We start from the raw sequence: 288,358 nt of genomic DNA, 5'->3' as shown, positions 1-288,358 counted from the left end.
CCTAAAGACTGAAAGTCAACAGAGAACTGGGTCACTGCCCAGGTGAAATCTTCTCCCTGAGTGATCTGCCAGCCACAGGGAAAACTATTCTTGGGAAGGAAGTGGTTCAAGCTAGTAAATTCTCCAGAAACTATAACACATCAAACATGTTAATTGCCTGCAAATTATTTATAAACAGACCTTATGCAAAGCAAAATTATTAAAGGGATCATTTATAGCATGGCGAAATTCAAAAAGGGGTATTTTATACCTTCGTATTCCACAGATAACCAGCATAAATCTTTGATAGGATTCATACAGGATAAACCGGCATTCAGATATGATTGATCACTTACACTGACTTTTAAATAAAACAATATATGGAAATGACACTGTGGGTTAACCACATCTAATATGGCAGAAATTTATGATGGGAAATAACAATTACATTCCTAATCAATACCAAAACCCTCTCACAGGTAGCTGTCAAGGAGTTGCGGTTCCCACAATTCCTTGCTGCTGCTATTTTCTGTGGCCTGCTTAATTTTGATATTAAGCTTTGAGCATTTTGGAATGCAGGCATTCCAAACTACAATTTACAACTGTTGGAACAGTTTCTCTTTTGACGGTTTCACTCCTACAAGGAGGAAGATAACACCCAGCTGTGAGCCATTTACAGCACTACCTTGACCTCCCTAAATTGAAGGCCATTTGTTACCAGGGCAACAAATCTGTCGGCCAAGGTCTTATCTTGTCACTGATTGGTGCCAGGTGAACTGGGTTACTGCAGACCCCAGCCCACCTCCGACCATTCTGATGCAATAGTGGGCCAATGTTTGACCCATTATTAATTACTGGTTTATGGTTATCCTCGGAATCTCATTGGGTCTCGTGAGCTCACCCCACTGAGACTGGGACGGTAAAAGTAGCCAGGTCTCAGCCATAATTATGAATGCTTGGGGTATGCATGCAGCATGCCGGGCTTCATCAAAACCCATTTTGATTTACCCTTTTAGGGCGGGACTCTGTCAAACTGACTTTTGGAACGATTCTGGATGCTGAATTGAGATGCAACAACTTTTGTGGAACTGGTAAAGCTATTTGAAACTTGCTAACGCTTTTTCCCAAACTCTGAACCTAAAGCCTTACTGTGTAGTTAGCAGTTTAAGCCTTTTGTTGTTTTCTGCTTAACTGCTTCATGAAACCTTTTTGCTTTCTGTAACCAGCACAAATCTTTGGAATAAATCCTTAAACTATATTTTGGTTGTGGTCTTTGACTTTGCGGGCTTCAAGTCCTAAATCTATGTGCCTTGTTGTTTGGGGTCAACCTACCAAACCCAAACTCTTTGCTTGTGTAGTTTCCCCCATCGGGCCTCCTACCCTACAGGGCGAGCGCTAAGCACTAATTTGGCATCAGCAGGCAGAGGTTGCCCTTATCCTTTTCTTGGGGTTAAACCAATTGAATAAGGGCTGGTGGCAGACTACTGGCTGAGCCCAGGGGACTCCTGTGCTCAGTGTTTGTTTAAAAGTAGCTTTTGGGCCACCGTCAAAGAGGAACGCCGGGTGGAGTTCCGGTGTTTTCCGCTACAGTAGCATTCTAAATGCTTGGGCTTAATCCAGTGACATGTGTGCACAAAGAAACAGACCACATGCCGGCTGCTTTACATAAGACCTTTTGTGAAGGGACGTTTCCCCGCAGTCACCCCTGCCGACTGTTTCGGGGCTTTCTTTTGATTATGCATGCCTTCTCCACCCATCAGAGGTCACCTCACTCTCTCTGCGCCTTTTGCCCACGTTTTCCAGATGTTGTTTTAGCTAGAATCTGGAAAATGCAGGCAAAATGCAGGGGGAGAGCGAGGCGACCTCTGACAGGCAGAAAATGCATGCATAATCAAAAGGAAGCTCTGAAGCAATCAGTGGAGGTGACCGCGGGGAAACGTCCCTGCATAAAAGGCCATAAGAATATGCCACAGCCCCAAGATTTCCTTTAATCTATGTTTAGGATCATTATCTAACTGTACATAGAGAAGTGATTCAGTCTTGATTTGTTTGTGTGTGTTTTAGAATATTACTGGTAAATAAACAAAAAGTATTAGAATATGTGGTCAAGTAGCTAAACAATTATGTACGTGTCTTGCACCTGTACTGCCTTGCAAAAAGTGTTATAGATAGGGCTGTTGATTCGGTTCGGCCCGAACTGAAAATCAGCCGAATTTCCCCTGATTCGGTGGTTTTTAGTTCGGGAGGAACCGAACTCAAAACTGGCGGGCAACTGGGGGGGCCGAATTCAGCGAGTTCGCGAATAAATTCGGCAAATTCGGGGCCGTCAGTAAGCAGCATAACCGTCAGTAAGCAGCATTCTCCTCCCCCGGCCAATTGGTGGCCAAGCTGGCTCTTCTTCTGGCCAATCAGTCAGGATTGAGTACTGGAGGAATCAGCTAATGTGCGGCCCGGCCAGGGAGAGAGAGAGAGAGAGAGAGAGAGAGAGAGAGCGAAATCCTCGTGTGTGTGTGGGGGGGTGCTTGTGCACATTCGCTCCTTTCTGTGGCTGCAGGGGGCGTATTTTTTGGGGTACAGACACAAAACTTTCACTGGAACTTCAGATGAAGCTTCTTAAGATACCCCCCAAGTTTTGTAAACATTGGGTCAGGGGGTCCCGAGATATGGGCTCCCCCCTTTTTCTTTCCATGGCTGCAGGGGGTGCATTTTTGGGGGTACAGACCCCAAACTTTGAGTGGAGTTTCAGACCAGTGTTCCTAAGATACCCCCCAAGTTTTGTAAACATTGGGTCAGGGGGTCTCGAGATATGGGCTCTCCCCCTTTTCCCTCCCCCCCTTTTTCCATTTATGTGGCTGCAGGGGGCGCTTTTTGGGGGATATAGCCCCCAAACTTTTAGCATAGCTTCAGACAATTATTCTTAAGATACTACCCAAGTTTTGTAAAGATGGGTTCAGTGGGGGCAGAAATATCGCCTCCCCCCACTTTTCTCTTTCCATGGCTGCAGGGGGCGCATTTTTGGGAGTGCAGATCCCAAACTTTGAGCGGAGTTTCAGACCAGTGTTCTTAAGATACCCCCCAAGTTTTGTGAACATTGGGTCAGGGGGTCCCGAGATATGGGCTTTCCCCTTTCCCCTTTTCCCTATTGGGATGAATGGGTCAGACGATCCTGTGCATCTTCTCCAGAGCAAAACGTCCCGTGCCTTAATTGGAATCATCTTGGATTACAAGTCCTCTTCAGCCCCTCTTGATGGAACAGAAGTCTGTGTGTGTGTGGGGAGGGAGCAGTTTCTGTGGGTGGGGGGGAAGCCAAAGGGGGCTTTCGTCGGTTCTGCCTGGGGTGTGTGTTCCCCCTCGAGTCTCTCGCTCCCTGGTTTGAGGGGGGAGGTTTCAGTTGTGTGTTGCAAAGGTGTTGTTTAACAAGGTTGTGTTGTTTTGCAGTTGTTTAGCAGTTGCTTTGCAAATTTCTCAGCTGTTGTCGGGGCTGGGAGCTTTGTGCGTGGGCGGCAAGTTCTGCTGAGAGATGCACATTAAGGGTGGGGGGACCCCTTTCAGGGCCCATATCTCAGCCCCCCCAGCCCAATCTTTACAAAACTTGGGGAGTCTTTCAATAAACGTCCTTTGAAGCTCTGCCGAAAGTTTGGGACCTCTAACCCCAAAAATGCCCCCCCAGAGCCGCGGAAAGGCGCGATTGTGTTTTTAATGGCTTTATTCGGCCGAATTTTTTTCCGAACTTTGAATTTCCGCCGAATTGAATGGATCCGAAGTGGGGGAGTTCAGGCTGAATTCGGCTGAATCCGAACTATACCGAATTTTTTTTAATTCAACAGCCCTAGTTATAGACATACTACATGTTAAAAAGGGCAAGAGTCCAGTAGCACTACATGTTGTTATTATTAAAAAGTATTAGTCAACTGCTAGAAAAAAGTAAAATTGGTTACCTAGAATAATATTGCCTCTTTATTCTTAACATATTATCTATATTATTGGGCTTTTCCTAATGCAAAGCCCTGAACTGGATAGCCCAGGCTAGCCTGATCTTGTCAGATCTTGGAAGCTAACCAGGGTCAGCCCTGATCAGCATTTGGATGGGAGACCACCAAGAAATTCCTGGGTTCCTATGCAGAGGCAGGCAATGGCAAACCACCTCTGAACTTCTCTTGCCTTGAAAACCCTACAGTATTGCCATAAGTCAGCTGTGACTTGACAGCATTTTCCACCTCCAATTCAGAAGTGTCTTATAGACACTTCAACAAGATTTTACGACTTCCGGGTCGGACGCCCCCCCCCCCGCCGCAAGCGCGGAGCCGCGCTCTTGCTGCCTCGCTGCCGCGGGGCAATCAATCGGCCCCTTGAAGATCCGGCAAGCGGCACCCCTCTGTGTAAGAGGGGATGCAGACTCGGGTGCCGGTGGCGGACCTGTCATCTGAGCGATAGCCGCCACAAAATTGGCGGCGGTCGCTCTGACGGGACTCTGCTGAATGGCCAGCGCCATCTTAAAGGAGCAGCAAGGAGCAAGCGAGGTGGGATCCGATTTTCTTTTAAGTTTGGAATAAAGAATTTTTTTTGCACTTAAAACATTAACTTGGGGTGTGTGGCAGTTTTGCTTTCTAAAGACTCTATTTAGAACTATCTATAGTTCTGTTACGCTCTGTTTTGAGACTTTTGGCTTTTTGCCAGCTGTGTGACGCACTCTAAAAACTTTCTCACCAAAGCAAGAACTTGGAAATAAAAGCAAAGAGTTGGAGAACAATCAAGTGACATGGAATAACTTCATTTAAGATGTCATAGTGATTGCTTTCTCTGATTGGGATTCTTTCATCTGAAATAAATTTTGTGTAATGAACTAAAAGAAAGTCTTTGCCCCCCCCCACTCTCCCTTTTGTTTCTGGATTACAATTGCCAGCTGTTTTGTCTTCAGTTTTCACAGCTTACCAATGGGAGAAAAAGAGAAACATACCAAAGACATTCTTAAGGATACAAAGTTGGTGGTACAGCTTCCTCAAAGAAGGCCCTCTATAACTCAAATTCCAACTAAACAGACAACTTCTCCAGCTGCATCAACATCTGTTATTGCCAAGATGACTCCAAAAGTAAAGCCTGAAGTAACACTGACCTCTGTTTTTGAACTTTTAACTAAGACTCATCAAGATGTTACAGAAATGAAGCAGGAGTTATCCCAGAATACAGCAACCACATCTCAAAATTCTGCCGCAATAGCTACTTTGCAAGACACAATTTCATCCCTGACCATTAGGCAAGATAGAGTTGAAACCAAGCTTAAGAAAAATATACAGGAAATTAAAGAAACTAAGAAGAAGGTGGATACCCTTGAGATGGCAATAGCATCCTTATCTGACAGAGAAGAGAGACAACAAGACCAGATGGCAATGATTGAGCTTAAGATAAAAGAATCTTCGTTGCGTATACGTGGTTTGAAAGAAAAAGTGAAAAACCGGGATTTACGTGGATACTTGACAGTTCTCTTGGCAGACTTTCTACAGGAAACTGAAGAAGTAATTGCAGGGATGATTGTGACAGCTTACAGAATGAATTCTGCATATGCAACTAGAAACAAAGTACCTAGGGATTGCCTGCTTCAATTATTTTCGAGGAGCCACCGGGATTTGATACTTAATACTCACTACAAGACACCACTAAAAGTTGAAGATGAGCCTTTGAGATTGATGAAAGAAATACCGGCAAGATTGTTGAGGAAAAGGAAAGATTTTATGGAGATTGTTCAATGTTTAAGACTTAGTGGAATCCAATTCAGATGGGAATACCCACAGGGTATTTCCTTCACCTTCAAGGCAAAAAGGTTCAAGTATACAGAAGTGGATAAGGCTGAGCAGTTCTTAAGAAGATATGAGGCAGAATTGGTTAAACCTATTAATTCAACCAAGCAAGTTCCAACTAGAGAATCTACGGAAGAAGAAAAGGCATCTGAAGCAGCTGGAGGTGGAGATCAGCCAATAGACTCTTCAGAGGACTCTCCAATTGACGAAGCTGAAGACTAAATAATGGGGGGAAGGGGGGCAACAAGTAATAGGGTTGTTAATGTTGAATGTGGAAGATTATGGGATCTAACTGACTTTTGATATGTTACAGGTTTTATCTTGGAATATCAACGGATTGAATTCTCCTAATAAAAGGAGGAAAATATTTCACCAGCTACACAAAAGTAATGCTAATATTATTTGTTTACAGGAAACTCATATACTCCCAAAGGATATATTTAGATTGGAACATTTAAGGTTGGGTACACTCTTCACGGCATGTAATAATGTTAGAAAGACTAATGGAATAGCTATGTACATACCTATCTCATTGGAACCAAGAGTTGTCTATCAAGATACGGAGGGAAGAGTGTTGTTAGTTGAAATAACATGTGGATTTCAGAAGATAATGCTTGTAGGAATATATGCTCCTAATATAAATCAAAAAGTATTTTATGACAAATTAGCAATATTATTAGCTGAATATGCCACAGAAAAAATGATATGGATGGGGGATTTTAATGGTGTTAAAGTACCTAAGATAGATAGATCTGGGAAAAAGAAAAAGTCGTCTAATGAAGGAAAACTACCAGGGGTCTTTGATGCTCTTATTGATCAGTAAATATGTTTGATGCTTGGAGATTGGCACATGGAAATAAGAAAGGTTATACTTTCTTTTCACAAAGACATCTTACATATTCCAGAATAGACATGTTGTGGTTATCGAAAGGCCTAATAGAGAAATCAGAGGATTCAGAAATTTTACCTAGAGTTCTGTCAGATCATAATGCGGTTTCAGTTAAAATTCAATTGGGAGATAGAGGATACAAACCCTGGAGAATTAATGATTTCCTTTTAAAAAATATTAAAATAATTGCTAAATTGAAGACGGAAATACAGAATTATTTTAAAGAAAATATAGATAAGGGTACTCATGAAGATATAGTTTGGGATGCTGGCAAGGCAGTAATTAGAGGATTATTAATTCAACAAAATACAAGATGGTATAGGGAAAGGGAGAATAAGAGAAAATATATATTAGATGAAATAAAACAAGGGGAAAGATATTTATGCAGGCTGCAAGATAAAGCAGCTAAACAGGAACAGCAGATTAAGATTAGAAATTGGCAACAGCAATATGAATTTTTAATTGCAGAAGAAATTGAAGGAAAACTTATGTATAATAAACAAAGATTTTTTGAACACGCAAATAAGCCGGGAAAAATGTTAGCATGGCAACTTAAGCAGAAGGAGAAAAAAATACCAATAACTCAAATGAAAAGGAATGGTAAGATTACAAGAATAAAAGAGGAGATACTAGAAACATTTGTAGAATTTTATACAAATTTATACAGAAAAAAGGTATCTTCGGAGGTAGAAATGGATATGTATCTTACTAAAGGAGATTGGGGGGAAATAACACAAGAAAATAAAGATTTTTTGGATCTTCCAATAACTAAAGAGGAGTTGGAAGAGGCAATAAAGAAAAGTAAACTAAATAAATCTCCCGGTCCAGATGGATTTAATGTATCTTATTATAAAATATTTAAGGACCAGCTAATCCCTTATTTATTGGAAGTAATGAATTTAGGATTGATAGAAGGAATTATCCCTCAAACTTGGAAACAGGCAAATATAGCACTAATACCAAATGCAAATTCTGATATATTGGAGGTTAAAAACTTTAGACCAATTTCATTGTTAAATACTGATTACAAACTATTTGTAACAGTTTTAGCTACGAGATTAAAAAGAGTATTAAACCAAGTAATACATGAAGACCAAGCTGGTTTTTTGCCAGGAAGGTTGATGAGTCAGAATGTGAGGGTGGTAATTGATCTCTTAGAATATGCAGAGCAAGATACAACACCAATAGCTTTGATATTTTTGGACGCTGAAAAAGCTTTTGATAATGTTAATTGGCAGTTTATGTTCAAGGTATTAGATTTTATGGATTTTGGTGAGAATTTTAAAACAGCTATAAAAGGAATATATACACAACAATCTGCTAATTTGATTATAAATGGGTCACTATCACCCAAAATTGAAATTCAAAGGGGAACGAGACAGGGGTGTCCTCTTTCCCCTTTATTGTTTATTTTAGTATTAGAATTATTATTGCATAATTTTAGGAAAAATGATGATGTAGTTGGTGTACGAATAGGTAGAATTCATTATAAGCTTAAAGCATATGCGGATGATTTAGTATGTTTTTTGACTGATCCGATTGAACCAATTGATAGATGGAATAAAATTTTGGAGGTTTATGGAAAGCTTTCAGGGTTTAAAGTTAACAAAACTAAAACTAAAATTTAACTAAGAATATGATTCTTTCACAACAACAAATATTAATAAAAGACGGGGTTTAATATTGAAAATAAAGTTAAATATTTAGGTATATGGATATCAAATAATAATCTTAATGTATTTCAAGATAATTATGTGAACCAATGGCAACAGATAAAAAAGGATCTGATAAGTTGGGAAAAACTGCCACTATCGCTGTGGGGAAAAATTTCAGTAGTCAAAATGATGTTATTACCTAAAATGCTCTTTTTGTTTCAAAACCTCCCAATAGTTAAGGGTGTACAGATATTTGATGTTTGGAAAAAAGATATTGTGAGATTTCTCTGGGGTAAAGAAAGACACAGGATTGCATATAATAACTTAATTGAACAAAAAGATACGGGAGGATTTGGATTACCAGATTTGAAAATGTATTATCAAGCAGCATGCTTCACCTGGATTAAAAATTGGATCCTCTTAGAGAATCTGAAATTATTAGAATTAGAAGGATTTAAGTTGAGATTTGGGTGGCATGCTTACTTGTGGTATGAAAAGGAGAAAGTAAATAAAGAATTTAATTCTCATATTATTAGGAAAAACTTACTACAAATATGGAATAAATATAAAGAAGTTTTTGAAAGTAAAACACCCGGATGGATTAACCCTATAGAAGCATTTATGAGAAGAGGTGCACACTTAAATTTGGATTGTAATAACTATAGAGAAATAATAGAATACAAAGATGGTATATGGGTATTGAAATCAAGAGAGGAACTGCTGATTAAAGACTGGTTTATGTATTATAAACTAAGAGATGTTTTTAACAAAGATAATAAGTTGGGTTTTAATCAAACCAAATCGAAATTTGAGATTATACTATCTAAGGGAAACAAAGGACTGATAGGTAGGATTTATAAACTACTTATAGGAATAAATTTAGAACAAGAAAGGATTAAGTCAGTGATGCTGAAATGGATGAGAGATTTAGGTTATAATATAGATTTGGAAATTTGGGAAAAGTTATGGAAAAAGGAATTTAAGTTCACCATTTCAAATGAAATAAGAGAGAATCTATATAAAATGTTTTATAGATGGCACATAACCCCAGTATTATTAAGTAAAATGAAGAAAGATGATAAAGCTCTATGTTGGAAATGTGGCACGGAAACAGGTACATTTATGCATGTTTGGTGGTTTTGTAAAAAAATAAGGAGGTTTTGGAGATTAGTTCTGAATGAAACTAATAATCTGATTAAATCAAAAATTAAGAGAGACCCCGCCTTTTGTTTATTGGGTATATCAAAAAGAGATCTAGATAAAGGTGATAGAGTCATATGTCAATATAGTTTTGCTGCAGCAAGAATTATAATTGCTAAAAAATGGAAGCAAACAAGTAAACCTTCAATCAAAGAGTGGCGAGAAAAATTATGGATGTATATGCGGATGGCCAAAATTACAGCTTTTTTACATGATAAAGATATGGAGGAATTCAAATGTACGTGGGTAAAGGCCACCGCATATTGGGATAAAGTGGCAAAAACAGAGTTTAAAAGCGTAGTTAACGAATTATAGTATAATATGATTTTAAATATGATATAATAATAGATTTTTTTTCTGATATGTCATAACACTCCATCGGAAGTCCAATGGTGGATGGCACTGTGGTGGGGGGATGGGATTTGGATTCAGGGCACGATATGGCTTATAGAGTGATTTGAATATTGTACTAGTGGAAATAGTGCGCTGATCATGTAATTTTTGTTTTTTTTTATGTATATGTATTTTGTATTTTTTTTCTTTTTCTTTTTTTCTTTTTTTGTGTTTATTATGAAAATAAAAAAACTAAAAAAAAACAAGATTTTACGTGGCAAAGCCATATGTGACTTCTTATATACAGTTGCTAATGGCATTAAATAGTTCCTTATGCATCTCAATCTGCAACTGAATGCATAGGAATGTCATCAGTACAGTGCATCAAAGAAAGGGGAGGGGCCATGGCTCAGTGGTAGAGCCTCTGCTTGGCATGCAGAAGGTCCCAGGTTCAAACCCCGGCATCTCCAGTTAAAGGGACTAGGCAAGTAGGTGATGCCAAAGACCTCTGCCTGAGACCCTGGAGAGCCGCTGCCAGTCTGAGTAGACAACACTGACTTTGATGGACCAAGGGTCTGATTCAGTATAAGGCAGCTTCATGTGTTCATATGTTCAAAACAAAAAGTGAACTGTGACTCATGAAAGCTCATACCCTGCCAGAACTTTTGTTAGTCTTTAAGGTGCTACTGGACTCTTGTTCTTTTCCAATACTACTAATGCATCAGGGTTGATTAAAACTTTTTCATCTGTAACAAATTTCAACAACCCTACTTATGCATTAATTGAGGTGTTATTCCTGTTTCATCATTTGTCAGGCTTGTAACCAGTTAAAAAATATGTCTGGTGTTTATAATCCTGCCTGCCTGCTGTGCTGTTTTAAAGGGGACCTATGTTTTGGCACCCACCCTGGTAGCATGAAAAAACATCTCTAACAAATTGTGTTTATTAGCTGTCATCTTCTAAGACAAATGAAAGCAACATTTCAGTCCCAAACTCAGAGATATTTAAGCAGTCAGATTTTGGCCCCAGAGGGAATAATAAATTATGAACACTCCAGGAAGTGAGCCTGTATCCTAATGCACTGAATGGATATGGAATGAAGGCATCTACTTGTAAATTAGGCAATCAATATATGTTATGCTTCTGGCTTTTAGAAACAGGACATATTACTTATGCTTAAGTACTTTCTGATTTCAGTAAGACTTCATTTAAATTACTCCAGACTTTGCAGGAAGTTTTAAAACTATTCTGAGAGCATCAGCTATAAGCTTGATAGTTCATGCATCACCATTTCCCCCCTAACTTTCAGGTACCCTAAAGATAAAGTCTACCTCACAAGCAGCTTTCCACGAGGCTTGTCGTTGTAAACTGTGGCCTCACACAGCGCAGTCCTAGGCAGAAGTTACATCTTTTTAAGCCATTGACTTCAATGGATTTAGGAGGATGTAACTGTGTTTAGGACTACGCTGAAATTGCTGGGGAAAAGAGGTTGCAGGAGCATGGTTTAAAGGGTCATGATGGTACAAGAAATTGCAATGGCAAAATCAATGAATTTGCACAAGCTGCTGTGAGCGTGAAAGAAGAAGAAGAGTTGGTTTTTATATGCTGGCTTTCTCTACCACTTAAGGAAGAATCAGACCAGCTTACAATCACCTTCCCTCCTCACAACAGACACCCTGTGAGGTAGGTGGGGCTGAGAGAGCTCTAAGAAAGCTGTGACTAGCCCAAGGTCACCCAGCTGGCTTCATGTGGAGGAGTGGGGAAACCAACCCGATTAGGCTAATCACCAGATTAGCCTCCACCACTCATGTGGAGGAGTGGGGAATCAAACCTGATTTTCCAGATTAGAGTCCACCGCTCCAAACCACCGTTCTTAACCACTATACCACACATTGCTGGCTGCCTCTATGGATTGGGCCCCTAGAACTAAAGGTGATGTACCTTTATGTTCTGGAAACATTGGTGGGGAAGTCTTTCAATTTCAGTGCAACCTGCTTTCAAAATTAAATGTGGCCACCACATTTTGATGGGGGCGTTTTGATTGTGCTTGTAATAGTTGCATGTATACTTTTCCGTATATCAGTTCTGCCTTTCTACTTAGGGACAAAGACAATCTAAAAATAGGCAGACCCTCCCTAAGGGGGGGGGGTAGAAACACTGCAGCCAGGAATGGCACAGCCGTGCTGCTTCCACTGAGGCTTCCTGTCCGGAATAAAAGGATTATAAAGCCATTTAACAACAAAAATGGAAAAACTCACCCATTGAGATCAGCGAGGCTACGCCAGCTATTTGGCTGGCATAGTTCCACAGCAGCATTAAGGGGCATTTCCAAGCCAAAAGGGGTTAGAAGTTGCCTAAAGGCAGCTCTGCCCCCAGGAACTCTTTGGGACTGCCTCCCAGGATGCCATCGCAGGGAGCTCCTCCGGGACAACACCAGTGGGGTGGCTGTGCCATCTTCCCTGCGCTGAACTGCTACGTCATTCTTTGGGGCTGGCGTAAGTGCCCCCTTGCCGGTGTAAGCGCCCCTTATCATGGTGCAAAGGGGCACTTAGGCCAGCATGGGGTTGCACCAGCTCCTATGGGCATTGCTCCTTTTCAGGATGGCACGGTTCATGACATAAACATTATTTTGGTACATTTGATTAAACATTCTACTTCAGAAGCACTAGTCATAAGCCTTTGAGATGTTACTTTGTTATTGAATTTATGTAAGCACGTCTTGTTTTGGCTTCTGGACTCCTGCCTACTTATTTTTGTGTTCTTTTCTGGGAAACCCAGAAATAAAGCCAAAATAGCCATTTACCAGTATGGGTATTCAGTTTATTTCAGGTCCCACCCACCCCCCTCAGTTGGGTCCAATAAACCCAAACCCGAAATTTACTGGATTTTTTTTTTTTTTTGCACAGTCCTAGTGTCTGCTCTTTCCTGTTGGAACTTGCCCAAGTGAGGCAGTGAAGTAAGGAGACAGAGCCGGTATGAGGTTCCAGCGTCACAGAGGACTGGAGTCCCACTATCACAACTGGTTAAATTCTATAAATCGAGTGAGTGGTAGTAGCAACCAAAGAAAGGGTTAATCTGGGAGAAAAGGGAAGTAGGTGAGCCACAAAGCAATGACTTGAGGAGGCCTGGAAGAATCTGAACTCCCTATGAGGAAGGAACCTGATGCAATATGAGGGCTGGGGCTAACCCTCCACAATAGCAAATGAGTGTTTTTATACATTTGATCTTGTTACTTCAGAACCAAAAATAAAGAAAAATTGCTAGTGTGTTTCCCCTCTTTGCTCTAAATGGCAATGTTGAAGAATTATGGGAAGATTATGGGACTATGGGGAGGCTAAAATAAAGAATAATCTGAATACTTATGAAAACATAAGGGTAATTGCCTCCACTGGGGCTGCTAGATAGTGAACCCTATAATCTATAACAAGTTTAACAACTCCCTGGAATCTTACTATATAGATATATAGCATCATACTTGCTTCATAAGCAATATATTACCTCCTAATATCTTGCAACCAGTGAAACTAAGAAAATGTAGGATTTATGTATTTTCTTCCAGTAATGGTCTGGGAATGGTGTGATTTAATCATTAACTCAGGAGGGAAAGTAAAGATCAGGAGTGTATTGAGTTTAGGAAAAGAAAATGTGAATAATGACTTGAAGATTTATAAAACATCACAAGGGAGATATAGTCAGCTACAAAATAACTAGGCCTTACGGACTTACAGGTTCATTAGTCATATTCTGAGGAAGACACTGTGAAATAAATATTTCAGAATCTTTTAAAGGGATGCAGTGGAGGCCATAAAGCAAGCAAGAAAAGATGTTTATAAAGATATATTATGTGGCCATAGCTAAAAAGACCTAAATTAATATCAGAATAATTCCTGAATTCTAAGGTTGCCAACCTCCAGGTGGGACCTGGAGTTCTCCCAGAATTGCAACTGATCTGAAGACTACAGAGACCCTAGAGAAAATGGAAATTTGGGATGGTGGGCTCTATGATATCACATCCCTGCTCAGCTCTGCCCCCAAACTCCACCCTCCTCAGACTCTAACCCCAAATTTCCCATCCTGGAGTTGGCAACCTTGCAGGTCCATTCTTGAACCAGTAGATGAGGTAGGTTAGAGCCCTTCATATTAGCTGGTAGGCATTAAGAAAATTGCAGGAGATCTACTCACAGATCACTATATATGCTTTGAACTAAGGAGCTAAAATGATTGGAACATGAAGGAATAAAAGCTTTGCCATCTCTGATGTTCCATATGCCAGTTTATATAAAGGTCCATGTTTCAGTAATAAAAGAGATGGAACACAAGATAGTCTGAAAGTGTCTTATAAGAAGGCAAAGCTAGGATAGTTAATCAATTATTTTTTTAAAAAAAAACTTCCACTCCAACTTCATCAGTAATTACAAGTAGGGGTGTGCAAAAAAAATCGGTATTTTTTGGATCTGGGAATATTGTACCTGAAAAATATCAGTATTCCTGATATTCCCAAATTCAAATACCGATATGTTCTGATTTGGGTTTTTTATGGGTTTCTGATTTTTTTGGGCTCATTATTCCCTATGAGAAAACTTTCCAGGTGGCTGGGGGTGGGGGGTTAAGGGTACAGGGGAGCTGCTGGTGCCTGTCTTTTAAATAATCCCCAAATTTCAAGATTGGACCAAGGGGTCCAATTCTATGGGCCCCTAAACAGGGGTCCCCAAAGCTACGCTCCGTTATTTCTTAGGGAGGGGGGAAATAACCTCCCAGCTGCTTCTAGGGAAAAAGCTATCCCTGCAAGCAGCAATCACTGCTCAAATGTCTTCCGTGGAAGAACCAGCACAACAAGCCCAACAGAACTACTGCAGAACCCAGTAATCCCAGTAGAACCACAAACCAATGTGCCAAGCCAAACAGTACCAAAGTCAAACCAGAGAATCTCTGCAGTGGAAACTCCAGGTGGGGGAGCACTTTTGCAAGAACCAATTGCAATGTGCACAACCCCAGCAGAACCCAGCACCACCCTGGCAGTGCAAGCTCAACAAAAGTAATGTCAAATCAGAGTATCTGTGCAGTAGAAATTCAAGTTGAGGAGTACAAGCTCAACAGGACTAAAGTAAAACCAGAGGATCACAGCAGAACAAATTCAAGGAAGGGATGGGGGTTGTTGCAAGCCCAACAGAACAAGTGGCAATGTACAGAATACCTAGCAGAACCCAGTGCTGCTGTAGCAGTCCAAGATCAACAGGACTAATGTGAATTCAGAGAATCACAGACAGCAGAACAAATCCCTGTGTGTGTGTGTGTGTGTGTGTGTGTGTGTGTGTGTGTGTGTGTGTGTGAAGGATTCTGAAAGCCTGACAGAACAAATGGCAATGTATACAATGCCCAGCAGGACCCAGTGCCATTATAATAAATGGATAAATATCATGTCACATCTAGGCTACTGGAAGACTAATAATGCAAACCTAAGCAGAGTTATGCCCTACAAGATGATTAACAACTGAGAAAATTAAATATCTGATAGTGATTACAAATAAATATAATTGAAGTCACTTACATTGGCAGGGGTGGGAATTAAATTGTTTTACTAAGCTTGAAAAAACACAGTCTGGAAGATTACAGTGCTTCTGGTGTTTTCACTTTTATTTATTACAGACTAAACAGAAAACCACAGGATGTATTGTTGGTTCACTATGACGGCTCAGCTGATTCCACTAATAATTTCTTTATCAGGGAATTCAAAGTCTGAGCAGAGTTTCCTGTGCTCTGGAGTTTCCCTTCTAAGGCAGCAGCCATACTATACACCACTCCCTTGAACTCAGTGGGTCTTGCTTTTAAATATGCATGCAGGCTACAAAAGTTGACTGCTGCTAACAGGTGGAGGGTCTCAAACCTCTGCCTTTAAGATATGCTCTATGTTTATATAGTCTGAGATAAATAGTCTGAGAGGAGAGCTAAGTTTAAAGTTGCACCTAAGAGGAATGTGTATACCTGAAAGACCACAAGCCTCATGAATGCAAGGCTCAAAAGAGTAATAGATTATTTCATTTTCTGTTATTGATAACTCTTGCAAACACATACAGGAGACCGAAAAAACAAAACAAAAAAACTCACATCCACTAGGAAAGTGCCAAATTGTGGTTGGGTTAAGGTATGCAATGCAAATCCTATTTCTGCATAGAAAGCCTCCTCTTCCCTGTGAAGGAGACACATGCAGGAAGGCATCTTTGATCTGGAGGTGAAAATGGTAGCACCAGTATCTTTTCCCATCCCCCTCTCCTCCTCTTCCTTCATGCGCATACACACATCCTTGCTCTCAATGGGGATGTTGACTCTTTCTCCCTGCATTGAAATTACCATTTGCCTTTTCCATGGGAAACTGTTTATTTTTTTCCCTTGCTGGGCAAAATTACAATGGGAGGGGTTTCTTTGGGAAAACAGCAGAGGGAAGGGCTCCCCACTTAAGCATGGCAGTCCCGCTCTGAAATGCTATAATTTTTGTAATAGTTGCCATTTTGTGACTGGCTCTCACACCAAGCCACCATTTTATGACTGATAGCTCCCTAGGCTCTGGGGTGGTGGTGGGATTAAGTAGCTGTCAGAAACACAAAGTCTGCCATCCCCTGACCTAGCATAGATAAAAGCCACAGTTACAGTGTTACTTGATTCTATTCCCCCTGCCCCACTGTATAGGTTTCTTATGGCACAGTGAACATCAGCTTGTGTGTGTGTGTGTGTGTAAAGTGCCTTCAAGTCGCAGCTGACGTATGGCAACCCCTTATGGGGTTTTCATGGCAAGAGACTAACAGAGGTGGTTTGCCAGTGCCTTCCTCTGCACAGCAACCCTGGTATTCCTTGGCGGTCTCCCATCTAAATACTAACCAGGGCTGACCCTGCTTAGCTTCTGAAATCTGACGAGATCAGGCTAGCCTGGGCCATCCAGGTCAGGGTTCAGCTTGTGTACACTTTCGTAATGAGCCTGCGGTAGTGAAAATGTATGTATGGTATTATCACCTGGATTGAAACTAGAGAAAATCTATCCTTGTGGTTTGTAGTGAGCAGAGCTGACTGGGCTGTCTTAAAGTCAGTCACAAAGCCTACCTCCTTTGGATAAGTTTTTAAGAGTTAAAAACAGCACTGAAAAAAGTTTGATTGGATAAACATGCAAAGCACTAGGGGAAGAAAAATAAAATAAAAATAGTCCAAGGGCAGGGAATGTCTTCAGAAATCAACTCTCTAAAAAAACTATTACTCTATCTGCACATTAGCACAGAATAAAAAGAGATAGTAAAGAAAATCACAACATGAAATTAGATTATAAAGAGAGTGTAAAGCTTGAGGCAAGATTTTGTCACAGTTTTGCATGCTCTTTTTCAAAGGACTCACCTGCTGGTTCCTTAACAGGATGGTTTAGGGTTGCCAACCTCCAGGTGCTAGTTGGAGAGCTCCCGCTATTACAACTGATCTCCAGCCGATAGAGATCAGATCCCCTGGAGAAAATGGCCGCTTTGGCAATAGGACTCTATGGCATTGAAGTCCCTCCCCTCCCTAAAGCCTGCCCTCATCTGGCTCTGCCCTAAAAATCTCCCGCCGTTGGTGAAGATGGACCTGGCAACCCTAGGATGGTTGGATTCTGGCCCCAGTTCAAAGTTCAGTTTGTCCCAATGGCTTAGGCCTGGGATACTTGAAGAACTGCTTACTGTCCATCAGGGGACCTGCTTCACTTTCTACTGTTATCTGACGTATGGGGGGATTGGCTAGGGTAAAGGAAGTGAGGCACTTATGCCCTCCCGGGGGCAAAAATGCCACCACCAGTGGGCAGGAGCTGCGCCAGACCCCACTGCCACACCGGCAGGGAATTCTCAGAAGGAAAAGCCCGCACCAGAGTGAGGGACATTCCTGGAGGCGGAGCTGCCTTTAGGTAGCTTCCTAACCCCTTTTGCTCCAAGAACCCTACTCACACTGCAGTGGTGAGGTGGTGGAGCCTCGCTGTTTTCAATGGGGCAATTTTCTTTTTATCTATCTTTATACTTTTAAAATGTCTTTTCAGTGGCTGGGAAGCCTCTGTGGAGGCGGCGTGGCTGCACCACTCCCGGCCACTGCAGATTTAACCCCCCCTTCAGGAATGGGTGGTAAGTGTCATTGGCTTTTATGATATTTACTTCTGAGAAGTCCTGCCTAGGCTTGCTTCTTATACCTCCTGCCACTAACATCAATAATCACTCTGCCCTAGACACACAGGTATCCCGACTGCATTTAAAGTCAGAGAAATCAATAAATACCATAGTAACAAATACTATCGTAATACAAACAGTTAACATACTGGCCAGCTGTAGAGCTGGATGATGAAAACAGGAAGAGACAGAGTTGCTGGAGACTGAGTTGTAATAAAGCTAGACCTGTCTCAGCTCTGTTAGTTATACACAAACCAGGTTTTTTAAAAGACAAGAGAACAGTACAGAAAATAGTGGAATGTATCTGGTTGGCAGTGACATCATCCTCATTCTCCATAAGAACAGAGTAAATTAAATAAAGTAAATTCCAGAGATAACAGCTGGTATAGAAGAAGACCAAGGCACTTAGCTGATTTTTACTGCATGCATAATGTCAGGCTATAGCTGCAACAATCTGTTCATTGCAAACACATGTTTCAGGCAACCAAATAGACGATTGTATACATGGACATCACCAGACGGCCAGTCTAGAAATCAAATAGATTATATAATTGGAAGCAGAAGATGGAGAAGCTCTATTCTCTCGGCCAAAACAAGATCAGGAGCCGACTGCGGTACAGATCATGAATTGTTAATATAGAAAAATCAAGAAAATCAAGAAAAACACCAAAACATTCATAGCACCAAAATACAATCTAAGCAATATTCCGGAAGAGTTTAAAGACCATGTAAGGACAGATTTGCAATACTGAGTTCAAGTGAATGTAAACCTGAAGAACTATGTGTGGAAACTAAAGACATTATCAAGGAAGAATGTGCAAAGACTATTCCTGTAGCCAAAAGAAAAGAAAAACCTTGATGGATGTCTGAGGAAACTCTTAAAATTGCCAGAGATAGACGAGAAGCAAAAGGAGAAGGTGACAGAAATAGATTCAAAAGTCTAAGTGCAACGTTCCAGCGACTAGCACGTAGAGACAAAGAGACCTATTATAATAACCAGTGTAAAGAAATAGAAGAGAACAACAAAAAAGGAAGAACAAGAGATCTGTTCCACATGAGATCCAAGAAATCAAAGGGTAATTTAAAGCATGGTTAGGCATGCTGAAAGATCAGCATGGAAATACATTAACTGAACAGGACAAAATAAAGAAAAGGTGGGAACAACACACTGAAGAACTATATAGAAGAGACAAAAGGATAAAAGATTCTTTCCAAGAAGAATCTTTTGAAGAAGAACCTACAGTTTTAGAAAGTAAAGTGAAAGCTGTATTGAGAGCAATCTGGAGAAACAAATCACCAGAAGCAGATGGGATATCAATTTACATTCCAATTTCCAAGAAAGGAGGCATCAAAGATTGCAACCATCACATTAATTTCCCATGCAAGTAAAGTGATGCTCAAAATCTTACAGCATAGGCTGTTACCATATATGGAACGAGAAATACCTGATGTTCAAGCTGGTTTCAGAAAAGGAAAAGGCACTAGAGATCATATTGCAAATATACGCTGGTTACTGGAGCATTCGAGAGAATTTCAGAAGAAAATCAGCTTGTGTTTCATAAATTACAGCAAAGCTTTTGACTGTGGATCATGAAAAGCTATGGCTGGTTTTAAAGGAAATGGGTGTGCCACTACAGCTGATCATTTTGATGCGCAACCTGTACTCTGGACAAGAGGCCACAGTTAGAACAGAATATGGAGAAACGGAATGGTTTCCAATTGGCAAAGGTGTCAGACAAGGATGTATTTTATCTCCCTATCTCTTCAATCTATATGCAGAACATATAATTAGGAAAGCTGGATTAGATTTAGATGAAGGTGGAGTGAAAATTGGAGGGAGGAACATTAATAATTTGAAATATGCTGATGATACCACATTATTGGCAGAAAATAGTGAAGATTTGAAACGACTACTGCTGAAAGTTAAAAGAGAAAGTGTCAAAGCAGGACTACAGCTGAACATCAAGAAAACAAAAGTAATGACTACAGGAGAATTACACAACTTTAAGGTTGACAATGAGGAAATTGAAATTGTTCAAGACTTTCTATCCCTTGGCTCCACCATCAACCAAAAGGGAGACTGCAGCCAAGAAATCAGAAGGAGATCGAGACTGGGAAGGGCAGCCATGAAGGAGCTAGAAAAGATTTTGAAGTGTAAGGATGTGTCACTGGCCACCAAGACTAGATTAATTCATGCCATCGTATTGCCTATTACTATGTATGGGTGTGAAAGCTGGACAGTGAAAAAAGCTGATAGGAAGAAAATAGATTCCTTTGAAATGTGGTGTTGGAGGAGAGTGTTACGGATTCGTTGGACTGCCAAAGATCAGTGGGTTATAGATCAAATCAAGCCTGAACTGACCCTAGAAGCTCAAATGACTAAACTGAGGCTATCATATTTTGGTCACGTCATGAGACGACAAGAGTCACTGGAAAAAACAGTCATGCTAGGAAAAGTTGAGGGCAGCAGGAAAAGAGGAAGACCCAACAAGAGATGGATTGACTCAATAAAGGAAGCCACAGCCTTCAACTTGCAAGATCTGAGCAAGGCTGTCAAATATAGGACATTTTAGAGGACTTTCATTCATAGGGTCGCCATGAGTCGGAAGCGACTTGACGGCACTTAACACACACACACACATAGCTGCAACAAGTTATTCTTTAGGTAGTAGACTGTTTGGCTCACTGGGGACTTCAACAAAGTCCCCCACCCACCCCCCATTTGTGAGGCCTTTAAGCTGTTCAGATGGACACAAGCTGTAGCTAATATACAATGTTTGTAAAAATCTGCAAAGAAACCGCTATAAAGAATCCTCTAATCTTAAAGTACAGTAAGTATAGAAACCAAAAGTATGCTGGAGCTCTGCCTGGGAATCGACTTATTGTTGGTCTCTGTAATGCACTGGTTTTGGAGTCCCTCTGGGTAAAATGTGTAAATTTCAGGGCAGAACAATTATGCTGTAGGATCAGCTGGTCTGTTTCTACAGCTGTTGCATACAGGCAGGGACCAGGCTGAGGTGCATGGCCTCTGACTCCACTCCCAGCAATGGAGAGTACTGGGGGGAGCAGAGCCTGTCGTGGTTTACTCTTCCCGGTAGTGTGGGTGGAATGAGTGCGTAACCAAGGCAGCACTCTAAACAAGGAACAGGTTCACTCACCAGTACGAGTTCCTTTGCGTCAAGGTCTCGGCTCGGTCCTCCCAGGTTCTGCAGGGATGCCAAAAGGGCAGGAGCTGGTAGCTGGCAGCTAAGCAAGATAATATTGTGCCCAGAGATCTCAGCACGAGCAGCAGAGCTTGTAGTAATTAGCAAAGTTGTTCCCACACTGACTGACTGGCCAGCCCAAGATTTATGGCTGTTCCTCCTCACTCCCTTCCCAGGCCAGCTGTTCTGCATCACTCACTGGTGTCGGCTCCTGCAAACACCTACGACCAATTGCCATCTCGCGCTGCGACACCTCTCCTGCAAACTGAGCCGAACCTTTGATCTTTGCCAGCTAACTGAGTTGAGAGGGTCTGGAGGTGATAACCTTCTCTGTTCCTCTGCTCCTTCCCAATATGTACCAACTTCTGCATCTGTCATCTTTGCTGGTTCAGACCTATGGTTTAGTCGCCCTGGTAAGACTTCCACCAGTGCATCACCCTGCTCTGCCACTCCTTCCTCCCCTTCTTCCGAGGAGAGTTCAGGCTGACTCACGATACCAGCTACAATGGTATTATCCAATATTCACCCCAGCCTTAGCATAATAGATTCTGCCATTTGTGTCATGAAAAGTTTTATGGTATGTACTAACACGGCATTGCCGCCCAGAGGTCGGTTCAAGTGACAGTCCAATCATATTTTGCATCCATCACATTCATAATTCAAATATCAAGTCTATGCTTGCTAAAATATATAATCAATTTTCAGATGGCTTTCTTCTACATTTTATCCCACTTTAATAACATTCACAGGTGACTCATTAATTTCCAACTAGAAGATTTTAATGTCACATGCTATAACATTCTGTATGATATACTCTCACCTTTGCACATGCATCACTGAGGCTGCCAACATGCAAGTTTCTAGGGCTGCCAACTGCCAGGTAGTAGCAGGAGATCTCCTGCTAATTCAACTGATCTCCAGCCGATAGAGATCAGATCGCCTGGAGAAAAATGGCCGCTTTGGCAATTGAACTCTATGGCATTGAAGTCCCTCCCCTCCCCAAACCCCGTCCTCCTCAGGCTCCACCCTAAAAATTTCCCGCCGGTGGCAAAGAGAGACCTGGCAACCCTACAAGTTTCCAAGGATCTGCACACAAAGGAGGAGGTGCTGGGAAGCAGTCCCTGCTCAAAGACATGCTTGTAATATGCGATTACAGTTGGATAACCCCATCCTCGGTGTGGGATGACATTCCATGAGCTCATCCTGGAGGACTTGTAACTGGGCTGCACTGACAAAGTGCATAATATGCAACACTGAATTTTGTAGGTATAGTCTAGGCATGTTGGTTCTTTTAAAAAGTTAATGGATTTATTAGCCTGACTCAGCATCAGGGCACAATCCAAAATGTGAGAATGTTTAATGGACTGAATCATTCATTAGCAATCTCAGCTACTCAGCACCAAACTTGTATTATGTTCTCTTTCAGCACTTTAATAACAGAGCATACTTCCCAGGGATGTTTTTTTTTTGGGGGGGGCACATATATAAGGATAATGTTTGGTGCCTTAAGGGACTAAACCCCTCCCTCCTCAGGCTCCACCCCAAAAACCTCCTACCGGTTGTGAGGAGGGACCTGGCAACCCTAACTAGAGCAGTCTTCAAATGACATGGGCACTCTTAACGTTTAAAAAATATATATTAAACTTTATTTGGAAAGCAGAGGGTAGTTGCTCATAATTACTTGCATGGGAAAATGAGAGCCGGGAAGGATTTCAGACACACAAGAGGATGCAAAACACAGTGAAAACAACACAGTAAGTGAACACAACCTGACTAAACTGGTTCCCTAGCTCAATGTCTCACAGTTTTTCAGAGATCCTGAGCCATATCAGCCTGACATGGACCTATCCCACAAGGGACTTCTTGCTCCTGGAAAAGGAAATAGTAAGTCTCCCCTCAGAGCTTTATCAGTTTTGTTAACATCACACCCCTTTGCATGGATAGGTGTTCTGTCCTCACTCTGGTTGGTCCTAAGCCAATCTATGGATTCCTTTTGGATTAGAAACCCTGTCTTTCTGTTTGGGGCTTTATGGTTCACTGTAATGTTCCCATTTTGACTAGAGACATTGCCTGAAGGGATAGCCTGGTATAGGAACTTAGTTAAAAACAGGAAAATCATTGGGACCAAGATGGGATGTATGATAAGGACTCTTTATCATATCTTCTCTGCATGTTTGTGACCTCCTTCTGAAGCTTTTGTTTAAGTGCACCATTCTGATTTTTTTCTGAACTAAGATTGTCCACTTGGTTATATTCATTAAATGACTTATTGAGAAGGAAGATTTATCAACTCAACCAGCTGGAAAGCATTTACTGTTTATGTAGCAACTTTAATGTGCAATACGCAATGGTGTCCTATTTACTATGGCCCAACAATATGCCTGACAAATCACTGCTAATCTAGCTACGCAGGAATTAGAACTTGGAGCCAAAGCCAAAATTCCATCCACCAGACCATTTCTCACAAATACATTAATGGCCGATTCACAAGTACATAGGGCTATCCTTTGAAAAATCTTCAGAAATTTTAACTGGTTCAGAATAGGGCTACAAGGTTGTTAATTGGGAACTCCTATGATAAGTATTTTCCATGATTGCTTAAAATTTTTTATTCAGTTTGTTTTCAGATACAATTGGAAGTGCTGGTTTTGACCTATATGATGGCAAATTGCCTGAAGCCGTTTTCAGGACTGTCATCTCCCATAGGAACTTTGCCCTATGGCAGAGCTCTTCATTGCAGGCTTTCAGAGTTCTAAGAGTTCTACTAGACATGGTGCATTTCCTGAAACAGAGATTTAATTGTAGACATCTCTCTCAAGGGTGCCCTCTTTGCTATATTTTAGGGTGTCCTGTTCTGTACCCCAACCTTTTAGTGGTGGCCAGTATTGACTGGGGGCACTACTGTTTTATTTCTGCACTGAACAATGAAGTTAACCCTTGTTCTGCACCCACAGCCTCTACAACATGGAGGTTCTAACTAATTAGAATGTGATCCCCTTACCCTGTTTATTAATCTTGGAAGGTAATTAATCTCAGTGACATTACCTCCATCATTCATTAAAGACCAAACAAGCCACATTTGAGTGCTATTTTTGGTACTTTGCAACACTTTGCAATTTAGGATTGCCAGGTCTCCCACTACAGCTTGCCGCTAGCCCACTGGCTTCTGAGGCACTGGTGGGAGGAAATGGGGGGGGGGAATGGAGGGCATTCCAGCATCACACAGGTGTGCTGATATCACTTCCAATAAAAACCAGAAGTAACATCATTTTACTGGAAGTTTTTTAAAAAGATATAAATCCTAGAGCATCTAAAAGAGCCCCATGGCGCAGAGTGGTAAGCAGCAGTACTGCCCTCAAAAGCTCTGCTCACAACCTGAGTTCGATCCCGATGGAAGTCGGTTTCAGGTAGAGGGCTCAAGGTTGACTCAGCCTTCCACCCTTCCAAGTTTGGTAAAATGAGTACCCGGCTTGCTAGGGGTAAAGTGTAGACGACTGGGGAAGGCAATGGCAAACCACCCCGTCAACATAGTCTGCCTAGTAAACATCAGGATGTGATGTCACCCCATGGGTCAGGAATGAGCTGGTGCTAGCATAGGGGACTACCTTTATCTTTACCTTTAGGACGTCTAATAATGTCACTTCTGGTTGTTGCTTGAAGTGACGTCAGTGCACTGGCACAACACTGGTGCACCAGGCCTCACCTCCCAATTTCTCCTGGGGATTGTCAGCTGTGGCCTGCCAGCCTCCCCCACAAAGAGCTGGTTGCATGGCCATATAGGATTGTCAACTTCCAGGTGGTACCTGGAGATCTCCCACTATTACAATTGATCTCCAGACCATCGAGATCAGTTCCCCTGGAGAAAACGGCTGCTTTAGAGGGTGGACTCTATGGCAGTATACCATGCTGAGGTCCCTCTCCAGGCTCCACCCCCCCCCCAAATCTCCACCTATTCCCCAATGCAGGGCTGGGATCCCTCTGGTCATACAAAGAAAAACATGACAAAAATCACCAAGTACTGTGGCCCTCAGTTTTTTTCTGTTTTTGACTATCGCCCAGGTAAGCCCACGACAAAAGTCTATGGCAGCACTATTTTACTAAGGAAAAGAATTCCTTAGGAAATACAAGAGGAAACAGCAATTCCAAATAAACGTAACATAAGGCATCTGCCACAAGCCTTGCTTATTGTTTATCTTCCTTAATCCACCATAGGGATTCGTTGCTGTCCAGAGGTGCTGTTTAGCAATTCTCAGAAGAAGCTGGAAGAATCAAAGGCACCCTGGGATATATTCAACTCCTGAAAATTACAGAAGCTCTTTTCCATCAGTCAGTATTTTCAAAGCTTATGCAATAGCATCTAAATTCACTTTCAGTGCAATCCTAAACAGAGTTGCACCCTTCTAAATCCATTGAAATTAATGTTGGGGTTTCTTTTGCCGTTGTCACAGCTGACTTATGGCGACCCCAGAGGGATTTCAAGGCAAGACACATTCAGAGGGGGTTTGCCATGCTACCCAGGTCAGGGTTAATGGGGTTTAGAAGGTGCAATTTAGGATTCCACTGTTAATCAGTCAGTCCAACTGTATGAGAATTGCACACGCCAGTTTTTTTTAGATAGTAGAAGAGTAAGTGATGGATAGCAGCAGTGTTGTAAATGAGCTGGTTCTCATTAATCATTCTAAACTTGACACTTTGCAAGCCTGCCCAAACAAATCTGCTTTGTTGAGATAATGCAGACCTTGAAAAGGTCCTTCTCACCTTTGCCATAATGGTACTTAAGATTACAGCTTTAAGTAATTAGTTCACATCTACCAATTTTTGAAAAACATACAATGTAGATTTACAGAACAATCCTATGTGTAATTAATGGTCTTAGACTGAAGTAACTGTACTGTCAAGGTACAATCCTATGCACATCCCCACACAAGGTGCAATCCTATGTACATATTTACTTTCAAGTAAATATCCACAGGAATGTACTGTTAATTGTCTCTATCATTCAGCTACAAAACCCTCTCTCCTTTACCAAAGCTTAAAGTAAACTAGAGCAAAAATCCGAAGGTGCTTGTATTTATATAAATGTTATATTTTAGGAACATATCTAGGCTTGCCAGGTCCCTCTTCACCACTAGTGGGAGGATTTTGGGGTGGACCCTGAGGAGGGCGGGGTTTGTGGAGGGGAAGGACTTCAATGCCATAGAGTCCAATTGCCAAAAGTGGCCATTTTCTCCTGATCTCTATCGGCTGGAGATCAGTTATAATCAGTTATAATAGCAGGATATCTCCGGCTCGTACCAGGGGGTTGGCAACCCTAAATATATTCCTGTACTAAATGCAATTTTATCAACATTCCTTACATTGCTATGGTTTAACACTGACTACTGTAAGCCTATACAACATTTACCTGGGTATAACCTCTGTTGAACTCAAAGAAAATTCTTTGTGCAGGGTATATATGTGTGTGTGTGTGTGCAGGATAGGGCTGCACATTTTTCTGTGCAGATGTTTGATACATTTTCTACAGAAAGTTATGTTTGAAAGACATTTGTTCAAAATCATCATGAAGTTCAGCAGTTGCAATGTTTATATTAACTTGTAAAAAAAAAGTAATATAAGGAATTCAGTTTTTATCTCCCAGGTCACTTTCTGCAAAAGGTCCAAAAGAAAAGATGTCCAGATTGAAGCAAAACCCTTGCAAAATGCATTTTTGTGCCTTGAAAATTAATTACAAACTACAAGAGCCAATTGCTCTGCTGAATATTCCAATGGGTGCAATCATGACACATGTTCAAAATGCTCCTCCACCATTTTTAAAGTAAGTTATTATATCATTAATGTCAGATGAAGCTAGCCTAATCAGGTCTGCTCAGAAGTAAGTCCCATTTACTCAATAGGGCTTACTCCCAGGGAAGTGTTCGTAAGACTGCAGCCTAGTTAATCACAGGTGAAACTGAAGATTACATTTTTGTTTTATTTTTAATTACTTTATTAAAAACATTCTGTGCTATTGTTTGACACCACAGCTTTATTTTTTAATTAATGTATTAAAATATTCCTTGCTGTTCATAGAATCATACAATCATAGAGTTGGAAGGGACCACCAGGGTCATCTAGTCCTACCCCATGCACAATGCAGGAAATTCACAACTACCTACCCCACACACCCCCAGTGACCCCTACTCCATGCCCAGAAGCTTTTCTAAAGCCCGCAACTAGAAACAAGTTTAGTGCTACTACTTTTGATCAAGAATCTCTCCTGAAGTTACTATAAACTGGCTACATTTTGAATATGCGTGGAATAAAAGCACCTGTGATTTAACTCTCATTTATCAGATTTCTCTGTTTACAATTTAATCACACGCTAACCAAAAAAAGCAAATCTGTCCTTATCTTCCACATTTCTGGGCTTTCCCTGAATAAGAAGCTAAAAGTCTTCCATTTCATCATGATCAGTCCTACCTCCTGACAAGTCAAGGTGAACCTAATAAGCCTCACCTGCTACAATGTAAGGACTAATTAAGCAGTATCTTCCTACAAAGCACCAGCACAAGTTACTAAACTGATTACGGAGAATAATATTGAGAGCAAAATAATGCTAAGGCTGCAACGTGTAATGGGTTACTGTGCATTACTTGAGAACTCTGCTGTTGAATCAGCCTGGAAATTAAGATGGTATCAGAATTCAGGATTAACATCTCCAATGAAATGGAAATAAGATAAAACCATATCTGTAAAGATCAGGGGAAAGGTTGGCAAAGTTGAATAAAATGCTATTTATTTAATGAATTGAACTCACAAAGCCACAGATATTCAAGACTTCTTTGTTCTTTGCAGGAAGGTCAAGGCAGATTTACCTTTGCAAGTGAGACAGAATACTACTAAATTCCAAGAAATGCAATGATTTATGAAAGTCAACAGTTCTTCACCTGTATCCAAAAATGAGGAGGAACAATAGATCATTGTGCAATAAAAGTTTTAATGTAAACGTAAAACCTGTGAGTTTGGAGAATTTACAGATCCCATGATAAAAAGACAGGACTGTTTGAGGATTATATCCACAGTTTGAAAGAGCAATTGTTAAGAAATGTAGTCTTAGGTTTAATGGAGCCTACTGAAAGGACAAAGTAACCCTGCCAACATAATGATGAGATGAAATAACATGTGGAGTGGATGCTAGGGTTGCCAATGGACCATGGGGGGGGGATGTCCTGTCCCTTTAATCAAGGCCAAATGTGGGGAAATGGGCAGCTAAAGCTTTTCATGGCTTGGAGGTAAATAACATCTCTTGTAAAGAACATCCCATTAAGCCTCTGGTAAAGGGCCTGAACATTTTTTCTTTGCTTCTCCAGGAGGTTGCCCTAGTAGATGAAGGCTAAGGTGAACTAAATAAAATGAGCTCTCACCGTGTGGCTTGTTGATACTTCAGAAGCAGTTTTCCCGGGAGTAGTTTTCTCCTCTTTCTTTCTTTTAACCACTACACCACGCTGATCATCTCTCTGGTCAGTTGCAATTACGTTCCCTTCTTCATTGTCTTCAGTATTGATGTTCGAGACAGCTGAAAAGTCTGTCACATCAGTTCCTGAGTCTGCTTTCCTGTTAATGGAACAAAGCTCTTTCTATTACCTTTTCCTGCTATTCCTGATCTGTGTTACTTAGTAATTTATTGCTAGAGGAAAATCACTTGTTCCAGAACATCTATGATTGACAAAAAAATCTTTCCTTCCAGATAGCCAGCCAGAAACCTTGATAGTGTTTTGGGAATATAATACTAATGCTGTAGAACAAGACAAAGAAAAATCTGTTTGGGGACTACAAAAGGATAAGTCTTCCCATTTCAAATGTTATTCATTTTACTAGTACTTTCAACAGCACATGGAATGTTTATGTGTGTGTTTGTTCTGCCATCAAGTCACAGCTGACTTATGGCGACTAGGGCTGTTGAAAAAAAATCGGTAAAATTAGGATTTGGCAAAATTTGGCCCGTTTTTATTTGGGAAATGCCGAAGTCCAAACTCCCCCATTCCGATCTGTGGAATTCGGCATGAAATTCAGCGTTCCCGAATAAATTCGGCTGAATAAAGCCATTTAAAGCACATTTGGGGCTTTCCGCAGCTCTGGGGGGCATTTTTGGAGGTAGAGGTCCCAAACTGTCAAGGTAGCTCGGAGGGACCCTACTTGCAAGAACCCCCAAGTTTAGTGAAGATTGGGTCAGGGGCCCCTGAGTTTTGGGGTCTGGAAGGGGTCCCCCCATCCGCCCATTGGAATGAATGGGAGTTGGCAATCCTTAACGTGCATCTACAGAGTGGCAAATCCAAGGCAAAACCTCCCATTGTTTCTGGGGCAGCCAGAGAGAGACTCACTGACCCACACTGTGAAAACAGTGAAAACAGCAACAATCACACTCGCAAAGAGGAGATCACGCCCCCCCCACCAGGACAGGTAAGGTAACCCCCCCTTTGGCTCCCGCCCCCACACACAGCAGAAGCCACTCCGTGGCTTCTAAGAGCCGATGTATCACAAGCAAGAAAAGCTTTCATATTACGCCGAAAGTGCATCCTAGAACGCTCAAAGTATAAGTAAACAGCGTAACTAGCATGGGTAACGTATCTTTTCATTTCAACAAAGCCAAAGTGCATCTTATAACGCTACTAGCATTAAGTGCGACCTGCGCAAATTCCGTATCTTCAGTATTGATAGATTTCATGCTGCTGGATTCAAATCTTCCACAGCAACAATCACACTCGCAAAGAGGCAATCAGCCCCCCCAGGACAGGTAACCCCCCCAAAATCACACTCCACAGAGGCAATGAAGCCCCCCCAGCAGAACAACCCGCCCCCCCAGCCAGAAGATGCAAATTCCAAATGAAGGAGAAGAATGGGCCAGAAAGAGAGAGACTCACTGACATGGGATGTACTAAAACGAATGACAGGCTAGCCCATTAGAAACAACGGGAACGGCTGCACAGCTGCACTCAACTCCAGGCGAGAGTGGCAGCAGGCAAAAAAGGCAGAGCGCACACTCCCGCAGAGGCGAGCCCCCCCCCCTGGCAGAACAGGTAACCCCCCCTCAAACCAGTATGGCTCAGCTCAACCCCAAACAAACAAACCAAGGAGGAGGCGCAGGTGCCGAGTGGAGGGAGACTCACGCCGCACCACCGCACTGACTCAACTCCAGACGAGGGTGGCAACGGGCAGAAAAAGGCAGAACGCACACTCCCGTAGAGGTGAGCAGGCACCCCCCACCGGCAGAACAGGCAAAAGCCCCCCTTTGGCTTCCCCCCACCCACAGAAACTGCTTCCCCCCACACACAGACACAGAATCTGGTTTCCTCCACACACACACACACACGAGAAAAGGTATAGCGGAAAAAAACCCAAATCAAACTGTGTGGGTGTCTTCCAGCAGGAGCAGGGAGGAGAAGTAAATCCAATCCAATCCTATTCCAGTAAGCAGGATCTCTTAGGAGCAGCACCACCAAAATGGAAGGAAATGAATACAGACTTAGGACGAGATGGGAGTTTTTATACTCTTCACCTGGCCAATTCCAAAGGGAGAATCCCTGCTCTGATTGGCCAGAAGAAGATCCAGCTTGGCCACCATTGGCCGTGGGAGAATGCTGATTCGGGGTCACCAAATTTGCCTGAATTTATTCAGCGTCCGCCCAAACTCGCAGAATTCGGCTCGTCGTTTTCCCGCTTTCTTTGACTTCGGCTCTATCTGAACTGGAAACCGCCGAATCGGGGAAAATTCGGCTGTGTTTCATATCGGATGGAACCGAATCGACAACCCTAATGGTGACCCTGTAGGGTTTTCAAGGCAAGAAATGTATGGAGGTGGTTTGCCATTGCCTGCCTCCATGTCATGACCTGGTATTCCTTGGAGGTCTTCCATCCAAATACTAGCCAGGGTCAGGGCTGAGAGTGGGACCGGGCCAAGATCACCCAGCAAGCTTTTACGGCATGAGTGGGGATTTGAAACAGGATTTCCCAAGTCCTAGTTCAACTCCTTAACCACTACACCAGGCTGGTTCTCATGTATATAACTATTAACAAAACATTGAATATAAAGAAATTAATTAACCTGTATTATCTGCATTAGTTAGAAAGTACATATTCTTTCTCCCCTTCTGTTAACACTGGTGAAATTATTTGTTAAGGGAACAAGAGTTTCAAGTGGAGTCATAAAATAAGGTGTACATTCAGTAAGTAATGACCAAAGATTTATGGTTTTATGAGAGTTTGGACATTACCAAAATAGTTAACTGTCATTTTACAAGGGTCCAGATGTGTAGGCAAGTGTCTGACCATTTCCAGACTACATGGGAATTCTAATTTAAGAGTTTCTGGAACTCAAGAGCAAGTTTTTACGACACTTTCTTAGTGTTATTGTGATTAATTTCAGCAATATTATATAAACAGGATTGTATATCTTTTGGTCTTTCTCCTCTGCCCTCGTTTGTTTATGATGCTTAACTATTATTGTTATGAAAAATAACAATAAAAGAAATGCCAAGAAATTGTCCCCACTCCCCCCGGCTACATTAGCTGACATCTGAAAAAACATGTAGGAGACAATGTCTAGCGGTGTCTTAATGGTAATAAAAGCTTTCTTTTAACAAACTTGGCATAGTGCTACAACAAAAAGAGAGTTTTCTTTTCGAAAACTGATGATGCGGGACATGAAACAATCAAAAAGCATTAAAGGTTATATCAGAAACAAATGGGCTACTTAAAGATACAGTGTGAAAATAAATACTATTTTGTAAATTAATGCAATACGAATACAAACTTAGATTGGAGAATGCCGTCCTAAGCAGAGTCCATCTTAGCCTGTTAACATTAATGGACTTACATCCCATTCCTGAGAATTGGGTCGAATGTTTTGTGGAGGCGGCGTAACCTCGCCGCCAGTGTGTGTGTAAACATGTGTTTACACGCACACTTACGCTGGCGGCAAGGCCGGTCCTGCTGGCAACAGAGCACCGTGGGACCGCGCTTCCCCCCTCCTCTGGCGTGGTCTCTCCATGACACCAGCAATGGCGTGGAGAGGCCGCGCAGGCGCAGGGGGGTGGGCCGGGGGGAGGAGCCACTGGCTAGGTGGCTCCCTGTCCCCTTTTGGCCACTTGCACCGGTGGCCAGAACGGCGGTGCTGCACCTGCTATTTAGCAGGCGCAGCCTCGGTGTTTTCAATGGGGCCACAAAATGGCTTTTTTTTTGTTTCCTCGACCTGCGTGAATCGGCTTAGGATGAGGCACCGCTGCACCTCTTCCCCTTTGGCAATTGGACTCTATGGCATTGAAGTCCCTCCCCTTCCCAAACCCCACCCTCCTCAGGCTCTGCCCCCAAAACCTCCCACTAGTGGCAAAGAGGGGCCTGGCAACCCTAGTTTGGAAACATTTATCAACTGGCATCTGACATCAATTAATTATACAAAAAAATTATTGATGAAAGCCATACTTTATACATTTGCCATTGTGAAAGGAACCCTGAGAGCAATATGATTTTGAGCCTAATTTTTAAAAAATCTGCTAAGAAAAATTTAAATACTTGAATACAAACTAAGGAAGAGCAAGTATAATAGAAAGCAGAGCTTTGGGGGTATATGGAAAGTAAATGTTTGACAATTACAGATTTTTCCTCTCCTGCAGCACTATGACCAATTCACAGAGGTGAACAGTTTCCATGCAGTCTGTCCCAACCACCCATGGCTATAGAAACCATACTGGAGAGTGTATTGTGTGAACCAATGCTCCACGGACATGCTCTTTCTGTCCTAAGCATACTTACTGTGAATTAAGGGTCATTGACTTACTTCCAAGTCAACACAGCTAAGCTTATTTTATAAGGCAAGTCTCAAAGAAGTTGCTCTGCCCTTCAGATTATTGATGACTAGCATATATATTCTGTCTTCCTTCTGTCATGGAATCCAAGGCAGCACACAGGTCTCTGATACTCCCAAACTGCCCCATACCTTATTTACTTCAGAAAGGGTGCGATTGCATGTTCCTTCCACCCATACTTCAGCCCTATTAACATCACCTTTGAAGTGACAAAAATTTCAGATATCAAATGTTATGTAAATTGTGCAACTGGGTCTATGTTTCCATACACCAAAGTCAGGCATGTGCTAAGGTCTAATTTATGTAGAGTACTATAGGAAGTCAAGATAAGGAGCAGAAAAGACACACACACCCCCCTAAAAGAATGTGCTATATCACTCACTTGTGAATTCCTGCTTCTAGAAAACATTGTCTGTGTGTGTTGTGTGTGTGTGTGTGTGTGCGCGCGCGCCACAGCTGACTTATGGTGACCCCGTAGTTTTCAAGGCAAGAGATGTTCAGAGATGGTTTGCCATTGCCTGCCTCTGTGTGGGCTTTGACAGTTCTGAGAGAACTATGTCTGGCCCAAGGTCACCCAGCAGGCTTCATGTGGAGGAGTGGGGAATCGAACCAGGTTCTCCAGATTAGAGTCCAGCAGCACCATGTAGTCTTAGCAGAAAGCAGAATCTGCCTAATTCTAGACATCTTTGCCTCTTGTACTGCCTATGTGGTATAGAAGATTCATCAGAGAGAAAAATATGACACCCCAGATACCCTCCCACAACCCAGCTCCAATGTGAAACTATAGAGGCAGTTTTATGTCTAACAGCCCATGAAATATTGCTAAAGGTCAAATATTTTTCCAGACTTTTTGTTTTTACGCTATTTTATAATAAGTAAACATGGTTAATAATTCATATGTTTTATAAAAAGAACAAATTAATAATGAAGGCATCTTCTAATTAAGTAGCATATGGAAATAGTGTATTTCTTGTAAGTGAAATTTCACATACATTTCATCAGGAAAAAAAAACTATAGCATAATATGGAAAAGACAATATAATACAGCTGTTAGGGAATAAAGCCACAATGGGTTACACAACACAAGGTTTCTGCTCAACAAAACATATGGGTTTTTTTGGGGGGGGGTTGCCCTCAAAGTCTGTGACTTATGAATCACAATTAAGGGTGTGCATTTGGCAAAGCTAAACTGGGGGGAAAGACTAAAAACACCTTATCAGTATTTTGGGGCTTGGGGGGGGGGCAAAAATTGTGGTTTTAACCTGTAGCAGGCAATCCCAATCCCAAATTTTTTTGAAAAATCCAGTTTTTGGGAGGACCATTTCTGGATCACCATCTACAACTGCTAAAAGGGGAGGAAACCTCTATAGGTGTTTAAATCCTACCCCTCCATTGTAGTCTATGGGGAATCTTTCTGGGACTCTGGGGGAGGGCTATTTTTAAGGTCAATGCACCAAATTTGCAGCATAGCTGCTGGTGACTGTCTTTAGGACAGCCCCTAAGTTTGGTAAAAGACTGGCTCGGAGGATTAAAATTTATGGGTCCCCAAATAGAGGAAAAAATGAGCCCCTATAAAATTGGACCTCTCTAACCCAATCTTTAACCTGCCACTGAGAGGGACTGAGGGATAAAATTTCCAGGGCCCAAGTCAGCTGGAGGACCCTGAAGCCAGTGCCATGCTGCCATCATGGAGTGCATTTATTTTTTGTTTTTACTTCTAATGCAGTTCTGCAGTGCAGGCAGTAGGGGCACTGGGAAAGCAGAACACAGTAAACAGGAGTTGTTCTGACTCTGCAGGCCTTTCTGCCACGTTTACCAGGAGGCTGAGGGAAACTTGCTTCTCAGATCCTGCTAAGCCCGTCAAGTTTAGCAAAGCAAGAGCAGCACTGGCTACAGCCATTGCCAAGATGCAGCCTCCTAATAAGGTTATCTCCAGCAGTCTATGGCTTCCCTCTTCGTTTAGTTTAATCCAGCTCCACAGTTTTGTCTTCACAGTAAAGATTTTGCAAAGGGGCAACCCTGTCAGCATGTAGTAGCAAACTGATATGAAATAGAGTCGAAAAGGAAATGTAAAGATTTATTTGCCTTATCGGTTTATGTGTTGATACCACAGTTTTCCCTAATGAGGACCGAAAGCGCCTTACAGCATCATTCTTCTCTCCTCCATTTTATCTTCACAACAACCTCTGTGGGTGATAGGCTGGGCGGAGAAAGATCTACTAGCACAATGTAATCCAGTGATCTTGCATGTCAGAGTAGGAATATGAACTTGGGTCTAGCAGATCCCAATTCAGCTCTCTAACCACTTCCCTATACTGGATCTCAGGGTGTGGGCTTCTTTGTCTTCTCGCAGATAAAACTGCAGGATTTTTAGCAAGACTATCACAGCTGCGTACGCAGTCATAAACTTAAATCTGTCAATGTTCTGAAGACTAACGTTCTGATGACTAATTTCATGAGTGGAACATTTATATTTTCTTAGCCATGGGCACTAAGTAGAAAGTTGAGGACCTATATAATCTATTCTACAATATATTGTAGAATACATTTCTAATTTTTGGCTTTTTTGAATTTGGGCCAGAGTGCATGGGCTTGCCTGGCTGCTGGTGGTCTGGGTGGTTTTCCTGGGTAGGGTTGCCAGCTCTGTACTGGCAAATGCTAGGAGATTTTGTGGGAAATACAAGGGAAGGGTGGAGTTTCAGGAGAATGTGACCTCACTTCTAGATGATGCTCTGGGAATTTCCCCAATCTGTATGGTCTTTACCATGGAGATTAGGGAAATACATAAAGTGGCATGGAAGAAGGTACAATGTCACTTCTGGGTGGAGAGTGATAGTCCTTACAGAGTTGGAAAAATTCCTAGAGCATCACCACTGATGTCATTCCCCCCTTATCTCCTGCTTTTTAAATGATCATGGGTGGACAGTATGCTGACAGGAGACTGCCCTCTGCCACTGGGGAAATGATGGGCACAAGCCATGCCTGTTACCTTCCACACTGCCAACCCCAATGGGTTACCCTTGCTTCAGAGAACCAGCCCTGCATGCCAAGCTTAATGGTGTGCTGCTGTTTGTCATGCATGCTGGGGATTATCTTTCTAGCCTAAAACATGGTGGACAGAGGTTCAAGATACAGGAAGTCGCCTGTTCTGGCCTTTTTTAAAAGATATACTCACACATACCGCAGATAGGGAGAGGGTTTCTTACCCATTTCGCAGCCAGACATATTTTCAGACATATTCTCAAGCTTCTTTTCTCCCCACAAGAAAGTGGGAGGAGGACCCAGAAGCTACCCTTCCTTCATTCTGGATTGCAACCTCCAGTGACAGGTTCTGTTAAAATCAGGGGTAGATTACACACAATTTTGTGTTAACATGTAGACTGGCTCCCTGAGACCCAAAAAAGCATCCGATTGTGAATGCTGACACAGCAGAACTATGTGATTAATCACCCAGAGCCAGCAACATGCCATGGCTATACATCTTGCCACATTTGCTTGCTGTTTAATTTTGATGATTACAAAATTAAGATTCTTTTCTGACTTTAAGTGAACACTGCAGTTAATAGCATTCTGGAACTATATCTGCTTCTCAATTAATGGCTTGCTAGCTTATTTTAACTTTGACTGTTAGGAAACATTGACAAGCAAACCTGTGTGGACTTGACATTGCAAAACTCATAAAATGTTGAAAGGGAATCTTTGTAAATTCCTAGGCAACCACTGAATCATACGTGAAGCTTCATGAGTCAGCGGCCTCTGCAGAACTCTTTACACCCAGTGCAAGAGAATTCAGATTAGGCTAAAAAGAGAACTCAGAAGTCCTTTCACTATGCTGTGCAAACTTGAACCAACCTTAGTCAGGAATGCTCATGCTCCCTCTCTCCTCTCTGAAACTATTTCCCCCCTCCAAACTCTTATCAATGTTATATGTTGATCATCAAGGTTCCTTCATAACCACGGTTTATAAACCCATTCCAAACCATGGTAAATCCAGCTGGTCTGAAGACCCAGTTGGTTAGAGGCAACTTGTAACATCTTTAAACATCAGAGCAGAGTTTCCTTTTTCAGGAAAATCACATTTTCACATCATAATATTCTGGACAATTCTATTCCATGAGGCCAGTTCAGATGCTCTTAGAAAGCAATTTGTGTGTCTGTATCTAAAGCTACAAATATGCTATGTAAAGGAGGGGTTCCTACTGTGCAAGTGGCCCTGGCCCTGTGGCCAGCATCACATAACTGGGCCATAGTTTTCCTAGGTAGAAGTGGCGGGGTGGTGGGGAGAGGGAAAGCTTAACACCGAGAGGCAGATAAAGGTTGTTGAGTAGGAAGGAGCTAGGGTTACCAACTCCAGGTTAGGAAATTCTTAGAGATTTGGCGGGTGGAGCCTGGGGAAGGTGTGGTTTGAGGATGGAAGGGAACTCAGAAGGGTATAATGCCATAGGCTCCACCTTTCAAATCAGCCATTTCCTCCAGGGGAACTAGGGTTGACAACTTCCGGGTGGGGGCTGGAGATCACCAGGATTTACAACTAATCTCCAGATGACAGAGATCAGTTCCCCTGAAGAAAATGGTTTCTTTGGAGGGTGGACTCTATGACATTATGCTCTAATGAGGTCACTTTTCTCCACAAACCTTGCCCTCCCAAGACTCCACCCCCAGATCTCCAGGTATTTCCCACCCTGGAGCTGGCAACCCTAAGGGGAACTACTCTCTGTAGTTGGGAAAACTATTGTGATTTCAGGAGATCTCCAGGCCCCACCTGGAGGTTGGCAAAATTAGAAGGAGAGAAGGAAGCAGGAAAATGGGGGAGGCTAAGGAGACTTTCAGGAAAAGGAAAGAGGAAGTAGTGGGAGGGGAGGGTTGCCACCCTCTAGGTAACTAGCTGGAGATCTCCTGCTATGACAATCTCCAGCCGATCGAGATCAGTTCACCTGGAGAAAATGGCCACTTTGGCAATTGGGCTATGGCATTGAATTCCCTCCCCTCCCCAAACCACGCCCTCCTCAGACTCTGCCCCAAAAACCTCGCGCCGGTGGTGAAGAGGAACCTGGCAACCCCATGAGATGCCTCCCACAAGTCCTTGCAGGTTCCCAGATGCAGTATTATAGTTTTCCACACAATTCATAGGCCTTGTCCATCCCTATCAACAGATGTTTTTATCAAATGAAATGGACCCTGAATGAGGATTGTGATGCAGGTATTCTATCAGCTCCACATGTGGTTTCCAACTCATAAAGGGTATTCATGCAAATATTTAGCTGATTATACTGGAGTTTGGAGAAGAGTGCTTGTTTTAGTAGAAACTAACTTTGTGTGCAGGAAGTCTCAGTTTTAATTCCTGGAATCTTCATCTAAACTAAATAAATCTTGGTAATACATTACACAGCTTTTCCTTTTAATACATCAAGGTGTATGCTTTAGAACTGAAAAAATGCAGTATTGTATGTGAAAGCTTGTTGGGGTGATAATCACATTAAGATTAACTTGTAAAAGCATCAACTCAGATGTTTGCTTTTCTTTTATTGGGTACAGATAACTTAAGAAAGCTTTCTGGTTATGAATAAACCTCTTATAATGCACATGTACATGAAAAAAAAACATCCCCATCGAAGTAGAGTTATTTGCAGTACTTTAATTCTGTAGAGTAAAACAAAATTTAAAAGGGTTATAAGTAACTTTGCCATGTGAATACACATGCATAATTCACCCTAAAATTATTTGTATGTTGATAGCCACTGTTAATTGTCCATAGTGTGCCCCCCAAAGATTCAAAAGACCATGCATTAGCTAAATACAGTTCCATCCACCCAATATGAAAGTAACCAATAGGGCACAGAAGCAACTTTTTAAAAAAATCGTAATGTCACAAATGACTTGTGATTTTTAAGAGTCTAGATACAATTCTAGGAAGTTTATCAGGTGGAGTCTATTTTGCAAAATAATGCCATAGTTTTTTTAAAGGTTAGCAGAAACCCTGCCAAGATTTTTTTTAAAAAACAACTTTAAAATAATCAGTGTTTTTTGGAATTTTCCCCAACTTCTGTCTCATCCATGTAGTTCTATATATTACCCATTGTTGTAGCAATAAACATATGCTTCTAAAAGCAGCTGTTGTATGCACATATTTGACTTTTTAGACAACCAATTTTCTGCACAATAATTTAACAATGGAGTCTTATTTTTCAAATGATAAAAGTTGACTTCCATCAAAATAAATTTCACCAATTTTAAATAACACATCTAACAATCCATGAAAACTTCATTCTGCAACAATTACTAGCTGTCTCCTCAGAAGAAAGGGGAGTTATTTCACATAGTAAGTTAAAAATGCAAATAAAAAAGCATTTCATTAACTAGAAGAGGCTGGATTCAAGAAAGCGAAGTGGTTGAAAAAGAATTCCTGGTACAAGGTCATCGGAGGAGTCATTACAGAACAGTTAGAGCACAAATAGAGAGTACAAGTGGAGAAACTGCAAGGACTTGCAGTGGTCGCCTCATTTCCTTTTGTATCCCCTTCCAATACGGTTTCCTCTTTCTCTCCTCCTGGCAGCCCCTATAATCTCTCCCCTTTCCTTGCTTCCTTCTCTCCTTCCCATTCATCAACCAACCTTACTGTCCCCCTCAGGTTTCAGCTTCATTTATTATTTTATCTACTCCATTTATACCCTACCTTTCTCCCAGTGGGGACCCAAAGCAGCTTACATAATTCTCCTCTCCTCCATGTTATCCTCATAACAACCCTGTGAGATAAATTAGGCTGAGAGAGATTGACTGGCCCAAAGACACTCAACAAGCTTCCACAGCAGAGTGGGGATTGGATCCTGGGTTGCCCAGATCCTAGTCTGACACTCTAACCACTATACGACACTGACTCTCAGCTTTTTTCCCTCCCCTCCCCTTAGCAACCTCTCACTGGGAAAAGTCCACCCAAGTTGCAAAAGTCATGCAGTAGCAAGTCGCTCAGGTGAGTTGTATGGTAACCTTTGCCAAACTCAGCCAAGTTGCACAAGTTGTGCAGAGGCTGCCAGTGATCTCAGGTGAGATGTGTGGCATCAAGTCATCTGGTACCCACCACCACACCTGAGTGAGTTGCACAAATTTCATGGCAGCAAGTTGCTGCTCAGGTTGGAACCAATGAGTCTTCCCTCCAGGACAGGAGGAAGATGAGCAGGGGTGGTCTGGGAGGCTAAAATAACCATGGAAACCACCCTGCCTCCTCCTGGCTTATACTGACAGAAACCAAAGTTTGTAGAAAGATCTGTCTTGTCTGTTCACGGCACAAATTTCCCAGTTTAAATATCCACAGATGGAGCCACGTTGAGATATACTGACAAGCTGGGACCTGCAAGGAACTTACGGGGAGGGGGCATTCCATTTGCCCTGCCTTTGCTTTTCTTCCCCTCTCCGCCATCTCTTCTCTGACACTCATCCCCCCTCCTTCTATAACCCGCCCCCTCACCAGTCTTCTCCCATGGCTCAGGCCTCTGTTTCTTCTTTCCCTACTGCCTCCATCATTGCTGCCTCAGTGTGCGGGGTGGGGGGAGTAGTGACTCCCACTCCCTTGCCTACTTCAAGTGTTGCCAGCTCGGTGGGGGGTGGGGAGCAACAACATCTGGATCCCCGGAGTCTCCTCCAGAATTGTCAACTTGATGAGGGGACAGTGATTTCCTTGCCTTCTCCCTTCCTTCTCTAGTTTTGCCACCTCAGCAGCTGAAGGGGGGGGGGTTAGAGAGCAATGACTCTTGCTGCTCCTTCTTCCACCTTCCTCTCTCATGCGTCTTCCTCTGAAGAACAGTTGTGTGTCCTTGCTGAGAAAATCAGAAGCTCCTTCTCCCCCCTTAAGCATTTCTTTGCAGCACCAAGCAAACAAGCACTTTTTAAGATGAGTTGTCCCAATGTATGTCATGCACCTGTGATCTAAGATATGTTGGACATATCATGTTGTTTGGCCGTGTATAAGCCCTGATTCTGAGTTTCAATGGAAACGGAAACAACACAAATCTATCAAGCCACTCTCAACTGATAGTTTGACAATGTGGTAGAGTTGTCCAAGACTGAAAATTAGGAAGTGCATATGTCTAATAATCTGTAATAAGTCTGTAAACTGGGGAGTACATATGTCTAATAATCTACCTCAGCCACCAACCTTTGTGTTTGGCAAATGACTCTCTCTCAGCCCACCCATCTGTAATACAGTAATAATAATACTGACCTAGTTTACAAGAAGAATTACCATGATATGTAAATATGTGTATTGATCTCCTAGGCAACATAGATTCACAATTCATGTTCAGTCATATCCTTGAATAATAAGATTGTGTTAAGCCTTCCACTTTTTTTTGGGGGGGGATAGATCTGAAATAGAATTCTTATTGTAAAGAATGGCAGCCTTTAAACTCAGGAGACGAGAACTGTATTGTCTTTCTGTCTAAAAGGATGTCTTCATATTAAAAAAGGTAAAAGGTAAAGGTCCCCGTGCAAGCACAGGGTCATTCCTGACCCATGGGTCACATCCCGACATTTACTAGGCAGACTTTGTTTGCGAGGTGGTTTGCCAGTGCCTTCCCCAGTCATCTTCCCTTTACCCCCAGCAAGCTGGGTACTCATATTATGTACCACTTATTCCTTTGTAAGTGATGCTGGGATGTATATAAATATGATTTTGTATTAAGGGAAGAAATGTGTGAATGTGTTCTCAGGCCAACTAATCAAAAGTAATTCCAGTGAAGTCCAGAACATGTGGTTTAAGAACAGTAATTTAATGTAAAGTGTAGAATCATGTATGTGGGAAAGGGGGACAAAAAAACTATAGGATGAAAAATTATAAAAAATGTACATACACATACACATAAACATGTATAGCCACATACTTTTTCTGTGTGATCTCTTCCTATGATATATTTTGCTTGTAGAACAAGTGACCTTCAATTTAAATGCTTCTTTTATGAGCCAAATGCCATAATGTTTGTCTTGTCTCTGAAGCCTGGGGTGGTATTGTTCTACGATTTCCTCCTTTGTTTCATCAACACAAATACAGAAGCCAGCTGGAAGTTTACTTCTTGCTCAGGTTAAACATCTGAAATTAATAAATGAAACATGACTGTATGCAGAAGACAGACATTTTTAGCAGTATACTGGGTGTTCCTGGCTAAAAGCCAGGAATTATTTGGGTGACCCAGACTCCTCTTGCAGGGTTTTAAAAAGTCCAATATCTCGCTTCCATTCTTCTTTAATTAGGATATGAAACAGAAAAGCAACATAACATGTTCTTTTGGTTCTATTGATTCTCTGCCACATGTGCTCCTGGAATGTCATTTTTACAAGGATCTAAGATCAAGTAATATTATTTGTTTTCTAACAGTTTGGACTAGTACCTCTGGGTCTGAGTTAATAGTATTTATTAAGTGACAGTGACCCTAAGGTTACTCTTGCAGTGGCAAAATTTATTCCAGTCCTTATATCCCTTAAATGATCGATTTAGAATCATGCCGCACAAGATTTATGAATCAAGGAGCTTCTAAGGGGGAAAGGAAAAGAAAAGAAAGGAAGGGAACATAATTCAGAAATTTGGAGTTGGGTACCATTATGACATCCAACTTCCTCACATCTGAGCTGAGTCCAACCATCTCTGTGCTTATGCATTGTCTGAGTGTGATGGGTATTCTATGAACATGAGTAGAATGTTTGGTTTTCCCTCAAACTACTTGCAAGCAGGGGCCCAATCCTTTCCCATGTGAAGCTCACAAGCAAACCACACATTTAGTTATGAAAGATGCATGTGTATATAAAAACACAGTTGTTTCCCATTTGCCAATGTATTTGGAAGTAAAAGATTGAGTATTTTTTTGAGTATTTTGAAGCATACGCAAGTGTAAAATGCACACATAGCAAGACCTATACAGTGTTATTAGTGGTCACGGACCTCCCTATCCAAACAGATTTTGTATTTCCTAGAAACCAGCTACGCAATCAGCACTACTCCATCATAAAGCTGTTACATTTCAGATGGCAGTCAAGGTTCGAATTCTACTGTACAACAAAAGTGTCTGCCAATACAAATCTACCAGGCCAACATGAACAAACCAAGCTTGAGGGGCTCACACACTCCTACCCTCCTCCATTCATGAGTTATTCCAAACAGTAGCTTGGAATGCTGGTTTGTAAAGAAGACAACAAACTATGGTTTGCTATTCAGGATGTAATCAATGCCTATGGCCTGGAAGTAATGTATTGCTGAGTCACACAAAAGGAAATGGAGCAGTAAGAGCATGAGCATAAGGATCCCCAAGTTTGTTCCTATAATGACAGACCATGTTCATAGTTTTGCGTAGGGTTGCCAGCTCTGTGTTGGGAAATACCTAGAGATTTTGGGGGTGGAGCCTGAGGAGGGCAGTGTTTGGAGAGGGGGGACTTCAATGCCATAGAGTCCAATTGCCAAAGCAGCCATTTTTCTCCAGGTGAACTGATCTCTGTCGCCTGGAGATTCGCGCTCGTATTACCAGTGCTCAGGTTGTAGATCATTTTGTGCAGTTCCAACATAATGAGAATGATCTTCGCTATTTTGTCATCTGGCGCCTTGCTGGTAAAAGATTTGAGAAACGGGACAAAGAAAAAATATTAAGACAAAAGGAGGTATTTCATACACCTTCTTAATACTTTAACACCTAATGGACTTAATTTAGAAAATGATTTATCCTATTTCCTAGGATGAATATAGTTGTTGTAATTGACAGTTTAGGATACTGTCCCTTTAAATCTCATGAGAAGCACTGCGGCACTAGAGCAATGACGGAGTCAAAACCTTGGTCTTCCACATACACCTGATTGCTAATTAGGTATTATCCACCTGGGAGATAGCACTGCTACACTTTCTGTATCCTAGTGAGAGGAACAAGCTGACGTTGTCTAAAGAATGGCAACATAATACTATATTTGCTTGTTTCCAGGTTTGTGGGATGGATCCATTCTGCAAGCAATGATTCATTACTCTCAATAAATGTGGAGATAATTGTTCTATAAAGGTAATCCAAAAAGGGGGGGTGGCACTTGTTATTTAGATCATCAGTATAGAAATCACATTAAAAAACTGGAACTCAAACTTAGTTCATATCCCAGACCTGAGAGAGCACTTTAGCACATCTGTTTCTTCAATCTGCTGTCGTTTGCCAGCTTTTATTCACCACAAAGTTCTCAGTTAGGTTCTTTAAAACGGTTAACTTAGCTGGCAAGACTGAATTATAAGTGCGCTACAGCTGGCAAAAAGCCAAGTTTCGGTTTGAGTCTGTTAGTGAGTTTTAGATAAAATCCAGAGTGCTTTTTCTTCATACACAAATACTGTCAGACACCTCAGTTGTATTGTTTTTCAGTAGCAAAAATAAGTGCAAAAAACCCCTTGCTTTATAAAGATCAGGGTCTCCCCACCGCTCTTCCCGGCTACCTTGGACTGTAATGGCGCCCGCTCCTCGGCTCACCCGTCGGAGCGATTGCCGCCGCTTCTGCAGCGACGACCGCTTCTAGAACGGGGAGTTCACCAGCGCCTCAGTTAGCATCCTTTCTTGCACAAGGGGTGCTGCTTGCCAGGTGTGGGGGGGCGGATTCCCTATGAAGAGAGGGATACACTTAAATTTAGATATGAATGTATATAGAGAAATTATCAAATGTAAGGAAGGAGATTGGGCTTTAAGAAGTAGAGAAGAACTTAACATTAAAGGTTGGTTTTTGTATTATAAACTAAAAGATATATTTAATAAAGATAAACAAGTTGGATTTAACAAAAATAAATCCAAACTGGAAAATATATTAATAAAGGGAAATAAAGGATTGATAGGAAGGATATATAGACTATTAATTGAAGTAAATTTAGAACAAGAAATAATTAAATTAGTAATGGTGAAATAGATGAAGGAATTAGGATATAATATAGATTTGGAAACATGGGAAAATTTATGGAAGAAAGAATTTAAATTTACAATTACCAATGAAATTAGAGAGAATTTATATAAAATGTTTTATAGATGGTATATAATGCCCGTGATGATAAGTAAAATAAAAAAAGGAGATATGGCTTTATGCTGGAAATGTGGAAAGGAAAGAGGAACTTTTATGCATGCATGGTGGATATGTACAATTTTTTAAAGTTTTTGGAAAAAAGTTGGCTGCGACTTGAAGGCACTTTACACACACAATCACAACTCTAGATTTCTTATTCATAAACATTTATCCTTTATGAAAGCCTAATTAAATTTAAGTGAATATTCCATACAGGGAAATTTTTGTTTGGTAGTTCTCTTTGAAACATGCAATATAAAATATTTGAAAATATGGATGGCCCAGGAATGGAGATATGGGAGCAACCACAGTTAGGAGAAGTGAAAACCTTTAGGGATCAGAGTGAATGCTGAAGAACAGATGATTCAATCACACACCCTACATGATCTGTTTCCTCAGTGATTAAACCAATCTTATTCAGTACATGTGAAATGCTTCCAACAAGCAATTTCTCTCCAGACAACAGACAGTAAACTCTTCTGTCCTCATGCTAAACTCCTCATGCTAAAAGTGTAGCTTTTACAGCTGTACTTCCATAGTCCATTTTTCATTGGCTAAAGATATTAGCTAATCCAGTCCATCACGAGTCCTTCATTGCAATTATTTTTAAAAAGAAACTTATGATTTGGAAAAGCTCGCTATCCCAGCACATACTACTCTTGTGCATGTCAATAGTTCTAATAGGAAGTGTGATAAAATTTCAGAGTCAGAGAAGTAGGATGATAGGATGCTTATTTGTACGCAGGCATACATTTCTTCTTGTAGAAATGACAATTTTGCAACACTTCAAACAAAAGATGCCTTTCAGGCTAGATAATCACATTTCTGGCACCATTCACATTTCCACTGCTCTAGTCGGTGAGTTAGATCCCAGGAGATCTCTCACTCAGCAAGCAGGAATGAGGGGAGCAGAGAGAGAGATAAATGTACTAATCCCATCTTGACCTACATTTTAAATGCACTAGTCATTTGTGAGGGACCAATAATCATAAGCCTCTCAAGTTATAACTGTCAGTCAGAGGCAGTTCATATATTTGAGCACCAGCAATGCTGCATGTACAATGGGCTTATAGATGGGTTTTACCTAAATTCTTATACCACCCTTTACATTAAAATATTTAAAAACAGTTAAAAATAAATCATGACAACAATTAAATATTTAAAAACAGTTAAAAATAAATCATGACAACAATTAAATATTTAAAACCAGTTAAAAATAAATCATGACAACAATTAACAGCAACTAACAGCAATATTGAAAATTAGAACTAACAAGATGTCGTCTCATGATAACAGGGTGTTTCAATTCTATTAATTTATACCCTGCTTTCTCCCTAACAGGACCCAAAGTAGTTTACAACGTTATTCTCCCCTCTTCCATGTTATTTTCACGACCAACTTGTGAGGTAAGGCTGTGCCAAAAAGGGGCTGTGCCGGCACTGGGGCCCCCTGCACCGGCACCCGGGCTACTTACACCATGCTGAGTGGCCCCAATGCCGGCTTTGAGGCCTGGACGGCGGTCTCCCAGCACTGCTGTGGCAGCGCCGCCCAGGGATGCCGGCTGGGCCTTCCACCAGTGTCCCACCAGCGCAAAGCCCCACGCCAGTGTCCTGGGGATGTTCCCAGAGCGTACCGGGGAGGAGCTGCCAGTAATCAGCTTCCTGGCCCCTTTCAACCCGTCACGCTGGCAGGGAGGATGGCGTTGCTGTGCCTGCTTTTTTTGCCGGTGCAGCCTCGCTGTTCTCAATGGGGCAAAATGCATCATTTAAAATTGTTAAAGCCGGCAAAAGGCTTTTTAAAGTCTTTTGGCGGCCAGGAAACAGCTTTGGAGGTGCTGCGGTGGTGCCTCAGCCCCACCATCCCCGGCCGCCAAAAGGTCAGGAATGGGCTGTCCCTGGCCCAACGACATCCTAGCCAGTGAGCTCACTACTCCGAGGCAAGTATCCGTTGGCTCAAGGGCTTGTCACTCCCCAGGGCTGGATTAGGGATGGAGGACTAGCTGAGCCCAGGGTTGGTCCTCCCTGGGGGAAGCATTTAAAGGGCATGCCCAGGAGCAGCCAGGGAGGAAGAGCTAGACCCATTCCGAGGCAGCTGAGAATAGGTCGATGGCAGAGCAGAGTGGAGAAATTGGGTCAAAAGGAACCCCCTTCTCTTGCTGTGTTTTGAGGATCAATCCTGGGGCACTGGCCCAGCTAAAAGCAAACCTGGACTCAGACCCAAGGGCAGCAGAACCTGACAAGATGCGGTAAATCTCTTTCCCCAGGATTAATTGCTTTATGCCGAGCATGGACTTTGCTGTAACCACTTCAAGAAAGAGAAGGTTTATGACAACATTTATAGCCTATGTCATGAGCCCTATTATCATTTTGTGTTATAACAAACCTGACCTATATAAACATCATTGGACTCATTACTACTATAATGGAAATGAATCTTAGCTAAGGAAGTCATTGGACTATCACTGCCTCTTTTATGGATGTTGTTCAGATCCACTATTCTGCAACTACAGGCTGATATTCCTAATAAATGTTTATCAACTCCCCCTCCCCCAGTAGAAATCTGTCAACAGACACACCACACAAAATATGTTTAGGAAGAATGTTCTCTATTTATTTTAAAACATTTTTATCCTTCCTTTCAGTCAGAAAACTTCTAATCTTTACAAAAGTTGGTATCCATTTTAGAGTTAGTGAATCTACCGTTATTTGAAGGTACAGTCATTATTATTGGAATCTTGTTAAACACTCTGAGCAGAAGTAGAAAAGAGCAAGAGTCCAGTAGCATCTTAAAGACTAACAAAAATATTTTCTGGCAGGGTATGAGCTTTCGTGAGCCACAGCTCACTTCTTCAGATACTCTGAGCAGAGGGTAGATCTTCCAAGTTACAGCCAACTGCAATCAGAAAATGATGAATGTACTTATACTAAATGTTACCAAAATGTTCATGGGAGACTGTAGTGCACTAGATATTTAAGCAAACCTTGTAGGTATACTACTGTGACTGGAGGTGGGTAAAAGAGCGAGGGAACAGTGCAACATTTCCTTAAACCTTTTCTCGTGTATCCCGCCCCCCCCCACTCCAATGCCCACATGGATATACTGATATCCACCAGTTCCCCTCCATCCAGGGTTGCCAGGTCCCTCTTTGCTACCGGCATGAGGTTTTTGGGGCGGAACCTGAGGAGGGAGGGGTTTGGGGAGGAGAGGGACTTCAATGCCATAGAGTTCAATTGCCAAAGCAGCCATTTTCTCCAGGTGAACTGATCTCTATTGGCTGGAGATCAGTTGTAATAGCAGGAGACCTCCAGTTAGTACCTGGAGGTTGGCAACCCTACCTCTATGCTCTGCCAGCAAACCCCATCCTCTTGTCTAACCTTTGCTGGGGAGGTGATGAAGCAGCACTGTAGGAATACAACAAGATAGTATTTAATCAGGATTTATTCCATGACTTTGGCCTCTGTGTTCTCATTGTAGACATTCCAGGGACATCTGGTTGGTCACTGAGAGACTGGATGCTGAACTAGTTTGATCGTTGGTCTAATCCGCCGTGACTATTCTTATGCTATGTTTAGATTTACTGGCACTGCATCTGGATTCTTTCACATTGTATGTCAGAATTTTAAGGTGTGATTAAGAACAAAAATACTTGGAAAGGAGCAAATTCAGCCAGCAGAGCAGAATATCAACAGCTTTTCTTAATGGAAACAAGAGTCTAAAATTCATGACTAAGCTTCTGGTCTATTTCAGCATTGTGCAAAAGTACACTTGAGTATCTGGAATATTGTTTTAAGTAGGATTTCTCTTCTGCTTTGCAGAGCTTGTTGGGATCTCTTCTCTCCCCCCACCCCCATATCTCTTTCTCCATTTGGCTGACAAAGGTGGCACATTTCTCTCTCCCCACCCTTTTCTTTTAAATTTCCCAGGAAGGCATACAAATATTTGCCATTAGGGAGGAAGGGAGAAGCAGGGATGGGAAAATGAGCTGTGACTCATGAAAGCTCATACTTTATGCATGGTGTTGCTTATAGTTAAGAAAGTCCTGGACAGTCTCTTGACACAGCATAACCACAAGGAGAAATCAGGAAGTGCCTGAGTCCCCACTAGGGCTGTTGAAAAAAAAAATCGGTATAGTTCGGATTCGGCTGAATTCGGACCGTTTTAATTCGGACCGTGCCGAAGTCCGAACTCCCCCGCTTCGGATCCCTGGATATTCGGGGGGATCCAGAGTTCAGGGGGAAATTCGGCCCCCGCGCGCCTTCAGGGGGATTCCCTGAAGGCGCGCGGGGCCCCTTTAATCAGATCTGCGCCTCCCAGCTGGGAGATCTATTTAAAGCCCCCCCCAGCCCTGCCGGGACTCCCGGCAGGGCTGGCGGGGGGCTGGCAAGACCAGACCCCACACACACACACCCTTCCAGCCCTGCCGGGAGTCCCGGCAGGACTGGGGGGGGGCTTCAAACAGATTTGTGCCTCCCGGTTTGAAGACCCGCCGCGTGCCTCCAGGGAGCTTGCTGCCATAAAGGTAGGACTATATGGTAAATTACCACATATCTTGAAGTGGAAGAATGAAGTGATGGGATTTAGACCTCTACAAACCATGACACAACATTGTGTTGTCATGTGTGTGCATGGGAGGGGGAGGAAAGGGAAAAGAAAATGATGTACATTACAGTGGCAGGTGAAAGGAAAGGCTGAGAGAATACAAGGAAGAAAGGGTAACGGGATGTAGTGGGCAGAAGAATATTCAAAATAATTGCGCAGAATTGCTATCTAATCAACAATGATTGCTGAAGAATGCAATTTCCCTGGCTTAGTCAAATGGCTATGGTAAACCTTTTACTGCTGAGGTCAACAGGTTCAAGTACCCCGGAAGTACATTAGAGTTACGATTGTCCATTAGGAAGAGTGACACAGAGGATATTGAACATTCCCAAACCTCTGCTGGCTGTATGTTTGAGCTGCAATGCCTAGGAGTTTGAAGACAGAATATTCAAAATCAGCATCCTCTCCCTGGGAATATGTTTCAATTGCAGGATATACTTCCAGCAGGGCTGCTTGAGAAACTCCTACCCCTACATCATAACAGCAGCACAGACTTTACCTCTATACTCTCACAAAGAGGAATTATTGCACTAATATTAAAATCTGCCATAATATTGAGGTCAGCAGCAGAAGAACCTGTTTTTAACCCAATGGTTCCTTTTCTACTTGCAGTGCAATCCTAAATGGAATCACTCCCTTTTAAGTCCATTGAAAGCATAACCTTGTGTAGGAAGGTTTGTGAATTGCAGGAATGTACAGGAATGTACTGACATCTCTCTTTTAATTGTGTCTCTCTTCTCCTTAGGAGGAGGTACTACCGCTTGGCAGTTTGCTTCATGTTCTTACTTCCTCCAACCGCTCACACCTCTGCAATTCTGCACATGCTATATTCAAACCTCTGCTGACTGTTAATGAGAGGGTACACACTTTTAGCAATTGTGGAGAAGTCATTGCACGCTTCTAGAATTGGCACTGTGCTTTCGGTATTTCTTATTTCTTTAGTGAAACACCCACATACCTAAAGCTGCTAATGCTGCAAGCGGTTATGGAGAAACTAGCTTAAAACCACGACAGATACAATTCTCCATTTCCATCCAACTCCTGAACCTCTTTTTTCAAAAGGCTATGTGCATTTCTAATTGTATCAGATTAGTCACCACTCCCCATAGAGCTAAAGGTGTATGGCATCTAGCATTTCCTGCTTGGCAAAAGACATTTGTATGAGTTACAGCAACAACATTACAATATAGCTACCAATAATTCAAATCAAACAAAGGTGAGAATACTTGGAAACCAAAAATTACATCTACAATGGTACCACTTCCTAGAATTGTGATTCTTTCCTCCAATATCTCCCCTATTATGCAGGAGAATAAGCACTAAAACAGTACTATGGTCGTCACAGCTTAAAATGTCACAGCTCTGCACAAGTTGATGGGCACAAAAACGTCATGGTGGGTAGGTGCAAGTTACAATGCCTCTATTATTATTGTTCCATTTTCACAGAACTCTTTTATGCAACAATGCTGTCTAATCTGGAAAGTGCCTAGGTGGCCTGGAAAACATACTCCTTAATCTTATGTCAGGAGTGCACGTCTAAAACACCACCAGCCTGCAAGGAAAGGGATGTGTGTGCTTTTATCCCTAACTTTACAGTTGGAGGACTCAGGTTGGAGGACTACATATTCAGGTTTTAAAAGGTCCGGGTTACCTTGCAACCACACAGTACCAAAACAGCGCTTTTTGCTGTTTTATGTGGAGTAGTCTGTACATGTGGAGCAGCAAAAAAGGGCAAATAACTCTCCCCTAGGACTGTTTCCATGTGGGAAAATGGAACAGGGGAGGAAAACAGGAGCCCTTCCTCCCCTGTTCTGGTGTTCTGAGTTAGGGTTGCCAACCTCCAGGTGGTGGCTGGAGATCTCCTGCTATTACAACTGATCTCCAGGCGAGAGATCAGTTCCCCTGGGAAAAAAAAGGCCACTTTGGCAATTGGACTCAATGCATTGAAGTTCCTCCCCTGTCCAAACCCCACCCTCCTCAGGCTCCACCCCACAAATCTCCCGGTATTTCCCAATCCAGAGCTGGCAACTCTATTCTGAGTCCATTTGGGCGCTCCTTTATTTCTTAAAAGCTATTCCCTGTAGCTGCAGTGTGACTGCAGAGAACCTGGACCCAACTCTTTAAAAACCCCAAGCATGTAGTTTGGCCATGAGACAGGCTTCATACTGGCCCAAACAACAGAAGCTGGATCTGAGTGACCCCCATGATCCCTTGTGGTAATTACAATCTCCAGCCTTGTAGCTAAACCCCAGGACATGAGAGACTAAGTATATTCTCAGTTCTATAAAGCATACTTGAAACAACTTGCATAATCTATTGACGCTAACAGAATGTAGATGATTTTCTGTACAGCAGTAGTCTTCTTCCGTAAAGGTAGAATCATACTGTTTCCCATTGTACACCATGCACAACGGCAGGGAAAATGAGGGCAAGAATATGAGCTTATCATATATATATGAGGCCCATAGGAAACCTCTCACAATAAACTTCTGGGATCCACTCCAATGCAGATTGAAAAACATAATATAAAAGCCTACAATAAAGCCCATAGTGGAAATATTCCCGGTTTCCCCAGCACACCAACAACCACAGCTACAAAGCAATGGCTAGTGATTAACTGCAAATGAATTTACGTAACTTGAATCACATAGTTATTGTTACATTTAGTATTCCTGTTCCAGTACAGTCTTTGTCTCAAGAAAAAGCTTTATTGAACATACTGGAACAATCACGATCCTTCTGAGTTTGTATTTTGGGCAGTGCAGAAAATAACTTGTAAAAATGAAAGGCTGATAATGAAAAAAAAGAAAGAAGCAGATTGGATTGTTAGATTCCAGAGACTGACACCTAACGGGTTTAATTTATCTCTGGAATTGCATCAGCTTCTGTAAAACAGAGAGATATTGCATCAACTAAACACTGGTAGATAGAATAGTCCTTCCATTAGCAATGCTATTGAACAGAGAGACATGCAGCTTATGGGGGTCAAGCATATCTGTCAGGGGTAACTTGGGAGTCCCTTTTGGGGCCTATGGACTATGCAGTGTTTTCTGTTGGGGCAACTTCATGCCTCTGTCAGGGGGTATTCCCAGATTGAAAGGGTTTAGGGAGTGGACTAATTCCAGCCATACCCCGTGATCCACAGCCGACAATGGTGGGGCAGAGGTCTGTGCCTGAGTTGTGCCGGCGTGCAGCCACAGCAAAGCTGCGCTGGCGTCTAAGAGTGGCCTGGTGGTGCTGGGATCCTTTGCCGGTGTAACTAGCCCTAAGGGTCAGTCGGCTCCCTGAGCCAATTCATCCCCCCCACATGATTGTGTTGTATGTCTTTGAGAACTAATGTTTTCCCAACAATTTTGACTGGGCATCAGAATGGGCTGTTCTTTGGTTTATGCTACACTCACAAAAACGTCAAGCATTTTGAGCCCATCATGGGATGCAGGGAAGGGGGGCAGACAGCAGAACCACACACACTGAGATGAAGTGAACGCAGGCCATAACTTCACTTAATGCATCTCCAACACCCTTGCAGAAGAAGCCAGAAGCTACCCAGAGGCTGGGTAAACTGCACACAGCTCCAGTGTTGGGTGAAGACATGACAATGCAAAACAGAGGACACCAGTCTCTGCCTTACCACAGATCCCAATTGCATGACTGGTTCATAGCCTAAAGACCATCCCCAAACCTCTAAGATAGTCCCAGTGGTGGGTTGTGGTGCATCTCAACTGTTGACCTCTCCCCAAACCTAAGCCGGTAAATAAGACCAAAGCACCCACTGTGACAAAACAAAAAACAGGATTCACTGTGAGAAAGGTGGAGAAGACCAGGGCACTAAGGTAATCTTGGGAAAGAGGGAAAAATTGCTAGTGTTTTTGGTGCCTCTTCCTAGCTTCATGCAAACTAGTAGAACTTGCATTCACCCTCGGTTAATCTGCAGGTGAAAGGCAGCAATCCAAAGTAAAATCCCTGCTCTTACAGGTTATCTGAAGCCCTTCCTGCACCTCCCCCCGCCCAAGGCTAACTGTATTTTATGATTAAACACAAGGAACTCAGGAGTTATCCAGGGCACTGAAACCCATCCCATGACAATTGAACATGCTCGGTTCTCTAAGGTTATTAGAAACATTACAGAGACCATTTCAAGCTTATCTTCAGAAGTACAAGGGATAGTAAATAAAAGCTGAGCTGCTCCAGATGATAAAGTTGGTATCCAGTACCACAACTGGCAGGATGTAAACAAAGTTCTATCCATGGCTGAAGAATATAAGAGTGGCAGCAGACCAGCATAATGCCTCTGAACATGGAAGTTCCATTGAGCCCTCATGACTAGCCATTGAACTCCAGGAGTGTCAGTTTCCTGAAAGCATAGGTGAACCATCATTTGAAAGACTGGAGGTGTCCTAGCTATGCCGTTTGCAGTGAATTAGAAGTTAGTGTAACTGTACACGCCATGGAATCCCAGTATTATTAATTCCTATGGCTACGCTCCACAGAACCACAGGACTAGCTCTGTGTGCTCCGCAGACCTTTCACCTTTGTTTTTCTCCTACAGCAAAGCATTAGGATTATATCATGTTTCTTATCAAACTTGGCCAAATGACCAAGCTAAAAGTCCCAATTAACATACATAAGCTCTTTTGGCTGTTTGGACTTATTGAACAGTGGCCCATGTGGTTTTAAGTTTAAAAATTTTTGAATGCTTTGGACCTTGTTCTAACTGTAATTCATGTTACTATATCTGGTGTCAAAAGTTCAGAAAGAAGAACACAAGACTACAAATGTTTGCCAGTGTAAACCTCTTCTTAGTTCACAGAATTTAAGTCACTTGGAGAGCCAATAGTAAAAGGAAAACAAACACATTTTAGGAAATCCAGCAATATATTTAAAGGGAAAAAATATATATGCATAACCACAGATGTAAAAATGTAGAATTTATCAACCCATATTTCACATATGAATTAACTCATTCTGGGAAAGATGTTAGTGGAAACAATTTTGGAAATGCTGTAGTCAGAATAAATATTTTAATTAAACTCCAACAATTTAAGAATTGTGAGAAGCAACTCTCAGGTGTTGTGTGTGTGTGTGAAAAATCCCTTTCAATAGAAATGTGATTAACTTCAGACAATCAGTTGTGTCACATTTATGTGAAAGATTCCAAAACTAAAAGCACCATTACAGTGATTGTTAAAGAATATTGGGTTTCCTTTAATTAAATATACTGCATCCGAGAGTCCATTTGTAAGAATAGAACAAATTATGGGGCGCCACGTGTTGCTCCACTGGAAACAAAAAATTTTAAAAGCCAAAAATTCCCACATATATTGGGAAAGAAATAAACCTGGAGGTTTCATATCCAGTGACTCCTTATAGCAGGCTGACTGATAGTCGATATACGTACAAGCACACACAGTTGCTTTATAAAACATAACACCACTGGATCTTAATCACTAAGGAATTTCAATAAGCATGGGAGTGTTTTATATATATGTATTCCCCATCCACATAATTTAGGAACCCACTGAATGTTAGTGTGATTTATATAGGCTGAAAAACTATGAAATGTGTGCATGCACATAACAGGAATGATATTTACTACTAAATCATTGACATGTTCTGAAACATGAAGAGTGATGAGGAGAAAAGGTGAGTGTGATGCATAATATATAGCTTAAAAACAAACAAACCACCCATGATTTTATATGTAAACTGAAATAAAGAGAATTATTCAAACTAAAGTTGCACTCCTAAAAGCACTTCCGCCAGAAAAACTCCTCTTGAAAAGTCAGCCTAAAACTCACCATATGTGAGATGCCCTTTAAATTTGCCTGCTAGCGTTTTATATCTCTCTGGGAATGCAACCCAACACTAGCAGGCACAAGCCAGCCTGAAATACTTTTTTACTTTGAAGCCAGCATTGTGAGTTCAATGGGTCTTGCTTCTGGGTTAAGTTTAATATAGCAGCCTTTAGTATGCAAACTACCATCTCCACCAGCAGAAAACTCCTGCGCCAGGTATGCTCACTTCCTTACCCAGAAACTCTTTATTAAAATCCATGATTTTCATAACAGGTTATTTTCCTTGTGTAGCAGAAACAGCTTTCCCCCACTTTTTAAAAAAAGAGTAATGATACGCTTTCTTTGCTCTTTCCAGATTCATAAGGACCTAGTGGTCATTTTGACTCAATACACACAATATCGGAAGTAGCATCACCTCCTAGCATTAAGGTGACCCAAGAACTTATTCCCCATTTAATATACGTTCAATCTCTTCCAGTCTTTTCAGAGCAGCAACCCTTTTTTTCTCTATGTCTTTTATTTCTTTTGTAGATTTCTTTTTTGTCTCTTTGTCTGTGTTGTTTTTTTCTTCGTGCTTCTTGGCTTTTCCTTGCCCTTTGCTTTTATTACTACTGTCTGGGGTCCGAGTGGTTTTCTGTTCATTCTTTGCCTCTTTCAGGTGTGCAAACGTGGCCTTTCCTGCGTCTGCAGCTTTGCCTGTGGGAATCACAGAGGCTTCCTCTGTACCAAGTGATGCAATTTTGCTCCGGACGATGCTTAAATGACGTTGGATATATTCCTCATGCGGGGCTAAGGCCAGCGTCTCTACCAGACATTTCTCCGCTTTTAATAAGTCTCGTTCCTCAAAATAAACTACACAAAGATTGTGTTTCCCTTGTACATTTTTAGGGTCCATTCTCAGAATTTTCTCAAAGCACTCTTTAGCTCCTGTGATATCTTTCTTTTGGTTCATCAAAATATCTCCCTTTAAAATCAAACCTTTGGTATGATCAGGGTAGTATCTCAGCAGCTCTTCCAGGACTGGCAGGGCCTTCAACTCCTTTGCAGTCTGAGAATACAATAGTGCCAAATTGAACAAAGCACTTCGGAAACCAGCCTGCAGCTTTATGGCTTTTTTCATCCAGGTCTCTGCTTCAGCATCTCTTTTGTCATCCATTGCCAACATACCCAAATTAAAATAGCCATTTGCATCCTGAGGCTCTTCGTTTACATACTTTAAAAGCCGTTTCTTGGCTTCAGGCCTAAGTCTAGCATCACCTATAGGAATGGAAGAGATATTAGAGGAGATATTAGATATTTCCCTTCAACTGCATAGATACAGGTACATACTGTATATGAATGTATTTTCTAAATTGATCACTATTTACATGTAGCATTACATCCAACTAGAATAGCACTCACAACTTCAGTCATTTTGCAAAAGATACTGAAGGTGGAAAACAGTACTCTCCATATTTGAACAACTGCAGCAGTTAATTAAGAGTTAAAAATGGTAAAGAAGCAAGCACTTTCAACTGATCTTATGACAAGTTTCCCTTGGAGTTGCTACTTACAGTATCAGTTGCTACTGATACTCTTTAGGACATGGATATTTTAAGTGATTTAGCAGATATGTCTACAATATGTCCCTTAAAAGACAGCCAAATCTTATACTCATGTACTCTATAGGCAATTACAAAATGTTAGATGTTGACCTCAGCATTTTATAAAACACTTGACATGCACACAAGGTGCAACTGAACCAACATACCAGATTCTTGCATCAGCAGTGCAGAATTAAACAGCGCCAATTTATGGTTGGGATTGAGTTCTAATGCCCTGTTGAAGTTGTTCAGAGCTTCTGTTGGATCTTTCAGTTCAATGTAAACAATTGCCAAGTTATACCACAGATCTGCATTGCTCCTATCCAGCTCAAGGGCTCTAAGGTAAGCTTCCTTAGCTTGCATCGGTTTGTTCATTTTTAGAAGCAATTCACCCCTGTGGAAGAATCAAAGTTAATTTTTGTTTCCGCTCATCTACCTACTATTTGATATTTATTTGGTGCAAACAGCATATAGAACTGAAAAGAAGGAGCAGGAATAACTCTGTAGGACACGCCTCTTTGGCTGGCTCCACAGCAATGACAATTTATAGGGTGGGACTGAGGCTGGGCAGGGGGTGAAAACTCTTTTTGCTAGACTGCCTTCCTAGGATAAAGAAAGGGGCACACTGTTCCAGATAGGACTTCAGTTAAAGCTGTCTTAGAGAGAAACCAGAGAAAGTGCCAGGAAGGAAGATTAGCTCACAACACTGAAACAAAGATGGCAGCATCAGCAGTTCAGTTTCACTTCTCTTCAGACGAGAAACCCAACTCTTTATTTGCTGGAGATTTCCATTTCACATCACATTGCACATCCAAATCAAACGTTTTCTTTGCTGGACTTGATTTTCTGAACAACAGTTGACCTCCCAGTCTGAACCATTATTTTTATTTACTTCATTTATAATCTGCCTTTCTCCCCAATAAGGACCCAAAGTGATTTACATAATTCTCCTCTCCTCAATTTTAGCCTCACAACCACCATCTGAGGTAGATTAGGTTGAGTGTGTGTGACTGACCCAACGTCAGTCAGTAAGCTTCCATGGTAATGTAGAGATTCAAGCCTGGTCTGGTCCAATACTCAAACTCCAACCGCTATACCTCACTGGCTAAAGAACAGTTTTTCTGTTTTCCCAAGCTATACATTCCCCTTGCAGTTCTGAAAATTCTGAATTCTCTGGCCACTGTGCCAAATGTAACCCACATGTTGATTTTCTAATTATAGATTCTCTGTATTGTTTCCTTGTAATGAATTTTCCTGGTGATGTTTACCATTTCTGGTGTCATCACAGTGTGTTTCCTATTATGGACTCTCACCATTTTGCTTTCTATCAGTGCCCACAACCTTAAAATGTAGTGGTTAGATGGTGTGTGGTTGCAAAGTCTAAGCCAGAGTTGTTAATCCAAAATAGACTTGTTTCCTCTTTTTCTGAAGTTAATTTTATTTCAGTTGAAAATCTGGCAGAAGCAATCATTAAACTGTTTAAAAAAACAAAACCTTCAAAGAAAAATCTTCCTAACATGTTTGTTTAAAGCACAGTTTGGTAGGTGATTTTAACTCATGTAACTATGCCTGGAAAAAAACTGGGTTCAGTGTTGGCAGCCAGAAGAACTAGGGTGTACAAAAAGAAAACCCAACCTGCTTATAAGAAAGATCTGAACTCTTACAATGTGCCTTCATGCCCAACTTGGCTATAGAAAAGATCCCTTTAAAGTCTTCTAAATATTGTTCACTGGTTAGTTAAGAAATAAAATGTGAATCAAAATGAAATAATTTGCCAGGACATTCCATTTCCTACTGGGATTCACTAAGTTCCTGAAAACAGTATTATTTAACATGCAGTGTCATGCAAATTGAGCACTAGCTTTCAGGGGTATCTCTTGGGAAGCTCATGTGGCACTTGAAAGGCTAAATGTGACAAGGTTCTTGTTTCCTTTTCTTAGGGTTGACTGGAAGGAAAAGTAACAGCCAGCCTGGCCCTTTTAACAGTACATTCCTAACCCATTAACCCCTCCATCTCTTGTTACCTAAACTGTGTCCAGGACAAAACCAGCTCTGAAGCAAAGCTGGGAGTCCACAGCAATACATTCCCAGTCCTCCCAGAAGGACTGAAATTGGGTCCAAATTATGAGGGCTAGGAATCCCTACTTTCAATGTCCCAGGTAATATACCTAAAGGGAATCAAAACTGTAAGTCGTGATGCTACCTACTGCTTGTGCCTCTCTCAAGAATCTAAAGGACAAATGGTATATGGCTGTACAGAGAGATCTAGGTGAAACAGTCTGGCCCAAAAGTAGTTCGATTGGGTTGTTCAAGCATCCACATATCACCCTGGTTGGTGATAATCAGTCCTTATATCCCTCCAACACTAGATACATGCTGCTCAAGATCAATTGATCAAGGAGCTTCTAAGGGATAATAGGAAAGGAAAGATTGGCGGTAACAAAGCAAGCCATGAGTTACCCAGTACTTGTGGTGGTTTGGTATTAGGCCAGAATCTGGACTTTTGAGAGGTCAACCGGTAGAGGAATTCATGATCCTGTTTAGGAACCATCAGGTAAATAAGTTTTGTATGCTCAGAGTACCATTTAAGAATGTTTTTTAACAGAATATAGATACCTGCTTATGTATGCCTGTTTGAAATCTGGCCTCATGCTAATTGCTTGGCGATACAACTGGTCTGCTTCTTCCAGGCGAGACTCATTTGCTCGAATCAAGTTTGCAAGATTTATGTAAACATTCAGATGATTAGGAGCAACTCGTGCAGCATATTTTTTACCTGGAATAATCTGACAGCAGAAAAACTGTATCAGGCCTACAGGTATCTACTAGAGGTTAGTAAATCATTGCAGTAAAGATACAAAAATTTGTACTGAGCAGGTTTTACTTCCCTCAAAGACAGTTTTAAACCAGGAAGTCTACAAAACAAAGCTATTTTGAATTGAGTACAATTTTGAATTGTTAGTACAGAAAGCAAATATTCTACTGCAGAGGCAAGCAATAGCTATATATGGGCCATGTAGAACCTATGAGCCATAAGGAACCACTTATTACTTTCATCCTTGAGAAGTTTCTAGGCCACATAACTGTTGGTGAAAAGAAATAGGAAAGCAGAGGAGTTTAGTGGTGTTTTCTTTTGCGGGGACCCAATTTTGGGGGGTTTGTCATATTGCCTATTTTTAATAAATTAATAAATATAAAAAAGCAAAGAAGTTGAGAGCTATATCTTTACGTTCAGAGCTTCCATACTTCATTTCAAATTTGATACTTCAGATCTTACATAAACACATTTTGACACAAATACCTCTATGTCACAACTGTAATTTAATATGCTCTTTGGAATTTTAGAAAAGTCCTTCAGATATCTTTAAGTAAGGTACTGTAGATGTCCCAAACTAGTAATATGGGTGAAAAAAAGTTTTTCTGCTGCTTTATAATGTTACTGCCTGTTATTCCACTGAAAGTTCTCATACAAATAGCTTTTTAAAATTATCTTATTTCTTACCTGTGGCATCAGTGATTTTGCAACCAAATAGGATTCTTCAGCTTCTTTGGTTTTGTTTAAATTTTTGTAAGTTCTTCCTACGTTCATGTGGGCACCAATATCATCTTCAAATTAGAGGGAGGGGAAAAAAAGATATGTATTTCATTTTTTCCTAAAAATCTTCCCCTAATAACAGTGAATAGCTGTTATAATCTTAAGCAGCATCCCAAGAAATACTGAAGGGCAAAGTTCATCCTCTGACACAACAGGTGAAAATGGCACCAGAGATGCTCCCATTTATCTCTTTCCGTTGTAAAGTAAGTGGAAGCTAAGCCACTGCACGAAGAACTTCGGAATATGGTCCATTTCAAGCTTGTCACTCTGCAGGTTTGTTCTTTAATAAACATGGCCACTTTGTCAATGCAGTGACTTCACATGCAGTGAGAGACCACAGCTAGAATTGCTATTATATTTAAGAAGGAGCAGGCAATGGCAAATCACCTGTGTTCACCTCTTGCCTTGAAAACCCTATGGGGTCACTGCAAGTCAGCTGCGACTTGACAGCACTTTCTAATCAAAATCCACTTGGGAAGAACTTTGCCAGAAGCATCCTAACCTTTTCCTTTCTTGCATTGCATATTTTGTTCTGTTACTGCAACAGGTTCCCCCTTTATTAATCTCTACAGATACAGAGTATCTGTATGGCCCAGGACCAAATAGTAAAAGTAGTATTTGAGATACTACACAAACACAATTCTGACCACACTCTCATGGTCTGCCTGGGCCTTTTGCCAATCCTCCTTCAGCAGCAGGTTCCAGAGTGGATCATTTATGAGAGTCACCAAACCATTCTTAACCTGCCTTTTAATATAAAGCAGCACCCAAATGATGCCCCTCCCCCAATCCTCTGAGAAGTCCTCCCCCAAATCAGGAATACTTTGGATTGGCTCCTAATAAAGTATGATGAACTATATTTTGAAAAGTGTTCTGATTCTACCCATAACATGGGGGTGGGGAATGCTTTGTGTAAGGGTATGCTTTGTCTACTTGAGTTTGGCTTCTTATGCAATGGCAACACAGATTACTTATTTTGGACCTAAAAAAAATAAAGCAACTAGTAGACATCAACTATTCCATTTCCCATCAATGACTGATCTGATATTCAGTGCCTTGTTATTGTTCAGTCCTTCGGGTTGGTGCCAAGGGTGGCATATTCTCACAGAATGGCTGCTTTACACCTCATGCTACAGTGTTGGAGTGAGAAACTGAATCCAAAGATGCTCTTCAGGATGTGACAATGGAAGAACATCAGAGGGCCTACCTATGGCACTGCACAAACTCTACTGCTTGGGGAACAGCGCCAAGGAGATGTTTGTATTCTCCTTTTTCTTTTGAACATGGCCCTTTGCTTCCTTGAATACCAAGGAGGAAACTTAGGTTAATACAGATTAAATTGACAGAGCATATGGAATCTAAAAGAAGTAAATAAATACTGGAAGTACTAGGTGGCTATGCAAAAATCAACCTGGGACAGATCAACTTAGTGCTACTGTGCTAAAGATTAAGAATACTGAGAATGTGTCATAGAGGTAAATAGCTGTAATTATCACTTGCTTTGCTTTTAAACTCTGCCCTTTGGTTTCTAATCTATACTTTAGAATTGGCAAAGTCAACTTTAATGAACAAACCAGAGGACAAGATCAAACATCACAGGCAATTGGATAAAAGCCAAATTTTAGTGCCACAACCTAAATTCTATCAATTTTACCATTCAGATTCAAGTTGTGGCTGAACATTAAAATAGCATCTAGCATGTAGATTTGTTTTGAAACTAGTCCAGGGAAGTTAATATGCTCTTCAGTGTAACCCAATACACTTTGCAGGTTATGAACACTGGGCGTAACTATAAACAGTTCCTTGAATGCATGCTTTAGAATCTCAGATTTCCTAACTGATAGAAGAGTGTATTGTGTCAGCTGCAAATATAATTTATTTGTTCCATGGTTTAGTTAAGAGGAACAGCACTGAAAGACTAACTTTGCAGTGGCTTAACAGAGAAAACCCCTTTCAGTAGAATTTTTTGAAACTGCATTGTTGTTGTTGGTTTGAAGTCATTTGAGGATGCAAAATTAGCAAGCTGCACACATATTGTTTCATAAGGAGCCCTATATTTCTCTGCATTATGAACGGCTGCATGTCTGCAGGTTTGCTGTACAAGAACAGTGTCTTGTAGCACAAGCTCTGTACCCTAGCTAATCACACCAGACGATCGTTTCCAGCTCACCTGGCTGAACTTGGGTGGCTTGTATGAAGAATCTCAAAGCTTGTTCAAAGTTCTTCTCATTTTCTAAAGCATGGCCTACATTGTTCCAGAGTTTGGCATTGTTCTTATTTACCTGATCACAGAAAACAAATGAAGAGTATATCAAACATACTATAGCATTCAAATCCAAGTGATACACTTATAAAAATTGGTTAAAATGCATTTCCCATGTCTACAGCCGTTCCACATATCCACTGGAATCCCTGCCGATCTTTCAATTGAAGCTAATCAATTTAGAAAATAATTTACGCATGTTAGATTTTAATTGCCCAGTGCATTAAATATGGTCATTATAAAGTATAAATTCATTTATTTTATCTCCAATTTTAAACCAAAACTAGCCATGTCTAGTTCAAGAATAGTTATTACTAAGCAAAATAAAACAGAGGTCCAGTGGCACCTTAAAGAGTAACAACATTTTTTTCTGCATGTACTTCTGCGAGTCACAGCTCACTTCTTCAGATACCCTGAAGATTCACAAAAGCTCATATTGAAATAAATGTTGTTAGCCTCTAAGGTGCCACAGGAACTTTGCAATCTTTCCACCAGATAAACCTTACATAAAATACCTTACAAAATTTAGATTTCATTTGAGCAAAACCTTCTGAAGATGCCACCACGTACAAAGGTAAGGAAAACAGCTGCTCGCACCCCAGCATTCTCTGTTTTGGCTCCCACCTTGTGGAACAGCCTACCTGACAAGTCAGGAAGTGCTAACAATTCTATTGTTTGGCAGAAAATAGAAAACAGAAGTGGTCAGGAGGGCGTTTTTACAAGTTTTATTGCACAGTTTATTACTTGTGAAATCTAGTTTTGCTACACTATTATATATATCATTTTGGGGGGGCATCAAGTCACATCTTACTTGCAGCAACCCCTGGTGGGGTTTTCAAGGCAAGAGACGTTCAGAGGTGGTTTGCCATTGCCTGCCTCCATGTCATACCCTTGGTTTTCCTTGGTTGTCTCCCATCCAAATACTTGCAAGAGTTGATTCTGCTTAGCTTCTGAGATTTGACAAAATCAAGTTAGCCTGGGCTATCCAGGTCAGGGCATATATTTAATTATTATTTATTTATTTGATTTTTAGGCCACTCTTCCTGACTAGGTCTGGCTCAGAGCCGCTGACGACCATTTAAGATTAAAACAGTCTTGACATTACAATAAAATTGCCAACAATAGTCTGATAGAAAATGGCGCTGTCAATCAGAGCAGCAATAGCAATACATCAAGTAACCACACCACCAATAAAACCATAATGAAAAGCACCACCAGATGCGGGTAGGAGCAGGAGCAGGGGAGGCCAGCCCAATGGAAACTGTCACTGTCATCAACCATATGCCTGGCGGAACAGCTCAGTTTTACAGGCCCTGCAGAATTGCTTCAGGTCCCTCAGGGCCCAAACCTCAGTGGGCATAGCGTTCACCAGGCTGGGGCCAAGGCCGAGAAAGCCCTGGCCCTGGTTGAGGACAGCTGGTCTTTACTGTATTGTTTTTATAATTCTGTCATTCATCTTAAGTCTCAGTGAGAAAGGTAGATAATGAAGTAAATTTTACCTTTAAGGCTGACATGAACAACGTATACTCAGATTCCCAATCCCAGTTCCTCTGCAGTGTTTTTAAGGCATGAATGAACAGCACCAGAGACAGAAAAATCCAGGATAGTTTTCTTAGCACACTGTGGCAAAATAAGAACGAAATATGCCAGTTTAACATTTCCAGTGAGCTACTGGCTGAAAACATCCCCAAATATAGACCAGTTTTAACTCAGACCAACTCCCTTCTTATTTTTGCTGGTCATCCCATACTTGATTTATACATTGTTCATATTTCCCACCTCACTGGAGAAGAAACCCTATCACCTGGAAAATGCTGGCATAATCTTTTAGAGATTGAAAAAGGAGCAGCTGCCTTTGGGGAAGGAAATGCAAATGTATGCACCTTATGTTTATCCTATTGTATGATTTTACTGTTTGATGTTTTGCAGGACGTTGATTCATAGGGTCCTCATGAGTCGGAAGCAACTTGACAGCAATCAACACACACACACAATTTACAACTCATTATCTCTAATACTGCTAAGCAAGCCCCACATCTATATTTTTATATCACTTTTTCTATAAGGAACTCAAAGACCCCTCTTTGATAAGAATTCTTTAAACATTAAGGATAAATTGAGAACTTGCTATGGGGAAGCTCTTTTGGGTAGCATCCCTGTGTCAGGAGTAATGCATAAGCTGGTACCCTCACAACAACCCTGTGAGTTAGGTGAAAAACCTGGATGTACATTTCAAAAATATAAGATAAAAAACAAATAAAATAAAACCTACATACAGCAAATGGCTTTAGATACCTATTAGGTCCATAAATTACCATATAGCATATATTCAACACAAAAAAACAGCGACAATTAGTTGTTGACAAAGGACAGCTGGACATATAAAGGGCCCCATTACCTTCAATAGCTTAGGGCCTCATCAAACCTAAATCCGGCCCTGATCAAACTTCTTCCTAGTGCCATGAATGTGCCTCTGAGATGGTTCATACTGTAACAAAAGCAATTCTGAGGCTCATATACTATCTTCTCCCCAACTGTACTCATGTTCTCCCCATGTTATCCCGTTGTCAGCCAACTATAGTTGTCTGAGCCAGCCAGCAAACTTGATTTTGCAGTTGCTCTCAAAATTATGACTGTAAAAATGATCACACTGCTGTTTGCAATTGTGGTACCGGGGGCGGGGGGGGGGGGGTAACTGCATCTGCCAATTTGAACAAAATGCCTAACTATGCATTCCCAACAGCAGGAAGTGTGGAAAGGTCCATGTGGAGGGCAAAAAGGGCAGATGAGCCTGATGCTATTTGGCATTATGTTCTGTTCAAGTCACCATACTTTTATTTCATTTGATTTCTACCCTGCACCTTTCCGGGCAAAGGTGGCTCAGAGCAGCTAAGAATTCCAAGAATTAGTGACAAAGGTAAAATGACAGCACTGACTGATGGCAAACCAATATACACTGAGAAAATATAAAGCGGCCAGAACTACTAACAGAACTATCCCTTCTGACAGGCATAGATTTGAAACACATAATTTTTTATTAAGTTGTACATTTAAATTTATGTGTTCAGTCAACTGGGACATCTTCCCACCTGCTGATTCTTGCCCATACAATGCTGGTATTGCACAATTTATATTTCAGAAAAGTCGTGCATTATCTACAAAGCAAAAACCCAACTCACTTGAAAACAAATTGACATTTATATTGGATAATTGGTTAATGGGGGGAAATCCTCACTTTCCTCCCCAAACATATGGAATCATGAAACAGAAGTAGATGGAAAGAGAGAAAATGAAGCAAGAAAACATTTGTAAATTCCTAAATCCTCTGGGTGTCCCTTTCAGGTTGTTTTAAACGCTTTCAACTAATACGTTGTACAAAATAATGAGATTAATGTGGGCAAGTATTTCTTGGTTGCTCAGGAACAGCTGATATACAGGACGTAAAGCTGGGTAAACATTTTGAAAATCTGTTTAAACAAGAGAGGTTAGATTCAAGTCCAGTAGCACCTCAGAGAACAAGATTTTCATGATATAAGCTTTTGAGAGTCAAAGGTCTCTTCGCCAGACCAAAGATAGTGCTTTTTAAAATTTCCTTTTAAAAGGACACAAAGGGCTACATAGGACTATGAGGCAGGATAAAAACAATTCCCCCCCCCAAAGACACTAATATTTCATAGAGAGAACAGCTATTAAAAGTACAATTTCCTCTTCCTAATGCAAATGGAATTGTATAGAGCAAGGCAGTGCCTAGCCTACAAGTTTTCTTCACATGCTTACTATGTTAATAATGGAATAAGATGATAAAGCCAGTGAAGAGTAAGCCATTGAAACAGCTTGCCATGCATGAAACTTCACAACATTAATTGCCATTCAAACCCACATTCCCCCCCACCCCACCCAGTGTAACTTTTAACCTACCTGTTGCTTGACAGCTTTCTCCACCCATGGGCTACTAGCATGCAGAATCCCATGCTGGGAACATATAACACTCGCTCTGCTACTACGAAGCCAACAGGAAAAAAAAGATTTGATGCTGGGATGAATGGCAACACTATTAAACAAAGTGCCTAAAAAAGCAAAAACAAAACAAAACAAAAAGACACACAAACACTAACTAGTAACTCAGAGCTGAGAGTGCTTACATAGTTATTAAAGAAATCCAAATTATATTTAGTGCAGCTCAAGTAATAATTTCAATTCTAGAAGTATGACAGCACATCTAATGTGGGGCATATGTACTGAGTGCGTTAACTCACTAGCTGTCAATCACATTGCTCTTTATATTAAATGCAGTACAGTGAAATAAATACTGTACATTACGTTTAGAAACAATACAAGGAATAAGTGAAATAAGTTAGGCATTCCTTACAGAGAACTAAGCTTCTCTTGACTTTAAGGAAACACTCTGTAAAACTTCAAAAAAAAATAATCAGGGAATTTATGTTTTATTTCATGTAACTAGCTTCCTGATCCTATAATATGCCAACAGTTATTACAGCCTCTCCTTCCCCCATCAAACTCATAGCAACTTGCATATCGGTACTCAGTGTCCATATAGGTCTCCTGTTCAGGCCGCTTGCATGGCCAGACCTGCTTAGGTTCAGCAGCAGAACTGTGCTATGCACCTCCTCATCATTTTCTGGCCAAGCCAACAGCAGCTTGCAGGATTCACTGAGACTAGCAGTGGCCAAAGGACATTTCTCATTTAGGACGAAGCAGCATCTTCCTTTAGAACTTAAGCTTCCATTGCCACTTGTGTGTCTCCATGCCAGGCCTGGGAAGTACCAGTCATTTTGCATTCATTGGCATCATATGAATAATACAGTAGCTTCGAACACCCTCATTTGTTTGGAGCTCATACTGAATGAGGCATAACTGGAAGGACAATTAAGAGCCTAGGAGGTCCTCTGGCCAAAACACAGCATCCTCAAACATACTCTGGCTTTCTGCAGTGATACAGAGTCTGGGCCCTCACCTGTATGCCTTGAGCTAGTCTAGCATTCAGGCAGTGGCGGTGAGGAGTGAAGCAAGGTCTTGCCTCAGTGATCCAGATCCCTGTCAAACTTTGGAAAAAAAGAGGTGTACTAGCTGCTCCCCCCTCCCACCCCCAGTTATGTAGGGTAAGCCACAGAGCCAAATGTCTTGGTTTCTGTTGTGGCAGTTTAAGGTTTCTCGGTTGCATCTATACCTACTGCCACAGTATGAAGTGACCAGCCTGAACTGGGCAAAAGTCCGTTATAAAGAGCCATTCAGTCAGTAACATGACAACCAGTGCTGTGGGATATGGAATAATAAAAAGCCTTTGAAAATTAAAAATAAGCCACACAGGTCTCTCTAGCTTGGAGAAATGTAAACACACACCCGTAGTGTCTGCTATACGAAGAGACAAGGGGAATGTTTGGCCACAGAGAGGTGTCTAGTTTTCTGTTCTCATCCTCAGCTCAAGTGATACTAAATCCCCAAGACTTAGAGTTTTGTTGAATTACTCTGAATCCAGCATGGTTGTTTCCTTAGTGCCAAATACAGATTTTTCATCATTTCAGCACCCTACAAGGCCTCTAAATACTTCGACATGCTGTTCCCATTTAACTTGAAAGATTTTAGAATTCTTGTCACACTTGTTGAAGTGTCCTGCATAATCACTTCATGTAACACAAATGTATTAAATCCATCTGAAGTGCAAGTTACATTCCTAGGATAGCGCTGGTGCAGTATGTCAAAGCCGCAAAACAAGTGCGCTGTAACATGAGCAAAGCCCCCTCATAATCCTTCAAGATTATCCAGATGCCTTGGGTCACATCAGAGACTGTTCCTATACTGAAATTAGTTAAAATTCTCAGGTAACAGCAGTTTCCAGCATTCTTGGCATTTGCTCATCTTGATTCATTCCTAGGACAAGTGGCTGAACACAGCCAAGCCTGAAGTTCACTCTGTCTCCAGAGCTGGAGGCATGACATCATTGTGGCCTGATAAAAAACCAATTTTGCTTGTTACAAAGGGATGATAAGCCTCCGTGCAACCTCTGCAAATGCAACGTTACACCGCAAAGCAGACTATACAAAGTTAAATATATGCCATAAAAATGGGCAAAGAAACGGCAAACAAGATTCTTTCTTGGTACGCATAATGTAACGTATGCCACTAATAGTTTTAACTACAGATAAACAATGTATCAACTTAACAGCTGCCAACAGCATTTTTTTGAGTGCTGAACTAACGCAGCTCTACTTGTTGCAATGTTCAAGAACAAAACACAACATTTTGGGAAGCCTGATGAAGAACAGAGAAGCATGTATCACAATCTGTTTGTGTGAATATCGCAAACTACGCAAGAGCCTGGACAACAAGATGTTGTCTGATGCAGGCCAAACTTGGCAATAAAGAAGGCTCTTATTTTCATACACATCAGACTCTACTAATTCCCATCTTCCTCTCAGGTATGCTGAGCTGGGACACATTCAGCTATTGGAACCAAGGAAACAAAGATGCTGAGCTGGGGAGCAGAACAGGTTACAGATACAACAGGAACTGATCACTATAATAGTTAGACCAGGCAACACAATCACCCCTGGTGGATTCGCCCCTAAGAGATATATATACTCAGCCCATTCACAAAGGCTATTAAAGGGGAGAATTGTATTACCTTCTTTTAACCAGTTTAAGCAGCACTTTAAGGAAGAATGCTAATATAGACTAATGCATCTCCATTTTCTGGTAAATGGCCCTTGAGGCAATTTGATTTGTCTGGCATTATACTTGAAAAGCCTTTCAGATATAGATTCATAATAAAGAAGCCTGCAAAAAGGTTCCATTTTAAAAATGAATTCTTCATGTAATGGGAGAAACACACCCAAGTGAAAACACCAGACATCTTAATAAGAAAACTATAAACTGAGAATATCAAATCAAAGAATTCGGCATGTTTTCCTCTCTGATCTTTGTTCCTTCCTCTAAATCAAGCAATTGACCAGAGTTCAGGATTTCTAAATAGTGGGCCTAAACCTGCTAACCTAATCTAACCCAGGCCATCTGTTCAGGGCATCTGAAGATAAATCTCATGACTTCCTGTGGAAAACTACTTCTAAATAGTCAGGCAAGTCTTCCATGGCTGCAAGGATAGCATTATATATGCCGCTTCCATTTAACTGCTTGTGTTTACACAGGGCTGCACTATTACAACTACATACATACTACTCTTTCTAGCTTTGATATGCTATTGGTTCATCAAAGGTTAGAGGGGAAGCAAATAGAACGTTATGTACAGCCTCCAATCAACAGCTCTTTTTAATACAGGGTTATACTATGTTGTCTGCACGGGGCTGTCTGTTTTCTAGCAGTTAAGAAGATATCCCATGACCAGAAGGGAAAGCAAAAACTCCACTGTGACAGCTTGCCTGGCCTGCTTACCAGGTGAATATTTTCTTTCTTTTCACTTACTGCAGCAGCAGCATAGAGACATGATGAGCAAACGGAGCCGGGGCAGAGTTGGTCAAGATGACTTTCTTATGCCACTGTTGGCCACAATCTTATAGCACAATTCTAGCACACAGTAAAACATTGCTTTTGTTGAATGCTTCAGGAAACATCTTTCTTACCATTAGTACAATCTTAGAGGAATCCCCAGGATACCGGAGACTGAAAACGAGCAAAGATCCCAAAAAACAGAAGAAGATGATCGTAGCAATGTTCCTTACATCCAGAAGGGTCTCTACCAGTGGTATGGTGCCCATGGTCCAATCGCAACACAACTCTGAAGGATTCAGAAGCAACCAAGCATTTACAGGAAGGAGGTAGTTGAAAGTGAGCTGCCTTGTGGGAGCGGGGCTTACAGCAGCTGGGTTATCAAACCTAATTAAAAGGGAGACAAAACACACAACCACTTAAAACCCTCTAAAAGGCAATTCCATGATGCTGCAATGACAGATTTTGACTTCAGAGTCACAGTAATTTAAGATAAGAATGTTAAAGAAAATGGGAAAAAATCTTTGTACATTTTGAAAACTCTGTTCCTGGTGTGTCATTGAACACCATGGGTATCCTTGGCATACTAAATACAGTGCAGCAAGGAATTCAGAAGACAATTCTGAAGTTAGGTGAACACATGAAGTTGCTGTATAGTGAATCAGACCCTTGGTCCATCAAAGTCAGTACTGTCTACTCAGACTGGCAGCAGCTCTCCAGGGGCTCAGGCAGGAGTCTTCCACATCACCTACTTGCCAAGATGCCGGGGATTGAACCTGGGACCTTCTGCATGCCAAGCAGATGCTCTACCATGGAGCCATTGCCCTTCCCTTTTTTGAGGGAAGCAGAGCAGGTGAAGGGCACAAGAACACATTTAGGCACCTTCTCCCTTCCTACTGTCCTGTTTGATATTTATCTGTATATGTCTGCCACTAAGAGCAAAAACAAAGTCATATTTTAAAACCTGGATAATAAAACATAATGTTTGTTAGTATACCAAAAAAAATCTCTTTAATGCAGACTGTATTCAATCATTGAGAATGTATTTGCATACCTGGCTTTTCTAATAGCTGGTTTTTTGCCAGCATAGTATGAAGCTGAAATTCATTTCACTTATTGCAGTAAAATATCTATTTTCAGAGACATTTTTCACACTGGTGTAGCAGAATATTAGGTCTGCAATAAATCCAAACAGTAGACATTTTCTAGGCAATTCTATGGTCTATCATCAACTCTAAACATTTTAGAAGAATTTAATGCTAGAAGAATTTAATGCGTGGACTGCCAAAAAAAACAAATCAGTGGGTTATAGATCAAATCAAGCCTGAACTGACCCTAGAAGCTAAAATGACTAAACTGAGGCTATCGTATTTTGGTCACGTCATGAGACGACAAGAGTCACTGGAAAAGACAGTCATGCTAGGAAAAGTTGAGGGCAGCAGGAAAAGAGGAAGACCCAACAAGAGATGGATTGACTCAATAAAGGAAGCCATGGCCTTCAATTTGCAAGATCTGAGCAAGGCTGTCAAAGACAGAACATTTTGGAGGACTTTCATTCATAGGGTCGCCATGAGTCGGAAGCGACTTGACGGCACTTAACACACGCAATGCGATTCAATACTGGATTTTACCTTGTAAACACTGGCAGTTGAGACTGTATAACTTGGACTCTGATCACAACAAGCAGTAGTGTACTGAACATCAGAACAATTAGTTTCAACAGCATTTGAAGCATACAATAAGGAATACTGCCTTTGCCTCGGAGAATCTGGAGTACTGTATCCCACAGAATAGGCAAGGTGTACTAAAGAGAGAAAACAAGGTTTCGCTTTCAAAGAAAGCACATCTTTAATCACCACTCAGTACACTGTACCAAAGCTAAAATCCACACATTACCAACATCGAATTATTTCATCATCAATTCACAGCCTACTTTTCAATTTTGTGTTGCCAAAGCACCCCACAATAAGATAACACATTTAAAATCAATACGACAACTCAGATGAAACCACCATGAGATAGCATAAAGTATAGTCAATGAATCTGACTGAATGGCATCAGTATCTTTTATATGAATCCTGACTGCTTGGCAGACGTTATAGCTGTTCCAACCACTTGAAACAGTTTTGATAACGATTATGTGACTATGGGGACAGGCGATATTCCTAACTCCACATGTATCTGTGGTTTGCAGGAGTTCTGTTGCCTAGACAGGGGAAAGGGCATGTCAGGGCAGTACAACCGCAGCAATAGCAACTTTAGCCACTGTCAAATTTAAGGATTTTTTTCTCAGTTTAGTATAACCCCCCAAAGCTATATTTTAAAAATTAAAAGGTTGAACAGCAGTTTTACTCTATGAGAGAGGGGGGGAAATCAGAAAAGCTGGTACATGTTTTCTTAGCAAGATCCAGCATGAGAAAACTTGTTACTGTTGTCTTATACAGAACAAGCAAAGCGTACACTTCTACATGAAGATAAAAGCAAGCATACATAGTCAGTGTACACACAATTCAATACTGAATACCCCAAGCCCCTTCTGAACGACACATTAAATATTTCTCGCAGAGATTTCATGGCCCAATTGACAAAAGTGCTTAATGTTCTGTGGATTACATGCCCTACATTTTAAACAGCACAAAGAACCTTTTTATTTTTTAGCAAGCTGCTGATTTGTAGCCTAGGATCGACCCTATGACTAGTAAACAAAAATCTGGTGAATGAACCAGTCGAATATTTTTGAACTACTAGCTTCATTATAACAAAAATACTTAATTTTAATCCATGTTTGATACTTATACTTATTATAAAGGTTAGTTTCATGGTTTCAAAATAACTTTTAAAAAAAGTTAATGAACAACTGCCAGTTTTAACAATGTTAGGTAGTTTCTATAAATGTGAACAATTCAGTGATCATTGAATTGGCTTTTACCCCGGAATGCCAGAGTTAATCCTACAATTTGAAACAAACAAACAAAAAAATTAAGACTACGTAAGCAAATATTAAAAAGTAGAAGTTAGTTTTTAAAAGGTGGCTACATGAAACTGGACAGTTTTTCAAGATGTGGTCAGGGACAACCCTAGACAGTACCAAAGATAATTGCATTCATATTTAGAGATGTCTGAAGTTACATAAGAGATGGCCAGTGAAAAGTACTTGCTGTAGGGAACCCTCACCCCTCCCCTTGCTAACAAATGACACCACCATGAGATTAAAAAGGGAAGCTGCTACCTACACAGGGACATTCCTGGCTTCAGACAGTTATTAAACCATGGACAGATAATTAATTACAGATGACAATATTTGATTGGCATGCCAACCTTCACCAAACGTTCAGTTTGCTAATACAGCATACCATTTTTCAAATTATTTACTAACACAACTGTAGTTTTATTCCTAGGCATATTGTGTGGATCTTACTTCTCAGCAAGCATACACAGGACCAGGCTATAATAGGAATGGTAGAATGCAATGCATAATCTCATACATGACACCCATCAGGTTGTTGCTGAAAGTGATAAAATGAAAAATATGCAAAAGTTTTTTTAAAATATAATAAAAAATGAACTGTTTAAATGACACTTCCAAAGAAGTGATGGACTACTGACTGCAAGAAGCCATTTCAGGGAGGTCATGTTTTCCAATTTAACTTGAAGAACTTTAAAGGACAATTATTTTTATGTGTCTCCTTGCCACTATTATAGCTTCTAAACTTTGATTAAAACCAAGTCTCAAAGCACACACGAAGTTTTAATTGGAAACATTGATATTGCTAGCTTGCTCGGATGTCTGTATGAATTTGGCTTCCTTGTCTGCTTTTTACACTGTACACGTTGATAAATGATTATTTAACGACTTACACTCTCATGCCCCAGGAAGGAATCTGTACTAATACTCAAGAAGCCAGAATTAGGATTTGGGTGGAATTATGCTAAGAAGAATAGAATGAATTAGTGGAACGGGTTTATTGGCCAAGATTCTGGTTTAGCTGTTTATGGACCACCACATTTTGTCAAACATGCAGAAGGCAATGTGAAGGGCTTCCAAACTAAAGCTGAATTGCTTTTATGCACCAGTGAAGTTGTATGGAAGAAAGGCAGAGTGGGTAAGAATTGGGAATATTCTATGTCACCAAGATGTCTGTAAGTGAAGGGCCTACTAGGAATTGAATTTTATTATAGTGCCCATCACTCTTTGCTCTCGAAAAGATCTCATCATTGTGATTTTATGAGCCATCTCAAATCCTTCAGAGGCCTTTAGTGGTCCTTTGACAACACCTTAAAAACTACTGCACTGCTGGCGACTGAGTATGGTACATTGTACAACTTAAGCCATATATTGTTCATTATATTGATGTTTTTTCAATAAGTCTGCTCTGGCACTGAGATGGATGACATCCCTTTCAGTTCTACAGGTCCACTGAATATTTTGAGGGCAAGCCCACTCATCCAGGTATATTGATGAAATATTACAAGTGATCATGTGAACATGGCTTGCAATCAAGTCATGAGAAAACATAACCAACACAAACCAACTTAAGCTAATGCTGCCTCAGAAGTTCAGCGTACAACCATGGGCTTAAAAATGGATTTCACAATTTACTTACCCCTTGAGCCATAAATACTTCATAGACACAACATATTCCCACCACTGTTATTCCTTGTTCCTTACATAATGTAGCAACTGCCACCAAAAACACAGTTAGTGCAATGGGTGTCCACACTGCAATAATAAGACACAGAAACTGTTAGCCTTCCTAACATTGAAGAAAGTGGATTTATAATCTCTAAGTACTGCTCGCGTGACTGGAAATATAGGAAGTTTCTGTCAATTACTGGGAGTTACTGTCAATTTTCTCATTCTTTTACACATTGAACATGCTGAACAAACCCATTTCACCAACTACATTGATCACGACTAATCACACTGCATTCTAAGTATTCATATAAAAATGCAACTGTGTCCAATTATGCTTTAGATTTCAAAAATGTGACCTTCTAATGTACAGTTCTCTTATACAGATTATGAAGTTCTTGGAAGCAGCCATAAAGACCAGCTTAAAGTACTGCAAAGCTCTCTTCATGGGGCTGCCTCTAGTCCACAAGCTTCAACTGGTAGTACAATCCTATGCAGTTACTCCAGTCTAAGCCCATTGAAATGAACGGGCTTAGACTGGAGTAACCCTCTTTAGGATTGCATTGTAAGTTAGAGAGATCACATTATGCCAGTTTTTAAAAAGATGCACTGGCGTCCAGAGCACTTCTGTACCTATAAAGCTTTATGAGGTCTCAAGTCCAGGGTATATGAAAGGGAACTTTCCCCATATGGATCTGCCAGCCCATGGAAGCAAACTGGGAAAGCATCATAGATGGGGCAAACACTGTGGAATTGAATTGGGAATCCCTGATGGTGGCAACCCAGGAACAGGATACATGGAATCAAGGAGACGCTTGCAGGGCATTTAAGATTAACCTATTTCATGTGGCTTCTCATAAACAAATACATTTGTTAGTCTGGTGTACTGCAAGAATAACGTTCTCGTGTTTAAGGTAGCTGCAGGATGCATTATTAAGACTCCACAGTCACCTGAAGAACAGCGCATTATGGATAAACAAGCAACAGGGCAGTTCAAATATTTTGGACTCATTGGCCCTTACAAGCTGTAATTATCTTAAAATATTCATAGTGAAAAAATATATATGCATAAATTACTGTTATTTACCTATAGTGTTTTCTGGACCTTTCGATCTGGTATATGACAAAAATGCAGCTAGGAAAAAGATAGACGAGAGAAGCTCTGCTCTGCCCACTACTCCAGTAACCTAAATAGAAGACAACCATGCTAATTAATAAATCAAACTAGGATGTTAAATCAGTGATGTTCCAGTTATGCAAGTAAGGAACAAACAATACAGGACAGACCTATTACTTTAGGTACAACCAAAGCAAACTCAAAAGTTTGAAAAAATGAACACAAGAAAAGAATTAGAATGCCCCCATGTGGTTGACATATGGAAGTACACCTTTAATTAGGATTTTGCGTGTGTAAAAAGTGCCCTCAAGTTGCAGCTGCTTCATAGTGACCCTGTAGGGTTTTCAAGGCAAGAGACTAACGAAGAGGTTTGCCATTGCCTTCCTCTGCATAGCGACTCCAGAATTCCTTCGTGGTCTCGCATTCAAACACCAACCAGCCTTGACCCTACTTAGCTTCCAAGATCTGGCTAGCCTAGGCCACCCAGATCGGGGCTAGGATTACTTCTGTATCCACATAAATTATCAAGAATTAATACTATCAGAGCAGTTAACAGTTAATGTACAGATGTTACGCAGGTGCCAGAAATACTAAAACTGCAACAAGTGAAGAGAACAAACATATGATTTAGAGCTAGATTGTGACAAACCTTCATGCCTATCATTGATCAGCCAGGCTTTGACTCTTTTATTTTAATTTCATTGTTAAACCTCTGTGCTAATTTACCTATCTTGCAGACTTCAATATGGCTGACTCATCAGAATATTTCTATTTTCATCTCTAGGCTGTCTTTCCATAATATTCCATGAAACCCTTACAGTAAGCAGATGCATCCATGCTGGATAATTATGAGCAGTCATTTTATGCAGGCCATAATATTTTAGCGTTACTAGGAAAGGAAGGATTGAAACCATAGATGTAATTAAATCAGTTAAAAATGCCTAATATTTACCTTAGGATTTCCAGTCCCTTTAAAGACTAATTGAATGAACACATGTCTGAACTTCACCCTACTCCTAACCCTTAGACCGTTGAAGCCCTTTTGCTTCACTATGTGTTTAACAATTTTAGAATCAATACAGCCTTTTCAGGATTACTTACAGCTTCAGTATGTATTGGATGTACTGCAAAGAGTAGGGAAGCAACCACACTGCTTCTGCTGTCCAAGAAAAGCTTACAGACCTTGAGGAAGACTATACAAACAACTGCATGGAAGATGATGTTCAGGAGATGATAGGAAACAGCATTTAATTCACTGAACAGGTAATTCAAACGAAAGGTGAGGACAGTGAGCGGCCGATACGATTTATGGCTCCTCTCCTAAAACACACACACAAACCCATAAAAATCAAAGGTGTAAGTGGTTTGTTTCAGTCAATCATTAATAATTTATAAACATAATCCAAAAGCCAATCAGGGAACAAGCAACTTCATTCCTTTCTTGAAGAAGAAAATCCCATGCTTCTGATTCTTATCAGAGCTCGTGGAACAAATTGGTTGAAAGTCGGATCCAGATTTTAGGAATCCCTCTTTATGACTTTAAAGAAAGAGCTGCTGATGGCCTACGATCTTTTATCTTGAACACTGGATTTTAGAAGCGCTATGATAAGAGCATGTAAATTATGTTCACCTTTATACCTACGTTTAATACTGCCACAAACTCTTCCAACGTAATTTGACTCCCTGACAGACAGGTTACAGACAATTATTTATGTTGGCTAGACTGAATGCCATTCCGTCAGAGGAGGTATTGGGTTGTTTAAATAAGGTGCTGTATTCTGAGTGAGTGTGTCAATGTGGTTCTGGTCAAACAGACACCTTTTAACTTTCTCTATTCAGCTCTGGCCTGCTTAATGTGGCAAGAGATAGATGGATAAAACTATTTATCTGGGACCCTAGGGGCGAACTGGATAATTTGAGGTTTCTTTTAGCAGGGGTGGATTTTAATATTACATTGGCAGTTGCCAAATTTTGATTAAGATTAAAAATTATTAATTCTGGATTGTTTAAACAGATAGATAGCTGTATGAGCAGTCTCATGATTTTCCACCTGAGATCCCAGAAAGCTGCTACCAACATGAGTAGACAATATTGACTTTAACAGACTAATGAATTGGGTTATAAGCTTCATCTGTGTTCCATATTCTGAAAGAATATCATAAGCTACCACCATGGAAGTTTTAAATTTGCATGCTGAGACTATGTTTCAACAATTTGGCTTAGACTTATTTTTTGTTTCAGAAAAGCACTTAGTATTTCTACAAAAGGGATATTACCTCGGACATAGGAGTTCCCCAGAAGTCATTCAGAAAGAGGTTTTTTAAAGGTGTCGAAGGATGCAAATCTTTGTTGTCCAAAATGGCTGAAACATCATCAAAAACAAAACCACAAAACAGGCTGTTCCAATAGCAAGCTGCCACCACTCCAAGTATCAGTGCAATTTCTTTTGGGCTAACATAAGCCATCTTCTCCACAGTGCTCATAAGTTGTAACTGAAACAAATTCCAACATGATTTTAAAATCTTACATCAGCAGAATCTGCAACTGCAGTCAACGTTAATTTAAAGTGATCTTACTTGATATTGCCATAAGCAACAAAAGTTCTCCCCAAATAAGTTAGGACACAAAGAGAAGCACTGCTGGATCAGACAAAGGATTCATCTAATTTGCTATTCGCTTTCCCATAATGGTCAACCAGATGCCTGTGAGGAGGCCAAAATCAGGCAGACAGCATGGTGTAGTGGTTAGAGTGTCAGACTAGGATCTGGGCAACCCAGGTTCAAATCCCCACTCAGCCATGGAAGCACGGGCCAGCCACACACACACTCAGCCTACCCTAACCCCACAGGGTTGCGATGAGGATAAAATGGAGGAGAGAACAATGAAAGCCACTTTGGGTGGGGTATAAATGAAGCTAATAAATAAAATTAAGGCAACCAAACCCCCTGCACGTGTATTGTACAACAAAACATATTCTGATTTCTGTCATGCCATAGTAGGTAGCTTATGGTTTATGGCTGGTGTTGTGGGCTGCATGCGACCTACATGTTAACTATGGTACAATGTGAACAGATATTAATAACCCCAAACAAGTCCCAATATTGTTTTTAAAAAGCAGTAATAGTACAGATAATTTTTTTCAGTTTCCTGATATCAAGAAAGTAAGCTTTAACCTTCTAGCACTTTAATCTTTGTCTTCAGAGTCAGAGGGCCGTATTTTATAAACATTTTGACTTACCATTCAAGTACAGGATTGGTTCATTTAAACATACACTTCAGGAATAGCCATTTTAAAACGAAGTTTCAGTCTTTCAGGAACTGTGATCAATTCTGAATTCCTGTGGATCTTTACTAGAATTAAAGAGGGAGAGAACAGAGCCACTTTAGAAAGCATACTACATCTTTGTTAATAAGGAGACCAGTAGTACCTTAAAGACTAACAATTTATTCCAGCAGAAGCTTTCAAGAGGCAGTGCACATTTCATACAGGAAGATGCATTAACACTTAAAGCTATAAACAGAAAGGTAGAGATTATAAAGAGAGCCCAATTTTTTTAAAAGATCCAAAGAAAAAGAGTCAACCAACCACCCAAAGTAAGTTAGAAACCCTACTAACAGTTGGCGAATAGGCACAGTAAGGGAATCATCAGATCTAATCCAGGAAAATACAAGAAGAAACCAGAAAAACAGATCAAATTTTCAAGAAACACAGAGAAGTACAGAGATCACCGGGTAGCTATACGTCTGTGAAATATGGGTGGTGTTAAGATACTAGTGAATACCTGTATGTGTGTGTTGGGGGTGGGGAAAGAGACTGTATTGAATTTCTTGATGACTCCTAATTACATTTGATTCTCTCTTTGAATTTGCTTTGCAGGAGAATGCCCTGGAAGATTAGAATGTTTTCCCCAAGGTTTTTTAAAATAGTGATTTTTCATGTCAGATTTGCATCCATTTAACACAGCTACAACCTCTGGGATTACTTGTTTTATGACTGCAAAGGGAGCTTGAAAGTCTGTGGAAAAGTTCCAACTTCAGAAGTGAATACTAGGGGAGTGCTTCTGTGACCCACATAGACTGCATCAGTGGCATATATACCATTGGAGGAGAACCACTGTTTAAACAATTCAGTGTCTTCTTATTCTTGCCAACACAGGCGAAAAATTTAAAAGAATTTAAAAGACTGCAGCACGCTGAAAAGTTATGAACTGTGCACTGATTTCTATTCAGTTTCCCTTGGATGATTAAGGAGCCAGAAACTGGACTTAAATTGACACCAATGTGCTATGTGAGAGCAGCAGTACTTGAAAATGAATTTTTGTTTCCAGCTCTGCAAAGTATTTGGACAGATTAATCAAAAGAAAACTCAACGATGAGATCTTGCTATTGTTGTAAGCATAGAGGTAAGCTTTCTGAACATTATAAGCTATTTCTGAAGTAACATCACATACCACTTTACCTTGTAAGGTATGAATGGCAGCACATGAAAGGAGAGGTTTCGTGCATTTGAAACAAACACACAGTTCACCTTTCTGAACTAACCAATCCACAGGACATGCTTGAAAGACCGTTCATATTTTCCAAAAGCAGGATTAATGTTCACATAAGAAAAAAGGCAAATGGGATGAATTCCTTCAGAAACCAAAGTTCTGAAATGCTTGTAGTGTATTTGACACATGGGGAGAGGATGAGTATATTTTTAGTATCTCACAATTGGTGCACTATGGCTACATGTTCTATCTGAAGAAAAACTATAGGCACAAAGCTCTTACTCCAATTTTACTATTGTACAATTTGCCCCCGTTGGCAACTTTAAAAACCTGGGACCTAAAAGAAATTAGGAAATGGGTAGCTGACAGGGAAGCATCTCATGATATATTACAAATACACAAATCTAAGTTTTCAACATGGTATGCTTTATTTAAATCGGATAAATTCACTTCAAGATACTTATCGGATCTCTTAGATCCTTCCATAAGGACAGCTTTCACGATGTTTGGATTTCAGACATTATCATTGGCATTCATACAAGGCAGATATAAAAAAACTCCTCTTGATCAACATTTATGTCCCTGTTCTGTAAGTCAAATAGAAGATCTCCCAAATCTTTTTTTTCACTGTCCAATATATAACCCTATTTGCTCTAGACTTACACAGAATGTTCCATATATATTGGACACGGACGAAGCCCAAATAAGATTTTTATTGGCAGATGTAAATTCAAATATTACGTATAGTGTGGCTTCCTTTATCTTATTATCATCTAAATTGAGGAAGTGATTTGTAAACGCCATGGCACAGACTATACCATAGGAAGGCAAAGGTTGGGTAATTATGTTTTAATTTGCATTGTACAGATCTATTGTTCAGTTTTTTAGCTTGTATTACTATTGTTGTTAGTACGGGAATTGTAATTATTGCAATTACTATTGCTGTATTATTGTGTATAGCTTGTATTATCGTTGATAAGGACTGTGACCATAACATTAATAAACTGACTGATGCTTTTAATAACCTACCCTTTAAGCTACAGTCGTTTTTGATTAACTGATTTCAAAGGCAGCATACAGTATATTCAAATAGTACAATAAATATTTTAAAAAGCTTCAGAAAATGTCAAAGAATCAAAGCATCTGCTGTTCAAAGAAATGAGTTAGAAGACTCATCAGGCAAAGCTTCGGGTATGCCTAAACTACACACAGTGCTTTGGAATGGACTTAAACCATTAACCCAAGCAACTTTGTTGAGCTGCAACAAAGTCAACTGCTTTATATACATTGACTACATTGCATTAATCTCTTATTTTAAAGCCTTATTCACCTACATACACTTATCCATTTAAGCCTCTGGCTAGCCGTTATGAAAGAGCTATGATTTGTTTATCAGTACTAAAGGAGCCCCGTGGAGCAGAGTGGTAAGCTGCAATACTGCAGTCCAAGCTCTGCTCACGACCTGAGTTTGATCTCGATGGAAGTCTGTTTCAGGTAGCCGGCTCAAGTTTGACTCAGCCTTCCATCCTTCCGAGGTCGGTAAAATGAGTACCCAGCTTGCTGGGGGTAAAGGGAAGATGACTGGGGAAGGCACTGGCAAACCACCCCACAAACAAAGTCTGCCTAGTAAACGCTGGGATGTGACGTCACCCCATGGGTCAGGAATGACCCGGTGCTTGCACACGGGACCTTTACCAAAACAGACCTTTATAACAAAACAGGCTGATAACAAATACTGTTTTCACATCTGACACTTGTATAAATTATCCCCAATCCCACATACAAAGGACACCACTAGAAACACTCTCTTGCTTCCAACTCAGCTTCTCCACTGCCTTACAACCAACTGCTGAATATGGCTCATGATTAAAGGGCAAAATAACAGAGCTCTTTTTGAGTGAACATGTCAGATTGTTGCATGTGCTCTTTCAGCCTGTACCAAAATTCAAGCATTAAGTCATGTTCATAAGTAAGAATGGAAAAGAGATGCAATGCCTAAACCTATTTTGCATGCATTTTAGTATATATTAGCCTGATCTAGGTAATATCTATCTCCAACAAATGATATGAAAACCTGCACTTTTAAGTATTCCTGAATAATTAAACACAAATACACGTGTAGACAGACACAGCTCTCTTTCATGTGTAGGACTGGTGCCACTGGATAAATTGAAGAGCAACTTAACTATTAAGTAACTACTTTGCAAGATTTATAAGTGGTTTGCTACACATGTTGAAACATTGTGTCAAGTTATCCAGCCATATATTGAACATGCAGTACCTAACTGCTTTGGTGCATGCAATACAACAGCCAGTTTTCAGACTCTTACTGCACAAGGAATATAGATGTAAGATATGACTGGGTTTAAATCGTGACTCACTCAGCCTGGAAGCACTACTGCATGGGTGTCATACAGCCTGCGGGTAGGATCTGACCCCTAGAGAGCTCTTATCCCCCCTGCGAGCCAGCTGAGGCAGCCACCCGCCCCCATTCTCAATCTGGGCTGTGAGCTCGCCAGCCACTCTCTAGTCCTGATCTGGGCTGGCATGGCCCAACCAAGTGACATTTATGTCATATCTAGCTAGCCCTCATAACAAATGTGTTCCCAACCCCTTGTTCTATTCCATATCCTAAGGCCAGCCACTCTCTCAGCTGGGCAGAGAAATTCTGAAGGGGGGACTGAAAGGGGTTTGGAGGGGTGTGTGACCCCTGTGTCGCCGACTAAATTGGCACTAATGCCAGCACAGGAGCACTTACACTGGAACTGGAGAGCCAAGTGGCAGCACCACACATGGACACTGGCACTGTTGCTGTGGAAGAGTTTCCCTAGGGCAAGAGCTCACACTGATGGCAAAGGGGGCATTCCCGGGGACAGGGTTGACTTTAGTGAGCTCCCAGAGGCCTTTCACCCTGGGAATGCCCCCTTTTGCTGGCAAAAAGGGAGGCGTAGCTCCATGAAACTCAATGGAGCAGTTTTACAGTTTTGGGCAAGATACATTTTTGGACTGCTGTGCTGAGGCAGCAAGTTGCTCAGGAGGTGGTGTGGCTGTGCCGTTCCTGGGCCTGCCCCAACCCCAACCCCCCTTAGGATTGCTCTGTAACTTACCTAAGTTGGAAAGCTGCATGTAGAGGTACTGGTCCACAGCAAAAACCGAAACTAAAATTCATACCAAATACTTTTTGGGTTGGTCTTAACACAAAAGTAAAAGAAAATCACTACAAGTAGGTACAGATTACTGGTGGGAAAGCAGCCTAAACTGTACCTCCCATCTCCTACTTTCAGCCCTCCCCGATGCTACTTCGATCCCTACAACTGCATGGATGTCACCTCGTTGGATTGCTGCGAGGACAAAACGGGAGAACTAAGCATGCTTCCATAGACAATTCACAGTGGGTAGCCGTGTTAGTCTGTCTGCAGTAGTAGAAAAGGGCAAGAGTCCAGTAGCACCTTAAAGACTAGCAAAAATATTTGCTGGTAGGGTAGGAGCTTTCGTGAGCCACAGCTCACTAGTCTGTCTGCAGGAGTAGAAAAGGGCAAGAGTCCAGTAGCACCTTAAAGACTAACAACAATATTTGCTGGTAGGGTAGGAGCTTTCGTGAGCCACAGCGTGAGCTCCTACCCTACCAGAAAATATTGTTGTTAGTCTTTAAGGTGCTACTGGACTCTTGCCCTTTTCTACTTCCATAGACAATGAACGTGTGAAACACGTACACGAAAACCATAACCAGAAACACTTTTAAGAAGACATAAAAGGCTCGTGTGGAGATGGCCACACTGGACCGCAGCTCCCACGCTGAAATGTCGAAAGCAAAAGGCCCTGGTTGACTCCACCGCTGGTTTTCCTAAGCCTTCCGAAAAGGCACCAAGCCGGGCAGAATCAGGAACCCGTCCCCACCTCCCACCTTATCTTCATGGGGAGAGCACCATGACGAGTCCCGCTGCTTTTTATTTTCAAGGCCCCCGATCCCAGATCCGCCGCCCCCCCCCTTCTCACCACACGCGCGCACGCTTACTTGGACGTGTCAGTGGCTGACGCCATGTTTCATCCCGCGGCGGCTTCAGCCTTTGCCGCGAGGCCTCCAGTCCGAACCCAAAGCAGACCAACGGAAACTCCCTCCCCACACTGCGCAACCGCAAACACCCGGGGCCGAAGAGAATGCTGGGATGAAACGCCCTCCAGGACTCCGAATCCCGACATTCCAAGCGGAGGCGAACGCCGGACCGTATTTTGTTTTCGCGGCGTAGAGCATTTCGGGAAACGTAGTCTTCTGTTTTCCTTCTCCCAGGCATGCTTTTCCCCGCCGTTCACAGTACACCCACAACTCACCTGGAAGGATGTAGTTTTAAATTAGAAAACGGCCCGGTTCTCGTTTTCGTCGGCTTTTCCCTCAAACTCGCTGGTTAGGGAGCCCCGCGGGAGATTTGAGTCGTCACTCGCGTCCGTTAGGAGCATCCGCGTTCTTCTTCCGGTGCCGGCCGGGATTGTTTGATGTGGTCGCCTAGCAGCGGCGGTTTCCTCCTCTTCCTCTTTGTTTTGTAAACAGCTCCAGAAAGCGGTGAGTGGTGATAACGATGGAGGGCGGAGTGGCTGCGGAGGCTTGGGATGCAGCGCGGATGATGGGGAGGGGCAGAACGGGCACGGGGTGCTCTCTCTCCGCCGCGCCTTGAGGCTGCTATTCTCAACCCTTCGCCTTGGAGTGGACCTGAGGGAGTCCTTGGAGCTGGTTTGGCGGTACGCCGCTTTAGGCGGGACGAGCCTTTGTTTTAGGCTTTGCTTGGTACAGCCCCCCCCCCCCCCGCTGTTTTGACTGGGGGGGGTGTTTACTGCAAACGCCAGCAAAACGTATCTGGGGCACTGTAAAGACTAGTGCGTTTATTGTGCATTTGCCTTCGTGGATGTCCATGTTATCACTATAAATGGCTATAGCCATGCATTTTAAATTGCCCCTTTTTTCAGGGGATTCTAGTTAGTGAACTTGGATCTCTCTCTCAAATGCTCTTGACAAGCCTGTGGTGGAAATGATGGCTGCAAGCTGAATACACACAATGCGAGATGAATTCATTAATGTGTGTGTGTGAAGTGCCGTCAAGTCGCAGCCGACTTAGGGCGACCCCTTTTGGGGGTTTTCATGGCAAGAGACTAACAGAGGTGGTTTGCCAGTGCCTTCCTCTGCACAGCAACCCTGGTATTCCTTGGTGGTCTCCCATCCAAATACTAACCAGGGCCGACCCTGCTTAGCTTCTGAGATCTGATGAGATCAGGCTAGGTGGGGCCATCCAGGTCAGGGCGAATTCATTAATACATTTGAGATATCCCCCAGCTGAATATGGACAGATGATCTTATTACAGATGCAAATTTTCTGCATTTACTACCTCTGAGCATATCTCCTTGCTTTAATCAAGCTGATTATCTTCTGTATTGTAACTTTGCATCCTGACTCCCAACTGGCCCTTCTTGGTAGCATCTCTCCCACCTTCTGACCTGAATACAAGGACAGACATGTCTTAATTCTTACTTGAACTTGCCAAAGTGTGCTTGACTCATTAAAGCTTATACCTTGTAAAAGTCTATTGGTCTCTACGGTCCTATTGGATGTGAATTTTGTATTATTGCACCCAGTGATTGTGCCCATTCTATGTGTAGCATATGCATCGGGATTAGTAAATGCATTTAGGTTTCTGTAGTCCCCATATAATAGAAAGAAAAATAATAATTATTAGAAGAGAATATAAAACTGAAAAAGATGCAGTTATCCGTAAAGAACTTGTTACTTTATCAAGATTTAAAACAATTACATGCCACAATAAATCTATTTTCCTTGGAAGGTGTCCTAACATTTGTTTTGGCTTTTAGTTGCTGTTCGTGTCTTCCTGTAGCCATGGATGGAAGTGTTATTACAAATGTAAAAAGCCAGCCTGATTTTCTAGGAGCCAACTTGAAAGGAGAGAAAAAGCTAAATTAACACTTGAGCGAGAGAAGAGATCCTGTCCTTGTTCGGGTGCTGTCAGCACTTTTATAGGTTCACCAAGTGAGTATGGAGTATGTAGACAACGTACATTTAACTATCAAACAGACGGTTGTCCCATTTGGATCACAGCTCTCAATCAAACTATTGAGAGCGTTCAAGCCTCTTTTCTAAGACGAATTCTAGGAGCCCCTAAATGCATTTCCTACCTAGCTACTTGTGCAGAGTTAGGCCAAATCGGTATTAATACCAAGGCCTGGATTGCAACTTTTAAATATTGGATTAAAATCCATTTTAGATCTGTACCTGACAGCCTTCTAACCTACAGTATTTGAAAAGTGATCCTTATTGCCCACAATGGTCCCAAGCTATTCTTCAGAAATTGTAGAAAAGAAACAGTAGAGACTCAATATATAAAAACATTATATTCTATGCAACTAACTTATAAACTAAGTGCAACAAAGACAATACAAGTGATTACATATAATATACAATATATACAAAAGTTAGTCTAATTAACAAACAACGGTGCTTATAGCATAATAGCTATCTCCAAAGGAAGATGAAGGCAAAAGAGTCCAAATAGAAGACAGTGGTTAATAACCTAACGTCCGTGATGGCAGGAGTTGCTCCAAAGGTGCTCTATGGCAAAGACGAAGAAAAGGAGAAAACGCTATTCCGGTTACTTGTAGCGCTTTTACCATAGCATAGCTTCATCAGTCTCAAAAGTAGCGGATAAGGCCCATTAGAAATAATATCTTACATGCCTGGGAGGTTCATAGTCTTTTAAATATTGAGGTGGTGAATTTTATAAGAATACTTTTTAATTTGGATTTTTAAATTTTTAATATCTGTTTTTAGCTTTTTAGCTCCCACTAAGAATGGGCTGCTGGAACAGTCAGGTCGTCTTTTTCTTCGACTTTGCCATAGAGCACCTTTGGAGCAACTCCTGCCATCATAGACGTTAGGTTATTAACCACCGTCTTCTATTTGGATTCTTTTGCCTTCATCTTCCTTTGGAGATAGCTATTATGCTATAAGCACCATTGTTTGTTAATTAGACTAACTTTTGTATATATTGTATATTATATGTAATCACTTGTATTGTCTTTGTTGCACTTAGTTTATAAGTTAGTTGCATAGAATATAATGTTTGTTATATATTGAGTCTGTACTGTTTCTTTTCTACAATTGTTGGTTAACAGTATAGTGAGTTGTTTTCTACTATTCTTCAGAAGTTGGCTTGTATTGGAATTGATTTTGACTCTTTATTACTTTCTGATGAAAGATCCGCTTTTTGAGTAATCAAGCAAATGCTTCTGGATCATGAGCTGCAAACCCTTTTCCCTACTAAAGCGTATATATGTTCACCTACATTTTTTGGCATTTCTAGCCAGCTAAGCTCTATGGCTCATTATTTTCATAATTTAGTTGATCCAGACCAAAGAAGAGCTTTTTTCTTAGCTCGTATGAATGCCTTTCCATTGAAGGTCCTACCAGGTAGATTTAGTCACATTCCGTATCAGGAGAGACTCTGCCCCTGCGGTTCAGGATCTCCAGATTCGCTTATGCATATTATATTGGAATGTCGCCTGGGTGAGGGCCCTCATAATGACTGTCTATTAGATCTGCTTGATACCGAAATAGTCAATAATAAAAGTCGAATGTTATTTGCTCGATTGTCTGATAGTAAGCCTGAAACAACTGCTTCGGTTGCAAAAAAATTTGGTAACGTTATTGAGACGGGGATCCATGAATCACGTCTAATATTTTAAGTTGCTGTTGTGATTGCGGTTTATCTAATGAATGGTCAATTATTATAACTATTATTGTTTATTGTATTATATCAGAGTCCGACTGGATGGGCAGATTATTTTAACCTTTTGCTTAATTTCAATAATGTGGTATATTTTATATATTTCATATTTATTTGTATTTTATATATTCTGTGTATTTCTGAGCCTGATAGGGGCCCTGGTTTGTTCATCTTGGGTTGGTGTGATTTGATTTTGATCGTGAGAATTTGTATGAGATGTGTTTTGAACTATGCCTATTAATGGTTAATGAATGAATGAACTATCAAACAGCTTCATGATGATCCAGAGACAGAATAGGTCAGGCAAAGGTTTAATTAATCACTCAACTTAATTTTGCTGTGAATTCTGTTTGCCTGAGCACCTTTGTATCTTGAAAGCTTTCAGTGGGTACTTGCAAAAAAGTTAGAAAATTTTGGATACAGATTCATCAAGAAATGCAGAAGGTTCTTAAAATCAAATTTCCAATGAATCCAGAAATCATGCTATTGGAGATAGCACCAGAAAATATGGAAAGTCACCATAGAGAACTTTTTGGCTACTTGATGACTGCGGCAAGAATACTGCTGGCAGCATCATGGAAACAAGAGACTGTTCCAGACTTAGGAAAGTGGTAACAAAAAATTGAAGAATTTGCGGTGATGGCCAGATTAACCAACATCCTGAAAGAAAGAATGATTGAAGATTCACAGAAGAAATGGGAATGTTATTTTGAATATGTTAACTGGAAAGGCTAGACTAAAACTTAATAGAGATAGAAAATAATAGCCATGCACCTTGAATAAGTTATAGATAAACTAAGAGTATAAACATAGATAAGTTTAGTAATGTTTAAGTAAATATCATAACAGAGTAATGCGTAAGATGTAAACTGATCCCTGAAGTAAGCATAAAATGTGTGGATGGAAGTGTATGTATATGTTTGTTATCTTTTCTTTTGAAAATGTTAATAAAATATTCCCCCCCCCAAAAAAAAAGCTTTCAGTGGGTAAAGGGCTTGGTTTAACTTTAGTGTATAACTCTGCTGTTGTTTGGAATCCAGCTAAAGCACTTGAACATACCCACAAGGATCTTTGAATTCTAGTCTCAATGATGTGGTTTGCATTTTGTTACTTTTTGATTATGATATCTAGGTAGCTATCATTTCCTCTGTAGATTGATCAAGAAGATTTTCATGTGCGAATATGAATTTCTTTTAACACCAACTACTTTATTCTTGTGGTAGAAACTGACCAACATTCAAGATGGCACCCTTTTTAGAATGGAAAAAGCTTATGAGAGTTGATCCTGATGCTTTGCCTCGTCAAGAGGAACTAGCCGATAATTTGCTGGAGACAGTAGCCAAGGTACATTGACTGATATATTAAAGATATTATGAAAAGATCTTAAAACAACATAAAAATATTTCCTTTTCTTTTTATTTAAATTAAATTTTACTATTTCAAACACGGCAAACGTAACAACATACACACACACGACATTATACTATACACTTCATAATCATATGTGTGGCACATTATCCCAGACCTAACTAAAAAAGGATTTTCCTTTACATCCCTGTGAGCAAAAGTACTATATTCTGTAATGTTTCTTTTTCTTAATAGTAATGGAATCATTTGCTTATGTATGTTTAGGTTAATGGAAATGATCTGAAGGATGAGAATCCTGAACGTTTAATTCAACTTTTTAAAATATCTCAGTCATTAATGAAGGTATGTCTTTGATATTGATGCATCTTATTACAGCAGTGTGCCTTTTAAGAGGAATTTTACAATTTAAAATGGAAACTCTGGTATTAATGCCTGTATCATAATTTTATAGAAACATGGAGTTGGAAGGGACCTCCAGGCTCATCTACTCCAAGTCCCTGCACAATGCAGGAAAGTCACAACTACCCCTCCACACCCCCAGTGACCCCTGCTCCATACCCAGAAGATGGCAAAAATCTCTCCAGGATCCCTGGCCAATCTGCCATGGAGGAAAATTGCTTCCCGACCCCCAAAGTGATTGGCATTACTCTGAGCATGTAAGAATGGGCCACGAGAGCCAAGCACTGACACAACCCTTCCTACTCTCCCTTTCATGATCTGCCTTCGTGCATGACCACCAGAAGACTGATACACAGAATACGTGTATTGATCAATAGTATATCTGAAACATGCAGCTTCTATGACAAGCAGAAACTGTATCACATTATAGAATAACTACTTCACTATGGCAAGCTAAAGGTAGTGTAGGCAACCTTCACTGCTGTGTGTGCTTGCTTTCTACCTAGTACACTGCTGTGGATAAAGAGGAAGAAGAGTTGGTTTTTATATGCCAAGTTTCTCTACCACTTAAGGTAGAATCAAACCGGCTTACAATCACCTTTCCTTCCCCACAACAGACACCCTGTGAAGTAGGTGGGGCTGAGAGAGTGTGACTAGCCCAAGGTCACCCAGCTGGCTTCATGTGTAGGAGTGGGGAAACAAATCCAGTTCACCAGATTAGCCTCCGCCGCTCATGTGGAGGAATGGGGAATCAAATCTGGTTCTCTAGATCAAAGTCCACTGCTCTTAACCGCTACACCACAATGGCTCTCTTAAAGACATCATGGGCTGGTGAAGGGGAGGATCTTGGCAAATGTCTTGCCAAAGGAAGGGAAGATGTAGCAGACTTGGAAAGAGCATGCCCCTGCAAGAAAAAGCAGCACTGACAGTAATCTGTCCCATGCCTTAGGTAGGCCATGCTGTAGTGCTCTCCTCTTCCTGACCCAGTACAACTGTTTGGCTGATAGCCTTTCTCTTCTAAGTATATCAACAACTGTCCTCTTATTTGAGGTTTAGAATCAGCCAGAGTAGCAATAGTTAGCAATGCTTATTTATCTCATTAGTGACTCATACCGAGCCTTGCCAAGTGGCTGGTGTGACAGTAAAACAGCAGCTGTGTCAGCAGTAATTCCATTTGCTCCTGCTAGTGGTTTGGCAGAAAGCTTGGGGCTGTTTTCTTATGGTCTCAGATCCCATCAGCTAATTATTTTATGTGTTGCGAGAAAGAGATACTGCCTTAGCTTTATTTTATAGTGTATTCCAGGATGTATAAGGCAAGAACGAATTGCACATTGCTGCTCTTTAATTTGCTTTCTGTGACTTGGGTTTAATTACTATTGCTAGTGGACCAATTTGTGACTGTGATCCTGTCAATTGTGTGAAATGTTAGGCGTCTGAGCTTTATGTAGAACAACATCCATTTTATTCTTGTGAGATCATCTGAAATGTTTTTCTTATGCACTGGTTTTTTTTTTTTTTGCATGTTGGTTATAGATGAAAACTCAGGAAGTAGCACTGGCTTTGGAAGAAGTTGAAAAAGCTGGGGAAGAGCAAGCCAAATCTGGTATAACCACTTCTCTGTATACATAATGCACATATACATCCAATTGTATATTTGTAACCTTGAACATGAAACCTAGATTACATGTTTGTTAAAGTAGATTTATTTAAAATATTTATAGCCTATTCTTCCAGCAAGCTCAGGGAGGTCCATTTAAAAGATGGAAAATGGGCAAGATTGAGCCCAAGGTTAATAAGTTTCAAGATATATCTATGTCAATAAGAGGCAGATAAGCGCAAGTTTATTTCTCACAAAAGGTTTGGGTGCATAAGTACATAAGTTTAAGTTATATCTACACTTGTTTGTTTAAAATAGGTTTCTTTTTAAATTGTGTTTCAATGCAGAGTATTTTTGGTGATTGTTAAAATTTGATTAAGTATATATTTGTAATGTAATTACATTAATTTCTCACGCGAGTAAAATGATGCTCAAAATCTTAGAACAAAGACTGCTACCATATATGGAACTAGAATGCCAGATGTTCATGTTGGATTCGGAAAGGGAAGAGACACTACAGATCATATTGCTAATTTATGTAGGTTACTGTAATATACGAGAGAATTGCAGAAGAAAAGCAGCTTGTTTCACAGATTACAGAAAAGCTTTCTACTGTGTGGATCATGAAAAGCTGTGGTTGGTTTTAAAAGAAATGAGTGTGCCACAACATCTGATTGTTCTGATGTGGAATGGGTACTCTGGAAAAGAAGCTACTGTTAGGACAGAATATGGAGAAATAGAATGGTTTCCAGCTGGCAAAGGTGTCAGACAGGGATGCATTTTATTTCCCTATGTGTTCATTCTACATGCAGAACATATCATAAAGCTGAATTAGATTTAGATGAATGTGGAGTGAAAATTGGTGGAAGGAACATTAATAATTTGAGGTATGCAGATAACACCACATTACTGGCAAAAATAGTGGAGACTTACACATGCACATGAAGCTGCCTTATAGTGAATCACACCTTTGGTTCATCAAGGTCAGTATTATCTACTCAGCAAGTTCTCCAGGGTCTTAAATGGAGGTCTTTCAGATCACCTCCTACCTGATCCTTTTAAACGAGATACCAGGGATTGAACCTGGGATTGAAAGACTACTGGTGAAAGTTAAATCAGAAAGTGCCAAAGCAGGATTACAGCTGAACACCAAGAAGACATGTTATGACTACTGAGGAATTATGCAGCTTCAAGGTTGACAATGAAGAAATTGAAATTGTTCAAGATTTTTTATTCCTTTGCTCTATCATTAACCAAAAGTGAGACTGCAGCCAAGAAATCGGAAGGAGATTGAGACTGGGAAGGGTAGCCATGAAAGAACTAGAAAATATTGTTAAGTGTAAGGATGTGTTGCTGGCGATTAAGGTAATTCATATTATAGTATTCTCCGCTACTACGTATGAGAGTGAAAGTTGGACAGTGAAGAAAGTTGATTCATTTGAAATGTAATATTGGAGGAGTGTTCTATGGATACCATGGACTGCCAGAAGACAAATAAGTGGGTTTTACATAAAATCAAGCCTGAACTCTCCCTAGAAGACCAAACTGAGGCTCTCGTGCTTTGGTCACATTATGAGAAGACAAGAATCACTGGAGAAGACAATAATGCTAGGAAAAGCTGAAGACAGGAGGAAAAGAGGAAGACTTAACATGAGATAGGTTGACTCAATAAAGGAAGCCATGGCCCTCATTTTGCAAGTCCTATGCAAGGCTGTTAACGATAGGACGTTTTGGAGGTCATTAATTCATAGGGTCACCTAAGACAGAAGTGACTTGATGGAACTTCACTCTCTCACACTCACATGTACACACAATTAGAGGTTGCACCAAGTTTGTTCTGCAAGCTTTGAATCATATAGTTTGTTAATTTTATATGTCCTGTTAAGTTTATGTCCTGTTTTATTCCAACAGAAAATCAGTTAAAAACAAAGGTGATGAAATTGAAAAAGGAATTAGAGGTATGTTAAAATGTTAACTCAATTTTTATAGTTGATATCAGAAAGAACAGGATAACATTTATGATATTTATATATATACGGCTGTACATTAAATAATTATTTTTGAGCCTTTTGGATGCCTTTATTTAAAACATATCTATGCCACCTTTCTACCAAAATAGAAGAGTGGTTCTTTTTTATGTTATTGGATAAACTTCTCTAATATGACCTGAGATCAGTAAAATTTAATAAGATCCAACTGTGATTCTAAATCCAGGTGATAAATTGCCCATTGAAATCAGTGGTACTTAATCTGCTTTTTATCTATGATGCCATACATCTTAGCTAGACTTCGTTTTTTTGAAGTTGCACTAGTGGTTATTTCTAGTTAGAGTTTTATCATATTCTCAAGGGTATCAAATATATCATCTATAGAATGAAGATAACATAAAAACAGTTTCCTATTGCAAACATGAGAAAATTAATTTAAATTAGTTGTTGACAGAGAAGTCTGCCTCACAGATTTTCCTGCACTTTTGAATTATGCTGGATATAAAGTTGGAGAGGGTGTGATGTATAATTTATCTTATTCATTATTGCAATGTATCTGTGTATATTACAGTAGAAACTCTGGAGTTAAATTAATAGCAGCTGTTCTAATAGTTACACATTGAGATGTTCATCTTATAGACATTTTGGTTCCAATTCAGTGATTGACATGGCAAGACTTAAGTGAACAACAGAACTTTTTGATCTTTTCTACACACTTTGTGCATAAAACTCTGCAAAGGATTTTTTGAGTCTCCATGAATTTTGTCTGATTTGCCATTCTAAAACAATTCAACGTGCATCCTGCTTACTTACCTTGAAGACCAACTAATGAAATATTACTTTAATATCCTTTAAGGCAGCTCAACAATCTACTGGTGGCCGTGATACTCGTTTTTTGCGTGATGAGATTCGTCAGCTGGAAAAACAGCTAGAGCAAAAAGACAGAGAATTGGTAGATATGGAAAAGGAACTAGAGAAAGAGAAAAAAATCAATGAACAGGTAAATGGTGTTTTAACAAGACAGCAATAAAATGGTAAAAATGGGAGATGGAGAACTATGTTGGGGAAAAACTAGTTTTGAGGATAGCAAACAACATAACAAGAATTTTTCATAGGACTTAGAGAAATATATATTTTTTTAAATTATAGTAGGGATCTGCATCAGCTTTCTAGTGTACACAAACTGCAGAATGGGAATGCCGTCAAAGCAGTTTACTGTAACTACAGTGCATCGCGAAAATTCAATTTGTACTCTGCTTTAATGTTTTCTATGATACAAACTGAAATTAAAGCAATTACAAAACTGTTGTACAGTTCCAAAATAAAGTGAAAGAGAAGGTCTCACACTTAACTAGTTTCTTGCAGAACAATCCTATGCAGAGTTACTCCAGTCTATGTGCATTGAAGTCAGTAGGCTTAGACTGGAATATTTCTGCATATTATTGTACTTGTACCTCAAGAAGTGAGCTGTGACTCACGAAAGCTCATACCCTGCCAGAAATTTCATTAGTCTTTAAGGTGCTACTGGACCTTTTCTACTATTATTGCGCTGTTTGTGTATCAGTATTATTTTACTACTGTGTGCTGTAGTTCTTTTATTATGGTTTCTTCTACCAATATGGAATCCTCACTTCATGGTGCATTTAGTTCCCTGATGGAGGTTACCTATTATTGGATCATTTAGCACTACTCATTATTGCTCCTCAGTGACTTTGCAGGGTAGACAATGTCACAACGTTGTTTATTTGAATCTATCTTCCATTTTCAGGAAGCAGAACATCTGCATAAAACCAGACATAATTAAATCTGGTATTTTTTTAGTAAAATAATTACTTTCAAATGTATTATTTATTGTTTGTGTATTGGAAAATGAAGAAAATATGAATGCTCTGTTCAAATTAGAATATAATTGAATATGTATTTGTGATTTAGCTTGCTCTTCGAAGTGAGGATGCAGAAAATGAAAACAGCAAGTTGAAAAGAGAGGTTAGTAAAGCATAACAGAATCAATGTATGTATAATACTTGGATGGATTATGCCAAACTGCTGTTTGGCACTCGATGCACAATCCTTGGGATTATGTGTTTTCTTCTTCCCTTTCATGCTGCAATTTAGTTATTGCTTCCATTAAAACCTGGTTTGGAGGGCAATTTCAAGCCATAGTTTGCTCAATATCCTTACACTAAAGCAAAGTCATTAAATTGCAGTGTGAGATGGGGGAGAGGAATGTCTGAGGTTTGGTCTTCAATCTGAACCAAGCCATTTGTACATGAGAGAGAGCCCTCAAGAATTGTAAATATTTAAATGTTTTTGGCAAGCTGCTGTTCTTCTTTTTTGTTCATATATTTATATGATAATTTGCTTTCTCAATTGTTTTGTATTTCTCTAGGTGTGTGCTATCCCAAGCATGCTTACTGTGTCCTGTTACTTTTTTGCTGTGCTTTTACTGTGGCTCAGTTTGTAGAGCATCTGCTTGGCATGCAGAAGGTCCCAGGTTCAAACCCCGGCATCTCCAGTTAAAAGGGACTAGGCAAGTAGGTGATGTGAAAGACCTCTGCCTGAGATCCTGGAAAGCCACTGCCGGTCTGAGCAGACAATACTGACTTTGATAGACCCAGGGTCTGATTCAGTATAAGTCAGCTTCATGTGTTCATGTGTTCCTTGACACATGCATCCCAGTAGTATTTTCCTGTAAGTGAGTGTAGCGCCCTCTGGGGGCAGTGGAACATCATACTTGGAGGCCATGGGGTCTTGGCATCACGAGCCCAGACACTGTTTTTTTATGCCAGTTACTTTGTTTATCAATACAGACCCCTGAATGTGTGGTTCACTTCACCCACCTCATGGTCACACTGTGGTGTTTTATGCATGGCTGTCCATGCATAAAAGACATATGTCACACAAGAGTCATGATGCTGCAACCTGCCTCCTACTTCTGTCTTCTTCTTCTCCTACCAGTCTCCTCCCATTTTCCCTTCTTTCCTTTTTATAGCCTGAAGTTCACACCTTGAGTTAAGCCCCACCCTCTTCTCCTCTGTTCCTTGCCCTGTCTCAGAGCCTGGGCTCTAAGCCATTGTGCTTCCACCCAGGCTTTCTTTCTGCTGCCACACCCTTTGAGCTTTCCTGGGCCAGACTGCAAAGGCTACCCTTGATCCCAACCAGCTCCACCCAGGTGAGTCTTACTGCAGGGCCCAAGGGTCTGTCTAGCCCTGCCAGGCAGTTTGTTTCTGGGTAAACTGCCACAGTGAGGATGATTAATTAATTTGACCCAGTGCATGGGTTGAGTTCCAGTGTAAGAGGAAAGCTGGTCCTTGTAGCACAGGGGACCTTAACCCTAAGGCCTGGCCCTCTGTAGCAGCATAAGAACTTCTAATGGAATGTCAATATACTTGCTGTTTTTTGCACAGCATTACTGCTTCTTCCTGTTAAAAAGCTTGTGTGTGTGTGTGTGTTAAGTGTCGTCAAGTCGCTTCCAACTCATGGTGACCCTATGAATCAATGTCCTCCAAAATGTCCTATCTTTGACAGCCTTGCTCAGATCTTGCAAATTCAGGGCTGTGGCTTCCTTTATTGAGTCAATCCATCTCTTATTGGGTCTTCTCTTTTCCTGCTGCCTTCAACTTTTCCTAGCATGACTGTCTTTTCTAGTGACTCTTGTCTTCTCATAACGTGACCAAAATACGATAGCCTCAGTTTAGTTTAAAAGCATACTTTCCTTTTAAACTTTCCTACTAAGTTACAATTTTTTTTTCTGATTTTCTTATTTTGCTCTATTTCCTTTGAAGAAGAAGCGAATGAAGAAAAAGGTGAGATTTCAAGCTGGTTAGCAGATCGTAGGAGTACTAATAATATTTGTGTGCTGTCAGCTTGTCCTGAGAATGTAGATGAAATATTAAATTCTTTGTTACAATTCTGGACTTCATGCATGTAGAATTTTCACGCTCTGATTTCTCCTCTCTCTGTCTCTCACTCATTCTTTTTTTTCTGTGCAGAATGAGCAACTTCGTCAAGATGTAATTGATTATCAGAGACAAATAGATTCACAAAAAGAAACGCTCATTTCACGAAGGGGAGACGATTCTGATTACAGGTCGCAGTTATCCAAGAAAAACTTGGAGCTTGTACAATATCTAGATGAAATTCAGGTAAATGTTCAATCGTTGCATTACAGTGTCTTATCAGGTGTGGAGTATATCTCCGAGCCAATCCTCCATCCTTTGTGACCCAGGCTGGATGGATGCAAGTGACAAGTGCTAGCATATCTCTCTTGCTCTTCTCCCCCTGCCATTGCTCTAATGCAGTGTGAGGGCAGCATTATGCACAGCACTGGATCTGTGTTGGTTTTAGGGGTCTGAGCAGGAGATGGCTCATTGTGCTCTCCCTTCAAATGTCAGTGGGCTGTAAACACCCTGCCCTCCTCAGCTGAGGCCGCAGTGCAAGCCTCTCCGCCAGCGTGGTGTAGTGGTTAAGAGCAGTGGTTTGGAGTGGTGGACTCTGATCTGAAGAACCAGGTTTGATTCCCAACTCCACATGAGTGGCAGAGGCTAATCTGGTGAACTGGATTTGTTTCCCCACTCCTACACATGAAGCCAGCTGGGTGACCTTGGGCTAGTCACACTCTCTCAGCCCCACCTACCTCACAGAGTGTCTGTTGTAAGGAGGGGAAGGTAAGGTGATTGTGAGCCTGTTTGATTCTTCCTTAAGTGGTAGAGAAAGCTAGCATATAAAAACCAACTCTTCTTCCTCTCCTGGTTTGGCTCCATTGGGAGCCTCTTTTGGCTAGAAGAATAATGGATTTAGTGAGGCGATCTGGTACAGGTATGTGGGTATGTCTCTGTTTTGTTCACATAAGAGAATTGCCATACATTCAAAGTGATGTGAAAGCTGGACATAGCCTTTTCAAAATGTTATTGTGGTGGAACAGTTTGGAGAAAAAATGCAGGGAACAGCAGTTGCTGCAGTATACTTATACTACTGTTTGGGATTGTGTGCGATAGTTTAATTGGCATCAGCTTGTCTAATTGGCATCAGCCCATTTTGCTCTTTGTGTGTGCATGTGGGGAGGAGGAGAGTGCGAATTCCAGTGGTGCCATTGAAAACAGAGTTTCACTGTAGTAGTGGGCTAATTTTTAGTGGCTTGCGTTATGCTGTGATGCTTGTGTACTTTGAATTAAAATGATGATCAAACTTTACAACAGAATTGTCCTCTGTTGATAATTGTCAGAACCAACCACAGCTCTGTTTGATCAGTTTAAAAAATATTTTGCATAAACATTCATGTCTTAAAATGTTCTACTTTTTTAAATATGCAGAGTTTGACTGAAGCTAATGAAAAAATAGAGGTTCAAAATCAAGAAATGAGGAAGAATCTAGAAGAATCGGTGCAGGAAATGGAGAAGATGACCGACGAGTATAGTAAAATGAAACTTATTGTGCAGCAGTCAGACATGGTTATGGACCAACTAAGGAAAGAAAAGGAACAATATAAGCTGCAGGTAAGAAGTCATGTTGCCTTCCCCTATGTCTACCATCAGGATAGTGCCAGTAGGCCATCTGGCAGGGGTAAAGGTGCATATAAGATTTTGTTCAGTATTATTTAAAAGTAAACTGTTCAAGGATAATCTAGATCAGGTATGTCAAACTCAATTGTTACGCGGGCCGGATATGACATAAGTGTCGCTTGGTTGGGACGGGCAATGACTTGCCGGCCCAGATCAAGAGTAGCGGGGGGGTGGGCGTGTAGCTGCCTTGGCTGGCTCACGGACCGGATAAGAGCTCTCAAGGGGTAGGATCTGGCCCTCATGGAATATGGAAGCCTTATGTTTGACACCCCTGATCTAGATGGCATGGGCATGGCCATTGCTAGCAAAAATTTCCTTGCTAATGCATCTAGAGTACACCCTTTATGTCGTCTGCATAGTGCGTATTCCAGTTAATCATAATTAAATGCCTTCTTTGTAGGTGCATGAGCTAGCAGAGCAGCTCAAGGCAAAGAATGAAGAGGATGATCCTCTTATGGCAGCTGTAAATGAAAAAGTGGAAGAATGGAAGGTGCGTGGCATGATTTATATTGGCTGACAGTTACAAATTGTGTGTGTGTAAGACTGTTGACCACTTATTCCTGTTTCACAGGGGATGTTGGCTTCCAAAGATGATGAAATCGCTGAGTATCAGCAAATGTTGTGGACTCTGAAAGAGAAGCTGAAAATGGCGCAGCTTGATGCTGACAAGAGCAGTGTTATGGCACTTCAGCAGGTATTGTGTGCTGATCAGTAAGCAAGTAACTAACCAGGAATACATGCAGTATTAGTGTTATTTGGTCACAAAGTCCTGTGAAGTGAATACTCAGTCTGTATTCTCACACTATGGAAGCCAGTTATAGAGATTACATGTCCAGCTATTTTAACATCAGTATCATTTATAAATTTTGAATGTGTTTGCAGTCTACAAATGATTTTATAATTTTTACTCATCTTGAAAACTTTGTGAAGGAATTAGCTGTCTCATTTTCAGAGGGTAGCCTTGTTGGTCTGAAGTAGAACAGCCAGATTCAAGTCCAGTAGCATGTTAGAGACCAGCAAGATTTTCAGGGTATAAGCTTTTGAGGGTCAAAGCTCACTTCTTCAGGTAGTATCTGACAAAGGGAGCTTAGACTCTCAAAAGCAAATATGCTGAAAATCTTGTTGGTCTCTAAGATGCTACTCTATTGTCTAGCTGTATTGTCACCAAAAGTGTAACACTTCTAGCACTTTTAGTATCTGTCGTCATCTTGGTAATCTCAGGAAATTTGTTCTGGAGCATCCCACTTTGCAATTTTAATGGGAAAGCAATGTGTATGTGCAGTGTTTCCATTAAAAACTATAACATGGACAAGAGCTCTAGTCTAACAGATAGTCCCTGTTTGTGGCTACTACTAACCCCCTCCCCGAGTCTTGTCATGTATGTAGAAACTTGGAGAAAGGGGTATTCTCTTTTGCCCTCAGATTGGATATTTGCAGAAGATAAAATGCAGTATTTTGTGCAGAAGTCCTATGGGAAGGGGGAAAGACTGGTCTTTCATCTCTGTCAATTGCAATGAACTAGGAGGAAACCAGGGATGTTTTCTTATTGCCTTTTTCTGAGTACTGTGCAGCTCTTGGAAAATGCCATGGCAAACTGACTCCTCAATTGTTCTGTTGTGTGGTCACAACACCACAACACGATAGGACGTTTTGGAGCACATTGATTCGTAAGGTCGCCATGAGTCGGAAACGACTTGACGGCACTTAACACACACACACACAATTGCATTGTTCTGAGCCTGGCCGTTGGCTGGGGAGGGCAGGGTATAAATTAAATACATAAAATTCTAAACTGACTAACATTTCATCATCTGAAAACATCATTTGAGTGTGTTTGCCTGACTCTTACAATGCACTCTTACATCTTCACCAAGATCCCGTGCATGCTATGTGCTGTTGCACTCTTGTCTGATCCTTACTCCACCATTCCAGTATTCCTCTTGGGCTCAAACATATCTCCCTGTTCCAGATCCCTTCATTTCGGTTTGAAAATTAAAAATAAAGGGGGTTTAAATTCCCCCAAAATAAAAAGGGCTCTCTGCGCAAGCACAGAGCTGCTGGCGGGGGGAGCCTCCACACAACTGCCTGAACTGCTCTGGGTGAGCCGCCGAGAGCGGAGCTGTGGGGTGGAAAAGCTTGTCATGCCTGCCCAGGCTGCTCTGGGTGAGCTGCCAAGAGTGGTGCGGTGGGAGGGGGGTACAGAGAAAGGGGATGGGGAGGAAGCAAGGAGGGGCAAAATGGGATGGCAGCTTCCGCAAATTTCTTGCAGGTCCCCACTTGTATGCTCTAATATCCAAGTCAGCCAGGGCTGTTTTGGCCTTTGAGGGAGGACTCATTGGGCTATGCCTGGCAGCAACTACTGGAGGACTCATTGGGCTATGCCTGGCAGCAACCACTGGCTGACTGGATACCATCCAACTGCATGAGTCACCTAGGCCTGGCTGCTTGCTACTGTTCAGCAACTACCACTCTTATTAAAGCCAGTATGGTGTAGAGGTTAGAGCTTCAGAGTAGAGCCTGGGAGACCTGGGTTTAAATCACCAGTCTGCCATGGAAGCTCACTAGGTGGTGATCGGCCCATCACACGCTTTCAGCCTAACATACCTCACAGGGTTGTTGTGCGGACAGAAAGGAAGTGAGAGAGGAGAATGATGTAAGTTGCTTTGGTCCTTGCTGTGGAGAATGGCGGGGTATAAATATAGCTGAAGTTGGGAGGCAGATAAAAGACAGGTTGGTGGATGGCTGAGAAGGAGAGAATGAAGCAGGAGGAGGGGAGAGGATATGGGGGTTGCCAGAAGGAGAGAAGGGAAATATGTGGGGAGGGGGATATAGGGGAAAGTGATATGCCTTCCCCCCGACAAGTTCTTGAGGGTTCACTGCCATGCAAGTGGGCCTGTCCCAGTGACTGGCACCACCCAACTAGGGCATAGCTTTCCTAGACAGGGGCTGCTAGGGGCGGGGAGGCTACGGGGAAGATAAAGGTAGGTTGGCTGTTGATGGGAAGGAGAGAAGGAAGCAGAAGGAGAGATGTTATGGGGTCATTCAGGGAAGGAAATAATGGAGGAGGGGGAAATGAGATCCACCCCGCAAGTCATTGCAGGTTCCCACTTGTCCTACTGAGTCCCTTAATGCATGATTTCCTGCAGCACTATCCTCGTTCCATTTCTTGACTTATGCAGAACTTCCATACACTCAGTTAGAAAATGTGAACCAGCTTAAAGACAACTGCATCAAGGAGATACCAGTTGAAAAGGTACAGATTGGATTAGATATTACTTAACAATACTTTTCAAAATCGCAATGATCCAAGCAGTTTCCCAACAGCTAAAGGGTACTTTCACAGGATGGGTGGGGGTCCATCAGTTCCCCACACAAGCACACTGCAGATCCTTGCTGCTTTGGGTTCTCCCACCCGTAGGGACAAGTGGAAGGGATGTTGGGATTCAGCAGGAAGGGGACGTTCCCCAGTGTAGCGCCAGTCTAGCTCAGGACCTGTAGCCTAGGCTAGCGTAGGTCCTTAAGCAAGCTTCTCCTACAGTACCCTCTTCCAATAGTGAGAACAAGAACTTTTTGTTCTGCTGTGATTGTCCTCACTGAAGTTTGTTTGGCCCCTTCATTTGTTTTCAGGGGGCAATGTAAAACTAAGTTTTTGGAGGTGTGTGAGGATACTATTGTGTGGTGTGAGTAACTGTGGCTCTTGCAGCTTTATAATGAGTTGTTATACATGTGGCTCCTGAGAGCACCCAGGGTTCTTCTGTTTGAAAAAGATACGAGGCAGTTCGTCTAGAATACAAATGATACTGCAAAATGTAGCTGTACATGTCATCCAGCTTTGAAGGCAGCTGTTTTGTTGCACAGGCTTGCAAAATGTATTATTTTTACTTTTCTGTTTTATTTTTCTGCTGCTTGCCTTTGGTTATCCTTCTAGATAATATCTGAACTCTATGTTGTAAGTACTTTTATTTTTATTGTTCTTTCTGTATTTGTAGTAAGCCATGTGTGGTGTTAATGAAGTATAGAATTATACTTTTTTTGCTGCAGGGCGTGCAAGAGCGAGACGCTCACATTAAACTGCTCAGTGAGCAAGTGGAAGAGTATACAATGGAGATGGAAAAGAATACTTTGATTATTGAAGACCTGAAGAGAGAGCTCCAAAAAGATAAAGGCAATTTGGCTTTTTATGTTTCCTACAATATTAGGCAGATGAAAGTAAAATGTATAATTAGATTTTAAATCAGAGTTTAAAGTTGGTAAAGATAAATGTTTGCTTAATATGAACTATGGCTAACATCTGTGCCAGTGGAACCTTTAGCCATGAATAATATAATATAGGGAATTCTGTGGTGGGAAAGTTGAAACCCATCGGCTGTGATCCCGTCTCAGTTGAACGCATTTGTCTGCACCATCCAGAAGGATACGTCCTGTAGCTCTTTTAAAGATCTAATTATCTTGCTTTTCTATGAGAGGCCTTCTGCTGCATTTCTGAACATATGTCATAGTGTATGAGCTTTCCTAACAGAAGGCATTGTGAAGTTTCTTTAAACATGAATAACAGGAAATTTCTTAAGTATTTTGGTTGTATTTTTAGGTCTGCCATCATTTACTCCAAAGGACTCTGTTGGAGAAATGCAAGAAAAACTATATATGCTGGAACAGAAAACTAAAGAAGCTGAGAGAGTAGCCGAGCTTGCAGAAATGGATGCAAGGGAGAAGGATAAAGAACTTATTGAGACTCTGAAGAGAACGAGGGATTATGAAACGGTATATAATTTTATTTTGCATAAGCTTCTACATTTCATATACTGTGCTTAAACTGGTCATGTGTATTTAGATATATGCCCTAATATTGTAGGGTAATATTGTAAAGAGCTCTTGGTTATCTAGTGGCCTTTATTTAGATAATTTAGATAATGTGCCCTAATATTGTAGGGTAATATTGTAAAGAGCTCTTGGTTATCTAGTGGCCTTTCCCTCATCTCCCTCCCATGTTGGATTTTATGATGATTATGGAAACAAACTAATATTCTGAAGGCTGGAAACTATTTAATGGGCTGTTATCATGGGACAAGTGCTGAAGATAAATTCAGTGTTGTAAGATTTATTCCTTTATAAGGCTTTCGCCCTCTTTTTTTTTAAGGGTATATATGGTCTGGAAGATGCAGTTGCTGAAATAAAAGATTTAAAAAAGCAAATTAGAGTAAGAGATCGTGAGATTGAAACATTAATTAAAGAAGTCAACAAACTTGAACTCAAAATCAATGATTTTCTTGATGAAAATGAAGATCTTAGGGAACGACTAGGTATGTATCCCATTAATTTTGCAGATGTTTGATTGAACTATCACACTGAAATAGCTCTCTTAACTGGATTTAGCTAGCTGTTCTTATTTTATCCCTTTAAAAAGAGTTTCCTTAGTAGGCTTGAAATGTAGGCTGATCCCACCCAAGTCTATACCATACACTAGGCTGATCCCACCCAAGTCTATACCATACACTATGGAGAGACCAAGTTTAGCAGAGCACAGTTAAGTGCTGATGTTCACAAATTACTTCTGAAGCAGTTTCCTGCAGCACCACACAAGTCAGAGAAAACTGAAATGGTCTCCAATATAGTAAGAGGAGCTAGATCTAGAAAGAGAAATGGAAATGGAAATGCCTTTACAAACCTTTGAGGTAATGAAGAGGCTTGTTAGTTTCAGTCTTTGTTTCTATTTGAGATCTTCCAAAGGGCAGCAATTTCCTGAGGTCGTCTTACTTTGCTGCAGTTGCTAATTAAGTGCGGGTGCCATGGCACTTCCATAAAGCATGTTTTCCTGCATTTTCCTTGTCCTGGTCCCCTATGGCAGCCACCATGTCACTAGGGGTTGCAGAGATGTTTTTTTTTAAATTGGCAATTGCTATATTGGTTTTGATCCACCATGTTGTTTTCATGACAGAAAATATTTATTTTGCCTTTTTCCCACATAAAGGGGGCAGGGAGAGGATGGGTATAAGTACTTCTTAATAAGTGGGTTATATTGCCACTGCTGAGGGCGTATGGAGACCCATTTCTTTACCTACCATCGCTGGGAAGAATTTGGAGGTGTTAATAGTGCAAGCTCAAAAGAACAGATTGTGACCTGCAGTCTGGAGCTTGTAGAAGGTAGCAAGAAAGTTGACTTCTGTGTCTGTAGAAGATGGATTATAGGTCAGCGTAGAAGGTTCCAGGCTCAATCCTTAGCATTTTCCATTAAATGGCCCATAAATAATGGTGTTTGCACATCATGGAGAGCTCCTCCTTGTTGGAGTAGATGGTACTGGGCAGGATAGATCAGTGGTTTGATCTGTAAGGCAGTTTTATGAGTTCATATCCTGCATGTGTGGATGGTTTAGGTATTTCCTGGATGTAAACAAAAGAGTCAATATGGAAGAGCCAGGAGTTCTCCTGCTCTCCTCTAAATCCCTCAGCCTGCCATCCAAATGGAATTTTCCTAGTTAAATATATACACGATAAGTGCTTTTATTTTATTTATTATGTTTCAGGTCTTGATCCAAAGACAATGATTGATTTAGATGAATTTAAACACAGCAAAGTACTAAAACAGCAGCAGTATAAGGCTGAGAACCAAGTCCTACTGAAAGAGGTAAGTGAAACATTTCATACTGTTTTCTATAAAATGAAGCTCTGCAGAGAAGCAACCAACACTGAAATACATTGCAGATTGAAAGGCTAGAAGAAGAAAGAGTTTCCTTGAAACAACAAATTCGTAAACTGGCTCAGGAGAAAGGAAGAAGAGCTGCAACTTTAGGTAGGTTGGCTTTATTGCTTTTGGAGTAGCTTTTTAAAGTTTGTTGAGTGCTTTGCAACAAACAATTGAAGTTTCTGGAACAGTAGCCTTATTAATTTCTTTCATCCTTTGATTCCTCTGGGAAAAGGAGAAAACTCTTTTGGTGTAATTGAATATTAAACAAGATAAACAATCTTTCACAAATGTATCTGATTTTGTTGTGAATCCAGTGTGTTTTCTTTTATAACAGATCTAGAAATACCGTATATACTCGCGTATAAGCCGAGTTTTTCAGCCCAAAAAAAGGGCTGAAAAAAGCCAACTCGGCTTATACGCGGGTCAATACGGTAGGGTAGGGGAGGGGGGAGGAGGGAGGAGGAAAACTTACCATTGCCGCCATCCTTCGCTGCCGGCCCGCTCGCCTTCCCGCGGCCTGGGAGCGGCCAGCGGGGCCTGCCTGGGAGCAGGCAGGCCCCCCCGCCGCCCCCCCCGCCGCCCCCCCCGCCTGGGAGCAGGCAGGCCTCGCGGCCCCCCCCACACACCCCGCCGCCTCGCCGCCGCCGGCCCGCTTGCCTGGGAGCGCCCAGTAGGGCCTGCATGGGAGCAGGCAGCCCCCCCCGCCACCCACCCCGCCGCCCCCCCCGCCGCCCCCTCCGCCGCCGCCCCGCTCGCCTGGGAGCGGCCAGCGGGGTCTGCCTGCTCCACCGCCTCCCCGCTCGCCTTCCTGCGGCCTGGGAGCGGCCAGCGGGGCCTGCGGGTCAATAAGAAATTCCCTTTTCTGGCCTCAAGTTTGGGGGGGTCGGCTTATACTCGGGTCGGCTTATACCCGAGTATATACGGTACTGTGGTAGAATTTTCCTGGAAAATATGCAAAATGGTGGATCCAGTACTAAATATGGGCTAACTTTTTTCTGCCACTGAATTGTTCTTCTGTTTAGAGGACTTTGCCCTCCTCTTGATAATCTGCTTTCCTGTGATTCTAAACTAGGGTTGGATTCTGATGATCTACAGCTTATTGATAGCTTCTCTGAAGAGCTGAAGACAAAAAGGGGGAAATCTGACTTTATGAGTACAGTTGATGTTGATGAGGTGAAAGCAAAGGTAAAGGCCCATATTGCTTCCCTTCCTTGTAGATTTCCTTTTGATTTTTTAAAAAGTGGGAGTACCATTGAAGTGGTTTTGTATAAAGCATTATATAAAACAGAATACTAGCTGCAGTAAGAGGTTAATGAGCACAAACAGATTTTGTTGCATCTGTGCAAACTGGAGATTGCTTCCCCCCTCACAAATAGGGATTTTAAGTTGGATTTAAACAAGAGGATTTGTCCAGGTGGTTGCATTTGTACATCACAGAATACTAGAACTTAATTCAAGGTATCCCAAACCTAGCAATCTTAATTGTGCTCATGTGCCAGGTAGGAGGGAGAAGTGAGGGAAACATCCTCTGAGATACATACAAAGGTAAAAGGTAAAGGTAATCCCTTGTGCAAGCAACAGGTCATTCCTGACCCTTGGGGTGATATCACAACCTGCCATTTACTAGGCAGACTATGTTTATGGGGTGGTTTGCCATTGCCTTCCCCAGTCATCTACACTTTACCCCCAGCAAGCTGGGTATTCATTTTACGATCCTCAGCAGGATGGAAGGCTGAGTCAACCTTGAGCCGGCTACCTGAAATTGACTTCCATCGGTATCAAACTCAGGTCATGAGCAGAGCTTTGACTGCAGTACTGCAACTTACCGCTCTGCGCCCCAGGGCTCCTTTTTCATACAAAGACAGGATAATCTTTCAGCAGAAAGAAAGTATGTTTTCCTTTTGTGCTTTACACAAACCACTGTACTATAACAGCAGTTCAACAAACGGTGCTGAGAAGTCTGCTTAGGCTACAGTTTCATGAACATTTACCTGGGATTAACCTCACTGAAGACATTGGGAAGTACTTCTGAGTAAACATGCACTATTGTACAAATCAAGCTACTCATAATAGGGCCAGAGACTGTTAAAGTACATCTTTTGTGTTACTGTCTGAATTAAGATGCAGAGAAGAACAGGAAGGTTTCAAAGATTATAAGCTCTGGAAGAATGAATGTGTCTCTTTTTATGCCAGTTTGATTCAGTGCAGAGATCTAAGGGAAGGATAATGGTGGTGGTTCCAAAGCTTTCACAGTCAATGCATTGTACATATCACCAGAGCTACAGGTCATGAAGCACAAATTTGCATAGAATCAGTAATGATGAGTCAGAACTAAGAGTAGATGCCCAGAGTTAATATTTCCTATGCAAACCAACCAAAGGCCTAGTGGTTGGCCAATGTGTGACCAGACTGCTGGACTTGATGGGCCTTGGTCTGATCCAGCATGGCTTTTCTTATGTTCTTAAAGTACACTTGATCCAAAGGCAGGAAAGGCAGCTGAATGGAACTGAACACCCTTCTCCAGTCCATATGCCAAAACACTGGCTTCCAAAATTGCCTCTAGACAATAAGGTAGTCTTCCTCTTTCTGTTGAAAAGCAGGTGTCATCCTATATATTGCAGAAGGTCCTGCTGAGCGTTGAGGAGGACAACTCTGAAATGAAGTTAGCAGATTTGAGAACTGATTGGCCGGTCATGGGCAAAGACCAGATATATTTTCCAGAATCGTGGCTTGTAGAATGCTTGGAAAGAGAACTTGATTGTGACCAGCCAGTGAATGCATTTCAGATAGATCCAGTTGAGAATCTCCTAAGAAAGCTGAGGAATGAATTAATTTTGCTTAGGTCAGAGGTGAGGAGCTTTCAGTGCTTGAATTTACAGTTAGAATTATGATATGTGCATAGTTTAGAATAAGTATCTGATTATATACACACTATATACTAAGTTAAAGACGTAAGAAAACTTCTGAAAGGTGAACCAATTAGTTATCATAGCTTGATATTGAGATTAGCTGGGTGGGCCTATAAATGTTTAGGAATGGGCATACTGCCACCAACCTTGGTGCATCTTAATAAAATAGTTGCTTAGTGGAGCAGGCAAGGTGCTGACAATGTCACGGAGATAATCTACAACTTACGCTTTTGCTGGTGGGTTGTAAGGCATATATAACATTAAAGCTTCCATGTTGAAAATGCCTCTAAGGGAATGAACCATGCTAATTACTGCTTGTTCTTTAGAATGAGCAGATCATGACAATGTTGTTGGCTAAGAATGCACTGAATAATAATATCAAGTTAGCATCTGAAAGATTGAGGAGCCAGGAGTTTAAGGTAGTTTGAGTTTCCCCCCCAAAGGTATCTGAGATGAAAGCGCTCGTTAATGTGATTAGATTTAATATTGTGGGACTTGTGTTGTTTATTTAACCTTTATTGTAAAACTAGTTTATGTACTGTTCTTTAGAAAATGTTCAGTTTTAAACAATCAGAAATGGACCACATATCTATGATTATCATTTCTTTAGTTCCTCCTCTGTTAATTTTTATAAAAAGCCTTAGAAATTTCTGGGAATACTTTTTTATGGGCTATCCATTTTTGTTGACAGAACAACTACCTTGCCAAAGAATTAAATGAACGAGAGAAAGACTTGGAACAAAACAGGACAATAATAGCCAAGTTTCAATCCAAATGTAAGCAGAAATTAATGGTATTATCTAAAGAGATGCAATGGTTTATGGATAACAAAAATTAAATATGATATTGCTTAAATATTTAAATATTACTCCTCATATTTTTGGACTTGCCATTTAGTCATTAGTAAAACACTTGGTGTCAAAGAGTCAGTTATGTATAGTTATTATGAAACAATTAAACTCACTTAAAAATTGCAGTGATTGCAGTAAATTGTAACAACCATAGGTAAGATTTCTATCATTGTGAACAGTTTTCCTCTGACTTTTATGTTGGAACACAAGAGTAAGCGTATATTGGTTCTTGTAGGTTATCCGGGCTGTGTGACCATGGTCTTGGTATTTTCTTTCCTGACGTTTCGCCAGCAGCTGTGGCAGGCCTCTTCAGAGGAGTAACACTGAAGGACAGTGTCTCTCAGTGTCAAGTATGTAGGAAGAGTAATATATAGTCAGAAAGGGGTTGGGTTTGAGCTGAGTCATTGTCCTGCAAAAAGTATCAAAGGTAATGTGCTAAAGGGGTTGGGTTTGAGCTGAGTCATTGTCCTGCAAAAAGTATCAAGATAATGTGCTAATGAGGGTGTGGTATGTTAATATGGAACCATTGTTTCCTGAAGTGATCGGTTAATATGTGAAATCCAAAACTACCACATGGCTATTGTGGACTGTAGTCTTTGTTAGTCTGGAGGTTTTCAGGACAGGAAGCCAAGCCTTATTCATTCTTAAACTCTCTTCTTTTCTGTTAAAGTTGTGCTGATGTTTATGAATTTCAATGGCTTCTCTGTGCAATCTGACAAAATAGTTGGTAGAATTGTCCAGTCTTTCAGTGTCTTGGAATAAGACCCTATGTCCTGTTTGTGTCAGTCCATGTTCAGCCACTGCTGATTTCTCAGGTTGGCCAAGTCTGCAGTATCTTTCATGTTCTTTTATCCTTGTTTGTATGCTGCATTGTGTGGTCCCGATGTAAACTTGTCCACAACTGCAAGGTATACGATATACTCCTGCAGAGGTGAGGGGGTCTCTTTTGTCTTTTGCTGATCATAGCATCTGTTGTATTTTCTTGGTGGGATTAAACACTGTTTGTAGGTTGTTTTTTCAAAAGTTTCTCCATCCTATCAGTGACTCCTTTAATAAATGGCAAGAATACCTTTCCTATGGGAGACTGTTTTTCCTGAGTTTTCTGATTTTTGTTTGGTTTAATGGCCCTTCTTATTTCATTTCTGGAATAGCCATTTGCTAGCAGTGTGTGATCTAGATGATTAATTTCTTCCTTGAGAAACTGTGGTTCACAGATCCGTCTTGCACGGTCCATTAATGTTTTGATTATTCCTCTTTTCTGTCGGGGGTGGTGGTTGGAGTTTTTGTGTAAGTAGCGATCTGTGTGAGTTGGTTTCCGGTAGACCTTGTGACCTAACTGAAAGTTTGTTTTATGGATGACAAGGGTATCAAGAAATGGGAGTTTACCCTCAATTTCCTTTTCCATGGTAAACTGAATGTTTGGATGGATATTAACATACCACACCCTCATTAGCACATTGTCTTGATACTTACAGGACAATGATTAGCACATTACCTTTAATACTTTTTGCAGGACAATGATTCAGCTCAAACCCAACCCCTTTCTGACTATATATTACTCTTCCTACACACTTGACACTGAGAGACACTGTCCTTCAGTGTTACTCCTCTGAAGATGCCTGCCACAGCTGCTGGCGAAACGTCAGGAAAGAAAATACCAAGACCATGGTCACACAGCCCGGATAACCTACAAGAACCAATGAACTCTGACCATGAAAGCCTTCGACAATAGTAAGCATATAGTTTCAGTTAAAAAAAAAAAAAAAAAAAGCTAAGTAACAGTAATTGTTCATGGGCAAATAATAAGCAGTGAATTTTAATTGTCAGTATTTGATTTTAATTGACTGAGTTCCAGTTTTGCATTTATGTTTCCATTTTAGCTAGAATTCCTTAACTTTTAAAATTCCTTCTGTAAGAATTGTTTTGAATGCACAGGTCAGGCCTGATTCTGATACAGGCTTGCACTTAAGAAGCACTAAGCATCTACTTAACTTTCATAAAGATAGCCAGAGGTACACCTCAGTAACATTTCAGGTTCATTGTGGGTATAGTGCACAAGTAAATGCTATTAGAGAATCTCTGCTTCTATTTATTAAAGCATGAGTACTTCAACCTTAACATTGACTAAATCAACAAAACATTATACTATCCATTGTTACACAGTTACTTGAAGAAGAGCAATTATAAAAGTCCATCAAATTTTCTTATCCCCAAAATAAAGCTCTTGATCAATTCAACTTCTCCTGTTTACAGGGTTTTAACATCCTCTCCTAAAAATAACTGTATCACCTGTTAAGGGCACACATTCTTGGCATTCTCTTATACCTTCAAACATCATACAAGGCTATCTATACTTGAAATGTCTTGTTAAAATATTATATAAAAGCTGTTCATCCTTGCGACTTTTTATCTTAACAAAGTCTATACAAAAAGCAATAATTATCAGTTTCTCATACATATGAATATTTTTTGCCCTCAACCAACACACCCATCTTTTAATCCTATCTTTAATTCTGCTAAGCTAGACATTATCAGATGATCTCTGTACCTAAGCCTTAACAAACAGTATCTATTAATACTTGTTAGATATACAAGTCCACATCATTATGTTGCTACTTTGTTTTCTTGCTCCTCTCCCAGGCTATTCCGTTCTGGGTCTCTAAAGTCCCTTTTTGGCATACTCTAGCGGGGAGGCCAGGCTAGCTTTGTTTTGGTGCATGGAGACATCGCCTATGATTTTTTCTGGGGGGGGGGGGTGGTCAGGCCTAGCTACTGTTCCCCTATATTTCTGGCTGTAGTCATGACAGAGTGAACATAGACATTTGAATATGGTGTAAGAAAATCATGTGAATTTGTGTTTATCTTCTCCAAATACATTTGAAATTATAAAATATCAGCCATTGAATTACAGTAAAAGAACTAGTAGACGAAAACAAGCAACTCGAGCAAGGCATGAAAGAAATACTACAAGCCATAAAAGACATGCAGAAAGAGTCAAGCGTGAAAGATGGAGAAACTGCTCTAATAATCCCTAGTCTGGAGCGATTAGTAAATGTAAGTTTTATTTCACTTATTTGATTGTTAAAGGGATTTCATGTTTGTTCTCTTCTGTACAAAATATGATACATGAAGTGTGAAAATACAAATGAAGATGGGCTTGTTGGGGGAGTTATATACTAATATTTATTGGAGAATAATGGTTTAAATTGAGGGGAGCAACATACAGTCCTGAGGAGGACATCAGAATAGTTAAAGGGTGCCTGCAGGCAGTTTTCAGGAGTTATATTGACACTCTTGCCTTTGTTGTTGCAAACTTCAGACTGTAATTGGATGATGTCCCAAGCAGACTTGGAACCTGCAAGACAGCTTGTAAACTGTATTTATTTCTAGAACCATTGTGGTTACTTTAACAGAAACATTTGGAGCTAACAATAGCAAATTGATATAGTGCATTGACTAGGAGACTGGGCTATGAATCAGGAAGTTCTTGTTTTGCATCTTGTTTCATGGGGAGGCATTAGACAACTCGTGCTGAGCTTATCCCATAAGAAACGCTATGGGAAGTGTTAATTGGCCATGGCTGCACCACCATGCAGGTACACAGCTTGTTAGTGGCTAGTGGAAATGGGGGCTGGCAAGTTTCCTCAGCAACCTCTCACAAGTTTCCACTAGTTCTGAGAAGCTGTGTGCCTACATGGGACAGCAGCTGTGGCCACAACAGGCTCATCACTGCCTCCCATTGCCTACTGGTAATGATGCAGCCTTCTCTTCTCCACTCAGTGGCACGCAGGGGAGGAGATCCTCCCTACATACCACTCCACTCCAAATCAATCCAGTCATTAAAACTGCTAAATAGCTGTTTGGAATCTGTCTGTCCTGTAGGCTCTTATCCTGCCTTTTTTTTTTTTTTTTTTTTTTTAGGGGGACAGGGTGGCATATGTTGTTCTCCCTTCCTCTGTTTTATCTTCACTACAATCCATGGCTACCTGGAGAGAGTTACTGGCCCAGATTTGATTCTAGATGTTAGTCCAACACTTTGTTCACTGCGCTACATTGGCTCTGCATTCCCCTTAAAGAAGCAGGGTCATAACTTGTGGGTGCTCTTAGATCCTAATCTGCAGATAGGTCCTCAGGTGTCATCTATAGCATGCAGCAACTTTAGCGAACTACAGCTGACAATTCAGCGGAGGTTCTTCCTTGGACAGTGAGACCTTGCCACAGTTACCTATACTCTAATCCAGGGGTGGGGAAACGTTTTTCCACCAAGGGCCAATTGGATATTTATAACATCATTCGCGGTCCATACAAAATTATCAAGTTAAAAATTAGCCGACCAAGCCCCAAGCAGGCACACAGCCACACAACGGAGTTGCTCCTGCTCCTCATGGTCGGGGCCGGATTCTACAGCTGGCTCCTGCTAACTCTGCCTGCAGGGATGAAATGAGGACACACTGGCTAAGAACTTGCCCCACCCCCGTGCATTTTGACCCTGCCCTTTTTAACCCCTCCATTGTTGCCACTTCCGCCCCCAGCCCTCTTGTAGTACAGAGGGAATACGTTTCTCCACGGCCCGGGTGGGAAAAGGTTAACACAGTCTCTTGGGCGGTCCTAGCAGCTCCATAGCTAATGACTCTTCTGCAAGGGGGGGGGATTCCTTTTCTTAGCAAAACAAACTCACTTGAATAGAGGCTATTCCTGTTTGTGGGAGGGGGCGATCACCAGTCTTAGATCCTTCTGAGCTAGAGATCTGCCAGGACCCACGAAGGGCCAGACCAAATGACTTCAAGGGCCTTAAACGGCCCCCGAGCCTGACATTCCCCACCCTTGCTCTAATCACATTCAGGTTGGATTATTACAATATGCTAAACCTGGGGCTGTCTTTGAAGATTTCAGAAATGTTGCTTGGTCTACAACCCAGGTATTTACAAGGAACACATCTCCCCAAAACCACACTGGCCGCCTATTCAATTCCAAACAAAGGGCTGATTCTTTCCTTTAAAACATTAAATAACCGATGGATTGAGTATCTGAAGGATTGTTTGCTCACATGTGAACCTGTCTGTCAGTTAAAATCTCCTTCAGAGGTTCTCTCTGCCTGCCTTCAGGGACTACTGAAATGGAGGACTACTTTTCACTGTTTGTTTTATTTCACTGGTTTCCTGTTTATCACTGCTTTTTGTTTAAAATGAGGTAAGCTGCCTCATGAACTTTTAGCTGAGGGCATAGGAAATTAAGTCAGCTTCTCTGTAAGTGTTACAACCAGATGTTTGGGAAGGGGTCAGAACATGCAAAAGTACTATATAAAATGCTAAGCAATATTATGATTATTTGCATTTTTAGTCTATATTTGTCATTTAAACCCTTCTTCTGTGATATTCTGTGCTATACCAGTTCTATTAATCTTGCAAATTGTATATTCTGTGCTTGAAAATGCCAGTTAAAAAAAATCAGATCAACGGCACAACATCTTTGACAACTTATAAGAAACTATGTTGTCAGCCTGCGAAAATACAGGTTTACGGAAAGCATTTATTTTCTTGTGAATGAATTATCAACAGGCAATTGAATTAAAGAATACAGAAGGAGTCTTTGATGCCAGCTTGCATTTGAAGGCCCAAGTTGATCAACTTACAGGACGCAATGAAGAACTACGGAAGGAGCTGAGGGAATCTCGAAAAGAGGCAGTCGACTTTTCAAACCAACTAGCCAAAGCAAATGCAAAGGTCAGTAGGGCAACTTGATCTAAGCTTCAAACGTTGCCCTGGTAGTAATGTGAAAGCAAGAACATAAGGGCTGCTATCCAAAGCTTTAGTACGTGAATCACAGTTTGTTGCAAACAATAGTTTAAAGCTCCATCTCCACAGGGGGATGCCTTTCTCTTCAGTTGGGTAAATCTTGCTGATGCATAACGATTACATGGCAGGATTATGGCTGCATGGTGAGACCTGGATAATGAAGTGGCAAGATCCAAGCATTCGCAGGTTGTTTCTGTCTCCCACTGCCTCTGAAGCTGCTCCTGTGCACTGGTTCACACACTACTTCTAAATATTTGTGACGCTTCTAAAGAAACTTTGTGATTTGGCACAGTAAATTGTCTGAAGTGACTTGTTGGATTGTCGTGATGGTGATTTGCCATATACATCATTTTCAGCAGTATGATTCTTTCCCTGTATTGATTCTTTTCTCTTTATTTTCCAGATTGCCAGTCTAGAAAAGGACATTCAATTGCTACAGCAGACAGAAGGGACCAGGATAGTATTCAAAGCAGTAGATCTTCCGGAAGGGATTAGTCCTTCTAGTGCAAACATAGTTAATTCACAGAATGAGTATTTAATACACCTGTTGCAGGTAAATTATTTTAAACTGAACAGTCAATGTATAGGAACACGTGCTCAGCTCTGTGAACATATTGGTTAAATGAGAGAAAATTTCTGTATGCATAGTTTCTTATCCATGACAGTTCAATACTCAGTTATTAGCATTTGATGTCTAACAGGTCAGTAATTAATTTTTGAAACATTATTTAATCATCATAAACAAGCTATGGTATAAGGAGTAGCATCATGCAAGAAATTTAAGGGGAAATGAAATGTAAAGAAACAACAGATAGCTAAAGGTGCAAAAAATCTGATGAACTTTATGCATAATTTAGAAGTTAGTTAAAGCACATTGGCATTTATCCTACCACACAGTTCTGAAGACATAGTGACATTGGAACTGTTGGAGCAGGTGGCAGTGATTTCTGCTGATGTCCTCCTTCCCACTGTATCCCCTCAATCTGCCCCTTCCAGTGTTTCTTGCAGTAGACAGTGAGGATTTCAGGACACACAGTCTGCGTCAGGAGGGAGAAAGAGGGAAGACCACTATTCAGAGTCCATGGATTGTTGCATACTCAGATATCACTCAAATATCATTTTTTTCACCTTGATTATAGCCCCTGGGTATGCATATATAACTATGAGGAAAGAATGCCTTTTCCCTAGATGTGTTTGTACAATGAGATCTATTAAAGGTAAAGGTCCCCCGTGCAAGCACCGGGTCATTCCTGACCCATGGGGTGACGTCACATCCCAACGTTTACTAGGCAGACTTTGTTTATGGGGTGGTTTGCCAGTGCCTTCCCCAGTCATCTTCCCTTTACCCCCAGAAAACTGGGTACTCATTTTACCGACCTCGGAAGGATGGAAGGCTGAGTCAACCTTGAGCCGGCTACCTGAAACAAACTTCCTTTGGGATCGAACTCAGGTCGTGAGCAGAGCTTGGACAGCAGTACTGCAGCTTACTGCTCTGCGCCATGGGGCTCCTATGAGATCTATTACCATCATTTATATTTGAGAAAGGCCATAACATTTGGAAGGCTCACAAGGTTTTTTAATGTTAAAATTGGACTTGAAGTTTAGCTATTTCTTGCACTGCTTTGTTGTTTTGTTCTGGCCAATGGCCATAACAATAAAATGTAATGTTTAGCTATTTCATAAATCTAATCTGAAGTTTATCATTAGGAGCTAGAGAAAAAAGAACAGCTACTCAAGAAATTTGAAGAAGCCGTAGAAGAAAATAAACGAAAATTTGCAGTTATCCGCCACCAGCAAGGTTTGCTATATAAAGAATATCAAAGGTATATTTATTGCTTTTGAAGAGATTTTGCTTTATTAAGATGATAACTGCTTAGGCTAAGTATCTAAAGAAAGGACATGCAGGGCAGAACCATACAAAGCTGAAACTGGGCTTGGGGTTTTTCCCCTTCATAGCAATCATTTGGGGCTTTTCCACATTCTCATTTTCCTTGCTTCAGGGATGGGGTGTCTTTTTTGCACATGTTTTGCTCCCTCTAGTGGTCAATTCAATATTACATTCCATTATGTCTGGCATATCTACCTGCAGATTTCAACTACAGGTTTTTCTGCAGGACAAAAAGCGATGTAATATCTACTTGACCACTAAAGGGAGCAACATGCACGGAGAACAGAACCCTCCCCCCCAAGCAACAGGAGCACACAAGTGAGGAAAATGAGAAGGTGGAAAAGCCTTTGGGTTATAGAAGAGATATATTGCTTTGAATTCGGAGATGCCACTTGGTTCTTCTGGTAGTTGAAAGAAGATAGTTTCCAACTGTTTTGTAGTTTCTCTACTTTATGTATGTGTCCCTTTTTCCAAATCCCAGCCTTAAGCTTAAATACCACAACATTATTTTAAGATATTTAATGGTTGTCAAGTGTGGTCATGCAGTCCTCCTTAGAGTTATAAAATGTGTTCCATGTTTTTCCTTTGTTAGACATTTATGCAGTTTATGATGTGGTAAGTTTTTAAGAACTTGGAGAAAAGGATTAACTGTGTGATATAGTCTGCTTATAGCAGCCTGAATAGCCCAGCTCAGCCCAAGTTTGTCTGAGGGGGGACGCTATGCAGGGTAGATCATGGTTAGTACTTAAATGGAAGACCACAAAGGAAGACTGGGGTTGCTATGCAGAGGAAGGCAATGGCAAACCACCTCTGCTGGTCTCTTGCCTTGAAAACCACTTTCATACGACTACATTTTTAATATAAGTATTTAAGAGGAAGCGTGGCATGGAACCACAATTACCCCCACAGAGCATAATTCAGTTGGTTTTATTCTAGTACTACTTAAACCTTCCTATATAATGTCTACACTCAACCATTGTCTTAAGGAAGGTGCAAGTTCCTCACTGCAGAATCTGCTTCTGCCTGTTGCTTTTCTTTGCCTAAGGGCGTGGGCTTACTTGAAGTTTGAGGGCCTGATGCCATGCTGTCAACCCCCCCCCAAAAAAGAGTTCAAAAGAATATTCCCATAAATATCTGTTTTTAATGAAATTGCTGTTTCTTGCTTAGTGAAAGAGAACACTGGCAAACAACTGGAGAAAAATTAGAAGAAGAAAAGAAGAAGCTGGAATATCAAAAAGAGCAAGATGATATAAAAATAAAGGAATATTTTGTAAGTGGTTTTTTTTTCTGTTTTCAGCCAAAGGTATGGTATATTTAGCATATGTCACATGTGACACCCCACAGTCAAGGTTATTGTTGCCTTTGTCCTGCTATGACCTTCCCTGAAGCAGAGCACTTGCAAGGCAGATTGAAGAGGGCAAGGGGTTGTACCACCTGATTCCTCCTCCCTTCAGAACCCTCTGCTCTCACCTGCAGCATGAGCAGGGATACTTCAATCTCCCTGACGGGCTACAGATCTTCCTCAAATAAATCATCCTTCCAATCCCCTCCTAGTACTGCTTCCTCCCTTTCACCCAAACAGAAAGGGTTTTGGAGCCCTGTCTCAGCTGCAGCGACCTCCTGGGTTGCTCCCTTTCCTAGTAGGGTTGTTGATGTGATGGGTTCCACCTGGCTGGCAGACTCAATTGCTTAACCCAGAGACTGCAACTCCACTTGCCTGTTTTGGGCATGTTTTGGCCAGGCTGAAGTGGCTGCCAGCCTCATGTGCCTTGATTTTGCTGAGCTGAGTTGTGCCTGCAAGTCTGGGGCAGGTCCCATCACTGGACAGGACAAGCAGGGAAATTTGAAACTGAGTAGAACCTATATGGAATAAAACATTAAGAGTAACTTGTGAAGAGCGTATCTTGAGGTGCATTGTGGAAAGCACTGAAGGAAATCTTCTTCTGCCTAGAAGAGACATTCCTCTTATGTAGTTCAAGGCTTCTCAAGAAAGAGAGAGAGAAGAAAGTCCAGCTCAAAATGTGTGGATTTTCATCACTGTTAAATCACATAATCCTGTAATGGCTTCCTTGAAGAGGCAGAAGAGAACAGTGATCAGAGGTGTGTCTGGTTTTCAAAGTACCCTCAAAAGTTTGTGCTTCTAGTATGTAACCCCCACCAATGCATCCGTTTCAACTCACTGCTTCTCGCTATTTATAGTTAAATACACCTGCTTACGTAATACTTCTGTGTTTCTGGAAATAAACACAAATAACATAGAATTCAGAAAGACTGGAGCCAGTGTGACATTTGAGAACAGGCTCTGCTATTGGTTCTTGTGGGTTATCCAGGCTGTGTAACCATGCTCTGCTATGTTCTGACACTTTTTTGAACATAGAGTTAGATTGATAACTTCCTTCCAAGTTGAATGTATTTTAAAGATAAATGAATCCAAACCTGTGCATTTTTGAAAAGAAAATGAACCATTGACTTACTTAGATGATAGTGTGTTGGTATAAATAAATCTGTCTAAACTTTTTCAAAGTGCCTTTGAAGCTTTTAATACTATTGGAACTTGTTGCCATCAATGAATTATTTTCGATATGCTTTGTCTGCTAAGAATGAATACCATTATGACATTTATACCTAGAAGATCTGTGCACAGTGAAGAAGAAAGTATTCGCTGAAAGAAACAAAGATAAATATGTTTTCTTCTTAATTTCATGAGAGGATGTGTTGAAGGAACTTTTGTCTACTACCTTAGTGGCATTTTCTTAAGTCTTATGACTTTTTAGTTTGAGAAGTGGCATGTTTTTCTGTGTCTCAGTATCAGTGTAAGACTGTAAAAATAGCAAAACTTGGATGCAGCAAACCCTGAGTAGTTTTGCTTCTTCAGTGGAGCTTTCCTGCCTTGTTTTTCCTGTTCACAATTCTTTGTAGCATCCACTGCCCCTCCAGGATCTGGTGACACTTGGAACGGCATGAGATGAAACCCGGTTCTCCAGATTAGAGTCCTCTGCTCTTAACCGCTGCACCACACTGGTTCTCTATGGAGACTGAGAGTCAGCCTGTGCAGAAGCAGAATTTTTGCTCATGGATGCTGGTTTTGCTGATTTCTCCCATGCCCTTCCAGCTGCATGCCACTGCAATCATTCCATGCTAATCTACAAGGTTTCCTAATTCTTTGGGTTGTAATGGGTATGATAAGGTAAGAAAACCACATTTTGCAAGCAGAACCCCATTTACAGCTCTCCAAATCAGAATAAAATATATGATACTTTTGCTACAGTGTCAGTAACATTGGTGAACCTCCCACAGAACTTACTGGATGCACTTCAAAAAGAAGGTGATGACTCTAAACAACTACTTGCAGAATATAGTAGAAAAATGACTGTTCTTCGAGTAAATGAAAGATCAATGACAAGGCAGTATACAACCTTACTAGAAATGGAGAAGCATCTTCGGAAACAGAATGAGAAAATGAAGACCGAGTTGACGTCAATGGAGACTACAGTTGGAGAAAAGATTGGGCACTTGCAAAGATTCAAGGTATTGTTAATGCAATTTTTTTCATTTGAAAAATATATCCAGCTTGCTTTCTCTAGCAGTTTGTAATTTTGCAGACGTGTAAATTTTCTGTTTAAAATGTTAAAATATACTGTTTGGTACTATGAAGATCTCAGATGTAGCCTAAATACAACTTGGCCATCTTTGGGGCATGGAGTAAGGGTCACTGGGGTTTGTGGTGGGGAGGTCGTTGTGAATTTCCTGCATTGTGCAGGGGGTTGGACTAGATGATCCTGATGATCCCTTCCAACTCTGATTCTATGTCAGAGTGCTAGGAAAACTTTTTGTAAGTTGTTGTTTTTAAAACTCCTTATTTCCCCCACCCTTTCCTCAGTTCCTTCTGTTTCCTCCTGTGGTGCTCCTACTTCATTTTTTTCCACTGCCTCTCTCCACTCCTGCTTCTGTTCTCTATCCAGCTCCTTTAATTGTTGGGCAACATTTTTGGGTTGCTACAGTGTGCGCAGACATCACACATTTTGTGTGTGTGTGTGTGGGGGGGGGTTGTAAGCCCAGTTTCTTAAAAGATTTTAAAAGCTTCCATACTCTTCTAGACACCTGGAGTTTCTTCCTGATTTGCAGAAGCGTATGCCTTGGCCTTGCATGGCTTCCCCTTACAGATTTGTTGAATTGCAAAAGGGGCAATGCTTGGCTATTAGATATACGATTTGTATGGCTCAGTTCCTAGTTTTTTATCAATGTATGTTCAGTATTTTGTTGAATCTGTCTGCTGTGGATGCTTTAGATATTAAGTGCCTTTCTGGGGAGGTGGTTGAACTAGGCTGACCCATCAAAGTTCCTTGTTCTCTTGTTGATCAAGCTTTTTGGAACTTTGAGGACTATTAAAAAAGGGAAGATATGAACTAGTGTTTCTACCTAAGAGCCAGGCTGGTCTTTGATATCAGTGTTAACACATAACCCTTACAAATAGTTTTTGGGGAAATCCCAAAAATGTGATTTGCAGGGTATAACATATTTATCCACATAGCGTAGCTTAATTTCAGTTTTCCAAGTAAATGTTCCCTCTTAACATTATCATAGTTTGGACATAGATTTGGTATTGAACACATAAGTAATCATCCTTTTTTCTAGGAAATGGCAACCTTCAAAATAGCAGCATTGCACAAAGCGTTGGATAACAGCATACCTCTGAAAGATCTAGAAATGGCTAATAAACAATATAATGAATTAACTGCTAAATACAGGGATATGCTACAGAAAGACAACTTGCTTGTTCAAAGAACAACTAATATGGATCACCTGGAGGTAATTTTACTTGTATTCTTGGTGTTATTCCGGGGTGGCAACCCCTACATTCACTTTCTGCTCCCTGATAATCTTAAGTTTTGAAATAAGATTCATTGATTGCTTTAGAACAGTGGTATTAACTGATCCTTATGGCATTCCTCAGTCCAAAGACAAATACGTTTGCTACTTAGCATTTATATGGTTTTTTACAACCTGGAACAAGGTTTCTAATACATTATCTTTATTTACATCCCTGTAAGGTCACTATCGCCCTGACCTGGATGGCCCAGGCTAGCCTGATCTCGTCAGAACTCAGAAGCTAAGCAGGGTCAGCCCTGGTTAGTATTTGAATGGGAGACCACAAAGGATTACCAGGGTTGCTGTGCAGAGGAAGGCACTGGCAAACCACCTCTGTTAGTCTCTTGCCATGAAAACCCCCCAAAAGGGGTTGCCATAAGTCAGCTTCGACTTGAAGGCACTTTACGCACACACACACGTCACTATCATTATGTACCTGTTGCAAGTGGGAAGGGGGCTAATACCTAATACCATCTAGTGAATGACACATAAGATTTAAACCAAAGGTGTATTGATCTGAGCTACTATACTGCTCTGTACATTTGAATCCTTCCTCCAAGGAGCTGAGGGTGGCATACCTGGTTCTTCTCTTTCAACCCACTGTATCACGCAACTATCCTGTGGTTTAAGTCAGGCCAAGAGAACACAGTGGCCCAAGATCAACCCATGAGCTTCATGACAGGCGGGGAATTAGAACCTGAGTCTGCCAAGTCAGACACAGCCTAACTACAATGTCCCACTGGATACCGGAGGATGGTTTATCACTGTTCATGTGAAGCTATATCTTCAGTGTCATGTTTAAATAAGTCTTATAACGTATTTGCGCATTTTATCACGTAGCATGAGAATGTGTCGCTAAAAGAACAGATAGAGTCTTTAAACAAAGAACTGGAAATCACAAAAGAGAAACTGCACACAGTTGAACAGGCTTGGGATCAAACTATGAAACTGGGCAAGTACATTGTGCATTATGGTTATTTTATGGTAATAAGAACAATGCAATTTTAGTGTCTCTACTAACCTAACGATCTTAGAAACTGGAACTGAATATCTTTTTAAACATGAAAGTTGCATTCTTTTTTTCTTTTACTTCTTTAAAGTTAACAAAAGTTGGGTAGGATTATTACAGGGAGAGATGACACTGTAATTTTACTGTTTGTTTTATATAAGACTTCTTATAACTGAAGAGCCACACTGGTGTTTCATGCTGAAGTATTTTTAGGAGCTGTTCGTACTTGACTGCATTTGCTGCGTCTTTTCTTCGGCCGTCCTGGCAGTCAAGACTTCTGCATAGCCTTGAACCCACCATCCTAGTCAAGCAGTCACTGCTGGCTTGGATAGGGCGATGCTGCAGAAATCTCTTTCCATGAATAATCAGTATAGTGCCAACAAAACAGTTCTGTTGTGCACTGGCATGGTTCTGAGTTTTACCTCTATGTCTAAGAGTCTAAATGATAGACTTCCTTCCATTCAGCACACCAAACGTTCATTGGGGAAGACGGTAGGGGTCTTCTAAACTGCTCCTGACACTCTGAAGAAAAAGAGGGAGCAAACTGACCTCATTCTCCACAAAACGTGCATGCCTTGGAGACTGCATGCTAGGCTTGGTTCTTGTGGTGTTTTCTTAAAAATGTTCAGACTTTGGGCTTTCAAATAGCAGCAGGACAAAGTGGGTTAGAGGTTTGATAAGATCCTTAAGGTGAAATCTGCACACTTGGCTGAATTTTTCAAAAAAGGACCTGGTTGGCCACTGTGTGAACAGACTGCTGGACTTGATGGGCCTTGGTCTGATCCAGCAGGGCCTTTCTTATGTTCTTGTGCTCTTTTTCTTCTATCAATATCATATCTTGAAAGACCTCTGTAATCATCATCCATATACACTTTGTAATTAAGATCTCTTCCCTACAAGAAGAATCACTGCACTGGATTAGGTTCTACTGCATTCATTGATGAGATTTCCTGTCTTCTTTTTGCAAGCGTTGGGCAAGAGCTGTGATGGAACTGGGGACTTCTTTGGTGGTAACAACTGGACCCGCCATGGTTCTACTTGAATTAGCAGCAGTGATTAGACTGCACTTGATTTTTTTTTATGGCATTTGGATGGGGGTGAGGGCAGTTTAAAATTAAGTTCCTTCTTCATTCAGTGGCAAAAGAAGACACTTAAAACTGTGTACAAATTTGGCCTTTATTCTGCTACATTTATTTTAATTCTCATACAAAGAGATTAAAGTAGTGTATCATGTAATTTTTAACTTTAGGGGGAGACGGCCCTGCAGACAAAGCTACAAAAGCTGTAACCAACAGTGAGATTGTTTCTATTTCTAAGAAAATCACTATGCTGGAAATGAAAGAACTGAACGAGAGGCAGAGGGCTGCCCATGCTCAGCGAATGTATGAACAGTTACGGAGCACATTAAAACAAGTAGAAGAACGCAACTTCGAACTTGAGACAAAATTTGCTGAGGTTGGCCACTGAGCTTCCATTACATGGTTTCCCTGCCAGATAAGAATACAAATGAGGATGTTGATTCCCCTTAATTACTTTGGATTTCATTTTTGTACTGAACATACAGCCTGATGAAGCACTCTGAAGATTGTTCACTAATTTGTGATGATTTGTTCATCCTAATGATGACTATTTACAGCCTTAAAATATAAAATTAGGGTCTGTTTTTATTAAACTTATTGACATCAGACTTACATGCACAGTATGTTGGATATGATAGATGTGTGTGAGTTAAATTGCATGTTTTGCTTTAGCATACAAGCAGAACAAGCGCTCACTTGCCTGCATTTTAAACGGAAATGCAACGATTTCTTACGTACATGCACCCTTCAAATCTGCTGCACTCTGTGGATTTACACTCATATCTCTTTCTGGGTGCAAAAGATATTATTGACAAGCAGTTTAGAGAGACTGCCCTGTGTTGTATGCTAGTGCAATTGGAATGGTTTTTCCTCTAATGAGCTGAGCAGCAGACAGAAGGGCAGCATTGCAGGGGTAAACCACACTGTGTCATAGCCCCAAGTGCCCTCCTCCTCCTGTCCAGTACCATGAACACCTGATGCTGCCAGTTAGCAACTTGAATACTAAGATATTTGTATAATTTTATTTGCATATAACATTAGGCCATTACAAGCATGTCAACAATACCATAAATACATAATAAAAGGAAAATACTAGGTTAAAAATGCCAAATTGATAATAGAAGAAGTGAGCTGTGGCTTACGAAAGCTCATACCCTACCAGAAAATATTTTTGTTAGTCTTTAAGGTGCTACTGGACTCTTGCCCTTTTCTACTACTGCAGACAGACTAACACGGCTACCCATTGTGAATTAAATTGATAATAAGTATACATAATAAAACTATGCTAAATTGATGCATACAGAGCAATAATAACTAAAAGTTGCGGCACTGTCTCAATTGGCCAATGAGACCTAGCAACCATTAAAATCAACTCGAAGGATGAGCTCCCTTAGCAACCATATTGGACCTTATTTTCTTTGCCGCCAAAGCATACAGGGAGGAATACTAAGATATTTGTTTTTTGTGTTAGCTGAATATCATGTGTCATTCCCAAGTGTCTTAACTGAATTTACCTTGTGTCTCAGCTTACAAAGATCAACCTCGAAGCCCAGAAGGTGGAACAGTCCTTACGAGACGAACTATCAACCAGTGTGAGTCAAGCAGTAAGCGAGGCAGACAGATGTCGAATTATGGAGCTGGAGAAGAGTGAAACAGAGCTCAAGATCAAGGTCTCAAAGTAAGTCCTAAAGATCACAATGCATAACTGTGTCTGTAGCAGTAGAAAAGAGCACGAGTCTAGTAGCACCTTAAAGTCTAACAAATTTCTGGCAGGGTATGAGCTTTTGTGAGTCATGCTCACTTTGTCAATGGGCTTAGACCGGAGTATCTCTGCATATTATTGCACTTGTATCTGAAGAAGTGAGTTGCGACTCACAAAAACTCATACCCTGCCAGAAATGTTAGTCTTTAAAGTGCTACTGGACTCATGCTCTAAGTCCTAAAGGTTATTCCAGCTGCTGTTCTGTGTGGGAAGGGGCATGCTGGCTAACATAAAAATCTGGTTGTAACCCCTGCCCCTTGTATGGAAGCAACATCAGCAATATTTTCACCTTTAAAGCTAGTTCCTTTTAATGCCTGGCTCCTTTTTCAGCCCTGGTTCTTTTTAAGGACAGCTGCACACTCCTAGGGCCAGGGACCACCGACGGGTTGGAATCCATTGAACGTAGAGTTGTCAGGTGGGTGTACCAGGAGAGGCGGTTTTCAGCCCTGGCTCCGGTCTGGTGGAATGCTCTTCCCACTAACATCAGGGCCCTGTGGGATCTGAAAGAGCTATGCAGGGCCTGCAAAACAGAGTTATTCCACCAGGCCTACAATTGAGGGCAGCTGAGGATGTCTATCAATGTTGGCCTCCCTGTCTCTCTCTCTCTCCCCCCCCCTGCATTTATATTTGTTTATTATAAGCTTGAGGGGGCTTGGCTGTTGATTGCATTCACAGCAAGTACTAGATTTAGTGCCATCAGGTGTTTTAGAGTATGCTAATAGAATACTGAGATTAGTATAGTGTTAATTTTTTTAGATATTTGTGATCATGTTGATTTTAATGTTGCTACTCGCTCTGAGCCGGGCTTTGGCCAGGGAGGGTAAGTTATAAATCGAATGAATAAATAAATAAAAATAGTTGAAATTCAGATTTAGTAGCTTAGCCTGATCTCATCGTAAGCAAGGTCAGCCACGGTTAGCACGTAGACGGGAGACTGGGGTTGCTACACAGAGGAAGGCAGTGGCAACAACCACCTCTGCTGGAATGCGCCGTGGATGGGGGTCACCATGAGTCGGTTGCGACTTGACAGCACATTGTTCTTTAATGAGGTGAAGCAGTTTACTTTTGACGATACTTACAGTATTGTCAATTTTTTCTTTCCTTTTCCCCCTTGTTTTAGAGAAAGTGATTATAGTATTTATATTAGGAGGTTATTTGAGCTATGCCCTAAAGAATATGTCACTATGCCAACATTACAACGAATTCAGTGCCTTTTTTCAGAATATGAAATATCTGATACGTCTTATCAGGTTACGAGAACTTTCTGACATTGCCAAGATGCAAGTGGATGCTTTAGAGAATCGCCAGCAATCCAGAGAGAAAGAAGTGAAATCCCTTAGAATGCAAATTTTGGACTACCAGGTATGGATATTACTGCTAAATATAGCCATAAACTGCAGTAACCAAATATATATATATGTGCTTTGAATAAACATTTCATGTGTTCTTATTTTATTTGGCATATAGGCACAATCAGATGAAAAAGCACTTATCGCAAAACTACATCAGCATATTGTAGCCCTTCAGATTAGCGAGGCTACAGCCGTGGCCAAGTTAGAAGCCACAACAACAAAGCTTCAGAAGATGGAGATTGCTAATCTACGCCTAGAGCAGAAATTGGATGACAAGGAACAAGCATTGTATTATGCACGGCTAGAAGGGAGAAACAGAGCCAAACATTTACGGCAGACTGTCCAGTCTCTGCGGAGGCAGTTTAGTGGTGCTTTGCCTTTGGCTCAGCAGGAGAAGTTCTCCAAAACTATGATCCAGCTTCAGAATGACAAACTTAAAATGATGGATGACATTCGGCACGCTGAGCAAGAGCGCCGGAATTCAGACAACAAAGCCCTGGAGTTGGAGATGAAATTAAAAGGCTTAGAAGAACTGATAGCCACATTAAAAGATACTAGAGGCGCACAAAAGGTTTGAGAGATAACAGTTTAACTTAAAATACAAATTTCGGCATTGTTTTATATGCAGTTCTCCATGATCCATCTCTCAGAATGGGCAAGCTTTTTAAATGCCATGAATGATCCAGGAGGCAGAGGCCTAAGAAGCTGTGAGCCTCTTTTGTCATTTTCCATGTTGAGTGATGTTGCACGAGACACTGCAGTTTTACTTCCCTGATTGTTATTTTCAGGAATTGTAAAACAAGCTATGACCTCACAGGTCTTAGTACCTCCGTTTTGCTTTACTCTGTCTCAGCCTTACTTAATCTTCCACTCTGAATATTTGTCTGCTCCTTTTTTACTGTATCAGATCAGTAGGCTGTGACCAACCAAAGCTTGGATTAAAACAGTGAGCCAGTTAATCCCTGAAGTGCATTAGCACTTTTTTGCTGCAACAGTTTGGCACTCATATACTCAACTGGACTCAGTTCAGCTTGGTCTTTAAATTATTGTTGTCAGGATTGTACCTGTTATTGTGTGTTATCAGGTAATTGAGTGGCATATGAGAATTGAAGAGCTTCGTCTTCAGGAGCTCAGACTGAACCGTGAATTAGCCAGGCAAAAGGAAGAGAACAAATATTTGAACAATGTGATTTCTGAATATGAACGCACAATCAACAACCTGGAAGAAGAAACTGTACAACAAAGCAAGGTACAGAAAAGTATATGGTGTTGCCCTGTTGCATTGAATTATCTAAATTGGTTAGTTATACTTGCAGTTATTTTATTTTAAAATTATCAGAAACATAACCCAAATATGAATTTTTGGTGAATATAAGCTTTAAAATGTATTCTGTTTGTGTTACTGTCAGGTTATTTAATGCAAAATCCTTATTTAATACATCCAAAAAATCTTACAGTTTCATGAAGAACGCCAGATGGCTTGGGATCAAAGAGAAGTGGAATTGGAACGGCAGCTAGATATACATGACCGGCGGCAAAATGATATCTTAAGTACTGCTCAAAAGGTACCTATGCTGGTTTTATTTGAATTGGATTTAGATTTGTACTTATTGCTATCGATGAGAAAGACAGCTAGATTTCTCTCACTCTGTTTCTTCTGCAGTTTGATGAAGCTATGGGATCAGTTCCGGATCCTGACTTGCCACTTCCGCATCAGCTTGACCAAGCTCTAAGAAAAATTAGAGAGCATGTTAGAACGATCCTGGAAATGCAAGCAACCTGCAAATCTTTAGAAGAGGTAATGGGATTGTATGCTTTCAGTGATTTATGGAATAGTTTAATTCAAAAGTTACCACTCTCCAGGTCAACCTCTTTTTCTTCCACTGAATAAATGGAAATACTTTTAAGATGTTACCGTTGCTCAAATATAAAATACTGAAATGGAGGAATTAACAGTCCCTAACACATACCCTGCAAATAAAACATCTTTCTATTTTCCTTCCCCCAATCCATTGCTGCTTTCTTGCCCTTGTACCCTTCAGGCCCTGAATCAATTCCTGCCTGCACAGATATGTGTATGTTGGGGCACATACTCACGCTTCCACTTTAACTAACCTAAGATTTCCACCCACTCTTGCTCCAGTACTTCTCACACGGAAAAGCTTCCTTCCATCTCCCAAAGAAATCCATCCACCTAAACTGTGCCTTGCACTCTCATTGGGGACTGTGAAGACAAGTCATCCCTTTCTTAGCCTCTCCTCTACATGCTCAAATTCTGCTCCACTACAAAATGAGAATCTTGCTGTTTTGTTTTTTTTAATTGATTTTTATTTGTCAAGCAATTTCTGAGCTGGGATTTCATTTGACATCAATAGAAACCTAAACATTTGTAAATATTCTATTCAAACTCATGCAAGTGACCCATACAAATTAGATTTTTTTTACACAAACATAAATTACCAAGTATCATTGTTTATATTTAATAATGCTTCTAAGAAATAATTGATACAAATAGCACTGTACAATATTTTGATAGCTTTCTGATGTGTGTATGTGTATATATATATATATATATATATATAATTTCTTTATTGCAGAAACTGAAAGGAAAAGAAACTGCTTTGTGGAAAGCAGAGCAAAATATCTTGTCTAGAGACAAGATCATAAATGAACTAAGACTTCGATTACCAGCAACTGCTGAGAGAGAGAAGATAATAGCTGAGCTAGACCGAACTGAAGGTGACCCCGCTTATCCTCGTGCCTTGAAAATTGCACACCAAACGATTGCAAATATGCAAGCAAGATTAAATCAAAAAGAGGAAGTCCTGAAAAAGTACCAGCACCTTTTGGCCAAAGCAAGAGAGGTATTTTTATTTTATGTTCCCCTATGGGCCTAGGGTTGCCAACCTTGGATTTGGAAATATTTGGAGATTTGAAGGTGGAGCCTGGGAGAATGGGCTTTATGGAGGAACCTCAGCAGGGCAGAATTCCATGCAGTCCACATTACAAAGCAGCAGTGGTCTCCGGGAGAAGTGGAATAAATGTTTTTTTTAAAAAAATAAGTGATGTAGTCTGGAGATCAGTTGTCATTCCAGGAGATCTCCAGACCCCATCTGGAGGTTGGCAACCCTGTATGGGCCCAGTTTGCACTTAAAAGTGAGCCTCCAATCAAATGCTGTAGAAACTTGAGATTCCCAGCTGGGCAGTATTCATGTGGAGCTGCCATGTGTGCGAACTGCCACTTCCAGATCAGGGTGGCATTCATTGTGTTTCTGTGCTTGGAGTAAACAGTCCTTGTTTGGCTGCATAAGGAGAGAAAGAGCAGGACACCAGGGGAGTGAAGAGCGGTCAAAGAATAAAAACAGATCCCATGTTGAAGGTAGGAATTAATAGTGGGTCCCGCTTATGTAAAACATGTCACCTTATTCTTGAGCTTAGTTTTTAGCCTTTTTGTAACTAGTGTAATAGACCTGTATTTGGGAGCAGAATGGTTGACTATAGAAACAAAGGCCTGGATCCAAAAGAGTCCAAGCAGCTTGGGTAAGTGGAAAGCACTTCCATTTATGTGGGGTGTCCCCCCACCCAAACAAGAATTGCTTCCATTCCGATGCAGTCCCCCAAGGCACACTAGGTCAGAGGAAGACCACTGGGTGGTTCATTTTTTACATTGCTTCCTTGCACTTCCTGCATACGAACGCCATGTCCAATGAATTGAACGCTACAGAAGAAGAAGAAGAGTTGGTTTTTATATGCCGACTTTCTCCACCACTTAAGGAAGACTCAAACTGGCTTACAATCACCTTCCCCTCCCCACAACAGACACCCTGTGAAGTAGGTGGGGCTGAGAGAGCTCTAAGAGCTGTGACTGGCCCAAGGTCACCCAGCTGGTTTCATGTGTAGGATCAGGGAAACAAATCCAGTTCACCAGATTAGCCTCCACCACTCATGTGGAGGAGTGGGGAATCGAACCAGGTTCTCCAGATCAGAGTCCACTGTTCCAAACCACTGCTCTTAACCACTGCACCATGCTGGTGGTAGTAATATTGGGTGTTCATTTTCTGCTGTTTAGGAACAAGAAGAAATTGCAAAGAAACGTGAAGAAGACCTCAGAGTGCTGCATCAAAAGTTAGATTTCCATACTGAAAATGCCTTTAATAAGTTCAAGAAAACTGCACTGGTAAGTGCAAGTATTTAAGCAGGAGGTGGAAGAAAGAGAAAATGAGAACAGGGAGATAATATATGCTGATTGTATTGTTTCAGTGGTGTTCCATAGCTTTCACTGATCTATATGTAGCTCTTTAGATGCAACTAGAAGTGCTAATCTTCACCTATAAATCTTTTAGGACTCCATGTTCTACCCTCATATAATGCAATTTCCTTGTGGGCAGACTGCAGAGGGTACTTTTTGGAATGTTCTTATCATCACAGAATACAGTGCTGGTTATGAAAATAGTAACACTTTCACAGATATTGAGTGGGATGGATTATACCCAAAGTGGTATTACATAAGAACATAAGAAAAGCCCTACTGGATTAGACCAAGTCCCATCAAGTCCAGCAGTATGCTCACACAGTGGTACACAGTATTCTAAGTGAGCCACTATAATGAAAAGGACCCAGAGAGTTATTTCCTTTAGGAAAAGTTGTTATGGAACCATTTTTCTTGATCTAGTCAGTGATGGGAGTTCCAAGCATACAGGTCAGAATTTTGTTCAATGAGAAGAATTCGACAAAGCTAAGTGAGACAATCAGGGTATAACTCATTGTGTGGATAAATCATGGCTTGGAGCCTGTCTATCCCATTGATATAAGCCCTTATGGGAGGTGGGGGAGGATTCTAGCAATTTCCCCATTTTCCTCCTGTGCTGCTCCTGGGGATTCGCTGGCACCCCACCCCCAGGCACGACGATGGGAGGCTATAGCAGGATGGGGAGGTCAAAAGCATAAGATCCGTGTGCAGACAAAGTATGTCATTAGGTCATGAGTTACACTCAGAAAAAATCCAACAGAATACCATATCTGCTGTTTTTTCTTTTTCTTTTTATTTAACATAATGAAAATAGAACTGCTACCATTTTAAGCATCTTTTTCCCCAAGTTGGTTTTGTGTGTTAAGTGCCATAAAGTCCCTTCCGACTCATGGCGACCCTATGAATCAATGTCCTCCAAAATGTCCTGTCCTTTACAGCCTTGCTCAGATCTTGCAAATTGAGGGCTTTGACTTCCTTTATAGAGTCAATCCATCTCTTATTGGGTTTTCCCCCTTTCTGTTGCCTTCAACTTTTCCTAGCATGATTGTCTTTTCCAGTATAGTAAAAGTTAGTTTTATTATAGACATATTAGATCACTGGGCAGTGGTATCATACTGGTAGTTTTGTTGGGAGAACATTATGCACCTCTTACTGAAATCAAATACTTAAAAGGTACATTGCTTTGGCTGAATTGTATTCTAAATATTGGATGTGAGGGGCTAAATTTAACCCTTTTGAAAATGTCTGTTAGGAAGGAGCTTGATCTAAGATATAGGTGGAAGAAATAAACGAACAGTGAAAGATTTATTTTCTGCATTCTGTATTTTGTTCCACAGGAGTTGGTAAAAAAGCCTTCTTTAGCTGTCCCAACAAATAAGCATTTAATTCGTCTGGCAGAGATGGAACAAACTGTAGCAGAACAAGACAACTCTCTCGCTACTCTTCTCAGCAGATTAAAGAAGATGTCCTCTGATTTACAGAAGCAAAAACAAATTACCATAGCAAAAATCAAGGAGTTTGAAAACATCAGAGCCCAGTAAGTCTAGACTAGAGTTACAATTCATGTCAGAAGTAATAGGAATAGAAGTGCCAAGCCTCCTGTATATGTAAGATCAATCTGTCTCTATGTTTCCTTCTGTATAACTTCCTGTTTCTTCAGGGGGGTTTTTCAGTTCTGCATGCGTTTTGCTCCCTCAATATATAATCGAGCAGGGGATGCAATCTAATGCACAAACCTGTTTAGGGTAATTCTTGCACACATCTTCCTTTTACCCCTCATGGGGAACAGATCAAGAGGGAACATTATGCATATGCAAATATTCCAAAATACGGAAAAATCTGAAATATGGAACACTTCTGGTCCCAAGCATTTCAGATAAGGGATACTCAACCTGTATATTATTTTGTGCGGACACTTTGGAAAAGGGGACACTGTTTTTATAGTGTAATTTGTTCTAACTAAATATTCCAGTTGCAATTCACAGTCTACTTATTCCAGAGCGTTCATGTTGAGATCAACTGGGCTGCTCAGAATTAGTTCTGGGTATATGTGATCAGAAGTGATTTAAGACTATAGAACTGGCCGAAATTTGATTTGCTTTGAGGTTTAAAAAGAAAATTATACTTGCTGCCTTTTCTACATGATTTTTTTCATGTTAGTACTTCTAGAGAGCCAGTGTGGTGTAGTGGCTAAGAGCAGTGGACTGTAATTTGGAGAACCGGGTTCGATTCCCCACTCTTCCTGGGTGCCTGCTGGATTACCTTGGGCTCTCTCAGCCCCACCTACCTTGTGGGGAGGGGAAGGGAAGGCAATAGTAAGCCACTTTGAGACTCCTTAAAAATAGAGAAAAAGTGGAGTATAAAAAACAACTTTCCTCCTCCTCCTCCCCCTCTTCCTCTTCTTCCTCTTCCTCCTCCTTCCTCTTCCTCCTCCTCCTCCTCCTCTTCTTCCTCCTCTTCCTCCTCCTTATCCTCCTCCTCCTTTTCCTTTCTTCCTTCTCTCCACACTGTTTCAGACTATGAACACAGTGAGGTACCAAAATATTGCCAGCTGCCTTACTACATCACCCCATGGTGCATCAGCTCCACCTGCAATGCTGTGATGCTTAACTGTTGGATTTCACACTTGAACCGGGGCCTACAGTGTTGAGCACTTGAGGCCTGATTTGTGGAAACTGTTCTCTGCACAAGTGTGGTGACCACCGGTGCTGTTTAAGCCTCTGCACTTTGATTTCTATGTGTGTGGACTTCCGAGCAAGAATAAAGTCCAGAGCACTTCTGTTGTGCAAGGCTGGGGAGCAGGGCGAGGATGCTTGTAAATTAACAATACTGAGTTTTGTATTGGCTATCAAGCATGCTGCTAATCTAGGCCACTGTTGGCAACATTTATAACTAAGAAAAAAAGATGCATCACTTTCAGTCCTGTTAGTTCATCTGGAGTTTGCTCAGTTAACCTAGTGGGTGTCATTATTATTTTGCTGCACTAGGCTTGAGGAGAGGCACGCTGCTGAAGCAAAGCGATTGAAGGATGAAGTGAACGAACTAAGGAATGCCTTGTCACAGATGGAGAAAGAATTAATGAATGTGAAAACTGAGCTGGAGGCCCAACGAGAAGCAAATAATAGAGCTCCGACAACTACAATGAAAAATCTAGTGGAACGGCTGAAGAATCAGCTAGCCTTAAAAGAGAAACAACAGAAAGTGAGTCTGTCTCTATGGGGGGAAAGTAATTCGGGCATTAACCAGCTAATTCTTTCTAGCAAGTAAGAACTGAGTCACATTTTCTGATTTTGTGAGCCTGCAGGCTGGGACATTCCCATTCATGAACAATGGGAAGTATATATGAGGCACCTATATGAATAATAAACATTGATGGTGACTAGTACTGGGCTTGGATTCTATAGCTTTTTCAGAGTTGAGGTATCGACTTGCTCTGTGATTCAGAGTAGACTGTTTACCCTCACTGTATACTGCTGCAGATCAAGATCACTTTTTGTAATTTATCTCAAGTCATCGCCTCCTGTGTTTTCCCACCCATGCACACAGATGGCCATGAGGTCAGAGTGCGCAGCATGCTGTGACATCGTAAAAGAAAAAAAAATAGATTCTACTAGATGTTACTTGAAGAGGGGAGATTATATATGGTTACTCTTTTTTGAGGCAAAAGAATGCCTGGTTTGGCCCTTGGACTGTGATCAATTACTGGAATCCCTTTTAAAATGTCCAGTTTTACATTATCACACAATTCATGTCCTGGATCCCATGGAGGCCCTGGCCTGGATAGCCCAGGCTAGCCCGATCTCGTCAGATCTCGGAAGCTAAGTAGGGTCGGCCCTTGTCAGTGTTTGGATGGGAGACCATCAAGGAACACCAGGGTCGTGGAGGCAGGCAATGGCAAAACCCCTCTGAACATCACTTGCCTTGAAAATTTGGCTGTGACTTGACAGCCAAATAAAAAAAAATCCCATGGTGCCATTCTACGAACAGCACATTCCTCTAAGGCAAGGAGGCTTCCACTAGCAACACCTCTCCCTTTAGTCAGATGAAGGCAGCTTGTGCTGGAGGAAAGCACCACCGTTAGCGGACTGAATCTGTGGGATTGAACCTTAGATTTGTGGTGACTTTAAATGATTTGTTGAAGACAAAGCATATGAATGGATCACTGTGAATGGATCACTATGAATGACAACTTTTTGCATTTTTTAAACTGATTCTTAACAATTCTGTACTTACTTCATATTTGTAAACATTTGCAGGCTTTAAGTAAAGCACTCCTGGAGCTCCGAGCAGAAATGACAGCTGCTGCAGAGCAGCAGATTATTTCTTTAGCATCACAAAAGGAAACACACATGAATGTTCAGCAGATTGTGGATAAGCAAACAAAGGAACTGAGGGTGAGCCGGAAGCATCATGTTCTCTGTAAAGATAAAGTACAATAAGGATTATATGTCACCATGAAAGCTACAGAATTTATTAAACCACTGAATTCCTCCCCCACCATCTTAAAATGATTGCTTGGATATTAACGCTTGAGGTGAAACTACTCAGGCAGTGCTGCGTAGAGGTTTCTGTTCACTTTCTTTAGACGCATGTAGGACTCTGCATAAAGTCCATTCAATCAGTGGAAGTTGGATAGCAGGAAGTTAAATCGAAGGAAGATGGATAGAAGTGTTTGGGAATAAAATCATTAAATGCTCAGCCATGCAGGTGATGTGTTTCGATTAAGTGCAAAATTTCCACACTAGCTTACGTGGAAGCACAAGAAGATGACTGTGGTAGCCACTTGGGCAGAGTCATACTTGCTGTATCTCCACTTTCATTTCTTTTGGCACAAGATTTTCTACCACCAAGTTCTGGGCAGTATAATATTCTAGAACAGTGCCCTTGTAAACCTATTGCAATGAGCACAACAAAGGGTTTGTTACATTTTGAAGGCTAATGAGTGTATTGCAGTAGAAGCTATTGTAGGTAGAAGGCTACTTTATCAAGAAAGAATGTGGTTCTGTTTCTAGGGGGAAAATCTATTCGGATTGGCACATAGCACACACTTCATATCTATTTAGTATCGTTAGTAGCATCTAATCTTGTCAATAGTTACGTAGTGCATGGTGATAGGGCCACATAAGTTCATTCAAAAACCATAGCTCTGTGGTAGAACATGTAGTTTGCATTCAGAATGTCCCAGGTTCAATCTTTTTTTCTGCATGACACCCTGGAAAGCCATTGCCAATGACAGTAAGCAATACAAAGCTAAGTAGACCGCTAGCCTGATCTTATATGAAGTTCCTTTATATATTGAATCCATGAGCTTGGATTGATTGGCACAACTGAGTGTGTGCTGTGTGCTGACTGCATATGTGCTGTGGAAAGGGAATAGTCATTGCTGGGCCTTTCCATTGCCAGAAACTCAGGCATTTGTTTCCTCCTCCGCATAGTGGTCAATACCAATAACGGTGGCTATTATATGAAATAGTTGCTTTCTTTAGACACAAATCTCTTTATATTGCCATAGTTATTCATTTTCTTAGCAGTCCTAAATAACACATGGTTCTTCCATTTCGTTTTGTAGAGTCAGATAGAGGATTTAAATGATCAACTTACAAAACTGAAAGATTCCCTTAGGATAAGTAGAAATAAAGAAAATTCATTACTAGATGATGTGGATGATTTAAACAAGGAGCTTCAGAAAAAAGTGAAAGCCCTTATGAAAGTTCTAAGGGAGAAAGAAGAAATGGAAAAGGAAAACGAAGAATTGAGAAAGCGGATAAAAAGGCTAAGCAGTGCAGTTCAGGTAAACAGCATATGTACAGTGGACTTTTTTTTTTTGAGTTGGTTGGTTTGTGGGGGATTTTTGCACAGTGGTAAATTATTCACTGCTGACTGGGCAGTCTGGGGTGTGGGAACCTGTGGACTCTGTTGGCACAGTGGCATTGCATCACTTCTGGGGGACCCAGACGTAACACCATGGTTACGTCTGTGCAGAGCAACATGGTCTGCTGTATTACTGGTTGGCCCACAATAGGGGAGGGGTGCCTGTATGTACGATGACGACTGTTTCCCACTGGCTAACAGAGCATTGGTGCATAGTGGGGGCTGCCTGGGAGTTCTCCCTGGCAGCCCTAGTGCTCACCGACGATACTGTCTACATGAGGGACAAGCAAATTTTTTGGCTTGAGGGCCAAAATAGCTGAACATCTACCTGTGAAGCTGTTTATGCATTGGGAAACAAAAGGGGGAGGGCTATATGAAACACAGGGAGCAAGGCAAGCCTCAGCAGCATGTCCAGCACCTCGGGCTCACCATGGTTGCCTGGACGGAGAATGGGCCTCTGTGCAGAGCAAAATGGTCTGCTGTATTACTGGTTGGCACACAATGTGGGAGGGGTGCCTGTATGTACGCTCAAATCCGATTACTTGTTTAGAAAAGATGTCACCTTTTCCAGCATCTGTGGGAATATCTTTTGGAACCAAGTGTTAATTTCCTTGAAGAACCAGATTTCCAGTTATTTGGGCGACACTTTTCTGTTTTTCTGAATACCCATTTGTTAGTCAATTGCCTGAAACAATAACAACTCTTCATATAAGATGATTTCCCCAAAAAATGTTATATGCAAAATATTTTTATTTTATGTAACTGTCACTTATATGTGAATTTAAGACACCCTTCCCCCTCTTTTTTTTCTTGATGGCACATGTGGGGGGAAAAGCTAGTCTTGCTTTTAGGCCAGTTAGGGGAAGCACTACCTACAACTTGATCATGATGACTTAACATAAATTTAGATTTTCTTCAGAGCATCCATTCCTGCATAAATAGGAGCATAATTCAGTGAACAGTGCAGTTTTTATAGCACACTCAATTGGGTGTTCCATTATCTATACTGAAGCTCTATACTAGCCATTTATATATACTCCCCCCCGCACAGGGTAAATCTGATGAGCAAACTGTGACAGATGAACTTCAAAAGAAAATTAAAAAGCTGGAAACCGAGCTAGAAAAGAAGAGCGAAGAGTTACCTAAGAAAACTCCACAAGACAAGGTATATATGAGGCACACAATTAGAATGGGCTTAGCCAGTGTCATTTGGGTTTCTTTTGCTGTTGTGTTTCTCCCATGGCTTTACATTTGATCCTTTTTGTTTACAGTTTTGTTTTCAGCCCTTTTGCTTGTAGTGAAAGAAACAAGCAAATCAGTGATCCAATGGCATGCCTGGCAGAGGTTTACAACTCCAGTAATTCTGAGCACTACTTTTTGATTTTTTAAATCAGCAGGGCTACACTGCTTGGTTATCTACATAAAAGCATTTTGTTATGGTTTTAATGTGTGTTCTGTTAAGCTCAGTCTCAGTTACCCTCTTTTTACTCTCTGAATCCCATAGTGCAGCCTATTTTATTGCACTGTAGAAACTCAGCTTCTCTAAACTATTTTTTCTGTCAGTTAAACTTTTCTTCTCTCCCTTTACACAATGGAGTATGCTTGTTTGTTTTTCTATACAGTTATATGTCTGCGCTCCATCTTTGTTATCCGTTTTCCTCTTTCTCACTCTTCATACTATCTGTTGCATCCCACCCATCTTCTCTATATATACGTTATAGCACTTGGTAATCCTGACTTCTACAAGACAGGCAGCTCAAATGCCAATGAGCAAAATAGAGAATGCAACCAAATTGTAAAGAAAATAATGGCAAAGCAAGCATAAGTAACAATGGTTGTGTCTAAATTACCTTTTATAATAGACCCTGAGAACTTTTTATTGCTCTTCTGTGTTTTTCAGAGTTCTAAGGAGGAAATCATACGATGGGAAGAAAGTAAAAAATGGCAGACTAAAATGGAAGGGATGAAGAATAAATTAAAAGAAAAGGAGAAGGAAGTGGAGACCATAACCAAACAGTTAAATACAGTAAAAGATCTTTTCTCAAAGTAAGTTTATTTTCATTAGCATAATGTTCTCAGGGACTTTGCATGTAAGATTTCTTGTTGGTTTTTTGTAGCAGTGTTCTAGCCAATGGAAAGCAACCTCTGAGCAAAACATTTTTTTTATCCATTATTATTTAATACAGGTTTTGCAAAACATGATTCCTCATCAGTGTAACACCAGAAATTATGATTTCTATACTTATGACATAGCTACAGTGAGCACAACTCCAGTATTTGGCTTGGTTGGCTCCCTCGCCACTTGGAGTCCCTGCCTGTTAAGGAACCTTGGGAGGCTTGCCTCATCACTGGCCATTTGTCTCTTTCATGTCATGTAGGGTGCTGTTGGTGGTCAAACTTTGTTCAAGATTCTCTTAAGGGAATCCCTTCTTGTGACCTCACACGTTGGGTGCCTTCCCAGTACTCTGAGATGTCCTATTGACCTACGGCAGCTTCGGAGCTGGTCCGCTTCCATGACACTTCAAAGGTTTCCTCTGCAGGTGGTGTGATGCCCCCACTGAGAAAGAGGATCCCAATGAACTGTTTCTCTCATGACTGCCTCAGCAACCATTGACCTTGAGCACTGGCCAGACTCCTATTTCTTGGAACTAGGGGAGGGAAGGGGCATGACCCCATAGAAAGCATCTGATATCACATCTGTTTTGGAGCTGATAGATTCCAGGTGTCCATGTGGCGTCCTGCCTTGCCATTGCAGCGGTTTCAGTACCACAGTAAGCATAATGATGAAACAAAATACCGTGCAAAATCACTGCATTCTCCTCTTGTGGAGTAAGGTACACAGAATATAGTTGCTAAAAAATTGCAAGGAGCACTCTTAAGGGCACAGACAGCACCTCCAAAACTGCAAGCCTGCTGGCATTATGATCTTAGTACCACACAGAGAGTTATTCACAGAAGAGCTTTCTTTTTTCTATATAGAGGGTTATCATGCAGAAAAATTAGTGCTGGCAGTGACTTCTTGAAAGTACTACTAAGCAAGCAAATGGATCTTTAAATGACTGAAGACCAATTATATATTTCAGAGCTGATAAAGAAAAAAATGTGCTCCAGAAGAAGCTCAAGAGCAGTGGCATTACTGTGGATCATGTTGTGGGAGTACGGGCTTCCGAATCTGAGAGAGAGCTGGAAGAGCTCCAAAAAAGGAATATAGATTTGGAGAATGAGATTGCTCATCTAAAGTAAGAATTATTTTCAAAAGGCTATTGCACCTTATTACATTAATATATTATAACAAGATGCAAGGACATCTAAGACACACTCCTGTGTGGAGTGGGCAATGGCACATTCTTAATGCAGATTGTTAGATAAGCTATATGTAATAATACTCTTAATATCAGTAGAAGCTGAGTTTGGCAGCTCAGTGAGAAATGTAGATTGAATGGTTGTCTTCTGCCCCAGATTCTCTTTGGCTAAAAGGCAGATTGGTAACTGGTTGTACTTTGGGGACATCATTTACTAATGTGCAGGCAACAGTACCTAAAAGCACCAAGTTTTAGAGCCCTTTCTTTATACATTCTGCCAAAACCCCTCATTTTTATCAACTACAGTAAAATTTAATGTAAAAGGAATGTGGGGTTTTAGTATGTCCAAGTACTGTACGTTTCTTGGTTATTCTGGATGGCATTGCTATATAGACAGTTACCTCAGAGCTCATATGGAAACAGTATTGCATGGTATTGAATTAAATTATATTACATGACTACACTTAATGTCATTGTACACATAATATTCCCGATTCTTAGTTGGGTTAAGGAAAGTGTGGAACTGTTTCTTCCTCCCTTCTCACTTAATTAGACAAAGTAAATCCATAAGTATTGTCGAAGGCTTTCACGGTCAGAGTTCATTGGTTCTTGTAGGTTATCCGGGCTGTGTAACCGTGGTCTTGGATTTTTCTTTCCTGACGTTTCGCCAGCAACTGTGGCAGGCATCTTCAGAGTAGTAACACTGAAGGACAGTGTCTCTCAGTGTCACGGGTGTAGGAAGAGTAATATATAGTCAGAAAGGGGTTGGGTTTGAGCTGAGTATTGTCCTGCAAAAGTATTGTCCTGTAAGTATCAAGATAATGTGCTAATGAGGGTATGGTATGTTAATATGGAACCATTGTATCCTGAAGTGATCTGTTAATGTGTGTAATCCAAAGCTAATCTGCATGGCTATTGTTGAATGTTGTCTTTGTTAGTCTGGAGGTTTTTTAGAACAGGAAGCCAAGCCTTATTCATTCTTAAACTCTCCTCTTTTCTGTTAAAGTTGTGCTGATGTTTATGAATTTCAATGGCTTCTCTGTGCAATCTGACAAAATAGTTGGTAGAATTGTCCAGTCTTTCAGTGTCTTGGAATAAGACCCTGTGTCCTGTTTGTGTCAGTCCATGTTCAGCCACTGCTGATTTCTCAGGTTGGCCAAGTCTGCAGTATCTTTCATGTTCTTTTATCCTTGTTTGTATGCTGCGTTTTGTGGTCCCGCAGCATACAAACAAGGATAAAAGAACATGAAAGATACTGCAGACTTGGCCAACCTGAGAAATCAGCAGTGGCTGAACATGGACTGACACAAACAGGACACAGGGTCTTATTCCAAGACACTGAAAGACTGGACAATTCTACCAACTATGTGGTCAGATTGCATAGAAAAGCCATTGAAATTCATAAACATCAGCACAACTTTAACAGAAAAGAGGAGAGTTTAAGAATGAATAAGGCTTGGCTTCCTGTTCTAAAAAACCTCCAGACTAACAAAGACAACATTCAACAATAGCCATGCAGATTAGCTTTGGATTACACACATTAACAGATCACTTCAGGATACAATGGTTCCATATTAACATACCATACCATCATTAGCACATTATCTTGATACTTACAGGACAATGATTAGCACATTACTTTTGCAGGACAATACTCAGCTCAAACCCAACCCCTTTCTGACTATATATTACTCTTCCTACACCCTTGACACTGAGAGACACTGTCCTTCAGTGTTACTACTCTGAAGATGCCTGCCACAGTTGCTGGCGAAACGTCAGGAAAGAAAATTCCAAGACCACGGTTACACAGCCCGGATAACCTACAAGAACCAATAAATCCATAAGTTCATTTAATGTCAAGTTTTGCACTTCTTCAGTAATAGCATCTGTATACTCTTCTGTCCAGGACACAGTATGCTGTACCTCGTGATTCTGTTGTGGAAGACTTGCACTTAAAAAACCGATACCTGCAAGAAAAACTTCATGTTTTGGAGAGACAATTTTCCAGAGACACTTTTTCAAGGCCTTCAGTAAGTTACATTATTTTTATTTATTGTACAGCTAAACTGTACATCCACATACATAACATGAAATCTGTGTTGTAACTGTTTCTCAATTGCTACTTTTTCTTACTCCCAGTTGGTTGGCTATCTTGACTGCAGCGTTCTGCTACCTGTGTAGAAGCTGCATGCTTTTAGTTTGGAGACCAGATGTCTCAGTAGCTACTGGTTTTATAATGAACACATTTCATTTTCAAATACATAGTGTTACCCCACTGCCCTGTCCTGGATGGCCCAGGCTAGCTCGATCTCAAAAGCTAAGCAGGGTCAGCCCTGGATAATACTTGGATGTGAGACTTCCAAGGAAGTCCCAGGTGGCTATGCAGAGGTTGGCAATTCCAAACCACCTCTCTTCATCTTGCTTTGAAAACCCTGTGGGGTTGCCATAAACTGGCTTTTCTTTGATGGCATTTTCCAGCATCAATACTCCACTGTGTGTCTTGAGCAGGTGGGGAGGAAGTACACAAACCATAAGCTGATTTTGGATCTTATCTCACATAGAACAGGAAGAATTTGGTCTGAAAAGGGATTAATTAGACAGAATAGTCTTTTAGCTTTATATTTGATTCAGATTATAAAGTGAAAGTAACATTTGAATTCAGTAAAGTAATTGCTGGAACCAGGGATATTAAATTAGTAACAGCAAAAAAGGCAAATTCTTTGGTATGAATTACTAGGAAAGGGATTCTGAGAGTTTTGGACTTCTTAAATTTGTTTTTTTTTTAAAAAACAAATATGACTGAGGAGAAGCATGGGTTATTTATAAAACAATGAGCAGTTTGGGGGAAAATAGAGATGCATTTTTCTTCCCCTCTGAAAATTCTAGCGCTTGCAGTCACTCAGTGAAATTAAAACAAGCACCAGTAGTCTGAGGGTAGACCATATGACTTCACACAAATCACCATGGAATTTGTTGCTGCAGGGTGCAGTGATGGTTGACCTTATGTGATGTTGAAAAAACAAGAATTAGACTAATTAATGGAGGACACCTTTATCAATTGCTGTTAGCCATATGAGCTCACTGTTCAGGTTCAAAAGCAGTATGCCTCTGCATAACAGAAGCTAGAGGGAAATTGTAAAAAGAAAGAGCTGCTACCTTAATGCCTTGCTTATGCGTTTAGCAGGGGGAGCTGACCAGATATTGTTGGAAACAGAATGACTGGATTGACCCAAGTGTTGTTAGAAAAAGAATTCAATTTTTATGCTTTGAATATAGCAGCTGTCTGTGTTTAAAGGTCAGTGAGGGAAGTGAATGTGAACTGAGGGTAAGGTAGTGAACCCAGGAGGAATTAATGTGGTTTCCAACCAGTAAGGAACAGGAGCATGTGTCGTCCTGATTACGGAGTTTTTTCTAGTCCGAGCTAACAGTTTATGCAAATGAGATCCCATTAAGAACATAAGAGCCCTGCTGGATCAGTCCATTGGTCCATCTAGTTCACCATCCTGTCTCACACAGTGCCCAACCAGTTCCTTTGGAGGTCCAACAACAGGGCATAGAGGCTGAGACCTTCATCTGATGTTGCTTCCTGGCATTGGTATTCAGAGGCTTACTGCCTCTGAATGCAGAGGTTCTCTTTAGTCTTCATGGCTAGTAGCCACTGATAGACCTATCCTCCATGAATGTCGAATCTCTTTTTAAAGCCTTCCATTAATGTGTAAAAGTTTTTACCCTTTTTTCTTGATTCCAATCAACTGCTTTTCTTTTTATGCTACCTTCCATCTGTACTAGAGTTCTCCAGGTGACACAGTTGCAGTTGCTAACACTGCCCTTACTGCTAACAAATTAACTAAGCAAAAGTGTTTGAACTTTCCACCTAAGAAAGCTCTACTACGGAAGGCCAAGTTAAGCCATCAAGCTCCCATTAGTATGATGAATACAACTGTTGATGGAGTTGATGAGGGAACACCCATTGCTGAGGAATCTTATCAGGCTCCTGAAGAAGTTGTCGTAGTTCCAGAAGAGCAATTTGAAAACGGGGGGAAGCAGGACAATTTAGAAGCAGGATCAGAAGGCCAGAAGAACAGCTCTCTGAAAATGAATTCAGCTGAAGAGAGTGCTGAAAAAGAAATGGCCAAAGAACATGAAGAAGAGAAAATTGACCAAGAATGTGAAATACCTAAAGAAGAAAAGCAAGATAATGCTGAAGAAGGAAGCAGGCCTCAATCTTGTCCTGATACAAAGAGCTGCGCTCAGCCTGACTCTGAGGTGGATGCTGTTCAGCACAATGAATCTGACACAGAAACTGAAAAAAATGCCAATGAGACGGTGGCAGAAGAGGCACTTGAGGGCCCTCAAACAGACCAAGAGAGGGCTGGATCAGTCACAGAGCTTTGTGAAGTTCCTCAGGTTTGCCACTTCACCTCCTCCATCCCCTGCTTTTCAGTGTTCCTTTGCATAGCTAATCCTGACTGGTAACCTGGTGATTCCTTAGTGGTGTTGTTACCCGATCATTTCCTAAAACAGTTTACCAACCTACAAGACCTGTTTATAGTAACTTCCAGATCCTTTTTGCTTATAATGGACTAACAGTACAACAGTGCAACACATTGTTCCAGACATATGACTGTAAATGTTAAAATGTAGGACTGTGTCTTAGAAAGAAATGTTCCAGCTTATATCTTAGTGGCTCGTATCCAGTGTACCTTGAGTGATAATGAACCTCATGGAACTGGACTTCTCATCTTCCCCCTCCTGCAGCCTCCTGAAATCCTGCTCCTGGCGGTCAGGGTACCCTCATAAACAACATAGGGAGCCAAGTGGTGGTTTTCCAGTAAGAAAGGGGAATCAGTGAAAATGGCCTCCCCTTCTCCGCCCATGGAAGGGCGCTTCAGTCAGTATAGGCTGCCAGCCGCTATCTTTAATGGTTGATTGTGAGAGTTTCTCATCATATACATCTATTTTTGCTGTTTGTTTCTTCAACAGTTTATCACAGTAGCAACTGCCGACTTGCAAGTAATACTGTGTGTAGTTTTTATTACCATGAGGAGTCTGTTCCCTCACACACATGCATGCATGGTTCCATCCTTGGTGCAGAAAGCATTTTCTTAATATAAGAAAAAGGAGAGGAGTTGGTTTTTAAATAGACTTTCTCTACCTTTTGAAGGAGAATTGAACTGGCTTACAATCTTCTTCCCTTCCTCTCCCCACAACATATACCTTGTGAGGTAGGTGCGGCTGAGAGAGTTCAGAGAACTGTGACTAGGCCAAGGTTACCCAGCTGGCTTCATGTGTAGGAGTGGGGAAACCAACCCGGTTTACCAGATTAGAGTCTGCCGCTCATGTGGAGGAGTGGGGAATCAAACCCGGTTCTCCAAATCAGACTCCACCACTCCAAACCACTGTTCTTAACCACTACACCACACTAGCTCTCACATACTCACATAGGGTGATTCACTGTTTGCCTTCTAATGAAATCCAGTTAAAATGAACTCCACGTGAATTTCTTGAGACTGTGCTGGCAAAAGTAGACTCTTCTTTCATTTGTACAAAATAATACGTTGCATTTCAGAGGTTGAAAAGGTTGAGATTTTTACCTGCTGTCTTTGGTAAAATAATATTAATATTTTGCATTTTGATGTGGTAATTTCACTATGCTCCTATTCCTACCAAGACTTCAGGATTGGGATCAGAGGATCTATGCCAAAAGGAACAAGAGCTTCAAAAGGAGAATATAAAATTGTCTTCTGAAAACATGGAACTACGATTCCAACTAGAACAAGCCAATAAAGACTTGCCGAGATTAAAGGTATATTTTTGTACTTAACGGGTTGGGACAAATGACTGCTTTCTGCCTTTCTACTGTGGGACTGAGGCCTTCTGCTGTAGGAAAACTCCTTCCATGGGCAGAAGCGTCTTTATTTTGTAGAAGGAAGTCATTGGATCCAATCTGAAGGCAAATACAAAATTTAAAAGTAGCTCCAAAGTGTAAATGTAGCAAATTTCCCCAAATATCAATTAATCCTTTTACTTTGAATTTTTACATTATAATGGACGGGGGTGTGTGTCCTAAATGTTTGGGCTGCATTTCTAAATTCCCTTGTAAAACAGACTCAGACAGAGAGGCAGTAGCATTCAAAGATGTATTCTGATGCACATCCTAATGTGGATCCATATCTAAATGTTGATAGGACTTTTGGATATACTGCATATCCCACTGCCAATAAATGCAGTGCTAACAGACAGCTTTTCCATTCCAGTGTGTATTTGGATGCCTGCTGATTCTTTCTCATGGTTTGTCATTCGTGTTCCCAAACCTGCTTGTTGTATGTGGCTTCTCTGGACTGCAGCCCTTGCCTGTATACTAAAATGTATTAGTGACAAGTACTAGCAGTAGTATATATAATCATTCTGTTACTGTATAGCCTTCCTCTAATCCTCCCTTCAAAAGACTGGCAATTTTCAAAAAGCCTAGTTGTCAGTGGGCGTATGCTCTTTGTAAACTATATATAGCCTTGTATGTTTTCCACATATTCTGTTGACAGCATCATATAAGACATTATTTAGAACTCTATGCATAGTATAATAATCTAGAGTTTCTGTCTAGACAGTAGGGAGAATTTTCTAACGGAGCGGTTCTTCAGTGTAACAGACTTCCTCGGGAGGTAGTAAGCGCTCCTTCCCTGGAGGTTTTTAAGCAGAGGCTAGATGGCCATCTGTCAGCAATGCTGATTCTATGACCTTAAGTAGATCATGAGAGGGAGGGCATCTTGGCCATCTTCTGGGCATGGAGTAGGGGTCACTGGAGGTGTGGGGAGAGGTAGTTGTGAATTTCTTGCATTGTGCAGGGGGTTGGACTAGATGATCCTGGCGGTCCCTTCAACTCTATGATTCTATGATAATATTGAGTTAAAGACATGTAGCAGTAACTACAGGGTATAAATTTGCTAGACTGTGGCAGATGACAAAGGTAAGTCAATTCACTCTGAGCCAGAAACAAATCTGCAATATGGGATGTCTGTAATTGGCAAGCTGGGGATTGTCGAGGGTGGGTCAGCGTTAGGCACACAGTTCTGTTGCTTGAGAATACCTTTGCATTGGTGCCGCTGTGGCAGTAGCGATTACATTTTTTTCCTTCTGTGTGTACATAATCTTTTTTATTTTCATTTCATTGTAATAAATGTCCTGAGAAGACACTTTTCAGCTGAATAAGTGTCATTTTTTTCACTATTTAGGATCAAGTGGGCGACTTAAAAGAAATGTGTCAGCTTCTCAAGAGAGACAAGGCAGAAGCTGAGCGGAAGTTAGGCAATATCAGAGGGGTAAATATTATAGTACAGAATGTGCTGTAAGAACAAGTCTGACTTAATATGTAGCTGTTCACATTTTGTTCTTAATTTTGAAAAAAGTGATGAAAATGTTGCTATGTTGTTTGATAATTGTTTACAAAAGACACACATTTAGAGAATATGCACAAGGTGTATTAGATAGTAAGTCTGTCTGTGGCCAGAATCTATAGAGCTTATTTGGGCATACCCAAGAGCTTCTCCATAGCCAGTAGTCATTTGACCTAGTTACACTTTGAATAGCAGTTCCCCGTGCTTTTGAAGACCCAATGACTTTTAAATTCAATTTACTGCACATTGAAGGGAAGGGCATCTGCTATTATGTAATCAAAACCGCTGCTGGTTTATCACCCATGATGTTTACTGTAGAGGATCTTTAAGTTTGTTGCTGATGCTTATGCCACCAAGCTTATCATCTATACTTGTTGAGATAGAATGTGGGGCTAGTTTCTGGGCATATCTTAGTATTTATATGATGGCTAGGGTTAGTTTTATTCTCCTCCAGTATGGATGGCAACAGAAGCTTTGGCAGATCTCAGCTGTTTGCATCACCTTTCTCTTGACTTATGAAGAGAAATGAGCACCTGGGGTTCATGAAGGCAAACTTCATAAGGCCTTTCTTGTTGTCCCTGGGAGTTCTCATGCATCTGTCGTTAGCAGAGTGTGACCGGCTGCGTCCTAGAAGCTTTCCATGATTCAAGTCAAGTTCCCTGTTCCTTGCTGCTTATTGCTCTCTTGACTACTATATGTCAGTTTCATGCCTAGTACCTTTTGGGCATTCATCCCATGTGGAGCAGGGAATTTCTGTTGCTGTGCAGAATGGTCCTTTAGTGTCTTAGGAAACATTGGCTGAGGTTCATAAGTGAGAGTGTTTTTAGGTCGAGGGTCATGCTGGGGAAGCCTATGGGGCTGGATTTGGCTACTGGGCCATCTCTTTAGAAGAAGAAGAGGAAGAAGAGATGGCTTTTATATACTGACTTTCTCTACCACTTAAGGAAGACTCAAACCAGCTTACAATCACCTTCCCTTCCCCACCCACAACAGTCACCCTGTGAGGTAGGTGGGGCTGAGAGAGCTCTACGAGCTGTGACTAGCCAAGGTCACCCAGCTGGCTTCATGTGGAGGAGTGGGGAAACAAATCCAGTTAACCAAATTAGCATCCCCCGCTCATATGGAGGAGTGGGGAATCAAACCCAATTCTCCAGATAAGAGTCCACAGCTCCAAGCCACCTCTCTCAACCACTACACCACGCTGGCTTTCCTAGAGTTTATCCTAGAGTAGTACACCACCATCTTTAACTTCGTTATTTGTTGTATTCCACCAAGCTAATAATCTCTTGTTAGTATAGAACCTGAAGTTAGTCCCTGAGTGTATCAGTTAATGCTTTAAGGATAAGCAGTTGTAAGCTGTTTCCATCTTGCTGTGCTTGAGAGCTTTCCAGGGACATCTGGCTATCCACTGAAAAAGACAGTGTTGGGATCAGACCAAGGGTCTATATAATCCAAATAAGCAATTAGTTGTTATTGCCTATCCTATACTTCCTTTGTCTGTGGTGGTGATAAGTCATTATGTCACCATATATAATAAGAATAAGGTTTGTAGTAAATCAGCAGTTTGTAAGCAACCTGGTCTCCCCAGCCAGAGAAAATCATATCAGCTGAAGGAGAGGGAACACAGAAGTCCATCTCAGATACGAGAAACATCCACCATAATAGGTTTATTTAGTTTGTGGAATGGAAGCGGCTTCTGATTTTTCTTTTTTTATAAAGGCTGGAAGAAGCGGAAAAACTGTTCCAGAGTTAGAGAAAACAATTGGTTTGATGAAAAAGGTTGTTGAGAGAGTCCAGAGAGAAAATGAAGAGCTAAAAAAGGCACCTGGAGTGGTATCCAGCGAAAAAATTGCCAACCTTGAACAAGAAAATGAGCACTTAAAGGTAAAAAAAATGGTGTAAAACTGGGTTTCCATGGTCTTAAATATTATTTAATTTAATATCAGGATGTAAATGTAGAATGTATACCATCCTTCTGCCTGACAATTGGCCTCCAAGATGGTGTATAATTTTTTAAAAATCAGCATTCATACTTGGGCAGCCATAATATCTCCCCAGGCCTCTTGATACAATTGTGGTGGATGATGAAGGCATTGAAGGGATATTCCCTTTCCAGTCAGTCCAAACATTTATTTCTCATTTTAATGACATTACTATGTACTACAGAAGGGGCATTGCAGTTGAATAAAAATCACTGTAGGCTTTGCAGTGTACTTAAATGGTCACTGTAATTTGCAGATTTTCACAATATCAGTGGTTTAATACAAAGCTTCTTAAACTGTGGGTTGCGACCCCATATGGGGTTGTATAACTAAATGTGGGGGTCGTGAAAAATTTGGCAACAGTAAAAGGTTTGCTATGATTATCAGTAAATGTTTGATTTGTATACCTAATTTATATACCTGGGGTCGTGTAAAAATGTCTCGGGCACAAGGGGGTCGCAAGTGGAAAATGTTTAAGAAGCTCTGGTTTAATAGATAACCATGATTACTTTCTATTTTTACCTGTGAAATAAGTCTGAAATGGAAAAACTGAAACTTGATCTTGGAGGTGAACTGAGTATGCGTTATGAGTTGAAGACTAAAGGCACAGAAAAAATTATTGCAGAAAATGAGAGAATACGGAAGGAACTAAAGAAGGTACGAATATAGAAATTTACAAATGTATGATTTTTATTGCAGTTGGGTTCTTACCACAATGCAAAAAGATTTTTGTTTTGAAACAGATGCACTGTCTTAAATTGCTTATATGACTTGATCCTAAGGCCCCCTTCCTCAAAGCAAGGAGCCTAAACTACGCATTTTTAAAACAAAATTTGAAAATTGGTCTATAGGAAGTCGAGAATGGAGAGAAACTGCGAATTGCAAAGAACAGTCTTGAGATAATAAATGAGAAATTGACTGCAAAACTGGAGGAGACAGTAAGAAAGTTAAGCTTGGCTGAAAGCAGACTCCCACAACTTGAGGGTGCTGACAGCAAGGGATGGAAATCCATTGTCATAACAAGGTAGGAACTGATATGGTATTAAAGAGCCCCATCCTAGGCCTTGTCCTAAAAGCAGCTAAACCCTATGCCAGTGGATCTCATAGACAGAGGCCCACAGAAGGGGGGGGGGAAACAAGTGCTTCCACTGGTGGCTAAGTCAGCACAGTTATTCTGCTGATGGGAATGTAGTGATTAGGACAGCTCTGCTTGTGACTCTGTGGTGTGTTAGTGCCCCTTGCAAAAGCATAGGATCATTACTTGATTGAGAGGAATGGCCACCCCATTCATCTGACGCTGTTCAGTGAATGGGTGGATTGCTCTTCAGTGTTCTAAGAGGGGGTGGTATGAGGAGGGGCACGGTTATGCTCCTGGAAGGAAGGAGCAGTCTCCAAGTTACACACTCCTGCATCGCTGCAAGAGTATCTGATAAGCCATGAAATCTGCATGAATGAGAGGGATCAGGCGAGGATGGATGGAGAGCTAAAGTTGCAAAAGCAAGTGGGTAATGGTAACAAGCTCCCTGAGGGCAGGAAAGGAATGGGTGCATTGGGTTTTGCTGGCCAGAATGATGGGGTGTGGGGTATCAGTCAGCATGAATGGGCTATCCTCTGTGGTGCCATTTGACAGGCCAAGATTTCAGCTATGCTGGGGAATTCAGAGGGACTAGCTCAAGGTTCTACCCATATGAAAATCAAACCAGGGGCCTTGGATAGAATATACCCATGCCTTTCCAGTGTGCCATGCCTGTCTTTTCTATATTGCTATTGTCAACAGCAGGGCTGTAGGGGATACCTCATGCTCTGTGTTCTGTCTCATTTCTGAGCCCAGTTGGATGAATGGTTAGAGAACTGCTCCTGAGTGTGTGAGGTGTGGGTTCTAGCCTAGTTGCTGCCTCTTTTTGCTGCTGCTCAGCCTGTTGCTTGGCCTTGTGGCCAGCATCCTCTGTAGGGCTGTCGATTCGGTTCATCCGAACCGAAAACAGCCAAATTGTCCGCAATTCGGGGGGTTTCAGTTCGGATGGAACCGAACTGAAAAAAGGCGGGAAAATGACGCCCTGAATTCAGCAAATTCGGGGCAATCGACGAATAAATTCAGCAGGTTCGGCGTTCCCGAACCTGCCTTTTCCTGCCTTTAAAGACCCACTTTCTTGGGACTCCTGGGAAACCGGGCGGGGGTCTTTAAACTCCCCACTTAGGCTCCAGGGACTCTTGCCTTCCAGCAAGGCGCTTTAAACAGATCTATGCCTTCCAGCTGGGAGGTGCAGATCTGTTCCCCCCCCCCCCCCCGCGTGCCTTCACAGGGCTTCCCTGAAGCCGGGCGGGGAGCGCTTTAAACAGATCTGCGCCTTCCAGCTGGGAGGCACAGACCTGTTTAAAGAGCCCCCCATGCGCCTTCATGGAAGCCCTGTGAAGGCCCGCGGGGGGCTCTTTAAAGACCTCCGCTCCCTTCCCAACTCTCGGTTTGAAGTGGTGGGCGCCGCCTGGGCAGGCGGCGCCCAGCACTTCAAAGACCCGGCCGAATTTCCCCCCGAACTCCGGATCTCGCGTCGAATTTCACGGATCCGAAGCGGGCGAGTTCGGACTTCGGCACGTCCGAATTAAAAAGAGGCGAATTTTGCCGAAGCCGAACTTTACCAAAAAAATTTTTCAACAGCCCTAATCCTCTGTACTGGGAAATAAACCCATTCCTCAACTTTGCCACAAGGGTGCCTTTCCCCAGTAAGCTACTGTGGGATGTGTGCAACAGGATTTGGCAAGGGTGTAGTTGGGTATTCCTTTGGTTCCACCCCAGTGTCTGTATTCCTCTTGCCCATCTAAAGGCTGGTTCTTCTGTCTCACTCTGCCTGGGTTATGAACCCTTCATCATGGGGGGGGGGCGGGGTCTTGCATATTCTGTCATGGACATGTCACCTATGGGAGTGTGAGAATTTTGTGGCTGGAGTGGCCATGATCACTCTCTTGTATATACACTTGGCAAAAGTGGGCTTGAATCTGCCCTTGCAGAATTCCTGCTGGTTGCACACAGTGCTCTTTCTATTGGGCAAAGTTGTCTTTTCCTTTGTTCCATCCCTTGGCGTATTCCACTTATTGGCATCATCTGCCTGACATCAGGGGGCCATGGCTGCATCAACCCACGTTGGTTGGCTGCATCCATATGAACCACTCATAGATGCATTGGTGACACAGTGTGGTATAGTGGTTAAGAGTGTTGGGCTAGTATTTGGGAGACCTGGGTTCGAATCCCCTCTCATGCCATGGAAACTTGATGGTTGACCTTGGGCCAGTCATTCTCTCAGCCAAACCTACCTCATAGGGTTATTGTGAGGGTAGAATGGAGGAGAGGAGACTGATGTAAGCCACTTGGGTCACCATTGGGGAGAAAGGTAGAGTAGAAATGGAGTAAATAAATAAGACCTATGATTGGTGGATATCAGTTGGATTGGCTATGGATTCCAGTGTAATCACTCTGCTATCACAGTCTTATTTCCCTTCAGCAGAATGAACGTAGGATAAGAACTAATGGTGCCACAAAAGTGTTGGCACTCTACTCATTTTAGGATCTTAGGATGGGGCCAATTCTTTTGTATTTCCTTTCCCCCCTCAATATTTCAATGAACTAGATGCTCATTTTCAGATTTATTTACACTTTTCTGTGTTACTTGCTCTGAAAGTTATTAGTAATTTCAGTATACCTGTTATTCAGTATGTATAACTCAGTATATGATGCACAAAGTCTTTTTAATCATGCATACAAAATCTGAATTGTCTGAAGGAGCTTTATGATAGCCGATAGACTCAATTTCCATGATAAATGGATTCCTGATAGGAGATATGTGCTGTGCCAATTGTAGACTTGTGTTTTATTTGTCCCCCACCCCTTATTTTAGGGTTATAACAATTCTGTTATTGTGCTTTGTTAGGTTATTTGTTATGCTATTGTACTTTGTTAGTAGGGTGGTCTTTCCAGTACTTTGCAGTAGCATTGCAGTTTAAGATTTTAAGTCTGGAATCATTGTTGGTTGAATGGCCCTTCATCTTTCAGAATGTATGAAAATAAGATGAAAGAAATGGATGCTGATATTGCCAAAAAAAATCAAACCATTACTGAACTGAAACATACGCTAAGGAAAGCAACAGACAGTCAAGAAAAAACAGAAAAGTATATCCAAGAATTAAAAGCACAAGTGAGTAAATCTTTCTTTTGCTAACCATTTACTATTTATATATAATTGGCAGATTTCATATGCACAATTGTCCTTTGTTAGAATGCCTTAATACTGAAGTGTCCCCCCCCCCATTTTAGAGGGCAATCTTCATTAGAGATAGCACCAAAGTCTGGTGCCACTATGTTTGTGGGGGACAAGGGGAGCTTTGTTTAGGCACAGCTCTCAGTAGGCAGCCTCCAGCAGAGCTTTTCCTCAATCAAAGTCTTCATATTGTAAAGCTTTTTGAAGACAAACAGGGAGGTAAACACTCATTGAGGCCAGGCCCAGCAGCAGCCACTGGACAGTTTGCTTCCATGCAAAGTGTACAATTCATCCAAGTGCGGCAGTGCCTACTAGTCAACTTGATGCCACACATCTTACCTGGGGCCAGCAGTAGCCTCTGCATAACTTGCAGGACTTGACCAGGCCTGGCAGCGGCCACCACACAATTCACCTAATCAACTTGCTACCACATGACTTTTGCAGTTTGGCCAGAGTTCCTAGGGAGAGGCTTCTGGGGCGGGGGGAAGCTGAGAGCCAATAGGGTGGAGTGGTTTGAGTGCCAGACTAGGGTCAGAGAGATCGAGGTACAAATCCCCACTGTGCTATGGAAGCTTGCTGGATGACCTTGGGCCAGTTACTCTCAACCTAACCTCCCTCACAGGGTGGTTGTGAGGATAATATGGGGGAGGAGAGGGAAATTATGTAAGCTGCTTTCTCTACTTGGGGGGAAAATGGGGTATAAATTAAATAAATACATTAAAAAGCAGAAGAGTGGGGGAGCAGATAAAAGAAAGGTTGCCTGGTGAGTAAGAAGAAGAGAAAGAAGCAGGGAGAGTATGGTGATTATCAAGAGGAGAGAAATAGTATGAAGAAGGGGATACAGGAAAAAACTGATCCCCATAAGTCCTTGCTGGTTCCCCACTTGTTTTAGTACAATTTTTATGACCATAAGAATGTTAAGATGCTTAGCTACAGGGGCTACATCCAAGGGGAGAGGGAGAACCACAGTCCCTTACCTATTCCATTTACAGTGGAGTTGGACAGATTCTGCATGACTGTAGGCTCTCCCAGATGCTTTGAAATAATTCTCACTGGAAACTATGTACAGGGGGTTGGACTAGATGACCCTTGTGGTCCCTTCCAACTCTATGAATCTATGTAACAGAATCTGGGATCTCCCATAACATGTTAAGAAAATGAAGGTAAGTACATGGCAAGGGGACAAAGAGTATAAAGAATACAATCCTAAAGGAAAATTATATTTTATAGCTTCCACATGCATTGTTTCTTTTCATCATGGACTTCTGACTATATATTGATGGCTACCATTAGAAGAAATGTTTACTAACAACAGGAGTGGACATCAGTTTTTATGTTTTGGGGAGGGGCTGTGGCTCAATGGTAGAGCATTCTCTTGGCGGGCAGAAGATCCTAGGTTCAATCCTCAGCATCTCCAGGTAAAAGGATATGGCAGGTGGTGATATGAAAGACCTCTGCCTGAGAACCTGGGTGATCCACTGCTAGTTTGAGTAGATAATACTGGCTTTGATGGACTAAGGGTCTGATTTAACATAAGGCACCTTCATGTGTATTCATGATAGGCTACTCCCATTAAAGTTGCATTTAGTCAGTCATGGAACATATCTCCCTTCTAATAAGATATGATGTATATTCATTGTGCAGTATATCTAATAACACTGAACCGTCCTTTTTATATAGATTGAGCTTCTCAAACACATTCCTGAGGGTGCCAAAACAGAACAAGGCCTTGTCAGAGAACTTCAGCTTCTCAGGTAAAGCACAAAAAAATATAAGCTTGTTTCTTCCCCATAATTGATCTGAAAAACATCTAGTGTGACCTGTTTTTATGATGTTTCAGGTTCACCAATAATCGTTTGGAAAAGGAAAAAGCAGAACTAGCCCACCAGTTGGAGATTTGCCAAAATCAAACTGAAGTTAAGAAAGGAGATAGCTTTGCAGCTGGTAACACTTTAATTAATTATTCCATGGGACAGAACACATCTTACAGTGTTGTTTCAGGCATGGGTATTTGAAATAAGAGGCAATTAAGTTCTTACTTGCTGTTGAACCCAGTAACCCTCTTTCATTACTAAGCAAACTGGGTGAATCACCCCTCCTATGCCGGAACTTTGATCAATCTCACTTTTTCCTGGGAAAACTGATGCTTGATGAAGGGTCTTTAAAGGTTTTTCAACTGGCTGGACCAGTGAGATTTGCTCCCTTTGTTGTGCTTGTATTGCAAGCTTTTCATATACTGAGGTTAATCGAATTGGCAGTGAAATATCTGGGGGGCAATGAGAGGAGTGGAATGTAACTAAGTTGAATACTGGAAGGTGCTGATAGCTTTGATTGTTCACTACTGAGTCAGCTTATATTTCTACTAAAATATCTAATTGTGAGACAAACAGATCAAAGTTACTACAATAAAAATTGTCATAGACCACTTAATCACAATCATAGTGCAGTACTGCATTCTGGCACTGCAGAATCTATCCATTATTTGCGTAAATTGGCTGAAGTTTCCTCATGGAACTCTGTTTAACCTACATATCCTATTCCTGTCTTATTTAGAGCCTTGAATAAAAAGCATATGAAACACTCAGTTGATTCCTTATCTAAAAATAATGACATTTTTAAATCTTCATGTATGTCAACTCTTTGTGCCTAAGATCTTATCTTTTAATATCCAGAGAAAGATGAACATGACAGATTAAAATCAGAAGTAGCAGACCTCAAGATGCAGCTAAAAGCCGGAGATTTGGACCAACAGTGCCTTAAGGTTAGTATTTTAACGTCCTTGTATCTAATTACCAAGGCTGGCCCCTAAGCTGATCAAAAAATCTAGAAAACAGGTCCAGACCCAGCTACAATTTTACATTTCTGCAAGTCCAGGGAAAACCCCAGACAAAAATCTGATTTGTAAAAAAAAAAATAAAAAAAAAAAACGAGGCATAAAACACTCAGTTTGGACAGCAAATTGGTTTGCCATAACAACCCAAAATGGCATCGATGGACATCAATATGAGGAGGATGTGAAGGATGACGAGGTGCAGGCAAAAGAGCAAGCAGCCAACAGGAGGGAGGGACAGCATGGGTGGGGTGGGATAAAAGTAGAGTGACAGAGGGAGGGAATGATGGATTCCCCTTCCCCACAACTTCTCTTGTTCCAATCATTGTTCATTTGCAAGCATGCAGATGAAACGCTATTTTAGAAAAATTAGCATGGTCCTAAAGCCATAAAACCATATGTAACAGAGGGAGCCTTACTCCAAGGAAGATAGTTTCAGAGGGTAGCCATATTGGTCTGCAGTAGAACAGCAAGATTAGAGACCAACAAGAATTTCATGGTATTAGCCTTTGAGAGTCAATGCTCCCTTTGTCATTATGCCAAGGAAGTCATTGAATGCAAACTTTTTTTTCCCAACAGTGAAATTCAGTAGTTCTGCTAACTAGATGTTGGACTTACATGGAAAGGTACATTCTATCCATGCTCTTTGCCCACGCTCCAGCCAAATTTAAATACTTTGAGGTCACATATATTTCAGTGGGAAGAGCCAAATATATTCTTAAGTTCGCCACTGAAAACAATGGAACTTAAAAGTACTAAACTTTGGATGGATTGTATTATGTCTATGGCCTTTCTTTCAAATAAAGAAGTTAAAAGAGGAACAATGCAAAAGAGTACTGTGACGAAGAATTTTGAGATGAAAGTGTTGACAGTCTGTAAAAATGGTGCTTTCCCCTTACTTAGGAAGAAATCAGAAAGCTGAAAAATGAATTGGCTAATTTTGACCCATCTTTTTTTGAAGAAATTGAGGATTTAAAATATAACTACAATGAAGAAGTTAAAAAAAATATTATTCTGGAAGAAAAATTGAAAAGTCTTTCTGAACAATTTGGTGTTCAAATAGATATTCCAGCCAAAGTTTCTATTGACTAAATCAGAAGGTAGGTATCTACTTGAAGTAGCCAGCAAATGTTGTCTGATTGAAAATGATTCTTGGCCCAGAACTCAGAGGAAAAAACTTGCTCATCAGGAGTCAAGCCAAACATTTTCTAAAGAGTGACAAAATTGTGAAGCTTATTCCCACTGTGAGCCTCCAGAAAACCTCCTTCAACTCTTGAGTAAGGAACTATCTCTGTGATGAATGTGAACCACTTCTTATTTTCAGGCAGGGGGGGAAGTAAATAAAAGGTTTGTACTATTGTAAATTTGAGGACTAGTAACTTTTTATTGTTGCTAAATTATTTTATTACATTTTTATAGATATTCCATTGTTGTATTGCACATAATATGGTTTAACATTTTTTCATGTTTGTCATTAACATGTAATGCAAACAGCAGATGAGTGCTTATTCATTAAGTCTCAAATATTTCAAATTGAGGCTATCGGTTACATTATTATAAAGGCTTTAATAATTTTTGTTTAACTTGCCAAAGAACTTCACTGGTTTTGGAATTTATAATAAATACCAAATTTTAGTTGCATTATCCCAAGGTAAGTGAAGAATTCTCCTGGATGGTTAGAAATTATTAAATTATATAAGCAAGTTATAGCAAACACACTTCTAGAGAAATGCAGAATATTTAAAGTATTTTAAAAAATTAATCCTCAGGGGTATCTTGTATTACCTGTTGCATTTTAATAACATTTGGCAGTGGATCCTGTGATTGTGCTCCACCAACAGAAAAACCTTTCTCTAGTGGAGCAAGCACGTCACACTGTTAACAGAATAGAATCTGAGGATTCAACCTATGGATACCGCCTCAGTTGTATGAGTTTGTATCTGCAGTTCACACACACTTTTTTAAACTACAAAGTAAAGGCCACTTTTATTTCCCAATCATTCCTTTTCACTCAAAATATACAGGAACACGAACTGCTATATATGCACCCCATCACAATAGATGTACTACCCAAGTGTATAGGGTTTTATCAGTACAACAATTGGCACCAGAAGCTGCCCTAAGGCTACACAGTAATACTACCTTAAATTAAAAAATACACCTATCCTCAAAAGCTTTGGCTAGTGTAAACCCTACTCACCGCTACAAAGATTCAGGCATCAAAGCAGTCTAGTAAACAGTTGTTTGATGTTACGAAATGAGAACTGTACTTCCATCGATTTAAATGTTATCTTCCTACAATAAACATACCTATACAAATTAATCAATATTCTACACTAATTATTGCAATTATTGAAAATAACTGTACAGCAATTACAACCATGACATTCGATGGACCTGCTCCTTGCTGCTTTAATGAAGTGTCTCAGATGCTTAACTGTTTGAAACTGTTAAAGGTGCTCAAGATTCATAGCTTAGATTTTCCTTTATGGCTCTTCTTCTGTATGAACAGTAATATTTGCTATATTTACATACGACCTTGAAGAGATTAAATACTATTTACATTTGGACACAATCTGACACTTTTTAAATTTCTAAATAAGTGAAGTAATCAAAATGGCTATTTTAAAAAAGAAATTCTCACAGATCCCACAATATATCTCTGAGACTACTGAATCTCTGACCATCCAGCTTTGAAAAGTAATTAAAAAGTGTCTTTGATTCAAAATTATAGTCATGTTTGCCCCCACTGAAAGTGACAACAACTGGTTGAGAAGTCAGAGAAGGGTCCACAACTGGCCAGTTCAAGCCAAGATGATGTCGATGGAGCTAAAAAGAAAAGAAAAACACTATTAAATTATTGGCATTCAGTATTGGGTCATATAGCTGGAACCCATATAAATGAAAAGCATCACAACTTCCTACTTGAGCATACGCCATTTTTAACATTTTGCTTAAAGAAGATTTGTAGACCAAAACGAGAAACTCTTAACTCCTCCATTGCAGTTTGTCCACTTAGGCTGTTCTTTTAAGCAGTTGAGTAAATATTTCATATTTTAGGAAAAGAAAAACAAACTCTCTTGTTTTTAATAACTGCTTGGCCTGTCAGGATACTGCACTTTAAACATTTGTAAATAAATCAAAAGCTTGACTACTTAATAAGGTCTCAAAATTACCTTGATTAAATATCCATTACTGCAGTGCCATACAATTCCTTCAATTTTCCCTTCATTGCATCCATTGAACCAAGACAGCAGGTCATTGTGATTTAGTGCAGGTTGAGTTTTTATCTGAAAGGCTCCATGTGGTACAAGAAGGTGCACAGGATGTTTCTTGCTTCCTAAACCTATTAAAATATTGTTTAACAAATACAACTAGAAAATGTCTTATTGTTACAGAAACTCAATTTCACTGGACCATTCTTTTCCCTGCCCCCAGCCATGCCTTTATTTCATAATCATCCCCCACATACAGGTCCATCTCAAGCCCTCGACTTCTGTTTTCACAGGCCTGTGATTTCTTCTTGCCTTTGCTTTCCTAAGCTGTTCTGTCAATCCTTGCCTTGTCTAGAATCTGTGCAACTCAGTCAATGGTAGACATAGACCCTTCCTCATTTCTGTAACATCAATACAACTTAGCCAATCCCTGCCAGAGCTTCACAAAAATCTTAATTTATATTGCACTATGTACTGTCTTTTCACTAATTATTGCAACAGCTTGCAACCTAATATTTTCATTTATCAATCAGAACAATTGTATTTCTAATTCTGCTTTGCTGCACATATTAGTAAAGGTAAAGGTCCCCTGTGCACATATTAATGCCTGGCAAAACCTTACTTTAAAATATCTAACGTGAATACACAATATACTTACCATATGGGTTTGCATTAATGTTTGTTCCAATAAGTTCCAATGTTTGCTCTGAAAGATCAGACAAGGGCACTGGACTTATTTCCAACAGATCAGATTCCTCAGTGTGGTGTTTCAGCACAAGACCGAGCTCAAATTCATAGTCAACAACAGAAGTATGCCAGCAATACTGTTTGCTATTTTTCTCCACTGGCATCCAACCTGTAAGAAAAGAGAAAATGTTCTAATATAATTTTATGAGGGTTGAATTTATTGTCCTGTTATTACTTTCAGCCACCTCAAGTAAGTCTCTAGAGAAAAAGTTTATACATCTTCTAAATAAATACAAAAAATGGGATCTGTCAAGATTGGCTTTATTTGCATAAAAAGATTAATTAATATAAGTTGCTAATTGTACCAGGAAAATAAAATCAGTACTGAATTTTTTAAAAAAAGCACCATGCTAATTGACAATGGAGATGTGGAAGACCCCAAATTTGTTGCACTTGGGAGGGGGTGACAAAGTATACTGAAATTAATCCATTTTGGTGTCGTCAGAAGAACCAAATATCATATAGGTATTCAGATCAGAAATCATCTCACCCTCTCTAATATTGTGAAAGTAAAGCAGACAGATGGGATAAAGTTCTCTAAACAGGAAATATAGACATGCATCACTTGTTATTACTGACTTACCACTTGATTACTTGCAGTTGAACGTATTGTAGTAATCAAGATGCATGTGTGAACTCTAAATGACAAAAAATAATATTTAGAATGAACTTTGGCATCCAGTTGTATTTTTCTACCTGGAATATGTCCATTTTCATCAGGAAAAGGCTTCCCATTGTAGTGGTCTATTGCCTTTGCTGGAATCCAGCATTCAGGGACAGGCTTGAAGTCGTCTTCAATATCCCAAGTAAATCCTTAAAGCAAGAATGTGAAATTGTGCATTTTGTAACTGTAACCATTTAGTCACTATCATGAGCATCTGAACAGATAATATAACTTGGCCAGGGATAAACTGGTGACAGCAGTTATTCATACGGCTTTCTTTAGTTATATTTATATTATAAATTTGTGCATGTGGAATGCAAAATAAAATAATAAAATTGCTGATTCTTCAAATGTTTGTGTTGTCCCATTCAAATGGAGAATGCTAAAGGCTATGTTCTTGCAAAATCAAAACTTGTTCAGAAAAAAAAATTCAAACCATTTGAAGACATGTTTTCAGGGTAGCAGCAACTTTCAAGCTACTAACTGACTCTACTGAAAGTTTTCCCATTCAAGCCAATATCTAAAAGAATATAAGTAGAACATAGTTGAAATGTTTGAATCTGTTGCTGTTGGAATTAGTATGTGCCAGAATGTTTTTTAAGACTATGCTGCCCATGCAGACTAAAGGTTAAGAATAAGGTAGGCTAGTATATCTTATTGGACTCAGAAGGATGCAAAGTTTCAAAATGAAAGATTCTCACTGGTTACTTTTCAATCTTGTTTGTAATTATTTTTTCAATCTAACATCAGGTATTATTTCACTATTAGAGGAAAAGCAGCTGTGGCTTCATTGCCCAAAAGTGGCTAAGAAAACTGCTACTTGGTTGGTAAGCATGAAACTCTTCCTTGTCATTTCTCCCTCATCCTGCCTATCTAGTTCTGTCCCTTCACCAGCCACATACAGATATACAAAATTAAGAGAGACAGATACTCTCTTTTACTCCTACCCTCAAGTAGATATTTCAGACCATGACAAACTGAAAACAATACATGCAAGAACTGAAGGGGAAGAATGTGCATGGGAAAGATTAGGGATGACTACTTGGGTCATCAGCCTTCTCCACCTCACTAGATTCCAGCCTGTACTTTCCAGAGATTCTTCATTAGAATTACCGCTAACCTTTAGAGTTGTCTGTTGAAAACAGGAACCGTTTAAACCTTTTTTCGGCTTGCTTGTTGGGTTTTCTATCCAACCGGGCCCAAAGATACGGTTGCCCTAAAGTTGTGAAACAAGAAACATACAATGTGGTTTGAAAAACCTACTAAATGAACCTTTGAACAACTTTTGCTTAGAGGTTGGTACGCTAGTCAACTGAACAAACACCAACAACTGACTAGTCAAATGCTCTCTGAAGTCAAGAATGCCATTGTGTGGGTGGGCAGCCTACACTTTTTATTTCATTGTCATATCAGCAAAGGTTTCCACCTTGTCGGGCAGGAACAGACCTAACAGCATAAGAAAGCTTCTACCGGCTACCTATTATAACTAGACATCCTGAAACAGGAAGGCTTGGCTGATAATTTAGACAGCCAACATGAAAAAATTGACTCCTGATTAATATTTGCTATTTACTATGTTTTTTAATTTAATCTTTTAAAAATTATGAAACTATAGGCTGTGACCCTACAATGAACTGCAAGCTTGCAAGTGAGGTAGGTTAAGCTAGCGGTATGAGATCAGCCTAAGGTCACCCAGCAAGCTTCCACAAGAGAGTGGGGATTCAAACCTGGGTCTCCCAGATCCTAGTTCGACATTCTAACCACCACACCACACTGGCTCAAGGTGATCCAGTAAGCTTGCATGGCAGAGTGGGGATTCAAACCTGAGTGTCCCAAACACTAGTCTAACATCCTAACTACTATACCAAGACTGGTAGTCTGTTATAGGCCCCCTTTTTATCTGTTTATTGAAACTTCCATTGCTTTGAGGAAAAGCTGGTCCTCAAAACCTCCAAAGAGAGATCTATATGTGTGTCCCATATCAACAATGTTGCAACACTTTCCACTTGGTCCTGTAGAAAAGCATCCGGACATCACATTGTGAGCAGAGCCCAGGGGCAAATGAAGCTTCTCATGCCATATTTGCTGGTGTGTTAAACTGAAAGGTCATATATCACACTTATATCATGGGTAACAGCTCTGTAGTAATATACTGATCATATCTTAGGCCCTTCTGTGACCTGGCTAAAGAGGCATCACTCCCATACTGAAAACCTCAGAGGAGGTGGCTGTTTGCAAAGAAAATGATGCCCATATCTTGAATTACATATGTCTTATGAATACAACAATAAGAAAGCTCTTCCGTGTATTACCTTTGTACGTAGTTATGTAACAGCAAGTTCCATCCACCTTTTCAGTTGGAATTGCATTGTATATATCTGCATCTAATGCCTTCTGTGTAATCGTTTCAGTGGCCAACACTTTAAAAGGCTGAAAAGAAGACAGTCATAAATTGTTTTGCAAGCATAGTCAAGGCAGGAATTAGAAATTACAAAGAGACTAAAATTCCTAAGGAGAAGCAAAGCAACTTTTGCTTCTGATTCCTAGCCAGAATGTTCTTGGTATAGTACAGCTCTGAGTTATCTATTCAAGGGAGAGAAATAAAACTGCCCCGTTAATTTTGAGTATTTTAAAGTTGCTTTCAGAATTTATTCAGTGGGAACGTGCTTCTCCATCTTGAAAGACTCAAGCTTAGAATCTTTAAAGATGAGATAGCCATGGCAACAAAGATTCCATACATCATTTATCAAGGAAACAACAGTTGCTTTCAAGCTTCTGTTTGAAATTAGAAGCCACATCACCAACAATGGTAAGAAGTTAGGGACCCTGGGAATAATGTTAAAGATTGTTACATTGTGAAAAAGTCTTCATTCAAAACTTTTGCTTTGATGATTACATGCTAAATGTAGAACCAGAATGTTTTTGTTTTTTTAATAGCAACGAGTTTATACTTAAGGTTACTTCTGGGGCCAGTCCAACTGAATTAGTTATTAAGTATGGAATTTGAAACTATAGATCTCATGGGGAGGTGAATCTCCAGCTATGCCACTTTGGAATACTGATCTGTTCCTTGATAGCCCAACGAGAACGTGAAAAACCAGAACTCCCAAATACTGCATCGTGACATTCTGAAGCAGCATCTGTAATAAAGTCACCTGTCATTTGATGCGTGACTCGGATGTTTTATGAAAGGTCGGCACTTTGAAGGCTTGTCTAATAAAACAGGGAATAACCATTTCGTAATCCTATTTAGTTTATGTTCGGGCAAGTATGTTGGGAGAGGGAGGCCAAACAGCATCTCCTGGCCGGAATAGACTCTGCGCACAACTAATCGCACATCACACAGAAGGGGTTCTTGTCGCTTTTTCGCTCTTCCCACGCAGAGAAGGGGGCAGAAGGCGAAAACGCATGGGAGGTTTTGCCTTGGATTTGCCCCTCTCTAAATGCACATTTCCCCCAGCCAAATTCTCAAAACTCAGCCCCCATGCAGAGTATTGAGAATTCAGATGGGGAAAACGTGCATCGATAGAGGGGCAAATCCAAGGCAAAACCTCCCATACGTTTTCGCCCAGAGCCCATTCAGGTCACCATCGAGACGCACTCACAGGTCCACGGTAACCCCAGCATCTATTCACAGTGGATAGCTGTGTTAGTCTGTCTGCAGTAGTAGAAAAGAGCAAGAGTCCAATAGCACCTTAAAGACTAACAAAAATATTTTCTGGCAGGATATGAGCTTTCGTGAGCCACAGCTACTTCGTATCTGAAGAAGTGAGCTGTGGCTCACGAAAGCTCATACCTTGCCAGAAAATATTTTTGTTAGTCTTTAAGGTGCTACAGGACATTTGCTCTACCCAGCATCTATGTAAATTATTAACACTGGCTGCACAAGCGTTTTACAAGCCTGTCAACCAGTACTTTTCCTGGAGAGGTTTCCCAGCACGCGGACCGAGACCTCCTCCTGGTGGCCTTCGAAGTCTCTCCTGGAGAGACTTCTGCAGACCACACCTAATCCCATCACGCCTGCTATTCACATTTACATACTGTTAACATTTACATACTAATGCTTGTCTGAGTTCACTCTCCTCTACTTAAAGACAGGTGGATTCACATTCTAGCTGTATCTGAAGAAGTGAGCGGTGGCTCACGAACGCTCATACACTGCCAGAAAATTTTTTTGTTAGTCTTTAAGGCGCTCCTGGACTCTTGCCCTTTTCCACTACTGCAGACAGACTAACACGGCTACCCACTGTGAATTATCTTCATGAGAAAAGATGGGGATGAACATCAAGGAACGTTCCACAGGCTCACAGCCTTTAATGTATCGAACAGTAAATGTCAGTTGATCTGTGTGTGAGATGTCTGGAGTGGAATCGACACTTATTGAATAATACTTTGACCCTTTCACTTCTTCCAAGAATAGTACAAAGAACCTGTTGTCTCATTAATTCAATAAATTCCTCACAAATATTTGCAGATAAATATGACGGATTCCCTTTTCCAGGATTAAAATTCGAAGGGACTCATCAGCCATCGTTCGAGACTCCCTATATAGACAGATGGATTCACATTCTAGCTGTATCTGAAGAAGTGAGCTGTGGCTCACGAAAGCTCACACCCCTGCCAGAAAATATTTTTGTTAAAGTCTTTTACGGTGCTCCTGGACTCTGGCCCTTTTCTACTACTGCAGACAGACTAACACGGCGACCCACTGTGAATTATCTCCTGACGTTGAAGCGGAAGGAAACGCGAGCAACAGCCACGAGGGGCAATTCGACACGCAGGCTGTACGGCGGAGGCACGAGGAGGCGCCCCCAAACGGACCGCTCTTCCCTCGAGCTGCCCGCCTCCCCACCCCGCCCCGCCCGCTCTCCCGGCCGGCCCGGGGCTCCTCCTCGGCAGGCGGTACCTGGCGCTCCCGCTTGGCCGAGGGCTCCTCTTTCACCTGAGTCACAAACAGGCAGGGCACCTTCTGTTGCACCGAGCCCAGGCGACTCATGGCTCTGGCGTCGCGCGCCCCCCACCCCCAGCGGCCGCCCGAGCAAGCAACCGCCAGCCTCCAACGGCCGTTCTCATCTCCGGCACCTTCGCAGCCCGGCAGCAGCCGCGGCAGGCCTGGCCGAAAGGAGCGCTGGGAAATGTAGTTCGCGGCCGGCAAACGGGAGCGCGCCGGAGGGCTTCGGGTTGGTTTGCAGGCGAGCGGGGGAGGAGGGAAGCGGAGGGCTTCCCGTTCGTCCCCGCGTCGCGACTGGTGGCCTGCTTTCGGAAGTCAGGAGAGAACACGTCGTTTGTTTGCACTCCAGGGTGGCGCGCGTGGTATTCGACTTGGGAGACGCGGGTTCGAATCCCCACTTTGCAACCAAGTCTTGGTGGGTAGCCGCGTTAGTCTGTCTGCAGTCGTAGAAAAGGGCCAGAGTCCAGGAGCACCTTAAAGACTAGCAAAAATATTTGCTGGTAGGGTAGGAGCTTTCGTGAGCCACAGCTCACTTCTTGATAGTTGATATTCAAACTAAAGACAATGCATTTCCCTGGGCTGAATAAAGACCTTGCATTCATGGCTCATGACCAATGCTGATTTCTCCGCACCCATCTCTCCCCTGGACATCACAGACTCTTCTGCAGACCACACCTAATCCCATCACGCCTGCTATTCACATTTACATACTGGTAACATTTTGATACTAATGCTGGTCTGAATTCACTCTCCTCTACTGAAAGACAGATGGATTCACATTCTAGCTGTATCTGAAGAAGTGAACTGTGGCTCACGAAAGCTCACACCCTGCCAGGAAACATTTTTGTTAGTCTTTAAGGTGCTACTGGACTCTTGCTCTTTGCAACCAAGTCTTGGTAATGCTTCAACGCGAGGGAAAGCTTCACGTTCGGAGTTCTGTTCTTTATGGCCGTTTCTGCACAGGAGGTTTGGCCTTGGATTTGCCCCTCTCTAGATGCACATTTTCCCCATCCTAATTCTCAAAACTCTGCAGGGGGGCTGATTGTTGAGTTTTGAGAATTTAGATGGGGAAAATGTGCATCTAGAAAGCGGCAAATCCAAGGCAACATCTCCCGTGCAGAAATGGCCTATGTGACGGTTAAAGGTGCAGAACAGATTCTCTTCCCCCCCCAGTTAGTAGGCATCTTTATTTGTAAATGGATTTCATGCAGGAGTGTTAGATTTAAAATAACTGAAAGACTACTGTGGAATTGTCAGATCTGAAATACAGCATACTTGTACAGTCTTGAAAATGACTGAGCAACAATTCTACACGGTAGTGCCTCAATGTAAGGACTGTAATACGTGAAAGCTGCTCTCCACATAGGTTTGCTTGGCCATACAGAGACTTAAATCTTGAGGCCAATGCCTGAAGACTCCCATAAAGCCATCTACCTATATTAAGAACCACTTAAAGCAGTACGCCCCCTATATGGAGCCATTCTTCCATGTGGAAGCATTTCTCAGTGGCTGTTATGCAGTTGCTTCCAATGTATATAAGGTTGCCAGCTCCTAGTTGGGAAATACCTGGAAATGTGGAGGGTGGAGCCTGAGGAGAGCGGGGTTTGTAGAGGGGAGGGATCTCAATGCCATAGAGCCCAATTGCCAAAGTGGCCATTTTCTCCAGGGGAACTGATCTCTGTCGCCTGGAGATCAGTTGTAATAGTGGGTGATCTCCAGCCACCATCTGGAGGTTGGCAACCCTAAATGTATGGCAGTCTTGACTGTAGAGTGACTGATCATCAACTGAAGATGGACATAGGTATGCGAATCAGCTCAAGGTCTCAGACTGTCTGTAAATGAGTGTTCTCTCTGATCGTATTTTGTAAACTGTCATTCTCTTTCCTCCACATTCCCATAATACAAGGACGTGTTCAAGATCTTTTCCAAACTAATTATTATACTTTCCCTGAGTTTTTAGCTCCAAAGCATCTGCATAGCAATATCCACTGGCTCATATTGTGTCAGCATTGGTTTCATGTTGTTTATAGCATGCATGTCCTGCAGTGGTGCATGCCTCTGAAGTTTCTGTGAGTAAGGCCTAGGACAAACTTTCAAGGATCACCCTTGTTTGGAAGACTGTTGGTTAGTCATTGAAATCTAAATGTAAGGATTGCATAGAAATGTATGTTCATAAGTTAATAATAGGTATGATTTATTTCCTATCTTTTTCAATATTATAAGCTTCTTATCTGTATATCATAAAATAAGTCTACCTTTTTCCACGTGTCAAAGCCTAGACTGAATTATATCGTTATATATCTAAATTACTTTTGGGTTATTAAAAGCATGCAGAATTGACACAAGCTACAAATACTAAAACATTTTTAGATTAAAAAAATCAAATAATCTATTCTTTCAGGTGACATCTTCATGGTTTCATTTATGGAAGGAACATCTGGTGCCAATCAACTACAAGAACTATTAGGGTAAATATGATGTCATATTAGATTTATTTATATGCTGCCCTTTCCTGGCCAACGCCAAGCTCAGGTCCGTTTACAACTCTTCAATACAATGACATTAAATCATAAACAGAATAAATTTATAAAAGCATAAATCTACATTTCTAGTTTGAATAGACACAGTCGATATTTTGTGCTCTCCTCAGGGCAGCCTTTTACATAGTTTTTCACAGTAACTTTGTAATTTTTTTTTTTAATTTACAAGCATAGAAAGCATGATATGGGCACAGAAAAAAGCATCTTTGGGTTGGACGTATGGGATATTTGCAGCATCCATTCAAAGGAAGAGACTCAGCCAGCAATCCTTTAGCAACTCTTTCAATCCAATGTTGTGGAATGTGGTGTAGGAGGCACTGCTCTCCCAAACACTGGTGAGTCACATTGGTGATTCAGTGGGAAGAGTTTTCTGAGTGGTATACCTTTGACCTCAATCATCTATGGCTGATGTGAGCAAACAAAAACTTTCCCAAGTGTCCACACCTGAAATTCATGCAAACAAATGCAGTGGTACCTCAAGCATGAATACTGTTGACCACAAGAGTACCATGGTCAATCAGATGCAAGGGATTTTATCGTCACAGTGTTTAGCGAACATGTCACAGTAGTTTAACAAAAGCCAATATTATCATATAGGATCCCAAGACTAATTGAGTCACTTAGCACTTGAAACAATTCCACTGGGCAATACTGAGAAGATGAAATAGTGATGGTGAAGTTTTTACTGTTTCCTGACACTATCAACATTAATGCAAACTGTGACCTTAGTTCTATCAGATGTTGCCCTAGGATTTCTTTCCTCTGCTGTGGTTTCCATCCTACTCATTCTGCCAGCGAAACACATGAAGCTGCCTTATACTGAATCAGACCCTTGGTCCATCAAAGTCAGTATTGTCTACGCAGACCGGCAGTGGCTCTCCAGGGTCTCAGGTAGGGGTCTTTCTCATCACCTACTTGCCTAGTCCCATTAACTAGAGATGTTGGGGATTGAACCTGGGACCAGCCACAGCCCCTCCATCATCATTATACCAAGGAGTCACTAGTGAGGGGGACACTTAGGAGTAATATGAGCTCTAACGAGCGAGAGAGAATATTTAGTAATGACTGTATCAATCACTGATCCCAATCCTAGGGATAAACCCAGAGTAATACCAACCAAAGAATCTCTCAGGGCATCCTATAGGGTTGATCAAGTACTTGGGCTGAACCACCTTTTGAGATTTCAGGAATCCTAAACTGAACCAGGTAATGGCCAATGCATGAAAATGCAGCAATTTTAAATGCCTTCTTCACTAGACCAGTCCTAACCCTAACCAAATAGATAGCAGATTGAGATTATGGCAGGATTCAGGTGTCTGTTCAAATAAGTATAACCAAGTTCTTTGCTCATGGCTGATGGTCAGGAAGTCCAGATTTTCTCCCTGTAAAGCTATCCCAAAGAACAACAATCTTGTGTTCTTGATCACAAAAAACATCACTCTGAGAGCCTCCTAGTGCATGAGACACTTACGAATCCAAATCTGTCCATAAAACCCAATATCAAGTACATGCACTCAATATAACCAGTCTGCTAAGGAAACAGGAGAAACAGAACTTGTACAAAACATGGTGATTCCACTCACTCAGTCATTTTTCACTAATCTGATTCAGACAGCCCAGTTTCCATATGTGAGACAAGGTAAGGCCTTCTAATTCATCCGCAAGGTCTCAGTAACATAATCCACATTGGTATCTTCCTTCAGGATTAAATACTTACAGTCAGATGATTTTTCATATACCATCTTGGCATTGATCAAAAAAATCAAAAGAGCCAGTGGCTGTTTATCCCTATTGCTATTGACTGGGCACAGTCCCAGAATGGGGGACAGGAAGTAGTTGTCCAACCCTCACTCTCTCTTCCCTGACCTAACCTGGCTTCTTCCTGTCAAACCTTCTCCCTTACCATCAGTTTTAGGTATCCTCTTCCCTGCTGAGTATCAAAGTACTTTGCCTTAATGCATAATCTCAAATTCTGCTCCCCTTGCCCCAGATACCTCTGTCCCATTCCTTGTAGACAATCAACCTTCTAACCCTCCTGCAACCTCCTCCTCCTCAAAATCTGTATCAGATGGATCCTGTTTTGATGGAATCTAATTAAAAACCATCCTTCAGCAAGAGCTTTTGAGATCTTTTGTTGATCAGCAAACAAGCAAGCAGAAGACTGGGCTACAACTGACTAGCTAAAAGAATGAAAGAAAAAGATAGGCAGAACTTTCCATAACCATCTTCTTGTGCCCTCAGTATCCATCAGAAAATCAACATCTTTTTGGCATACTTGTCAGCAACACTATCAGTTTTCCCTGTTCTAGATTCTCTCCCAGCCCTGTTCGCTGCAGTTTAGTCAGCAGCAATGGCAGCAATCCTGTGCAGGTGCAGATGTATTTCAAAATCAAATGCCAGGCAGCCAGCACTGCTGTTGGAATGGGTGGGTCTTGATGTTCTCACTAGCCCTCAGTCCCACTTCTATGCTTAAATTAATTATAGAAAGATTTTCTCTTCTTAAACTAACGTGTATTCAACTGAACAACGGGATTAGCAGACTATGTGGAGTTATATGTACTCTTCCTGTTTAAAAACATACAGGAGCGATGAAAATAACCAAACACTCCCAGTTTGAGTGGTTGTATGATGTCCTTTGTGATGATGTCATAAGAACTAAGGTAACAATGAAAGAAATTCTGGAAGTTTGAATTTGCACACTGTAGCAGCCACTTTCGATTAGTGAGCACTTCAACAACCCTGGAGAAGGTACTGTCTGTTTTACCATTAGTATAAATAGCTTTTGGAATAAAAATGACATGACCCTTAGAAAGGAAATAGAATTTAGAACATAAAACAGCTCTATTTAGAATGAATGGGAATGTTCTTCCCTGCCTTGTTGATAGTTCTTAGGGTTGTGGAGTAGAAGGGCAAAAGATAACAATGGCATACATTGAGGATTACTGATATTTTTGTTTTTATTCTGCCTGTATAAAGATAAATATGGCCCATTTGATAATGGATTGCATATATTGTTACATGCTCCTTGTTACCCCAAACAGTGATCAGTTGCAGAGGTAGAATAAAAATAAAAATTGTCCTTGAGAATTGCCTTATGTTGTGGAGCCCTTGTGGAGCATCTCACTGGTGTTAGTCAGCTGGACACCAGCTTTTGCTGTGCTTCCCCATCTCTTTGAAAATAAGATGGACTTTTGCTTCATGAGATGCCTGTGTGTGTGTGTGTGTGCGCGTGTAAGTGCCATCAAGTTGCAGCAGACTTATAGTAACCCCTTTAGGTTTTCAAGGCAAGAGACGGACACAAGTCGTTTGCCATTGTCTGCTTCTGCATAGCAAACCTGGACTTCCTGAGTGGTCTCCCATCCAAGTACTAATCAGGGCCGACCCTGCTTACCGTCCAAGATCTGATGAGATCAGACCAGCCTGGTCCATTCAGGTCAGGGCTGTAAGATGCTTACTTTTGTGCAATAATGACTGAGAAGCTTGGGCCAGCTGCTATGTTATGATTGCCAGGTCCCTCTACTCCACTGGCGGAAGGTTTTTGGGGTGGATCCTGAGGAGGGCGGGATTTGGGAGGGAAGGGACTTCAATGCCATAGGGTCCAATTGCCAAAACAGGCATTTTCTCCAGGTGAACTGATCTCTGTCGGCTGGAGATCAGTTGTAATTGTGGGAGATCTCCAACCACCACCTGGAGGTTGGCAACCCTATGCTATGTGAAGATAGGCAATAGGTTAACAAAATTCACATTTTAGGCTATTTTTTTTAGGAGGATATGTCCGGTTGATGTTAATGAATGTGGTTTGTATCTTCTAGGCCAGGGGTGTCGAACTCATTTGTTACAAGGGCCAGATATGACATAAATGTCACTTGGTTGGGCCAGGCCATGCACACCATAAAATTTAATGCTAGGTACTGGATATACAAACTTTATAGAAGACACAGGCAACGCCAATTAATGATATTATTTTTTACTTTATTGTTTTACTTAAAATACAAACATACTTAAAAAATAACACTCTTAGAGTTTTTTTATTTAACAGTCTTTGATAATTGACACCTTGGGAGGGTGCAGGGTGTGTGTGTGTGTGCCTCAGCTGGCTCGTGGGCCAGATTTGACCCCCAGGCCTTATGTTTGACACCCCTGCTCTAGGCACATCCATTAGGTCTAAGACACACGTTTCATTCTGCTCAATTGAATGAGAGTTTTATTGAAACACTATTTGGAGACTGAACCTGTTGCTATTAATCAGTTTGTTCATTTAAAGTAGTTTGTCCTCAATCGTGTACTTGTAGGTTCCGTTTTTAAGAGGATTTTCCACAGGAACTTTACAAATTGTAGTGAGATAAAGATAATTCATGGATCATTTGAAGTACGCCACCATTATAATATTACACATGGAGCCTTTTGTAAAATTAATTTAACATACTATGAGCAGTAAACTAAGTGAATGTATATACTGCATAGGGTGGCCGAATTTTCAGACCTTTCTCTCACTTGTTCAGGGATCAAAGTGCCGATTCGATCACTGTGAAAAAGCCATTGGCAGTGATACTGTGTGTTCATTATGGAGAGAGGGAAGATGTTCCCATCAGCTTTGCAAATTTAGACATATGGAAATACAGGTAGAAAATGGCAAGCTCTTTGAAGTGTCTCTCTTGAAGTAGAGAGCTCTTATAAGCATTTATAGCTGTCTCCCAGATCTGGTTTTGCAAATGTGACATTCTAGTTTCATCTTTTAAAAGCATGATGTGCTCAAGACACCCAGGTACCAGCTTTGGTGCACTTTTTATCTACTAAAGATAGCACAGGTTCACACCGTCTACCTGGCATCAAAAACTGCATGACTGCACTGAATATTAAGGGCCACTCTGTCTGTACTTTAATTCAACTTTCTGTTCTGATAACCCTCAGTTTAATGGTGTGGTAATGAAATGCTTCATTTTTATACTGGAATGAGGAAACCTTTATAGACCCAATGCAAAGAAGAAAAATGAGCAGAGAAATCCTGAGACTTATTAAATTTTGTGGGAAAATGCTTATTGGTTTGAGAACTCCAGTCTTTTTTTTTTTTAAAGGTGATTTAAAAGAAACTAGGAAAAAATATTGTCTTTCTAAAGATCACCTAAAAAGACAACATGGTCACTAACAGTGTGAAATGTGTAGTGGCTAGAACCCTGCTTCTGTTTTGATACCATCTTTGTAGCCAAGCGGGCAAACTTCAGTCTGTGATGCTTAACCCATTGCAAAAACCAGCCCAAACTATTTCACATAACATATTTTTAAAAGGGCTCTCACCTAGTTAGAAATATTTTAGACAAGTAATTGTATGTGGTCTGCAGCATAATCCTATGGTTTACTTGGAAGTAAGTCATTTTTGTGTCCAGTGGGGCTTATTCCAAGATGAACATCGGGCTGCCCCCCTGGAGGTTGGTGGTGGTGGGGTCTAAGAGGACAAACTTCTGAGGATCTTGGTCATCCTGGGGACCATTGAGCGAAGGAAGTAATTTGAATTGTTTTCACATATTGTTGGGTTTGAACTGTGTGAGGTGGAATCTGCGGTGGAAGCTTGGCCTAGGGTCCCATGGTGGGTATAGTCCCCTGGACAAAGGTGCATAGGACTGAGAAATTAAATAATTACATTTGCATGGGAGTAAAAGCTATAGTTCTGCAGCAAAAAAAATACCTTTTATGTTTTTAGATGTATACACATGGAAGATGTTATTTTGGAAGAGGCATTCTTTCTATGTAAGAAAAGGAGAGGGCCAGCATGGTGTAGTGGTTAAGGTGTCGGACTAGGACCAGGGAAACCCAGGTTCAAATCCCCACTTGTGCCATGGAAGCTTGCTGGGTGACTTTGGGCCAGTCATACGCTGTTAGTATTTGGATGGGAAACCTCCAAGGAATAACAGGGTTATGACACAGAGGCAGGCAATGGCAAACCACCTCCGAAGTCTCTTGCCTTGAAAACCCTACAGGATTGCCCTAAGCCAGCTGTGGCTTGATGACAAAAGACGAAGAAGAAGAAAGAAGGGAGAATGCTCCTTCTAAAATGGCGCTCGCCTTAGGAAGTTTTTATAAGTATTTGTATTAAAAAAATTTTAAATATGTTACCTGATTAATCAAAGACTCCTTTTAAGTCAGCCAAAAGGGTTGGATTATTCTAACAATTATATTTAATTGATTATCATAACTATTTAAATCCCATTTTTATGGATCTCTGTTTACATAAGTACAGATGTCTGGTATGTGTTGTTGCAAAATGTAAGTCAGAGCCGTCTTTTACTTGTGTGTTATATTTTCTGGATATCTGGATTTCAGTGCTGTCCATAATTTTATTTTATAGCAATTAAATACAAATAATTTGTTTTTCTGCAGCAGAAATACAACAGCATCTCATGTTTCTGGGAAACACAGCCTTTAGGCTGCGTGAGGATCAGTTGTGTCTTCCATCACAGGAAACCTCGTAATATAAATGGGCTTTTTTTGCCACCTAGTAGTGGTGAGTAAAGATATTTGGGGCACTGAAACAGAAATGCTAAACATGTTCCAGAAGTAGTTTTTTACTACTAGTAGTAGTTTATTGTATAAGACCATATGCTATTACAATCTAAAACAATATAACTGCAATTTTAAAATGTACAAAACAATATCATTACAAAAAAAATACATTAAAATGCATCCGTTCAATTCTATCCAGCGTTCCACGATTTATATTTGCCTCTGTCTGATTTTCTTGGCCGCCAGGCCGTAAAGTGCCATTTTTGGGGAAATATAGGTATCCATATCTGATAACACATGAATTGCTTTGTCAGCATCAGATAATGATTGTAATGCAGATAGAATGTTTGCCCAGAACTTATTTCGGGGTTCAGTGTATAAAGGGTAGGCCAAGATGTAATGGGGAAGATCTTCTACAGCCCCACCACATAGGCAGATACATTGAGCCAGGGTTTTTTTGTTTGTTTGTTTGTTTTGTTTTTTGAGAAACGACCTGCAAGAAGTTCCTTGGGCATAGTTTGGAAGCGCAGCGATGTAAAGGCTGCTCTAAGGCTGTAGATTGTGATATCTGCCAGATAGGAGGTTCTAATGTGGTCTTTTAAAAATCATTTTAAACCATGGGGAAAATGTCATCTGAGAAATTAAATAGCTGTCAATTATAACATCTTCTTTGTAAGGTGGTTTTTTATGTACTATCATTCAGAATTAGTTCAGTATTTTGAAGGTTAATGTGTTTGGTCAGAAATTAGAAATGGTTAATCGTTTTGAATTAGCACATTGCTAGTGCAAATATAAACCTAGCTTCCTGTCACCCACTATTACATGTTGGGAGCCAATATTAAGAACAGATGTTCCTTTCCCAGTGGGTGAGCAATTAAGGGAGGGAGTGAGGACTGGCACCACAGAGTTTTCTTTCCAAATCCTAGAGCATCAGTGGCATCACTTCAATTTTGACAAAAGTTACTTCAGTGTCCTGGTGTGATGCTGAGGCTCACCCCATTTCCTTCTGCCAGTGCTTCAGGCACTGGGGGACAACACAGTGTTCTGCCAGGAGGTCTTCCACAATAGTGAGAGACCTGGCAGCCCCTTCTTGGATCCAATTTTAACCCCTTAGCCAATATTAAGCACTTTAGCAATGCCAATGTTAACCGTGGTTTGTCATTCCAGCTAATTATAACATGTAGTCAAAGCTCCTTAATGTCCCATATGGCAAGGGACCCTGAATCCCACTTCAAACTATGGCTTCCTATTTTGGTTAAATGGGAACCCTGGTTAACCTTGTAGAGCCTAAGGAGGGCAGGGTTTGGGAAGGGGAGGGGCTCAATGGGGTATAATGCCATAGAGTCCACCCTCCAAAGTGGCCATTTTCTCCCGGTGAACTGATCTACGTTGCCTAGATTAATTGTAAACCCAGGATATCTCCAGTCACCACCTGGAGATTGGCAACCCTAAACTGTGGGCACCCTGCATTTGGATTTTGACCAGTTTTATGTGGGTGTAAGTTCTGTTGAAATCTACCATACCATAATCAGTTTTGGGGGAAAAACCTGATGTTTGTAGAGACAAGAAGCTACTGTGTAATATTTATCATTTATTAATAGAACTGCATAGTAAACCTGTGAAAAACATGTGGAAATATGGAGAAAGAATTTAGAATATAAAGTTAACTTTATGTCTAATAAAGGCTCCACCTTTTCCATATGTCTTACCATTTGTGAAAACGTTATGAAAATGATCAGTCAATGGCACTTCTACTTGGCAAAAAATTAGAGAACAATGAATGGGAAATGTTGGTTCTGTGAGGCCAAAATTGCCACTTCCCCCCCCTCCCCACATAGGTGGTAGAGATATCCTTGTGCTAGTTAATATTGGCAAATGGTTGTAGAAGAAATAATCTCCGTCAGTAGAGGTCTAAAACTATCTGTACCCCAACAATGAGTTTAATTATGTTTTCAAAGTTCCAAACAGGTAACAAGGTTTAGTTTCAAATGCAATTACAGTGGCCTGCATAGTTTCTGCATATTATTGGAAGAAAATATCTGAGCCAAGTACAAAGGAGTGGATGGAACCCTTCAAAGATCTATTTAACATGATCAATTTTTTTCTAAAAATGGGAAAATACAAATTGCTTTTATGTGTGGAAATCAATATTACAACATACAAGGAGTATAGTATTTAATATGTATGTAGGTTTACATTTTTTATTTTTCATAATGCTGTAATTATATGAAGACTGTCCATATGATAAAAAATAATGTTAAAAATATAACTGTTAGTAATATAAATCTATAGCATGTGCTGTCTAAAAATATTCCCTTGCCTTTTGTGAGTTGTGGACTTCAGAGTTATTCTCAGTCAGTAGGAGTACATGGTTTGGGTGTTGTCGTGCAACAATTTTATACTGAATTTAAAGTTCCTTCCTACAGATCCAGCATTACAAAGGGAAGTTCAGGAAGGGGTTTTGCATCCTGCCCCAAACCAAGATTCCACAAAAGGTCAAGAAAGCACATTAAGACCTATCCATCCACCACTGATTATTATCATCAATCTTGAGGATGAAGAAGAGGAAGAACAGGAAGAGAAATGTAAATAGCTTGCCCGACATTAATATTTGCATGCATAACAATTCTAGCAGTCCAGTTCATTCGGGGTTGGCATCAGAGGTTGTTGGGTTGGGAACCTTCTGAAGCACAAAGCCTTGACTGAAAGGGTCTACCCTCCATGGGGAAACAATGTATTCTTACATGCCTCAGTGGGGGAAACACCTGGAAGAAGTAAAGGAAGCAGAATGTGCAAGACAACCATACTCTCAAGCCACACAGAAGCCTTTCAACATTGCAGTGACTCTTCCCTACCAGTTTTAAATCTGCTGGCTCTAAAGTGAGTACAAAAAAGTTGCACTCAGTTCCCTCCAGCGTACCTGCACTTTCTATTTTATACAGAATTTTCAAAACAGAAAGCTGGGATTCTCTGCCTCTTTCTTCACAATGATAAACCTTTGTAGGTCATACAATTCTATTATAATTTGCATTGTAAGTACAGTTGCAGGGAATTTTAATTTGTGTGGTGCAGAAAGAAATCTAGAACAGTCTTTACTAAGAAGAAACTTTTAAAAATGTTTCCTGCAGATGCATCTTACTTATTGTCTAAGACTCCGGAAGATATAGAGGAAGAAAAGGCAATAAAGGAGATGTGTTATAAATCTGGTGAGACTATCACTATTGATTCTTTAAAAAAAACAAAAAACACTGATACCATTATGGTAAAATATTTTTTTCTTCCTGGTGGTGGGTCAGGAGAATACTACAGAATTCAGACTACTCCGGAAAACCACCTAACAAAAAATGTACCTTTTGTGCTGGAGAATGAGCTCTTGAAACCCATGGAAACTGGCAGAGATTTACAAGAAGGCAAGGACTTGAGCTTTTAATTTCAGAGTCTCCAGTTTCTTTTTTAAAAAAAATTATTTGAAAAGTATGGATATGTGAAATTTCTGTGGGCCAAACCAGATGTGAGTTGGTGTGTTCCTTGAATGGAGGTCTTTGAATTTTTCCTTTAAATAACAGGGGCACGGGGGCCTGAGCTGGATCGGATCAGTAGCATACAAGAAGGAAGAGGGGGTGTAACACTTCTCTGTTCTATTTTCTCAACCCAAATAGCCAAACTGCTCTATTAACCTTATTGGGGCAATCCATACCTGCATGTTTCCTGAACAAGTCAATGAATAGCTCTGTGGGGCTATTTCAGATAGGGAAAATGGCATGGGGAGAAATGCCCTTTCCTTATGCCATACTCCTGACCTGAATCAGAGCCTCATGCGCTTGTTCCATTAAGGTGGGGGAAAAACTAGGAGCTCCATTCATGGAACCCCAAATCACATCAGGTTTGGTCCACAGTGGCTCATGGTCTCATGCGGGACTTCTGGTGTGAAATGGGGGGGGAGTGTGTAATATAAATTCCTGAGAAACAGTCATATAAGTTTGTTGGAGCAAAACCAATAAAGCATTTTGTGTCACCTTTGTCGTGGCATAAAGTTTCTTGAGCCAGCACCCTCTTCATCAGATGCATGGAGTGTTTTCCTTGAACGGTGCCTTGCTCAAACAAAAATATTTCAAAGGGAGACTCAAGTGTGAAGCTGCTGAGTTGGAACTGGCACTGTTGAGCTCAATAAGAACTGGAACATGTGAGCTTACTACCGAAAGTAACTGGCCCGTCTTACAACTTCATGTAGAATCATAGAGATGGGAGGGGCCATACAGGCCATCTAGTTCAACCCCCTGCTCAATGCAGGACCCTTCTAAAGCATCCCTGACAAGTGTACATCCAACTGCTGCTTGAAGACTGCGAGTGAGGGGGAGCTCACCACCTCCTTAGGCAGCCAATTCCACTGCTGAACAACTCTTACTGTAATTTTCCCCCATTAATATCCAGCTGGTACCTTTCTGCCTGTAATTTAAACCTATTAGAAGAAGAAGAAGAGTTGGTTTTTATATGCCAATTTTCTCTACCACTTAAGGGAGACTCAAACTGGCTTACAATCACCTTCCCTTCCCCTCCCCACAACAGACACCCTGTGAGGTAGGTGGGGCGGAGAGAGCTCTAACAGCTGTAACTTGCCCAAGGTCACCCAGCTGGCTTCGTGTGTAGGAGTGGGGAAACAAATCCAGTTCACCAGATTAGCCTCCGCTGCTCATGTGGAGGAGTGGGGAATCAAACCCAGTTCTCCAGAGTCCTATTGCGAGTCCTATCTTCTGCTGCCAACAGGAACAGCTCCCTGCCCTCCTCTAAGTGACAGCCCCCAAATACTTAAAGAGAGCAAACATGCCCCTCCAGACTGAACATTCTCAAGTCCCTCAGCCTTTCCATGTAGGGGTTGATCTCCAGGGGTGTATCATTCCCCTTGCTTTGCCATTTCATCCCCATTTATAAGACGTCCACACACCCTATAATTGGTTCACTTACTCTTTTGACTGGATTTTGTTTTCTTTGTGTTTGCAATCTTCCGTAACACACCTGTGTTTTGGTGTGCTGGACCGTTTGGCTTCTCTTTGTAATAACTTCCTTCTTAGTACCCATGTGTGTGCACACTCTCACCCCAAATGAATGTACTTCATGCATCCAATGGTGGGCTCCAGCTCATTTATGTCACAATTCCTATTGACATGATTAAGAGCCTTTTGATCCCTACTGGCTCCCCAGGCACAGACACTGTAGTAAAGCATTTGTGCTTGCATTCATGACTTTCACAACCACTGCATCTCAGTACTCATCTTCCACTTAGGGCAAAAAGAGATGAGCAAAAGTTCACACATCCCCTTTGTTTGGCTATAAAATGCAAATTGCAAACTCATGTACCTTTGGGCCATGTAGAGAAGGGGGGGATTTGACCCATCAACCTGCACTCAGTTTCAATAAGCAAAACAAGTTTCCTTCCTTTGTTACTAGCTGTTTTAAAGGGGAAAATGTGTTGTAAAGGACACTGCTTTTTCTCCTTTAAAATGCTAATAGAACAGAAATTGAAGGCTTAGAACTCTTCTTTCTTCACTGCATGACACAGACAAAATGAGACTACATGAATCCGCAGTTTACATTTTCTAGATAGAGGGAGATGTGTGACCTTTGTCCTGTTTGAGTCCTTAGAAAGATTCCAGAGAAGTGGAAGCATAATGGTTTGTTAATCTGATTTGGTTAAAGCTATTTTTATGCCTCATTGATTTCACTTTAACTTGCAAAGGGTATACGGATTGTTACTGCACTTTCCAATTCATTGTTTTGTATTGTCTCTACAGTTGGCTGCAGCATTAATGAGTAATTTGTTAAGTATCATTTCTTATTTGGGTGGGAGTAAATTCAGAACTGCTTTTCACTTTGCAGACAAAGCCGCTACATGATTTTGTTTCATGTTTGTAATTTTCTAATAGAGGTGCTGTAACAATCACGAAAATAAAAAAAAAGGCTTATCCTGCTAAGTGAAAAGCAGTACCTAATTCTTTTCTCCTCCCCAAACAAGAAATGATAATTAACAGTTGATTCATAAATGCCATGACTGGCCATAGAAGAGAATGTAATAAAAGGGTGAGGAAGCTAGTAGCAAAATGAAAGGAAGAAAATGCAAAAGGACAATAGCCCTGAGAAACCTCAGTAGCATTTTGATTCTCCATACATGACTGGCTGGTGCTGCATTTGCTTTACCTGTTTGATTGATTGATTGATTGCATTTTTATCCCACCCTCATTCCCGGCAAGCCGGGCTCAGAGCGGGTTACAACATAATCATAAAACGTTAATTAAAACATACATTAAAATATACTTTAAAACTCATGCTTCATATTACAATTAAACAAGATGGCATTTCATTCCAGTTGGAGCTACTTGACAGGCCTGGTCAGCAGTGGATAGGGTTGCCAGGTCCCTCTTTGCCATTGGTGGAAGATTTTTGGGGGTGGAGCCTGAGGAGGGAGGGGTTTAGGGAGGGGAGGGACTTCAATGCCATAGAGTCCAATTGCCAGTGCGGCCATTTTCTCCAGGTGAACTGATCTCTATCGGCTGGAGATCAGTTGTAATAGCAGGCGATCTGCTATTACCTGGAGGTTAGAACAATATAAGGCAGCATGAAGGCTCAACACTAAACAAAAATGTATTCACAAGCCAAAGCAGCATATAAACAATACCAGTGACAGTAGAGTAAAGGTGAGAGAACAAACATACAAATAATCATCTGCCCCTATATATACATACGTATTGAAGTGTCCAAGAAACAGCGTGAAAATGCTAAGAGTCCTTATACAGTTCACAATAGATAGAGTAGGCGAGTCCACTGTAGTATACCGGGGTGGAATCCAACGGAGCAGGACGCAAATTCTAGATACTTCCAGCGTTTCAATATACTTCATCAGCTGTCCATTGTATGTGCTACATATCAGTACTCCAGAATGACTCCCACAATTTTAATACGTTTTGTCTCTTATCCTCCCAGGTGATGGTGTTACGGTTCCATCAAATTTTAATATTATAGAAAGACAAACGGAGATAATGGCATCACTAGACACTAACTCTAGATCCAATCTTACTGCCTTTGAAAATGGAGGTAAATATATTTGCACCATCAAAATTCTTTTAACACACAATAAAGTGAATATTTGTGTAAGTACAGCATGCACTATGCCAGGGGTCGGCAGACTCATTAGTCAAAAGAGCCAAATATCAACAGTACAACGATTGAGATTTCTTTTGAGAGCCAATTTTCTTAAACTATATAGGTAGGTACACTGTTTATTACCTTAAAAAACTTTAATTAAAGTTTTAAGTCTTAATTAAACTATAGGTACACTGAATAAAACTTGATATCATACTTAATAGGGATCTTATTTATTGATAAAAATTAAATTGTAAGTCCCTGCCATTTCCCCTTCCCAATCCGGAGTCCTCGTCTGGAGGCCTGGTCTACCGCCATTAAAGCCTATTGGTAGACCTGGCCTCCGGCTGAGTCCCATTGGGAGGCCAGGTCTACCCATTGGCTTTCTTGGCAGTAGACCTGGCCTCCGGAGGCCCATAGAAGCCAACTGGTAAACCTGGCCTCTGAAGGGGGACTTTTTTCCCCTCCTCGGAGTCCAGGTCTACCGCCAAGAAAGCCAGTTGGGTAGACATGGCCTCCCAATGGGACTCAGCCGGAGGCCAGGTCTACCAAAGGAAGCCCACCCCGCCCAACAGCTGATAGGCGGGGGGGCAGGAACCGCCGAGCCGCCCGCCCAGCAATCGCGCGGCTAGAGGGGAGGGAAGGCTTTAGCCTCCCAACCATTGAGGGCAAGGTAAAGGGGGACACGGCCATTCTCCACGGCAGGGTGGGTGGGTGGAGAGAGACAGCACGCCCTCTCGCCTGCTCTCTCGTGCTCGCTCGCTCTCAGGCGCGCCGGCTCCGCAGTCCGGCTGCCGGCGCAAGCGGGCGCGAGAGCAGGGGCTTCGAACCAAGTTCAGAGAGCCGCACTCAACAGGCCAAAGAGCCGCATGCGGCTCGGGAGCTGCAGTTTGCAGACCCCTGCACTATGCTATTAAAAATGCAAACTATTCTGAACCATGCTTGTTTGTTTCTTTATAGCTTGTCTTTCTCACTGAGACTTAAGGCAAATTAAACAGTGTAAGTCAATGCAGTCAACAGAATGGAACACCCAATAAACAATATAATTAACATTGTGGAAATTGAAACCTAGTAAAAATCTGGAACAAAGCTGAGACAAATTATGAACATAAACATGTCATATTAAGCGATGCAGAAATTACATAATAGGATAATACAAACAGAAAAAGATAGTATGTACTATGCATGTGTCCTGACCGGGATGGCCCAGCCTAGCCCAGTCTTCTCAGATCTTGGAAGTTCAGATCTTGGATAGAGACCACCAAGGAAGTCCAGGGTAGTTATGCACAGATAGGTAATTGGGAGGAAGTAGGGTGGAATGTAAGAAAAAAACCTGTCCTTATAACACTGGAAAACATTTTTTGTGTGTGGGGGGACCCTGAAAGCTGTAGGTGGTGCCAATTATTGGGAAATAATAATATCTTTGAGTGATCTACTTGAGAACATTTCTTTAGCTACAAAAACTAAGCATGGCCCCGCACCAGCATAGGTGCCACCTTATCATGGAATAAGGTGGCACCTACGCTGGTGCAGGGGCAAATACGCTGGTGTCTGGGTGCCACCAGCCCCTGCCCCAGTGCAGCCACTCGTGGGGGGCATTCCCAGGGGTGGAGCTGCCTTTAGGCAGCTTCCACGGCCCTTTCGCCCCAGGAATGACCCCTCGACTGGTGGCGCAGCCCCATTGGAAGCAATGGGGGATTTTCCCCATTTCCTCTATTTTTATTTCTTTAAAAGGCCTTTTCTGCCTCTGTGGCAACCGGGAACCCTCAGAGGAAGTGGTGTGGCTGCGTCACCACGGATCTGCCCCCCTCCCTTCAGGATTGGGCTGTAAGTCTATAAAATTCTGCCATGATGAAATGTTTGTGTTCAGAACACATAGGCACTTCAGTCTTCCATAATAGAGCACTTATGGCTCCCTCCTCCTGTGGATATGAGGTTGCCCACAATATACTTGGCCACATCAACTCCATGGCAGCTCAGTCAATGGAGGTAAGGCATTTGTCCATAGCATTCTGCTGTGGACAAAAGAATCAGATCAATATGGAACCCCCTTTTTTCTAAAGGAAAAAATAACTTCTTCCTTTTCTTGGCAGGTTTTGATTCAATCATAGAATCATAAAATCATAGAATCATAGAGTTGGAAGGGACCACCAGGGCCATCAAGTCCAACCCCCTGCACAATGCGGGAAATTCACAACTACCTCCCCCCTCCACACCCCTAGTGACCAGAAGATGGCCAAGATGCCCTCCCTCTCATCTGCCTAAGGTCACAGAATCAGCATTGCTGTCAGATGGCCATCTAACCTCTTAAAAACCTCCAGGGAAGGAGAGCTTACCACCTCCCGAGGAAGCCTGTTCCACTGAGGAACCGCTCTGTTAGAAAATTCATCCTAATGTCTAGACGGAAACTCTTTTGATTTAATTTCAACCCGTTGGTTCTGGTCCGACCTTCTTGAGCAACAGAAAACAACTCGCCACCCTCCTCTATATGACAGCCCTTCAAGTACTTGAAGATGGTTATCATATCCCCTCTCACTCTTCTCCTCTTCAGGCTAAACATACCCAGCTCCTTCAACCTTTCCTCATAGGACTTGGTCTCCAGACCCCTCACCCATTAGTTAGGCTAAAATCAGTTAGGCTAAAATGACCACAGAGCTCTAGAAGAGCCCTTGTAGAAGGGCAGTCTGCCACTGTGTCTGCAAGAGAAGCCTTCCAACATTAAGCAAAGTCACCATGTGCAGAGAGTCATAGGATGGGACCATTGGAATTTGCTAGTTCAAATAACTTTGGCTCTTCTGCGGTCAATTCCTCTTTATGATCATGAACAAATGTGCTAAAAAGCATGCATCTTAATATAGACATTTGGAGCAGCCCACTTTTCGTCATCACTGGTGTTTTATGTCTCTCTGCAGGAGGTGATTGTTATTTGCCACAAAGAAATATATTTGTTGGAGGGATGCAAAGCAAAGTGTACAGTGGAGAAAAAGGATTTACCATGCTGAAGTGTTCAAGTGTTAAAGGTGCTCATTTCTCATTTTTTAAAAAAATATGGAAAATATGTGTTGGATCCCATAAAAATAGACCTGTGCTTGCAAGAGGGAGAGGTGGTTTTTTCTGATTGTTCCGTCCCACAGCAGCCCTCCAGCTCTCCCCTCAGGAACAGCAGGGAAGTTGTGCTTCCATGCACAGAAATCCTTCCATGCGTGGAAATTTTAGGTGGGATCCGACACATTGTGTTTGCTTCCTTTTGCAATATGACCATTTGGGCAAGATAGCTGTGTGATTTGTCTGTACCGTGTGCCAGAGTCTTCAACTGGATTATTGGTTTATTTCATTCTCTTGTCAAAGTTAACACTTAGCTACAGCATATTCTACTTCTTTGGTGCCCACGTAAGCTTGTTACCCATTTTGATACAGCAGGATCAGCCAGTTAATTACACTGACCATTTTTACTGTCCTGTGATATAATGAACTGTTTCAATTTCCCAAGAGCCGAGTAAAGGATTGTTTCACTGAGCAACTTATCACCTGAATTCTGTGTAACATAGCAGGTCCCTTTCATAGCACATTTAAATGCATGACGTCATCAATTGGATGTTTGACACAGTGGCATTTGTCACAACAACTAATCCCCAAAGGACTTCTGTATCAATGTAAATGGCTGTGTTGGACAGCATGGTATTCCCTCAAGTTCAGTCATTCAAAAATATCTTGTGCCACGCTGCAAGTGGGGGGGTGCCAAGGGGAATCGGGCATTGACAGGAACACCTGGTCCTATGTGCTAGGTTAAACTTCAGGACTTCCTGCCTCTCTTTAATATATTATATATATAATTGGAATGCCCCCTCCCTGTTTGGGTGAGCTGCTGTTTCAAATGGCTTCAGTTGCAACATCTTTTGATAAAGCACTGGGACTCTACAGTTGTGTGATGTCTCTGAGTTGGTTTGCATGCTCCTCCATTCTAGGACAATGGTCGGCAAACTCACCAGTCAACAGAGCCAAACATCAACAGCACAACGATTGAGATTTCCCTTGAGAGCCACCTAGGCTCCGCCCCCTTTTCTCTCAACCCGAGGCTATAAAGATCCCTTCCCCCGCGCCTCTTCCTCTCCTTGCCAGGAGAGTTGTCTCAGAGGGCGGGGGCCTCTTCGTTGCCCTCCCCTGGCTCTTCCGCTCGCCCTCAGCCCGTCTTGCGTGGGGTGGGTCTTTCCTTCAGTCATCTCTCTCTGCCTGTTCCCCCCACCGTCCCGCCAACCGTTTCCCGGTGGGAGCTGGGACTGGAGCCGCGCCGTCCCCTCTGCCTCCCCGGTGCCTCCCTCCAGCATCGCGCACCCCCCTCCACCTGCCAGCTGATGGGCGGGCTGTTCAGCTTCTCCCCGGGGACCCGGCTGGCGGGCCACCCCGGGGGCCCGGGGCCGTCGTGGCCACTGCAGCGCCCCATCGGCTGGGCGTGGTCTGCCCGGACCGGTTCTCCCGCTTGCCAGCTGACGAGCGGGCCGGTCGGCGGTTGTGGGGACCTCGAGCCCACCCCCCCCGGGCGCTGGGAGGCAGCTCTAGCCGGCTGCCGCTTACCGCCTCTCCAGGCTTCTCTCCAGGCGAGTGGGGGTCCGAGGGCTCTTCCCCCTCCCCTGTGGGTTGGCGCTGGGACCGGGGTTGAGCTTGATGGCCCGGGGGCGGGCGGGCTGTGACTGCACACATGCGGGGTAGCGGAGCCCCGGGCGGGAGAGGCGGTGCCTGCACTGAGGCGTCTCGGAGGAGGAGGAGGGAGGGGTGGCCGCCCGCCGGCCGTCACAGCAACAGGAGAAGCGCAGGCAGGAACCGCGGCCGCCCGGGCCCCGGGGGAGACTAAGCAGCAGGCACGACGCCCAGGGGCAGAGCTGCACCCAAGGGGCCAAAGAGCCGCATGCGGCTCGCGAGCCGCGGTTTGCCGACCACTGTCCTAGGAGGATGCTTGTATGAGGACTAGGTGAGCAAATAGATATGACAAGCCTTGAAAATTAGGGACAAAGTATATATTACATAGCAGAGCTACTATTAGCTCTCCCAACATGTTTATTTTTTACTTAGAAGCAGCCAAGGGAGGCTCTGAATTTGTTCACAGCAGTGGTTCTGAGGGAGGAAGTGGTTAATCCATTCTCTGTTTCCCAGTTTAGATCAGTAAGTTGGATCCAGATAGCTTAGTCACTCAATTTCACCGAATACCCCTCCTTAATACAGCCCCGGTTGCATATGCTTTTTGTCCATGCAGGTCTCATGACCTCAAGCATAGCCTTTTTGGTGGTCAAAGGGGACCATTCCCTCCCTCCTTCTCCAGCAGAAAACCTGGTTGGATCCAACTCATTATACTGAAGTTACTGTAAGTTTCACTAGGTGGGTCAGGGAACCCTTGTTTTCCCCCACAGTGACCTACGTACCCTTGGGAAAGGGAGGATGTAGATTAGGAAAAAAAAATACATGGCAGGAATTAAAAACAAGACAAGAGGCCTTAACTATTCTCTCAGAATTAAATAGCAGGTCTCGTTCATTTGTTTTCTTTAGCTGCAAGCCATGCTGAGGGGATAAAGAAGCATCATTTTAAAGGAGTGAGGAAAAAGAAATGGATGTCTGAGGAACCTAAAAACCAGTCTCCCCCATTACCAGGAAAAGGTATTTTGAGAAACAATTTCTGTAGGTTCAAGAATGACATGAGTAATAATTCACCTGGCTGTGGTTTATCATTAGAGGCTATCTATTAAGATGAAAAGCTGAATCTTTGGGTCTTGTATCTTGTTCATTCCCATATGTGTTGAGCACTAAGTACCTAAGTCTGGGGATAATGTTGATTCTTGTATTATTTCTTGCAGCAACACATACTTCAAAACCTAAAGGTAAAGGGAATTGCCAACAAAATGATCAAAGCAAGAATGCTGAGAATACTTCTTATGTTCCTTCTCAGAGAGCCAATGTGAGAAGCATTTCCTTGAGTTCTTCAGTGGCTGGAAGGTCACAAAATCTTACCTATGAGAAAGTTGGTGCCACCAAGGAGTCCAAGATGAATTTACCTGCTGGTAGGCATCTAGTTTCTTTGGATTTCTTCCTGATATGATATGTGGAAAGTTATTATTAATGGGTTTGATCCTGTGACTCCCAGTAAGTGAAACGTCCTGCTGATGGGGGAAGCCTTCCTTCAGCAGAACCATGCTCTTTACATTAGAATACGGTGATTCATTTAGTGCAAAGGAGTTGGTAGAGTTAATCCAATGACGTTATCTACTATTACATGAAATGAAAATGTGAAAAATGTACTAGAACATTAGGGTGAATTCTATCCTATCCTACCACACCACTGAGCAAAGTCTAAACCCTTCCTCCAATTAATGTGGCTCTTCTTCCAACAGAAGAACCTCTTAAGGTGGAATAATAATAAGAAGAGTTGGTTTTTATGCCCTGCTTTTATCTACCATAAGGAGCTTCAAAGACATGAAGAATTGGAAGGGATATTGAGGGCCTGCAAATTAAGCACAGGATATTTGTTTTGGCTTGGGAAGTCCTATGCAGCCATAAAGGCTCTGGATGCGACTAATTCTATTATTTTAATGTACTGTGATGATTTTGAGAAGAAGCACCTACACTGTGTATTCACGTTTGCTGCATCTGTGCCATTATATTGTGTTAATCTCAGTACCATGGTGACAGACCATGTGTACCTTTGAAGCTATATCTCTTCATAGGAACAGCAAAACATATACCAAAAAATTATCTCCACTGAAACAGCAATAAAGTTCTAGGTACAATCATCCTCTGAATAAAAATAGTACTTTCTCATATTACGTGCCATGTTAACCATGTTTGCTATGATTTTAAAGAAAAAACATATACATGGTTAAAAGTATGTTTTGCAGGGTTATAAAAAATGTTCAGTCCTAATTCTGTGACAACAGTTTGTTTTTGTTGGAACTTAAGACTGGTCATAGCAAGCATGTAGATTGCTGTAATCTGAGTGACAGCCAGATGACAGCTGGTGTCACATGACTGTTCATGACTTAGCAGTAAAGCTGAACTGGTTCAAGCAGGATGATATCTGACCACTGGATGGATAACTGTTGATTGGCTGCTGGACAGGGCCAGAAATGTATATATAATCGTCTGTTGAGCTGCAACGCTTCCTAACATACTCCAACAGTTTTATGCTATTTATTTTAGTACATATCCTGACCAGGATGCCCCAAGCTAGCCTGATCTTGTCAGATCACAGCTGCTAAGCAGGTTCAGCCCTGGTTAGTATTTGGATGGGAGACCACCAAGGAAGACCAGGGTTGCTGTGCAGAGGCAGGCCATGGAAAACCACCCCTGGACTTCTCTTGCCTTGAAAAGCCATAAGTCAGCTGCAACATGATGGCATTTTCCACTACTACCTTTAAATACATATTTTCACTTCATAAAATGAATACTGCAGATCTATAACCATTTACTAATAATACCTTCAATCCAACAGATTTGTTTTCCCCTTGTCCTTCTGCCCCATCTGCTTTTTGTGCATAATTCCGCCCAGGTGGTAGTATGTTTGAGCATTGCAACTAATTTCTCACATCTAATGAATAGATTTTCCTCTGGGGTTAAGATATATTTCAAAGTGATTTGTGATTTCTGTGATGTCAGGTAATATCATAGTTGACAGCGTGTATTTGTTTAAAAAAATTAGAGTGGCAGAAGGAGAACGACAGATGAAAATGTAAAGCAAGCTGTATTTTTCTTTACAGAGAGATGTACATCAGCAAATAACTTTTTCTTTACAGAGAGATGTACATCAGCATATAACTCACTAGGTTGGAGAAAAAGAAGCCCGCACACTAAAGTATACACAAAAGCTGAAAAAATGCATTCAGGTATTTATAGTGCTACATTACTAATAATATTGTACCGTTTTAAAGACAAAAAAAATACTTGGACATAGTGAAGGTTTTACAGAGGTAATTTGTTATTGTGTAGATAATTTTTGTTTTGTATATTGTTGGTGGCTAGGAGGGGAGAACATGGGAAGTGTTAGAGCCGATGCTTTTGTGCCCCAGACTGCTCTGGATAAGGAGCAAAACCCTCAGACCTGAGATCTACTGGCAAATAGATTTTGTTCCAGCATCTTTCCTTACTTAGACAGACTGGATAAAGGTAAGGACTCTTTCTGAGTCTTCACTGTCATGTGATACCTGAACTTGGAAGTAGATCCAAATTCCTTTTTTCCTTCCAATCAAATGTTGGCTCTATAGGAGGTTATCACTTTTCATCTCTGCTGGATAAGGGTCAAGACCAGGCCATTAAAGAATTCTCTCAGTTCACTGTTCCAGTTGGTTTTAACCGATGCCTCTGCCAAGACTGGCCGCTGTCACCTGAGCTAAATATACTTACTACACTGTTACATAGCAGATGTTGTTGCTATAAAGTTAAGCTGGTTCAGGTCGTTATTGCTTGCATTGAGGCATCACGATAGTTGTTGTAGATAAGGCAGAGTAATAGGGTTGCCAACCTCCAGGTATTAGCTGGAGATCTCCTGCTATTACAACTGATCTCCAGCCAATAGGGATCAGCTCACCTGGAGAAAATGGCCGCATTGGCCATTGGACTCTATGGCATTGAAGTCCCTCCCCTCCCTAAACCCCACCCTCCTAAATCTCCGCCCCAAAAACCTCTCGCCAGTGGCGAAGAGGGACCTGGCAACCCTACAGAGTAATGTGAAAAGCAATAGTAGAATAGAAGGTTTCTCTCACTATGAGCATGGCTGAAATTATGGCAAAGTGAACTTAATGACTTCCCATAAGAGTTGTTACCAAGGAGAAGTCTGAATGGTTCAAACTGGTCTAGGCCAGAATGAGGTTCTCAGGAGTAAGGAGTGCAATCCCCCTTCCCAATTTCCCACAGATGGGTCAAATTGCCCAGTTAGGCTGGTATGCTGTCCTGTCCTTGAACAGGCCTTATCTGCTTGGTAACAGGCTGCAGGTGTTGCTTGTTAGCCATAAGCTCTGCTACTCCTTTGTGACTACAAAGCAAATTCTAGGCACACAAAATGGAGAATAACTGATGCTAAGAACAAAATGGTTCTTCTGTCTTCACACGCCCCCCTCTAAGATAACTGCACAAACACACAAAATCATAAATAAATTGCAATCCTCACTTTGTACTTGATACATCTTTATGACTGGGAGACTTTGATCTGTATACCTCAGTAGGCAAAGCAATTTCATATCTCCCCATTCAAGAGGGTTTCATAAACAAAATTTATTTATTTAAATGAAATTGGTTTTTTGATTCATGGAAGCCCAGAACTGAGGGATAAACCCTGTATGGTGTTTGTATAAGTACATTTTAAATTTTACAAACATCCCATCTATGAACTTGGAAGACAGGGCGTTATGCTGAAGAAGCATAAAGGCTCTGCGATATTCAGGATTTGTAATATTGGACAGATATAAGATGATCCTGTTCCTGATAAGCAGGCCCTTTCTAAAGAGAGGATTCAGAATCTTATTTAGGTCATGTTGCCTCTCTGCCTCAGCTACTCTGGTCTTAAGAAGCTCCTTTGCCTTCTCGTAGGTCATTGTTAAAAGAAATTGACAGGAAAGCCCATAATAACCCAACTTATTATTGAGTGCCATTTGCCAAGATGGACAAACATCATTTTTTTCTCAGTCATGAAGTTTGTAATATTCATATGTATTTATGTTCTTGTATCATGGTAGAATTGCATTCAGAATTTTATGTATTCAGACCACTGAAGAAGGCCTCACAGCCAATACACATTTGGTCTGGTATTATTGTCTGGTTTGATTTTTTTGAGTTGATTTGTTTTTTATGTTCATATTTATAACAGATATATAAAGGCTTCAACAAGGCTGTATGTAAGTTAGTTATTCATTTGGTCTATATTAAATTCATTATATAATATTCATTAGACCATTTGTATCTATTTAGCCCCATGTTTTAGGTGGATTCTTGACCTTAGGGCAGTGGTTGGCAAACTGTGGCTCGTGAGCCGCATGCGGCTCTCTGGCCCCTTGAGTGCGGCTCTGCCCGTCCGGGTGACACTGCTTCGCTCCTCTCCGGCCTCCGCCCCACAGCCGCTTATTATAGCCGTCCGTCCTCATCCCACCCCCTTTCCCCTCCTAGGCTCCACCCCCCCGAGCCCACATAAGAGCGAGAGAGGCTTGCATCAGCCTCCTCCACCCTCCCAGCCCGGTTGCTCCAATCTCCCCGGCCCCGCCTCGGGCGCGCCCACCCTCCCGCATCTCAGCTGGTTGTCGGGGCTTTGAAGAGGCCGCGGTAGAACGCCGCGCACCAGCTGGTTCTCTCCCGGCTCTCGGGTGGCTGCGTGGTCGCTGGCCGGGCTGTTTTCGGGGGTTCTGCTCTTCCCCCCACTGGAGATCCTGCTGGGAAAGGGTAGGTGGTAGCTGGTGGCCCCCTCCAGTCCCCGGCGGGGTTGTCCCACCCTTCCCGCCGCACTGGCTGTGGCGCAGAGGTTTGGAGTGGACTCTCCCTCTCCCTGTTGTACCCCTCCTCCTCCCCCCCTTCCCTCCCCTCCCAGCACGGACGGGGTTTGAACGCGGCGCTCGAGGGCCGGCGGCGCCAAGGCGGACAGCTGCAGCCAATCAGCGGACGGGATTTTTCGAGCTGGTTTTGGCTGGAGGCAGAGGCGCTGAGGAGGGGCGGACGGCAGGACGGCCAGGGAGGGAAGGAAGGAAGGAGCCCAGGCAGCGGCGAGGAGGAGGAGGAGGTTGGGGCCCGAGGGGGGGAAGCCATGTTTGATTCATGCACATTTTCCCCATCCAGATTCTCAAAACTCTGCATGGGGGGTTATTGGCCATTTATGAATGGGAGGTTTTGCCTTGGATTTGCCACTCAGATGCACATTTTCCCCATCCAGATTCTCAAAACTCAACAATAAGCCCCCCTGCAGAGTTTTGAGAATGCAGATGGGGAAAATGTACAGTGTTTGTCAGTCATTGTCATGATTTAATTTTATGGATACCTTACTTACAATTTCATTTTTATCAATAAATAGGATCACTATTAAGTATGATATCAAGTTTTATTCAGTGTACCTATAGTTTAATTAAGACTTAAAACTTTAATTGAAGTTTATTAAGTTAATAAACAGTGTACCTACCTATATAGTTTAAGTTTAAGAAATTTGGCTCTCAAAAGAAATCTCAATCGTTGTACTGTTGATATTTGGCTCTGTTGACTAATGAGTTTGTCGACCACTGCCTTAGGGTACTTAATCCCAGAGTTTTTATAGTTAGGTCCCCCTCCTTTTTGTTAGCATACAAGCATGGCCAAACTTGACTTTTGTAACTGGAGGGTGAGCATGAAACCTGTTTGGGAAAGTATTTACACCAGTCACTTCCTGGAGCCTCATGACAGTGAGGAGATACATAGCTACTCGATTAGTGATATGAGGATTCCAGTCAGCTAGAAGATATGTCAGTGGCCTTTAAACTTGCATAAAAGAGAGCTATTGAAAGAGTTCCTCAACTCAGTATAAAAATTACAGTGAAGCAAAACATGAGATAAAAATTCATTCTCTTCTCCATTTGTGTAATTTATTTATTTAAAACATCATTTGATAAAGGAACATTCTGGTTAAACAACTGGTTTTCTCTTGCAATAGGTAAGTGTTTTCAACTGAAATAGCCACACACAATGGAATATGTATTCTGATTAATGGGACTTTCTCTTGTTTTCTCTGTGTATATTATAACCACTGTACAGAATTATATAGACATTTTCCATAATTATCTACTCTACCTTGGCAATATTAAAACCACTCTGCAACCTCATTCAAAGTTCATTAGTTAACACCATTATTCAGCATGCTGTTATGTAATAGTGTATTTCAGCAAACATTGGGTGGTTTCTCTACTAAATAGTGTTTCAAAGAGTTCTCTGATCCATTGCTGTCAGTGCTTACAAGTGGCAGAAAATAGTTTATGAAGTATCCTATGAACACTTGAGAATAATTTCTGTTCAGCAATCGATACTTCCTATTGAGCCTAACACAAGAGAAGATTCAGATGCACATCTTCAGTAATAGTAAAGCTAGTACAGGACTTGTATCCACGGACACTTATTTGGAAGTTAGAATTTCTAAAATCAATGGGACTCAATTCCAAACAAATGTGCTTAGAAATTAGTATTAATGTATTCTTGTAACCTTGGTGAAATTCCATTCACTACAGAAAGCCACAACCCATTTATTCTAGAGTAATCCTCTGCTATTCCAAATGGTTCCAGTATGATTCAGCAAGATTAGGCCTGGAAGAGAGCATGGTAGAAATCTAATAAATAATAGTGTGGAACCTTGTAAACCATGAAGCTCTGGCAGCAATGATTAGTTGCCCTAATTAGCTGTGATTAGAAGTAGCTATGGTTGTTTTCGCCCTTCTTTAAACCCTCCTTTCAAAACTAGTTATGGTTGCCGGAGCTTAATGGTTTATAGGTGACTGCACAAATCTTGCTGAATCACATAACCTACCATTCACTTATTCTAGTGCTGCTCCAGTATTTAATAGAATTACACTTACTAGTATTACTAGTATTTCTGGTCTTAACTTGTCATCAAGGTAATTGATTTAACTAAGGAAGCAAAGCATGGAACACCTTGATTAGCTGGTTTCCTGCCACCATCAGAGTTACCTGTTGTACTCAGCACAGGAGAAGGGGTGAGAGGATGGTCATGGCCGCGTTTGGGACCATTGAGCCCTAGCTTGCTGTTCCAGTGCTGCTACCCATAGCCTTACTATTTTCTTATGAGCTGGCTGGGTGTGGGTTAGCCTGGACCATTCTGGACCAGAGGAAAGAGGCCTGTACTCTACTCTGCCTCAGGTGACCCTGCTCCCGGGCTGATCTACACCTAGGGTTGCCAGATGCCCGGTAATGGCAGGCAATTGCCCACCAATTAAGGAGGCTGCCCACCGCCCCTCAGCTGGCCAGTGGGCAGAAGCAGGCCAGCTGAAGGGGGAGGGAGTGATTAACGTCACTTCCAGGTTTACTTCAGAAGTGACAGGGACACTCTAGCACATTCCTCCAAAACCATCTATGGTTTCCATAGAGTTTTGGGAATAATGTGCTAGAGTGACCCTGTCACTTCAGGGATAAACCCAGAAGTTACGTTACGTACATATTCCCTCCTCCCAGCTCCACCACAATGAAGCTCCCACCAGTGACAAGGATAAACCTGGCAACCCTATCTACACCCAGTTGGCTCAAAAGAGGCCTTAGGCAGGCCCAGCACTCAGTGCCTTCTTGCAGTGAAATGGTGCAAAAGCAGCAGCAGAAGAGCCAGAAGCAGCAGCATGGAGGGAGCATTCTGGGAGGCTGGAGGTTGTCATCAGAGTCATTGATTAACTAAAGAAGGGTAATGTGGAATAATTTAAGGCTTAGGGTTGCCAGGTCCCTCTCTTCCTCTGGCGGGAGGCTTTTGCTTTTAAGCATCCCTCAGGTGGTCGGCGGGCAGAGGGGGCAATTTTCGGGGGTTTGCCCGCCACCAGCGGGCACCTGGCAACCCTATTAAGGCTGCAGTATTAACACTTTGTGTGCCTACATTTACATCAAACTTTCAAACTTGCATGTGTGTTATTTTCAGAGCCTAGAAGAAATGGAAGCAGATAAAAAAGGAAGTTTGAAGGAGAGGGAAGATAAGAAGTGATATGATGTTCTTGTTATAGTTTACCATCAAAAGAAGGGAAAATGCTAATTCAAAGACCATGGTTACATTAATCCCAAGAGCCAAACATGATAAGAATAAATTGCAGAATGTGCAGAGCTGCTAAAACGTATATATTAAAAAAAATGTAAACGAGGTATATGTTTCTGACTTTCTTTTGCTAATGAAGTTCAATATTGCTTATAAGTTTAACTGCTTCAAGTACTTAATAGTGCTATAAAGTCTTGATCTAATCTTTTTAAATAAAGCATTTTTAGAAGACTCCATTCCAGCCACTTCAGAGTATAGTACTAGTAAGATTTTAGACATGGTAATTCTGATCTTCTGCTATATTTTGAAACATAAACTTATTTTTCCCTTTTCTATGAGTTACATCGGCATGTTGTCATACACTGAAGTCTGCACAAGCAGGTACTTTTCTGCATTCTGGGAGAAGAGCGTCTGAATCAGCATGTCTGACAAAACTTATTCAAGGGTTTTGTGAACACTGTGACCTAACTCGCAGAAATGTTGGGGAGGGAAGAGCTGTAATTCCAGGGGGAAATTGTCACAGTTAGGGTTGATTCAGGCAGTCGTTCTGACAGGGTAATAGTGTGGAGATACTACCAATTTTACCACTTTTTAGCAAACTGGAAAATGAAGTTTTCACTCTCTTGCTCTCTCTAAGTTTACATTTTGGATTCTCAAGCAAAATGACCGTAAAAACCTTTGAAAAGTGGTTTCTGCATTCCATTTGCAGGTATTTTGAGATAACAGAGGTATTTCTAGATTTCTGTTATTGGTGATAGTAAAAATCCTTATTTATTTGTTTATTTATTTACATTATTTATAGTCCATTTTTCTCACTAAGACTCAAGGAGGATTACACAGTGTTAGTTCAACCAATAGGATGATAAATCTAATAAACAATGTAATTAGGATTGCAGAAATTTGAAATGGAGCTGTTGCTTCATCAAAGCATACATATTAAACACGACATGTTTAATGTCATGTAGAAGAATGATGCTATTACATATTATTACAATTATTACATGATATTACATAAGTATGAACACATGCATTTTGCAGGACCAATCTGTTATGATGTAGCCCTATCTCCTTTATAAGAGTACCCTCCTGAACATTTGTTTTCCACAGATTGTGAAATTCCAGGAACATGGACCTCATCAGGCAGACCATTCCACAGGGTGGGGGCCACTATGGAGAAGTACGCACAGTTCATGATCTTGCCCATTTGCAAGATCACCTGCAGAAGGCCCTGCTCAGATGAGCGAATTTCTCATAATGGGACATAGGTAGAGAGGCAGTCTGCAGATATGAGGTCCTAAGGCTGCAATCCTGAAAGGGGGGGGCAAAGCTCTTTAGGGCTGGCATGACCCCGCGCCGGCATAAGTTCCCATTTAATCCATGATAAGGGGCACTTACATTGTTATGGGTGGCATCAACACTCCCGCCGGGATGCCAGGCTGCAGCTCAGGGCTTGGGTGCAGGCGCTGCCTCCTAGCAGCATTCCAGTGGCACAAGTCCCCATGCCAGCACCCTGGGTGGCATTCCGGGGATGGAGCTGCCTTTAGGCAGCTTTCTAACTCCTTTTGCCCCAGGAACGCCCCTTCCTTCAGCTGCATAACTACGACGCCCGTTTTAGTGTGGTAGCCTCGCTATTTTCAATGGGGACATTTTCCTTCTTTTATATTTTAAATTACTTTTATTTTATTTTAGGCAGCCAGGAAGCCTCTGTCGAGGCAGCATGGCTGTACCGCTCCAGGCTGCTGCCTAACTGCCCCCTCTTCAGGATTGGGCTGCCCAGCTATGAAGGGCTTTGTATGTGATAGCTAGTACTTAGAATTGAGCTCAGTAACTAATGGGGTGCCAGTGGAGTGACTTCAGGATGGGTGTAGTATGCATGCTCCACCCAGCTCCCAATAATAACTGAGCTGCAGTGTTCTTCCCCAACTTGAGTTTCCAAGTTGATTTTGAGGGGTGACTTATGTAGAGTGCATTGCTGTAATCTAGTCTCGATGTTATCATGCTATGGATTCAGGTGACCAAACTGGCTAAGTCAAGGTAGGGAATCATCTTCCACTATAAACTAAATTGGAAAAAGAGGGGTTTTTTGCAACTGCATAAATTTGCTTTTCCAACAGTAATGCTGGGTACAGTATAACCCCTAGATCTCTCAACTGAGTCAGCTGAACACACCCTATCAGAAGTGGGAAGCATGGTATAATTCAAGACCTCAGGCTTCCAAAGCAGCATTAAGTCCAATTGATTTCACCTAACTCTAATCTTAGGATGTGGAATGGTATCATATAGCCTGATCTCATCAAATCCTGGTAGCTTAGCAGGGTCAGTATTTGGATGGGAGACCACAAAGAAAGACTGCAGAGGAAGGCAATGGCAAACCACTTCTGCTTAATCACTTGCCTTGAAAACCCTATGTCATCACCATAAGTTGGCTGTGACTTGACGGCACTTTACTCACACGACTCTAATCTTAACCCTCCCCCCATTTTTCAGTTTAGATTCTGAAAGCATCACTGAAGAATGGAATTGCCAAGCATTTTGTTGGTTCAGATCCTTTGTGCCTGAAAAAGTTGCATGTCAGGTAAACTGGCAGAGTTTCTGTCATCACCTCATACCCAGGTTGGGTACTAATGTGTCTCCTTCATAGTTGATTGACTCATACTTTGGAAAGGTTCAGAGGCCCTACAAAAGAAGCTTTTAACCCCTGAGAGGGACTGCTGTCCACTACTGCTGCAGGCCTTGCTTGTGATCTCTGCAGCATTAGGGGTGGGAAAATAGGAATAGTGATGAATAATGGTAGCAAATTCAACACATAATTTTGGTGACTCAGCATTCCCTAGGGTTTGGCGGTGTCTGCTTCAGAAAGAGTGTGCCACTTAGACATTGTTCCATTCTGTAAACCACCACCCCATTCTCCATTCAGCCACTTGAATAGTCCCCCCTAAGTCTGGGTTTGCAGCTTTACTCATCAAGTAATGCAGTGTAAGTGTTGTGGTGGTACAAGAAGGGGTGTGCATTGGTATGCTGCCTGAAGTTACAGTTTTCCTTGGCTTTGGTCCTGCAATGAACAATGAGTCAACAATAGTTGTGCTTCCCAGTGTTTCAGAAGTGCATAGTGAAGTATGGGTTTGTGGCTGTCTCTTTCTGCATCATACAAACTCACCTGTGTCCTTTGTGTGTCACTGTTGAGTAAGGGCAAGTTGTTAAATCAGTACACATTTCCACTCATTACAGAAAGGAGGAGGGAAGTGGGAGACCCTCTATGAGCATGGATGTTTCAGTAGTCAGAACACCCATCTCTTTTTGGATAGTGGCTTGGGTGGGGGAGGGGTGGGGGACGTTCAAGGTTATGCTTTAAGGCATGGTCTCTCTCACCTGGTGAGCCCCTCTCCCTTGCTTACCCACACAGGAACTTGGTTCTTGCAGCTCCATTTTAAACAAGGGAGTTGAGACTCTTGGTGGATGTTTGTGTCTGAAGTTGTGATGTAGGCTACCAGTAAGGTATCTGAAAAGAAAAGTTTAATTCATCAGCCCTTTATGTTTTTTGTTGGCATTGTTTAACCGGGCAGCTGGGTAATTGCTGTTTGGGTAAAGTGCCCAATCTCTTCTAAGTTTATAGTTCTAAAGGTACAGAACAGAGTAAGATACTATAGATCTTCCAATGTGAGATCTGAATTTCTTTGTTAGGTCCTTTATACACCTGTTATGATTTTCTGTAAAGTTAGTAGAATTCTGTCCTCCACTGTGTTAATAGAGCGTAGAAGGAGGTCACATGGAGCTCTCCATTGTCTTCAAAACAAGTGATTAAAATGAGCCCACCTCTTTTACAGCCATATTGTTGCACTTACATCAAAGGTAGAATCTACCTCTGAATGTGCATAAGATTGTCACTGCCACCTCCTCATCCAAAATGTCCTCAGCTCCATCTAGTTTTCTCCCTGTTGTTTGTAACGTTCCAGTATTGTAAAGGTTGTTCCTATAGTGCCTCTTAATTAGGGTTGCCAACCTTCAGGTGGTACCTGGAAATCTCCCACTATTACAACTGATCTCTAACCGACAGAGATCAGTTCACCTGGAGAAAATGGCTGCTTTGGCAATTGGACTCTAAGTCCTTCCCCTCTCCAAACCCCACCCTCCTCAGGCTCCACCCCAAAAATATCCAGGTATTTCCCAACCTGGAGCTGGCATCCCTACTCCTAATATTGCCAAGACAATTGGTTTTTCATAGCACTGGTCTCTGCTGATACAAATGAGTTTATGAGCAGTCCTACTCTAGTCAGGGATAATAGTCTACCATTAATTTCCATGTCGCCTTCAAAGTGTAAAGGCCTCTGAAAACATAAACCCTGGTCCCATTTGTACTTGGAAATGCCTGTCCCCTTAGACTGCTCTCTCAACCCCTGGTAACTTTCCAGAGACCTTTACAAACTTTGCTTTCTAACTTTCTCTGTACTTTATATTTAAAAAGTTATACAAACAGTTCAGTATACATTAAAGAACCCTAAAATGGGAGAGATACAGAAGAGACACAAACGCTATGACAACTCTGAGTCCAAGGAAATTCTGGAAAAGAACATGTTTTAATATTCAGATGTGGAAGTCACATGTTGAAACAGTTTTCTTCCCTCTCTTTCTGAATGCTGTAGGTTCAGACAGTTCATTGCCAAAAGAGTTTTAGTCTGTGGAATAGAGATACAGAAGGTCATTCTCCAGGCCTGTTTAGAGATTTGCTCCTTCTCTTTAGGATTACCCAGCCCAAAACAGCATTCTTAAAGGCTGGCTTTGTGATGGAAGAAACCATTTGGCATTTGATCAGCCAAGTATAAATGAGCTTGGAATTGTGGGTACAGGTTGGCCAGCTAAGAGAAACAGCTTGGCCTGCTCTTGGGCCTTTAGTAATACCTTGATCTGCAGAAACTGGCAGATAAACTGCATTGCAAGGAGCCGCACACTGCCACCTGCCAATATCTTCAAGTCAAGCGGCTATTCATTGGCATCACTACAGTGGCTGGTTCAAAAGCTGTAGTGGACTGGGATGTTGAAAGTAAACAGCCCTGGAACAAGCTGAACCAATTGGCTCCTATGGTGTTGGCAGAGCTGCAGGGTCCACTTGGCTTGGAACCTGGCTGTGACAACAATGGCCCTTCATGGCTGTGGCCCACCAAGAACCTTCCCAGTAACATTAGCATGTTACATATGGTAACATTAGCACAGATAAATTTTGCCAGATGCTGGAAAGGAGCGAACCTCCAAGCTTAAATAGTTGGTTCGACAAAGTTAGGGAGATCTACGTGTTGATTAAATTAACTTACTATCAAAATAACAAAAACATAGAGTAATTGGATAGAATATGGAATCCCACTATATCCAGGATGGAGAACATGCTTAAAAGTTTAGATTCTGTTGGTGGTGGCTCATAAAGAGAGTGATTATTTAGAAAGTTATATGTTTTATAGGTTTTATAAATACTGGTCGACGTTTGCTTGTTAAGAAGGGTTTTTTTAATGTTGTCTTATTGTAAATTTTTAATAAATATTAAAAAAGAACCTTCCCAGTAGGTCTAGTCTCCCCCACCTCACAAGTGACCATCCTATGGTGGTCTGAGCTCTCTGGTCAAATCTGAGGAGCCATAAAGTGATGGCAACACTCTTTGAGACATTGATGAAATGCCAACTGCCAGGTGGTGCTGGAGATCTCCTGGGATTACAACTGATCTTAGGGTTGCCAGCTTCATGTTGGGAAATACCTGGAGATTTTGGGGGTGGAAGGTGGGGTTTGAGGAGAGGAGGTACCTCAGCAGGTATATTGCCATAGAGACCGACCTCCAAAGCAGCCATTTTCTCCAGGGGAATTGATCCTGGTCATCTGGAGATCAATTGTAATAGCGAGAGATCTCCAGGTGCCACCTGGGGTTGGCAACCCTAACTGATTTCCAGGTGACAGAAATCATGTCACCTGGAGAAAATGGCTGCTTTGGAAGGTGGACTCTATGGCATTATACCCCATTGAAGTCCCTCCCTTCCCCAAACCCTGCGCTCCTCAGGCTCCACCCTTAAAACCTCCAGGTATTTCCTAACCCTGAGTCGCACGACGACTTTTCAGGAATGGGCTGTAAAAGTGCTAAAATGGCAGGTGGTACTAAATACAACTGCGAGTGGAAAAGGAAACCGTTTGTACGGTTCTTTCCTGGAATTCCTCAGACTGGTTTAAACAGTTAGTTATACTGAGATAGCAAAACTTGAACACCCTCCGATTTATAATTTGTGTACACAATCAGGGAATTTAAGTGGAAGCTGAAGTCAGATGAAATGAAAAGGGAGGGGAAATCCCTGGAATAACAAGTGGCTCTTAAATCATGAGGATAGCCAAAGTGTACAGAATACCATGGCTGTTCTGGCCTGTATGAAACATTGTTTGTCACCAGTGGTGTGGCAGCTGCTGGGGTAGACATTAACAGGAAACGGTGCCAGCTGTCTGTGCAAGTAATTCTCTCATACAGTTGGTGGTAACATCCCCAGCTGCTCTAAGAAGCTGCCATACTTGTATAAAACCATTTGTGCTATATGGGAGCATTTGTGAGGAGGAAAGCTAGAGCCGATGAATGACATATCTTCTCCAACCTCAGTTTTATTCACAAATTCTCACATGCCCATTTCAGGATACTATACACTGTCAAGATATCTTCTGCCTTCATAATTTAAGAGTTGGAGGAGGGAGAGGAGCAGGATTACCGTAATTAGGATCAGATTAAGTATTTTCTTTTTGATCCTAATAAATCCCCCCCCCCAACTGCCACTCTAGGATGTGATGAAATTTTAAGGGCTTGAACGACTTGAAAATGAAGACTTTAACTTCAAAATGCTTCAAGCTTATAAACATTTACAGCATCTTGTACTGATAGACTAGAAGAATTAGGATTGTGGGGTGGCTACCTCACTGGGTTTATCCCTCAGCCCTTCTTCCCCCTGCAAAGAGACTATAAAATGCTGGGGAGTTGAGCAGGCCATTTCTCCTTCCCTCTCTGTTTCTATTTTTTTCCCTTTAACTGAAGTTCATCTGCCCACAAAATACGTGGGTTGTGTTCATTGGGACTGGGTTGTGTTCATTGCATGTGAGCCCATTCTGGGGCAGGGAGGGTTCTTCTTCAGCTTCTTACTTTACATGCCTGGAGAGTCTTCCCTGGGTGTGCAGAAACCCGTCTCTAATGTGGGTGGCTCCATTTTTCTAACCTACTGATAGGCATAAGGCTATCAATGTTGTTATTAGAAGAAACAATCTGTTTAAAATAATTATTAAGTTCTGATTAAGATGAAGAAAAAGTTTTCATTGCATAGAAATATTTCATTGCAAGCAAAACCAATGAAAAAAGAATTTGCCTCTCCAAAACCTTTGCTGGAAAATAATCACTAGAGGGCGGTATGAGTACACACATAGAATTTGAAATCATTCCCATGTAGTGTCTTGATAATAAAGGAGACTTTTTATTATTTAAAATTTACACATACACAGAGCATGCAATGTTATCAAACAAAGGAAGCTTGATTACAGAAAGAAGCTTGTATCAGGTGACGTTTGCTATACTGGGACATTTGTCTTTTTAAAATGGTGTTTTAAGGTTTGCCTGGTTTAGAAGAAAATGAAACTTCAGACTACAGGTGAAAGCACCCAACTTGCTCAGGGTATTATTTTGATGAAGACTGTAAAAGTACTTTGGCCCCATTAGAAGTGCTGTATGCATGAAATGTATAATTAAAATTCATAATATATAGAATTTAACATTTTTTTTTACCTTGTGCATTTAATTTGTATATTAACAAACAACAGCATCACATAGGGTTGCCAACCTCTGGAGATCTCCCACTATTGCAACTGATCTCTAGGTGACAGAGATCACTTCACCTGGAGAAAATTGGTGCTTTGGAAGGTGGACTCTGTGGCATTATACCCCATTGAAGTCCCTCCCCTCACCAAACCCCACCCTCCTCAGGCTCCACCCCCAAAATCTCCAGGTATTTCCCAACATGGAGCTGGCAACCCTAGCATCACATGGAATCAAACTACTTCCATAATAATAAAATTAAGGCTTCTGAATTAAATATAACCCATGATAATATTTATATTAAACCAAAAACATCCTCAAACACCGAAGCAATCACTGAAGACCCTGTTAAATCAAGCATGTTCAGTCTTGTGTCTTTCTAATACTAGAATGTAGTATCACTTAGCATTGTAAATAGTTATTGTTGAAGTTAATTGTATCTATATTTTGTGTGACAGATGAACTGTTCTGAAACAATTTTGAGACTAACAATTCTGAGGGTCAAAAAAAGAAAAGGCAGGATGCTGGGAGATCCATGATCAAATCTTCCCAGCAATTCTAAAAGGAAATTGGGGGTTCGTTACTGCAGGGCTGTTCTCCCTTGGAGGCAATCACAAGAAGGAAACCAAATATGGACAGAGATTGTAAAATATACAGGGAATGTATACAAAAAGAAGGAGATTACTGGATATTAAAAAGTAGGGAAGAACTGGGAAAAACAGATTGGTATAAATATATGCAATTAAATAATATTTTTTGTTACTGCAGGGCTGTTGTGCAGAGGAAGGATTGGAACCCTTCCACCCTGCATGGTTTTGCAGGCATTTCATTTGTTTGTTTATTAAAATATTGCTACCATCCTTTCCTTTTGACTCAAGGAGATTTCCCCCATCTTTTTTCTTTTTCTTTAAAGGGTTAGTTACAGCAGGGGTAGGGGATTTCAGTTTGCAATTAAATTCCCTTCCCCACTCCATGCTGTGACCTAGTCCAAATCAGGCCCCCACATAGCTGCAGCTGCCGTTTAAAACTCACTGCAAAATGCCCAACTTGTTATGTGTATTGATACTGAAACATCTCCTACAGATCCAGAAATCTAGATGACCTCTAATGAACAATGCTGTTCTTGCAGAAGCAGCTCAATGGATTGGTTAACTCCCCGTGTGTAATATGTTCTCTTCATTTATGTGAATGGGGAAGCCCTGCATTTGTAGGAGCTTTGTGCTTTTATCGCTGTACCGTGCACGCACAGGATGATCTATTTGTATATGACGATATCATAGGTTATCTACTGTAACTGCCATTTTGGCTGAAGGCTGGTGATATATGCAGGTGCTTCCTTCCCAAAAGACTTGGCATTGCTATTAACAGAATCTGGAGCAGCCTACCTGTACTGGATGTCAGTGGAAATAGATCTCAGAGCTATGCAATCATTTACTGTTGGGAAGTGGCAGTTTGTGTCAAGATGCCAACACCTTTATCTCCACGTAGCAGCAAGAGCGAGTTTCGCAGAGGAGTAACGGCACAAAAAAAAAAAAAAACCCTCCGATAAGGCTATGGCAGTGTTTCAAGTCTAAAAGCTAGCAGATGTTTAATATTTCTTACCTTGAGGCCACAGCTACCCTGCTGTTTTGATTTAGCGTGTTAGAAAAGCTCTCAGCATGACCCGTGCTGAAACTGCAGCAGAATATACATCCTCAAAAGTTGAACACATCTTTGTTCTCTTGTCTCCTTTGCCCTTGGTTATAGCGTGTTGTTTTGAAGCGGGCCTTCTTCATGAATCTCAGTAGTTTCTCCTATGCTTGCTCTGGCATTGTTTTTTTGTGCTTTCAGGGCTAGGCAATACCATTTAATTTGTCAGCGCCTTACTATGAAACATCATCATTAGCTGACTTCACATGCTTGCCTTAACTGGAATATTAATTCATTTCTCCATCCTGCCTGATCTAGAGGTCTGAAGGATTTGAAAACCTGAGCACTCAACCACAGCTTGACCTAACAAAAATGATGCATGAATTCAGTGATCTTAATTTAATCCGGGATTAGGCACTAAATCACACCAGTCATCTGTCTTGCTCAGACTAGTCAGAATGGATTTGTAGCTGATATTTAGAGCATTCAAACATGTCTTCCAGATCTGCTATGCAAAGACCCAGTTTCAAAGTCCCACTCTGTCATAAAAGCTCAGTGGGCTATCTTTGGCCAGTGATTCTCTCCCATCTTACTCACAGGGTTGTTGTTGTGATGATAAAATGGAGGAGGGGAGAAATATGTTGCAACATGCAGTTTTGAGTCCCCATTGGCGAGAAATGCAGAGTATAAATAAATAAAAAAAGGAAATGTTGGGGTTGAAGAGTCAAACAACCACCTGGTGTGTGTGATTTATAGTCCTATCTCAGAATTACCACTATGCAGAAGCATTTCCAGTATAGGAAAAACCATGTATGCCCCTTATGAGATACAGACACAGATTTCTGATCTACAGTCACACATGTTGCCGTTGCCATATATGTGTAATTCATCAGGTCATTCCTCTGACAGCAGCCTGGATGGTTCTACTGCAGCAAACAATGCAGCAGGGCAACAGCACGCATTTGAAGATTAAAAAATCATCTGTAATGTTTTAATGCTGTGACCTGGATGACCCAGGCTAACCCGATCTCATCAGATCTCAGAAGCAAAGCAGGGTTGGCCCTGGTTAGTACTTGGATGGGAGACCACCATGGAATTCCAGGGTACAGAGGCATGCAATGGCAAACCACCTCTGAACGATTCTTGCCTTGAACACCATATGGGGTCACCCATATGGTGGGCTGTGACTTGATGGCACTTTCTACTACCACCAATGTTTTAACCTATTTCAGAGGTAACTAGTATTGAAAACAAAAAAGTATGACTTGGCATTTAGTTTAACCTTTAACTATTTATTTCAAACTGAGACCTTACTTGAGTGGAAGGTCAAGTTTTGTGAACAGATGAGGTGTCATAATGTGAAAAATTAGTGATATAGTGCTTCTGTTTGCGGGGTTTCAAATGACAGTTGATATAATCTCATATAATAGGTGCACATTTCACTGACAGGTTTGTTGATAATGTTTTTCAACTGTATCTATTGACGGGGTTATTGGGAGGAGAAATGGGAATGTAACTTGTAGGAACTTGTGGAAAGTTTAAAATGAAGTATGAGGATAAATTTGAAGGGGTGTCAGGAGACATCTTTTTGTATTGCGCACAATATAGATTTATAAATGATTTTCAAATGATATGAGGTATTTACGATTCAAGGATGGAGGCACATCATATAAGAACTATAGGGTTGGATCCCATGGATTCATTCCCCTAATAATGACACTTTTTTGCAGAGCATGGAGGCTTCCATTGATGTAAGTGACTTTACAGACCCGGTCCCTTGGTTGAGGAGCGATTAAAACGCTTAGGGCTGTTTAGTTGGGAGAGAAGGGATTAAGGGGAGACATGATAGAGGTTTATAAAATTATGCATGGTATGGAGAGAGTGGACAGGGAGAAGTTTTTCTCCCTTTCTCATAATACTAGAACACAGTGTCATCTGCTGAAGCTGGAGGGTGACAAATTCAAAACAGATAAAAGGAAGTATTTCTTCACACAATGCATAGTTAAGTGGTGGAACTCCCTGCCCCAAGATGTGGTGATGGCTGCCAACTTGGAAGGCTTTCAGAAGGGAACAGACATGTTAATGGAGGATAGGACTATTCATGGCTAGCAGTCAAAATGGATACTAGTCATGATGCATATCTATTATCTCCAGGATCAGAGGAGCATGCCTATTATATTAGGTGCTGTGGAACACAGGCAGGACAATGCTGCTGCAGTCGTCTTGTTTGTGGCCTTCCTCAAGGTACCTGGTTGGCCATTGTGCAAACAGACTGCTGGACTTGATGGGCCTTGGTCTGATCCAGCAGGGCTTTTCTTATGTTCTTAAAACACCAGCATTGGGCATCCACAGAGCCCAACCCAATGTCATTCTAGATGAATACTGAATCTGTATTGAGATAAGTAGTTCCCACTGATAAAATACAGCAAGGAGGAGGGAGAACTCACTGTTGCAAATTTTCCAGTTCTCTAATTACACCTTCCCACCTGGCTAGTTTAAGATTTTGACGCTAACATAGATAATAAAAGGATCTACATTCTATGTTCATTGTATATTGACTTATATATCCTCTTTCAGATCGGACAGCAATACAGAAGTATTTCCCCAAACACTTGCAGTTTTGTATGCCTATTGAAATTATTTAAATCCTTGTAAGTGACCTCATTATTCAGCAGTGGCACATTCTGAATGCTTATGGGCCAAGATGAGAGTACTGAAGTCTGAAATGTCTGGCTTAATGATTTTCAGGCTGGTCTAGACATGATATATATCATGCATTATCGATGGCAGCCATACGGTAGTTACCAGCCCCTGTGGATAACTCCCTCTAAAAGTACCATGGGGCCCTGATTCTGGTCAGAACCACAGCCTCCCCCATGCCATTTTGCCAACCTAAAATGGCACGAGGGGTGTTATTTGCTCTGTCAGGCAGTTACACAGTGGCCGGGGATGGTGTGGCTGTGGCAGTGCAGTGGCGCCTCCAAAGAGGTTTCGATTCTGCCATGAAGGGAAAATAGGCCTGTTTTTAACTAAAAATTAGGAAAAGGGGAAAACAGCCCCACTGAAAACAGTGATGCTGCGCCAACAAAAAGGTAGTGCAGCACCACTGTTGCTCAAGGGGGCGTTCCCGGGCTGAAAGGGGTTAGGAACTGCCTAACAGCAGCTCCGCCCCCAGAACACCCTGGGAATGCCTCCCCCCCCCATCACGCTGGTGTGAGGACTTGTGCTGGAAGGATGCCACAGTCCAGAAGTGCCGATGTAAGTGCCCCAACGCTGGTGTCCATGCCAGTTTAGACGATGCAAGTGGCACAGACGCCGGTGTAGGGATCACACTGCCTTCTAAGCCCATTCAGCCCTCAACCTTAGGAATGGGCTGTTAGCCTTTTAGGGCCTATATTTTGGTAAATCTCATGTTGAGAATTTTTTATTTGATATTCCTCATCAAATAGCAGATGCTGATTGTCTACAAAGCAGTGTCCTCACTGACTATTATAACATGCCCTTTTGCACTGTGGCATAGTGGCTTATATCCAACAAATTGCAAGGGGTGTGAAACGAATGGAATTGGATTTACTCTACTTTGCCACTCAGCCCCACCCTCCAAATTCTGGTATGAGATGTCAGGGGACCCTCATGAAAGGAATGGAGGGCAACATGATTGGTCTACAGTATGAGAGGGGAATCCCTGAAATATCACCCCTTCCCTTCCACCACTGGAAGAATTCTTATATCAGCAGGAGAAAATGATGCTAGGATACAAGCCGCTGTTCCAAATTCTAAGAGTCACAAATAAAGGTCATGGTGGCAGGCCTGACACTTTAAAGGAGGGGTCTTCCCCTATCACAGAGAAAGCAGGAATCTGGGGTTCAATTTTAGGAGGAAGAGGAATATGCCCATGAGAATTCTGAGCAATCTACCCACTGGTTACCTTACCATTTCCCCTTTCTCCTAGGTGTTTTTCTTATCTCACAATTGAGCTAATTTAATCAGAGAGGAAAATACAGTTGAGAAACAGACTTTGGAAGATAACCCACGGGCAGCATGAGGGTTGAGCACCCTTTAGTTGTATGCGTTTTGAGCTGTCAGGGCTAAGTAACTTTTTGGGCCTGAGTGCTGAAAAAAATGCAACAGCCACTTGTGAAGATGTTGGTGTGCCGGCACATTGAAGGAGGGCATGAGAGATGAGGGTTATATACTCCAGGAGTAAGCCAATTTTGATAGAAGATGGCTAACAATAGTGTAAAATGAGTGTAAAAGAGGGACAGGTTTTCCATTTCTGGCATGGATGCCACAAGGATCCTGTATATGCTACAGCTGTTGTGTGGAATCCACTTTCCCACCATTTCATCCCTCCCCCCTGCTGCGGCAACATATAAAAGTCTCAGCATCACATGAGCAAAGCTAATCTTTTAGCTGTTTCCCATCTTAACCTAAGAGAGCCAACGTGGTGTAGTGATTAAGAGTGGTAGTTTAGAGCGGTGGACTCTGATCTGGAGAACCGGGTTTGATTCCCCACTCCTCCACATGAGTGGCGGAGGCTAATCTGGTGAACTGGATTTGTTTCCCCACTCCTACACAAGAAGTCAGCTGGGTGACCTTGGATTACTCACACTCTCAAAGCCTCACCTACCTCATAGGGTGTCTGTTGTGGGGAGGTGATGGGAAGGTGATTGTAAGCTGGTTTGATCCTTAAGTGGTAGAGAAAGTCGGCATATAAAAACCAAGTCCTCCTCCTTCTTCTGTAGTTTGTGTTGTCTCATAGACACAGAAACACTTTGGCCCTTTACAACGATGTATACTTTGTTCAGTTTAGCTATAAGAAAGCTGTAATTATAGTGTTTTGTACAGTACTCTACAGGAATGACAAGCTAAAACTCGCAGAGCAGAAACTGAGCCTGGTGGCTGTTTGTACACATTGCAGTGACAACATTACAGCAACCTGTGGGATCAAGCCATAAAATAGTGGTGCGGTTAGGTATTTTTTAGATGCTGGATTTAGATGACAATCACTGCAATCCAAAGCAGAGTCACACCCTGGTGAACCTAATCACAACTGTAACGTTGCTTCCAACTGTATTGAATGTATACTTCAAATGTAAAGCTACACCTTGCATTTGGGGAGGACCTGCTGAACCCATGAGTAGGAAGTCCTGGACCTCCATTCCAAAGATCAGCTCTGAGAGCACCACTGGCACAAAAAAGTAGTTTCAACATTAATGAAGCCTTATTATTTTAAACTTATTATTGAGATATAGGCGAACTTTGTGCCTCCTGACTTCAGGCTCTTTGTGGACTCTGTACATCTGGTGGGTCTATTTTACTTTTTCCTTATTTTATATCATCAGTCTCCTTATTAAGTAGTTTTCTGCGTTCTTTGCACTAGGAATAAAATAGGATTTTAGAGTAATCCTTTAATCCTCCAGTAGATATACTTATCCCACCCTGGTTGAAAAGAAAATGTTGTGACACTGGGAACGATAAAAAAGTGTACTCTCAGTGACTCTCACCTGATGTTTTACTTCTTTTTCTGGAGATTAATAAAGAGAAATTCATATGGGACATATGGAAATGACATTAATTTCATTATGCACAAGCTTTGCTTTTATCTGTAATGCATATCAGCACCAAAAGAAGGAAAGTTACATGTCTCAGTACGAGACTCACAGAGAACTTTGTTGGTGTAATACTTTTAGTTTCAGCTGGATGTGAATTATTACTTCATAACATATTCCGAAGATGCTCTCGAGAATTAATGCTAAGAGCCTGAAATGTCAGGAACTGGCAGTTACACCGTTTGGTTTCCTGCAAGCATTACTCCTACATTTTTCTCCTTGCAATTTCCTCCTACTAATACACTTGACATTGTGCAATTGTTTTTAGCGTGTTCTACATCATCTTTGTCCCAGAAGGGTTGGGGAGGGGGACATGACTGTACTTATTTGCACAATGCGAGTGATATTAAACTCTTTTGAATTTGCTTTGGAACAAAAACACACTTTATCTTGTACAGTTGCCATTTTACTTTCATGGGTGTTTTTCTTTCTTTCTTTCTAACTTGTAATATCACTTTTCAAAATGAAAAAAACAACCACCACCTTGGGGCAGGTTTTGCATTCTGGAAGCAACCAGTTGTGGATTGGCACAACTATTGGGTACTCTAGCAAGTACCTGAAGAACCACTGAGGGCAAGGCCAGCATGATTGTTTTGGCAGAGGTTCTGTAGCTGTTACTTTGTGGAAATAGCATCTGGAAGATGACAGAAACAGGTGGATTCAACCCAGGATTCCCCTTTAGCCCATCTCCTCCACTCCTAGGCTAATCTGCTGTCTTTGTTCAGATGACTGAATGTGAGACTGTGAAATGCATTTAAATTTTACTCAGTGCTTTTCTGCTCCGCAAGACTAGAGGTGGCATACAATATTCATTAAAGCCATATAAACAACCATTAAATGCTGTTTAAACATATTAAAAAGGAAAAGAAAAGATCGGGGGAGGAAGGAAGCTTATTATAAAATCGGAATGGCCAAAATTCTCACTGACAGAAGAGCAAAAGATGGGGAAGACATTATCACAATCTTTAATCAGGTAACCAAGGCATGAGTACCCACACCATCTGAAAATTTCACCTGTGAAGTTCCAGGGGCTAATGTGTACCCAGGTTGGTTGCTTTGGAAGCAGAGAGTACTGAAGACTAATGCCATTGTAGTAATTGTATTTATTTACGGACATACAGGTAGAGCACAGATAGAGACACAAAGGCATGCTTTCAGGGCCACGGCTCTGCTACCCTATATTAGATCTTGAGAAAGAGATCCTTCACTTGCTACTTTAGCCAACTCTCTGAGCAATGGCTCCTGCTTCTGTGTCTAACTCCTCTTCCCATCTAAACCATGGGCCTTCTTCACACAGACCCGCATAGACCAGCTTTGTTCCTTTAGCTAAAGAGGAGTCATCCCTCCAGCCTTGATGTGTGCCTGATCAGAGCCATCAAATAGGGTTGCCTGGTTCCTCTTCACCACTGGCAGGAGGTTTTTGGGGTGGAGTCTGAGAAGGACAGGCTTTGGGGAGGGGAGGGACTTCAGTGCCATAGAGTCCAATTGCCAAAGTGGCCATTTTCTCCAGGTGAACTGCTCTCTATCGGCTGGAGATCAGTTGTAATAGCAGGAGATTTCCAGCTAATACCTGGAGGTTGGCAACTCTACCATCAAGGCATCTTCAGCACTATCATGCCTTTTGTGCATGGTAGGCTGAATCTCAGTGTACAGAGAACCATTAATAAATGCTGTGTTTGCAACATCCATACTAATACAGTCAAACGGATGGGTGGTTAACAACAAAAGAAAACTCACTCAAAGAACTTTTGAATAGATTAAAAAGGAATCAGTAATTGAATATGAATCTTTTTCAGCGATATATATTAAGCTAATTAAGAAAGACATGCTGCTTGCCTTTTATAATTGTGAAATTGATCAGAAGGGTAAAGTAAGGAAGAATTTTCTAGTTAATCTTAAACATGTTTTTGAGCAGGAAAAATATGCACTTTGAAGTCCAAAGGTTCTAAGCATCTTGTCAACAGCATCTTGCAGGGAGAACTCCCTGCTGCCAAATTAGTGACATTAATTCCCTCTGAGATACACTGCAGAGATGAAAAGCCGAGAGGGATGTGTAAACAACATATAGCACATGGGAGCTGGTACACAAAAAGTTGCACATAGCAGAGCACAAGCTAAAGGACAGGAATTCTGAGAAACTAGGGGTCTGGAATTGCGCCCATCTTTTGGTGTTAAGTGGTGCAAATTAGTAAACAGAGCATCTCCCCACCTATTAGGCATGTTACTGGATTGTTTGGCTCTTTAATTATATGACAAATGAATGTTTAATTCGTTTTAATCTGAAAATGTACTGGAAAATTAGGTCAGAGCAATACTGCAAATGTTTTTGATCCACAAATGCAAGATATCATTTCTAATTACTCCTTTTTTATATTCAGTAGCTTCAAAATTAAACACTATTCCTGGTTTACTAAAATACAGAATTTTGGCCATGTACATAAACAAAATCAATACTTTCTCAATAGAGTTTCTTAGGTGATGTTCCTTGAATAAGTTGCTATGATTGTGAAATTTCTCACAGGCCAATGAAGGTAGAGTATGTGATTTTTTGAACTGGGGAAATGAGACCAACTTGCAAACATAAAGTAATACTGCAGCTTTCTTCCTTCCTCTTATTTTGTGCTTTCCACTTTCATGTGCAGTGTGAAGTATTAGGGGCTGTTCTTTCCCAATTTGATTTAGATTTAGTGAGCACTGGAAACACATGGTGTCATTGTGTCCCGGGACGTGCCTCCCGACCCCCTTCCGGGCCTCCAGAACCCCTCCCGGGCCTCAGCCAAACCCCCACCCGGATCCCCCGGGGACAGCCTGTCTTCCCAGGCTGCGTCGGAATGAGGAGTCTCGGTGCCGGGCGCGGCCAGAATGACACGCGGCTCAGGACCCCGCCCCGCTCCACAGCTGATCTTCGGGAGGGCGAGGGTAGGGCGGGGAAGGGCAGACAGAGCAGCTGCAGCGGGTCCCGGAGAGGATCTCATTGGGCTGGCCTGCTACGGGAATGTGGGAGAGGGGCCGGTGGCCGGGAGGGGCGGAGCCTCTCTGGCTGAGAGAGGATATGAGGTGAGAGAGGAGCCTCGGCCGGGGAGGAAGCAGTGAAAGGTTGCGAAAGCTGAGTGTTGGAGGGCAAACAACCTGGCTGCGTCCAAAGAGGAGGGAAGCTCTGACTCTCCCTTGGACTGGTCTGAGGCCGAGGAGGCTCCTCCGCCCCCACCCTCTTCCAAGCCAGAGACTCCGGACCCCGCAGAAGTACAGAGGCGGCGTGACACATTGTAAAAATTTAAACATAGAGCACAGTTGGAGACCGAAGCATCCCTACAAGGCACCAGTTCCACTAACCCACATCTGATCTCCAGAAAAAGAGAACCTGCCCTCCAATGTGCTTCACTGCCCACCTCTCTGCCTCTGTGGTCATTTATGCAGGGGAAATTCGTGTTTGGTTTGCTGCACAGTTTTCTGCTCTGAATTCTCAAACATCATATGCATGAGGGTTCCCCCCCCCCACAATTCCTGGAGTACCTTGTGATTAATTAGGCATCCCCAGTGAATCACACGCTTCTGAGTCCCTCCCCCTGAAAACGCAGCCTTGTTGCACTTTACTTGGAAGGGGAGGGTCAGCTCTTAAAGGGGCTGTGTGCGCTTTTTCTGGGTATTCCTCCCCACCTTTCTTCAACAGCTCCCTGCCAGGAGCTGCCTTCCAATCTTTGCAGCCTTCTTCAGTATTTTCCTGCACATTTCATGAAGGTTTAACTCCCTCTTTTGTGCTTTGCTTTGCGGGAAGGGGTTGGATGGGAGGGACAGACACATGGGAGGGCGAAGTCAAAATGGGCGTGGGGAGAGAAACCCGAAGTTAAGAGCTATGCATGGAAATGGGGGGAATTTGTGTTTCTCTTGCCTTGAAGCAGTATTTAAATTTGTCCTAGAACTGCAGGGGAAGAAGGAGGCCAGAGCGAAGTCACTTCTGAAGGCCGGTAAAATCATGAATAATGCAAAGGAAGCCTTGAAGCAGTCCAGCAGGGACTGTGAAGTAAATACCCCTGCATAAATGGCCTGTGTGTTCCATTGAGCTGCTGTCTCTTCACACACAATGACACACTGGCCCTATTCCCTTAACTAGAAGGTGATCTCATAGTTTTCTCATTCAAGAGCAACCACTAGACTTTGTCCTCCCAATGATTTTTTTCCCCTATTTATTTTATTTACATTATTAATAGTCTGCCTTTCTCACTTGGACTCTGGGCAGATCACACACAATGAACTTCCACTGCAGAAGCAGCCATTCTTTTGAGAAAGACCCTGGGCTGCCATCTCTTGCCACTTAGGCAAACTTATCATGATGGATCCATTAATAAAAAATGGTAAATTAACAGTGCAAGGGTTAGAACTTAATCAACCTTCCTCTCACAGCAGTCTGACCTTTCAACATTTCAGTGGAGAGTTGATCAGTTTTTATTCTGACAGGTGAAGTGTTCTGTGAGATGAGTAATTGCATATTATTTTTTCATCAAAATAATATTTAATAAAAGAAGAGCTTACCTCTCAACCTTGCACAGAGTTCCGTAAAGTTCCATAGAGTTTTGGCGGAGATTGCTAGAGCATCCGCATCGTGTGGGTTGTACACGTCGCATGACTCCCCCTCCGCCTAGCTCTCTTTTGCCTGCCAACCAGCTAAGGGAACCATAGAGCTATGGAAACCATAGAGTTTTGGCGGAGATTGCTAGAGCATCCGCATCGTGTGGGTTGTACACGTCGCATGACTCCCCCTCCGCCTAGCTCTCTTTTGCCTGCCAACCAGCTAAGGGAACCATAGAGCTATGGAAACCATAGAGTGTTGGCAGAGATTGCTAGAGTGTCCACATCGGGTTGCATGCACGCACATCACATGCCCCCAGCCATGGCCTGGCAAAGCTCCCACCAGTAGAGGGACCTGGCAACCCTAACTATACATCCCATGAGGTGAAACCGTGCATGTGTGTAATCTCAACAGTTGGCCTGTCTTTTTTATTGCTTATGAACACTGAGTCAGGCAGACATGAGAGATCCAAATTACCTCTGTGATTCTCTGTGAAAGGTACCCCCCTTTTGTTCTTTTAGTGAATAAATGTGGCGGCTGGAGAAGCAGTGGTAGTAGCAGTGGGAGCTAAATCTGAAGGAGTCGAAAGGAAATTTGTGAAAGGGCTTTTAATATTAAAGTAAGTGCCAAGGAAAGGAGCTGTGGTGCCCGGGAGAAGAATCTAGGAAAGCTGAATGTGATCGCACCATCTCCCTTTTAGTGCAGTTAAGCCTGTTCACACTGCCAAATGTTTGGCTGTGTGGACTGCAGCTGGCAAATGGATGGCCTGCCAAACCAGCAGGTGTTTGAGCCTGTTTCGATATGATAGCTAAATGGAACGTCCATGTCCAGAGTAAGAGTACCAGTTGGGGGAGGGAGCAATAGTAGGGGAAAGCTTTGATCTTTGTGCTTTGCTTCTAGAAACCCAGTTGGCTGCGGTGAGAAGCAAGAGGGTGGAATAAATGGACCTTTTGCTCTGATCCAGCTTGGCTCTTATGTTCTCACCTTTCTGTCCTCACATTGCCATTACTCTTTGCAAATGCTCCCAGTTGTCAGATGAAGCAGGAAAAGACCCCCTGTTTTTGCCCATATACAGCAGAGTTTTAAATAGCAGCCTTGTGGACTATTAGTCACCCAGGTCTGTTGTGTTGGTACCATTATTTCTCCTGCCTTACTGACAGGGCAGGGACAATATAAAAAAGTACTTTGTTTGTTAGTGAATACACAAATACCCCATTTCTTAATTTGATCTTCTACCCCACACAGTTTTATTATGTGATGTATGCTAATTTAGATTTGTAAAGTAATTATTAAAACTCTTTGATATTTATAAATGAGCCATAACTTCCCTAGCAATTAATTATTGATTTCCCCAAATGTGTTAGCCCCACCAGTGTGTAATAAATATTTCATATTTTCTTGGAGCAAATAGAAGTTCTTCTTTTAACTACTTATTATACTGCATTTGTCCTTAATGACTTGAATGTTTGAAGTTCTCTGCATTTTTATTTAGATCACATTTCCTGTGCCCATTTTTTCAGTTCCATTAAGAACTACCCTTTGACCATGAGCAGTTCAGCCATAGCACTTTTATCAGCTGGAGGCGTAAGAATAGGTCATGTGAGTCACCAGAATTGCAAAGTATCTATGAACCAGTATCTATAAAATTGGTTCTTCATGTTAAAACACAGGCCAAGGTAACTGGATAGAACTGGAGGACTCCCTTTGAACTAATGTTTACAGCCTTAATCTTGTAGCTTTGAAAAGGGGCAGAAACTTAACCCTCTAAGTGCTGCTTTTGTGTAAAGCACTTTTTCTATTATGTGGTTTGCTTGGTGTAACAAATCAAGAGTGAAGAAAGGAAGAAAAATATACTTAACCAACTGACATCAAAATGGGACACGTTTATTTATGGGTTTTCTCCCATAACCTTTTGTAACTTGTCTGTCTTATCAGAGAAAAATTCTCATCCAAGCTTCTCTAAAAATGAATTTCCATTTATGAATGAATTCCAAATGAATTTAAAGGAGATTCTAGAATTTCTCATAATATTTTATATTTGAACAATAGAATCTATGCATCTCAATTTTCTGTATTACACAGAAGAGTTTTTTGCTCTTCTTTCCATAACTTCCCCCGCTGCAGTTGGCACATCATGGATATATCTAACAAGTGGGAACCCTCAAGGACTTGCGGGAGGCCTCTCATTTTCCCCTCACCTCAATATTTCTTCTTTCCCTTTCATAAAAGCCCCCATAGTCTCTCCTTTCCTGCTTCCTTCTCTCCTTCCCACCCAACAGCCAGCCTACATTTATCTGCCTCTCTGTCTTCAGCTTTCTCTCCCCCTAGGGTTGCCAACTGCCAGGTAGTATAAGGCAAATATGCACTAGTACTAACAGGATAGTTAGGAAAACTCTAGTACCAGGCTCACCAAACAAAATAAATAATTACACAAGCAAACTATGCAAACATGTATTGTGAACGTAAACATCTACAAACAAGTGCAAACATCAAAGAGAATATATACAAGTGAATCCACAAGGGAGAATTGGAAAGTCTCTTTCAAGGTAGGTCTCTATCAGAGTGAGTGAAAGTCTTATCTCAAGGTAGTTTCTTCAGATAATAACCCCAAGTGGAACAAAGGGGAGAAGGTCCACAGTAACGCCGTCCGGATGTTCACGAGCGTTTTCACTGCGTAATTGCAGCTTCATCAGCTAATATCTTCTTAATATATATCATTTATCTTAGTAGATGCAATAATAGCAGTTTAATACAAGTATTCAGTCTAAATGCACCAGAAGGCTGCTCAAAATGGCTACAGTGAGTTTCCACAGCAAATTGGGGATTCAAACTTGGGTTTTCCAGACCCTACTCTGAAGCTCTAACTGCTACACCACACTGGCTTTCATTGGGTGGCTGCTGTTGAAGAGTAACAAGCAGTAAGGCCTAGCTGAGTCATGCAAGTCAGGTAGTATCAAGTCACCCAGTGATTGCTGTCTGGCCTTGACCCAGTGACTCTTCCCTCAAAGGCCAAAACAGCCCTGGAAGGACCCTGCCTTCTCCCCCTGCCTTTTACTCACAGAAACCAAGCATTGGAATGCTGTGGTTGCCTAGCAACGGCCACTAAGGGAATATGTTAAAGCTACAGGCATACCGTTTATCGTTTGGATTTTTAAACTTCCCAATGTATTTTTTTTTAGTTTTCATATTTTTCTGCAAACCTGGCACATTGTTCAGGTCTATAGAAAGTTCTGTCTTGCCCATTCACAGCTCCCATCACCGGATTTAAGTTTCCAAAGATTTGGCTAACTTCGCTATTAGACTATAAGATGATTATATGGCCAAATCTGTGTAGATTATGAGTTATGAGAAATAATGAGTTATGAGAAATAAATGCCATTGATGGCTATTGCTAGGAGACCACAACAGTATTGCTAGCCTTCAAGCCTTGGTTTCTGTCAGCAAAATACAGGGGGAGGATATAGTGCCCTTTCCAAAGCTGTTTTGTCCTTTGAGGAGGACTAAGTGGTGCCAGGCCCTCCAGCAAGCACCAGGCATCTTGCTACCAGAAACTTGCATGACTCACCCAGGCCCAGCTGCTTGTCACTGTTCAACAGCAGCCACCCCACAAAAGCCAATGTGGTGTGGTGATTAGAGTTTTGGACTAGAATCTGGGATAACCAGGTATGAATCACTAGAGCCCTGTGGTAGTTCACTATGTGACCATGGGCCAATTACATATTCTCAGCCTAACTTACCTCACAGGGTTTTTATGAAGAGAAAATGGAGGCAAGTTACGTAAATTTCTTGAATCCCCATTGTGGAGAAAAGTGGAGTGTAAATGAAGTAAATAAATATAGCTGAATAGGGGGGCGGGCAGATAAAGGTAGCATTGTTGGTGAGTAGGAAGGAAGCAGAAGAAAGAGAGAGAAGGAAGCAGGGAAAGGTGAGGATATGGGGGTTGCCAGGAGAAGGAAAAGAAGTAATGTGGGGAAGGGGATTCAGTGGAAACTGAGGTGCTTTCTGCAAGTTTTTGCGGGTTCCCCACCACAGAACAGAGCCTGGTCCAGTGGCTAACACCATGCAATTGAAACATAGTTTCCCCAGGTAAAGGCTTGCCCCTTGCAAGTCCTTGTGGGTCCTCCTCTTCTTATATCTCATTCTGAATTCAAAAAAATCCACACAATGGACCCAGGAACAGAAAAACAGGGGGTCTTTTATAAACCTAAGGAAAAACCTCAGATTTTGAAAAAAATATGAAATCTAAAAAACAGAATAGCATAACAGAAGCAATGTCTATAGCTTTAACAGATTAATGCCCACTGAAATCTTGTGAGACTATGTTCTGAGATCTTGATGCCTATAGTAGTCAAAGTGGGGGGAAGGCCTAAAAAACCTTGGAATGGAGGGGAAGAAGCCCGGCTTCAGAGAAAGCAGAGAACAGAAAAGACAGGTGACTGGGAGAGAAGAAAAAGTGAGAGGCTGCCAGCAGGAGAGGGAAGGAGAGAAAGCTAATGATTAAGCAGCCAGGGAAGTAGGTTGGTGGGTGGATGGGAAGGAGAGAAGGAAGCATGTAGAGGCTATGGAAGCTGCCAGGGGGAGGGAAAGATGGAATTGTGGGAAGGGGGATACAGGGGGGAAATGAGATGCGATCCCAAAGTCTTCATGAATTAGTATCTACTATATAATAAAGAAAGAAAGAAAGCCTAACAAAACTTACAAAGGACGAATCCCATTGATTAGAAGGACTTCCTTTTAAGTAAAGATGCTTAGGATTGCACTGAAACAAACAAGCAAAAACCAGCAATTTAGCCACTATAAAAGTGGAGAGTTCTCCATCATTTGAAGAGAGGTCCAGCATTTGGAATCACAAATGTATGTATTTCTATAAAATATGTTCTGGCCTATATTATTAATAATATATCAATGATTGTTATGAATTATCAAGAGCCTTTCAATTCATGATTAATAAGGTAGGAACAATAAACTTCCAAGAAGGATTTGACCTGGGACAAAGTAGATTGAAGTTCTAATCAAAGTCATGTTGTAAAAATCAGTTAATTGCCAGTAGCCTATTTTTATATATATATCAAATAAATACATTAAAAGCAAAGTTACTGCACCTGTAGGGAAAAATCCAATAATGTTCACTAACTCAAATTCATTTTTCTAACTATGTTCAGAAACAAGACAGGGAAAATGCAATCAGAAAATACCGTAATGAAATAAATCAAAACCTAGTCATCCAGGTATTGCCTTCACACAGAATCATAATTAATTCATACACTCTCTGCTGTGCGCAGGAAACTACATAAACAAGATTCCCCCCCCCCTTCCAGACATTTTTGCTGCCAAATTCTCAATGAAACAAAACCAAAGCAGGAGTTGTACAAAATTAGATTATGATGAAACTTCAAACACTAAAGCCATTAAGCATATGTTTCCTAAATTAAAAACTAAGTTGTTGGCAAACTCTCTTGACATGGTCAGCAATCTAGCAGCAATCTAATTGTTAGGAAGCTATCCTAAGGAAAAGTATATCACACTGACCTTGTTTTGCCTCTTTTTCCTTTAAGAAGATGTTAAAAAAGCAAATTTTCAAAAACCTGATAGCAAATCTAGAATCCACATTGAGAATTCTGACAATTAGAACTGGTCTGTGTTGGCACAATCCAGCGCTAATGGGAGAACTGTAGCACTAACTTGTCCTATTTAAGGGTGTGGGGTTTTTTGTTTGTGTTGTTTTTGTTTTGGAAAAATGCAGACTTTAAAATTTGTGATATGATAGTTTCATTTTAAAGGAGAGCATTATTTTATGAAAATCTATGTGTTGTTTTTTTAATAAGACAGTAGCAGCTGGTGACCCCCAAACTGGTAACTCTCCAAACTTCTCCAAGCCATGCATAACAGCCAGAGAGACAGCCAGGGGGAAATCAGGGGCTAGTATATGTTGGTTGAAAGAAAGATGAATAAAGGCAGGGAAACAATGGGAGTATTTCTGTCAAGGAAACAAATCATATCTTTGCATATTGTGCATGGTCATTGTCATGCAGAGTTGCTGTATGAAGGGGAATATCCCATCTGTAACACCACTCATGTGTTGGAGGAGAGTGGAGTTGGAGGAAAGTGTTATGGATACCGTAGACTGCCAAAAAAACAACAACAAATTAGTGGGTTATAGATCAAATCAAGCCTGAACTGACCCTAGAAGCTAAAATGACTAAACTGAGGCTATTGTATTTTGGTCACATTATGAGAAGACAAGAGTCACTGGAAAAGACCGTCATGCTAGGAAAGGTTGAGGGCAGCAGGAAAAGAGGAAGACCCAACAAGAGATGGATTGACTCAATAAAAGAAGCCACATCCCTCATTTTGCAAGATCTGAGCAAGGCTGTCAAATATAGGATATTTTGGAGGACTTTGATTCATAGGGTCGCCATGAGTCAGAAGCGACTTGACGGCACTGAACACACAACACCCCTCATGTTTACCTTGCAAACCCTCTTAAAGTTGGAATTTGGGAGATTGATAATGGAGTTCATTTATTTCAAAATGCATGTTTAGACTACTTCCTGACTTTGATGCACTATTTGCATACATTATCCTTATCACAGAAGACAATATATTTGCATGCTTGGATCTGTAAATTGGTATTGATTTATGATGTATACAAGCAATAAAACCAATTGACGGTGGGTGGGGGTTGATTCTGATAGTATCATTGTACTTGATTATTTTAATGGTAAAGTTTTCATAATTACCCACACACAATTTTGCAAACTCTGAAGCCATGAGGAGGAACTCACAGAGTACTTCAGCCAGTTTAGAATGGTCATAGTATTGTAAGTCTCCTCTTCTAAACATAAGTAGTAGTCTTCTGGACCAGACCAGTGTTCCATCTAGTCCAGCATACTGTTGCCAGCAACAGCCAACCAGTTGTCCTGTAGGACCAAACAAACAGAGCATAGAGGCCTAGGACCTCCCCCGATACTGCCACCCAGTGCTAGTTTTCAGAGGCTTGCTGCCTCTGTATATGGAGGATCCCTTAGTCACTCATGGCTAGTAGCCATTGATGGACCTTTCTTCCATGCCTAACCCTCTTTAAAGCTATGTGATTGTGGCCAACACTACTTTCTTTCCCCCCTGTTCTTAGAGCAAGGTCTTGAACAATAAAACCATAAAACTTAAATAAGACTCATCTCTAAAAACACTTTCCTTCATCTCTTCTCTGCAGCCTCCAGAAAACAAGCAACAAAATAAGTACGCTGAGGGTCAGAGTCCTCTAAGAAGAACTGAACCTTTTGCTCCAAAGTTGCTCAAGAAAATGTGGACCATTTGTTAAAACATGGTATAATCCCTTTTAGCCTAAGTTGGTATACGTAAGGACAGTGCAAAAGGATATGTACCAAGGAGTCCACTAACTGAAGAGGGCAGGGACACAGCTGTTCTGAAAAAGGGATCTTTAGCATACCATTGAAAAAGGGCAATTAAATCTTGAATGGATAAAAATTCTACATAACTTTGGACTGTGGCCAACACTACAACCACTGGCAGTAAATTCCATAGTTTAATTACTCATTGAATAAAGAAAAATTTCCTTCCTGAACATATTTCCCAACAATTTCATTGGGTGTCCCCAAGTTCCAGTCTTATGGAAGAGGGAGAAAAAGTGCCAGACTCTACAGCCTTTCCTCATAGAAAAGGTGCTCCAACCCCCTAATCATCTTGGTTGTCCTCTTTTGTACCTTTTCCACCAACACTACAACCCCTGGCAGTAAATTCCACAGTTTAATTACTCATTGAATAAAGACATATTTCCTTCCTGAACATATTTCCCAACAACTTCATTGGGTGTCCCCAAGTTCTAGTCTTATGGAAGAGGGAGAAAAAGTGCCAGGCTCTACAGCCTTTCCTCATAGAAAAGGTGCTCTAACCCCCTAATCATCTTGGTTACCCTCTTTTGTACCTTTTCCAGCTCTGCAATATCCTTTTTAAGATACAGGAGCTAGAACTGCACACAGTATTACAAATGAGGCTTCCACAGCTCTATACAGAGACATTACAATATGGGCCTTCAGCCCCTTTCTTAATGATTCCCAGGATGGATTTTGCCTTTTTCACTGCTGCCAAATACTAGGTCAATATTTTCATCAAGTTTTCCACAACAACCCCGAGATCTCTTTCAGTCTCATCCAGTTCACACCCCCATCAGCAAATATTTCAAATTAGGTTTTTTTTGTTCATCTTCGTGGCCTTCGTGCAGTCCCACATGGGTACTGCACGTGCGCAGGCCAGCCGCGGAGCTTTCTGACAAGCTTCTGGAAAGGTCTGATTGAGGAGCGCGCAGTCCCCCTCCCCTCTGTCACGGCCCGAGCCAACGGCTCTTCCTGCCCAATTGGACACGTGACAAGGGGGTGGGGGCGTGCTCCTCCCTCAGTTCTCTTTCTGCCGCCGCGGACTGAGGATGTCTTTTTGCGAGCTTCATAGTTTTTTTTTCCTGAGGGAAGAGATTGTGTTGTGTTTTACCTTAAATAAAGTGGTGTGGTTCTTCGAAAATATGGAGAACACTATGGCCTTATTTAAAAAATGTGGAAAATGTGGGACAAAAATGGCCCAGAACGATAAACACTGTGAATATCTTCTTTGCCTCGGAGAGGGCCACATCCCTGCATCATGTAAGGCCTGCCTATTATTTACTCCTAAAGCAAGACAAGAGCGCGCCTCAAGATTAAAGGTGGTGGTTTGGGAAAACTCCCTGAACGCACTAAACCCTCTGGGAGACCAGTCAAAGAAGGATCGCTCTCCTTCCATTGTCTCGGTCCCAACTCTGGCACCAAAAGCTATTGAAGGTCCAGCTCCCTCACAAAAGAGGGCGGCTTCAGAACCTCCAGCCAAAAAGGCTAAAAAGAAGTCAAAACACGTTTCGACTTCAAGAGATGAGCAGTCGGAGAAATTGCCTACAGCTCCAACGACCGGGCCCGAGCCCCTCCCTCCAGAAGGGACTCGCCATCAATCAGCCTGGTCCCAATCAGATGATAAGTTACATATTAATGTGCTTGAAATGCGGGCAATCAAACAAGCTGTTGCTTCTTTCGCAGGCATCGTCTCTGGATCCAGAATTCTCATTGCAACAGACAACATGGCAGCGAAATTTTATTTAAACAAACAAGGAGGCACAGGGTCTCGGGCCCTGTGCAGGGAGGCATGCCTAGTGTGGGAGTGGACCATAGCACATCAAGTCATACTCTTTGCCATACATATAGCAGGATGCGACAATGTCACTGCAGATGCCCTCAGCAGGGAGGGCTCAGATGTTCATGATGGTCCATCAGAGACGACTTCTTCTACCAAATCTTCGAAGAGTGGGGACTCCCATCTCTAGACCTGTTTGCATCCTCTAAGAATGCAAAATGTGCCTCTTTTTGTGCAAGAGCTGCCAGGGATCCGAGATACCTAGGAGATGCGTTCCAACTCACCTGGCAAGGTCATCTCTTTTATGCCTTCCTGCCCTTTCCCCTGCTAGCCAAAGTGATAGGCAAGATGGCCGTAGAAGGAACACATGCCATCCTGATCACTCCCTATTGGCCGAAAAGGCCATGGTTTCCCACACTTTGGTCTCTCTCTAGGGGTCAGTTCAAACTATTCCCGCACGTAGCAGATCTACTGTCAATCAGTCAGGTTTACAACCACAATACATTAACCCTGCGCCTAGCAACATGGTGCCTAGCAACATCTGGTCATTTGAAGTGGCTGATGTTTTACTAGTGGCTCAAAAACTCTCTACTAGAGCCTCGTACAATTCCAAATGGAAATTTTTTTTACTAGTTCTCTGGGACTTGCACCAGAATCTTGTCCGTTACCAAAAGTTTTTGAATATTTACTAATGTTGAAGGATGGCGGGCTTGCTAACTCTTCCATTAAAGTTCGTTTGGCAGCCTTCTCGGCTTTCCATTATGGTGTTGACTGGTTTGCTTTATTCTCTAATCCTCATAGCAAATGTTTTCTGAAGAGCCTGAACAATTTATTTCCGCCCACTCCTCCTCCAGTTCCTCAATGGAGCTTATCCCTAGTGTTAGCCAGGTTGGTTAGACCTCCCTTTGAATCCATGGCAACTTGCGATCTGTCATATTTGGCTTATAAGACAGCCTTCTTGGTGGCGGTCACTTCAGCCTGTAGGGTGAGTGATATTAGCGCTCTGAGACACGACCCTCCATTCACAAAGTTCCACTCAGACAGAGTAGTTCTTAGACCTAGTTTGGACTTCCTCCCTAAGGTGGTGTCTAAATTTCATGTCTCTCAATACATAGTTCTTCCAGTTTTTTCCCCAAAACCCATAGTCCGATACGGACAGAACTCTCCATAACCTAGATATTAGAGACCCTTACTTTTTTATTTGAACAGAACTCTAGACTGTAGAATAGATAAAAATATTTTTGTTTCAAAGGTACAAATAAAGGAAAGAAAGCATCCCCACAAACCTTATCCAGATGGGATTCCTCAGCTATCAGGATAGCATATAAAGAGTCCCGTTTAGAGTGCCCCTTTCCAATTAGGGCCCACTCCACTAAGTCACAAGCCTCCTCAGCTGCTTTTGCAGCGCACGTTGATCTGAAGGACATCTGTAAAGCAGCGACATGGTCGTCTCCACAGACCTTCATACGACATTACTCGATGGACGTGGACGCAGAGGCTGATGCTGCTGTAGGACAAGCCGTCTTGCACGCACTGTTTCGTTAAGCAGCCACACTCCCACCTCCAGCGTAAGAGAGCTTGCTATTCTCCCATGTGGGACTGCACGGAGGCCACAAAGATGAAAAACAGTGTTGCACTTACCTGTAACTGTTGTTCATCTAGCGGTCTTCCGTGCAGGCACACATCTCTCCCTCTGTCCCCGCTGTGGCCTGTCACTCATCAGAGCGGCTGCTCCTCGGCAGCAGATAGAGAACTGAGGGAGGAGTGCGCCCACACACCCTCATCACATGTCCAATTCGGTGGGAAGAGCCATTGACTTGGGCTGTGATGGAGGGGAGGGGGACTGCGCGCTCCTAAATCAGACCTTTCCAGAAGCTTGTCAGAAAGCTCCGTGGCTGGCCTGCGCACGTGCAGTACCCATGTGGGACTGCACAGAAGCCAAGAAGATGAACAAAAAAAAAATCCTAATTTGAAATATTTGCTGATGGTGTGAACTGGATGAGACTGAAAGAGATCTCGGGGTTGTTGTGGAAAACTCGATGTCAATGTCAAGTAACCAGCTTAAGATGGGAAGGTAATTGCCATCCTGAACAGAGGTACAACCTTCTAAACCAATTGACTTCAATGGACTTAGAAAGGTATAACTACTTAGGGTGGCCTGCAAACCTGGGCGGCGGGGGAAGGCTGGCAGGGAAATCCTGGAAGGGAAAGCCCAAGCTGGTGTGTGAGGGGCATTTCCAGGGGTGGAGCTGACATTAGTCAGCTTCCAGACCCCTTTCGCCCCCAGAATGCCTCCTCGCGCTGCGGTGTTGCTACGCCACCAAAATAAGTGGTGTAGTTTTGTTAAACTCTCTGGGACGGGGGGGGGAGGGGGTTCACCTTTTTTAATTTTTTGTTGTTTATTTTTAAATTCCTTTTGCAGTCGGGAAGCCTTGCAGCGGGTGGCGCAGCTGCGCCACTCCCGGCTGCCTCATATCTACCACCCTCCCCTTAGGAATGGGCTGTAAGTATATTTTGGGGAGCATGTTCTGCTCATTTCCACACAAAAAACCATAATATTTATAGACAGTATAATTCCTGGTTTGAAGAGAGATCCTTAAGAGATGAGAGGAAGAAGGCTTGCATTTATGTTACAGTATAATCCTAAACAGAACTACACCCTACAGTAGCTTTTCTATATAACAGGCTGCATGAGACTGTTAATACAAAACGTTTTATATGTCTTTTTTTTTTAAGTGGGTTATTAATCATTCCAGTAATGGGTAGGTTGGAATAACTGAGGGCACAATGTACTAATGTGTCTGTAATTTTTAGCACGAGTGACAAGTTTGGCTGAAGTATTTCATACTAAGTGTACTACTTGTGGAGTCAGGGAGGCTTGCCAAAAGTACATTAAAGAGGGCTAGGTATGAAGTTTCCAGACTATCACTTCCTTTGTAAAAGCCCATAGAATGCTAATGTATTAAATGCTTGTTTCCAGCTTCCTTTCTTAGCTGATTAAATTATCTTAATAATTGTATCCAATGTGAAAATCCAAAACGGTAATGATCTTATATTATGAGCCTGATTTGATATGGTAAAGGTGTAGCCAATTTAAGTGTTTTATAGTTAATTTTTTATAAATATGTTATAGAGAACAATATATGCTTGAGATAAAATGAAACATATTGGTATTTTTAACAACTTTGAAGTTACTGGCACCTGCTTCCTAAAATATGATGGAATTTCTGGGAAATATCTATACAACTAAGACATCAGTAGAAATCTCTGGGTCATTTAAAATGGGAGAGAGATACCTTGCACTTTTTAATCTTTTTGCAAGAATGCAGTAGTTTATGGGCTCTTCACTGTCCTTGAACTAAATAGCACTCATACAAAGAAACAATATTTAAAGTTCAGTAATTCAAGAAGTTATGTCTATTTAAAACAAGCTGAACTGAGTGGCCAAATTTCAGTGATCCTTTGAACCAAATAAAATTGGATATTTTGCATACCCTATATAGGCTGAAATCTGAAGAGGGATTAAATTCTGAAGGTGTGCTATTCTGGAATGTACACTGCTTCAGCCTTTCCAGAGATGACTGAGGATTTATACCCTGTGATTATGTATCCTTCCTCTAGACTAGTAAAAATGAAACAGCCAGGAGGTACAAAAGGAGTAACCTGCAGAAAGATCCTTAATGTCTCAGGCCCAGGACAAATGTACCATTTCTTCAATGTATAATATATGGTGAAGGCTTAGGAGGGCATCCCCTAATACCATCAGAGCAGGAAACTGCATTCATTGCCGGCATTTTGCTAATTGGGATGCTGTATAAATTCTGTTGTTGTGAAAGTCAAAATGGCACAGGACTGATATACAAGTAGGGTTGCCAGCCTCCAGGTGGCTCGAGATCTCCTGCTATTACAACTGAGCTCCAGGCGACAGAGATCAGTCCTCCTGGAGAAAATGGCTGCTTTAGCAATTGGACTCTATGGCATCGAAGACCCTCCCTTCTCCAAACCCCGCCCTCCTCAGGCTCCACCCCCAAAATCTCTAAGTATTTCTTATCCTGGAGCTGGCAACTCTGAATACAAGATGTAGGGGTAAGTGTGATCAGGAGCCGAGGGGGAATCTGAAATGGCTGAGGAACAAGCCAAGCTGAGTAGCCCATTTGCTACTGCAAGACAACCCATCACTGATGATGGGTTTCAGCTCATTTGTTGTTTCCTCCAGTACCACCAACTGGGTCAGAGCCAAGGGATTCCTGCTGGCAGAGCAGCTTCTAGGGTTGGGCTCTGCTTGCTCTAGGCTGCCAGCAGTCCTTTAAGTCAGTCATCCAACCAGACCTTCTCCAATAAATTTAATGGGCAGCCCATTCTGGCCATGATTTGATCTCCTTGTATATTTAAAAAGAGAAGGGTGAGGGCTGAGTCAGATCACAGGCATGGCACTTTGGGCAGGTTGTATTAACTTGCTCCCCCAGGTGTTTTTCCAGTGAAAATGGACCTACATCAGCTATTTGACCTGGGGGAAAATATATGTACCCATATGGTCCTCATCCATCTCATCTAGTTTATTTTAGAGATTCCAGAAACAAAATACACTGGATGGTCCTACAATATCTAGATTAGAATTCTTCATATAAGGATAAAAATCTACCACTCATGGATATTGGCATAACAGTAAAACTTTTCATAGTCCTAGAAAGAAACAGGTACAAGTGTTTTTCTAGTCACCCCTTAGCATTTTTGTATTTCTTGTCCTTTCAAAAAGTTTTATTCACCTTATTGGAATACCTTTTTGTCTCATCTAGGTCCAAATGTTTTGATATTTCTTACTACCCATGTCCCATACACAATTGTAACCATGTTATTCAGGATTACTTTTGTTCAACCTATTTGTTTTGGAGGACATTGATTCATAGGGTCACCATGGGTCGGAAGCGACTTCATGACACTTAAAAGACACATCCTTCCACACATGTGAATTTTTACTTCTCATTCTATGGCATCTTCCTTTCTGGAGATCAAGACATCAAACTGCGTTACAATTCTCACATTCAAGCTGGTTTCCCCCCCTTTCTCTCACCCTTTGCTTTTCAGTTGATTACTTGTTTCAAGTTACTGATGCATCCCACTGCTCTTTGGGTTAACCCTGGTGCGACGATCACAGAGGTCAGAAAGATCTTTCTTCCCTTCTTTTCCTCATCAGTAAAATGGAGAAATCTCAACAGCTTCCCCATAGTCAGAGAGAATCAAAAACCAAAAGGACATATCACACGGAGCAGTTGGGTTCAAACGAATCAGTACACCTGTAGCAGTGGAGAATCCAATAGGAGGTGACCAGGATTAAAAGGAAGCAGCGAAGGCTACTTTTCTGCATGACTCTATGGAGAAAAGAACTTTTATCTTTAAAAGGCTGGTGATAAACACTTCAGAGGAGAAGCTGTTTACCAGATCTAATAGCTTACCTGGGGAATTGAAAGGTTTTTTTCCTTGAGCTAGCTCTATCATTGTGCCTTACAATGGAAAGATTTTTAAACCATCACAGCTTCTTAGCAATGCTTTGTGTTAATGATTGTTAACTGCGAATCAACATTAATTACTTGGAAATGATAATGCTGTAAAATTTTATGTGAGAACCATGACAGAGAGGAACCATTCACATTTGCTTTGAGTTCAGGAATGGTTTTAAGAAGAAAAGATTTGAATTTGCAATTCAAGTGCTTGCTAAAGTCCCTGGAATCTGAGATAGCTATAGAATTTCAACATCTGTCACAATTCCAGTGTTCAGTCTTGCCATCAGAGATCAGGCTTGGGGAAATGAAAATGAGAAAAGGTGCAGAAAATTGTTCCTTTGTTGGTTCTCTACAATAAGAGACTGCTAATAGATTCCATTTTCATTTCACAGGGCAGAATAAATTTTTATTAAGAACCAGAGACCACCACCAGCAGTACCCATTGCACAATGGCTGGCTAATTAGAGAAAACAAGCGGAGTTATATTACAACACTGCTAGCAACAGTTGAAGATACCAACATAAAGTCCAGATTGACCAGAGTTGGTTAGCATGATAGAATAGTTAGGCTGCATTGAAAAACTGAGGCTGTCTTATTATGAAGCATTCATAATATATTCATATGCATAGCCCACCTATTCTCATTTTACATTCTAACCTGTTCTCAGGTGGTATAATGGAATGGTATAATGGAATTGTTGATGGAAAGTGCTATCAAGTCGCAGCCAATTTATGACAACCCTGTAGGGGTTTCAAGGCAAGAGACAAAGGTCGTTTGCCATTGCCTGCTTCTGCATACCGTCCCTGGCCTTCCTTGGTGGGCTCCCATCGAGCACTAACCAGGGATGGTCCTGCTTAGATTCTGAGATCTGATGAGATTGGACTATCCTGGACTATCCAGGCCCGTGAACGCACCAGCAACTTACCTCGCTATTTATACGAGTCGAGTACAAAAGGATCCAAAGCGAAATAATATTTCTGTTCCCACCGCGCCACATTTCTCCATTTTTTTATAAAATCTGCAAGATTTCTGTCCCCACTGCGCCACCTTTCTCCGCTGTACTGAGATTGAAGGAAGGGGAAGGCTGTTTAAAAAATGGTGGCAAAAAAGGAAAAAAAGGGGGGGGAACTGAGAATTGTACTGCGTGGCGGGAGTTCGAGGGGAAAGCAAAAGTGGGACTTGCCGCCATCCCACCCTCTTGCATCTAAGCACTGCAAAGCCAAAAAGGGGGGGAACGAATGTGGGTGGTTAGGAAGGATGGGGGCGGGGCGGTGGACTTTCAGCAGGGCTGCATGTTTTCACTTCAAAGCTCTGCGTGAGGAACATGTTTCATTTTAATACTTCGCCGTATAAGCGGATCCTCTTACCGCGGAGAAACTGTGCACTGAAGCCGTGTCTGGCATCCTTTGGGTGAGATGAAGTGTGAACATGCAAGGAAAGCCTGCGGAAGTCGGCACCGCAAATGGCAAGTGCGGACATGACCCAGGTCAGTACATGATTGAATTAGCCAACTCAAAAGTGCAGGGATAACCCTGCCTGGATTGTACTACTCTAAATTGCAGGTAAAGAATAATGAGCATGAATGTGCCAGGTGGAAAAAAAACTTCTGTGTACACAGAAAGTTAACACGTCAAAGCTTTTTATTTAGCCTGTACTATTGTTTGGTATACAAGCTTTCTATGAAAGCCAAAGGGGTATAGTGGTTAAGGCGTTGTAAAAAGATAAAGGTCCCCTGTGCAAGAACCGGGCCATTCCTGACCCATGGGGTGATGTCACATCCTAACGTTTTCTAGCCAGACTTTGTTTACGGGGTGGTTTGCCAGTGCCTTCCCCAGTCATCTTCCCTTTACCCCCAGCAAGCTGGGCACTCATTTTACAGACCTCGGAAGGATGGAAGGCTGAGTCAACCTTGAGCCGGCTACCTGAAACCAACTTCCATCGGGATCGAACTCAGGTTGTGAGCAGAGCTTTTGACTGCAGTACAGCAGCTTACCACTCTGTGCCACGGGGCTCCTTGTAAGAAGGTTCAAATGCCCATTCAGCCATGGCAGTTTACTGGATGGCTGTGGGTGGTTGTTCTCTCTCAGCCTAGCCAAGCTCACAGGAGACTGCTGCTGGGAGGACACCATGAGAAGGGAAACATATGCAGGAACTCAATGGAGGAAGGGCAGGATAAAAACATAATTAATCTAATTAATGTCATTGTAATGTAAGGAGAAAAGTGGCTAACAAATATTTTAAATAATAAATATACTACAACAATAAAAATGAAAGCTTACCGGTAAGTGTCAACGTGAACCTGCATTCATCAGGTTAGGTGCTTAGCTGCTTTGATAGAACATGAAAATTGATTGCTAAAATTGGCTTCAGCTTTTAAAAACAGGTATAATTAAACAGAAGTTCAGTGAAACCTTAAAAGACTAGCAAAATATGTCTCAGCAACCTGAGGACAGAGCACATGAGCTAGCCATATTCTGGGATGAGTTAATAACCCTAAAACAAATCATATTTAAGATTATTTAAAAGTAGTTACCACTAGGTGTCACCACAGTCAATGGCATGTGGAATTTAAAATAATAATGGTTTAAGTTGTATATAATATTACATATCCTTGTATAATCTTATTTATACATATACACATTGTTCAATAGTGTAGTAGTGTATAATATATATAATGTAACAATGTGTCATAGTACACAGTGCGTGTGTGTGAGAGAGCGAGAGCAAACACACACACTTTTTTTTCATTTTCTGCTAAACCAATTTTGTTTTCTATTTAAATTGGGGTACAGTTGAACCCAAAACTATAGTATATGCTATTTATAATGAGAATATTTTTTCAGTTGTTTCCCCATATAGCCAGTTAGTACAAAGTCTGTCGATGATCCAGCAAACTAAGGTTAATAATGATGTCTTCCAGACAGCCTTAAATGTTCTGTTTTCATTGTTTCATAGGAGATATATATTTTACCCAATGTTACAAGCAACCGGATGGTGGGGATGGGAAGACATTAAAAAGCGAGGCCAGTTATAAACAATAACCAAGCAAAGAGAAGTCAGTCCGTTCTGAGTGGGTGTATATGGGTATAGGTATGTAACTTGCAGAACAATGCACTAGTTTAGTAATTAAATCACAACTTTGGTTGGGAATTTGCAAGTTAAACAACTTCAGGTATTCCCAAAAGGCAGCACTAATGTAAATTTAACTGTTAAAATGGACACACTCTCCTCAGTCTAATTATATGGAAGAAAGTGGGGGGAAATCTTGTTTGTGAACAATTTCAAACCAGGAATTCAAGTATTCTGTGAAAAGGGGTTGTGCATACAACAAAAATTATGAGTAAATTTAGAATTTTCGGTAAAGGTTTTTCTTTTCAAGCATTCGCTGATTAAGCTTGTAATTGATGACATAGAAAGAAGTTTGCCCATCATTAATGGCTACCCAAAAATATATTAAAATATTTATCCATACTTTCATAGAATCATAGAGTGGGAAGGTACCTCCACGGTCATCTAATCCAACCCCCTGCACAATGCTGGAAATTCACTACTGCCTCCCCCCATACCGCCAGTGACGCCCTACTCCATGCCCAGAATATGGCAATAATAATAATAATAATCCCTCCAGGATCCCTGGCCAACTAGCCTGGAAGAAAATTGCTTCCTGACCCCAAAGTTGTGATTGGCATTACCCTGGGCATGTAAGAAGGGTCCATGAGAGCCAAGCACTGATGCAACCCTTCCTGCCCTCCCTCTCATGATCTGCCTAAGTTCATAGAATCAGCATTGTTGTCAGATAGCTATCTAGTCACTGCTTAAAAACCTCCAAAGAAGGAGAGCCCACCACCTCCCAAGGAAGCCTGTTCCACTGAGGAACCACTCTAACTGTCAGAAAGTTCTTCCTAATGTTTAGCCGAAAACTCTTTTGATTTAATTTCAACCCATTGGCTATGGTCTGACCTTCTGGGGCAACAGAAAACAACTCCACACCATCCTCTCTATGACAGCCCTTCAAGAATTTGAAGATGATTACCTCTCAGTCTTCTCCTTTCCAAGCTAAACATACCAAGCTCCCAAAAACTTTCCTCATAGGAATTGGTCTCCAGACCCCTCACCATCTTCGTTACCCTCCTCTGGACATGTTCCAGCTTGTCTACATCCTTCTTAAATTGTGGTGCCCAAAACTGAACACAGTATTATAGGTGAGGTCTAACAAGAGCAGAGTAAAATAATACCATCACTTTGCGTAATCTGGACACTATTCTTCTGTTGATACAGCTAGGGCTGTCAAAAAAAAAAAATTCGGTACAGTTCGGATTCGGCCGAATTTGGCCCTTGTGGGTTCGGTACGTGCCGAAATCCGAACTCCCCCACTTCGGATCCGTTCAATTCGGCGGGAATTCAAAGTTCGGGAAAAAAATTCGGCCGAATAAAGCCATTAAAAACACAACCGCGCCTTTCCGCGGCTCTGGGGGGGCATTTTTGGGCTTAGAGGTCCCAAACTTTCAGCAGAGCTTCAAAGGACATATATTGAAAGACTCCCCAAGTTTTATAAAGATTGGGTCAGGGGGGGCTGAGATATGGGCCCTGAAAGGGGTCCCCCCCACCCTTAATGTGGATCTCTCCGCAGAGCTTGCCGCCCACGCACAAAGCTCCCGGCCCGACAAACAGCTGATGAGAGCAAGGGCGGGGCAGGTGCTAAGAACTTTGCAAAGCAACACAACTGCAGAGCAACCCCTTTGCAAATATGCAAAGGGCGGGGCAGGTGTGAAGAATTTTGCAAAACAATACAACTGCAAAGCAACACAAGCACGCAATGCAAAACCTTTGCAACAGTGCATAGCAACACCTGACACCTGGGAGTTTGCATACCATGGAAAGGGACAGAGGCAGCTAGCTATGCATAATGAGCAGGAGGGGGTGGAATGTCTCCTTTTGCATTGGACTTGGGACCAGGCAGATGCATTCTTTAAGTCACCATTTGAAAACCAGTTTTGAGCAAGCATCAATAACCTAACTGATCTTATGAATGAGGAAAAACCTGAAGAATAAAAATGAAGCCCCCCCTCAAACCAGGGAGAGAGAGACTGGAGGGGGAACACACACCCCAGGCAGAACCGGCAAAAGCCCCCTTTGGCTTCCCCCCCCACCCACAGAAACTGCTCCCTCCCCACACACACACACAGACTCTGCTTTCCCCCCCACACACACACAGAAAAGAAAAAATATAGATTAAAGCCCCCAAAGGGGTCTTACTGTGGCTGTCTTCTGTTCCAGCAGGAGGGGCTGGGAGGCTGGGTAATCCAATATGATTCCATTTGTATCTAATATAAGATCCATATGTATGCATCTCTCGAGGGTGATCCATTCATCCCAATAGGGGAAAGGGGAAAGCCCATATCTCGGGGGGCCCTGACCCAATGTTTACAAAACTTGGGTGGTCTCTTAAAAAGCCTTGACTGAAGCTCCGCCGAAAGTCTGGGATCGGCACACCCAAAAATGCGCCCCCTGCAGCCATGGAAAGAGAAAAGGGGGGAGCCAATATTTCAGCCCCCACTGAACCCATCTTTACAAAACTTGGGTGGTCTCTTAAGAGGGATTCTCTGAAGCTATGACAAAAGTTTGGGGGCTGAACCCCCAAAAAAGCGCCCCCTGCAGCCACGAAAATGGAAAAGGGGGGAGAGGAAAAAGGGGTGGAGCCCATATCTCGGGGGCCCCTGACCCAATGTTTACAAAACTTGGGGGGTATCTTAAGAAGCCTAGTCTGATGCTCCGCTGAAAGTTTGAGGTCGGCACACCCAAAAATGCGCCCTCTGCAGCCATGGAAAGAAAAAAGGGGGGGAGCCCATATCTCGGGACCCCCTGACCCAATGTTTACAAAACTTGGGTGGTCTCTTAAAAAAACCTGTCTGAATATCCCCTGAAAGTTTGGGGTCGGTACCCCAAAAAATGCGCCCCCTGCAGCCACGGAAAGGAGCGAATGTACACAAGCACTCCCTCACACACACATGAGGATTTCCCTCTCTCTCTCTCTTTCCCCGGCCGGCCGCACATCAGCTGATTCCTCCAGCACTCAATCCTGACTGATTGGCCAGAAGAAGACCCAGCTTGGCCACCGATTGGCCGGGGGAGGAGAATGCTGCTTACTGACGGTTATGCTGCTTACTGACGGCCGAATTGGCCGAATTTATTCGCCGAACTCCCGAACTCGCTGAATTCGGCCCCCCCGGTTGCCCTCCAGTTTTGAGTTCGGATCCGTCCGAACTAAAAACCGCCGAATCAAGGGAAATTCGGCTGATTTTCAGTTCGGGCCGAACCGAATTGACAGCCCTAGATACAGCCCAAAATCGCATTTGCCTACTGCATCACACTGCTGACTCATGTTCAGTGTATGGTCTACTAACACCCCTACATCCTTTTCGCACTCACTACTACAAAGACAAGTCTTCCCCCATCCTAGAATGATACATTTGATTTTTCCTACCCAAATGCAGAACTTTACATTGATCTCCGTTGAAATTAATTTTATTAGTTTTAGCCCAGTCTTCCAGCCTGTCAAGATCATGCTGTATCCTGGCGGTCTTCTACCATATTTGCTACCCATCCCAATTTAGTATCGTCTGAAAATTTAATAAGCATCCCCTCTATTCCTTAATCCAAGTCATTTATAAAGATGTTGAACAACAAATTCCTAAGGCACTCCACTTGTCACTCCTTTCCAAAAGGATGAGGAACCATTACCAAGCACTCTGGGTGTGATTTGTCAACCAGTTACAAAGCCACCTAACACTAATAGGATCTCAACCACCTTTTACCAACTTGTCAACAAGAATATTATGTGGAACCTTATCAAAATCAAGATAAACTATGTCCACAGGATTCCCCTGATCCAGCTAGGTAGTAACTTTCACAAAAAAACAAAAAAAAGAGAGAGAGAGAGATGTTAGTCTCATATGATTTGTTCTTGAAAAACCCATGCTGGCTCTAAGTAATTACAGCTATCCTTTCTAAAGGCTCAAGGACTGACTGTATGATGATTTGTTCTAAAACTTTCCCAGATATAGACGTCAAGCTGACTGGTTGGTAGTTACCCAGATACCATTTCTGAAATGGTATAAATATTTTCCCCCTTCTTGAAGATGGGGACAACATTTGCCCACCTCCAATCTTCTGGCACCTCACCTGTTCTCCAAAAATTCTCAAAAATAATGGACAGAGGCTCAGAAATAACATCCACGAGCTCTTTTAATATCCTTGGATGTAATTCCTTTCCCTCATCATGTGTTCTGTTTTTGTCATGTTGAAAACCATATCCCTCACAAGAGAAGACTGAGGAAAAGTGGGAATTCAGCAGTTCTTACCTCTCTTCATCACCTGTTACAATTTCACTTTCCTGTCCCACAATGGGCCTATAATGTCTTGTTCTTTTTCTTACTCTGAACAACAACAAAAAACTTTTTTGTTGTGTTTAACATCTCTTGCTAGCCTAAGCTCATACCAAGCTTTAGCTTTTCTAACATTCTCCCTACAAGCACTGGTTATTTGTTTATATTCATCCTTGGTTATAAAGCCTTCTTTCCATTCCCTCAATGAGTCTTTTTATTTCTTAAATCTTTAGAAAGCTGTTTATGGAGCCACCCTGACTTCTTTAGGCTCCTCCTATTTCCCCTTCTCATAGGAATCATTAGTGATTGTTGTTCATGTTCATTTTGAAAAGTCTATGTGTTAGCCAAAATGCCCGGTTATGAATTGTTATATGGGGAAATTAGCGAATCAATAACCGGCAATGGGCATAACTTGAGCTGGGATGCAACCTTTATCTACCAGAGTCCATACCATGACCAGTAAAGAGGCAGAAGCAATGGAATTAGGTTAAAAGGAATTTACTCAGATTATATGTTCACACGCACATACAAAACTGCACATACACATCACATAACATACAGAGTCTAGGAATCAAAGAGAGGAATAAAGAGAGTTTTGCCATGTGGAAGGCAGAGGAGGAAATATACTGCACCTCTCTTCAGAGTAGTTGTCCGTCCTGAATTCCATGCAGCTTTGGGGGATAAAAAGGGGACAAGGGGGGGCTAGGTGTCCAAGAATGAACACCCACTCTGGCAGAGTGCCAGGCAGTATGGAGGGGAAGGCCCAAGGGAGAGAGAGAGTGGGCTGGGAGCACCCCAATTATACTGTTTTTCTGGGGGCGGGGAGAGGGGTTTTACCCCTCCTAGGTTCCCAGGTGACAAAAGGGGAAAAAAGGATTAAGCTGTGGCTACCGGGGTTTATGAGAATTTGGAAATCTATTCTGATTCCAATGACTTTTGCAACCTGTGAGCTAGAAGTTCTCTGCTGACGAGATTAGCATTCAGGAACAATGGGAGCGATCTGTGCAAACGTCCTGGGGTCGCTGCTGCTGAGGTGGAGGAATGACTCATCATGATATCTGGATTGCTGCTGATGACCCATTAAGCGGTGGATGTTGCAAGGGGGGGGTTGCTTGACACTGATTTCCTGACATTCTGCTTCTCTTGACATGGCTGCAGCTGGAATAGAGCCTATACAGGAGCATGGCTTCCCTCTGGTTCACCGGAGGCTGCCCCTGCATCTGCTTCCTAACTGCTAGCTGCACGGCGCTCGCAGGAGCGGCCGAGTCCGTGATGACGGAGCGCGCAGCGGCCGTCCCATAGCGTTTGGGGCGGGCGCGCGGCCAGCGGAGTAGTTCAGTGTCAGCACAGCGGGTTGCCAGATCCCGTCCGGGAGGGGGGGCAGGCCCGTATGCTAACAGTTCCCCCCCTTGTCGCCGTTGAAGACTCCGTCTGATATGGCGACACAATTTTCTTCTTGAGGTCTTGATTGTAGATCTAAAAAGAAACCAGGTTGCAATGGCCAAAGGAGTTTGGGAACCATTTGCTAATCTAAAACCAGGCCAGGTTAAAAGGGGACTGCCTATGGAACTCAGTACTCTTTAGAGAGGAATATGAATTCTTGAATTTGCAAGCATATTTAAAACAACTACATTGGATGGCTCAATGCAGCAGGTTCAATCTTCAATACATTCAATACAGATAAACAGCAAATAAAGCAATGCTCTTACTAAACTCAAATTACATTTCTAAACTATGAAACTAAAATAGTGAGATAGACCGCCGGTGATTTGCTGAAGGTGCCTTGGAAAAGGAAAGAACAAACCAAAACATCACCCCCCTGGAGTTCTACAGTCAGGGAAGGGTTAAACAAAATCTTAATGGTTGCTTTCAGCCAGCTGGAATTGGCTCTTCTTCTCGAGGCAGATAGAAAACGATTTTATTTGGGAAAAAATAAAGACTTAAACCTCAAAGAAAAGTCACACAGAAAGTGCATGTCTCTAGTTGTAGGGGACTAGGGTCTTATGCTTGAAAGGTTACTACACAATGATATAAAAACATATGGCAGATTCACAGACTTAAACTAGGCAAAACAAACATAGTGGCTCAAGGGGCAATCCCTTGCAGCCTTATGGTACATTGACAATACATGGAAGTTCACCCCCTCCTTGGCGAGAGCAATCAAAGCGATGGCGGCTAGATCTTGGATGTTTTCTTTGGGGCATGTCCAGGTCTGTCCAGGAGGTTGGCACAAGAGAGAGCCCTGGATATTAATATCAGCACAGGGTCCCACTTGAACCAGTTACAGCAATGCATAAATACGAGGGTTACACAGAAACTGACTGCTACCCTGGCTATATGGGAGGGTGATGCACTTATTTTTAAAGCAGAAATCCAGTTTCTAATTATGCCCTGTCAGCAAGGAAAGATTTCGTAGTTGTTCCCTTCCCTGTGCATTCTCGCAAGCCCATTGTTGACTACCCTCCCTCCTTTGGCGACCTTTGGGGCACCTTGCCTGCCAGCTGGCTGCAGCAGGATTGTTGCTGACCAGGAGTCTCCTGCCTGGAGGTGGCATAGAGGAACAAAGGAGGAGCATACAGCAGGGAGTACCAGCAGTAGTTGTGGGTGCTCGGGAGTAGAGGCTTGCATACTTAATAATATTACTTAGACACATTGATGGCTTGGGGGGGTGCTTTGCACTCGCATTGCACCTTAAGGCAAGGCAAACAATCAAACAAAAACACTGAGGCGGAGAGAGCTGAATGCAGTCAGCTCTTCTGGTAGAAGGGTCCTGCAGGGAGAAATCTAGCAAAAAAAAAGGCTAGCGGGCATACATAACTAGCAGTAGCTGCTGAGAGCAGAGTTGCAAAGCTAAAATAGAGCATGAAGACATTTTGTTCCTCTTCCCCTTGTTTCCCAAGGAGAGAGAGAGTACCTGGTTGCTATCAGGTTTCTTACAAAGCAGGCAGATATTCATATGATAGAGACAAGTGTTGTTAGGAACAAGTTAGAAAATATATCAGGGAGCAGCCCTCTGTAGGCTGCCATTAATAATCAAAGACAGTACACACATTGTAGTATGCATAAAACATTGAGATTTCTTAAAGGAGAGAAAGTTGAACACTGTAAACAGAACAAAATTGGTGGGGGGTTACTCTTCTTCCCGGTTCTCCTGGTTGGTTGGCATGGATCAGAAAACAAGACTGTTAATGAATACCATGCAATGTGTAGGAAGAGACCCTTTCATTGGCGGTTTGTTTCTCCACCCCCCCTTCATATCCCAGATAGCCTTGTTAGCATGCCAGGGAATGAAGGAGCTAGGTTGAAACAAACAAAAATCAGGGCTTTTCAAAAATTCTCAAAAATAAATTCAAAAACAGAAAAAAGATCAAAATCATACAACAATTCAAAAAAAAATGAACCCAGCTCAAAATCTGATATTTCTCTCTTTAAAAAAAAAAACCAAATTCAAAAACATCAAATCAACTTTAAATCGAGTAAAAACTTCAACTCGACTTCAAATCAGGTATAAAAACTTCAAAGATTTCTCAACTTTATAATAAAAAATTGATTATATTTCTTTCCTTTAAAGAGTTCCAAATTCAAAAATAACAGTGGTTCAAAAATAAAAAGTAGATTGGATATCTTCTCCCCCCCCCTCCTTTCCTCTGAATGCATGAGGAGGAAAGGATTGTTTCCGTGAGGTGCACCCCGCGCCAGAAGGCTTTGCGGCACCACTGGGCATGTGCAGCGTGCACTCATTAATGGGATCTGCCATGACAGGCAAGAACCAAAACTTGCAACTAAAATGAGAGCTTGGCGGTTGCTTCAGGGGGCTAGAGAGCCCGGGTTGCTGTTTTCCTGGAAACAACCCTAACATTTTGGAGGAACAGAAAATTAAAATGGGGGGGGGGGAATCCTATTGCTTGGATTACATATTATTACCATGTTGGATGAACTCATTCAGCTGCTGCATCACTTAGGATTGCAGCCCCACCTTATTTTTAGTTACCACTCTCGAGACCATCTTATTCATGTTCACTTCAAAAATTTTCACTGACCTTCTTATAACAATACAATCCTTTTTGGCCGCTGCTTATGGGCTGCAGTCCCAAAGCATTAGCCATCCTTTTATTTATTATATGCTAAACACCTTCTTTCCTCACACCAGGTCAACATACTTTCACCTTCATGTTTCTCCAACACAGTAATAAAAGCTATAAAACCGAATGAAGAGGGGCTGGGAGCTGTGCGGGGAGGGGCAGAGCACGCGGGGCTCTCCCCTTCATTATTAACTTTTCACACATTTACAAAAGGCAGAATCTAGGATTACAAATATACTACCATTTACTAAAGAGGAGACTTTTACTGCGCAGTAAAATTAACCTTATATTTAACTTATCCTTATGTGCAGACAGAAATAGTGTTCTTGCCTTTTCCCAGGTACCGTGGGAAGGGGCATTGACACACACACATACTAGTTTCACTTGCAAACATACATGCACTTGGGGGAGCGTGCTCCCTTGCATATTTCCATTTGGTGCCCCATGCCAATTTTGCGCAAACCGCATTGTACTTTTGGGGAACCAAGGCAGATGTTTCTGTGAGATTGGCCGGATCTTCACAAAAGCATGTACCCTAAATATCGATTTATCCTATTTACCACACACACAACTCTGTTTCCTGTAGGAGAAAAACACATTACATAACTATCCTTTTCCTGTAATAGATAGACTTCTCTGACCCAGGGAGGTTTCATTACAACTGCACATCATGACATACAAGAAAACTGCAAAATCTTCAAATAGAAAAATCATTAAACTAAAGGTGATCACCATGGGTTACCTGATTATAAGAAATACATCTGCAGATTGCTAGCAATAACACAAACTAGATCAATTAGGTCAAGATAACACAGTTACACTTTCACTCACTCAAGAAAGAAACACAAAATTAGAGAAACCAAGAAGCTGTTCTATTAGGGTGCTTGTTTAGAACAGCTCTATAAATTTGTTTGCTGCAAAACAAAGTTGAAAACATTTGAACTATCAACAATAACTTAGAATGAATTTAAAACGTTAGACTCAAAGTAAAAGAATTAAAGCAAACTACAACACATTGTATTAGCTCTATCAGAACATCCATGTATATAAGGACCATAAAATCATGACACACGAACTATATTCCTAATGAGGTGGCACCTCTGTGCATATACAGAGTTCCTTTTAGAAGACAGGCAGAGGAGCCTGTGTATATCCAAGTGAATTCTGTAAAGCAAGGGTTAAATAAAACACAAATGCAAGACTTTGCCATGTTTGTGGTGGCTTCTTCCACCAGGGCTGTGGTCCTTTCCATGTATTGAGTGGGTCCAGTAAGAAAAAAGGTGTGTTCTGGATCCGTGCTTTCCAGCCTTTCTCTTGCACTAAGGGTGAATAGCTCTCCCAAATATGCTGCTTCAGTCCTGGGAGGCTCTGAGGCATAGTTTTTGTGTTGGTCCTTGAAGGTTCCACTTTGCATCCTCTCCCATTTAGGCTTGTAAGGTTGGGAAGAGGAAGAGGCTGACTTGAGTCAGAATTCTGGTCTGACTGAATGGCTGGTTTGGGCTGGGTTTTCTTTTTTAATGCATTTGGAAACAGAGAGCCTGCCTGAGATTTGCCAGGCTGTCCTATTTCTTGCACCACCCCTGCCACTGGAAATCCTGCTTTTGCTTTGCCACCTTGTAACATTTTTGATTCCATTTCCAAGTAGGATTTCTCTAAAGTTTTTAATTTGACTTCTGTGGTTCTATGACACTCCAGCACACTTTGCAGTTGTGATTTTAAATTTTCAGTTTCCACTCTGTTCCTTTCTAGTTGGAGGTTCATTTTGCCAAAGTCAGTCTGGAGTTGCTTGGTTTTAAGAGCAGCTTCTGATTCCTGATTTTTCTTGGGGAGACTCTCAGTCTCCAAATCTCGTTCCTTGTTAAACTTTGTTAATTCCAGTATTTTATTTTCCCTATGGGCTAGTTCCAATTTCAGAGCCTTGTTCACTTCCATTAAGGTTTTTAGCTGGTTCTGGGTTTGAATTAGTCTTTTGATTCTGTCCATTCCCTTAAGGGGAAGACCTTTAGTGGTAGGGTCAGTAGTTGGAGCGGGGCTGTCTAGATCAGCAAGAGCGCGGAGTAAGACCGCTGTGGGCTGCATGCAAAAGCTCTCCATGTTTGCCCCTCTGCTTCGCAAGCGACCCCATGCCATTAATCGGAGGGGATCCTGACCTGCAGCGGAGGAGGGCTTATACACAGAAGACCTGAATTGCTGTGAGAATTCTGCTTTGTGCCCTGTCTCTGCAGATAAGGGGGGAGCGTTTGGAAGGGAGTTGGCTGAGCAAGAGTCGCCTGTGGGGTAGGGTTTCCGAGAATGGAAGGAAGAAGGCTGCGAGTGTTTAAAACGCGAGCCTCTTTCTCTCCAGCCTCGGCTTGCCCCTTTTCCCTGAACTTGGTTCCAACCTCTCCTTTGTGAACTCTGCGGAGCCTGATCTGGGCTGAATTGAGAGTGGGAGCTGTCATTGGAATACGTGATAGCCTGGATTGGCTCTGGAGGGTGCCTTTCTCTCTCAGCGCTTCGGGCTTGTTTTATTCTAAGAAGTCTAGCAGCCTCCCAAATTTTCCGTTTTACTCCTTCCCAGGGCGTGTCACCCACAGATATCAGGCCGGCAATAACTCTGGTGTTGGGGTCCAAATTGTCTACTAACGCCACTGTGAAGTTTTTATCATTGTAGTCCGGCTCCCCATGTTGATTGTTAATGACAATTTTAGCTAAGCGTGCCAGCAGCTGTTTGCGCATTACATATGCCTCAGGTTCCTCTCCTGGTTTTTGATAGTCTGCCCAAAAAATGGCTGGGGCTAGTTCACCTATCCGGATGAACTCTAACATTTCTCGCATCCAGGGCATTATTTCCATATGTCTCAGGTCCCGAGACGATATGAAAGCATGCATCCGAGCTTGCTCGTGATGCGGGGTGCAGTTTATGGCCAGGGTAGTTAGGTCTTCCACATCAGCGGTGGGGTATGAGGTAGAGGCAGTAGTCAACCATGTGACCACGGTTTCCCGGTTAAGGGGTCCCACATGTGCAACTGCTGCCTTTAACTCTTCTCCAGACCAAGGTCTGGCTTCGGTGACCAGTTTAGTCACCACTGCCTGCCTTCCCTGTTGTGTGGTGACATACTTTGTCACCACTGGCTTTAGAGGGGCAGGCTCCTGGGGTTCGTTTTCCCATCCTGGGGTGGCCAGAGAGCTGCGCTCCTCTATCGGGGGTAAAATGTAATGGAGGGGGAAGGAGTCCCCCAGGTGCGGTCGCACTGTGCTTACAAGGGAGTGTTGGAGTTCCAACTTTTGTTTTAAAGCTTGGATCTCCTGTGCACAGGCTTCGTGTGAGGCAGCCTCGTGCCTTTTCTTTGACTGCTCTACCATGTAACTGGCGGCTTGGGCAGCCCGGGCCGATTTCTCTTGTGCATTTTGCAACTGCATCCTGAGATCTCTATTTTGGAGGGTTAGGCAGTCCCTTTCTTTAGTTGTCTCTAGGAGAGAAACTGTGGCCATCTGCTTTTCCAGCTTCAGGCTTTGAATTTCAGCGGCTTGTTGTTGGACTATGGCAGCAAGCTGTTCTGCTCCCTTACTCTCATTTAGCAGTTCCATACAGTCATGGAGGGCAGTGTACAGTCCCCATGCCATGAACTTGTTCTTTCTTGGAGGAGGAGGGTTTCTCCTTCTTGCAGAAGGTTTGCAATGCTTCCTTTAAAGTTTTCAAGGGGTTTTCAGTTTTAAAACTTCCTTCCTCCCAAGGGCTATCACCCCGTTTTGCCATCCACCTCTCCAGACGTGGGAGACGCTGCTGCTTTTTGTACATGGTGCTTTCGGTTAGTTCCAATGTACTGGGGCGAGGAATCTTTTTGCCTCTACACTACTACGCTCCTGGTTTCCAATCCCCGGGCGGAATGGCGTAAAAAACCTAAGTCTCTCCTGGCTTTACCCTTAAGGAGCTCTACTCCAGGCGGAGAGCTTCAGGCAGTTTAATCCTTTCCTCCTAACCCTTGGCGGGGCTTAATTTCAAAAATGCACCTTCTGGAAAGCTGAGCACCCGCTCGCCGGCTAAACCCGTCACTTTCCAAGAAGAGGGGGGGGGAGGAATCAGGTTACTCGCTTCTTCTGTCCTCTGCTGCAGTCAGGACTCTCCTGTCCGTCTGCTATTATTTTTCTGGTCGGTGAGCGCAGGCTGTCTAGGTCGCCTGACCCCTCACGTACTCGGAAGTTTGCTTTTTACCTTTGGGTGGGGGGCATAAGCTACATCCTTCACTTAGCCCTTTCTGCAAAGTCTCTGCAACAAGTGGGGAATTTTTCCTTCCCACTTTTGACAAGACTGGCCACTCTGGCACTGAAGTCTTGGCAGGGCTTGGGTTATTTACTCTGCCCAGTCCTGAAAAGACTAACTGCACTCTCTGGGAAGTCTTGCCACCCACCAGGATTCCTACCTGTGTCGGGCAAGGCTATTTTAGTTGGGGGGGGCATAAGCTATGTCCTTTGCTTAGCCTTTTCTGCAAAGTCTCTGCAAGGGGGTTCTGAGTTATATCCTTGGCTCAGCCCTAGAGACTATTTCCTTGGCACCTGGCCAGCACAAAACAGAACAACTACTACTCAGGCTCTCTGGCAGTTTAAAAGGGGTAGCCTTGCCTATCTCCTTCAGCTAAGGGTCCCTGACAATTCAAACTGCTCTCCTGGCTCTCCTGGCCAGTTTGAAATGGACTCCTGCTTTATTTACTAAGCAGGCTTCCACTGGGCAGATTCTGCAGTGTTTAGAATCTGGGCTCTCCTGGCCTCTTAAAAGAAACTGGGGCGGGTATTTTAACCCTAGCAAAATGGGGGGGGGAGAGTTTCCTATGAAGGGGGGATTTTATACATGCCTACGTGTGGGTGCAGGGTGTCTACGTGTGAGTCCTACTCTGCAATTCCCATCCCAGATAGCCATTCAAAATGGGGAATCTCAAGAGAGAGATGCGGTTCCCAGGGCGACACACACCCGTCTCCCTGGCATTGCCGGGAAGGTGGCCCGGCGGGCGGCTGAGACGAGTGGTGGGCAGAGATGAAGGGGGGGAAAGCCAACCCACAAAATAGTGCTCTCTAGAGCCACACACACATGCACACACACGCTTCCTTGCCAAATTTACAAGGTCATGGACTTTCTCCTACGTCTGTGTGCCTGAAATGCTCACAGGGTTGCCCCGCTTTCTCCACCAATAATCTGTTAGCCAAAATGCCCGGTTATGAATTGTTATATGGGGAAATTAGCGAATCAATAACCGGCAATGGGCATAACTTTTTTTTTTTATATAAATTTTATTGGGTTTTATGATAGAAATTTTCCATTGCATTAAACAACATCTATAACAATATCGAATTTCAATTCTAACCTAAAGTTGTTATAATTCCATATCATATAATTAAAAAGAGAAAAGAAAAAAGAAAAAAAGAAATGGAAAATTTTTGACTTCCCCATCACCTCTATCTGCCTCTTAATAAAAAGTTCCTCCCGTCATAGGTAATCTAATCTTGATAAAATATCAATACCATATATAAAAAACCATAATCTGTTAGTAAATATAATTATGCTTATTCAATATAAAAAAAAAATCAAAAATAATCCTCTGGATCAGATTAGAAAATATTCTTCCATTCTTCCCAATTTTAACTCATATTCACAATAATGCATCCACGCCCCCCATTCCCCCAAAAACCGAACGTCATTTTCTTCATTTAGAATAGCTGTGAGTTTTGCCATTTCTGCCACTTCAAACATTTTAACAATCCAGTCTTTTTTCTCTGGAGTTTCTAGCCCTTTCCATTTCGCTGCATAAAGCAGTCTCGCAGCTGTTGTGGCATATATCAAAAAGGTTCTTTGTGTTGCTAAGTCGTCTGGAATCATACTCAATAACATCATTTCTGGTGTTTTGGATATATTCTTTTGTAGTATTAATCTCAGTTCATTATAAATCATGTCCCAGAAGTCTTTGGCTTTGTCACAGGTCCACCACATGTGATAAAAGGAACCAATTTCTTTGTTACATTTCCAACAAGTAGGGGACATCGTTTTATAAATCTTTGCAATTTTCTTGGGTGTTAGATACCATCTATACATCATTTTATAGATGTTTTCTCGCACTGACTGTGCTTTTATTCCTTTTAAATCTTTAGACCATAATCTTTCCCATTTATTTAAAACAATATCATGTCCCACATTTTGAGCCCAATCGATCATAGTTGGTTTAATCGTGTCCTGCTCACAGTATATTGTTAAAAGGAGATTATACATTTTAGAAATCAGCTTTGTATTATTGTCTAGTAGAATCCTTTGAAAAGGAGATTTTTCTTTAGAGAAACCTTTTTTTGCATCTTGTACAAAAACTGATTTGATTTGGTAATATTGAAGCCATTGTAAATCATCCTTAAGCAGTTGAAAGTCTTTTAGTGAGCATTTCTTTCCTTCCCAATTAATTAGATCTTGATAAGTAATAAATTTGTCTGGTCTAAGTGGGCGCAAAGTTAGCATTTCTTGGGGCGATATCCACATCGGTGTTTCTGGTTCCAAAATGTGTTTATATCTCATCCAAATACGAAGTAGAGAGGACCTGATTATATGATTACGGAATGTTGCTTGTAACTTAATTTTATCATACCACAAATAACCATGCCATCCACTTAAGTTATTATAACCTTCCAAGTCTAGCAAACGTACATTTGACAAATCCATCCAGTCTTTTAGCCATACTAAAGCTACCGCTTCAGCATAGAGTTGAAAGTTAGGCAGTGCTAAACCTCCTCTAGTTTTTAGATCCACCAAGTATTTATAAGCAGTCCTTGGTTTTTTTCCTTGCCAGATGAAGTTTGAAATGTCTTTCCTCCAAGTTTCAAAATATTTTGTTTGTGATATTATTGGTAAATTTTGGAATAAGAAGAGCATCCTCGGTAAGACATTCATTTGGATCATTGAGATACGTCCCATTAATGACAATTTTTTGTTTGACCATATAATCATATCAGTTTTAATCTTACCCCATAACTTGAGGTAATTGTTGGTTAACAGATCTTTATTCTTTGCAGTGATCCAAATTCCCAGGTATTTAACTTTGTTAGCTTTCTCCCAGCCAGTATATGATATAAATTCCTGTTGTTGTATTTCCGATAAATTTTTAAATATTATCTTTGTTTTTTCTTGATTCACTTTAAAGCCTGATACTTTTCCAAAATCATCCAAGGTCTCCTGAAGTATATTCATTGACTGTGTTGGGTTTTCCAAAATTAGCAGTAGGTCATCCGCGAATGCTCTCAACTTAAATTCATGTTTTTTAATTCTTAGCCCGCGGATGTCCTCCATACTTCTTAGTTTCACACATAGCGGTTCCAACACCAACAAAAATAAAAGTGGAGACAAGGGACATCCCTGTCTAGTCCCTTTCGTGATTTGGCAGTTATCTGACATTGATTCATTAACCAAAATTTTAGCTTGTTGGGAGGTATAAATAGCCGATATACCTTTCTGAAAACGATCTCCAAAATTCAATTTATCCAAAATCCGTTTCAAAAAGTTCCAAGAGACCATATCAAAGGCTTTTTCTGCATCCAAAAATACAAAAGCCGCAGTTTGTTGAATATTATGGTCATAATATTCCAGTGAATCTAGTAAAATTCTTACATTGTCTTTTATTTGCCTTCCTGGTATAAAACCTGCTTGGTCCTCATGTATAAGATCCTTAATAAATTGCTTTATCCTACATGCCAAAACCGAAGCAAAAATTTTGTAATCCACATTTAAGAGCGATATAGGTCTGTAATTAGATGTTTTTTCTGGATCTCTTCCTTCTTTGGGTATCAGTGATATAAATGCGTGTGACCAAGTCTCCGGGGATGTTCCCTCGTCCAAAATTGCATTGTAAAGTGAACCAAAAAATCCAACTAAATTGTCACTAAATGTTCTATAAAATAGTGCAGTAATTCCATCTGGTCCAGGTGTTTTATCCGTTTTTTGTCTCAGTATTGCTTCTTGTATTTCTTCCCTTGTTACTGGAGCTTCAAGACATTCTCTCTGGGTCATTGACAAAGCTTTCATCTGTATTGAGTTTAGAAATTTATCTATTTTCTGTTTTGGAATATTTTCTTTCTGATATAACTTAGAGTAAAATGAAACAAATTCTTTCTGAATTTCTGAAGTTGAATAAACTGGTCCTTTAGCAGTTTGGATTTTTGTTATAATCTTCTTTTGAAATGAGTCCTTCAGTTGTGTTGCTAAAAATTTTCCTGGTTTATTTGCATATTCAAAATACTTTTGTTTAGCAAGTTTCAGATTTTTATTCATTTCCTCCATTATTACCAAATTTAATTGGTGTTTAGATGCAGAAATCTGTATTTGAATTTCTCTTCTCTCCTCTTCCTGTGTTACCATTACCAATTTCTGCTCCAAATTTTGTAAATTCCAAAGTATGTTGTTTGTAAATTGCAATTGAGTCTTCTTCCAGGCCGAGTGTTTCTGTATCATAAAACCTCTCAGAACAGCTTTAAATGCGTCCCAAACTGTATTTAAAGACGTTTCCCCATTAAGGTTAATTTCAAAAAAGTCTTTCATTAAAACCTGTAATTCCTTTTGTATCTTGTTGTCTTTTAAAAGTTTATCGTTCATTCGCCATCTAAATGCTTGTTTATTGTTCCAATCAAAGGTAACAGGATTGTGATCAGAAAAAGTTCTAGGTAAAATATGAATTTTACGTAGTTGCGTGAAAATTGATTTACTGGCCCATATCATATCGATTCTGGAGTGTGAATCGTGTCTTGCTGAATAAAAGGTGTATTCTTTAGCTGTTGTATTCATTGTTCTCCAAATGTCTTGTAATTCTAATTCTGAAGCCATGGCAAAGAAAGTTTTAGGCAAGCATCCATCATTGATATCTTTTGCTTTTGATTTTTTGTCCAGAGATGGGAGAATAATTCCATTGAAGTCGCCCATCAATAAAATTTGGTCTTGTGCGTACTGGGTTATCAGGTCATGTAATTTTTCATAGAAGGATTTTTTCCCTTCATTGGGTGCATAGATTCCAACCACTATTGTCCTTTGTCCCAATATTTTAGTTCTGATAATTACAATTCTTCCTTCATTGTCTTTATATACTAGTTCTGGACAGAGACTGGGGTGGGCATAGATTACCACTCCCTTTGTTTTAGTTTTAGCAGAAGCAATAAATGCTTGTCCAAGCACCTGTTTCTCCAAGTATTTTTTATGCTTTGAAGCTATATGGGTTTCTTGTAGGCAAATTAGGGAGTATTTATATTTCTGTAGATATTTGAAGATTCTGGCCCTTTTAGTTTTCTCATTCAGTCCATTTACATTCCAAGAAATTGCTTTTGCCATAATGTAGTATTTTTTAGCAAAATAAAAAGTCTATAGTTTAGTACCACCTTCTGCACCCTGTACCTCTTCTTCTTCCTCTTCTTCTTCCTCCTTCTCTCCAGGTAATTCTTTAAGATCCATTTTATATTTTCTCAAAAATTTCCCCACATCTGCTTGGGATAGAATTGTCGTTTTCACTTCCTTATAGGTGAAAGCCAAACCTTGTGGCATAATCCAACGATATTTGATGCCATTAGCTTTCAGTATAGACACAAAGTCTTTGTAGTTATTCCTCTGTGAAAGTAGATGCCTTGGAATATCCTTCAGTAGTATAAGAGAGGAGTCTCCTGCCGACACTGGATTTTCATAATGAATCTTCATAATCTTGTCTTTAACTCTGGTGTCATAGAACACTATCATCAAATCTCTTGGCTTAGATCTTCTCATTCTAGCAGGTAGTGGTATCCTGTATATTCTATTAATGGCTTGTTTTAATTCTTGTTCATCTATCTGAAATAAGTAGGCCAAATTTGGTATTGCAGATTCTTTATTATCTCCCATCATATCTGGAAAATTGCGTATACGAAGGTTGGTCTCTTTCACTCTCATCTCCATCATTGCCATTTGATTTTTTGCCGCCATCTGATCCACTTGTATTGTTTCAATCTGTTTTTCTTGGCTTGTTAATTTTTTCTTTGTGTCCTTGTGCTCATCCATCACTTTCTTAATTGATACATCCATCGCTTGCATATCTGTCTTCATAACAATCATTTGAGTTTTTACTTCTTTCAAGTCTCCAGTGACCACATCCAACTTCTGATTAATAGCTTGGGATGCTTGACCAAGATTTGTCATCATAGAAGTCAACTGTGCCATCTGTGTAGACATCTGTTCAAACTGTTTATTTGTTGCCTCAGTTTGTTTAGTTAGCATATCCTGTAACTTTTTTTCCATGGTCGAGGTTTGTAAAGAGTCCCTTAGTTTAGTATAGGCAGGGCTATGTAGTGAGCCAGAGCGGGGTCGAGACATTTACTTTCAAAAAAAGCTGGTAAAATACATGTCCACCGACAGGGCCTTTAAGGTGCTGGTTAAAAGATGATAGTTCAAAGATCAGCCTAATAATTTTTTCGGGTTGAAAAGAGTCGAAATTGGCTTTAAAATTGCATTTTAAAGTTTTAAAATACCAGTGAGTTTTTTCGGTCGCTCTAGATCGGATTAATCAGGAAGTAAACAGGAAGTTACTAGTGCTGCAGACCTTCTATCGCCTCTTCTCGATGGTTATTCCTTCAGGAATGATTTGAAAGTAACTCGAGTGCGATGGATATTCAGTCCCGCGGCTACTTCCTGTTGTTTTAGTTCCAATGATAGAGAGGGTGTTATAGAGAGTCTTCCGTTCCAGGCACTCCCTTACTGCAAACGTGGCAGGAATTCGCCGGAAAATCAGGAAGAGAAATCACCCTCCCCTTCCTTCGGACCTTCTCATTGGTGATAATTCTTGTCAGTCTAAAAGGTATCCTTCCGACTCTTTGTTATGGTTTAGGCTGATCGATCCGATAAGGCTCCTGTCGCTAATCCCGATGACTAACTCAGATCAAACTTTTTCAGTTCGGATTATGGAGGGGTGGGGGTCCCAGAAATATTCTTATCAGCCTCCCATCTGTTCAAATTTCTAGTAAGTAGACGAAGAGTTCTTTTGTACTCACTTGGGTGTCAAGAGGTGAGGTTCTTTTCTTTATGTAGTCCTTATGTTGGTATTAAGGCGGTGGAGGGTAGAGCTTGCTGCCAAAGTTGCGTTTTGGCGATGTCCTTCCCTAGTGCCCTCGCAGGACCGGCGTCTAGGACTCCGAGGGGCTTAAAAAAGCCCCCTCAGAGTACCTAGGAGGTCAAACCGCGTTTGCGGGCTGCAGGGAGTTCCTGCTTTCCAACCCACTTGCAAGGGTCGGATTGGGGTATCTATGTACCCCAAAAATAACGCAGACTTGGATTTCTCCCAGGACAACCTGGGGAAATGGAGTGCTCTCTCCAACGGCACCACCGGAAGTCCGGCAATGGGCATAACTTGAGCTGGGATGCAACCTTTATCTACCAGAGTCCATACCATGACCAGTAAAGAGGCAGAAGCAATGGAATTAGGTTAAAAGGAATTTACTCAGATTATATGTTCACACGCACATACAAAACTGCACATACACATCACATAACATACAGAGTCTAGGAATCAAAGAGAGGAATAAAGAGAGTTTTGCCATGTGGAAGGCAGAGGAGGAAATATACTGCACCTCTCTTCAGAGTAGTTGTCCGTCCTGAATTCCATGCAGCTTTGGGGGATAAAAAGGGGACAAGGGGGGGCTAGGTGTCCAAGAATGAACACCCACTCTGGCAGAGTGCCAGGCAGTATGGAGGGGAAGGCCCAAGGGAGAGAGAGAGTGGGCTGGGAGCACCCCAATTATACTGTTTTTCTGGGGGCGGGGAGAGGGGTTTTACCCCTCCTAGGTTCCCAGGTGACAAAAGGGGAAAAAAGGATTAAGCTGTGGCTACCGGGGTTTATGAGAATTTGGAAATCTATTCTGATTCCAATGACTTTTGCAACCTGTGAGCTAGAAGTTCTCTGCTGACGAGATTAGCATTCAGGAACAATGGGAGCGATCTGTGCAAACGTCCTGGGGTCGCTGCTGCTGAGGTGGAGGAATGACTCATCATGATATCTGGATTGCTGCTGATGACCCATTAAGCGGTGGATGTTGCAAGGGGGGGGGTTGCTTGACACTGATTTCCTGACATTCTGCTTCTCTTGACATGGCTGCAGCTGGAATAGAGCCTATACAGGAGCATGGCTTCCCTCTGGTTCACCGGAGGCTGCCCCTGCATCTGCTTCCTAACTGCTAGCTGCACGGCGCTCGCAGGAGCGGCCGAGTCCGTGATGACGGAGCGCGCAGCGGCCGTCCCATAGCGTTTGGGGCGGGCGCGCGGCCAGCGGAGTAGTTCAGTGTCAGCACAGCGGGTTGCCAGATCCCGTCCGGGAGGGGGGGCAGGCCCGTATGCTAACATATGGCTCACAAATAACTCACATGCATAGGGTTGCCAGGTCCTCCTCCTCTACTGGCAGGAGCTTTTTGGGGCGGGGCTGGAGGCAGCAATCCAGCACATGCAGCAGCACGACACAAGGACATCACTTCTGGGTTTACCCTGGAAGCGTCGGCACTGCATGGGATGCTCTTGCACGCTCCTCCCAAAACTCTATGGAAATCATAGAGTTTGGGGGTGTGCTAGAGTGTCCCCCTTGTGATGCTGACTCTTCCAGGGTAAACCTGAATGTGACATCATCACATCATGTGTGACCACGCATGTGTGGGATCGTCACTGCGACCAGCCTGGTTAATTGGTGGCCTACGGGAACCAGCAACTTTGTAAGCCTACACATGCACAATGTGCCACCGATTGAGCAAGCATTCTTTTGTGGTAAACTGGACCTTGGTTTACAGGAATAACCTTGGAAATCTTCTCACCTACAGCCTACAACTTATTTTCCAAGAATTTTTTTACACAGAATTGTATTGTTTCTTAAATCACCAAGCTATTGAGCATGTGATAAAACAGGAAAAAAATATTGACAGATTTCTACAGGCATGCTTGCTCTAAATCTGCAGATCATTAATCTTCTTTCACAAACTTCATGAGGCAAGGCCTCTGCAATGTTTGTATCTGAAGAGATTTGGGGAGTACCAGTTGTGATTCAGTAATAAAGGTTGCCTTCCATTTTCCATTTCCAGCAAGGGTTTTACACCTGTTACAATGAAACAGAAATATTCAACGATTGAACTGACTTATCCTGTGGCAATGAAACATTCTAAGAATGGAAAAGAAGTTGGAATTAAATTGTTAAAGTTGCAAGGATTTCAGTATTCATTGGTCATATTTTTTTATTCTGAAATTATGGGTTTAAATATTTACTTTTTTATACCAGGGGAAAAACTGACACATTTCACAGCACACTTAAAAGAAAAAAACTTGATTAAGCATTATTGTGAGAAAATTGCATCCCAACACTGAATGGGTTTTATGGAAATCTGTAGTAATCATGAGAAAGATGCAGCCTTAACAAGATACCTAATAATGGAGAAGCAATCTCTTCAAGCTTTATGTAGGAAAAAAATCAACTGAAATGTTTTTGCAGTATTCTACTGGGGAGGGAGATCTTTGCAGCTCAGGAAGAATGACTGAACATGCTTCCTACTTCCTACAAGGAACGACAGAACAGTGTTCAGTTTCTTTTAGATGATAGAATACTAAAGCTGTGATGGCTGCAGAGGAGAGTGGGTGAAGTAAACACTCCTATAATATGCAACATATCCAATAACCTAATTTTGCCCTTGCAGAAAACACTGCCATGTTTAAAAGGTAACCACAATTTTGTATTTAGCAAATACACTTTTAGATTAAAAAAATTGACACTATCTTACTAAATTAAATGAAATTTGGTATATTGCTTAAATATAGTAAACCCCCCGCCCCCGAAACTACTTCATGTGAACCTAAGTACAGATCCTGCTGGATCTGATCAAAGGTCTATCAATACCCCAGTTCCTATTTCCAACAATGGCCAACCAAATGTTTCCAGGAAATCATCCTTCTCTGCTATTGCCTCTGAGCAACTGGTGTTCAAGAGCATCATTGCTTCTGAACATTCCATGTAGTCATCATGGCTAATGATAGACCTGCCCTCCATGAATTTCTACATTTGTCGGGTTTTAAATTCAATAATATATCTAAAGATTCATTTGTTCACCAATGGCATGGGCATTCTTATGTATATAAGCATCACCATTTATTCAGGGGCTACTTCAGGGGAACAAGAACGCTTTAGCAGAAGATATTGGGTACTTTCAACATACCAATAACATTATTTCTTTTAAATAATATTTTTTAATATGAAAGATGAGCAGCATCTCTTTCTTTCTCTTGTAAGGTATTATTGGGACAATCAGTATCCTTGACTTTTCTTGGGAGAAAGAACACAATAAGAAGGGCAGCTTCACTAATGAACAAATATAGCAGCTACAGGAGGTGATATTTTTTGTTACTTGTTCCTTGAAACGTAGGAAAAAGTGTTCAAAGCAGGTCTTTAAGCTCTGCAGGGAAACACTGTGCAGAACACAGAGGTCCTTGAAAAATTGCTTCAAGGTACTGCTGATTAGACCACAGAGGGGTTCATGCAGTCTCTGACTGAAGTTCTGTAGCTTACTTCTAAGCCGTAGCCGAGCATCATTTCTGTGGCTAATACAATACAAACTTGTAAAAGAGTACACACACATACACAGTCCTGTAGATATATTAGTACCCCACCCAGAAAGGAAGACATAAACACTGTAGTTGGATTAATCTAAGGTTTTATTAATCATTTAAAGCTGAGTTTTAATAGGTACTCATTTATACCCATTAGTGTGGACATTAGGGTTGCCAGGTCCATCTTCGCCACTGGCGGGAGGTTTTTGGGGCAGAGCCTGAGGAGGGTGGGATTTGGGGAGGGGAGGGACTTCAATACCATAGAGTCCAATGGCCAAAGCAGCCATTTTCTCCAGGTGATCTGTTCTCTATTGGCTGAAGATCAGTTGTAATAGCAGGAGATCTCCAGCTATTACCTGGAGGTTGGCAACCCTAGTGGACATTCTAAGAGGCAAACCATGAATTTGCCATGAATTGGGTGAATTCCACCTTGGATCCAATCCCAGAGCACTAACTTACCTTCTCTTTGCTTATCATTGCCTGTACATGAAAGCAGTCACAGTTATTCCCTTCATTAGTCAGCATGAAGGTTCAGACACTGACCAACAGTGCTGTGCCCCCTCCCCTGGCACTTGGATGAGACAACCCAGTGTATTGTTTTGATAGCGCTTCCTATTCTAAGGCACCTTGGTTGCGAGCCAGTCACATTAGCACAACAACAACTCACATTAAATTTGTCCTTTGGGACAAATTATGCAAGATGATTTTTAACAAGTCCAGGTTCTCTGGGCCTGACTAACTTTCCCCAAAGCCACACAGCAGATGCAGGGACCATCAATTTAAAACTCTGCAGGGGGGCAATTTGGCTTGTGAGCACAACATGAGGATGAGGGGGAGTGGAAGGGAAAAAAACAGGGGGAAGGCAGTAGCCCCTTCTCTACCTGTGCCACACTTAGGCTTGCCAAATGCCACTGGGCTGCTTGCCGCTCCTCAGCTGATCAGGGGCAAAAGAGGGACTGGTGGCGGGGAAGGCATGCGATGCACATGCACTCAACCAATGCAACACACTGACATCACTTCCAGGTTTACCCGGAAGCAATGTGGACGCTCTAGCAATCTCCACTGAAACTCAATGGAAACCATAGAATTTTGGCTGAGATTGCTAGAGCATCTGCATCGCTTCTGGGTAAACCTCGAAGTGATGTCAGTGCATTGCGGACCCCCAGCCATGCCCCTGCAAAACTCCTGCCGGTGGAGCAGAGGGACCTGGCAACCCTAGCCACAATCCTGAACTAAATTGGGCTCCTGCCGAGTTTTAAATGAACTCCCTGTTTGGCTGCAGGGAGAGTGAACTGGGTCTTGGGATCTAACTCATTAAAAATCATCTCATGTAGCTTGCCCTCAGTTAGAGCTTAACCAGTCTACACTGGCCAGGCCTATTTAATAACTCCTCTCTACCATACAGTATGAAGCAAGTGATAAAGGACTGACTCAGGGCCAACTGGAGACAGGCCCCCCAAATTCCTCCTTGGCCCCAAGTTACCAAGTAATCCCACACTGTACTTAAGAAAGGGTGGGTAGGCCAGCTCTGCTAGCAAAAAAGATGGGCACAATAGAGAGCTCTGACTTTAAGTATTCAGCCCAGTTGTTCTTTGAATGGCTAGCATACATCAAGCCATCTGGACAGGCTAGTTGTCTGGCGCCATCCCTTTCAAGTGAGGTGACACCGCTTGGGCGGGAACTGATCATCTCATGAGTCATGAAAGAAAACATTTTATTTCTGAAATGGTATAAATATTCTGTACACTATTCACTTCATAGGAATGCTTGGAAATTCTCTATTCGAAGCATTATTATTTTAGACTCATGTTCCTGAGCAGAAGCAAAATTCTGTATTCTAGAAATGGGCCACAGAGCCAACTGGAAAACATGAAAGATCCTGGAAATGCAAAGGGTCAAACTGAACATGACAGTAACAGCCTTTTTAAATTCATGTGTTAACTGTGTTCATGGATAAATTAAGAATGGGACCAGTGGGAGGTGTCTAATTTTTTTATCAGAAGTTTCACATATTAGCGGGATGGAACCATGTCCTTCCTACTGCCCTGTGCTCTATTACCCCAGTCAGTTTTTATCCTGATTTGGCTCTGATACTAGAAGAGAGCTGCCGTGGGAGCAAAGTGCATGAAGTTATAGAGAACCAAGAGCCTTCTCAGTAGTGGTACCCATATTGTGGAAAACCCTCCAAAAGAGATTTACTACTTGCTAATTTGGTTCTTGTAAGTTATCCGGGCTGTGGGACCGTGGTCTTGGTATTTTCTTTCCTGACGTTTCGCCAGCAGCTGTGGCAGGCATCTTCAGAGGATTAACACTGAAGGACAGTGTCTCTGCTGGCGAAACGTTAGGAAAGAAAATACCAAGACCACGGTCACACAGCCCGGATAACCTACAAGAACCAATGAACTCTGACCGTGAAAGCCTTCGACACTACTTGCTAAGTTTTCATTTTTTCATTTTTTTATTGTTTCATTCTTATTATCCTCATTTTATACCTCTGTAGATTTTAAGGGTGGCTGTTTAATGATGTATTTTATTGCTGATTACAGGTTTGTAGCCAGAAATATAGCTTACTGGGGTACCAAGATATCCCACACTTTTTTTTTTTTTTAACAGAAAATACTGATCCCAGGAAACATTTCAAGTGCCCTGGGGAGATACAGCTCTTCTTGACAACCTGATGACCCTTCTTGATAGTGTAGAGAACATTTACCTCACTACAGAAAGAGATCCTTGGGGTATAAAAATACTCCAGTTGCAATCTTGAAAACTGATAGTTTTTTCCACTACAATTTATGAATTTTGTTAGTTTTATAATCTCTTAAATTCAAATTATAGTTTTTGTTGTTTCAAACTGAAAATAAAAAATATATACCTTTATAAAGGAATGGGCCTGTTGTGAACTATGCAATATGCAAAAGGAGAATAATGAATCTACTCAAAAGAAACATTCTATGTCATGTGAAAGAACACAGGAACATAAGAAGAGTCCTGCTGGATCAAAGCAGTGGTCTCTTTAGTCCAGCATGTCTGAAATAGTGGCCAACCACTTCCTCTGAAGGTCCAACAACAGGGCACAGAGGCTGAGACCTTCCTGTGATGTTGCCTCTTGGCACTGGTATTCAGAGGTTGACTGCCTCTGAATGTGGAGGTTCCTTTTAGTCACCATGGTTAGACCTATCCTTCACGAACCGGTCTAATCCCCTTTTAAAGCTGTCTGTGCCTGTGGCCATCACTACATCCTCTGGCACCAAATGCCACATTTTAATCACCCATTATATAAAGAAGCATTTCCTTTTGTCCATCCTGAAAGCATTGTTTTGGCTCTGAGTGTTTGAGTATAATGAAGCACAATGGCTATTGACAATGACTATTGCCATCCTTTTTGTGGGACATTTTTAACCCTAAAATACAATGGAATTTGGCTTGGGCTAAAATATATCCTAGGAGCCCCATGGCGCAGAGTGTTAAGCTGCAGTACTGCAGTCAAAAGCTCTGCTCACGACCTGAGTTCGAACCGGACAGAATAGGGTTGCCAACTGCCAGGTAGTAGCAGGAGATCTCCTGCTATTCAGCTGATCTCCAGCCGATAGAGATCAGCTCCCCTGGAGAAAAATGGCCGCTTTGGCAATTGAACTCTATGGCATTGAAGTCCCTCCCCTCCCAAAACCCCACCCTCCTCAGGCTCCGCCCCAAAAATCTCCTGCCGGTGGCGAAGAGGGACCTGGCAACCCTACAACGGAAGTAGCCGGCTCAAGGTTGACTCAGCCTTCCATCCTTCTGAGGTCGGTGAAATGAGTCACCAGCTTGCTGGGGGTAAAGGGAAGATGACTGGGGAAGGCACTGGCAAACCACCCCACAAACAAAGTCTGCCTTGGAAACGTCGGGATATGATGTCACCCCATGGGTCAGGAATGACCCAGTGCTTGCACAGGGGACCTTTACCGTTTAAAAATATATATATCCTGCAATAGAAATTGTAAAAGTTTTTTTTACAACATGGCAGTAAGGTTAAAATATTGTTTTTCCTGCTAAGAACACATGCGGATTTCTGATTGACAGAATCCTCTTTAAGTTTAGGTTGGGTACTCTATCCTCTTAAGCTTTTTTTTTTTTTTTTAATGACCGTATATAGTATAGGAAGATTTTCTCTTGAATAAATTAATATATACTTGGTCACATACCTCTGATCTCTGCATATTCATACAAAACTGTGACCAGAAGTACGTACATGCAAGTTCAGAGTTTCAGATGAAAGCATGAAGGATGCAGCCATTAGGGCGGGGCCTAACCCTAATCCCTTCATCTTCACTTACCCTCATTTGTTATTCAAAATGGGCTATGGTTTTGCCTTTTCTGAATTCTGTCCTCAAGCTGAAAATTTTGAGAGCTGTTTGGATTTCTTAGAATTTTTGAAATTTGCATATCCTTTGTCATGAGGAAGTGAAAAAGACAGGGCAATGTCATCACACAGCAGATTGTTTCTCGTTGTGCAACCAATATAATATTACGGTTCCTCTCAAATAACAGATTTCTATTCATGCTAATAGCACAATTCTGTTTATTAGCCAACTTGCTGAACATTCTGTTTGAAGAATTAATGTCGTCATTTATTGTTGCTACCAAACTATAATGGTTAAGATGGCAATTGAGTGGTTAGTGTCTCAAATTAAGTGATTATCTTGCATTCATATAGCACCATTTTATTCCTTGAATTATTATTTTTCTTGACGGGCGTTTATTTGAATTACTCTAGCTTTGTGTCATAAAATATGTGAGGGTTTTCCAATACATTATTTAATTTGTGAAGGAAAAGGTGGGGGGAAGCTCCTAGGTTCCATCAGCAGCTCTATGCCAAAAAGCAGAGTGATGGGTGAATGACAGACATATAGGGCAGCCCCAGTGTTGATCCCAGATGTCTCCATTTCAGGATTATGCTATCAGGTCTGTAAAGATTTCTGTCTAAAACACTGAAGTGATGCTAAGCTTATTTGTGAAAATCAAATTGTCTCTGCTTCATGATTCTCTGAATCCTGCTCGATATATTTCTCATAAGCTCTTGATCCCACGGGGAAGGATCATGCTTGCATTACAGGTTTCTAAGAATCAATTTCCCAAGCTGCATCTAAGGTGCAAACAGTAGGAATCCAAAGTCACCCTCAGCCTCCATTTTCTCTATTGTACACCTATGCTGCACCAAAGAATGTATTCCAATGACATGGTGTAACTTGTTCAACTGTAGACTTGCTTCATATATGTACAATACTATGTGACTTCCTACAAGCAGCCACCTGTGGTTCTGTAACATGACTTTGTCTTTATTTTAAGTGTGTCTTAGCACCATTCTGTTTTCTTGTGCTGCCATTCTCACATGTTCCTTTTTTAAAAAAAAGACAATGTGAGCTGAAAACATAATTTAGTTTGACGGACACTGACCTTAAACATTTGTCTCACTTAATTCTGTTTTCTGGTCATTATTTTTTGCTAACATCAAAACCTTGGGAAAAGCCGTTTTTGAAGCAACCCAGCAACCTTAATCGATACTGTGTAAGTGGAACAACTGAAATAGCTGTTAATTCAAGAAAGAGTCCTTCAGATCATATCACATTTAACATGATGCAGAGTTAACATTGTTAGTGTGCACATGCCACGAGAGAATTGTCCTGTCACTCAGCCATCACTGTGACCCACTAGCTCTAATTATATATGGAGAGCTTAATGGGACACATATCATGGGAGGCTGGCTGATGTGGTATCTCAAAACTGTGCCATGAGGGATATATAAATCTGAGGCCTGAGCTAACTCTGGTGCTATTATCCTAGTAAGCAATTGGAAAGCTGCTAGAACAGCATGATTAGAGGCTGAAGGAACCAAAGCTGCACCTTGCTAGAATCTCCTGAGAGATGTAAAAGGGGGAGAGCGTTATTTTTTAACCTGTTCTTTCAGCTAATAGTGTAGTACCATATCCAGTCCCTCTGATGACAACTGGGAGGGAAGCGACAATGTTATGCTTGCTGTCTCAGGCAAGAACTTCAGAACTGCGTCTGAAGTTTAGAATTAAGCCTATATACAGAGACTCCACTTATCTGACAGGGGCTATTGTAGTTTAGGTTTTCAGGCCATATTTTTTATCCAGTTCCATGTCTTTCTTGGTTAGAGCTGGTTCAGATTATGGTTGTGCTCAGAAAGAATTACTCATATGAGTGGTCTACTCCAGTGATCTTCAGACTTTTCAGACCTGGGACCTATCTAACATGGAAGCCACTGCTTAATCCAAATAGTCTAAGAAGAGTAAGAATAAGAAGCAATGGATAAAAATTGTATAGACTGAAATATAGGCTAACTGATCATAGCAGGAGTTCAGTTATGGGAAAGGTTAAACCCACATGTGCTTGTAGATCATGCTCTGATAGCTGCCCATAGGAGCCATGTATGTACCCCAATTGTAGGAGATATGGACTGGCCTCAGTTGCACTGAGGCTAACAAAAACAGTTTTGGTAATTTAATGGTACTTTAAACTTTACAGAGTTTGCATATAAAAAGGGACTGCAGTGATAAAGGCAATGGATAAATCTTAGGAATGGAGTGGACACAGACAGCACATTGCAAGACCAATATTCATTATTCAAAATGTAATATGCTGACAGTAATGAAACCAAAATATGGCAAACAGCAAAAACATGCTGCAAAATTGATTGCATTTACAGTCAGGTGTTGGGCATTAAGAACAAGATTTTGATTTAAGAAAAGCTGTAATCCCTGGTGTTGCTTTTGTTTATTGTGGATATTTTATATATTATAACAACCTCGATAAAGAGTCCTGCCACACTTCTAGATGGCACTCTCCCATGAATAGCAGGGGTAACTCAAACATTAAAAAAATGTGGAAGATGAACTTTCAGGAAATGTCATTATAGATGTGACTACAGATGTTGAAAACATATATGGTGAAAGATTGCAATTGGCAGGCGCAACAGCTAACAACATTTCTAAAAAGATTACTGGGTCTCCTCCTTTGCAGTTTGCATTGATCTTCACCAATGTTATTCAGCCAGCTGGTATTGCTAGGATTGTTCCTGCTGCTACATCAATTGGTAGTGCATGAACTAGACTATAAACCAGTAGGAAACTTTACTTAATACTATTTTAACTTTGGATTTCTCTTTGAAAAACATGCCAGCAGACACCTTGCTTTAAAACAGGTTAATCTTCCTAATACAATAGTGATTCTTTAGTGCCATGATTTATGGCCCTTTCTCTGTTCTTCTCAAATATTCCAATTATTTAGAAATGAATGTGTTTCAGAATAAATAGGTAACTTGTTTTAGAAACACCTCAACATAAAAATGAAGTGAGCACATATATTCATTTATCTCCCAGCCCTCTTCAGTTACTTGAGAATCCAAATTCTAGTAAATTCTAGTAAAGCCAGAAATCTCAAGATTCTTTTAGGTGGAAAATTTTCCAGACAGTATGGTGTCTGTTTTACAGGAGAAACATGGTTACTGCATAGTCTGGAGAGGACCAAAAATTTCAGAATCCTAATCTGCTGCTTTGTTTTCTTCCCTCTTGGTTGGTTGGTTTGGTATGGTATGCATGGAATATAAAGTGTCATGAGTCAGCTTCAGAACAGAGGAACAGCCACAGGCAGAAGATGGCTCACTATGTGTGCAGCCTTCCAGCTCAAGGACTCCAGCTGGGTCTGACATCTCGTAACAAGCAGCATCCTCAGAGGGCTCGCCAAAGCCACTGGAACAGAGGAGGAGACGGGTTCAGCATGAAATGCAACAGAGATGCCGGAGTGCCAGGTTGCAAGCCCAGTGTAGAGCCCTTACTTACTGACAGCAGTGATGAGGCACTGTAGGGCTGAAGCACATCACCTGGCTTGGAATGTCAGATAAACCTAAATAGCAATAACTGGCTCTGCCACAGTTGCGAGATAAGGGCTTATTTAAGTCATAAATTCTACTTGGCTGTTGTGGAAGCAACTCATCCCGCCCCCCAGTTTATAGGTCTTGCATCTCTGGTATCCTGACTTCTTGGACCGACTTTAACTGGCGTCTCCTGTGTTGACATCTTGGGCTCTGATTGAACTGTGCTCAAACTTGGACTGCCTTCCAGACAATGCATTATACCTCCAGCCCATGCTATCTGCCTGCTTCAGGACATAAAATTTCCATAACACAAATATTTGGAACAGCCTGTGATGTTACAAACTATGTGGTAACTAATAATTTTCAGGGTTATATCAGAATTTTAAGGCTTCTGAAGGACCTTACCTTAATCTTTCAGTTATACTTTCTTCTTGCATACAAATCAGACTTTTTGGAGGCAAAAATGAATACTAGTTCAATATTTCAGCTTGGTGCCCATGGCTACGGAGCATCTTCCCCAACTTATTGGGTCTTGAACTGACACATGTGGAAAAAAATATGAAGAGTATCAGCCAATACTGTTCTTCTTTCTTCAGCTTTCTAGCAATTCCTGTTTACTCAGTCATGTAGATAAATGGTATTATACCCCAGTATGAAAAACATTATACATTTATCTTGAAACACCCAAGAATTCTGCAAAAGGCTACAGTCTTTATTCTTTTAATGAATTCTCTTTAGAGTTCTCAATTGGCTGCAAAACTGATTAACAGTAGGTACCCCTGCTGTTAAACTCAGCCATTCATGACTTCACCAGATGGGATTACTTCTGGGCCAATGACAATTTTTTCATTGTTTTGCTTTTCAACAGAGTCCAGAGCAAGTGCCACTGTAATTAAAAAAAACAGCACCACCATTCACACAATAGTACATTTTCATTTATTTTTCAGCAAAAAGAGCACAGACCAAAATGCCACATTCCATTGCTGTATCTGGATTATATTTATATTCATCCACATAATTTCTTGGATTTATATCATATTTTTTGCTGCTCAAATTATTACAGTTGTGCTATGTATCCAATTCCATATGGCATGAAAATTAAATTCTACCCTTGTTACTTAATAATCTTTTTGCACTCTTTCCCCCCATGTTTGGTTTGTCATTCAGTTAGAGCTCAATTGATTGCCTAAATATGGTAGTATAGTGACTTTATAGAGTGACCAAGTCTAGCACCTGCCTGCAGAAGTAGCAAATATTTAAAGGGAGTATTTAAAGGGAGTTCTTCCAAGGGAGTGAAGAGCTGTTGGTCACTGGAGACCAGATAAAGATGCTGGTTTCTTGTCTGAGAAGTCCGAATCGCCAGGATCAGAGGTGGGTCCAAGCATGGGGGAAAACAGGAGATGGAGACAATCTACTGGGGGCCAGATGTCCAGGGTGGGCAACATCCAGACTGTAAACTCATTACTGTGGTATTTTCTATTTGTCTCCATTTCCGAAATAGAACAGAACATTTGCATTGACTCATGAGAGTTTGTATGGGACAAGGGGGTATGACGACAGAGACCCTGCTGTATAACAGTAGAGTAACTGAAATCACTGGGTTAGGTCAGTAAACTCAAACACCATTAGGCTAAAAAAACTCCATTATTAATAGAAAAGTTCAAAAAAGAGATTAAAATACTGGTTGCATAGTCAAATAGGCAATCTGGCAAATAAAACAATAAATCTAGCTGGCTGTATAATACTCACTTAGCTGTTAACTAGTTGGTGATCTTTAAAGCTATAAAGATGTTCCAAACAACAGTATGCCATGTTAAAATTGAAATAAGGTAGAAGAGATAGAAAAAAAAACTACTGTAAGACTTAGCCAAATTTAAGGAAAAGTGGACTCAGGTCAGATGACCCACAACTCCCAATCAAGTTGGACTCTTGGGAGAATCCTCTAGATGGTCTAAACCGGTCTAAGCTGGAATAATGTTCTCAGAGGAGAAGAGTGATCTCACCCCTCCCATCTTCCCACAGATGTGCTGGTTCAACTAATTAAGATGGTATGAGCTTGATGATTCTGCCCGTTATTGTTGCAAGCTACAGATGTTATTTGTAAGAACAGAATGAGGTAGGCCTGTGGAAAATTACTGAGTGCTGAATCTTAGAAACACAAAATGGAGAGTAATGATGTAGCAAATGGCTGTTCTGTCTTCACAGAGGGGAAGTGTGAAAACCCCAAGCCCAGGGAAATCATGCTTGAAATATTCAGGTTTTGCTTTCAGATTGCCTGTAGTGTGCTCTTCCTCATATTGTACCTCTGGCAGTCCTGTGGCAGAGTCCTGCACACCCACCACATAAGACTATAAGAAAAGCCATGGACCAAGGCACATCAAGCCAGCAGTCTGTTCACACAGTGGCCAACCAGGAAGCCCCCAAACAAGACGACTGCAGCGGCACCATCCTGCCTGTGTTCCACAGTACCTAATATAACAGGCATGCTCCTCTGATCCTGGAGAGAATAGGTATGCATCGTGATTAGTATCCAGAGAAGTCTCCTTTGTATCAGAAGAATCAGAAGCATCTGTTTTTTGGGGGGCATGCCAATAGAACTAGCTTGTCCTAAAAGCCTATTTGTTTTCATTCTCTCTTAATTGCTTATAAACCACTGTGATGGTTTTGCAGGTCATCCTTACATGAGTACAGATGAAGTTGAGAAGTGGGATGTGTTGGGCAGAATTGATAGAAAAAGGACAGGCAATTGCCTCCTGTGACGGAGCCTCTCTGTAGAAAACCTGCTTGACAAAGGCAACAGTTATTAGGAAGATGCCACTTGCTTAATTGCACTGGGTAATAGGAATTCTGATGATTCCTGGCATCTGTCTCTGGGTTGTTTGCTAGTGGGGATTTGTGACATATTTCTACAGCTACATTTTAAATCATGTTAATGCTGTATTCTACTCCCAGCTGTGAAGTGGGGTCAGCATTTCCCTGCTGGTACTCGGTAATTAACGACTTCTCCAAACTCAGTTGTTATGGTGATGAAACTGGGGTAAAGAGATTTGCATCCTGTACTACTTTCTCCAAATCTCCAAATCTATTAAACAATAATTGAGAAATAGTTGAAAGCCTCTATTTCTGATCGCTTTACTGGCATTTCTTTCAGCAAAACCTGTAGACTCAACTCCACAAGTGCAACATATTAAAATGATCGTAAATGAAACATTTCCATCCGTTCTACTTGTACAAAAGACATGTGCTATAGATATCGATGGGACTTAAAAAGGAATCTGCAGTTTCCAATCCTATGCACGTTTACTCAGAAGTAAGACCCACTTTGTTCAATCACGGTTTCTCCCTAGTGATTATGCTTGGATCATAAGCCTCAGTCTTTTGAAGGAAAACGTATCATCATCCTTGAAGAAGTCATGGAGCAATTTCTATTTTTAAAATAAGCCTCCGAGTATCAAAGTTTTATGACACTTTTTTATTTGTTTGAACAGAAACTAATTATAATGCTTGTTGCACATAGTCACAGTTTTAATTATTTGTCACATTGACCTTTACAGAGAAATGTGAAATGCGAACCTATTCATTAGAATTTAAAAGTAAATTCATGCTCAGGAGAATGCCAGCTTCACATGAAAAAATGTTTTTACATTGCAAACTTAGAGTTTGATCCATGGGCATGTGCTATACAAGCACTATAATTTATTTTGCCTATAACTATATTTCAAATATTTAACTGGTTGTTGGCTGTCATATTTTCAACAGTCTATTGTAAAAAATGTTTTAAATGATTCCCACTCTCATTAGAAATCTTCTACCCATAATAATTTTGGAGTTCATTTTTGAAAGATCAGATGGCTAAAGGTCACTTATTTGTACTTTTTTGCCAAGGTATAGTTGCCCAGGCTAGCCTGATCTCATCAGATCTCAGAAGCTAAGCAGGGTCAGCCCTGGTTAGTATTTGCGTGGGAGACCACCAAGGAATACCAGGGTTGCTGTGCAGAGGAAGGCACTGGCAACCACCTCTGTTAATCTGTTGCCACGAAAACCCCCAAAGGGGTCGCCATAAGTCAGCTGTGACTTGAAGGCACTTTACACACACACATAGTTGTTCTTCCCTACTGTAAACTCCTGAATGGTCTTGTCTTCAGTACTTTTTAAAAATGGCAATACTTGCAATAATGGAAAAACTTGCAATAATGTAATTTACTCCAGACTTTACATAAAATGTTGCATGAGATTTTGCATGATGGTGCCTTGTACATAAATTTCACTGCCCAGATACTAATAGAGTATTTATGGAATTGTCTCTGGTTCAAATTGCTTACTTCATTGTTTACTGTGAATTCAAGGTTAATAAGAGGCATTCCTATATTAAACCTTTTTTGTAAATAAACATTTTAGAAATAAAGTCAGAAGAGCACCTCAGCTCTGCTCCACTATGATTTTACTAGCCACCGCACACATTTCAGCAAACCACAGGGGCTAGAAACTTGGACGATGATCTGAACAGCTACTTAAGAGTGCTTTTGGAATTTTCCCATTTCAGTAATATATTTTCATGTCATATGTTTAAAAAGTATTTTGAAAGAAGTATTCCATTTGAGAAACATAAGCCCAGTATTTGCTTGTTCTGGACAATCTGTGAGACTGTGAGGAATGGATACAGGTGTGGAGGAGAATGACCTGTAGCACAAATCCAGGTAGCTTTGGCAGGTCAGATCAGAGGCTGTTCCCTCTGAAAATTCCAGTTGCAAAAAAAGTTACTTCAATAAGGAGCTACACTACCAATAGTCCTTGGTCCGCTCCGATACTCTGCCTTCTCTTCAGGGTAGCGAGAGGGCTTGAGTGTTTGGAAATGTGATGGGACTGTGGATTCTGATTCTTAGTCTGAGCCTCACAGGATCAGTCTGTAGGACACAGTCACTCAGGAACCTCTGGAGGGTCTTCTTAAGTAAACTGTGTGACTTTACTCAGAATAAACAGTATGAAATGAAGAAGAGTGAGGCCCACCAAAATCCTTCCTGCACAGTAGCTTACCTCGATCCAGCCTATATAGAGCCATAAATAAAACCTGGCCTGGACTTTTCCAGATTCTGGTACCCAGAAATTATCATAAAATATGGAGCCGACTTGTAAATATTATATTACACAGTTGTTGCATGGCTGCTTTCCCCTACAGAGACACCCTAAAATCCTCTGGCATACTGATGCAAGAGGTTCAAAAAGAATACCCCAACCTTAAGTGAGGAAGCAGGTATCTAATATGATATTAAAGACAAATATCTTGGTTCTTGTCGGTTATCAGGGCTGTGTGACCGTGGTCTTGGAATTTTCTTTCCTGACATTTTGCCAGCAGCTGTGGCAGGCATCTTCAGAGAAGTAACACTGAAGGACAGATGCCTGCCACAGCTGCTGGCAAAACGTCAGGAAAGAAAATACCAAGACCACGGTCACACAGCCCGGATAACCGACAAGAACCAATGAACTCTGACCGTGAAAGCCTTCGACAATATTACAAATATCTTGGTCAAAGAGTTAACTGTGGAAGGCACTCCTGGCAGGGAACTGCCTGATTTCCTGAATGCCCCTAAGCCATAAACAGCAGCTCAGGTTTGCAGGATAATAAATTAGAACTCTTATATTTCCCTACATAAACACAATTCCCAGATAATACAACCGTAACCCCAAGAAGGACCATTTGCCTATCTCCTGGCTACCATTGGCAGATCTGTCAAGAATGCCACTTGGTCTAAATCAATCACCCTCTATCAAATCCCTCTTAGGTTTGCTTATTCAGGTTCTCCTTCTACCTTAGGTTGGCTGCCCATCCTAATACAGCCCTGATCCTGGACTTGCACTGATGGGGATCCATATCCTAAAAAGGCACCAATCAGAATACAAGGCAGCCAGGGTCCAAGGCCTTGGCCCAATGCCATCATGGATTGCATTGTTTTGCATACAAATAAGTTAGTAGCCGACTTCCTCTACTGGCGCCCAGGTAAATCCAGATGCATAAGAATTGTATTCCCAGCCCACTGTCTTGGTAGCTGGTTCACCTTCAAAATCAACTTTCATCACCACAAACAGGAGGTCACTGGCCCTTCCTTGTCAAGACAGGTGAGGTATGATTTCTTCTCTTGCATTATGCCTTCCTTCCTGAAATTAGCCCACTATTCCCTTTTTCTTATCTTCTTTCTTTTATTTTCTCCATTCCCTGTTCAGGACTCATGAGATTTGCTTGCCAATCCTTCCCCACTGCACCCTGGTTAGGACTCTCTCCTTTCTCCACTATGTTCTGTTTCTGCTTATCCCACTGTACCTTCTGCTCCCAATTAGGACCAGAAGTTGGTTGCTCCAGACTAGCCAAGCAATACCAAGTAGGTACTAGCTGGAGATCTCCTGGGATTACAACTGATCTCCAACCGATAAAGATCAGTTCACCTGGAGAAAATTGTGGCTTTGGAAGATAGATTCTATGGCATTATACATCATTGTAGTCCCTTCCCGTACCGAACCCTACCTTCCTCAGGATTTGCCCCCAAAGTCTCCAGGTATTTCCCAACCCAGAGCTGGCAACCCTACAGCCAAGTGAAATGGACACAGAAAGGGGTTGTGCACGCAACAGACTGAAAGGTTCTGCCTTTAATCCCGGGCTCATGTTTTGGGTTTTTCACAAGTAAGGGCCACTCCCGTGAGACAGGCCTGACATGGGGACTGAGTTGGGTAACACAGTCAAATATGATTTCCCTCAAACTGGCTCTTATGTGGCCCTAATCCTGCTGAGCCACCTCCATAAGGATACCAACTTGAGTGGCAGGCACAAATTTCTACACATACACGTTACAATCAAGCTTTGGATAATATGCTCAGGCTCTGCCTTTCTGATATAAATGAACTGAAGTGGATTGATTGACCAGTTGTTACTGTTCATATATCTACCTTTTTATGCCAAGGTTGACTGATTACAAAATCTCCATATCAGCTGTCTAAAAACAGCTGTGGATTTGGCTTTATGAGTTTTTGCATAATGATAGTTGCTTTTAAACACAGCAAGCATTGCAGTCTCTTGAACACTAGCTAAGCCAATAAAATATATCACCTTAAGCTATCTTTTGTGTGTGTCTCAGACACCTCTGTGTTCCAGTTCTCTATCTTTATTAGATCTTGTGGTACTTGGGATATTTTACAGTGAAGATTCAAGATAGTAGCAAACAAGCAACTGCTTATACTTGAGTATCTTGTAAAAGGTGATCTCTCTCTCCCTCTGAATTCAGTTATTTGCAGGGAACAAACATAACTCTAAATACTTTCTTTCCTCTAGTTTTCCTCTCAGGGAAGACAGGTGGCATTTAAGGTGTTTAGTGGGAATAATGACCTGGCTGAGATTTGCAATATCAGAGGCCATGTGCCAAGTACTTGAATTGAGGGAGTGAGACTGAACAATTCAGGTTCGTCATACTCCACAAGAGAGGTGTTAGCATTATCTCACAAAAACTGAATGCTCCAAAGAGTAATTATCCACTCTAGCTCTGGCAAAGGTAATAACATCATTTAGGGAATTAATTTCCATATTTTTGGAAGCATCATATTAGCATATGTGAGCAACAAAGCAGAATACATAAGAATGCTACTGTCACCTGGTGCTTTGCTTATGGCTTGTCTTCTCTTTTTTTCTTAATGGGAAAAATGCTTTTGAATTTGGAACATTTTCATGGTCTTATAAAAGCAGGCCCTAGTTTGTTTGTTTTTATTTACTAAGCACTTTTGGAATTAGATGTTCAGCTATAGTCAAATAGACCTCCTGGTTAATTATTTCAATTGCTTTAAAGACTAGTTAACTATGTTTTGGATTGTTAAAAGTGTACATTGTGGTGGTAAATGTGGTGAATCACCTTGTATGATATAAAAACCCACATTTTTAGTACAGGCTAGATTAGGGGTCCCCAATGTGGTGCCCATGGCACCATGGCTCTCACCAATACCTCTCCTGGTGCCCACCAAGTGTTTTCCTGGTGTAGTGCTTAAGAGCAGTGGACTCTCATCTGGAGAACTGGGTTTGATTCCCCGCTCCTCCACATGAAGCCTGCTGAGTGACCTTGGGCTAGTCACAGGAGAACTCTCTCAGCCCCAGCGACCTCATAATATGTCTGTTGTGGGGAGGGAAAGGGAAGGTGATTGTAAGCTGCTTTGAGACTCCTTAAAGGTAGAGAAAAGCAGGGTATAAAAACCAACTCTTCTTCTTTTTAGAAAGTGGGTGGGACCAGGTGTGGCCCTTGCCCAGCAGGGCATCTGATTGACCACTGGAGATTCAATTGGCTGGATAGATTAAAATAGCGTTGTTTCAGTGACAGCTGCCCCCACAGTGTTGTTTTAATCTCTCTCATTCCACTTTCCCAGTTTTTGTTTTTATTATCCCACACTCCCCTGCCTTTGGGCTTCCTCTGTGTGTGTGGCTCCATCGCCTGCAGCAGCCATTTCATGTTACGCCATGCCTCAAGTGGCAACTGCTTTATGGCTGTGCCCACCACTCTGTGGTGGAATTCTAAGGTGTCCAGAGGCTCAAAAATTCACCTGAAGCATATCTCCAAGCCACCAAGGTTTTATGGTGTGCAATGCAAATTGGAATTAATCGACTCCAGCTTAGTGTCTCCATTGCTGCTATTGGCTACCCTAAATATTTGTAGGCTGTGAAAGGAGTACCTCATCTCTAAAATGGAACAACTATTCTATTAGTTAATTATGTCACCAGATATGTTGTCATTGTTTCAAAGTAACTGGAGTAAAATACCATCAAAAATGATTGATGTAAGATTTTAAAGCGGGATGTTTTTGAATAGGTCTCATTCATTGTATTTTTCTCTCATGGAAAGTTTGATTTATTTAACCTTTAATTTCACAAAACTGCTTTCAGCTCCACATTTTCCAGGTGATGGATTTTTTTTTTTTTTTGGAGGGGGTGACATTTTACTGTTAGGCTGCATTAGTCACACTACATTATGTTGTTGCTTTCTCTAAATTAAGTAACAAAACATGACTATTAGTGTTGGGATGTGCAAGAGTATCCCCCACTGGAGACTATAAAGATGCAGGTTTCTGAAAACATCTGTCTTTATAGGTTTTTAATGCTACTTTAATGCAGCACACTGATACAGTTTTGCTAACTAAGCAGTTTCATGGATAATATCTTGGTATATTAAAGAAATGCATGGAATATTCTTATTTACACTCTCGCAGATTCTTGTAGCATAAAGAAATAGGAAGTAGAATAGAATGAAAGAATATGATTTATCTTAAAAGAAATATGAAACTTTCTAAGCCATATGAAAATGCCTCTCGGGGCTTGCTTGATATGGTAAGAAGCCTCAACCATTTTCTTTCTCTGGATAGCCTCCCACCTTTCTCTGGCAACTGGATAGCCTCCCACCTTTTCCCCTTAATTCCTTTCCCTATGCTCAATTACATCATACCCTGGATAGCCCTAGGCTAGCCTGGTCTTGTTAGATCTCAGAAGCTAAGCAAGGTCGACCCTGGTTAGTATTTGGATGGGCGACGTCCAAGAAACACCAGGGTAATAATGCGGAGGTAGGCAATGACAAACCACCTCTGAACGTCTCTTTCCTTGAAAATCCTATGGAGTCACCATAAGTCAGATGTGTCTTGATTGCACACACACAAAAATGCTCAATCACATTGGTACTGTTGCCTCCAACCCCACCCCCCCAGCAAGTGTTCATAGTAAGGATGGTTGGGGATTCTCAGTCACCTTTATCCTTCTTCCTCCAGGACAAACTCCACTTTTCCCTCCAGGCTACTCCTTTCCAGCTTGCAGGCACTACAGATCCCATGGGGGAAACATCCTGCTTCTCTCTCTGCTGCAAGTCCACAGGAACTTTCTGCAAGACATTGAGATTCAAGGTGGCATTCCTGCTGGTGCCTTGGCAAAGTTGAGTGGGTGTCTCTTGGCTTTCCTGCCCTTGCTGAGATTGGTGCCTGCTTCGGGGTCCTTGCCTTTCCACCCAGCTTTGTGTTTTGGGCTCTCTTGGCCCGCTACAGCTTTGATGGTAGTGGGGAGGAGGTGGATCTGCCCCAGCACAAGAAATATTTTGTCTTAGAGATTCCGTACAATTTACCTTTAAAGCTCTAAAAAGTTCAGATCCAGGGTACCATATATACTCGAGTATAAGCCGACCCGAATATAAGCTGAGGCACCTAATTTGACCACAGAAAAGGGGGAAACTTATTGACCCAAGTATAAGCCGAGGGTAGGAAATGCAGCACTCTAAAATGGTGGACGCCATTTTAGAGCGGGAGGACGATCTCGCCCCTGTCCCAAGTCGCCCTCCCGCCCGGGCTCCCGGGCCCTCAAGACTCACCCCGACCCCAGCGCTTGGGAGGGGGAAGAGCCCTTGAACCCCCACTCACCGGGAGAAGTGGCGAAGGTGTGCACCAGAGGCCCCAGCAACCACCAACAGGCCCGCTCGTCAGCAGGTGAGCGGGAGGACCGGCCCGGGCGGAAGTGGCCGCGACATTCCCTGGCCCCCGGGCTGGCCAGCCAGATGGGGGCGTGGGGAAAGGTGGAACAGCGCGGTGGGGGGGAAGAATCCGCCGCCGCCCAGCAGAAGGCACAGTGGGGGGGAAAGAAACTGCCGCTGCCGCCCAGCAGAAGGTGCGGTGGGGTGGGGGTGGGAGAAGCCGCCGCCCAGCAGAAGGCGCAGTGGGGTGGTGGGGGGGAAGAAACTGCCGCGAAAAACCGCACCGCACCACTGACCTGAGTATAAGCCGAGGTGAGTTTTTTAAGCCTAAAATCATGGCTGAAAAACTCGGCTTATACTCGAGTATATACGGTATTTGTTTGATTGTTTACTCCCATGTGAACCTGCTCTGTTCTGATTAATTGAATGTCTGTTTTTGTGGCTTTTTATTTGTGATTTGAAAGTATTGTACTTTAAAATTTTCTCTTGTTGTTATATGTCTTTGTGAGCCACCTCAGGCATTTTAACAGAGCATGAATTATAAATATTTTAAGTAAATAAATATTCTATCCATGTTCACTGAGCTTTTATATTGCACAAATCCCTTATTCATGCAGGGCTATTCCATAAAATGATTAAATGGGGTGGGGACAATATACTTGACCATTGTTTGTTACACCATTTTTGGAAGTGCTCTTTTTTGTGCTCTTGACAAAGCCTGATTCTAAGCACATCCTGTCTCAACTGAGTTTTTGAAGGATTGTGTGTGTGTGTGTTTGTGTGTTTGTGTGTGTCTCTGTGTGAATTGATGTGGTAAGCTGCAAATTTCATTAATATTGAAACACTCACATAATAAGTATCACACTGAAACTCCACACTATATGATGACATTGTCATGTGAAATGTTTAGAAAATTTCAAGTTCATATCATCCTTAATCAAGCAATAATGGGAGAATTTGTTTAAAAGTCATTAAGAGACTCATTTGGTATTAATGGATATATGTAAATGGGCTCATGTACTACAGTTCTGTGCACAGTTAAGCTGCTTAAATTTCATTGACTTCAACAGAATTTAAACAGCCTAATTATGTGCAGGGTTGCAGTCAAGATCTCAAACCGTTGGAAATATACAGCATACTGCTTCTTTTGAATTTCTTAGTGTCAAGTCAACCAACCATCTTAACCATACAATAATATTAATGATCTCAGGTCCTGTGAACTTTTATCTAATTGTTCTCTCTGTGCAATATCCATCCCTTGTAGGCAATACTTGTCAATGAAAAGGGACCTCTTGCATGAGCCCTTAGAAATGTACTTCACTGATGTAGCAGCAGTCCAGATACCAGGGATGAAAAGACGAGAGTCCTCTGTCCCTCCTTCCTGCCACCTCTGCTGCTACACAATTACAAAATGCTAATCAACACTACACTGTACTCATTAATAAAAAGTCAAAATGTAGTACATATATCCAGGGAAAGTCCCAAAGACAAAACTATACAAGCTTCAAGTGAAATTTATATTACACAAGCATATTTGAGTATGTGGTATCATCAAATATGCTATTCATTCATTCACATTATTTATTACCCACCTTTCTCACTTGGACTCAAAATGGATTACAGATGTGTCTTTGAATATGCAGAGAACACAGAGATATGCTATATCTCAGACCCCCTCCAATATGCAAGCCTTCCATCTGCACATGCTCACCCACTATTCATTTTACCATACACGAATATCTGGGACACTCTTGAGCTGTTTGTAATTACACAGAATACATGTGTGATTTATGGACAACATAAACTTGATTATTCTTTATACATGTGTTGAGTAATTCTCATGTTACAGTCAACACATGTACAGCTGAATGTGTGATACCATGTTTATCTACATTCTGGTCCCTCATTTCATTTGTAAATAGGGTTGTGCATATTGATATACCCAAACCGAAAATAAACCCAAAATTAGCAATTTCGGCAATATTCGGGTTTTGGGTAGACCAAATACCAAAACCTGGGAATCTGCCCAAAGCCGAATAGGAGATTCCTGAAAAAGCTGAATAATTATTAGTCTTTTTTGGGTTTGGCTATTCACCTTTGCCCAGATGCATGGCGCTGTGCTTTCTCCCATTTGTCTATCTTTGACTGGTTTTGTTAGGGCCCCATAGTTGGGACCCTTTTGAGGTTGGGGTCGTGCAATCGGAGCCAACTTGGTCTGACAACTATTCAGTGGGTTGATCTGCAATTCTGCCTCAGGCATAAGGGTTATGTAAAAGATGGGGCTTACCCAGTCCCATCAGGAGCGATATATCCTCCAACTAAAAAACACCAGCTTCTACAGCTGCTTACCAGGCTTTTGAAGAAGACTCCTCACCTGCGCGGATGAGCAATCGCCTTTACAAGAGCTGCCTTGGTCATGACTTTGGAGAAATAGGCACAAGTACCAAATGCTAAGCTGAGGAAATAAATAGTACTAGGCTCTTGCAATGCAAACACAAATCTATTATACAAAACTGTGCAATAAGTGAAAGTGTAAACTCTTACAAACGGAACAACAACATATACAATACATAAATTATCTCGAGCCTAGCATTTTGGAAGCGAGCAGCCTTGCGGTGCAGAGAGAGCAGAGCCAATTTTTGAGAATTTTTATTCTATAGCCAAGAAGCAACTGCATATGAAATTCAAGACGAAAGACTGAAGAATCTGCTATTGCAACAGCGAAAACGGGAGGATCATCCGGGCCGCGTTCTCATCTTGCGCTCACTCTCGAGATAATTTATGTATTAGTTCAAGTTAGTTCAAGTTAATTTTGACTGATTACAACACTTCTGTGATAATTCTTGTAAAACATTGAGCAGCCTTTTGGAGCTGTATTGTATATGTTGTTGTTCCGTTTGTAAGAGTTTACACTTTCACTTATTGTACAGTTTTGTATAATAGATGTTTGTTTGCATTGCAAGAGCCTAATACTACTTGGTCATGACTTTGGCTGGCTCTGATATCACGCCCCCCACCCTGAGTAGAGGCTTTATTTCCCCGCACCATGACCATCTCTTGAAATCAGATTTTTGATTACTATAATAAAAGACTGTTCACAGCATGTGATTTGCCACCAAAATAAATGTTTTCTGTGCCTTATTTTTCTTGCATTTAAGCCATTTCCCTCAGCTTGGAAGCTAATTTGCATGAACACCATGATATGTGCCCCAGATGCAAAGGGAGCCCCAGACTTTGAGGCACCAACCTGCCAATTGGCTCTTTCCGCCAGTCCTTGGCAACGCTGAATTTCTGAACCTGAAAACCGATGGACAGCTTGGCTAGCAAATGCCTGGAGGATGGGACCAACCCCTTTGCTGGCCCATAAAATTGTATTCCCCCATCCCGAAGTTCACCAAATTTTGGTAACCATCTCTTGCAGCCATGCTGCAAATTTGGTGACTCTACCTCCAAAAATGCCTCCACAGGATCTTTGAAAAAACTCCCCATAATGGACCTGATTTTTTTCAGTAAACCAGGAAATAAGCCAAATACTCATATTTACCAGTATGGGTATTTGGCTTATTCTGGGTTTACTGAAAAAAATCAGGCCCAATAAACCTGAACCCGAAATTTACCGGATTTTTTATTTTTATTTTCTTGCACGGCCCTATTTGTAAAGTGAATGTATATTGGCTCTTTCTTAAAAACAGATATACATCATACAGACAGGATGTACATGCATTCACTGTAACATGTGAAGAGGGCTTAAGTATATTCTCTTTCAGAAAATGTACTCTTGTCCTAGACTACCCATATCTGTACCGAGATCACATGCTTCCTTTCCTTTCCCTATCTTCTATGCCTCTTATCAGTTGTTTCTTCATAAAAGTTTTCACAATACAAATTTGCATGAATGTAGGGTGATTAAATATGTATATTCAAACCTTTGTGTTCCACATAATGTCAGTCATTATTCTATCTGACTTGGATAGCATTTTCAGACTGATGCGTTTAAAATTAATGAGCCATTTGTTCTTACACTTTGAGTAAAGGAATAGGGAAGAACTTCCCCAATAACCATCATGAATTATGTAGACAAATGAATACAAATCTTTTTTTTTTTAAATGGAGGTCAGTGTTGCTTTTTTTTCCTTCCTGAAGAGGAATACTAACAGTAATGGTATGAGAGGGATGTAATGACTGAATAATAATTTCAAACAAAATTAGAAATACATTATGTGTCCCCCCACCCCCAGGAAGATTAAAATGAAGTAAGGTACTTGGCATTGATTGAAGATGCAATCTGTCCTGCACTTTAGTGGGTCATAATTACTCCTGGATGAACAGAAAAGAGTATGCAGTGGGTCTTCTCTGTTTCTGGAGAATAATGAGAGCAGTCTCTATGGTGATGTTCTCCTTTGAGTGTTAAAGTTCTACCAGAGCTTAACAGCCAAAGGGCAGATATAGAACCTAATATTAGATGCTGCTATTGTAGCTAAACCCAAAAGTGCTACAACTGCCAGAGGTTATTATCCGCAGGTTGTTACCCCCTCTATTCAAATTTATGGAACTACTGTCTCTTGAAGGCTATAAATGCAAAACAGCTGCAGATGTAGCCTCCATAGTACTTCAGGAGTTTGAGAGTGATTCTGGATGCCTCCCTTTCCTTGGAGGCCCAGGTCACAAACAATGCCATGACTGCTTTTTTCACCTGCGCCAAGCCTTTCAACTGATTCCCTACCTGTCTCACGCTGATCTAGCCACAGTGATTCATGCAACAGTCACTTCTAGATTGGACTAATGTAAATCTCTCTATGCAGGGCTTCCTTGAAGCTGCTCTAGTCAGGGGTTTGCCCACCACCACCGGGTACTTGGCAACCCTACAGAGAGTGTTACGGTTTTCAGGAAACAACTTCTTGGTAATCCCTGGCCCTACGATTGTCTGGCTGCCCTCAACCAGGCCAGGGTGTTTTCGGCCCTGAACCTGGCCTGGTGGAACTCTCTGTCTAGTGAGACCCAAGCCTTGCAGGACTTGGTCCAGTTCCACATGGCCTGTAAGACAGAGATATACCAGCAGGCCTATGGATGAGGGCAGCAATGGTACTATATTAGCTGGCCTTGTCACAGTTCGTGCCGTTCAAGTAACGAAGCTCTTAGAATTGACCCCTTCCTGAAAAGGGATATGTTATCTTATTCAGCCTGTTACCCACTAAGCAGGAATTAACACTTTCCACCTCTTTCAAGATAGACTTTCTCTTGAAATGTTCCAGTAAAAATATGAAAAGAATATATGAGTAAAATACTATTTATTTCACATAAAATATATGCATGGAAATGGTTACAGAAATAAAAACTATATTGTTTAGTTCAATAGTATATAGGCATTCTTATAAATGCTATCTTATGTATGCAAGCAATATTAGCAATATCAGCAATCTCTATGACTCTATATGAGAGTTTCCCAAGTATATATTTCATTCAGGAAATAATACTGTTTACAGAAATCTTGTAAAATAATGTTTAGTGCACTGAGTAAGTATCTCACTTCAGTTTATTCAACTATAAGACATACTTTACCCAGTCATGTCATTGTAGAGTTTCTGTAAGGTTTCTATAAGTTCACTTAGAATAGTTAGATTTCCTTCAGGTATTCTCTAAGTATTATTCTGTTATTTCAATGCCTTTAGTAGTTGTAAAGGTAGGAGAGATCTCTTTGGTTCCATAGTTTCATGTTAGAGCTGATACTATAGCTCTTCCACCAGTCTGTTTGTGACTGAAGGCATGAGACCATAGAGTCTCTATATGTTTGAGGTTTATGGGTCTGAAGCCCATGTTCAAATTAGAAAAGGCTATATGAAAGCCATCTTTGAGTATGCTTTGCTGTAAGCATTGCTGTATAGCTAAGAGCCACCTATAAGGCTTTGGCTATACTGTAATTAATCAGTATTTGAAGCTATGTGTAAAGCTTAACATTATGTGTAGAGTATAAACTCTATTCTACAATCTCTCTGGCAGTGCCAATCTTTAGAGAGTACTGAGTATAATTCAGTTTAAGAGCTTAAGGCTCCATGGATCTCCATCCATGTCTTCCAATTATATGTATTCCAATTGGAGTAATTCTATGTGTTAGCCATTGTTGGCTGTGATGCATGTTTGTATGCATATGTATGTCAGACAGTTCTGTGTGAGACCTTAGTCTTAGAACTGACTGCAGAGTATATTCAGTGCTTCCTCCTTGTTTAGAGAAGCCCCTGGAATATGCTCTGGTAGTGGGCTTCTTAGAGAAGCTGCATTTACATCTTGTCTGTCAGAACTAGGAAGTCTATACAGAAGATAGATCTTGTGAGGACTTATATTTGGCCAATGGCTTCTATAAGTTCTCAGTGACACCATATTCAAGTATGATAAGATCCATACCCTTATAATCCTTAGATCATGAGGGCCTTTATTACATATTTAGGATGAAGCATTGTGCAGACAGTTATCCCAGACAATCAGTCTCAGAGAGACAAACTGTGTGGTATAATATCTTTCTCTGTGAGAGTTCTCCAGACTTAGAGACAAGTATAAATGATTGTTCCTAATTCACGCAAGAATCAGGTTCCTGATTCACACAAGAATTAGGCTGCCAAGGTTTTACATCTTTGGTAGATGGAGGAAGTCCATAGGTCAATAGGTTTAGACCATCAGGAACTTCTCTAACCTGTAGTCAGAGAAAGGTCTCTATTAATATCTTTTCAGAGCCATTATCTTGTAGATGCGCTGGAATCGTTTCAGTCACCTTTGGTTCTAGAATCCTTTGGCTAAGGCATTCTATAAATAAACAGTAACTTAGTCAGTATTTAGTCAGTAGGCCTTATTCATAAGCAGTACTTATGTAATTGACTGCCATCTGCAGTAGTCAGTACTATCAGTCTATCATTCCTTGTCAAGCAGTATGTTTTGCTTAATCAGATAAGCACACCTTTAGCTGTGACCTTCAGCTGTGACAGCTGTATTATATGACTATAGCAGCAATATACAGTATTGGTTTGGTTCTACAGCATAGCAAGTAAGCCTTGAGCTTATTCAGTCAAAGGTATACTATACATTTTGCAATAAAGTAACACAACATCTTTTTAACACATTTCTGTCCTTATGTAGCCTAATGGGACATGTTTTCATATCAAAATCCTGTTCATATGTAGTTGCCTGGGACAGCCTTTCTTCTCTGTTCCCCCCTTTCCCTTCTCCCTTCCTAGGTTGCCAGGTCCCTCTTTGCCATCGGTGGGAGGTTTTTGGGGTGGAGTTTGAGGAAGGCGGGGTTTGGGGAGGGGAGGGATTTAAAGCCTATAGAGTCCAAATGCCAAAGTGGCCATTTTCCCCAGGGGAACTGATCTCTATCGGATGGGGATCAGTTGTAATAGCAGGAGATCTCCAGCTAGTACCTGGAGGTTGGCAACCCTATCCCTGCCCCTACTCTTCCCTATCCTTTCCCTTCCCTTCCTTTTTCCCTCATTTCCTCTCCCTTTTGGTTTCTTTCCCCCTTTTTTTTAGTTTTCGGTCTCCTCCTATTGAAGTCATGAGATCTTGGCCAGCTGAGGGCCGCTTATTGTCACTCTGCCCTACCACCATGTGGAATATTTTTCCATTTCAGATGTGGTAGGGAATAAGAGTTATTTTAAAACACCATCAATATGTATTCAATGTTTATTTGATATTTTTAGATAGGTTTCATGGTTTTAATTGTGTATTTAATTCTCTCTCTCTGTATATATATGCTTACTGTTTGTTGTTAACCACCCTGAGCCCTTTTTGGGAAGGGCCTGGCACAAATCAAATCAAATAAATAATTTTTAAAAGATTTTTATATATGTTAATTTTTTAAAAGTTTAGAATGCTTTGGAGGTGGCAGGTTGGTTATTCTCCTCCTTGTTCTGAGTAGAATTGCTGGCTTTGGATTTCAAAAATACTGAAGTCAGGAGCTGAAGACCAGCTGTGTGGGCCAAGGCAGAACTTGATAGGCCAATGATGGAGTCAGAACAGAAATAGAGAAGCAGAACTTACTGAAGCCTGCCTGATCAGAGGCTAAGTTCAACCCTGGAAGACTAAAGGTCAGACTGGCACTATTTAGTACTATCTAGCTTTTCAAAAAAAAAGTACTGGCTGTAGGGTTGCCAGGTCTCTCTTCACCACCGGAGGGAGATTTTTGGGGCAGAGCCTGAAGAGGGTAGGGTTTGCGGAGGGGAGGGACTTCAATGCCATAGAGTCCAATTGACAAAGCGGCCATTTTCTCCAGGTGAACTGATCTCTATTGGCCAGAGATCAGTTGTAATAGCAGGAGATCTCCAGCTGGAGATCTAGAGGCTGGCAACTGGCTTATTGACAGATCCTTGTCTTGCTGGCTGAACCAGTTGGTTAGAAAGTGGCGCTGTTAGAAATTCGGGTCATTATCTGTTAAATAATTTAGCCATCATGGACACTAAAATGACATACTTGATTTTATGGAACCACAGAAACTACTAATCATTTCAGAAACATAATAAATTGTTGCATTTATAATTGTATATTTTTATGCATGTGGCCTAGTTGTGCTGGATGCAAATTCTTTCTCCTGACAGAAAGTATTCCCCACTCCCTTCTCAGGTTCTTCTGAACCTTTTTAAGGAGTATTCATCTACCTCTAACAATCCAGGGATCTATTAATCTTGGGTTGTCCAATTTCAGGAACTTAATTTATTTCCTTTTATAGTGAAAATAAGGTCAGTATAATCTCAAAATTAACTTTAAATTATTGAAAGTAGTTGACATTTTCTATTATCTAGGTTTTTGGTGTATATTGTTTTGCTTTTAGGCCAGAATGGTAATTTAGTGGAACTCAAGCAGCCATTTCAAGTCATGTGGGTATAATTAATATGTCTTCCTATCTATAATGCAATCTTAAAGCTTTAAGGAATTTTGTAATTAGTTAAAGGGATTAGTACTAATGAGGTTTATCTTAATGGATTGCATTGAACCTAAGGATTAATGACATTTAGTTCCATTCCAGGGGATTTGACCCATTTTGCAGTGGGACTCTGGAGGTGCCAAAGAGCTTTACTGATAAAGCCCCCCTGGTGTGTTGATGCAATAATTTCAGTGAGAATGCTTGACCTGGGTCTGCTTCAAGTTACAAAGAGTGCAGCTTAATGACTGTGAAGATGCAGTTTGTTCAATGAAGAGTGTATCTGGATCCGCATCAGTTGCTGAAGTGAGCTAAGGGAATGCTTGCCAAATCTCCCTAGAATGTTCAGAACCAATTGCATCATAATCCTTTTCTACTTCATCTTGTTGAGAAATATCAGCATTTGAATATGCACATTTATTTACTTAGAATACCCAATGAAGCAGTTTAGTTGCTGCCTTCCAGACCTACACCTAACCACATGTTTGCTAATTGCATATTCCTTCTGATGCAACCATATATCTATGCTTGAACTAGGGCTGTTGAATTAAAAAAAATTCAGTATAGTTTGGATTCGGCTGAATTCGGCCCGTTTAGATTCGGGATATGCCGAAGTCCGAACTCCCCCATTTCGGGTCCGTGCAATTCGGCGGGAATTCAAAGTTCGGGAAAACAATTTGCCGAATAAATCCATTAAAAACACAACCGCTCCTTTCTGCGGCTCTGGGGGGGCATTTTTGGGGTTAGAGGTCCCAAACTTTCAGCGGAGCTTCAAAGGACCCTTCTTGCCAGACCCCCCAAGTTTTGTAAAGATTGGGTCAGGGGGGTGGCTGAGATATGAGCCCCGAAAGGGGTCCCCCCAACCTTAATGTGCATCTCTGAGCAGAGCTTGCCGCCCACGCACAAAGCTCCCAGCCCCGACAAACAGCTGAGAAGTTTGCAAAGCAACACAACTGCAAAGCAACACAACCCTGCAAAGCAACACAGAGGCAGCTAGCTATGGACAGAGGCAGCTAGCTATGCATAAGGAGCAGGAGGGGGTGGAATTTCCCCTTTTGCATCGGACCCGGGACCAGGCAAATGCATTCTTTAAGTCACCATTTGAAAACCAGTTTTGAGCAAGCAGTTTTGAGCAGTTTTGAGCAAAAATAGACTCGAGGGGGCACACACCCCCAGGCAGAACGGGCGAAAGCCCCCTTTGGCTTCCCCCCCACCCACAGAAACTGCTCTCTCCCCACACACACACAGACTCTGCTTTCCCCCCACACACACACACACAGGAGAAAAAGTATAGATTGAAGCCCCCAAAGGGGTCTTACTGTGGCTGTCTTCTGTTCCATCAGGAGGGGCTGGGAGAAGGACTGGGTAATCCAAGACGATTCCATTTAAGCACGGGACATTTTGCTCTGGAGATGCATACAGGATCGGGTGATCCATTCATCCCAAAAGGGAAAAGAGAAGGGGAAAGCCCATATCTCGGAGGGGCCTGACCCAATGTTTACAAAACTTGAGGGTCTCTTAAAAAGGCTTGTCTGAAGCTCCACTGAAAGTTTGGGGTCTGTACCCCCAAAAATGCGCCCCCTGCAGCCACGGAAAGAGAAAAGGGGGGAAGCCGATATTTCTGCCCCCACTAAACCCATCTTTACAAAACTTGGGGGTTCTCTTAAGAAGGCTCGTCTGAAGATATCCTGAAGGTTTGGGGGCTGCACCCCCAAAAAAGCGCCCCCTGCAGCCACGGAAATGGGAAAGGGGGGAAGGGAAAAGGGGTGGAGCCAATATCTCGGGACCCCCTGACCCAAAGTGTACAAAACTTGTGGGGTCTCTTAAGAAGGCTTGTCTAAAGCTCCGCTGAAAGTTTGGGGTCTGTACCCCCAAAAATGCGCCCCCTGTAGCCACGGAAAGAGAAAAGGGGGGAGCCCATATCTCGGGACCCCCTGAGCCAATGTTTACAAAACTTGGGGGGTCTCCTAAGAAGGATTGTCTGAAGCTCCACTGAAAGTTTGGGGTCTGTACCCCAAAAATGCACCCCCTGCAGCCACGGAAAGGAGCGAATGTGCACAAGCACCCCCCCACACACACACGAGGATTTCTCTCACTCTCTCTCTCTCCCCGGCCCAGCCGCGCATCAGCTGATTCCTCCAGTACTCAATCCTGACTGATTGGCCAGAAGAAGACCCAGCTTGGCCACTGATTGGCCGGGCGAGGAGAATGCTGCTTACTGACGGTTATGCTGCTTACTGACGGCCCCGAATTTGCCGGATTTTTGAACTCCTGAATCGCTGAATTCGGCTCCCCCGGTTTCCCGCCATTTTTGAGTTCAGTTCATCCCGAACTAAAAACCGCTGAATCAAGGGAAATTCGGCTGTTTTTCGGTTCGGGCCAAACCGAATCGACAGCCCTAGCTTGAACACAATGTTCTAATAGATGCATAAATGCATAAAATAATAGATGCATAAAATTAATGCAAATCAAACAATCATCCCATATTTTATCTAGAATATTGACCATGCTGTCTGGGCCTGCACATGTTGGAGTTCAAGTGTGTATACTATACTTGAACATTAGGGTTGCCAACCTCCAGGTAACTAGCAGGAGATCTCCTGCTATTGCAACTGATCTCTAGCCGATAGAGATCAGTTCACTGGAGAAAATGGCCGCTTTGGCAATTGGACTCTATGGCATCAAAGTCCCTCCCCAAAACTTACCCTCCTCAGGCTCCACTCCAAAAACCTCCTGCCAGTAGTGAAGAGAGATTTGGCAACCCTATTGAACATTGTACCCGTGCATGTATATCTGCTGGAATCAGAGGTGACTAATCACCTGTTAAAGCACAATATCCCAACACGCAGCCACTTATAACTCTTTTGTTATTTTTATGTTTTTTCTCATTCCTTAAAGTGCCTTAAATTCCAGTTCACAATATTAACATAACACAATTTACAACAGTAAAACATTAAAGATAGTATTAAAGACAAGGTTGATAAATTGTCCATAGTATCTCACACATCCAGTCCACAGAGGGAAGGTTACACCGACACTTTGCTTCTCAGTGTTGTATTGCAATGCGTCTTCTGTAAGTCAGCTGATGACAGCTGTCCTATAGGGTTCTTCTTTGCACGGCCGTTCCGCGGATCGTGCTAATGTCCACTGTGGTGGATAAGAACAGACCAATGCATTAATAGTTATAACAAGCAACCGGTTATGTCTTGTTTCGCTGGTTTTTGCTTCTTCAGATAAATACTATTTCATCCGATCACAGTTTCGTAATTCAAAGTTCCATTCTTTATAAGCCTTGGGATCTTCCAAAGATCCCATTCATCCCAATAGGGAAAAGGGGGGACCCCATAAGTCGGCCCCCCTGACCCAATCTTAACCAAACTTGGGGGTTCTTGCAAGAAGGGCCCCCTCAAGCTACGCTGAAAGTTTGGGACTTCTACCTTAAAAAATGCCCCCCCCCAAGCCACGGAAAGCTGCGAGTGTGCTGTAAATGGAATAAATATGCACATTAAGGGGGGACCCCTTCCAGGCCCCATAAGTCGGCCCCCCTGACACAATGTTAACAAAACTTGGGGGTTCTTTCAACAAGAGTCCTCCAAGCTACACTGAAAGTTTGGGGGCTCTACCCCCCAAAATACCCCCGCGTAGCCGCAAAAAGGCCCGAACGTGGTTTTTATGACTTTATTCGGCTTAATTTTCCCCCGAACTCAAATCTCGCGCCGAATTCCACAGATCCGAAGCGGGGGGAGTTCGGACTTTGGCATTTCCGGATCAAAACGGGCCGGATTTTGCCGAATCCGAATTTTAGCGATTTTTTTTCAACAGCCCTACTAGGCAGACTTTGTTTATGGGGTGGTTTGCCAGTGCCTTCCCCAGT

At 41.6% G+C, this 288,358-nt stretch overlaps 4 protein-coding genes across 4 annotated transcripts; 2 read left to right on the top strand and 2 right to left on the bottom strand.

Moving 5' to 3' along the window:
* Nucleotides 1-55,845: 55,845 nt before the first annotated feature.
* Nucleotides 55,846-79,451, bottom strand: TMTC3 (transmembrane O-mannosyltransferase targeting cadherins 3). Its single transcript, XM_056846985.1, has 14 exons — nt 79,395-79,451; nt 78,433-78,648; nt 77,258-77,476; nt 76,127-76,226; nt 75,011-75,126; nt 72,038-72,210; nt 70,541-70,793; nt 66,864-67,012; nt 64,445-64,565; nt 62,853-62,964; nt 60,590-60,693; nt 59,704-59,873; nt 57,255-57,481; nt 55,846-56,761 (listed from the first exon to the last, which is right to left on the bottom strand). The coding sequence occupies exons 1-14, from the start codon at nt 79,395-79,397 to the stop codon at nt 55,947-55,949; spliced, it is 2,778 nt and encodes a 925-aa protein (XP_056702963.1). The 5' UTR covers nt 79,398-79,451; the 3' UTR covers nt 55,846-55,946.
* Nucleotides 79,452-86,658: 7,207 nt separating this feature from the next.
* Nucleotides 86,659-158,546, top strand: CEP290 (centrosomal protein 290). Its single transcript, XM_056846521.1, has 54 exons — nt 86,659-86,689; nt 89,655-89,775; nt 90,064-90,141; nt 91,732-91,801; nt 93,707-93,753; nt 94,640-94,783; nt 95,716-95,769; nt 97,776-97,928; nt 99,096-99,278; nt 99,745-99,834; nt 99,916-100,038; nt 103,386-103,509; nt 103,933-104,105; nt 104,482-104,644; nt 105,866-105,966; nt 106,044-106,131; nt 107,099-107,211; nt 108,627-108,875; nt 109,627-109,711; nt 112,698-112,840; nt 115,345-115,509; nt 115,985-116,134; nt 117,289-117,404; nt 118,637-118,739; nt 120,767-120,997; nt 122,105-122,278; nt 123,179-123,290; nt 124,597-124,802; nt 125,953-126,104; nt 127,439-127,550; nt 127,656-128,111; nt 128,625-128,789; nt 128,998-129,105; nt 129,204-129,338; nt 130,138-130,404; nt 131,610-131,717; nt 133,127-133,326; nt 134,777-134,990; nt 136,046-136,183; nt 137,359-137,580; nt 138,712-138,825; nt 139,561-139,706; nt 140,744-140,899; nt 142,869-142,992; nt 146,634-146,768; nt 148,195-148,281; nt 150,076-150,240; nt 150,873-150,995; nt 151,190-151,362; nt 154,384-154,525; nt 156,269-156,342; nt 156,429-156,532; nt 157,261-157,349; nt 158,322-158,546. The coding sequence occupies exons 2-54, from the start codon at nt 89,674-89,676 to the stop codon at nt 158,508-158,510; spliced, it is 7,638 nt and encodes a 2,545-aa protein (XP_056702499.1). The 5' UTR covers nt 86,659-86,689; nt 89,655-89,673; the 3' UTR covers nt 158,511-158,546.
* A 1,512-nt stretch (nt 158,547-160,058) lies between these two features.
* Nucleotides 160,059-167,055, bottom strand: RLIG1 (RNA 5'-phosphate and 3'-OH ligase 1). The gene is made up of 7 exons (XM_056846932.1): nt 166,951-167,055; nt 164,357-164,474; nt 163,165-163,260; nt 162,077-162,193; nt 161,292-161,489; nt 160,595-160,764; nt 160,059-160,247 (listed from the first exon to the last, which is right to left on the bottom strand). The coding sequence occupies exons 1-7, from the start codon at nt 167,038-167,040 to the stop codon at nt 160,059-160,061; spliced, it is 978 nt and encodes a 325-aa protein (XP_056702910.1). The 5' UTR covers nt 167,041-167,055.
* Nucleotides 167,056-171,101: 4,046 nt separating this feature from the next.
* C3H12orf50 (chromosome 3 C12orf50 homolog) lies at nt 171,102-196,891 on the top strand. Its single transcript, XM_056846520.1, has 12 exons — nt 171,102-171,174; nt 174,000-174,157; nt 175,911-176,034; nt 178,460-178,618; nt 179,162-179,239; nt 179,330-179,443; nt 183,009-183,119; nt 186,080-186,187; nt 188,706-188,813; nt 189,011-189,214; nt 190,943-191,032; nt 196,780-196,891. Exons 1-12 carry the CDS (start codon nt 171,102-171,104, stop codon nt 196,803-196,805), a joined length of 1,353 nt encoding a protein of 450 aa, XP_056702498.1. The 3' UTR covers nt 196,806-196,891.
* Nucleotides 196,892-288,358: the final 91,467 nt, after the last annotated feature.

The sequence above is a fragment of the Euleptes europaea genome, chromosome 3 (genome assembly GCF_029931775.1).
Source record: "Euleptes europaea isolate rEulEur1 chromosome 3, rEulEur1.hap1, whole genome shotgun sequence".
Lineage (NCBI taxonomy): Eukaryota > Metazoa > Chordata > Lepidosauria > Squamata > Sphaerodactylidae > Euleptes > Euleptes europaea.
Note: the sequence above shows the minus strand (reverse complement) of the source record. Positions and strands in the feature narration are given on the sequence as shown.

Excerpts from the sequence above, each read along its gene's own strand:
- TMTC3 (XM_056846985.1), bottom strand. Across the intron at positions 72,211-75,010 it reads AAGTATTTATGGCTCAAGGG|TACACCTTGCCTATTCTGTG; the intron begins GTAAGTAAATTG and ends TTCTCTCTTTAG. Across the intron at positions 59,874-60,589 it reads CAAAATCACTGATGCCACAG|ATTATTCCAGGTAAAAAATA; the intron begins GTAAGAAATAAG and ends TTCTGCTGTCAG.
- CEP290 (XM_056846521.1), top strand. The coding sequence starts at position 89,674 with ATGGCACCCTTTTTAGAATGGAAAAAGCTTATGAGAGTTGATCCTGAT. Across the intron at positions 127,551-127,655 it reads TGCAAATTTTGGACTACCAG|GCACAATCAGATGAAAAAGC; the intron begins GTATGGATATTA and ends TTTGGCATATAG. Across the intron at positions 130,405-131,609 it reads TTTTGGCCAAAGCAAGAGAG|GAACAAGAAGAAATTGCAAA; the intron begins GTATTTTTATTT and ends TCTGCTGTTTAG.
- RLIG1 (XM_056846932.1), bottom strand. The coding sequence starts at position 167,040 with ATGAGTCGCCTGGGCTCGGTGCAACAGAAGGTGCCCTGCCTGTTTGTG. Across the intron at positions 161,490-162,076 it reads TGAAAATGGACATATTCCAG|GTTGGATGCCAGTGGAGAAA; the intron begins GTAGAAAAATAC and ends CTTTTCTTACAG. Across the intron at positions 160,765-161,291 it reads CATTAATGCAAACCCATATG|GTTTAGGAAGCAAGAAACAT; the intron begins GTAAGTATATTG and ends ATATTTTAATAG.
- C3H12orf50 (XM_056846520.1), top strand. The coding sequence starts at position 171,102 with ATGGTGATTCCACTCACTCAGTCATTTTTCACTAATCTGATTCAGACA. Across the intron at positions 171,175-173,999 it reads GTTTCCATATGTGAGACAAG|GGTGGCCGAATTTTCAGACC; the intron begins GTAAGGCCTTCT and ends TATACTGCATAG. Across the intron at positions 188,814-189,010 it reads TCCCCCATTACCAGGAAAAG|CAACACATACTTCAAAACCT; the intron begins GTATTTTGAGAA and ends TATTTCTTGCAG.